Source organism: Oncorhynchus masou, chromosome 26 (genome assembly GCF_036934945.1).
Source record: "Oncorhynchus masou masou isolate Uvic2021 chromosome 26, UVic_Omas_1.1, whole genome shotgun sequence".
Taxonomy (NCBI): Eukaryota; Metazoa; Chordata; class Actinopteri; order Salmoniformes; family Salmonidae; genus Oncorhynchus; species Oncorhynchus masou.
In genome coordinates, this window is record NC_088237.1 from 5,907,467 (window position 1) to 6,158,026 (window position 250,560).

The 250,560-nt window shown below is 42.5% G+C and overlaps 4 protein-coding genes, 2 long non-coding RNA genes and 1 pseudogene across 15 annotated transcripts; 3 read left to right on the forward strand and 4 right to left on the reverse strand.

The window, feature by feature from the left end:
* Positions 1–16,962: 16,962 nt before the first annotated feature.
* Positions 16,963–28,585, reverse strand: LOC135514689 (transcription intermediary factor 1-alpha-like). Of its 2 annotated transcripts, none has more exons than XM_064938205.1 (17): positions 27,782–28,585; positions 27,452–27,570; positions 24,966–25,113; positions 24,653–24,785; positions 22,836–22,952; positions 22,582–22,696; positions 22,291–22,437; positions 22,012–22,126; positions 21,441–21,889; positions 21,058–21,186; positions 20,787–20,910; positions 20,608–20,665; positions 20,406–20,535; positions 19,698–20,299; positions 19,286–19,493; positions 18,952–19,107; positions 16,963–18,533 (listed from the first exon to the last, which is right to left on the reverse strand). In XM_064938205.1, the coding sequence occupies exons 1-17, from the start codon at positions 28,068–28,070 to the stop codon at positions 17,913–17,915; spliced, it is 3,660 nt and encodes a 1,219-aa protein (XP_064794277.1). In that variant the 5' UTR covers positions 28,071–28,585; the 3' UTR covers positions 16,963–17,912. The 2 variants fall into 2 exon arrangements, with proteins under 2 accessions (XP_064794277.1, XP_064794276.1); XM_064938204.1 differs by having other exon boundaries at positions 27,773–28,585.
* Positions 28,586–49,447: 20,862 nt separating this feature from the next.
* LOC135514690 (uncharacterized) lies at positions 49,448–56,480 on the reverse strand. Its single transcript, XR_010451721.1, has 2 exons — positions 53,984–56,480; positions 49,448–49,788 (listed from the first exon to the last, which is right to left on the reverse strand). It is a non-coding gene; the product is annotated as an uncharacterized LOC135514690 (long non-coding RNA).
* Positions 56,481–71,253: 14,773 nt separating this feature from the next.
* LOC135514693 (uncharacterized) lies at positions 71,254–73,578 on the reverse strand. The gene is made up of 2 exons (XR_010451722.1): positions 72,902–73,578; positions 71,254–72,314 (listed from the first exon to the last, which is right to left on the reverse strand). It is a non-coding gene; the product is annotated as an uncharacterized LOC135514693 (long non-coding RNA).
* A 650-nt stretch (positions 73,579–74,228) lies between these two features.
* Positions 74,229–114,998, forward strand: LOC135514691 (lysine-specific demethylase 5A-like). Of its 5 annotated transcripts, none has more exons than XM_064938207.1 (29): positions 74,229–75,005; positions 76,144–76,221; positions 76,841–76,963; positions 77,214–77,384; positions 79,397–79,573; positions 81,690–81,768; positions 88,145–88,236; positions 88,464–88,631; positions 90,310–90,429; positions 90,683–90,841; positions 91,106–91,287; positions 95,271–95,433; positions 97,745–97,864; positions 98,901–99,095; positions 99,374–99,555; positions 101,380–101,504; positions 101,653–101,803; positions 102,118–102,238; positions 102,421–102,597; positions 102,725–102,903; positions 103,231–103,387; positions 104,708–104,887; positions 106,236–106,802; positions 107,024–107,182; positions 109,048–109,176; positions 109,447–109,591; positions 110,056–110,276; positions 111,676–112,131; positions 113,487–114,998. In XM_064938207.1, the coding sequence occupies exons 1-29, from the start codon at positions 74,859–74,861 to the stop codon at positions 113,862–113,864; spliced, it is 5,301 nt and encodes a 1,766-aa protein (XP_064794279.1). In that variant the 5' UTR covers positions 74,229–74,858; the 3' UTR covers positions 113,865–114,998. The 5 variants fall into 5 exon arrangements, with proteins under 5 accessions (XP_064794279.1, XP_064794281.1, XP_064794280.1 ...); XM_064938209.1 differs by having other exon boundaries at positions 103,231–103,369; XM_064938208.1 differs by having other exon boundaries at positions 79,397–79,561.
* A 103-nt stretch (positions 114,999–115,101) lies between these two features.
* LOC135514692 (sodium- and chloride-dependent GABA transporter 2-like) lies at positions 115,102–137,515 on the forward strand (annotated as a pseudogene).
* Positions 137,516–137,822: 307 nt separating this feature from the next.
* Positions 137,823–173,748, forward strand: LOC135514694 (ubiquitin carboxyl-terminal hydrolase 15-like). Of its 5 annotated transcripts, none has more exons than XM_064938214.1 (22): positions 137,823–137,928; positions 138,819–138,949; positions 139,554–139,684; positions 141,912–142,038; positions 143,672–143,817; positions 151,346–151,407; positions 152,780–152,869; positions 161,047–161,188; positions 161,694–161,867; positions 162,588–162,746; positions 163,696–163,920; positions 164,402–164,485; positions 166,205–166,299; positions 166,908–167,096; positions 168,134–168,249; positions 168,543–168,851; positions 169,053–169,123; positions 169,545–169,660; positions 169,902–170,051; positions 170,478–170,581; positions 170,807–170,895; positions 170,991–173,748. In XM_064938214.1, exons 1-22 carry the CDS (start codon positions 137,840–137,842, stop codon positions 171,231–171,233), a joined length of 3,042 nt encoding a protein of 1,013 aa, XP_064794286.1. In that variant the 5' UTR covers positions 137,823–137,839; the 3' UTR covers positions 171,234–173,748. The 5 variants fall into 5 exon arrangements, with proteins under 5 accessions (XP_064794286.1, XP_064794285.1, XP_064794288.1 ...); XM_064938213.1 differs by having other exon boundaries at positions 143,672–143,816; positions 151,333–151,407; XM_064938216.1 differs by lacking the exon at positions 152,780–152,869.
* Positions 173,749–180,713: 6,965 nt separating this feature from the next.
* On the reverse strand, positions 180,714–231,830 carry LOC135514695 (protein phosphatase 1H-like). The gene is made up of 10 exons (XM_064938218.1): positions 231,420–231,830; positions 214,646–214,814; positions 210,886–211,242; positions 205,665–205,777; positions 202,105–202,189; positions 201,707–201,825; positions 189,195–189,265; positions 188,933–189,039; positions 186,060–186,211; positions 180,714–185,860 (listed from the first exon to the last, which is right to left on the reverse strand). The coding sequence occupies exons 1-10, from the start codon at positions 231,647–231,649 to the stop codon at positions 185,713–185,715; spliced, it is 1,551 nt and encodes a 516-aa protein (XP_064794290.1). The 5' UTR covers positions 231,650–231,830; the 3' UTR covers positions 180,714–185,712.
* Positions 231,831–250,560: the final 18,730 nt, after the last annotated feature.

The following is a 250,560-nucleotide window of genomic DNA, read 5'->3' on the forward strand; positions in this document are numbered from 1 at the left end:
GGCAAGATGCAGTAGATGGTATCGAGTACAGTATATACATATGAGATGAGTAACGTAGGGTATGTAAACATATGAAAGTGGCATTGTTTAAAGTGGCTATGTGAGGGATTTCCTCCTCTTCTTCCGAAGAGGAGAGGCGAAAAGGGTCAGAGGACCAATATGCGGCGTGGTAAGTGTCCATGATTCTTTTTAATACGTAAATGTACGCATGAACAACTGACTACAAAAAAACAAGAAATGTGAAAACCCTAAACAGTCCTATCTGGTGCAGACACAGAGACAGGAACAATCACCCACCAACACACAGTGAAACCCAGGCTACCTACAGTGCCTTGCGAAAGTATTCGGCCCCCTTGAACTTTGCGAACTTTTGCCACATTTCAGGCTTCAAACATAAAGATATGAAACTGTATTTTTTTGTGAAGAATCACAACAAGTGGGACACAATCATGAAGTGGAACGACATTTATTGGATATTTCAAACTTTTTTAACAAATCAAAAACTGAAAAATTGGGCGTGCAAAATTATTCAGCCCCTTTACTTTCAGTGCAGCAAACTCTCTCCAGAAGTTCAGTGAGGATCTCTGAATGATCCAATGTTGACCTAAATGACTAATGATGATAAATACAATCCACCTGTGTGTAATCAAGTCTCTGTATAAATGCACCTGCACTGTGATAGTCTCAGAGGTCCATTAAAAGCGCAGAGAGCATCATGAAGAACAAGGAACACACACAGGCAGGTCCGAGATACTGTTGTGAAGAAGTTTAAAGCCGGATTTGTATACAAAAAGATTTCCCAAGCTTTAAACATCCCAAGGAGCACTGTGCAAGAGATAATATTGAAATGGAAGGAGTAATAGACCACTGCAAATCTACCAAGACCTGGCCGTCCCTCTAAAATTTCAGCTCATACAAGGAGAAGACTGATCAGAGATGCAGCCAAGAGGCCCATGATCACTCTGGATGAACTGCAGAGATCTACAGCTGAGGTGGGAGACTCTGTCCATAGGACAACAATCAGTCGTATATTGCACAAATCTGGCCTTTATGGAAGAGTGGCAAGAAGAAAGCCATTTCTTAAAGATATCCATAAAAAGTGTCGTTTAAAGTTTGCCACAAGCCACCTGGGAGACACACCAAACATGTGGAAGAAGGTGCTCTGGTCAGATGAAACCAAAATTGAACATTTTGGCAACAATGCAAAACGTTATGTTTGGCGTAAAAGCAACACAGCTCATCACCCTGAACACACCATCCCCACTGTCAAACATGGTGGTGGCAGCATCATGGTTTGGGTCTGCTTTTCTTCAGCAGGGACAGGGAAGATGGTTAAAATTGATGGGAAGATGGATGGAGCCAAATACAGGACCATTCTGGAAGAAAACCTGATGGAGTCTGCAAAAGACCTGAGACTGGGACGGAGATTTGTCTTCCAACAAGACAATGATCCAAAACATAAAGCAAAATCTACAATGGAATGGTTCAAAAATAAACATATCCAGGTGTTAGAATGGCCAAGTCAAAGTCCAGACCTGAATCCAATCGAGAATCTGTGGAAAGAACTGAAAACTGCTGTTCACAAATGCTCTCCATCCAACCTCACTGAGCTCGAGCTGTTTTGCAAGGAGGAATGGGAAAAAATGTCAGTCTCTCGATGTGCAAAACTGATAGAGACATACCCCAAGCGACTTACAGCTGTAATCGCAGCAATAGGTGGCGCTACAAAGTATTAACTTAAGGGGGCTGAATAATTTTGCACGCCCAATTTTTCAGTTTTTGATTTGTTAAAAAAGTTTGAAATATCCAATAAATGTTGTTCCACTTCATGATTGTGTCCCACTTGTTGTTGATTCTTCACAAAAAAATACAGTTTTATATCTTTATGTTTGAAGCCTGAAATGTGGCAAAAGGTCGCAAAGTTCAAGGGGGCCGAATACTTTCGCAAGGCACTGTAAGTATGATTCTCAATCAGAGACAACTAATGACACCTGCCTCTGATTGAGAACCATACTAGGCCGAAACACAGAAATACCCAAATCATTGAACAAACAAACATAGACTGCCCACCCAACTCACGCCCTGACCATACTAAATAAAGACAAAACAAAGGAAATAAAGGTCAGAATGTGACAGGCTAGTGATACATGTATTTCATAAAGATGGCAATATGCAGTAGATGGTATAGAGTACTGTATATACTTATGAGATGAGTAATGTAGGGTATGTAAACATTATATTAAAACCTGTTGGAGATCGAGCCACTTTTTTCAACATTCTGTTAAAAATCGCGCAACATTTCAACGTTCTGCTACTTATGCCAGGAATATAGTATATGCATATGATTAGTATGTGTGCATAGAAAACACTCTGAGGTTTCTAGAACTAGTTCAATGGTGTCTGTGACTATAACAGAACGAGTTCCATTGTCAAAATCGCAAGAAAACCTGATCACAAAATCTACAAAGAAAAAATCCATCCGCCAGTCTTTGTATTGTCTATGGCTTGCCATAAATGATGGAACTGTGTTTGCAATTCTTACAGCTTCCACATGATGTCGCCAGTGTTGTGATTACCAGGGCCCTTTATCCTTGGTCAGATTAGTCAATAGCACATCCGGTCTTCAGGTGCGCAACTGAAAAAAATGTCTGTGAGGAACTGGACTTCGTTTTGTAAACTTCTAGCTATTGAATACAGATCTCTCCGTGATCAATTTGATCGTTTATTAACGTTTACTAATACATAAACTTGGATTACAGAAGTAGGTTGAAGTGTTTTGTCAAAGTTTATAGGCAACTTTATGAATTTTATAAAATGATGTCGCGTTCGGAAACGTGACTTTTTCCACGGATTTCTCGGTGTTCATAAATGGACATTTTGGGTATATATGGACCGATTTAATCGGAAAAAAAGACCCAATTGTGATGTTTATGGGACATATAGGAGTGCCAACAAAGAAGCTCGTCAAAGGTAATGAATGTTTTATATTTTATTTCTGCGTTTTGGGTAGCGCCGGCTAAGCTAATTTCTTTGTTTTACGTCCCCTTTGTGTGTTTCTGGGGGCTGCATGCTATCAGATAATTGCTTCTCATGCTTTCGCCGAAAAGCATTTTACAAATCTGACATGTTGGCTATATTCACGAGTGTGGCTTGAATTGAGTACCCTGCATGTGAATTTTAATGAAAGTTTGAGTTTTAACGAGTACAATTAGTTGGCGCTCTGGAATTTCCACTGATTTGGTTCCTGTACAGGTACATAATCCTGAAGAAGTTTTTAAGTGGCATTGTTTAAAGTGGCTAGTGATACATTTTTTACATCAATTTTTCCAATATTTATGTGGCTAAAGTTGAGTCAGTATGTTGGTAGCAGCCACACAATATTAGTAGTGGCTGTTTAACAGTCTGCCTTGAGATAGAAGCTGTTTTTCAGTCTCTCGGTCCCTGCTTTGATGCACCTGTACTGACCTCGCCTTCTGGATGATAGCGGGGTGAACAGGCAGTGGCTCGGGTGGTTGTTGTCCTTGATGATCTTTATGGCCTTCCTGTGACATCGGGTGGTGTAGGTGTCCTGGAGGGCAGGTAGTTTGCCCTCGGTGATACGTTGTGCAGACCTCACTACCATCTGGAGAGCCTTACGGTTGTGGGCGGAGCAGTTGCCGTACCAGGAGGTGATATAGCCCGACAGGATGCTCTCGATTGTGCACCTGTAAAAGTTTGTGAGTGATTTTGGTGACAAGCTGAATTTTTTCAGCCTCCTGAGGTTGAAGAGGCACTGCTGCGCCTTCTTCAACACGTTGTCTGTGTGGGTGGACCAATTCAGTTTGTCAGTGATGTGTACGCCGAGGAATTTAAAACTTACTACCCTCTCCACTACTGTCCCGTCAATGTGGATAGGGGGTGCTCTCTCTGATCATCTCCTTTGTTTTGTTGACGTTGAGTGTGAGGATATTTTCCGGACACCACACTCCGAGGGCCCTCACCTCCTCCTTGTAGGCCGTCTCGTTGTTGTTGGTAATCAAGCCTACCACTGCATCTGCAAACTTGATGATTGAGTTGAAGGCGTTCATGGCCACGCAGTCATGGGTGAACAGGGAGTACAGGAGAGGGCTCAGAACGCACCCTTGTGGGTCCCCAGTGTTGAGGATCAGCGGGGTGGAGATGTTGTTACCTACCCTCATCACCTGGGGGCGGCCCGTCAGGAAGTCCAGTACCCAGTCGCACAGGGCAGGGTCGAGACCTAGGGTCTCGAGCTTGATGCCGAGTTTGGAGGGTACTAATGATAAATCATTCGTGGCAGTTGAGTTTCTCCTCAGTAGCAAACAGAAAAGTACTGCAGCTGGAGATTACGCAATAATTGCAACGGAGTACACCAAGCGACCACCTAAATGTAGTTTCTTATGGTCAATCTTCCAATGATATGCCTACAAATACGTCACAATGCTGCAGACACCTTGGTGAAAACGTGGAAAACATAAGCTGACTACTAGCTCCTCCACAGCCATACAAGGAGTCATTGCCATGAGGCGGTTTCAAAAAATGCGGATTTGGATTTTTATCTGGGTTTTTTCTGTAACATCAGTTCTGTGCACTCACAGACAATATCTTTGCAGTTTTGGAAACGTCAGAGTGTTTTCTATCCAAAGCTGTCAATTATATGCATAGTCAAGCATCTTTTTGTGACAAAATATCTTGTTTAAAACGGGAACGTTTTTCATCCAAAAATTTAAATAGCGCCCCCTATATCCAACTGGTTAAATGCTGAGCTGTAGTTGATGAACAGCATTATCACGTAGGTATTCCTTTTGTCCAGATGGGTTAGGGCAGTGTGCAGTGTGGTTGCGTCGTATGTGGACCTATTGGGGCGGTGAGCAAATTGGAGTGGGTCTAGGGTATCAGGTAGGGTGGAGGTGATATGGTCCTTGACTAGTCTCTCAAAGCACTTCATGATGACTGAAGTGAGTGCTACGGTGCGGTAGTTGTTTAGCTCAGTTACCTTAGCTTTCTTGGGAACAGGAACAATGGTGGCCCTCTTGAAGCATGTGGGAAATGCAGACTGGGATAAGGATTGATTGAATATGTCCGTAAACACACCAGCCAGCTGGTCTGCGCATGCTCTGAGGACACGGCTGCGGATGCTGTCTGGGCCTGCAGCCTTGCGAGGGTTAGCACGTTTAAATGTTTTACTCACGTCGGCTGCAGTGAAGGAGAGTCCGCAGTTTTTGGTAGCGGGCCGTGTCAGTGGCACTGTATTGTCCTCAAAGCGAGCAAAGAAGTTGTTTAGTCTGTCTGGGAGCAAGACATCCTGGTCCACAACGGGGCTGGTTTTCTTTTGTAGTCCGTGATTGACTGTAAACCCTGCCACATACCTTGTGTCTGAGCCGTTGAATTGCGACTCTACTTTGTCTATATACTGACACTTAGCTTGTTTGATTGCCTTGAGGAGGGAATAGCTACACTGTTTGTATTCGGTCATGTTTCCGGTCACCTTGTCCTGGTTAAAAGCAGTGGTTCGCACCTTCAGTTTCACGCGAATGCTGCCATCAATCCACGGTTTCTGGTTTGGGAATGTTTTAACAGTTGCTGTGGGTACGACATCGCCGATGCACTTGCTAATAAACTCGCTCACCGAATCAGCGTATTCATCAATGTTGATGTTTGACGCAATGTGGAACATATCACAATCCACGTGATCGAAGCAATCTTGAAGCATGGAATCAGATTGGTCGGACCAGCGTTGAACAGACCTGAGTGCGGGAGCTTCCTGTTTTAGTCTCTGTCTATAGGCAGGGAGCAACAAAATGGAGTCATGGTCAGCTTTTCCAAAAGGAGGGCGGGGGAGGGCCTTATATGCGTCACGAAAGTTAGAATAACAATGATCCAGGGTTTTACCAGCCCTGGTAGCACAATCGATATGCTGATAGGATTTAGGTAGTCTTGTTTTCAGATTAGCCTTGTTAAAATCCCCAGATACAATGAATACAGCCTCAGGATATGTGGTTTCCAGTTTACATAGAGTCAAATAAAGTTTGTTCAGGGCCATCGATGTGTCTGCTTGGGGGGGGAATATATGCGGCTGTGATTATAATCGAAGAGGATTCTCTTGGTAGATAATGCGGTCGACATTTGATTCATTTGATTGTGAGGAATTCTAAGTCAGGTGAACATGTTGTTATGTATGTTGTTATGACCACACCACGTCTCGTTAACCATAAGGCATACCCCCCCGCCCCTCTTCTTACCAGAAAGATGCTTGTTTCTGTCCGCACGATGCGTGAAGAAACCAGGTGGCTGTACCGACTCTAATAGCGTGTCTTGAATGAGCCATGTTTCCGTGAAGCAAAGAACATTACAGTCTCTTATGTCTCTCTGGAATGCTACCCTTGCTCAGATTTCATCAACCTTGTTTTCAAGAGACTGGACATTGGCGAGTAGTATGCTCGGGAGCGGTGCACGATGTGCCCGTCTCCTGAGCCTGACCAGAAGACCGCTTTGGATGCCCCTTTTTACGGCGTCTTTGTTTTGGTTCGCTGGCTGGGATCCGATTTATTGTCCTGGTTGGTGGGCAAAACAGAGGATCCGGTTTGGGAAAGTCGTATTCCTGGTCGTAATGATGGTGAGTTGACGTTGCTCTTATATCCAGTAGTTCCTCCCGACTGTATGTAATAAAACCTAAGATTACCTGGGGTACCAATGTAAGAAATAACACGAAAAAAAAAATACTGCATAGTTTCCTAGGAACACAAAGCGAGGCGGCCATCTCTGTCGGCGACGGAAGTACATGCTCCTTTTAAGCGTCAGTGTGATGGAACCTCCTTTCCGACCAGAGTGCTTAAAAGGACTTACTAAGAATTAACATATCAAGCCAAAATACGTTGAGACCGTGGTTCACACGTTGAAATGGTTGAAACTACCAGACCAGCTGACATGAAGCAGGAGCTGAACGTTACGAAATGGTTGGAAATTCTGAAACTACCAACAGGAAGTGAGCAGATAATCTACACTACGAGACCAGTCTGCAGCTGTGCATGTAAAAGTGGTCCTAGAACTTTGACTAAAGACACAACATGGGAAGGAGAATCCCATCTCAGACAATCGTTAGTGCATCTCAGGTGTCTGTTCTAACAAACACTTCACTACCAGAGAAGCGATACAAAGAAGAAGGACATTGTGTCCTCTGGTGGACAACCAGAGCCTTACACTCATCCAGCCCCTTCTTTGTAGAAGGACTGGTTGGTTTCAACAGAGACGACGACAAAGACATCTACATGTAAATACATGTAAATACATTGCATTCCTTACCCAAACAAGCAGTGGCTTGTGAGCAAAGTAGTATTATTACTTTGAGGATAGTTTCCAAATGTACGATAAGTTTGACTCTCTTTGTCTCTCGAACGTAAGGCAAACTTTTGGGTGGAGAAATATGATTAATTTATTTCAACATCTTGAGAGAATGTGAATGCACAGTTAGCACCTCTACAGAAGGTATCTTTATCAGCAACATAAAAGCTGATAGTATTTAAACCACATAAAATATGCATCCAATTCTAACGGAAATCCTATCAGAAACATGTTGAGTAGTTTTCACAGCTTTCTATTTCCCTACAACTGGTAAAAATGATTTTAGAACATTTTTAACAGCCATTTTTTGTTATTACATTTTATTGCCAGGTTTCTGAATGTATTTGCTCTGCGAAAGAAACGGAGAAACTTTACCAATGTCAACTAGATTCTAAACATTCTATCGGTCTATGACATTATCTCTCGTGAGCAATGGTTTATATAGTCTTCTATGGCAACGTATAATGGCAGAAGAGAAGTTGAATGCATCTTATTATTGTCACGTTCTGACCTTTATTTTCCTTTGTTTTGTCTTTATTTAGTATGGTCAGGGAGTGAGTTGGGGTGGGCAGTCTATGTTTTGTGTTTCTATGTTTAGGTTTCTATGTTTAGGTCTCAGCCGAGTATGGTTCTCAATCAGAGGCAGGTGTCGTTAGTTGTCTCTGATTGAGAATCATACTTCGGTAGCCTGGGTTTCCCTGTTGGTTTGTGGGTGGTTGTTTCCGTGTCTGTCACCACACGGGACTGTTTCGGTTTGGTTTTCGTTCATGGTCACATTTATTGTTTTGTATTTCTTAGTATTCAGTTAATGTTTTATTATAAACGATATGGACACTTACCACACTGCGTTTTGGTCCGATCCCTGCTACACCTCCTCTTCAGACGAAGAGGAGGGAATCTGCAGTTACAATTATAGACAAGTTGACAAAGAAATAGCCTACCAAAATGTTGAATATTATACGTAGAAAAACATCTAAATCAGGCAACAAAGCAATATTGCACACCAGGCCTCAGATTTTTAGTCTGGCGGTTGCGGATGGGTTATTAGCAATTGCGGACAGGTGTGGGTAAATAAACAGCTAACCACTAATGTGCATGTCTCATTGCTTGACTGTATTCTAGCCTATGATGAGTCACATGTTCTATATGTTTAGGGATGTACCATTTTTGCATACGTCTACATACTCACCCTCACAGTTGTGTTAGTTTGGTTTGAGTTTGTAGCCATCGAAGCAAGCGCATGTGCCTTTGCCCACACACAAATGTGAACACTTGGTGGATCCTACTAAACACACACACAAACATGTACATGCTAGTTCAGTTGTTATGTCATCAGTTATCACATATTACTACACTACCAACTCTACTCCAATTCTGAAAATCCCTCCTGCGCTGACTGAGATACCTGAATGTGAACAGCTAGATACACTCTAACTACTATACCTGACATAGAGATTGTGAGGACTTTCTGTTTCCTAGCCTGGTATGGGGGGATATCACTATCTAACAAGGGCATCCTCAGGAGGTGAGGATATGAACCTGGGGTCCAAGCTCTGTGGGCTGCAATGCATGGGGCACATTCACCACTCTCTTGAACCAATCTTATCAAACGAGTTTGAAACTTTACAACAATAAGATCTGTTTCAATATGAACATCTACACATGGCCTGTCTTCTCTATAGGCCTATATTAAAATACAACAAAATGCAAACAATACATTTGTTGTTCATCTTGTTCGCTGAAGTTTATAGTTTATCCACCTTTTTTTACCATCACTGATATGTTTGCAGAATCGTAAGTAATATTCAAATACTTAACGCAAATGTGATAATATGATCAACTGTGTGCTCCATTGATGTGTGTTTGTGCGGAGCGTGATTAGTCATAACTAGGAATAGAAATGTGAACGTTACATAATTTGAGAAAAGAGATCTATGTAAAGAGTTGATGATTTTATGCAATTCATCATTACAACTGACTGAACAGTCGCTTATGCTACGTGTCAGTGTGAATCGTTTCTCATATTTCTTCCCTATCAGGGGAATAACAGTACAATTGGATAGCTAATAGGCTATATGTTTTTAGATAAACTGAGGTGAACGAACAGCAGCCAATCTCAGAACCCAGGACCAAATATTGTTCGCACTAGCAGGTAACAGTCTGTCAGACTAATGGTTCACAAACCGTTTTTTTTTGTCTAGGACACCATTTGGACACAGCCACATGGGTCATTCTGGCCTACCATTTAGGACTGAGCCACTTGGGTTCTGGAGCACCATTTGGGTCTGAGCCACTTGGGTTCTGGAGCACCATTTGGTAAGCACTGCTGTAGCATTAGGTTACCTTGAGCCCCAGCAGCAGGCTTGTTGTGCTCTGGTCGTACCCCACCACAGCAGGCCTGGGCTGTCTCCTGACAGTGCTTTCCCAGGTCTGGGGCCAGCTTGACAACCAATTTCAATCATTGAAAACAGCACTTGACATCTGAACTTGAGAACCAACTTCTATTGTTGAAAACTACAAGTGACATCGACATCAGTCAGAAACATTTATTCCAGTCACAAAATTGACTAAAAGGTGCAAGTGGTCATAAAGTAGTATCTTCCAAAACTGAGTTTTGTGAGATTTGAGTACAAGAGTTTGTCAAGACTTACTTGAGGGTTAGGTTTGATTTCGACAATGCCCACTAATACAGGAAAAACAGCCCACTTGCCCACTAACACAGGATAAACAGCTGTGGTGATTGCACTCTATCAGATTGTACCACAGAACACACAGACAGTGAGACAGACCTGCCCAGCAGTGCAGCAGACCAGACTGTGTTAACATAAGGCAAGAGGTCACACATTTCTTTTGGAGAAATACTGCACCAAACACCTAAGCTAAAATTGCCTGACTAAAGCCTCCTCGGCAAAGAAACATCAACATTTATTATTGATTTCTTGTTTAATCTTAGATTCATTCTGACTATTTTGAGGATGTGATACTGGTTTTGTTCCTATGGTGTTTAATAGGGAACAAACATAAGTAGCTGCCACATCGAACCACACCCCTAAGATTGAAATCACGGTTTTCATAAGGAGCAACAGGAAAACATGGGAAATCGATGCGTTCAGTCGCTCATTAAAAGGGTAGACTCAGAGACAAGTGAGTGAGGATGGAAGAAAAAGCTGTATTGGTATATGTTGTAGAGGAAGAGGAGCTACAGTAAGTAAACAAGGAGGAAGGTGATTGAGAGAGCGTTCCAATACACAATTACACACCTTGTTAGTCTTTGTTTCACAGGGGTCCCCATGGGTAAAAGGTACCACACAGGCCCCCTGTTCTTTGGCCAGGTTGATGCCGCTGGTACACAATTTGTCCCCTACTATAGCCGAACAACACTGCTCCTGAGCTATCCTGTTAGACCACAGAAAAGTGAAGAGCAGAACAATTCACGTGGTGTGAGGAGAGGAAGGATGCTGTCTTCAGTCAGAAAAAGGCCGTACCATGTGTGCTCTAGGTGTCTTCCCCACTACAATTTTCACCTCCTACCACAGAGCTTTTTACAGGCACCCAGCAGCCCGGTGGTCCCTTAGGAGGGCTCCATGGCGACAATTAGGTCCTGTACATGGGGCCTATGTGGCAACCTGCCCAACTGGTTTGAGGGTTGTGGGGGATTGTAGGGGAGTGGGTGGTAGTGGGAGGTGATAGAGGAAGAGTGATGGGGGTTGGCAGGAGGAGTGGTTGGGGTTGAGTTATTTTAATGACGCCATCATCTCTCAACAGGCATACAACTACGCCTCTGTGCATCCCATTATGAAAGCAGTAACAATGCCCGATAAAGTATAAGCACTATAACATCTAATTATCTAACCATTCCTGGACTGTCCTAGATTTCTTCATGTACTTCCCTACCAACAAGGGCCTCTGATAAACTGGGTCACACAGGTTGCAGGCACATACATACTGTCCTCCTGAAAACCAGGTGTTACTTTTACCTACCTGCAGATGCGAGAGGCAGCAATTAGAGGGAGGACTGTACAGTCTTGTTCACCCAGAGCTCGGCCCCTTCCATCCTGACAGCAGTCCTTCAACGTGGGCCAATGGTACTCTGGGTGCTCTGGCCAAGTTTATGTGGGGTGAGAACATGGTGAGAAAGGTTTTGAAAATGAGTAAGAGGGGAGGTAAAGAAACAGCAATTAATTATATAGCTAAGCCTAGTCAGCAAGTGTAGACTATATACAAGGCATTCCTGAACATACTTTTCTACATATACAATATAATCTAGGTCCATTTCATAATTCAAAAGGTGTAACCTGTCACGGTTTCTATGAGTAGTGGGTGGAGAAGTCAGGCGCAGAGAGCAGGGTAGTTCACAAGATGTGGATTTTTATTTTCCCCAAAAAAACAGAGAGACGGTCACGCCACACACACAAGGGCGCGTAAAGACCCAGTCCAAACAACAGGACGAAACTGACCAGAAAAATAAATACCACAAAATAATCACACACCATAAACAGAAAAACAAGCCCACACAAAAGCCGGCAGGCCTACTGGGTTTAAATAGCCCACAATCAAAACCTAACCCCAAACGGGTGCAACTAATCAGACACAACTAAATGAAACAGAAAAGGGGATCAGTGGCAGCTAGTAGGCCAGCGACGACGACCGCCACCCGAACAGGAAGAGGCACCCTCTTCGGCGGGATTCATGACAGTGCCCACCCCCCTGGCGCGCGGTTCCCGCAGCACGCCCACCCCGGCCTCGGGGGCGACCTGGAGGGCGAGGTGCAAGGCGATCCGGGTGGAGGCGGTGGAAGTCCCTCAAGAGGGAAGGATCCAAAATGTCCCCCACCGGTACCCAGCACCTCTCCTCCGGACCGTAGCCCTCCCAGTCCACGAGGTACTGCAGGCCCCTCACCCGGCATCTCGAGCGTGACCTCCGGCACCTCACCTGCTTGTAGGGGACCAACTACCACTGGCCTGAGGAGAGACACATGAAACGAGGGGTTAATGCGATAGTAAGAGGGAAGTTGCAATCTATAACACACCTCGTTTATCCTCCTCAGGACTTTAAATGGCCCCACACACTGCGGCCCCAGCTTCCGGCAGGGCAGGCGGAGGGGCAGGTTTCGGGTCGGGAGCCAGACCCTGTCACCTGGTGCGAACACAGGGGCCTCACTGCGGTGGCGGTCAGCGCTCTTCTTCTGCCGTCCACCGGCCTGCTTGAGAGAGTCCTGGACTGCCCGCCAGGTCTCCCTAGAACGCTGTACCCACTCCTCCACCGAAGGAGCTTCAGTCTGACTCTGATGCCACAGAGTCAGGACCGGCTGGTAGCCCAGCATGCATTGGAATGGCGACATGTTCGTGAAGGAGTGACGGAGTGAGTTCTGGGCCAACTCCGCCCATGGGACGTACCTCGCCCATTCTCCTGGCCAGTACGACCTCAGAAACCTACCCACTTCCTGGTTCACTCTCTCCACCTGCCCATTACTCTCGGGGTGATAACCAGAGGTCAGGCTGACCAGAGACCAGGCAATGGAAGGAGACGGCAGGACTTAGAGAACTGATCCACAACTACCAGAATGGTAGTGTTCCCCTGAGATGGGGGAAGATCAGTAAGAAAGTCCACCGACAGATGAGACCAGGGCCGTTGTGGAACCGGGAGGGGCTGTAACTTCCCCCTAGAAAGGTGCCTAGGAGCCTTACTCTGGGCGCACACCGAACAGGAGGAGACATAGAGACTCACGTCCTTGGCTAAGGTGGGCCACCAGTATTTCCCCCTAAGACCCCGCACTGTCCTCGCAATCCCCGGATGACCTGAAGAAGGTAGTGTGTGAGCCCCCCGAATCAATTGATCATGGACACCAAGCGGCACGTAGCTGAGACTGGTCGGAAACTGTGAAGGCGCAGGTTCCAACCTCAACGCCCGCTCGATGTCAGCGTCTACCTCCCATACCACCGGAGCCACCAGCCTAGAGGCTGGAAGGATGGGAGTAGGATCGATGAACCGGTCCTCAGTGTCATAGAGACGGGACAGCGTGTCGGCCTTAGTGTTAAGGGAACCTGGTCTATAAGAGATCATAAATCTAAATCGTGTAAAGAACATGGCCCACCTAGCCTGACGTGAATTCAGTCTCCTCGCTGCCCGGATATACTCCAGATTGCGGTGGTCAGTCCAGATGAGGAAAGGGTGCTTAGCCCCCTCAAGCCAGTGTCTCCACACCTTCAGGGCTTTTACAGCGAGCAACTCCCGGTCCCTCACATCATAGTTCTGCTCCACCTGACTCAGCTTCTTAGAAAAGAAAGCGTTTCGGTGGCGTACCCGAGTGCTGTGACAGCACGGCTCCAACCCCAGCCTCGGACGCATCCACCTCCACTATGAATGCTAACAAAGGGTCCGGATGTGCCAACATGGGCGAGTCAGTAAACAGCGCCTTCAACTGGTTGAAAGCTCCATCTGCCTCGGCCGACCACCGTAGACGCACCGGCCCCCCCTTCAGCAGTGAGGTAATAGGCGCCGCCACTTGGCCAAAACCCCGGATAAACCTCCAGTAGTAATTGGCAAACCCTAAAAACCGCTGCACCTCCTTTAGCGTGGTCGGAGTCGGCCAATTACGCATGCCGTTAATGCGGTCACACTCCATCACCACCCCCGAGGTGGAAATGCGATAACCCAGGAAGGAAACGGCTCGTTTGGAGAACACACTTTTCTCAGCCTTGATGTATAGGTCATGCTCCAGCAGTCACCCAAGTACCTTGCGTACCAGGGAGACATGCACGGCGCGTGTGGCATAATAGATCAAGATGTCATCAATGTATACCACCACACCCTGCCCGTGCAAGTCCCTGAGAATCTCATCTACAAAGGATTGAAAGACAGCTGGAGCATTCTTTAACCCATACGGCATGACGAGGTACTCATAGTGGCCTGATGTGGTACTAAACGTTGTTTTCCACTCGTCTCCCTCCCAAAGGTCCAGTTTTGTGAAAAACCGCGCTCCGTGGGATGATTCCACCGCTGTATCGATGAAAGGTAGCGGATGACTAAATCCCACTGGGATCGAATTTAGACCTCGATAATCAATGCACGGACGCAGTCCTCCCTCCCGTTTCTTCACAAAAAAGAAACTTGAGGAGACGGGTGACATGGAGGGCCGAATGTACCCCTGTCTCAGAGATTCCGTGACATATGTCTCCATACCCAACGTCTCCTCCTGTAACAATGGGTACACGTGACTCCTGGGAAGTGCAGCGTTCTCCTGGAGGTTTATTACGCAATCCCCCCTTCGATGGGGTGGTCATTTGGTCGCCTTCTTTTTACAAAAAGCGATAGCCGAATCGGCATATTCTGGGGGAATGCGCACAGTGGAAACCTGGTCTGGACTCTCCACCGATGTGGCACCGATGGAAACTCCTATACACCTACCTGAACACTCCTCTGACCACCCCTGAAGAGCCCCCTGTCTCCAGGAAATGAGGGGATTGTAAATAGCCAGCCAGGGAATCCCCAACACCACTGGAAACGCAGGTGAATCAATAAGGTAGAAACTGATCCGCTCCCTAAGATCCCCCTGCGTTACCATGTCCAGCGGAATTGTGGCCTCCCTGACCAGCCCTGACCCTAACGGTCAGCTATCTAAGGAGTGCACGGGGAAAGGTGGGTCTATCTGCACCAACGGAATACCCAACTCACGGGCGAGTCCGCGAACCATAAAACTCTCAGCTGTTCCTGAATTGACTAGCGCTTTTTGCTGGAGAGAGGGAAAAAAACACATGGAAAAAATAAAATAAAACATGTGACCAACAGGGAGCTCTGGGTGAGTTTGCCTACTCACCTGGGGTGGCCGAGAAGTGTTCCGCCTGCCATCTCTACTCCCAGACGGACTCCTCCAGCACCGGTCCGAAGTGTGTCTTCTCCGGCCGCAGTAGGTGCAGGAGGAGCCTCCTCTTCCGGTCCCCCCTAGATGCAGCTCTTCCCAACTCCATCCAGCAGGTATATCTCACTGGTCATCCCCAAAGCCAACACCTACTTTGGCCGCCTTTCCTTCCAGTTCTCTGCTGCCAATGACTGGAACAAAAGGCAAAAATCACTGTTGGATACTTATATCTCCCTCACTAACTTTAAGCATCAGCTATCTGAGCAGTTTACCGATCACTGCAGCTGTACACAGTCTATCTGTAAATAGCCTATCCAACTACCTACCTCATCCCCATATTGTTTTTTTTCTCTTTTGCACACTAGTATCTCTACTTGCACATCATCATCTGCACATCTATCACTCCAGTGTTAATTTGCTAAATTGTAATTCCTTGGCCTATTTATTGCCTTACCTCCTTACACCATTTGCACACACTGTATATATACCTTTTCTATTGTGTTATTGACTGTGTTTGTTAATTCCATGTGTAACGCTGTGTTGTTGTTTGTGTCACACTGCTTTGCTTTATCTTGGCCAGGTCGCAGTTGTAAATGAGAACTTGTTCTCAACTGGCCTACCTGGTTAAATAAAGGCGAAATAAAAAAATAAAATAAAAACACTTTGACTAACACCACTGATTTCTCTATGCTAGCTACCACAATTAATAGCCCAGAGTTTATTTGCTTAAATCACTGAACACAACAGGCATCTACTTGAGACAGGCTTCAATGTGAGCCAGGCATCTATTTTCCTTCATCCACACAGCTTTTGCTCATTTGCATATTTAATTGTTTAATTCCAGCATTCACTTCCAGCATTTTAATACATTTCTTCATTTCCTACACTTTGTTATCATGTACACATTGTGTCAAGTTTCTTTTCTCTTAGTATGCCTCTGTTAAAAAAAATATTTAAAAAACGTTTTGACAGAGTCATTATTCTCATTGACTGTGCATTTTCGTCAGTCCTTAATTTCGCCAAAAGAAGGCGATCGGGCGATTTTTGGGGGTCTGTACTCCGGAAGTTGTTGGCTGTTTTTGGTCATTGATGTAACCTCTGTAAACAATTCATTTAGACCCTACGTTTCTTTGAAAGGGGCGTTTAGTTGCTGAAATGTGTGCCATTGCTTGGCTAATAAAAGGGACAGGCGGATATTTGAGACGTCGTTTAATTCAAGTTTTATTGTATGCTACCAGCTATACCAACAGGAGTTAGCATTTAGCAGTCACTTCTAAACTGAAATGGGACTACTTCTAAATGTTATGCAGCCAAATAAATCCAAATCAGACTTTAGTAACCAGTGGGCCTGTTACAATACATCAATCATGACGGATTTGACGAATATGCACTTTGTTAGATCAGATTTGTTGACTGTGCACCAATCTGGCAACCTTCTTCTATCCCCCAAAGTCTGCTTTCCAGTGACCTCTTTACGGCATCTATTGAAGTCTTGTGGTGGCATGAGGGGCGTTGTACAAAACAAAGTCTTCATCGATTGGATCATCTCTAACCAATCAAGAGTATCAAAGTCAATTACACATTTTCTAACTGGACGCTTTATCCACGTGTGTTCTGACTCTGGCCCAAACCATCGGTTTCTGGACCAATCAGACGGTACTCAGATCCAGACTAATAGTAGAGAAGAAATAACGTCCGTGGCCTTAGCGTTTGGCCAGACCAAGTCTGGGTAGCCAGGCAACAAGAAAACATGCAAAAAGGAAAAGTGAGCGCTACAGTTTGTTCTCTTTACATGCCAAAAATCAAGCAGCACCATTCGAGGAACACTGCACTTTCATTTTACATCCCTGTAATCTAGTGAACAGTCTTAAAGGTAGACTCAGAAAAATGACATTGCCACCAGCAGCACAACAGATACTGAGATGAGCGGATGCAAGACTTCGCTCTCACACAGTATCTGCTCATGTACACAGTTCACTTCACGGTAGCCAGGGCATCAAAACAGCGGAGAAGTTGAGCCCCACGCTCTTAGTTGTCGCTGAAATTGACCCACTATGCTGTTTGCCTTTTGCATCTGTTATATCGCTGAGTCCACCTTTCAGAATACCTCCTTAACAATGTTCTGTACAAGAGTAGCCTGGAATTGAACTAAATTATAACACAACTATACATAAAAGTTTAAATGATTGACCTTTATCAAAAACTTTGAGTTAAGACGTGATGTAGGGCTATGGTTTTCATGGAGTTCTGTCTTTGCAGTTATTTTTCTTTAGAGTTGGATAAATAATATCACGTACATTATTTTAAATAGACAGTATTATATGGCATTCGTCTTTACAAAAGCCAACATGGAAAATTGCAGACAACTTATCGATAATAATGGACATTATTTGTGTTATGATTGTTATTGTAGAAAGTTCATCAGTTACAGCATGATTGTAACTTCTCAATCCCAGCAGACAGAACAGTCTGTGCATTATCAGTTCATACATGTAGCTACATTGCTTTGTAACAAGACAAACATTTGTGCATTCATTGTCCATCTCTGTACCCTGTTAAACGTCCCAGGTTTCTCGGTTTCTTTCTTTATTATTGAAAATCATATCAAAAAGTGTATGACGCAGCAAAGAGGTCACCCTGTATTTTCAGACAACAGAACCAATAGATAATTCTAAAAGCTTTATTGTCCGGCCAATTTACAGTGGAAGAACAAGAATCATTCCTCTTCTGCTTCGTCTCGCACTTCTTCAGTCGTCCCCTCATTTTCAATGGCTAAGCCTGCAGCAGGGCTGGTGTCCTGGGAGTCAGCAGGGCTGGTGTCAGGAGGGTTGTCTGGGGTATCTGAGAGGAGTTGGGGGGCCTCCTCGCAGGGAGGGTTGTCTTGGGTTGAGGAGAGGGGTTGAGGAGCATCCTTGCTGGGAAGGTTGGGTGATGATGCACCCCTTGTTGATGGATCTACTGGTTCTGTAGCATCAGAAGGTGGTGAGTTTCCTTTCACTGGAGAAGTCTCTTCCCCTTCCTCTTCCATGCTCTCTTCTATAGGGGGTATCCCTTCTTCCTCCATCCCTCCTTCCACAGGAGCCTCTTCCGTTCCTTCTTTCTCCATAGAATGCATCCCTTCTTCAACAGGTGTTAGATCGTCCTCGACCGGGGGCATATCCCCTTCGTTAGGAGCCATCCCGTCATCTTCCATCCCATCTTCCATCTCATCCTCCACAGGGGGTATCATTCCCTCCTCTCTGCCCCCAGAGAAGCTCCTGTCTTGGTAGAGGAGCTTGAGCTGCTCTTCAAAGTACTCCTCCAGGCTCAGTCCTGCACCTCCCACCTCAGTGTCTGCCTGTCAATCAAAAAATTTATTTTATAAAGCCTCTTTTACATCAGTTGTCGTAAACAAAGGACTAGCCGAGCTCAAAGAGAAAGCAAAGCAGAAGCGAAAGCACAGACAGCACTGTCATAGGGAATAAAACAGGAAAACAAGCACATCAATGTATGCTACTTATATCTCTAATTAAACAAGTGGTTTGTCTCTCAATTTTGTTAACACATTTTAGGGCTGGTTTCTGAAATAAGCCTTCTACTGGACTTTGAACATACTTTTAGTCCATTCTAAATAGGCTTAACCTGGGTCTGGGAAACCAGGGCATTTTCAGTTTTGTGGTCCAATACAAAAACTAAATGTGAATGCTAGCGTTGTAAGCAAGCACCATAATCGAACCCAAGTGCATCATATTGTGTGTTGTGTAGTCTTGCCGTACCTGGTAATACTTTGCACAGTTCCTGAATATGAGCCTGACATCCTTGACAAACTCCTCAGCACTGCAGTAACGTGGGCTCTCCTTAGACTCCAGCCTGCTCTTCACGATAGACAGGTCCATTGGAGTCTCAATCAGCTCCTTATACTCTGGGATTGACTGGACATAGATGGGGGAAGCATCATTCTTAACTGTTATAAATTATCCAAAATGAATGGTGTGGTGTCTGGGGATTGGGAGTTAAGACAATTTTCTGACTCGATAGACAAAGTCGTATCGTATTGATTGAATTAAAATCATAGAGCAAAAATGTTCTATAGGGTAGTTGCAGTCTTACCAAAGGTGAGGCAGGCTCCTGGAAATCTGTACTGAACTCGTTGCAGTAGATGCAGAGCAACAGTCTCTCACATTTCCTCTTATCAACTGGAGGGAATTTCTCTGATCCTGGCTCTTCCTTCATGGCTGGTGATTCTCCCTGGCTATCTGGGTTATACTCCATCTCAGGACTGGCCAGGTCACGACAGAACGAACAGAACCACTCACCACTGGAAACAGACACACACAGGGGGGTTAGTGAATTCACAATATTGCAGCCTCTTGTCTCACTTTGGGGGTAAACAATTCCCAGTTTATATTACAATGTACTGCACACTTATCACCCTTCAGAGACAGCTGTATTACATTTAACAGGCAGAGCAGGCAGGACTGTGCAGCTGTGAGTGGTGCATAGAAATGTAGTTGTTAATTACCTGGGAGACTCTCTAAGTGAAGGTATATGACAGTTCAGATGGAAGACTTTGGGACATCTGTCACAGCAGAGCAGTTCTCCCCCATTTTGACACACGGCGCACCAGTCTTCATTCGGGTCGTCTTCAGGGACACCTGGGGCCTTTTCTCGGTCTGGTTGGGGGTCAGCCTCTAGCTCTACCTGGGTCTCTGGCTGGGCCTCTGCCTCTAGCTGGGGCTGAGGTTGGGCCTCTGCCTCGAGCTGGGGCTCTGGCCGGGCCTCTGCCTCGAGCTGGGGCTCTGGCCGGGCCTCTGCCTCGAGCTGGGGCTCTGGCTGGGCCTCTGCCTCGAGCTGGGGCTCTGGCCGGGCCTCTGCCTCGACCCGGGGCTCTGGCTCTAGCCGGGGCTCAGGCTCTAGCTGGGGCTCAGGCTCTAGCTGGGGCTCTGGCTCTGGCCAGGGCTCTGGCTCTAGCTGGGGCCCTGGCCAGGCCTCTGGCTCTAGCTGGGGCTCTGGCTCTAGCTGGGGCTCCAACATGGGTGCTGGGAGAGACTGCTGCTGGGGCTTGGGCTGGATGCCTGTACTACTGTCTGGCAGGCTGGCTGAGGCTCCAACACTAGACTGCACCTGGAAGATAGAAGAGACACGAGGGAGATTATATCATTCACATATGATTGTATAGAATAGAATATACATATACATATTTCAAAAGCACACATGCAGTCATACTTACAAAGCTGACTTCGTCATCGTCCTCCGGTTCGTCCTTGATGACGATGATTGGTCCGGGGGACGACCTTCGCCTCCGCTTAGCTGAGGGGGGAGCCGCAGCATGAGGCTCTGTACGCTTCCAGGAAGCAGACCTTCAACACAGAACCACAGATATTACAACCAGGAACACATCAACCACACGGTACATACAGGGGTTCACCTACCCTATGTTGGCTTCAGAGGAGGAAGATTTGGACATGGGGGAATTCTGTCTTCCTTGTGCTGAGGGGAGAAAGAGAAATGGGTTAAATTGAGAAATGTATGATTGGGCATGAATAGCTGATTTAATTATATTTAAAGTTTGTTTTAACAAATGAGGGAAGTGTGAGGGTGAGATGCCTACCATGTCTGTCTGGGAAGGCAGTGGCTAGGCTCGGAGCATAACTAGCTCTGGGGTTGGGCATGGATAATGATGAAGATCCACTGGGGTCACTCCTCCTCAGTTGTGCGGCTTCCATCATGTTACGCTGAGAACAACAACCAAAGAGTTACACTATTTCTTGTTTGTTTGTTTGTTTGTTTGTGTGTGGTAAATACACAACCAGAGACGTAAAATACATGTAAATACATTAAATAATGAGGTTCAGCTTCAGTTTATAGGAAACCGCATATACCTGGTGTATAGAGGCTTGAGTGCTGATGGGTCCTGTGTTAGGAGGTGCATGAGAGTAGCGGGAGGTACCCTGTAGCACATCCATTGGTTTGGGAGGGAAGCTGGAGTTGTGGATGAGATCCCTTAGAGACTAGAATGAGATATGGCACAAACAACAGAGGCAAGCATTTTTCACAAGTTTTGCAATTACAATTTTTATTTATTTTAAAGACAATAACACAACTCAGTAAACAGAAATCATAATCGTTTCCTTTGCATCAGCTTGTCTCCATTTTATCATAACTGAAATAGCATGTTCTCAGTGACTCCGTATCGGATAACAGCAAAGAGCAAATCTACAACTTCAAAAAGGGATTAGAAAAAAAAAAATAGAATCACACATACCTGAGGAGGGAAGCCTGCGTTTTGTAGCATAGAGGTGGGGCTCCTGGGGTTGGGATGGGTTTGGGGGCCGGGGGGTCCGTAACTACGTCCTGGCTGCTGGATCTGGACCATGTTGGGGGGACCCTGTGATGGAGAACCCCCCTGGTGGGGCCTCTGTGGAGGTGGGCCCCCTGGACCTGGCCCCGGGAGCTTCAGACCCTGCTGGTACCAGGACCAATGATTGGGAGGGGGCTGTCCAGCCCTGTTGGGGTGCTGAGCAAGCTTCTCTACCTGCAGCTGGAGCTGGGCCAGGGTGCTCCCACGCTGGTGGGCGGTGGAGCCTGGAGGGAAGGCCCCGGGAGGGCCCTCTCCTCTAGGGCCGGGGCCAGGCTGGCTGGGATGGCCAGGAGGGAAGCCCTGCTGCATGGAACTGGGCTGACGACCAGGAATTCTCTCTACTGCCAAAGACCCTTAGGAAATGCACAGAAACATGAACAAACATTAGTTCAACAAGGTCTGCATTTAACATCATGGGGATTATTTTGGATTCGGCCTACAGTATCCGTCAGAACTGCAGTTTTAGCGTTCTTACCAAGGTCGACATTTGAGGCCCAGAAACCGGAGCGACACTGAAAGCGGACTGAGCTCTGAGGGACAATGGATGCGTTACAGTTGGCCCTCATTAGGTAATGGATTTGGCAAAGAATCTGAAATAAAAGGTTTCTGAATCACTCAAATGCTTTTGAACATCACAAATTCAGTTTAAAATGTCTATTTCCACACAGAGCTGTCTGAACAATTTAGGTCAACATTTTCCCTCGTGGGTTTAAAAGGTAGGCCAAAACTCCACAGTTAAAGTTATGGTTCCTACCAGTCTTTTGCAGTACAGCAGAGCTGTGCCACTGTGACTGGCTGTGGCCCACTTGGTGAAGTTGATGACGTGATCTAGATGTCTGGTCAGGTGGCTGACATCTTCTTGTTGTTTCTTCAGTCCGACCTCATGGTCCTTAGTCAGTGTCTGAAACAACCACCATGATTAGCACAAAGCTACTTACAAATATGCTCACATAGGTAACTAGAGCCATGTTAGCAGAAGTGTACATTATTTAATGTGGTGGTGAAATGACAACATGATTGCTCATGTCCTATTTAACAAGCATACCTCAAGTTGATTGACCAAGATTTTTCCCTTTCTGTTGATCTCCATGATCAAGTTGCAAATTGATTTCTTTATCTCATTGGTGACAGATTTGCGGTTTTCATCGACTTGCTGGAGTCTGAAAGAATAAAGATAGAAGTAGAAAAGGAAATGATGAGTTTGCCTGTAGTCAATCATGCTATTGAACTTGTCTATGTACATAACATAAAATGTTATGTACATGTTTGCACGTTTAGTGTATGTAATAAGTAAGTTACCCATTGTTGATGCAATTGGACACTTCTTCTATGGCTTTCCTCTTCTCCTGTAGCTGATGTGTCATGTTTTCCAGGTGTTGCCTGTGGTTTCTGTAGGCATCATCAAGGAACTGGTAACTGGAGAGACAAGGTATGCAGAGTAATGGGAAATTGAGTAATTATTTTCCTGTATTTGGTTTACTGGTGATATGGATTGATATGTAAAAAACATGACTATGTGCAGGGAGATGCGTTCCCTTGGGGAAGGGACACAGGAGGTAATCACGTATGTTTAAGTACCATATTTAAGTCATTTTGCGCCTGTTAATTATAGACTATCTGCTATAACAATTTTACTGTGTTACAGCTCATAAGGAAATCGGTCAATTAAAATAAATGATTAGGCCCTAATCTATGGATTTCACATTACTGAGCAGGGGGTTCAGCCATGGGTGGGCACTTGGGAGCCAGGCCCACCCACTGGGGAGCCAGGCACAACCCCCCACAAGAGATTTATTACAGACAGAAATACTACTCCGTTTTAGGAAGCCGAATATGGAGGTCCTGGTGGTTACACATGGTCTGCAATTGAGGCAGTTTTGTCATACTTCCAAATTCTCTAAATGACGTTGGCGGTGGCTTATGGTAGAAAAATTAACATTCAATTCTCTGGCAACAACTCTGGTAGACATTCCTGCAGTCAGCACGCTAATTGCATGCTCCCTCAAAACTTGAGACATCTGTAACATTGTGTTGTGAGACAAAACTGCACATTTTAGAGTGGCCTTTTATTGTCTCCTGCACAAGGTGCACCTGTGTAATGATCATGCTTTATAATCAACATCTTGATACACCACACTTGTCAGGTGGATGGATTATCTTCGCAAAGAAGAAATGCTCACTAACAGGGATGTAAACAAATGTGCACAAAATTTGAGAGAAATAAACTTTTTGTGGATATGGAAAATTCATGGTATCTTTTATTTCAGCTCATGAAATATGGGACCAACACCCAACACTTTACATGTTACACTTATATTTTTGATGAGTATAAGTTTATGTTCCAACCTATGACCTGTTTATCTGTCAGTATCAAATGTCTGCCAGTGCTGACTGTTATGGTTCAAGTTTGACTGAGTCTAGGGCACACTGATAATGTAATTTTTCTGTGACACAGATTCTGTAGCAGCTGATGTGACTTCCTACAAGCCTCTTGGGCTGTGTTTACAGAACCTTTGGTGCTGTGTGATTAATATATAATTAGAGGTCCTCCCTGAAGGTGATCTCTCTGAATTCCTGTAATAAACCAGATTTTTTAAAATTGATATTATCAACAACTGCTCTCCTTTTTGTTCACCTGAAAATCACCTTTACACAGAGGATTAATACCAACACATGAAGCACAGGTACAAAAATACTTATAAAATATACAACCAGTTTGAGCATAATATTGACTATTGACTGTTGTAGATTTCAACTCAGGCCTCTGATAGGTAGGTCTCTTGTTACATTTAAGTAATTTAGCAGATTTGCTTATCCAGAGTGACTTAGTTAGTGCTAGCAGATACAGCATGCTAGCAAATGCCCATAGACTTCGTCATTGAGCTAACACTAGTTAGCATTGGCTTGCGAAACAAACTTCCTTCATACTGGACACAGAGACATAAGAATGGTATCCACTAGTTCATCTGATTCTGGGGAAGCCTCACTATCAAAATTCCAAAGTATCCCTTTATGGTAGCTAAGCACGACAACTCGCCTCTAGCACTGTGATGCAGTGCCTTAGACCGCTGCGCCACTCCAAAATAAATAAAAGGTGAGTAAAAAGGTGGTCATACTTGTGGTCTTTGTGCTTGAGCAGCTGACAGTCTCTGCATGTGAGACGGTCGCAGGTCTCACAGAACAGCTTGAGGGGCTCCTGCTTGTGGATGTCACAAAACACTGGCTTCTGTGTGGATGCACCAACAGCCTCTGGAATAAGACAAGAATTTAGCCTAGAAGAAAATAAATCACTACGCATTTACCCATCTACATATTTGTGATTCGTTTTCATAGGATTTAGTTGTGCAGCTCCTACCTACCACCTTCCTTGGCATTCCATTTTCTTACAGTATACAATTCAGAAAGCCACATTTTCATAGAGTAGGCTACCTGGGGACATCTCTTCCTTCTGCCGTATGGTATGATCCCTGGTGAACTTGACTCGCTGATGGGCCTCAATACATGTCACACACAGGAACTCCACACACTCCACACAGAACCCTGTGGCCTCTGTGTTGTCATCACAACTCATACACACCTGGAAATAGGGAAGGTAGAACATATGAGAAAGAACTTGCCTTTACGTGAATCCATGATTTTAGTCCCATGCAAGGCAATGCTTCAGTGGTGATACATGGTATACAGTGCCTTCAGAAAGTATTCACACTCCTTGACTTATTCCACATGTTGTTGTGTTACAGCCTGAATTTAATTAAATAGAGATTTGTTGTCACTCGCCTAAATAAGTTCAGGAGTAAAAATTTGATTAACAAGTAACATAAGTTGTATGGACTCACCGTTTAACATGATTTTTTAATGAATTCCTCATCTCTGTACCCCACAATTATCTGTAAGATCCGTCAGTTTTTTTATTTTATTTTTTATTTATCCGTTATTTTACCAGGTAAGTTGACTGAGAACATGTTCTCATTTACAGCAACGACCTGGGGAATAGTTACAGGGGAGAGGGGAGGGGGGTGAATGAGCCAATCGTAAACTGGGGATTTATTAGCTGACTGTGATGGTTTGAGGGCCAGATTGGGAATTTAGCCAGGACACCGGGGTTAACCCCCCTACTCTTACGATAAGTGCCATGGGATCTTTAATGACCTCAGAGAGTCAGGACACCCATTTAACATCCCATCCGAAAGACAGCACTCTACACAGGGCAGTGTATCCAATCACTGCCCTGGGGCATTAGGATTTTTTTTAGACCAGCGGAAAGAGTGCCTCCTACTGGCCCTCCAACACCATTTTCAGCAGCATCTGGCCTCCTATCCAGGGACACCCTGCTTAGCTTCAGAAGCAAGCCAGCAGTGGTATGCAGGGTGGTATGCTGCTGGCAGTTGGGCAGTGAATTTCAAACACAGATAAAATCACAAAAGACCAGGGAGGTTTTCCAATGCCTCGCAGAGTAGGACACCTCTATTAGTAGATGGATCAAAATAAAAAAGCAGACATTGAATATCCCTTTAATCACGGTGAGGTTAATATTTACACTTTTGATCGTCTATCAATACACACCATCACTACAAAGATACAGGCATCTTTCCTAACTCAGTTGCTGGAGAGGAAAGAAACCTCTCAGGGATTTCACCATGAGGCCGAAAGTGACAGTTAAATGGCTGTGAAAGGGGTAAACTGAGGATGGAACAACATCGTAGTTACTCCACAAAACTAACCTAATTGACAGAGTGAAAAGGAAACCTGTAGAGAACAAAAATATTCCAAAATATGCATCCTGTTTGCAAGAAGGCACTAAAGTAATACTGCAAAAAATGTGGCAAAGCAATTAACATTTTGCCCTGAATTCAAAGTTTTATATTTGACGCAAATTCAAAACAACACGTTACAAGTACCATTCTCCATATTTTCAAGCATAGTGGTGGCTTCACCATGATATGGGTATGATTGTTATTGTTAAGGACTAGGAAGTTTTTCCAGGACAAAATAAACTGAGCTAAGTACAGGCAAAATCTTACAAGGAAAACCTGCTTTCGTCTGCTTTCCAACACACACTGGGAGATTAATTCACATTTCAGCAGGACAACCTCAAACACAAGGCCAAATCTACACAGGAGTTTCATACCAATAAGACAGTGAATGTTCTTGAGTGCAAGTTCAAGTTTTGACTTAAATCCGCTTGAAAATCTATGGCAAGACCTGAAAATGGTTGTCTTGCAATGATCAACAACCAATTTGACAGAGCTTTAAGAATTTTGAAAGGGATAATGGGCGAATGTTGCACAATCCAGGTGTGGAAAGCTCTTCAAGTCATACTCAGAAAGACTCACAACTGTAATCCCTCACGACGCCAGGACAGCGGAGTCAATCACCACCTTCCGGAGACACCTGAAACCCCACCTCTTCAAGGAATACCTAGGATAGGATAAGTAATCCTTCTCACCCCCCCTTAATGATTTAGATGCACTATTGTAAAGTGGCTGTTCCACTGGATGTCAGAAGGTGAATTCACCAATTTGTAAGTCGCTCTGGATAAGAGCGTCTGCTAAATGACTTAAATGTAAATGTAATCACTGTTTCTACAAAGTATTGACTCAAGGGTGTGAATACTTATGTAAATGAGATAGTTCTGTATTTAATTTAAATGTTTTTACTTTGTCATTATGGGGTAATGTGGAAGATGGGTGAGAAAAAATATATTAAATCCATTTTGAATTAAAGCTTTAACACGACAAAATGTGGAATAAGTCAAGGGGTATCAATACTTTCTAAAGGCACTGTAAGTGTCCTGGGTCTTGGTCAGTAAGCACTTACTACCTGACCTTACCAGACAAGGATTCACCATCTGAAAAATGCTTTCCCCATTTGAGCGTACCATTTGTGACCCTTCCTGGTAACCATTATTAACGCACCTGACTGGTCTTCTCCACTGTGCTGCTGGGAACCTCCACAGAGTCCTTCACAAAGAAGTTATCGAGCACCTCCACCTCCCAGCACTCTTGTCGACACACTGGGCAGCGGATCACATTGACTGGAACCAGTGGAATAACATACAAAGAAATTAGTAAGGCATCTATTAATATTACAACCAATCTGACAGATGATTTTGAAAATCCAGTAAGGCCAAGTTACAAAAGAAATCTGCGTTTTAATGAAAAGTTGCAATGATTATCTTGCACTTCAGTGACTAGTAGTCGGACTACAGTAATCAACTTTCCGATAAACAAACTGACGGATCTCACGTGGTTTCGAGCTGTCCGCTTGAAGTTGCGGGTCGCGCCGTTGTTCAGTGTTGACTAAGTTCCTTGAAGGAGGTGGAAGACACTTATTGCAGAAAGAGTGGAGGCATGGCAGAAGTTTCGGCTCTCTGTTATGGAAATTCAACTTGCAGACAGGGCAAGTGTCCATGAGACCGAGGCTACCCCCTAGCTGTTTCGCCCGCTCCTCTTCAGCTGGCAAGCTCTCTGCCTCGTTTTCCACAATAATAACAAGGTCATCGTTGTCCACAGCAGCTTCTGGGCTCTCATCCATTGTCTCTGTTATAGCTGTGTGCCTATTCAAGATGGACTTGGGTGCTTGGAAACCAATCACTGTTAGCTAGCTAGCGGATACTAGCTAATGTTAGCTAGTCTCTCTACAGTCTGTTAACGTCGAAATCAGTTGGGCATATGTCTTATACGAGCAAAGTTCATGGTTCATACATAATACTACCTTCCGAAATGACCCCCAGTAATGGAAGGTTTAGCCAACGTTAGTATAAAAACATTAATTTCAAAGGTTTAACTCTGCGGTTGGGAAGCTAGCTGGCTAACGTTAGCTAGATGACACATTTGGTACTACGAAGGATGACGCAACTTAATTATTAAATAGCTGCCTAGTGTAAATGAAACTGAACAATAGTAGAGGACACATAATAGTAATTTTTTACAATAAACGTGCAATACAAACTTCTATCAATGGAAATTGCTTGCTACCATTTGTGCAAACAACATTATCTCCGCCCGAAAAAAAAAAAACTCACGCAGTCCCCAGCGTGCACTTCGACTTTCTATGGTACAGCGACCAGTGCAGGACAAAATAGCTTGTTAAATTCGAAAGGCGTTTTTTAATTGTTCATGAAAATCAACATAAGCATAGAACAATATACAAAGTAAAAAAAACATGCATTTCTTTTCTCACAGTCATATTTACTTAGATGATTCCTCATTCATTGTCAATTTATTAATCCCTCCCTGAGTCCCTGCCAGCAAAGCCCAGTAGCCTGGAGAGGAGTTGATGGGCAGGGACCAAAGGGTAACACAAGGATAGCCTATCCATTATCTTCGGAAGTCTAGAGAGGACATATGAATACAAAATCAATTCCCTCGTCATGTCGAGATCACAACTTATTTTTCTCATGGTCACAACATAACAAGTGTTGTTTTGTCGAGATCACAAAATAAACTCTATAAATAGGAGTGGACGAATTGATGATAGATTGACAGTATGGTTGAGGTGGCAGAGCCCACGGTGGATCCGCACATATATTTTTGTTGATTGCTAGTAGATTTCATGCTAACATGATGCATAACTAATATGTATATAATTCTAAGGGACACTTTTTGTTTTATGGATAATATTTAAATATACAGGGTGGTTGATCTCCATTCCTGACAGGCTGATCAGATTCAATTGTTTGTGAAGGCAGAGAAGTGAGATTTTCACCGCTCAACTATCTTCTTCCTGGGATACGTCATTGCTGAAGGGAATGTCCAGATAGATCCTGAAAAGGTGAGGGTGGTGGTGGATTGGCCCCAACCCACATCCAGGGTGCAGCTACAACGGTTTCTGGGGTGTGCTAATTTATAACACTATTTCATTTGGGGCAACAGCACCCTGGCGGCTCCCCTCTCTGCACTCACCTTTCCCAAGGTACCGTTCACATGGTCCCCAGCTGTTGACAGGGCATTTGTGGACTTTAAGCAGCGGTTCACCACAGCCCCCATCCTCATCCATCCGCAACCGGCCTGTCAGTCTGTGGTTGAGGTCAACGCTTCTGATGTGGGAGTGGGGGCCGTCCTGTCCCAATGGTCTGTCCAGGACCAAAAGCTTCATCCCTGTGCCTTCTTGTCCCATCGTCTCAATTCCCGAAAGGAACTATGATTTTGGGAGTTAAGATGGTGCTGGGAGAGTGGAGGCACTGGCTGGAAGCGGCGGAACATCCATTTTTGGTGTGGACTGATCATAAGAATCTATAATACCTCCACCAAGTGCCAGAACTCTGGGGGGGGGGGCCTGGCTAAGCGGATGTTCGTCCCTGATTCGGCCTGTCCCAGGTCCTAGAATGGGCTCACTCCTCCAGGCTTACCGGTCACCCTGGTGCCCATCAAACTCTGGCTTTCCTCCGACAATGCTTCTGGTGGCCCACCATGGCTCCTGATGTCTAGGGCCTTCTTTGCCGCATGCACAGGGTGTGGTCAAAATAAGACTCCATGGCAAGTTCCATCTGGCCTCCTTCAGCCACTCCCTGTCCCTCATCACCCCTGGTCCCATATTTCCCTGGATTTTGACACTGGGCCTCCCCCCGTCAGATGGCAACACCACCATCCTTATGGTGCTGGAAAGGTTCTCCAAAGCTGCCCATTTCATCCCTCTCCCCAAGTTACGTCCACCAAGGAGACGTGCTGCACCATGAGCTGGGCCGTCTTCCGAATCAATGGACTCCCGGTCGACATTGTCTCTGATCAGGGTCCTCAGTTCTCGTCCAGATTCTGGAAGGCGTTCTGCACCCTTATCGTGTCGTCGGCCAGCCTGTCCTCCAGGTTTCATCCCCAATCCAACGGCAAGTCGGAGCGAGCCAATCAAGACATGGAAATGACACTTCGGTGTCTCATCTCTACTAACCCCACCAACTGGAGCCAGTAACTGGTGTGGGTGGAGTATGCTAGGAACACTCTTCCCTGCTCAGCCATTGGACTCTCCCCCTTCGAGTACTCCATGGGGTATCAGCCCCCACTCTTCCCGGAGCAAGAAGTAGAAGTCACACAACAAACTATCACCCTCAGGCACTTAAGGAAATCATGAATGTCATGGCTATATTGGAATTAGTGGATTTATGGAGACTTAAATACCCTGACCTCGTGAGATATACATGGCGGAGGCTTTGTCAAGCTAGTCGTCTTGACTACTTTCTTATGTCATTCTCTCTGGAACCAAAAGTTACAAAAGTGTTGATAGGGGACAGAATGCGGTCGGATCATCACATAATTGGCATATACAGTGCCTTGCGAAAGTATTCGGCCCCCTTGAACTTTGCGACCTTTTGCCACATTTCAGGCTTCAAACATAAAGATATAAAACTGTATTTTTTGTGAAGAATCAACAACAAGTGGGATACAATCATGAAGTGGAACGACATTTATTGGATATTTCAAACTTTTTTAACAAATCAAAAAAGGGACAGATAAATCTTGTAGCTAGGTAGTCCCCAATGTATTTCTCCATAGCCTTGGTCTCTGGTCCTGACTGCGAGTACAGATGTCACAGGAGCGGCGTGGGAGAAGGTCAATCCCGCAGTCATAGGGGCGGTGCGGCGGAAGGGAAGTGGCCGAGCCTTGCTGAACTGAATGGTCTCGTTGTGATTCCCTGACACACGTAGGTTGATGAAGTGGTGTTACGGGTGACCCGTCCAGCGCTCTAACATCCATGGGAATGGAGACGGGCTGAGTGGGGATGTTCAGCTCGGAAGCCAGTGTGGCATCCAAAAAGCTTTCATCGGCCCCATAGTCAATGAGGACCCAGAGAAATTTGGACTGGTTCCCCCACAGCAAAATTACATGAAAATGGGTGCGATCAAGGGAAGCAGAAATGTTCTCCATATGGCCCACCAGAATACTCACTCCCTAGTGAGCTTAATCCTTAACCGGGCATGAGGACACAAAATGACCAGAAGTACCGCAATACAGACAGCTCCTTGTGCTGATCTTGTGTTGCCGTTCCACTGGCGACAGCCCAGCTCTGCCTAGTTGAATGGGCTCGGGAAACAGTGCCTCGGCCCTTTTCGGTGTCTCTCGAGGAAGGTCAGGAAACCTCGGGTGCTCTCGGCCATGGGACCGTCGGGAACTTCCGGGAAGGCTCGGAGGCGAGGTGGGATCCCTGGACGTGCGAGTAACGTCGAGTTCCCTCTCCATCCATCGTTCTCACAATCGCCAATCGATGCGGTTGGTAAAAGCGATGAGGGAGTAAAGATCCATGGGCAACTCCCAAGCCGCAAGCTCGTCCTTAACCTCCTTCGAGACGCTGTGCAGGAACATGTCGAACAATGCTTCAGGGTTCCACGCACTCTACGCTGCCAACGTGCGGAAATCCACTCTATAGTGGGCCACTGTGAGAGGCGTCCTGCCGGAGCTGGATTAGCTTCCGGGCAGCTTCTCTCACGGAGAGCAGGGCATCAAAAACCTTCCTCACCTCTCCCACAAACCCAAGCATATGGTTGGCTGCTGTTCCCATATGGCGGTAGCCCAGGTGAGAGCCCTTCCATAATTTACAGACATCAGCGTGATGAGGTAGGCTAATCTGGAGCGATTTGAGGGGAAGGAGGAGGGCTGAAGCTCGAAAATGAGGGCACATTGAGCTAAAAACGTCCGACAGGTGCAAGGCTCTCCATTAAAGTGATTCGGAGGAGGTAACCGGGGCTCCCGGGAAGGAGGAGTGGCTGGTGGGGCGGCGTTGCTAACCGCCAAGTTACTGAGGGGCAGTGGGGTTACCACCGTGGCAGGCTTCCCCCAAGCCAACCCGCGGAATTGCTCCTGCAGCATGTCTAACGCCCGGTCAAGGCGCTCCACCAATGTTTGGACCCTCTCGTTTGGACCACCAATGGAGACTCCTTGGGAGGAGATGGCATTGTGTAGCTGGCCTGGGTCTGCTGGGTTAGTCATGGCCACATACTATCAGGTAGGATGGTAAGATCCAGATGCAGACCAAGTCGAAATTGCGGGACACAATGCAAATAGTCCGGATTGCCATTTGAATAAGTCTTATGGCTTGGGGGTAAAAGCTGCTGAGAAGCCTTTTGGTCCGAGACTTGGCGATCTGTTACCACTTGCCATGCGTTAGCAGAGAGAACAGTCTATGACTGGGGTGGCTGGGGTCTTTGACAATTTCTAGGGCCTTCCTCGGACACCACCTGGTACAGAGGTCCTGGATTGCAGGCAGCTTAGCCCTAGTTATGTACTGGCCGAGCAGTTGCCATACCAGGCAGTGATACAACCAGTCAGGATGCTCTCAATGTTGCAGCTGTAGAACCTTTTGAGGATCTGTGGACCCATGCCAAATCTTTTCAGTCTCCTTAGGCGGAATAGGTTTTGTCGTGCCCTCTTCATGAATGTCTTGGTGTGCTTGGACCAACGCTGACACTACACATTCAAGTATATCTGACCAATTTATGAAAGACAAGCATTGTAATTTTGCATTCTGTAAAGTGAGTGTGGAAGAGGTGAGAAAAGTATTGGTGTCTATCAACAATGACAAGCCACCAGGGTTTGACAACTTGGATATAAAATTACTAAGGACAATAGCGGACTAGATTGCCACTCCTATTTGCCATATTTTCAATTGAAACCTACTAGAATGTGTGTGCGCCCAGGCTTGGAGGGCAGCAAAAGTCATTCCGCTAACCAAGAAAGTAAAGCCCCCTTAATTGGCTCAAAAGCCGACCAATCAACCTGTTAACAACCCTAAGTAAACTTTTGGAATAAGCATTCCAGGTGAAGCTGGTTGACCAGATACAAAAGCTATTTTACAGTAAACAAATTGACAACAAACTTTCAGCATGCTTATAGGGAAGGACATTCAAAAAGCACAGCACTTACACAAATGACTGATGATTGGCTGAGAGAAATTGATGATAAAGAAATTGTGGGGACTGTTTTGTTAGACTTCAGTGCGGCTTTTGACATAATTGATCATAGTCTGCTGCTGGAAAAACGTATGCGTTATGGCTTCACACCCCCTGCTGTATTGTGGATAAAGAGCTACCTGTCGAACAGAACACAGAGGGTGTTCTTTAACTTAGGGGTCCTGCTAGCTGAACAACTTCTGGTGAAACTGGAGGGCGCACAATTCACATAAATAATCATAAATATTATGGATTTTAAACATTTATGTACATATGAGTGTCTTATATTGGCTGAAAGCTTAAATTCTTGTTAATCTAACTGCACTGTCCGATTTACAGAAGCTATTAGAGCGAAAACATGCCATGCGATTGTTTGAGGTCGGTGCCTCACATCAAAATATTTTCCCACCGGCACAGGTTTCATACATTCAACAATAACGATGAAATATTCACTTACTTTTTGAAAATCTTCCTCTGATTTGTCATCCAAAGGGTCCCAAAGGGTCCCAGCTATAACATGTAGTTAGATAAAATCCTTCTTTATATCTCAAAAAGTCAGTTTAGTTGGTCCATCGATTTGAGTAATCCACTCGTTAAATTTGCAGAGAAAGGAATCCGAAAATCGACCCCTAAACTTTGTTTAAACAAGTCAAAATATGTTTCTATTTACTCCTCCGATACCCTAAAATGTAATCAAACTATAATATTTCTTACGGAAAGAAGTATGTTCAATAGAAAAACGATATTAGCAGGTGTGAAATTTCTTCAAGTCGTGCGCAAACACGAATTTCCAAGACTGTGTCCTTCTGCCAAAACTGATATTTCTTATTAGTTTTTGAAGTTACAAGCCTGAAACCTTGAACATAGATCCCCTTCCCATTCGGGTGGCGCTCGGCAGTCTACTAGCTGCCACCGATCCCTTTTCCCTTTTCGTTTGGTTTTGTCTAATTGTTTTCACCTGTTCCTTGTTGGGGGTTTTGGGTTGGTGTTATTTAAGTTCAATTAGCCCGCTTGTGTTTGTGCAGGCTTGTTTCTGTTATGTAAGAAGTGTCCTTTATTATTGTGGGTTTTCCGCTGTCCGGTTAGATACCAGTGTGTACTTAGGTGGAGTGTATTACGCCTGTGTTCGGCATCACCTATTGTACGTTTTCGGTTGGACACAACCTCTTGAAACTCCCCATCCCGGATCCGGGATTGTGACTAAGCCTCAGGCTCATTAGCATAACGCAACGTTAACGATTTCTGAAAATCGCAAATAAAATTAAAATAATGCGTTTGCTCTCAAGCTTAGCCTTTTCTTAACAACACTGTCATCTCAGATTTTCAAAATATGCTTTTGAACCATAGAAATTGACTAATTTGTGTAAGAGTATGCAAAGCTAGCATAGCATTTTGAGTAGCATGTAGCACGCAACATTTTCACAAAAGCCAGATAACCAAATAAATAAAATCATTTACCTTTGAAGAGCTTCTGATGTTTTCAATGAGGAGACTCCCAGCCACATACCAAATGCGCAGTGTTTCCTGAAAGCGTCTGTGTGTAGGAGAAATCGTTCCGTTTTCTACATTGCGCCTGGCTACCGAAACGAACCGAAAATGCAGTCACCTACAACGTGAAACTTTTTCCGGATTAACTACATAATATCGACCGAAACATGGCAAACGTTGTTTGGAATCAATCCTCAAGGTGTTTTTTCACATATCTCTTCATTGACATGCAGTTCGTGGAAGCTTGCTTCTCTCTCTGTGCCCCATGGAAAAATACTGGCAGGTGACTTTTGCGCACCAATTTCGGCGCAGGACACCGGGCGGACACGTGGTAAATGTGGTCTCTTATGGTCAATCTTCCAACGATCTGCCTACAAATACGTCACAATGCTGCAGACACCTTGGGGAAACGACAGAAAGGGAGGAGTGAGTCCTTCATCACACATCCATCGTCCATCGCATCGGATCAGCGATGGATCAGATGATGGAGAGGATGGACCGCTGGGAGAGGAGTGGTCTCCCTACTACCCCTCCAACCCTCCCACCGGCAACGCTACCATCTCCTCCAGCGGGATCCGGTACCAGCGCTCTGCGTATTGCGCCTCCGAGGGAGTATGATGGAGCGGTGGCGGGTTGCCAGGGATTCCTGCTTCAACTAGAGCTTTACCTGGCCACCGTTCGCCCGGCTCCCTCGGACGAGGAGAGCGTGAGTGTCGTCGTCTCTTGCCTGACAGGAAGAGCCCTGGAGTGGGCCAATGCCGTCTGGAACGGGCCCGACTCGGCGAGGGGCCACTACCCGGAGTTCACCTCTGTCATTGCCAACAAAGGGTATATAACAAAGTATTGAGATAAACTTTTGTTATTGACCAAATACTTATTTTCCACCATAATTTGCAAATAAATTCATTAAAAATCCTACAAGGTGATTTTCTGGATTTTTTTTCCTCATTTTGTCTGTCATAGTTGGAGTGTACCTATGATGAAAATTACATCATCTTTTTAAGTGGGAGAACTTGCACAATTGGTGGCTGACTAAATACTTTTTTTGCCCCACTATATCTATAAGGTTAATCAGTTGATCAGTGAATTTCAAACACAGATTCAACCAAAGACCAGGGAGGTTTTCCAATGATTTGCTAAGAAGGGCACCTATTGTTAGATGGGTAAAAAAAAAGAAGACGTTGAATATCCGTTTGAGCATGGTGAAGTTATTAATTACACTTTGGATAGTGTATCAATATACTCATTCACTACAAAGATACATCAAATCAAATTTATTTGTCACATACACATGGTTAGCAGATGCGAGTGTAGTGAAATGCTTGTGCTTCTAGTTCCGACAATGCAGTAATAACTAACAAGTAATCTAACTAACAATTCCAAAACTACTGTCTTATACACACAAGTGTAAGGGGACAAAGAATATGTACATAAAGATATATGAATGAGTGATGGTACAGAGCAGCATAGGCAAGATACAGTAGATGGTATCGAGTACAGTATATACATATGAGATGAGTATGTAAACAAAGTGCATAGTTAAAGTGGCTAGTGATACATGTATTACATAAAGATGCAGTAGATGATATAGAGTACAGTATATATGTATACATATGAGATGAATAATGTAGGGTATGTAAACATTGTATTAGGTAGCATTGTTTAAAGTGGATAGTGATATATTTTACATCATTTCCCATCAATTCCCATTATTAAAGTGGCTGGAGTTGAGTCAGTGGGTTGGCAGCAGCCACTCAATATTAGTGGTTGCTGTTTAACAGCCTGATGGCCTTGAGATAGAAGCTGTTTTTCAGTCTCTCGGTCCCAGCTTTGATGCACCTGTACTGACCTAGCCTTCTGGATGATAGCGGGGTGAACAGGCAGTGGCTCGGGTGGTTGTTGTCCTTGATGATCTTTATGGCCTTCCTGTAACATCTGGTGGTGTAGGTGTCCTGGAGGGCAGGTAGTTTGCCCCCGGTGATGCATTGTGCAGACCTCACTACCCTCTGGAGAGCCTTACGGTTGTGGGCGGAGCAGTTTCCGTACCAGGCGGTGATACAGCCCGCCAGGATGCTCTCGATTGTGCATCTGTAGAAGTTCGTGAGTGCTTTTGGTGACAAGCCGAATTTCTTCAGCCTCCTGAGGTTGAAGAGGCGCTGCTGCGCCTTCTTCATGATGCTGTCTGTGTGGGTGGACCAATTCAGTTTGTCTGTGATGTGTATGCCGAGGAACTTAAAACTTACTACCCTCTCCACTACTGTTCCATCGATGTGGATAGGGGGGTGTTCCCTCTGCTGTTTCCTGAAGTCCACAATCATCTCCTTAGTTTTGTTGACGTTGAGTGTGAGGTTATTTTCCTGACACCACACTCCGAGGGCCCTCACCTCCTCCCTGTAGGCCGTCTCGTCATTGTTGGTAATCAAGCCTACCACTGTTGTGTCGTCCGCAAACTTGATGATTGAGTTGGAGGCGTGCGTGGCCACGCAGTCGTGGGTGAACAGGGAGTACAGGAGAGGGCTCAGAACGCACCCTTGTGGGGCCCCAGTGTTGAGGATCAGCGGGGTGGAGATGTTGTTGCCTACCCTCACCACCTGGGGGCGGCCCGTCAGGAAGTCCAGGAAGTCCGTGCTAGTCCAGGAAGTCCGTGCTACGGGGCGGTAGTCGTTACCTTAGCTTTCTTGGGAACAGGAACAATGGTGGCCCTCTTGAAGCATGTGGGAACAGCAGACTGAGATAGGGATTGATTGAATATGTCTGTAAACACACCAGCCAGCTGGTCTGCGCAGCAGTGGTTCGCGCTTTCAGTTCCACGCGAATGCTTCCATCAATCCACGGTTTCTGGTTTGGGAATGTTTTAATCGTTGCTATGGGAACGACATCTTCAACGCACGTTCTAATGAACTCGCACATCGAATCAGCGTATTCGTCAATGTTGTTGTCTGACGCAATACGAAACATATCCCAGTCCACGTGATGGAAGCAGTCTTGGAGTGTGGAATCAGCTTGGTCGGACCAGCGTTGGACAGACCTCAGCGTGGGAGCTTCTTGTTTTAGTGTCTGTCTGTAGGCAGGGATCAACAAAATGGAGTCGTGGTATGCTTTTCCGAAAGGAGGGCGGGGCAGGGCCTTATATGCGTCGCAGAAGTTAGAATAACAATGATCCAAGGTATTGCCAGCCCTTGTTGCGCAATCGATATGCTGATACAATTTAGGGAGTCTTGTTTTCAGATTAGCCTTGTTAAAATCCCCAGCTACAATGAATGCAGCCTCAGGATGTATGGATTCCAGTTTGCAGAGAGTCAAATAAAGTTTGTTCAGAGCCATCGATGTGTCTGCTTGGGGGGGAATATATACGGCTGTGATTATAATCGAAGAGAATTCTCTTGGTAGATAATGCGGTCGACATTTGATTGTGAGGAATTCTAAATCAGGTGAACAGAAGGATTTGAGTTCCTGTATGTTTCTGTGATCACACCACGTCTCGTTAGCCATAAGGCATACGCCCCCGCCCCTCTTCTTACCAGAAAGATGTTTGTTTCTGTCGGCGCGATGCGTGGAGAAACCAACTGGCTGCACCGACTCCGATAGCGTCTCTCCAGTGAGCCATGTTTCCGTGAAGCAAAGAACGTTACAGTCTCTGATGTCCCTCTGGAATGCTACCCTTGCTCGGATTTCATCAACCTTGTTGTCAAGAGACTGGACATTGGCGAGAAGAATGCTAGGGAGTGGTGCACGATGTGCTGGCTGGGATCCATTCCGTTGTCCTGGGTGAAAGGCAGAACACAGGATCCGCTTCGCGAAAGTCATATTCTTGGTCGTACTGATTGTGAGTTGACGCTGCTCTTATATTCAGTAGTTCTTCTCGACTGTATGTAATGAAACCTAAGATACTAATGTAAGAAATAGCACGTAAAAAAACAAAAAACAGCATAGTTCCCTAGGAACGCGAAGCGAGGCGGCCATCTCTGTCGGCGCCGGAAACATGTGTCCTTCCTAGCTCAGTTTCTGTAGAAGAAGGAAACCGCTCATGGATTTCACCATGAGGCTGATGGTTACTTTAATACAGTTAGAGTTTAATGGCTGTGGTAGGAGAAAACTGAGGATAGATCAACAACATTGTAGTTACTCCACAATACTAACCTAATTGACAGATGAAAAGAAGGAAGCCTGTACAAAAGAAACATATTCCAAAAAAATGTATCTTGTTTGTAAAAAGGCACTAAAGTAATACTACAAAATATGTGGCAAAGCAATTAACTATATGTCCTGAATAGTGTTATGTTTGGGGCAAATCCAATACAACATATTACTGAGTATCAAACTTCATATGTTCAAGCATAATGGTGGCTACATCATGTTGTGGGTATGCTTGTAAACGTTAAGGACGGGAGGGTTTTCAGGATAAAAAGAAACGGAATAGAGCTAAGCACAGGCAAAATCCTAGAGGGAAACATGGTTCAGTCCGCTTTCCAACAGACAGTGGGAGATGAATGCACCTTTCAGCAGGAGAATAACCTACACTGGAGTTGCTTACCAAGAAGACAGAGTGGCCGACATTTTTGACTTAAATATTCTTGAAAATCTATGGGAAAACCTGAAAATGGTTGTCTTGCAATGATCAACAAACAATTTGACAGAGCTTGAAGAATTTTGAAAAGAATAATGGGAAAATGTTGCACAATCCAGGTGTGGAAAGCTCTTAGAAACGTACCAAGAAAGACTCACAGCTGTAATCGCTGCCATAGGTGATTCTAAAATGTATTGACTCAGTGGTTTGAGGTCCTATCTAATCAAGATATATTAGTGTTTTATTTTTAATATTTTATTTGACAAATGTTAACATTTTTCTTCCACTTTGACAGAGTATCTTGTGTGGATCTTTGACAAAAAATACAATTAAATCCATTTGAACAACATTTAGTTGACTTTTTCCAATGTGGAAAAAGTCAAGTATTATGAATCCTTTCTGAAGGCATTGTATCCCCAAAACTGTTCCAAGTGAGAACTAGGCAGGTCTAATGCTGAAAAATAAATGAAATCCTCCCCTACAACCATATTTCCTTTTCTTTTTGCAAAAAAAAAGTAGTGTGTAGTTCCAGGAATTAGCACCGCTAATTGGACACCCCTTAAAGTTAGTGGATTTGGCGATTTCAGCTACACCCGTGGCTAACAGGTGTATAAAATCGAGCACACACCCATGCAATCTCCATCGACAAACATTGCCAATAGGATGCCACCTTTCCAACAAGTCAGTCAATCAAATTTCTGCCCTGTTAGAGCTGTCCCGGCCAACTGTAAGTGCTGTTATTGTGAAGTGGAAACGTCTCGGTTGCAACACTCACTCCCGAGTTCAAAACTGCCTCTGGATGCAATGTCAGCACAGTAACTGTACGCCGAGAGCTTCGTGAAATGGGTTTCCATGGCCGAGCAGCTGCACACAAACCTAAGATCACCATGCTCAATGCCAACTGTCAGCTGGAGTGGTGTAAAGCTCGCTGCCATTGGACTCCGGAGCAGTGTAAACGCGTTCTCTGGAGTGATGAATCACTCTTCACCATCTGGCAGTCCGACGGACGAATCTGGGTTTGGCGGATGCCAGGAGAAAGCTACCTGCACGAATGCGTAGTGCCAATTGTAAGGTTTGGTAAATGAGGAATAATGGTTTGGGGCTGTTTTTCTTGCTTCGGGCTAGACCCCTTAGTTCTGTGAAGGGAAATCTTAACGCTACAGCATACAATTATTTTATTTTGCCTTTACTTAACTAGGCAAGTCAGTTAAGAACAAATTCTTATTTACTGTGATGGCCTAGGAACAGTGGATTAACTGCCTTGTTCAGGGGCAGAATGACAGATTTTGACCTTGGCAGCTTGGTGATTCAATCCACCAACATTTCGGTTACTGGCCCAATGCTCTAACCACTAGGCTTCTTGCCACCCCAATGACAATGGAAGATGACAAAAACAATTACATTCTAGTCAGTTCTGTGCTTCCAACTTTGTGGCAACAGTTTGGGGAAGGCCCTTTCCTGTTTCAGCATGGAAATGCCCTTGTGCACAAAGTGAAGTCCATACAAAACGGTTGGTCAAGATCGGTGTGGAAGAACCCCATCGAGCCAGGCCTAATCGACCAACATAAGTGCCTGATCTGACTAATGCTCGTGGTTGAATGGAAGCAAGTCCCCGCAGCAATGTTCCAACATCGAGTGGTAAGCCTTCTCAGAAGAGTCGAGGCTGTTGTAGCAGCAAAGGGGATGGAGTATTTGGTTGTTTTGGCTGTCAGAGCCAGTCTTCCTAACATAAGATCCTGGACCTTAAGGAGTAATGGTAGGCTCCTTAAGAGTATATCTTGGTCTAAGCCCTGACTAACCTAAGTACAGGGGATTGCTAATATAAACTGGATCTCGTTCCTCTATTGGAAAAGCCTATAAGACTGTCCCACTTTAGCTACTCCATGCTGTCCTAGTTTAGTTAGCTATGGTTGTTAAAGCGGAACAACAACAATTACTGAATTACATAATTGCGACATAATATTGTCAACTTTTTTATTTATTTGAATGCACCAGTACATATTATGTACATTTACGTACATCACAATTTGGCACAGTGTATTATTTATGACAGTTTTATAACAATATCAAAACATCAAAAAAACTGTCACTAATCTTACCGTGTGCTTCGTTGGGTGATCTTCCTGTTTGAATCCTGCTTTGCACACCTCGATGATGTCACACCAAGGAAGCGATGTGATTTTGATAATGTGGTTTGTAACAATAGTTTTGATTTTCACTTGTCAGACCAAGAAAAAAAACATGCCAGGATTAAGCTGTCCTAGTTTATATGATCTCACACTTTTTTCTGAATTCACCCTACATGTAATTCATTACTCCCCAACACTGGATAATCTCCATCAGCTAATGTCACTTTCTGTGAATGTTGAAGCATTTATGAAACAAAACAAGCACAAAGCACACAAATGCTTCACAAATAATAATTCATAAGTGTCATGTTAATTGACTGATATTATCACATAGAATAAAATGTATAAGATCTCCAAAGCCTGTGTTAACCTTGGACATTATTTTCAGCGTTTACCCAAAACCCCATTCTTTCCCAATTAATTTCACCAATAGGAATGTCTGAACGGTCTGAGCTATCTGGGATCCCTGGGACATCCATATCCCATGGAAGTTCTAATGTAAAATGGTTAAGGTTAGGATTAGGAAAGGTTAGGTAGGGGTTAAGGTTTAGGGTGGGGACATCCCAAGGATCCCAGATAGCACTGGCCATGGCGGAACGAACCATATGTAACTCATTTCCGTTTTTTTTTAGGACCACAACCACTGAGGTATAATAAGAACTGGAGAGTTACTGCAAGTCGAAAAGAAAACAGGAGATGCCTCCACTATTCAGGCACCATTTCATATGCTTAGTTTAATACAGTGACAACTAAAAGATATCAAAAACAATTTAGTCCAATCAGCGTAAGATACATATGGGAAGGCTGGTATTGGTACTGATTTCTTTGTTTGTTTGTATGTGTGTGTGTGTGTGTGTGTGTGCGTCCGTGAAAGTAGAAAAACACCCACTTGTAAAGAAACGCTAATGACATCCTCCTGTCTTTCATGTTGATGAAACGGTCTATGGCTGTCATACAGGACACGCTTATCGTTTTTGTTGTTATAGGCTACTTGACTAAAATGCTTGCACGCTAGCCTAACTTCCTTTCATGGGCAAAGATGCGCAAAGTCAGTTAGTTAATATTAGCCTTCTACATCTAGCTACATATTGAACTTCCATCCTCTCAGGCCAGGGCACAATGTATGAATTTATGGTTGGCTCAGAATCGACCATATAATCATTGGCTCCTATGGAGAATTAAGTAAAACCACAAGTCCAAATTCCTATCTCCATCCATGGCTAATTTAGGAAAAGGATGATTATAGCTAGCTAACTAGCCACCGGAGGACAACGACACAATGAGATGCAACAATTAAATGTTTTTTCTGAAAATGTAGTTCTGCTTTTGATGTGAAGTAAAATATAAACTGGCTTCCTTAGACACTTTTGATGCACCAGGACCATTCACAGTTGAGATCACTCAGTTTAGCTCAATGCTGATCATCAATTTTTGTATGTTTTTTTAAAATCAAGTGTGGCCAAATGCTCGCTGGCTTCACTTGCACTCAATGCTACGGGCGGCAACAATGTCATACTCTTTTTGACCAGACAGCATCAGATATATGGGCTACACATACTGATAAAAAGAGTTTGCGCTGTTTCACTCACTCTGAAAATAATGAAACACAGAGAGATGAAAGATACAAAAAAATGTATGTTTTGTCATTTCTTGTTGGTACATTTTGGGGGGAATCCTGGCTTCCCTTGGCATCCATGAGTACTGACGTGGAAAATTACAAAATTAGACATACTAACCTGTTTTTACTTAGAGAATCCCCTGACGCAGGCTTGTTGTCTTGTGTGACTTAGTTATAAGTCTGGGCGTAGAGATAAGAGCCAGGTGCGACTGCAGTATGTGACATCCTTCTGTATGGAAACTTGCAGGAAAGAAGACAATGGTGGCAACGGCAGCTCTCTTAATCTACACAGACAAGCTAAATGCCTTTTATATAATATATATATATAGATCTTTAAAAAGTACCCGCAAAACACCAGTCTCAACGTCAACAGTGAAGACGCGACTCTGGGATACTGGCCTTCTAGGCAGAGTTACAAAGAAAAATACATATCTCAGACTCACCAATAAAAAGAAAAGATTAAGATGGGCAAAATAACACAGACGTTGAGGCAAAAGAATGTTGACTTTGAGACTGGAGTTTTGCGGGTACAATTTAATGAAGCTGCCAGTTGAGGACTAGTGAGGCGTCTGTTTCTCAAACTAGACACTCTAATGTACTTGTCCTCTTGCTCAGTTGTGCACCGGGGCCTCCCAGTCCTCATTCTACTCTGGTTAGAGCCAGTTTACGCTGTTCTGTGAAGGGAGTAGTACACAGCGTTGTACCAGATCTTCAGTTTTTGTCAATATCTCACATGGAATGGCCTTCATTTCTCAGAACAAGAATAGACTGACGAGTTTCAGTGTTTCTGGCCATTTTGAGCCTGTAATCAAACCCACAAATGCTGATGCTCCAGATACTCAACTAGTCTAAAGAAGGCCTGTTTAATTGCTTCTTGAATCAGGACAACAGTATTCAGCTGTGCTAACATAATTGCAAAATGGTTTTCTGTTGATCAATTAGCCTTTTAAAATGATAAACTTGGATTAGCAAACACAACGTGCCATTGCAACACAGGAGTGATGGTTGCTGATAATGGGCCTCTACGGCTATGTAGATATTCCATTAAAAATCAGCCGCTTCCAGATACAATAGTCATTTACAGCATTAACAAGTCTACACTGTATTAATGATCAATTTCATGTTATTTTAATGGACAAAAAATGTGCTTTTCTTTCAAAAACAAGGACTTTTCTAAGTGACTTTTGAACAGCAGTGTATGAATTATACAATTGAAGTCGGAAGTTTACATACACTTTGGTTGGAGTCATTGGTTGTAAAACTGATTTTTCAACCACTCCACAAATTCTTTGTTAACAAACTATCGTTTTGGCAAGTCGGTTAGAACATCTACTTTGTGCATGACACAAGTAATTTTTCCAACAATTGTTTACAGACAGATTGTTTCACTTATCATCCACTGTATCACAATTCCAGTGGGTCAGAAGCTTACATACACTAAATTGAATGTGCCTTTAAACAGCTTTGAAAATTCCAGAAAAGGGTGTCATGGCTTTAGAAGCTTCTGATAGGCTAATTGACATCATTTGAGTCAATTGGAGGTGTCCCTGTGGATGTATTTCAAGGCCTACCTTCAAACACAGTGCCTCTTTGCTTGAAATAAGAAGAAATCAGCCAAGACCTCAGAAAAAAAATGTAGACCTCCACAAGTCTGGTTCATCCTTGGGGGCAATTTCCAAACATCTGAAGGTACCACGTTCATCTATACAAATAATAGTATGCAAGTATAAACACCATGCGACCACGCAGCCGTCATACCGCTCAGGAAGGAGACGCGTTCTGTCTCCTAGAGATGAACGTACTTTGGTGAGAAAAGTGCAAATCAATCCCAGAACAACAGCAAAGGACCTTGTGGAGGAAACAGGATCAAAAGTATCAAGACCCACAGTAAAACGAGTCCTATATCGACATAACCTGAAAGGCCACTCAGCAAGGAAGAAGTCACTGCTCCAAATCCGCCATAAAAAGCCAGACTACAGTTTGCAACTGCACATGGGGACAAAGATTGTAGTTTTTGGAGAAATGTCCTCTGGTCTCATGAAACAAAAATAGATCTGTTTGGCCATAATGACCATCATTATGTTTGGAGGAAAAAGGGGGAGGCTTGCAAGCCGAAGAACACCATCCCAACCGTGAAGCACGGGGGTGGCAGCATCATGTTGTGGGGGTGCTTTGCTGCAGGAGGGAATGGTGCACTTCACAAAATAGATGGCATCATGAGGTATGAAAATTATGTGGATATATTGAAGCAACATCTCAAGACATCAGTCAGGAAGTTAAAGCTTGGTCGCAAATGTGTCTTCCAAATGGACAATGAACCCAAGCATACATCCAAAGTTGTGGCAAAATGGCTTAAGGACAACAAAGTCACGGTATTGGAGTGGCCTTCACAAAGCCTTGACCTCAATCCCATAGAAAATTTGTGGGCAGAACTGAAAAAGCGTGTGCGAGCAAGAAGGCCTACAACCCTGACTCAGTTACACCAGCTCTGTCAGGAGAAATGGGCCAAAATTCACCCAACTTATTGTGGGAAGCTTGTGGAAGGCTACCCGAAATGCTTGACCCAAGTTAAACAATTTAAAGGCAATTTTCAGTTCTGCCTACACATTTTCTATTGAGGTCAGGGCTTTGTGATGGCCACTCCAATACCTTTACTTGAATTCGATTTGATTCTGAAAGTCGCATAATCATTGGATCCGGAAGAACCCCAGCCTTTCTGATTATTCAGTACTAAAGAAATTGATTTAATTATTTATTTACTAACTAACTAAATAATAACACAGAAAACACACTTACACAAGATAAAAGTCCCTAGTGGACTGACAAGATATGGCGGCTTGTTACACATGGAGAGGGAAGGGAAGGTAAAGAGAGGGAGAGACAAAGAGAGGCAACACTTGGACACATTTGGAACCTACGCTCAAAAGAATAGTAATACTTTGCACATGAACCACCACTCATTCAGATAAGAAATGCAATGTATATATTTAGATGTCTTTCTCTGTCATCTCTCTGTTGAAACCAATTGATCCGTCTATAGGGAGTGGCTCGATGTAAGGCTCTGGTTGTCCACCAGAGGTCACAATGTCCTTCTTAGTTGTAGAGCTTCTCCAATAGCTCAGTGTTTATTTAAATAGATACTTCAGATGCACCAACGGTTTTCTGAGATGGGATTCTCCTTTCCACCTCATGTCTTTAGTCAAAGTTCTAGGACCACTCTTACATGCACAGCTGCAGACTGGTCTCGTAGTGTAGATTATCTTCTCACTTCGTGTTGGTAGTTTCAGAGATTCTATCCATTTCAACATGTAGCCACCGCTTTCTGGTCTGGTATGTTAATTCTTTGCGAGTCCTTTTAAGCACTCTGGTCATGAAATGGACATGAACATGAAAAACTGACATGAAAAACCATTCTCTCATTAGAAGAGAAAATCACATTTCTATCTTTTCAAAAAGAGTTTCATTATTCTTCATATTGTATTAACATCCTATTGGATGGAAACTTTACAGCTAGAATGTGTTTCCTTCCTAAGTTACAGAATTTTTGTTATATGGTTTTTAATGACAACACAAAATGAAAAGCAATGTGACAGGATTATTCTTTAGATCCCCACGGACCATTCTTAACACATCTTATAAATATTGTTCCCATGTTCATGTTTTTGGAGAAAAAGGTTTTGGAGGCAAGAGTCTCTCTCTACACTAAGCACATTTCTTTCCCAATACTGCAGGGCAGGAAAGACCCTTTTGCGGGTCTTTATGACCGGGTGTTAAGGTGTCAAAACCGGCCCAAATCCCCCCTCTCCAAATCCCCCTCTCTTCTGTCAGCCATTTGCCAAGCTGATCAAAGGCCTTCAGCAAGGAGAGAGTCATGACACATGGATGATGATAACCACCGCCTATTATACCCTTTATCCACTGCACTAGAACCAGCCCTGGTTGTCCGACAGCAGCTTGTTCAGCCGTCTCCCGCACCGTCTCCCGCACCGCAGCTCTAGCCTCATCAAGACCTCATACAACTGACCAGCAGACCCCTAGGAGGCGGCCCATAAGGAGTGAAAATCCATTCCGTACACCGCCCACATGAACTCTGACTTTTTATCAAGGATAGGCCAGCAGTGGCAGGCTGAGGGAGCTCCTCCAAACAATGGACAGAAAGGAAGAGGAAGGGGAGGAGGAAGGGGAGAGGGTGCCAGTGCTAGCGGACGGGCTGGGCGACAACCACGACAGGATAGGAACTTTGCTTGTTACAACTGAGGAAAGAAGGGACATTTCACCAGAGCATGTCGAAACGAACCTAGCAAACAGAGGGCAGTGGTGGGAGGTTGGAAAACCGGACCTTCAACTGAAACCAACACTTTTACAACCCAGAGATGGACTGACGCGACGTAGAGACAGTTGACATTTAAAGATTTTGTCAATGAGCACTCTCATCTGAATGTGCCAGAGCACAGAATAACTGTTGAATTTACTAATGTTCAACACCGGTTGAATATGGCCAGTGTCAGTAAACATCAGGGAAAATAATGTAATTAAATTGTTCTCAGCAGCACAGTTAGTGACCAACGCTTTGGATAACATGAAAAAAGCCTAACCAACTCTTCTTGGCTGAGTAAAATGGTCAGAGTGAGGTGTTCTCTTATTTATGTCTGGAAGTAGCTAGCAAGCTAGCCAACCTTAGCCAGTTAGCTTGGGAATAAGCAACTGCCGTTGTCAGGTCAGCACTCAAGGATCAATCCTGCTCCTCGGTCAGAGCAGGCAGTGTGCGCTCTGAAAAGTCTGAATTTCCAAACACCCGAAGTCTTAAAATGTCTAAACTAGTAATTTGTTATGGTAACAGGCGAGCAGGAGGCTGCATAGCAACACTCAATTTAAAAGTTACAGTTTATTTACAGTATACTAAAATGAACTAATAGTATATAGTGTGAAATATTTAATAATTTAGTATGTAGTGTACAGTATATTAGTATGGGTATTCGAACACAGCTTGGGTATGTGAGTATATTGATTAAAAAAACTGTTATAAAAATGGATATTGTGGGGGTGGTGGAAAAAGACAGAAGCGTAGTGTATGGGGCCATTGGTCATTGGAAAAGTAAGTGTAGTAGCAATAGAGCTCGATAATTGGCTAAAATTACGCAATAAACATATTATATTTAGTGGGTTAACGGGAAAAATGTAAAGACGATTTTGGGGGTGGATAATCTTTGCGAGAATAAAAAACAGTGGATATTAGGAAACCTATTACAATTGGCAGTATATATGGGCGAGAGCATGAATAATGTTTACAAATAGTCCATCTTTGTATCACGCCGCATTTAAACAATCGCTAAAGGGTGTACATTTGAGAGTTCTGTGTTGATACAGTATGTGAATTTGTTATTGGCGTAAAAAGACAAAAAACTCATATGCCAGACATCACCACATTAGTAAACTATTTGATAGAGCAGGGTCACAAAGCATCATATGGGAAAGTACAACCAGCGAAACAAGAGAACATATTTGGGGGTTTCGATTTTGGAAGTCACAAACCACATTACACATGGTCGAGTTGGAATTATGCGTTCTTTGGTACGACCAATCACTCCTCGCCGACTCAGGAAACCCTGAGGGTTTTAATTTCATGATACATTTTTTTGTTGTCTTATTCTGAAATAGATTAATAGAATTGACGAAAGGGAGGAGTCACGAGTAATTAGAGTGGAGTTAATATTGTGAGTAATTGTTTGTAGAGTTTTGAAAAAGCAAATGTATCAGGCTCCAGCATTGGGGTTGCCAAACCTAAAATTACCTTTTAAAATGTGTGTTCATAAACATGAATTCTAATGCAGTGCAGTGGCTATGGAAAATCATGGAGAAAAGAGAGACCAGTCATATACGGGACTAAATTGTTAGACTCGGTGGTGAGATAAATGTTGCCGTATCTAAGGGTAGTACATGCTAAATAAAGGGTACATAAACATTGGGATGGATTAAAACAAACTATTAATGAGTTTTTGTCTTTGTGCAGATTGCCATGTCTCATTTTCGATAAATTGAAAATTATACTTTTTTTCAAAGTATCTCTCTTTTTCAAAACAAGCATTGCAGAACTGGCTACAATTTCAATTTCATCCCCCTGAAAAGATAGAACAAATATTATGGCTGAACTCAAATGGGCTGGTTGATAAAATACCTGTTGTCAAAAGGTGGGTGTAGCTGGTGAATGAAGTCAGGCGCAGGAGAGCAGAATGAGTGAGCCACATACTTTACTCAGAAACAAGACACAAGGTAACAATACACTTGACCAATACAAATAATGGTAATCAAATTACACACGGGTGAAGAACAGCACCCGTCGAAAACCAGCCATAAATTACAGAGTGAACGTAGAAACAATCACGCACAAAAACATGGGGAAAACAGAGGGTTAAATACATGAACATGTAATTGGGAAATTAAAATCAGGTGTTTAGAAAACCAAGACAAAACAAATGGAAAATGAAAAGTGGATCAGTGATGGCTAGAAGACCGGTGACGTCGACCGTCGAACGCCACCCGAACAAGGAGAGGGACCGACTTCGTCGTGACACCTGTATTTTTTGAAAAAGGTATTTTGTTCTTAAATTATATTGTAAATTGGAATGGTAGAGTTATGTCCTTCATGGAGTTATCATAATTGTACAGGAAGGTCTGCTCAATCCAAGAGTACAACCAATTGATTACATCATTAGCCCAAAAATGGAGGAGGCAGGAGGCAGCGGGAGGAGGTAGGGAACTGGTCTGTCTGCCAAATGTAAGGGATCAAAACTGGCAGAGGAATAAAAATAGCATAAATAAGAAAGTATACCAGTTTCATTTGAGGACCAGGATGTTGACAACTGTCCATACAGATTGCAAAATAGTTGGGAAGAGATTTTTGATGTACCGATTCCATGGTACAGGGTGTATGAGTTGATATATAAAACAACGCAAGATTCAAGACTTTATGCTTTTCAGCTAAAATTATTATAAAGACTTCTTGCCACCAACAAAATGTTGAACTTTTGGGGCATAAAATCATCAAAGCTCTGCAGATTTTGTTGTGAGGATACAGAATCAATAGATCATTTATTTTGGTATTGCGCTTGAGTAGCCTGTTTCTGGTCTCAGGTTCAGGAATGGCTGAAAATGCATAGCATTCTCTGTCTTTTTCTTTTGTCTCTTTAGTTCATTATCTTGGTTGTTGGTTCTTGGGGGTGGGGAATGGAATTAATTGTATTTTTCATTTTTATTCTGGGGGGGACTGTGGGAGGGGTCTCGAATGGTTGAATGGTTCGGGTTCATGTTTTTTGGCCTGGTGGGAGATCTGTCAACGTGCCCTTGAGCAGGGCATTGACCCTGGATGCTTCTGTGTGTCGCTCTGAATGGGAGTCTGTTGGATGACTGGTATGATGTAGTTGTTGAGTGGCTTCACTGCAAGAATATTGTATGTTTCAGATATTAAATCAAAAATCAAAAATAAATAACAATTAATGAGTGGAGGGAGGACAGTGGCCTTCCTGTGAACAGGTCTTAACATGTTTGTTTTGACTGTAATTTAAAACTTTTTGTTCACCTGGTGAAGCACCGTTAGACAGAAAGTCAAAGGTAGAGTATAGTAGAGATTGTAGAGGGAAACAAGTGTTAGAGTGGAAGGGAAATGTACTGGGTGATGGTGATTGAGAGGGCCTCCGAGTTAAAGATAACAGAGATGTAGACTAGTGAAGGTAACAAAGGAAATGGGAAGTTAATGGGAAATTAAGAATTTGAATTTGAATTGTTTGGACTGATTAAGATTTAGCAAAATGAAAACGAACAACATTTTTATTTTCTCTCCCTTTCAAAGGTTTCCCATGGCTGTTGCCTTGGGAGAGAAGTTAGTAGAATTCTCGCATTTTATAAAGTATAAAGGTATTCGGATTCGGCCGTAAGGGGAGCTCCCAAATAAGTAAGGCCTGGCCCACCAGTGGTGTTAATACCATTTTTGATTTATTGTGTGGGGTCTTTTTTAATTAAGTTGTAAACTTGGTATGCAGAATGAGGTAAATGTTTGAATTTTTTTTTAAATGGTTTCTGAGGTAAAGGGAATGAAAACTCTTCATGGGGTTGAATGACGTCTGTTCTGACTTCCAGGTGAGGCCTCACAAGAAAGGCATCAAGACATTGGGTGAGAATTAAATTGGCTATGTAGACAGTAATAATTAGGAAGAAGTTCATAATTTAGCAATAGTCCTATGTGTGATTTGGAACACGAGAAGGAGAGAGAGAGCGCTGCCCTGAATGAGGGACAACTGTCTCTGGTCTATTTTACCATTACCTTATGGGATACAATTATTTCCTTATAGAAGTCTTATTTTAATTTGTTTATTTTTGATTTAACAGGCAGTGTTGTTGTTTTTGAATTACCGGTCTCCTGGGGCCTTTGGTTAATATGCAAATTTGTCTGCCTATAAAAGGAAGAAATGTTTTTCCCACCTCAAGTTACATTACATTTACATTTAAGTCATTTAGCAGACGCTCTTAACCAGAGCGACTTACAAATTGGTGAATTCACCTTCTGACATCAGTGGAACAGCCACTTTACAATAGTGCATCTAAATCATTTAAGGGGGGGGGGGGGTGAGAAGGATTACTTTATCCTATCCTAGGTATTCCTTGAAGAGTTTATATAAAGAAGTGCATTCCTGTTGTTGTGTTGTATGTTTTTGTCTTGTTTTGATACAAATCTCACCAGATTGGGTCTGCTGTACGGTTGGAATTTCTCCCTAAGGGGTAACTTGGCAGGGAGGTTGCCATTATGATAAGGGAGTTTAAGAAAGTTTGAAAAATGGTTTCAATAGGTGTGTTGTTAAGGTCTTTGACATTTGTCTTAGAAATGTTGATATTAAGAAAATTGGGAATGTAATATTTTTTTATACGGTGAAAAGTTGGTCTGAATTTCCAGAATCAGGAATATCTTAAACTGTTGTTTTGGTCTGTCCTCTTTCAAAGTTATGATGATAGTGACTGAAGATGGTGTCTTGATGCATGGAAGGAATAAATTGACGATAACAGTGTGAACTTCACGCCCCCAACCTGCTGAAGAAATGGTGTTCACTACGAACTTATCCTTCACCACTCCTACCGTGAGACTGGAGTCCGAGCCAGCAACCAGTACACAGTATCCAATCGAAGCTATCAACTTCTCTCAGGAGTGCGACATGGTTTACACACTCGGAAGCTTATTGTAATTTGGATTCAAATGCATTGAGATACCGATCTGTCATTAACATGCCTCTCGAGACCGTAAAACAGGGACAAACTGGGGCTATAATGTTATAAAGTTTATACAGGTAATTTATGGTCCTGTTTTATGGTCCACATTCTAACCTTGTCGGTATGTGCTAAGCTGAGGGTCTTGAATTTGAGTGATAGACTCAACGTGGAGCACTAAGGACTGTCATTCTAAATTTGGGTTGTATAACCATGATGAGGACATTGTTAGTAGGGGTTTTGTTTTACCATGTTATCAGAATTCTAATGTTAAAGCGCATCAATACATATGGCTTTCTGGATGATACAGTACAATTGACTTGACTCACAAACGTCGTCTTGAAAATGACCGGACCAAGGTGCAGCGTGGTGAGCGTACATTATTCTTTATTAAGAATGTCGCCAACAAAAAGAAACACCAAACACGACCGTGAAGCTGACTAGGTGTCACGCCCTGACCTTAGAGATCCTTTTCATGTCCATATTTTGGTTTGGTCAGGGCGTGAGTTGGGGTGGGCAGTCTATGTTTTTGTGTTCTATTTTTGTGTGTTTGGCCGGGTGTGGTTCTCAATCAGAGGCAGCTGTCTATTGTTGTCTCTGGTTGAGAACCATACTTAAGTAGCCTTTTCCCATCTGTGTCTTTTGGGGAGTTGTTTTCTGTTTTGTGTCTTTCTGCACCTGTTTCGGTTTTCGTTCATTCTCTTTGTTATTTCAGTGTTCAGTTCTAATAAAAGCATGAACATGTACCACTCTGCAACTTGGTCCTCTCCTTCCAACAGCCGTTCTACTGGGGCTATACAGGTCACTAACACAAACAACTACCCACAACTAAGGTGGAAAAACAGGTTGCTTAAGTATGATTCCCAATCAGAGACAACGATAGACAGCTATCCCTGATTGAGAACCATACCTGGCCAAAACATAGAAACAGAAAACATGGAATTAAAGAAACTAGAATGCCCACCCTAGTCACGCCCTGGCCTACCCAAAATAGAGAATAAAAGCCTCTCTATGGCCAGGGCGTGACAATAAGTGGGTTATGGGAATAGATGGAATGATTTTTGTGCAAATGTATTTGTAACCAGAGGCTAAGTACATATGGGGCATGTATTTGGGACAGAATTTTTGCATAAGAGTGTTAGTTGCAGAGATAGTGTTGTCATTTCAGACACTATTGTCAACTTTCTGTGAGGGGTTTGTTATCTTCTTAGTGATCCCTTCCCTCTCAGATCCCGGTAACAGGATTGATTTGACAACATCCAGTGAAATTGCAATGCGCCAAATTCAAAAACAGAAATACTCATAATAAAAATTCGCAAAACAGAATGCATCAAAATAAAGCTTAACTCCTTGTTAACCAAGTCGCAGTGTCAGATTTCAAAAAGGCTTTTACGGCGAAAGCAGACCATGTGATTATCTGAGGACAGCACCCTGCATACAAACACATGAAAATCAGATTTCAACCAGCCAAGTGCGACACAAAACTCAGAAATAACAATATAATTCATGCCTTACCTTTGAAGATCTTCTTCTGTTGGCACTCCAAAATGTCCCAGAAACATCACAAATGGTCCTACAAATGACTGATATATTATAATAATTCAATATTCTTATGTTGTATTAATAGAAGGGGAAGGGCTATAAGACCCTCCCACACTACATTTATAGGGTCCTGGACCACATATTAGTAATATATGCATTATAAGGTTTAATACTATTCCAAAGTTCTTTTCTAGTCTCTGCCTCTTATAAGAAATGGTCTGAGCAGATGTGTGAGCCATAGCAGTCAAAATTAGGTGTCTGTGAGAAAGCGCAACAAGACTAAAAGAGATACATTGACACAGACCCCTGCACGGGAGTAAATAGATAAGAGACAAGTCAGACACACCACTGTAAACCACACGGGAATGTAAAATTACTGCTGAGCCCTTAGAAAACACTGGACTATTGTTTTCTCCTGCAAGTTTGTATAACTGTATATGCATGGGTTTGGTCTCATGAGTAGAAGGTGTTGACATAGGTAGTTACATCACTAGAGGTTGACTGCAAGTATATTAAAGCAACTTTGACCTTTTTTATTTTGCAGAACTTACTCTGAAACATACGTGCTGTGTTTCCGTTGTCAACTTCTGTCTGCAATTGCATAAATAAAGGTTTGATTGATTTACTTAAACACTCACATGATGACAACACCACCCGGGTCGCATGCACATGTGATGCAAAACAAATAGATTTTTTAGCAGACGCTGTTATCCAGAGCGACTTAGAGGAGCAATTAGGGTTAAGTGCCTTGCTCACATAGTTGGCTTAAGGCTTTGAACCGGCGATCTTTCGGTTACTGACCCAACGCTTTTAACCACAATAACATTCATATTATTCAATAATTTCATCCAAACTGCTGGCGCAAGTCAACAAACATCTGCTAGCCAGGCGCTAAAATAGAACTTGGTTCTATTTTTTAACACTTGACACGTTGCAAGTCCCGCCTCTCCCATTTCCTCATTGGTTTTAAGGAGCATATACCCACGTGGGTGACTGAAAGATGAACTGAGGTCCACACAGTCCAGTTGGTGGTGGTAATGCACCGTAAAGTTGGTTGCCAACCGTCATATAAAGTCCACAGAAGAGAGATTACGAGACTAAAAATGTGTCAAAATTCTACAAAGATCCAGATAAAAAGGGCCTTGTGCATTTCAGGTATAATAACTACCCAATGTTTATATCCCAGGACAAATTAGCTAGCAACAACAAGCTAGCTAGCTAAATGTCCATGAATGTTTCATGTGTTTCGACCAAATTAATATAGTTGGTTCAGAGTTCGTTTTGATATTTCAACCTGCGTGTCCTAATCTGAGTATGTGAGTATGGGGCGGCAGGGTAGCCTAGTGGTTAGAGCGTTGGACTAGTAATCGAAAGGTTGCAAGTTCGAATCCCTGAGCTGACAAGAGCTGTCTTTCTGCCCCTGAACAGGCAGTTAACCCTCATTGAAAATAAGAATTTGTTCTTAAGTGACTTGCTTAGTAAAATAAAGGTTAAATAAATAAAAATGTGAGTAGGGTCTGCTCAGTGGTTTAAGATACTGCATCGCAGTGTTAGAGGCGTCACTACAGACCCAGGTTCGATACCAGGCTGTGTCGCAGCTGACCGGGAGACCCATGAGGCGATGTACAATTGGCCCAGCATCATCCGGGTTAGGGGAGGATTTGGCCGGACGGAATGTCCTTGTCCCATCCCGCTCTAGCGACCCTGTGTGGCGGGCTGGGCGCATGCACACTGACTTCGGTCACCAGTTGTACAGTGTTTCCTCCAACACATTGGTGCGGCTGGCTTCCGGGTTAAGTGTCAAGAAGTTGGCAGGGTTGTGTTTCGGAGGATGCAAGACTCGTGACCTCCGCCTCTCCCGAGTATGTATGGGAGTTGCAGTGATGGGACAATATAAATAAATTAGTTTGGGTTGGAAATTCTGCTCATCGATCATGGAGCGGTGCTCCATGTCCTTTCCTACTGCTCACAGAAAAAATAAACTCCCGCTGCATTTATTAGAATCACAATTTAACCAACACCCATCTATTTTTGTGACTACCTGAACCTACCAATTGGTATTTAAGTATTGAAACCAAACCATATGGATTTGAATGAAAAGTATTTGAATAAACATGAAAAGGTGAATGTAAGAAATTAACATAATTTAAAATAGACTAGCTATCAGTAATTTTCAAATCTGACTTCTCTATGTGGCCGTGTATGGAAATTATCTTTCTGGGGCGGTCGTCTGTTAAATTGTAGTAATGAAGCAAAACTGTAGGAGCTATCGAAACCGTTATTCTAGACCGGAACCCTGGCGCCTTGACTAAAACAAGCTAGCGAGCTATAGGGAGAAGGCAGTATGCCGCCTAGGGTTTTCGAGAGCTATATAGTAGCTAGCGATTACATGATAATGATGGCAAAGTTGTTTCCTACTAAACAATTTCCTACTTTAGCAATACCATCATACAGTGAATTCGTAAAGAATTCAGACCCCTTGTCATGTTCCACATTTTGTTACGTTACAGCCTTATTCTAAAATTGATTCAATTGTTTTTTTTCTCTCACCATCTACACACAATACCCCATAATGACAAAGCAAAAAACATTTTTTATACACTTTTGCAAATGTATAGACAAAACCCCTGAAATATCACATTTACATAAATATTCAGACCCTTTACTTAGTACTTTGTTGAAGCACGTTTGGCAGCGATTACAGCCTCAAGTCTTCTTGGGTATGGTGCTACAAGCTTGGCATACCTGTATTTGGGGAGTTTCTGCACTGTCTTGGCTGTGTGCTTAGGGTCGTTGTCCTGATGAATGGTTGACTGTCACCCCAGTCTGAGGTCCTCAGTGCTCTGGAGCAGGTTTTCATCATGGATCTCTCTGTACTATGCTCCGTTCACCTTTCCCTCTATCCTGACTAGCATCCCAGTCCCCGAAATGGAGAAACATCCCCACAGCATGATGCTGCCACCACCATGCTTCACCATAGGGATGGTGCCAGGTTTCCTCCAGATATGACGCTCGCATTCAGGACAAAGGACAATCTTATTTTCACCAGACCAGATAATCTTGTTTCTCCTGATCTGAGAGTCCTTTAGATGCCTTTTGGCAAACTCCAAGCGGGCTGTTGTGCTTTTTACAGACGAGTGGTTTTCATCTGGCCCCTCTACCATAAAGGCCTGATTGGTGGCGTTTTGCAGAGATGTTTGTCCTTCTGGAATGTTCTCCCATCTTCACAGAGGAACTCTGGAGCCCTGTCAGAGTGACCATCGGGTTCTTGGTCACCTTCCTGACCAAGTACCTTCTCTCCCGATTGCTCAGTTTGGCCAAGCAGCTAGCTCCAGGAAGAGTCGTGGTGGTTCCAAACTTCTTCCATTTAAGAATGATGGAGGCCACTGTGTTCTTGCAGACCTTCAATGCTTCGGACATTTTTTGGTACCCTTCCCCAGATCTGTGCCTCGACACAATCCTGTCTCAGAGTTTTACAGACAATTCCTTCAACCTCATGGCTTGTTTTCTGCTCTGACTGCACTGTCAACTGTGGGACCTTATATAGACAGGTTGAATCAAGCCTTTCCAATCAATTGAATTAGCCACAGGTGGTCTCCAATCAAGTTGTTGAAACATCTCAAGGATGATCAATGGAAACAGGATGTACTTGAGCTCAATTTCATGTCTCATAGCAAAGGGTCTGAATACTTATTTAATAAGGTATCAGTTTTTTATTTTTAATACATTTGCAAAAATTTAGAAAAAACTGTTTTTGCTTCACCATTATGGAGTATTGTGTGTAGATTGATGAGGACAAATAAATATTTAATACATTTTAGAATAAGGCTGTAACGTAACAAAATGTGGCAAAAGTCAAGGGGTCTGAATACATTCCGAATGCACTGTATGTCCATGCCACGATAGTGCAATTTAGACAAAACCGTCATTAACCTCCATATATCACAACTTTTGGGCACCAGTAGGGTTTCGCCGGCAGAGGACAGCTTGAGAATGTTCATAACAATGGCATGAAAAGACCCAGTGACAGCAGTGCAACCTATGAATAGCAGCATTTGTTGAGCATTTGTCTATTTTGCCAGCTCTCAGACTGTTGGTGTGTCTGTCTGTCTGTCTGTCTGTCTGTCTGTCTGTCTGTCTGCCTGCCTGCCTGCCTGCCTGCCTGCCTGTCTGTCTGTCTGTCTGTCTGTCTGTCTGTCTGTCTGTCTGTCTGTCTGTCTGGGAGTTCCAGACGTGGCTGGGAGGAGTGGTGGTGGCCACTGGAGGGCAACTTTACTAGAGCGTATGTAGGAGCTCATCGTCATGAAGTTCATCTATAACAGCTGATACAAGTAGGTATCCCATATTAGGTACTAGTACAGTGCTAGCTACTGTAGCTAATATGGATTTACAGTACCAGCCTAATTGTCATGCCCTGATCTGTTTCACCTGTCTTTGTGCTTGTCTCCACGCCCCTCCAGGTGTTGTCCATCTTCCCAATCATCCCCTGTGTACTTATACCTGTGTTTTCTGTTTGTCTGTTGCCAGTTCGTCTTCGAGCCACACCATGGGGCCACTGTGTTTTCCAAGCCGGATCTACGGAACGCCTACCACCTGGTGCGGATACGAGAGGGGGACGAGTGGAAGACGGCCTTCAATGCGGCCAGTGGTCAATATGAATATCTGGTCATCACATTTGCCCCTGCTGTGTTCCAGGCTCTGGTGAATGATTTTCTCCACGACATGTTTACCGGTTCATCTTTGTCTACATTGATGACATCCTCGTCTTCTCCCGCTCCCCTCAAGAACACATGCTCCATGTCCGGTAGGTCCTTCAAAGCCTTCTGGAGAATCAGCTGTTTGTGAAAGCGGAGAAGTACGAGTTCCATCACTCCACCATCCCCTTTCTGGGTTACATCATCTCTGCTGGGAGTTTCCAGATGGATCCTGGGAAGGTGAGAGCAGTGATGGAATAGCTCAGCCTACGTCCAGGGTGCAGCTGCAATGTCTCATGGGGATCGCCAATTTCTATCGCCGCTTTATCCGGGTTTACAGCACCCTGGATTACCCCCTGTCAGCACTCACCTCGCCCAAGGTTGGGCCCTGATGTTCACACAGTTCAACTTCTCTCTCTCGAACCGGCAGGGATCCAATAATGTCAAGCTGGATGCACTGTCCCGCCACTATAGCCCCATGACAACTACCCCAAAACCATCCTTTCACCTCATGTCTGCCGACGGCACACAGCTGGGGAATAGGGAAGCAGGTCAGTGAGGCGCAGCGTTCCCAGCCAAACTCTGGGGGGGGGTCCTTCATTCCCGACACTGTGTGCTCTGTGGTCCTGGAGTGGGACCACTCCTCCAGGATGGTCTGCCACCCGGGCACCCATCGGACCCTGGCCTTCGTGCGACAGCACTTTTGGTGGCCTACCATGGTCGCGGACGTGTCCACATTCATCACCGCTTGCACAGTTTGTACACAGAACAAGACTCCTCGGCAAGCTCTGTCTGGTCTGCACCAACCTCTGTCTGTCCCCCACTGTCCCTGGTCTCACATCTCCCTGGACTTTGTCACGGTTCTTACCCCGCCTGATGGCAACACTGTCATCCTGATTGTGGTGGATCTGTTCTCCAAAGCCACCCATTTCATTCCTCTCCCAAAATACCCTCTGCCAAATCGACGGCCCAGCTCACGGTACAGCACGTCTTCCGGATCCATGGACTGCCCATTGACATGGTCTCCGACCGGGGCTCTCAGTTCTCGTCCCAGTTCTGGAAGGCATTCTACACCCTCATTGGGTTGTCGGCCAGCCAGTCGGAACGAGCCAACCAGAACCTCAAGACCACCCTGCGCTGCCTGGTCTCCGCCAAACCCACCACTTTGAGCCAGTAGCTTGTGTGGGTTGAATATGCCGCAACACTCTTCCCTGCTCTGCCACGGGCCTATCTCCCTTCGAGTGTTTTCCTGGGGTATCAGCCCCCACTCTTCCCTGAGCAGGAAGAGGAGGTCGGCATACCTTCTGCCCAGATGTTTGTCCTCTGCTGTCGTCGTACCTGGAGGAGAGCCCGGTCGGCCCTCCTTAAGACCACCTCCAGGTATCGATGACAAGCGGATCTTCTATTTTAGCCCTTGGCAACGCAGACGCTCGTTGACGCGCGCGAGCACTGTGGATGCAAAAATTGAATAACATGGATTTCTAAATTTATTTTGAGACGTTCGCGCACGTGACGTGTCCGGTCTGGTCAGCATGTTAGCCTCTCTGCTGTTCGTCTTCTGTTGCCCCGTACCCTTTGTATACACTCACCTTTCATGTGTCCCGTATCATGCACGTGTCTCACAGTCTCATGTCTTCCATTTCCAGGCCCACCCCTACTCCTGTGTCGTCGATGGCTATCCGGCATACACGGTGATACGCCTCCTGAGTGTTCGACCACGGGGCAGAGGTTTCCAGTACCTGGTTGACTGAGAGGGTTATGGCCTGGAGGAGAGGTGCTGGGTCTCCGCTAGAGACACCCTGGTCCCCGCTAGAGACCTCATCACCGACTTCCACCACTGGCACCCCGGTCAACAAGGTATGCGCCCAGGTAAGACGCCAGGTGGTGCCCCAAGAGGGGGGTAACTGTCACGCCCTGATCTATTTCACCTGTCTTTGTGCTTGTCTCCACCCCCCTCCAGGTGTCGCCCATCTTCCCCATTATCCCCTGTGTACTTACACCTGTGTTTTCTCTTTGTCTGTTGCCAGTTCGTCTTGTTTGCCAAGCTTGGCAGCGTTTGTCCTGTCAGATCCTGTTTTTTCCTTGTTTCTCTTTTTCTCGCCCTCCTGGTTTTTGACCCTTGTCAGTCCTGACCCTGAACCCGCCCACCTGACCACTCTGCCTCTGACCCTGAGCCTGTCTGTCATCCTGTACCTTTGCCTCTGTTGCTGTAATAAACATTGTTACTTCGACACGGTCTGCATCTGGGTATTTCCTTATCCTGATACTAATTCATATTTATTTAATGTACAGGTTCCACTTTAACCAAGATTACAATCCAGACTAAGAATTTGCAAAAGTTAAGATCATAATGAATACTATTATATGGATAGAGTGGACTTGATCCTAGATCAACACTACTATGGTGGCGAATTCTCTCTCGCCATCATCTTTTTTTAAGCTTCATATTGATCCCGTGGTCTATGATTAGCAGGTGCGTTTGAGTGGACATACAGATCTGGGACTAGGCTAACAACAGAAGCTCTTCTCAACTATTGGCAAGAATTTAATTCATATCCATTCACCATGAGCGATGCTTTATTCCGCATTCAATACTTCTATTGCAGGAGAGATAAGCACCTATCAGATCCCCCTGCTGACAGTCGCTGAGGCCAGGAAGAAGTTCGTCTGCCGAAGTAGGAGACAACTTCGTCGTCATAAAGCGCTCTACTGACCGAGGTAGACTATGCTTTGAGTAGCAACTGATTGATTGACTGACAGGCAGTCAGAGACACAAACTCTCACATTTGACTTGACCTTATATTGGACAGCACTCTACTCACATATCCTCCCCTCTCTCTTTCCCTCCCTTTCATCTTCCCCTGTCTCTACCCTAGGTGCCAAGTGGTCTCCCATCTCCTTCATAGTGGCTTCAGCTGGACCCCACCACATAACCTCTAGCCAGGTGAATCAAGAGTGTCACCAGAGATGAAAAAGCTTTTGTGTTTACATCGCAGTTAATGAGCATTTCTCCTTTGACAAGATAATCCATCCACCTGTCAAGTGTGGCATATCAAGAAGCTTATTAAACAGGATGATTATTACACAGGTGTACCTTGTGCTGGGGACAATAAAAGGCCACTCTAAAATGTGCAGTTTTGTCACACAACACAATGCCACTGATGTCTCAAGTTGAGGGTGAATGCAATTGGCATGCTGACTGCAGGAATGCCCACCAGAGCTGTTGCCAGATAATGTTATGTTCATTTACCTACCATAAACCACCTTCAACTTTGTTTTCGAGACTTTGGCAGTACCTCCAACCTGTCTCACAACCGCAGACCACGTGTACGGCGTAGTGTTAACGCTGTGAAAAGCCAAATCAAATAACATTTTACGCCCATAATAATATAACACATAATATAACATTGATAATTATTAATAATTGATATCAACACCCATTTTGAGTTTCTTTGCCCATGGGAGAAGTATATTTTGCCCCCCTTAGTCCTTTTTTAAAATTGTTTAATTTTTGGCTAAATTGGATAAAATGCAGTTTGTCGGCTAGCAGTATCTTTTCCTTTTCTCCATTTGTCATTAGTTGCCTGGTTCTCTCCACCTGGTCTAATATGTTAATTCTTAACCCATCATTTTACTGTGCACCGTTATATAAACAATTTCCTCTTATAGTTTCTAAAATCACATCCCTCTCTTAACAAAAATACTTTGATAATTATTCATAATGCACAACGCAGAGGATGAAAACTTTTTACATGTACTGCTATTTATCAAGTTCAAATAAAATTGTATTTGTCACATGCTTCGAATACAACAGGTGTGATGTAGAGAGTTCTGGGCGTACTCTGCCCAAGGAAGGAAACGTGCCCACTCACCCTGCCGGTCCTGACAGTGACTCCTCAGGAACCTCCCCAGCTCCTGATTCATCTTCGCCACCTGCCTGTTAGACTGAGGCCGATACCCAGATGTGAGGCTAACCGTGACCCCGAGCTCCTCCAAGAAGGCCCTCCATACATGGGATGTGAATTGGAGGCCACTGTCCAAGACGATGTCCTCTGGAAGGCCATAATGCTGGAAGACCTGTTGGAAGATTGCCTCAGCGACCTGGAGAGCAGTGGGAAGACCAGGAAGAGGGGTTAAATTACATGACTTGGAGAATCTATCCACTACCACCAGAATGGTGGTGAAACCATCAGAAGGGGGACGATCAGAAACAAAGTCAATGGATCGATGGGACCAAGGTCACTGAGGCACGGGAAGCGGCAGGAGCTTCCCTGCTGGAGCATTCCGGGGGGACTTTGTTTGAGCACACAGGGAACAGAAGTTGACATACTGCGTAACATTCTGAACCAAGGTGGGCCACCAGTATTTCTCAGTGATGGAATGGATGGTGCGAGAAATACCTGGATGTCCAGCGACAACAGCTGAGTCTGCCCAGGTCAGCAGCCGATCCCTTATCCCTGTGGGAATGTAGACGCACGCTGGAGGACAATTCCGGGGTGCGGGTTCCCTCTCTAGAGCCTGGCGGACGTCCACATCTACATTCAAAACCACTGGACCCATGACTCGGGAGGATGGGATATGGCTTTCCCTCTGGACAGGAGCCTCTCTCGAATTGTGCTGCCTAACATAACCTCGTAAAACTGACTATCCTACCGATCCTTGGCTTCGGCGATGTCATTTACAAAATAGCCTTGAACACTCTACTCAGCAAACTGGATGCAGTCTAACACAGTGCCATCTGTTTTGTCACCAAAGCACCATATACTACCCACCACTGCGACCTGTATGCTCCCGTTGGCTGGCCCTCACTTTATATTGATCACCAAACCCACTGGCTTCAGGTCATCTATACGTCTTTGCTCGGTAAAGCCCCGCCTTATCTCAGCTCACTGGTCTCCATAACAACACCCACCTGTTGCAGGCGCTCCAGCAGGTATATTTCACTGGTCACCCCCAAAGCCAATTCCTCCTTTGGCAGCTTTTCCTTGCAGTTCTCTGCTGCCAATGACTGGAACAAACTGCAAAACTCACTGAAGACTCATATCTCCCTCACTAACTTTAAGCACCATCTGTAAGAGCAGCTCAAAGATCACTGCACCTGTACATAGCCCATCTGTAAATAGCCCATCCAACTACCTCATCCCAATACTGTTATTTATTTTGCTCCTTTGCACCTCAGTATCTCTACTTGCACACTCATCTTCTGCACATCTATCACTCCAGTGTTTAATTGCTATATTGTAATTATTTCGCCACTATGGCCTATTTATTGCCTTTACCTCCCTTATCCTACCTCATTTGCACACACTGTATATAGACTTTTTCTATTGTATTATTGACTGTATGTTTGCTTATTCCATGTGTAACTCTGTGTTGTTGTTGTTTGTGTCGGACTGCTTGGCTTTATCTTGGCCAGGTTGCAGTTGTAAATGAGAACTTGTTCTCAACTAGCCTACCTGGTTAAATAAAGGTGAAATAAAAAAATTAAAAATTGTAGATACAGGACAGGGCATCGGCGTTGATGTTCTAAGAACCTGGGCGTTAGGTCAGCGTGAAGTTAAACCTGGTGAAGAAGATGCCCCACCTGGCTTGGAGCAGATTCAGTCTCCGTATGTACTCAAGGTTCCGATGGTCGGTGAGGATGACGAATCGTTCCTTGGCATCCTCCAGCTAGTGTCTCCACTCCTCTAATGCCAACTTCACCGCCGAGAGCTCCCGATCGCTGATGTCGTAATTGCTCTCTGCGGGGCTCAGTTTCTCGGAGAAGAAAGCACAAGGATACAATTTTAGTGGTTCTCCCCTGTCGTTGTGACCAAACTTCCCCCAGACCCACCTCCGATGCGTCTACCTCAACCACAAAAGGTTGAGTGGGATCCCATGATCTTATCGCATCTGTCACGCCCTGACCTTAGTTATCTATGTGTTCTGTATTATTTTGGTCAGGTCAGGGTGTGACGAGGGTGGGTATATGTGTTTTTGTCCTATCTAGGATTTTGTATGTTTATGGGGTTTTACTAGTCTAGGGGTTTATATGTCTATGGTTGCCTGGATTGGTTCTCAATCAGAGGCAGTTGTTTATCGTTATCTCTGATTGGGGACCATATTTAGGTAGCCATATTCCTTGGGTATTTTGTGGGTTATTGTCAATGGTTAGTTGCATGTCAGCACTTGTTATATATAGCTTAACGGTCGTTTTGTTGATTTGTTTAGTTTGTTCGGTGTTCTCTTTTATTAAAGAGGAATGTATTCATATCACGCTGCGCCTTGGTCTCCTCGTTATGACGAACGTGATAGAATAACCCATCAAACCTGGACCAAGCAGCGTGAAAGGAAGGAACAGCGCTTGGTGAAAAAATGCACCTGGGACGAAATACTGGACGGTAAAGGATCCTGGACGTGGGAGGTGATTTTGGCAGGAGAGGATTGCCTACCATGGAGGCAGGTGGAAACAAAGCAGGAGGAACGGAGAAGTAAGAGAGGACAGCAACAACGTCGGGGAGGTAGGCCACAGAAACCCCAAGATGTTTTGGGGGGAGCACATGGAGCAGTCGGCGAAGTTGAGGGGTGAGTCTGAGATTGTCGAAGAGTTATTGGACAGATTGGAGGAGAGTGAAGGGAGGGGAGATTATGAGACATTCGAGGAGTTGTTGATGAAATTGGAGGAGAGTGAAGAGAGAGCTGTTGGTTTGGCGTAGTATGCATGGCATTCGCCCTGAGGAGCATGTTAGCTGTCCAATGCCACCTGTGTCAGTTCATCGTACTCATCCTGAAACGTGTTAAAGTTCCAGAAAAATTGATGCCGGCTATACACACCAGGTCTCCAGTGTACCGTCACAACCCAGTGTGTCCTGTTCCTGCTCCCCACACTCGCCCTGAGGTGCGTGTCCCCAGCCCGGTACCACCAGTGCCGGCACCACGCACCAGGCTTCCTGTGCGTCTCCAGAGCCCAGTACGCCCTATTCCTCCTTCACGCACTCGCCCTGAGGTGCGTGTCACCAGCCCGGGGTCTCCAGCGACGGTCCCCAGTCAGGGGTCTACAGGAAAGGTTCCCAGTCCGGGGTCGCCAGCGATGATCCGCAGCAATGAGCCTCTGGCGATGATCCACGGGTCAGTGCTACAAGGGCGGATGGCTCAATGTAAAGAAGGGGGCGGCATCCAGAACCAGAGCCGCCACCAACGAAGTTAGATGCCCACCCAGACCCCTCCCATATATGTTTAGTTTTTTTGTTGTTTTGTTTTTTTTTGGTGGGGGGGGTAATGTCACGCCCTGACCTTAGTTATCTATGTTTTCTGTATTATTTTTGGTCTGGTCAGGGTGTGACGAGGGTGGGAATGTGCGTTTTTGTCCTGTCTAGGGTTTTTGTATGTTTATGGGTTTTACCTGGTTTAGGGGTTTATATGTCTATGGTTGTTTAGATTGGTTCTCAATCAGAGGCAGCTGTTTATCGTTGTCTCTGATTGGGGACCATATTTAGGTAGCCATATTCTTTGGGTATTTTGTGGGTTATTGTCTAATGCTGCATGTCAGCACTCGTTATATATTGTTTCACTGTTGTTTTGTTGTTTTGTATAGTTTGTTCAGTGTTCTCTTTTATTAATGAGGAATGTAAATTATATCACGCTGCGCCTTGGTCTCCTCATTATGAGGAACGTGATAGCATCTACCTTCTTGCCCTCCATCCTTACTCACTGCGGGGCTGATTTGGTAGCCCAAAAAGGAGACAGCCCTCTGGTGGAATTGGCAATTCTCTGCCTTGATGAACAGGTGGTTAGCCAAGAGGCGTTCCAGGACTGCTCGAACGTGAGTGATGTGATTTCCCAGGTTGTTCGAGAAGATCAGGATGTCATCGATGAACACAATCACCTGACGTCCAAGCACGTCCCTGAACACCTTATTGACGAATGCCTGGAACACTGACGGAGCATTGGCTAAGACAAAGGGCATAACCAAGTACTCGTAGTGACCAGACATCGCGCTGAATGCCGTCTTACACTCATCCCCCTCCCGAATGCGAATGAGATTGTAGGCACTCCGCAGGTCCAGTTTGGTGAAGAACCAGGCCCCTGCGGTGCTGTTCGATGGCTGACGGCACCAGCGAGAGAGGGTACTGATACTTCATGGCGATGTCATTTAGTCCACGGTAATCGATACAAGGGCGTAATCCTCCCTTCTCTTGGCCACGAAGAAGAAACCAGCCGACGCAGGGGACGTGGACCTGCGGATGAAACCCTGTTGGAGTGCCTCTGGAATGTAGTCCTCCATGGCCTGTGTCTCAGCCACCGACAGAGAGTAGATGTGTTTGCACGGATGTGTAGCACCGGAAAACAGGTCAATGGCACAGTCCCAGGGGAATGTGGAGGGTGACAGGTAGCGTGGGTCTTGGAGAATACTGGGTCCTGTGTGGCTCAGTCGGTAGAGCATGGCGCTTGCAACGCCAAGCGTCGTGGGTTCGATTCCCGCTGGGGCCACCCATATGTAAAAGTAGTGGCCCCAGCCGACTTGTAAGTCGCTTTGGACAAAAGCGTCTGCTAAATGGGATATATTAATACCTCCAAGATGTTGGGCTGGAGGGCAGCCACAGGATTCTCAACTCACGTGGAACCACAGGGGACAGGAAAGCAGATCTTCTGGCATTCAAGTGAACAGTCAGTGATTCTCATCCTCGACCATGAGATGGTAGGGTTATGGTGCTGAAGCCAAGGTAGGCTGAGGATGATCTTGTGAACTGGTGCACTGGTGATGAAGAAGGGGATGTTTTCTTGGTGATTGGGCTCCATGGTGAAGGTGAGTAGTTGGGTGATGTGTGTGATGGTTCCGGATCCTAGAGGCCGACATTTGAGACCTTGAACCGGAAAAGGAGAGGGAAATGGGTAGGTAGTAATATTGACAAAGGAGGCAAAGGTCTGATCCATAAAGTTCCCCACAACACCGGAATCCACTAAAGCTGTAGATACGGGGCACGAGGGACAGTCAGCCAGAGTGATGGGTACTAAAAAGAGTCTAACAGGAAGAGCAGTCGATGGAATACTCACTTCTGGTCCAGTGGATGTAACATCAAGTGACCGTCCCTCTGCTCTAGTGGACCCCGGATTCTGAAGTATCGGACACTGCTGGTGCTTGTGCCTTCCCTGGCCACAGTACAGACAGAGCCCCAGCTGTATTTGTCTGCGTCATTCCGCCGCGGGAAGGCATGTGACCCCTACCTCCATGGGTTCAGGCTCTGATCCTGAACACTTGCCGAAGGAGGGAGAGAAGTGATGGAGATGCCGATGCTCCCGGAGGAGCAATGAGTGCGTCCAGGGTGAGGTTGTCTCTGGTGAGGTTGTCTCTGGAATATACTACTCTGTTGAGATTTTGTAGACTGCGGAGAACATCTTTTGAGTTGAGCCAGCTGATCATGTTGTTGACGAAGAAGGTCACCTTGTTCATTGATTGTCTGGGAGATGTCCGGCTGTCCTGCTGCTTCCATATTTTGAGTTGGTATTCTGTAATGATGGGGCGGTGAGTTGGAAGCAGGTGCAACGTTTAATAAAACTACAAAACCAAGAACACGACACTAACATAAGGTAGTACGCCGATAAACCAGAACAATACCAACAGGTGAGTGAACATGGGCTACGGCCGTCTTGGAGGAAATTATAAAGGTAATGGAGTCCAGGTGTGAATCATAATGCTTCGATCATGATTCACAGGTGCACATTATGATGAGTGCCAGGTGTGCATTATGATGAGTGCCAGGTGTGCATTATGATGAGTGCCAGGTGTGCATTATGATGAATCCCAGGACCGGTGGTTAGTACTCTGGTGACGTCGTAGGCCGGAGGGGAGGAGCAGGAGCAGACGTGACATACGGATTAAGTGGGTATTGTGTCAAGAAGTAGTGCGGCTTGGTTGGGTTGTGTTTCGGAGGATGCACGGCTCTCGACCTTTGCCTCTTCCGAGTCCGTACAGGAGTTGAAACGATGAGACAAGACTGTAACTACCAATTGGATACCATGAAATAGGGTTAAAAAATAAATAAATATATATATACAGTAATATATATATATAATTAAAAGACATGTCACCAGAGGGGTGACACATTCCCCAAGTCCAGTACAGACTATGAGAGGCGCACAGTACCACAAAGAGCCACGGCAACGTGGAACTCTATTCCACATCAGATGACTGATGCAAGCAGCAGAACCCAATTTCAAAAACAGAAAAATACTGCTTATGGAACAGCGGGGACTGTGAAGAGACACACACACGCATACACATGCTAACATGCTCACTTTATACACATGTATACATGGATTTTGTATTGTAGATATGTGGTAGTAGAATAGTGGCCTGAGAGCTCATACTTAATGTGTTGTGAAAAGTGTTATGAATTGTAATGTCATGTAATATTTTGAATTGTATATAACTGCCTTAATGTTGCTGGACCCCAGAAAGAGTACAAAATACAAATGTCCTATGTGGAAATTCAATAAAGGTGTTTTGTGGATTGACTAAACCTGTGGTCCATTCCTTCTAGGTGGCAAAGCTGTTGATGCGGCACAGAGCTAATAAGGAGCACAGTAATGTTTCAGACTACACTCCTCTCAGCCTGGCCCACTCAGGGGGCTGCATCAACATCCTCCTAAACGCTGGTGCTGAAATCAACTCCTGTGTGTACAGTATAATCACCCCTGTCCACATGTTATGTTTCATAGGGATGTGTATCTTTCCCTTTCAAGAAGATTTGATACATATCTACATATATGGGCTCTGATACGATACAGGAACGATTCGGGTTTGATTAAAGAGAAAAGAATGATGCGATTCAGTTCGATGCAATATGACATGGTTTGATGCACTTACATTTGTTGCTTAAACACATTCATTTTCCATTCTAAAGTAATCTGCTGTAAATGAGTTGGGACTCTGAGCTGGATCTCTCTGAGCTGGTGTGTGTGTGTGTGTGTGGGGGGGGCAGCTGAGCTATAAGGGAAACTGGGAATCTACCACCCCACTATCAGCCCATTGCTGATTAAAAGTGTTAGAGCTAGTAATGTATCAATACGTATCTTAAAAAATGTACTATGACATAGCTAACGAATATATAGCACAACTTTGGATTTTACCCTGTCTCATAATAGAATGGTTTAGACTGTTTGGAAGTTTTGACAGATTGGATTGAGCAACTCTTCTTCTCCCGTTTCGATCATGCACTTTTTTGGTAGCTTCGATCATGCACTCTTTTGTCCACATGAAATTCTGAACTTTACCCTGTATATCTGAAAATGACCGTGCATACTGATTGCTTCAAGTAAAACTACCGAAACTATTGCTGACGGAGAACCTGAACAATTGAAATAAAATCTAATGTAAACCCTGATCAGAATGTAGCCTACCTATAGCCAGATTGAGAGACGTGCCTCCAGCGGTAGTTTAAAACACCCCTTTGAACAGAGCATTTGATAAAAAATAACCTAGAATATGACATTGGTTTTCACTCAACTAATAAAGTATAATACTGCGCAAAACATTTTACAAACATTTCAATGCTGAAGGAGATGCACAGATGTGCCAGATCAGGTATAGGCCTACCTCTCCGTGGTCAACATGCGAAGCTGTAGACAGCGCTCAGTTTGACAAAGCTACTGATATTGCCAGGACTTGTTCTTCATGCAAAATGACTTGTAGATCAATGACTGTCAACATACAGTGAGCTCCAAAAGTGTTGGGACAGTGACAATTTTGTTGTTGTGTTGGCTCTGTACTCCAGCACTTTGGATTTGAAATGACACAATGACTATAAGGTTAAAGTGCAGACTGTCCGCTTTAATTGGATGGTATTGTAATCCATATCAAATAATCCATAGAAATGACATCACTTTTGTACATAGTCCCCCCATTTTAGGGGACCAAAAGTATTGGAACAAATTCGCTTATGCGTCTTAAAGTAGTCAAGCACTTAGTATTTGGTCCCATATTCCTAGCACTCAATGATTAAATCAAGCTTGTGACTCTACAAGCTTGTTGGATGCATTTGCTGTTTGTTTTGGTTGATTTCAGATTATGTTGTGTCCAATAGAAATGAATGGTAAATAATGTATTTTAGGAAGGTAGATAGAAAGTAATTTGAACAAAAACATTTAGTGAAGTGGCGATTCGTAACATTTGAATCGATTTTCTGACCGACGCATGCTACATTTGGATCAGTATGGGGTACTATTTATATCCTCATTTCTGAGTGCAATGTTTACAGTAGGCAAAAAGCTTCAACCATGGCTTTTATTACACCCCGTACAAGTTGGTGGCGGTAACGACAATTTGTATTGCTTTTTTATTGTGCTGTAACTAAAACTAAAATATCTTCTGACATTTTACCCAGCTAGCAACGATGTCATATTGAAGGACTGCCCAGAATCGGCCCATTCTGTCTGCCAGAAATAAGTCGATCCTGCAGGTGTATCGCCAGCGTCCCCTCAGAAGTGTCCTGATGGAAATTCATATTATCCTTCAACCCCCCTGATAGTTGTAAACTAACAACCTGAAACAATTAACAAGTAGACATTAAGTCATTGCTCAGAATTATATTTTATACCAAAAAACAAAAGAAGAAAAACAAGAAAAAAATTATATTATTACAATTTATACAACAAAATGCTTTGTAGGGAGTAGGGAACATAGCCCTGAGCCACACAGCCACCACAGCAGTGTTCCTTTATACACACAAATAAAATAAAAATAAAACATAAACTACAGCCTCAAATCACAGCAATTCATACAACAAATCACAGGGTAGGGAGCAGAGCACCATCTACAACAGAATACATATTCACTCAGATTGAAGTCACATGTTATGCCCGGGATATGAGGGTTGTAAGTAAGCATTTCACTATAAGGTCTACAACACCTGTTGTATTCGGTGCACAATAAACTTTGATTTGAATTTATTTGATTGGTCACAGCTCTGAGATGGACCAGACTAAAGGAGAGAGGAAATGTGAATAGTTTGGACTTTAGCAAGAAGCAAATGCCGAACTACACACACTGCTGGTTATAACACTGTAATAACTCACTCAGAGACGAGTTGCAGGTCTGAGCAATGAAACTGGAGAGGAATGGTATTCTGACTGAAATCACTCTCATACTGAAGGTAGACTGTAACAGTAATTACGTGTTGATGAGGAGCTCACAGAACTTGTAGTGGCCCTTGTCTGCAGCAATGGTGCACACGGTGTCTTGGGAGGTTTGGACAGGTGACGTAAGCGCTCTTGTCCAGTAGCACAAGCCCCATCTTAGTATAGCCATCTGACACAGCCTCCATGAGAGGAGTTTGACCAATCAGAGAGAAGGTATGGGTCAGTGACATACTGCACCAAACAGTCTAACACCAAACATCATTCCTAATGTCTTTGACTCTAGCCCAGATAACATACCATGTCAGGTTCAGCCGATGATGGCTGCTCTCACCTTGACGCAGTGCTCCACGTTGGCAGGCCAGGGTCTGTGCTGTGTTACGTTTAGTCTTGATCTGAGTGTTGATGTCTGAGCCCATGTCCAGCAGCAGCTTGACCGCAGGGACGTGACCATTCATGGCAGCCATCAGAGGAGAGATACCCAGTGTCTTCTAGTCCTGAAAGGAAGCAAATACACAGTGAGATTGGAACAGACAAGGAGAGTAGGAAACATTAGGGATGTAACGATTCATGATAGGTATTGGTCCCCGGTTCAAATGTTTAAGATTTGAGTGCATCGGTCCCCAGGACCCCAAACTGATCCAAATGTACCAAATGTTATGAATCACCGGTTCAAATTACTTTCTTTCTACCTTCCTAAAATACATTATTTATCATTAATTTCTATTGGGCACAACATAAACTGAAAAACAAGCAAAACAAACAGCAAATGCATCTAACAAGTTTGCAGAGTCAGACCAAAAAGCAAATGAATGAAACAAAGCTATTTTATCGAAATCAAATACTCCGACGAGCACATAAACGCAGCATAACCACATGGGAAGGTGGTAATTACTCGTTGCAATTTGGATGCATTCACACATGCTTTGAACTCGTTGAAACGCCGATTGGCTAATGGCCAACCAGATGGTCAACCATAAACTACAAGAACAGTTATCAATCATGCTTGTCAAGAAAATACATTGTGAAAAAATATATATGAATAGATTGCTTTTATAAATAATGTTTAGTTGTTACACTTAACTGCCGAAAAATCTGTTATGGAGATTTCCTGATACTGCTTTCATTTCCTGATACAGTGCTAGAGGCGTCACTACAAACACTCTGGTTCGAATCCAGGCTGTATCACAACTGGCTGTGATTGGGAGTCCCATAGTGCGGCGCACAATTGGCTCAGCGTTGTCCCGGTTTAGAAATAAATAAGAATTTGTTCTTAACTGACTTGCCTAGTTACATAAAAAAACGAAGAGGGCATAATGGGAGAAAAGTCGGAGCTCATGCAGCGTTCCATTCAACTGGAAACTCGGGAATCTCCGACATTTGACCTCAGTGTGTTCAATACAACTTGCAATTCGGAAAAAATGTGTTTGGAATTGGAAAATTTGTTTTGAACGGTCATCCAACTCGAAATTCCAAGTCGGAAAATTGGATCGTCCTCGAGCTCCGAATTCTCCGACCTCAATATCCCTTACGTCACGATTTGACCTCTTTTCCCCCCCGAATCTGAGTGGTCTTGAAAGCGCGATTTGTGAGGATGTTTTTTCCCCCACTTGGTTAAGAACGGAGTACCTTACAAAACTACAACAAATATACCATAAATGTTGATGTACACATATCTGGAGACATGATTTTGTATTAGGAAATAAGTAAAACCATGGTTCTAGTTTTATTGAAGCGGATGTGGAGGCGGAAGTGGAGGATTGGTACATGGTAGTGATATGGTCATTGCTAGCAAAAGAAAGGTGGATAGTATCTCAATATATACAATATTGGAAAGTCCAAAGTGTTGAGCAACATAGGCGTCTAATGAACAATTTTAGACGAAATGTTTATCCTGAAAAAAGGTATATTGTTCTAGAACTGTGCGAGCAAACTAAAGAAAGACCATGCGAAGTTTTTCGCCAGCAACTAGCAAGCAGTCACAGCACCGTGTGGCTAGGCTAAATTAGCTAGGAAGTATCGTCGTTTTTAATGACAACAGCAGCTAGAAGTACTCGAGTGACACGAAGCAGGATAACCGTATGCATGAGAATGGTTTCAATTAGCTTGTCTGGTTTACTGTGGAGCAAATAACGTCTGTTGCTGCATCGGGAAGGTCGACCCTTCAACTCCACGGATCCCCCTGTCTGTTGGAGCGACGAGCTAGCTAAGTTAACGTTCTCCTTCAAATGAATGGACGTCGGAGTGGACACGGTTTGATCAACAATGTGCGCTAATTGCTAGCTAACTGCCCTCGTTTCAATGTTGATGGTCATCAGCTTCTCGTCCGGATGAAAGAGGATCGCACTCATTTAGGCTGGAAAACGACTCAAGAATGGCATAATTAGATTGGATAATCACTGAGGCGCAACTTTAAATGGATGATATTGCGAAATCTGGATAAAATAATACAATATCCTGGCACATGAAGATGTCATAACCGATGGATATTCAAAAGTGAAATCGCAAATAATGTGGATAATGTTTATTCGATGAATATGGAGCTTAGAATAGTTATAAATGCATTTTTTTCCGGCCGTTTTTATTTTGATGGGGGATCATATGTCCAGGGGAGCGATGGCGCTTTTGACTGATCTTGTCCTGCGCTCCAGGTAGTTCTCAGTTCTGCAGTTTACGTTGCTGCACAGGAGTGGTGGGGGTGGACGCCGCCCGGCTTGGCCCAGTAATTTCCTTAAAATGGAATAGGAATGGACATTTTATTTTTGATATTTTTACAGTTTTGTCTTTGAGACGTCAACTCAACAATATTGTCATGTCGCCCAGCTGTTGGCATATCAAGAAATTGTCTTCATTGAAATGATTTTTTCTTGATACTAAAACAATCATGAACATGAAGGAGAAGTTGCCGAAGCAACAATATGTGTGCTAATTGAAAGATGGCCTAATCATGGACTGATGTCACTCACAGATGTCAACATAATACATTTTTAACACAAGTACGATTGGCTTTTTAAAGAAAATTTAACAGTTGTGATTTCATCATGTCCGATTTTGCTGAATTCGTACCCCCTCCCGAGTGCCCAGTTTTTGAGCCGAGTTGGGAAGATTTTTCGGATCCACTAGGATTTATAAACAAGATTCGACCTATTGCAGAGAGAACTGGCATCTGCAAAATTCGACCGCCCGAGGTAACCTCACTGTTTCTGCTTTTGGAATATAACACATTGCTTCCATTTTAAGATTTACGCCTGCGTTGGTTTGTGCCCATGTCATCTACTTATGGTATTTTCGGCCTAGCCCGACGCACATTTTTAGTTGGGTAAGGCCATTTTACTCGTTGAATGTTTCACTTGTGGAGGTCAAATGTGAGTCAAATTTCATGTTTGTTAATCTTTTTATTTAAACAATGATTTTGGATGTTTATATTTTGCCAAACAGTTAGAGTAAAGTCGCCTTTAAAACAGCGGCCTCTATTCCAGACTCCCGTCTATGACTCTTTGTTTTCTTTTTTTGGTGTTTCCTGGACTGATCGCAACTTACTTTCGGAATATCAAGTAACGTTACACGAATTAGATGACGTCTAGATACATTTTTGAACTATTAAGAATTTGAAATGAACTTCTAGGTGCTTTTCATTTGATGCCCTACATTTTCAAGTCTTTATTACATCATGACTACAATATCAACAATATCCATGTATTTAGCTGTAAAGAGTAATATATATTTTTTGGGGGGGATAGGCTAACAGTAGCAGGACGTGGAATTAGAACCTTAATGCTCTACTTTTCGTCTTTTTCATATTTGGCCGTGTGCAAATCAAATGTATGTCTAATATTGCCCTTTTTGTATTTTTTTCTCTCTTACTCTTATTTCCCACATGGAACCTTTTGCGTGATTAGGCTAACCCTCTTATATTTGGTCTATTTTGCACCAACTGAAACTTGACAGTTGCTTCTGGGAGGTTTTCTTTGATGCACTGTGCTCCAATATTATTTGTCTTATGGGTATAAGGCTTTGACGCATTTAGACTACAGGGACTTAAATTATTTGTGTCATATCCAGTAATGTCGGATCGATTTGAAACGTTTTTATAGGTTTTATGTGTTTTTTTTTTAATACATCTAATTTCCTGTGCCGGACTCTTTCCTAATCTGTATCCACACATCCCTATATTTTTGTGTGAATGGGATTTGAAGTGTTATGTAATGTTTATGTTTACAAGTGTTTTCTTTTTTATTGTTGCTTTTACTTCCTCATTACTTCATTGTATGAAAATCTGAACCAAAGTTGTTAATTTGGTTTCAATTGTAATCTTCTGTCTGTTAGGACTGGGCACCCCCTTTCGCCTGCGACGTACGCAACTTCCGCTTCACTCCCAGAGTCCAGAGACTCAATGAATTAGAGGTAAGTATACTGTTCCTAGTTACAACACTGTGAAGGCTATGTTGGAAATATAGTTAGGTGGCCTGTTTGTAGTCATTATAAGGTATAGGCCTAAAGAGAGGTATTGCCTAAGTAAGTAGTCAATTCAGCTGAGTTTGTCAGTCATTAACTGATGTATGTTATTTAACCATATGTTATTATGTCTTTTAATAAAGATGTAGTGGTCTATGAATACTCATGTTTTTTTTGTGTGAAGAGGTAGCCTATACGTTGTTGTGTCTGGACAGTGCAGACCTTATGTGCATTGACTGCAGCTGTCGTCACATTTTGGGGGCAGCACTCTTGAATACAATGACTGAGTTAACAGCGCTGACTGAATAGGTGGTAGGCCAAGGCCTGCTTTAGGAAGGGTTTTTATGGTCAGAAAAGTTGTAGCTTAGCCTACATTAAGAGTTTTTAAAGGATATTACTCACTGGAATGTGTAGGCTTTGTCTTTACTTTGATTTCTCCTAGGATTCAGCACCCAAAGAGACCTCTTTATACTCCTGTTTATGGTGGAGTGTGCCAGATTTTTCATTTTAATTGACTTTCATGTGTTTGTGTACCCTTCCCTTCCCTCACCTCTCCCATTGCTTTCAGGCCCTCACTCGAGTCAAGCTCAACTTCCTGGATCAGATTGCCAAGTTCTGGGAGCTGCAGGGGTCCAGGCTGCGCTTCCCTCATGTGGAGAGGAAGATCCTTGATCTGTACCAGCTCAGCAAGGTAAGACCGGAGTCAGACCATTACACTGAACAGTATATTGTTTTTTATAAACATGCAGGGTGGTGTTTGTAAGTATACTGTAATTTATTTATACCTGAGGAGTAAGTCTTTTGTTTTGGATTTTGTTTTAGGACAACAACGAGGTGCTAAGTGCTGGTGTACATTTGAATGTCTCCTTAGTTTTCTGAAAATATGCTTTTTGTGTATGAGTCAACCACAACCATCTTACTAAAAAAACATTGTATTTCAGATTGTCTCCTCTGAGGGAGGCTTTGGAACAGTGTGTAAGGAGAAGAGATGGTCCAAGGTGGCCAGCAGAATGGGTTTCCCCCCGGGGAAAGGTATGGGCTCTCTGCTGCGGTCCCACTTTGAGAGGATCCTCTACCCCTATGAGCTCTTCCAGTCTGGAGCAACGCTCACTGTAAGCACTTATTGGCCGACCCATGCACACAATAACATTTAGTCTAGGTGTCTGTGGAGTCTGAGAAATGTTTCTGTGTTGTCAATAGAGGTAGTGAATTGATTCAGCCTTCTTTCGGCAAGTGTTAGGTGTGGATTATCATAGGTTTGTGCTGTGTATTCACACGTTTACATACTCACAACTCATGTCAATACCCTGTCATGTGGTTCTTTCCTTTTGTGCTTTGTCATGCTACAGCCACATTTGGAACAGTGTTCTGAACAGAGGAGGCTGGTGGGAAGAGCTATAGGAGGACAGGCTCATTGTAATGGCTGGGATAGACTCAATCCAGCCATTACAATGAGCCCGTCCTCCTATAGTTCCTCCCACCAGCCTCTTCTGGTTCAACGAGGGGCAATGCGTTCTATGGAAAATAATGAACGATGTGGAAGGTGGTTTCCAAAACGCGCTAGTGGAATGGAACTAACCTTCTACGGAGTTGCATTTTTTTTCCAGAGAACACAGCCTCAAGTTGATTATCCCTTTTATACCTTGGCTATAATTTAACACCTTTGCAGCTAGAAATGTGTTCAACATCCACTGGAATAGCTAGCAAGTTTACTAGATAGCTACAGTAGGTGCCTTTGCTAACCAATCAGACTTGCTAGTTTAGCTAACCAAACCATCAGTCCTAGCTTGCCATTATGAAAATCAAATTCAATAATGTTTTTCATTAGAATTTTGCTTTCAAAAGAAGCTCAAACATAGAACGAACTATAGCCATTGAATGCTACCGTGCAGATATACCATGTGTTATAGAGAATTATACAACGGGTGAGCCTATTGCTGATTGGTTAAATGCGCATTCCAGCCAGTGTCTATTCCACAAGTTTCCACCAGCTAAATCTATGATGTTAAAATGCCTATTTACTCTGTTCCGTCTGACTACGCAATCCACTTTCTCATCAGCCAGCCAGGCAAATTATAAACTGTATCTCCACTATAAAAAGCATCTAGATATTCTCACATTTCTTTTAGAGTAACATTTAATTTTCAACAGCGAAGATTAGTATAAACTTTGTCTGTCTCAGACATTTGTGATATTGTTGCAATATTCAAATTGGATCTCCAGCTCTCCCATAGTAATGAACGTGTGGGAGTCAGGACAAGACAGAGGCAGGCAGCGTTTCTCATTCAGTTAAAATCATTAATCAGCTGGCATCATTTTTATGGACATATACAAAGAAATGTCAATTGACAAAAGGTCAAACAAAACAAAGTGCAGCTAGTTTGCAGTCTTTACAGCTTGTGTTTGAAGTGATTGTGTTACTGTGTTGGCTTGCTCAACAGTGTGCTGACGAGAGCACAGTTTATATGCCAGATGAAATCGCACTTCATTGTTTGACATGACTAAGTTAGCGCTTCTCGACGGGATAAAAACTTTGCCAGCCAGTAAGGCAATGCAACGTTTTGAACGAACAAAAAGACTGAACGACTGGGTCGTGTCTCTAGCAACTGAACCAATAGAATGCATGACCAGCTGGCTTGGGTAGCAACCCCAGATTTTATGTAGGGACTATATCTTGTAGAATGATTAAATAGTATGAATAAATTAATCAAAATAATGCTTTTAATGAAAATATGTTAGTCATTATTTGAATATGTAACCTGTTGTATAAAAGTGATAATGCCCTTGAAGCCGGTGTTTGGAGGATATATTGGCACGGTTAGGCCCAAGGGAAGACAAACAACACCCATTCCAATATATCCTCCAATACTGGCTTATCGGGCATTATCACTTAAATAATGCATGCTCTATAATGCCAATCAGAAATGTGTATTCAACAATGCCATGGTATAAATGTTACTAATCCCTGCTCTATTCAACCACTCCAAGAAGCTAGCAACCAACACCTTACATCTGCAACAGTAAAACATACCATACCACCACCTTGTTGCGAAGTGGGTTTGTAGGTGTTCTCCTGCCTCTGTGGTCTTTTACCTCTGCTCCCTAACTTCTCTGTCCCCCTCAGGGTATCCACCGTCTGTACGAGGAGGGAGATGATGGAGAGGAGCAGGACGAGGGCATGGGGGAAGAGGAGGATGAAGAGGACAGAGAGAGGGACAGCCTGAGTGACGGGACTCCGAACAAGGACTGCCCGCTCCCTGAGCGACGCTCTCGCCGTCTGAAGTCTGAGGTCGGTGATGAGGTGATCACCGGAGACTGTTTTTATATTTTATTTTATCACTTTCATTTTGATTTCACATGGTGATTTACTAAAAATATCTGCCTTTTTACTCTTCTGTTTTTTTGCCTAACTTGTTTGTGGACTGTTTGTGGTACTGGAAATGCAATTGCTGGATGGGGATACATTCTCATTAGCAAGAGGGCCTTTGCAGCCTGTGTGCTGGCTCTGGACTCATTAGCTACATTCTCAATAGCCAGAGAGCCTTAGCCTTGCGTGCGCTCTGTCTGCGCAAAGTGCCCATAACATCAAGAGATATTTCTCTCTCTTGGCAAATCTGCTCGTCACCCTGTGTCATGGGGTCATGTGGTTACTGTAAGGGCTTGTAAATTGTATTTGTCACAAGTGCAGAATACAACACCTTACAGTGAAATGCTTACTGACAAGCCCTTAACCAACAGTGCAGTTCTACAAAAAGTGTTTTAACTATTTACAAAAATAACTGAAGTAAAAAAAATAAAAAAAATAATTAAGGATCAACCATAAAATAACAGTAGCGAGGCTATATACAGGACGTACAGAGTTTTCTTAGCCAACAAGACGCATAACGAATAGCAAAATTACTAGCCTATGTCAAACTGATATCCCCGTAGTAGAAAAGTTTACCTATTCTATTGGTCAGTTTGTCGAGAAAGAAAGCCTATCCAAACTGACTTTGGGACAGTAGGTCTAGGCTACATAGAAAACTTTAAAAAGCAATTAGTCTGATGCAACAGGTTAGAAAATGTAGCTTAATATTGATATTACTATTTCTTCACATTACAAACTATTTTTTCACATAAGCGCAGCAATGTGTAGCAGTCTATGCGCAAATAATGCAATTGGTGAGAACACGGCTGTCAAAAGGGCACATGCGAGTGGTTTCAGGTGACAGAGATGAAAATATCCATTAGAAATGTAGAAAGAGTACAGATCTAATATGATTGTTCCTTTCGCTACTGGACAATGAAAGAAAGGTGATATAAAATAATTACCTTTGTGGATATGGTCTGATTTTTTTGCTCAACTACTTTTAAGCAAGTTAAGACGTGCCTCATGTATTAAAACGTTCAGGTTTCAAACAATTAAGTATATGTTTTCAAAATGCATACGGTCTCAAATTCATTGAAAAGTGGTGTGTGTGATGCGCTGATGAAACCTGTCTACCGTTGCCTATGCATTTGCTGTTTGAGATACTGTAGCAGCAGGTCTTGTGCTTTCTTGACAGATTTTCTGCTCAAAGGCTCTATATCTGTACGCGTGTGATGAATAAGATACGTAACGAATATACTGTACGCGTGCCAATTTAATTCCATAACAGTATGCAAATTCACCTGTAGACCGATAAGCACTATTTCGCAATGTGATTCTTTTCTTATTCCCCCAGAAAATTTGCCACCGGCAATTTTATTTTTCTGCGTTTAAAAAAACCTTTATCCGCCAGAAGCCAGCTACTACCAGTTAATGGAGACCCTGCTAGAGTTAGTCCAGAGTTAACTTACTGTATTACTGCTGCTGTTTGAATTATTTGTAACTTTTTTTATTTTCTGCTTATCTATTTTGTTTACATTATTTTCTTCTCAAAGCATTGTTGGTTAAGGGCTTGTAACTATGAATTTCACTAAGGTAACCCGTTGTAGTTGGCGCATGTGACAAGTAAAATACAGTTTTGTTTGTGTATTTTGGCATAAAGACATCCAAATGACATACATTATACAGCCTACAGAGGTATCGCCATGGATTCATTGATTATCCAAGCCCAATATCACATTACTATTGTTGGCTACCTTTTAAATGAACAGCAACCCAGCTTCTGCCCCTTCATGTCCTAGATTCCCCAGCTGCAGTCAGTGGAACTCTCGATGGGGTCAGTGGCTGATGTTTGTCGATCCTGTTGGAATGACAAACTGTTTCCTGGACATCTCTCCAGGACTCTGCATCTGAAATAGCACCCTATTCCCTATATATTACACTACATTTGACCGGGCCTGCATAATGCTCTGGTCAATAGTAGTGCTCAATATAGGGAAAAGAGTGACATTTTGGACTTGTCCCAGGAACGTTCCTTGATGTTGTATTATGTTTTTGTCTCCTCTCCTAGCGGGAAATCAAAGAGCCCAAGACCCTGCATATCTTTGGCAGTGTTCCCAAGATGGTTGGGTTAGAGATTGTACCAGCTGGTAAGGAACTTAGCTCGTATTTATTTGACTTCACTTACTCAGAGCAGATGCTGCAACGACAAGTAAGTGTTCAGGGATTTTTCTACTTTTGAAACTGTTGGGCAGCCCGCCTCAACATTTTTTCGGGACGCTTAAGTCCAAACTTTTTATTTATTATTTTTTGAATAATTTGTAAATGCGTTTTCGGAATGTTAAAATACTTTCAGTGTAAACTTAAACCAGATATAAAGTATGTAGGAAATATAATGGCACTATACAGTGCATTCGGAAACTATTCAGACTAGAGGTCGACCGATTTAATCGGAATGGCCGATTAATTAGGGCCGACATCAAGTTTTCATAACAATTGGAAATCTGTATTTTTGGATCCCGATTTAGCCTATTTAAAAAAAAATATATATTTTTGTTGTTTTTATCTTTTTAACAACATTATTTAACGAGGCAAATCAGTTAAGAACACATTCTTATTTTCAATGACGGCCTAGGAACGGTGGGTTAACTGCCTCGTTCAGGGGCAGAACGACAGATTTTTACCTTGTCAGCTCGGGGGATTCAATCTTGCAACCTTACCGTTAACTAGTCCAACGCTCTAACCACCTGATTACATTGCACTCCACGAGGAGCCTGCCTGTTACGCAAATGCAGTAAGAAGCCAAGGTAAGTTGTTAGCTAGCATTAAACTTATCTTATAAAATCAATCAATCACTAGTTATAACTACACATGGTTGATGATATTACTAGTTTATCTAGCGTGTCCTGCGTTGCATATAATCGATGCGGTGCGCATTCGCGAAAAAGGACTGTCGTTGCTCCAACGTGTACCTAACCATAAACATATGCCTTTCTTAAAATCAATACAGAGGTATATATTTTTAAACCTGCATATTTAGCTAAAAGAAAGGTTAGCAGGCAATATTAACCAGGTGAAATTGTGTCACTTCTCTTGCGTTCATTGCATGCAGAGTCAGGGTATATGCAACAGTTTGGGACGCCTGGCTCATTGCGAACTAGTTTGCCAGAATTTTACGTAATTATGACATAACTTGGAAGGTTGTGCAATGTAACAGCAGTATTTAGACTTATGGATGCCATCCGTTAGATAAAACATGGAACGGTTCCGTATTTCACTGAAAGAATAAACGTTTTGTTTTCGAAATGATAGTTTCCGGATTTGACCACATTAATGACCTAAGGCTTGTATTTCTGTGTGTTATTATTATCATTAAGTCTATTATTTGATAGAGTAGTCTGACTGAGCGATGGTAGGCACCAGCAGGCTCGTAAGCATTCATTCAAACAGCACTTTTGTGCGTTTTGCCAGCTGCTCTTCGCAATGCTTCAAGTATTGCACTGTTTATGACTTCAAGCCTATCAATTCCCGAGATTAGGCTGGTGTAACCGATGTGAAATGACAAGCTAGTTACCGGGGTGCGCGCTAATAGCGTTTCAAACGTCACTCGCTCTGAGACTTGGGAGTAGTTGTTCCCCTTGCTCTGTATGGGTAACGCTGCTTCGAGGGTGGCTGTTGTCGATGTGTTCCTGGTTCGAGCCCAGGTACCGGCGAGGAGAGGGATGGAAGCTATACTGTTACACTGGCAATAATAAAGTGCTTTTTAAGAACATCCAATAGTCAAAGGTATATGAAATACAAATGGTATAGAGGGAAATAGTCCTATAATTCCTATAATAACTACAACCTAAAACTTCTTACCTGGGAATATTGAAGTCTCATGTTAATACACATTGCACTTTTACTTTCTTCTCCAACACTTTGTTTTTGCATTATTTAAACCAAATTGAACATGTTTCATTATTTATTTGAGGCTAAATTGATTATATTAAGTTAAAATAAGTATTCATTCAGTATTGTTGTACTTGTCATTATTACAAGTAAATATTAAAAAGAAATCAGCCGATTAATCGGTATCAGCTTTTTTTTGGGTCCTCCAATAATCGGTATCGGTGTTGTTCAGACACTTCACTTTTTCCATATTTTGTTACGTTTCAGCCTTATTATAAAATGTATGATAAAAAACAACATTGAGGAACTATAAAAATAATACCCATAATGACAAAGGAAAACAGGTTTTTAGAAATGTTTGCTTATTTATACATTTTTTAAAGCATATGTTATTTACATAAGTATTCAGACCCTTTGCTATGAGACTTGACATTGAGCTCCTGTTTCCATTTATCATCCTTGAGATTTTTCTAGAACTTGATTGCAGTCCACCTGTGGTAAATTTCATTGATTGGACAATACCTGGAAAGGCACACACCGGTCTGTATAAGGCCCACAGTTGATGGTGCATGTCAGAGCAAAAACCAATCATGAGGTCAAAGGCAGTGGTGGAAAAAGTACCCAATTGGCATACTTGAGTAAAAGGGAAATTTTTTTTTTAAAGAAATATTACTCAAGTAAAAGTGGAAGTCATCAAGTAAAATGCAACTTGAGTAAACGTTTAAAAGTGTATGTTTTTAAGTATACGTAAGTATCAAAAGTAAATGTAATTGCTAAAATATACTTAAGTATGAAAAGCATAAATCATTTCAAATTCTTTATATTAAGCAAACCAGACGGCACTATTTTCATTTGAATTTACGGATAACCAGGAGCACAATCCAACACTCATTTACAAACGAAGCATTTGTGTTTAGTGAGTCTGACAGATCAGAGGCAGTAGGGATGACCAGGGAGGTTCTCTTGATAAGTGCGTGATTTGGACCATTTTCCTGTCCTGCTAAGCATTCCAAATGTAACGGGTACTTTTGGGTGTCAGGGTAAATCTAAGTAAAAAGTATATTTTCTTTTGGGATGTAGTAAAGTAAAACTAGTCAAAAATACACTGCTCAAAAAAATAAAGGGAACACTTAAACAACACAATGTAACTCCAAGTCAATCACACTTCTGTGAAATCAAACTGTCCACTTACGAAGTAACACTGATTGACAATAAATTTCACATGCTGTTGTGCAAATGGAATAGACAACAGGTGGAAATTATAGGCAAGACACTCCCAATAAAGGAGTGGTTCTGCAGGTGGAGACCACAGACCACTTCTCAGTTCCTATGCTTCCCGGCTGATGTTTTGGTCACTTTTGAATGCTGGCGGTGCTTTCACTCTAGTGGTAGCACGAGACTGAGTCTACGACCCACACAAGTGGCTCAGGTAGTGCAGCTCATCCAGGATGACACATCAATGCGAGCTGTGGCAAGAAGGTCTGCTGTGTCTGTCAGCGTAGTGTCCAGAGCATGGAGGCGCTACCAGGAGACAGGCCAGTACATCAGGAGATGTGGAGGAGGCCGTAGGAGGGCAACAACCCAGCAGCAGGACTGCTACCTCCGCCTTTGTGCAAGGAGGAGCAGGAGGAGCACTGCCAGAGTCCTGCAAATGACATCCAGCAGGCCACAAATGTGCATGTGTCTGCTCAAACAGACTCCATGAGGGTGGTATGAGGGCCCGACGTCCACAGGTGGGGGTTGTGCTTACAGCCCAACACCGTGCAGGACGTTAGGCATTTGCCAGAGAACACCAAGATTGGCAAATTCGCCATAGGCGCACTGTGCTCTTCACAGATGAAAGCAGGCTCACACTGAGCACGTGACAGAGTCTGGAGACGCCGTGGAGAACGTTCTGCTGCCTGAAACATCCTCCAGCATGACCGGTTTGGCGGTGGGTCAGTCATGGTGTGTGGTGGCATTTCTTTGGGGGGCCGCACAGCCCTCCATGTGCTCGCCAGAGGTAGCCTGACTGCCATTCGTTACCGAGATGAGATCCTCAGACTCCTTGTAAGACCATATGCTGGTGCGGTTGGCCCTGGGTACCTCCAAATGCAAGACAATGCTAGACCTCATGTGGCTGGAGTGTGTCAGCAGTTCTTGCAATAGGAAGGCATTGATGCTATGGACTGGCCCGCCTGTTCCCCAGACCTGAATCCAATTGAGCACATCTGGGACATCATGTCTTGCTCCATCCACCAACACCACGTTGCACCACAGACTGTCCAGGAGTTGGCGGATGCTTTAGTCCAGATCTGGGAGGAGATCCCTCAGGAGACCATCCGCCACCTCATCAGGAGCATGCCCTGGCGTTGTAGGGAGGTCATACAGGCACGTGGAGGCCACACACAATACTGAGCCTCATTTTGACTTGTTTTAAGGACATTACATCAAAGTTGGATCAGCCTGTAGTGTGGTTTTCCACTTTCATTTTGAGTGTGACTCCAAATCCAGACCTCCATGGGTTGATACATTTGATTTCCATTGATCATTTCTGTGTGATTTTGTTGTCAGCACATTCAACTATGTAAAGAAAAGTATTTAATAAAAATATTTCATTCCTGCAGATCTTAGATGTGTTATTTTAGTGTTCTCTTTATTTTTTTGAGCAGTGTATAAAGTACAGATACCCCAAAATCTACTTAGTAGTACTTTTAAAAGTAAACTATTTCTGGTCAAAGGAATTGGTCGTAGGGCTCCAAGACAGGATTGTGTCGAGGCACAGATCTGGAGCATTGAAGGTCCAAAAGTGGCCTCCATTGCTCTTAAATGTTCTCTTGATAAATGCATGAATTGGATCATTTTCCTGTCCTGCTAGGCATTCAACATGTAATATGTACCTTTGAGTGTCAGGGTAAATGTATGGAGTGAAAAGTACTTTATTTTATTTAGGAGTGAAGGAGAAGTTGTCAAATGTAAAAATACTTTAAAGTACTACTTAACTAATTTACACCACTGGTGACCTCATCCATGAAGCTGGTTGAGAGAATGCCAAGAGTGTGCAAAGCTGTCATGAAGGCAAAGGGTGGCAATTTGAATCATCTTAAATATATTTAGATTTGTTAAACACCTTTTTTGGTTACGACATGATTCCATATCTTATTTCATAGTTTTTTACATCTTCACTATTATTCTACAATGTAGAAAATGGTCAAAATGAAAACCCTTAAATGAGTAGGTGTTCTAAAACTAGATGTGTATTCTTATTTTGCACAAGACAGCCGTTTGATTCACATGCCTCAGTGGACTAATCCATTGCTGAAGCCATAGGGATCCCGCAGTCCATCACTCTGACATGCTTCTGAAATTGTAAATGGTTATGTTATGTAAGAATAATGGTGCAACATTAGTGAACACTATTTGACTATGATAAATGTGTTTTCTCCCGGGATGGATAGTTTGCTTCAGAACGACAGACAGACATCTTCAGTGCGTCGTTGAATTGGCACCTTTCCCTATATGTTGCTATGTGCATAATAGCGAAGTTAACCAGCATATTGGTGTTGTGAACTAAGAGGTGGAGGCAGCAGCGGAGTGAAGCGACGAGAAAACAATTTTTGCTCTAATTGACTATGAAAATTGAGGCAAGAGGAAACTCCAACTTAATTAGGCCTATAATCAATAGCATAACTGTTAAAAGTGCCTTGTTTTAAAAAAAATTATCCATATACATCTACAGAAATAAGACAGATCCTGCTTCTGTTGCCTGTTTTGAGTGTCTTGTTTAATAGCCTACTGATTTCTGTGAGCACCTAGCCTCAAGCTACCGCAATATGTTTGGTAAAGCAATTTCTCAAATTCAGCTGTTGTAAATCTTTGCTATGCTGTAATACTACTGTAACATACTTGTCCCTCTGACTGAAAACTTAAGACATTAAATGGCTGTACTTATGTTGCAGCTTCAGCACGGACAGCACGATGAACACTTGCTGTGCTGTAGTGCCTGCTCGCTGGAGAGGAGTGAGAATGTGTGCCAGTCACACAGGTGCACTCACAGTAATTTTCTTTAACGCAGCGTGGCCACTGGGCTCCCTCTTGAGTCGTTTGTGTGTCCTTTTTAATTATTTCAACGGTGTGCTTAAAGCACCAGAGAAGCTCTGTGCATTTCATTCAAACATAGGGTGTGTCTATACATGTAAAAATACACTGTTTTGTCTACCAATGGATTGGTTGAAAGAACAGACTACTCTCGGTGGACCAAGATTTTTCTATTATATCTAGTCATGTTGATATAAGATGATGAATACATTGAGCAATTATTTACATCTTGGCATGCTGTAAAATATAAGTTTTTTTTTTTAACAGTTCCATTTGTTCATCCCTCATTACCTCAATTACTATGATACTCCCTTCACTCTTCATTGGCTGCACTAATTGCACTGTTTTGTCTACATAACCTGGTTCAATCATTTACCATGAAACCCTGAAGAAGGCTGAAACGTTGGTTGATATACCCATTAAATGTTTTGGAGCATAATTAGTGTGTAATGTTTTTTTTCTCTATTTTTTTTTTGGGGGGGGGGATAAAATTTGTGTAATGTCAATTTCCTCAGCTCGTTATTGGAACAATTCTATTCTCTTGTGTTACATGAGAAGAAGATGGTTTGAATAAGAAGCAGCGTCACCTGAAAGCCCAGGCCTTCGCCATTAAGATGCGACCACGCAAGGAGACCCTGGAGGTCAACTTTGTGAGTCACCAGTTAACTTCCTCATGTGTCTGTCTATTATTCTATAATCTCAATTTTGTAAGTGTGAGTTGATTTCCACTTTTCTTCTCTCTGTATTGTCCTGTTCTACTCACTTACAAGTGAATCACTAGTGGACAACAACGAAAACATGTTTTTAGTTGCTTGGACCAATTTTTGAATATAATTATTTGACTGATTTTATTATTGTTCTGTATTTCCTGTTCTAGATCCCCCAGATTGACCTGTACATGTGCCTGATGTGTGGGCGAGGCGACGAGGAGGATCGCCTCCTGCTGTGTGACGGCTGTGATGATAGCTACCACACCTTCTGTCTGATTCCGCCCCTACAGGATGTCCCCAAGGGGGACTGGCGATGCCCCAAGTGTGTCGCTGAGGTATGGAACTCTGGTGACTCTTCCACTACCCACTCCGAAGCCGATTCCTCACTTGAGAAACATACATGACAGCTGACTTGATGGAAGGTTTTTGCAGAAGTTGTTTGAGTTATAATTATTTCTTTGTGTCCCTTTCGGAAAATGTGTCTCATCTCAAACAGCACAACATCACCATATTTAGTGCATACATACAAAAATGTAAATCACAAGGAGAATTACAACAAAGATTCTTCAAAGTAGCCACCCTTTGCCTTGATGACAGCTTTGCACACTCTTGGCGTTCTCTCAACCAGCTTCATGAGGCAGTCACCTGGAATGCATTTCAATTAACAGGTCTGCCTTGTCAAAAGTTAATTTGTGGAATTGATTTTCTTCTTAATGCGTTTGAGCCAATCAGTTGTGTTGTGACAAGGTAGGGGTGGTATACAGAAGACAGCCCTATTTGGAAAAAGACCAAGTCCATATTATGTCAAGAACAGCTCAAATAAGCAAAGAGAAACAACAGTCCATCATCACTTTAAGACATGAAGGTCAGTCAGTCCGGATAATTTAAAGAACTTTGAAAGTTTCAGTCGCAAAAAACATCAAGCACTATGATGAAACTGGCTCTCATGAGGACCGCTACAGGCAATGGAAGACCCACAATTACCTCTGCAGCAGAGGATAAGTTCATTAGAGTTACCTGCACCTCCGATTGCAGTCCATATAAATGCTTCACCGAGTTCAAGTAACAGACACATCTCAACATCAACTGTTCAGAGGAGACTGCATGAATCAGGCCTTCATGGTCAAATTGCTGCAAAGAAACCACTAATAAAATACACCAATAAGAAGACTTGCTTGGGCCAATAAACATGCGCGGTGGACGTTTGACCGGTGGAAATCTATCCTTGTTTCTGATGAGTCCAAATTGAGATTTTTGGTTCCAACTGCTGTGTCTTTGTCAGACTCAGAGTAGGTGAACGGATGATCTCTGCATGTGGGGTTCTTACCGTGAAGGAGGAGGTGTGATGGTGTGGGAGTGCTTTGCTGGTGACACTGTCTGATTTATTTAGAATTCAAGGCACACTTAACCAGTATGGCTACCACAGCATTCTGCAGCGATACGCCATCCAATCTGGTTTGTGCTTATTGGGACTGTCATTTGTTATTCAACAGTACTATGACTCAACACCTCCAGGCTGTGTAAGGAATATTTGTCAAAGCGGGAGAGTGATGAAGTGCTGCATCAGATGACCTGGCCTCCACAATCACCCAACCTCAAACCAATTGAGATGGTTTGGGATGAGTTGAACCACGGAGTGAAGGAAAAGTATCCAACAAGTGCTCAGCATATGTGGGAACTCCTTCAAGACTGTTGGAAAAGCATTCCAGGTGAAGCTGGTTGAGAGCATTCCAAGAGTGAGTAAAGCTGTCAAGGCAAAGGGTGAAGAATCTCAAATATAAAATATATTTTGATTTGTTTAACACTTTTTTCTTTTTTTTGGTTACTACCTGATTCCATGTTTTATTTCATAGTTTTGATGTCTTCACTATTATTCTACAATGTAAAGAATAGTAAAAATAAAGAAACTCTTGAATGAGTAGGTGTCCAAACTTTTGCCTGGTTCTGTACATAAATCATGTTGAGGACTATGGGATAGGATGATGTTTTCTCACTGGCTGTTTCACCCTACAGGAGTGCAGTAAGCCGCGGGAGGCGTTTGGCTTTGAGCAAGCCGTGAGGGAGTACACCCTCCAGAGCTTTGGAGAGATGGCTGACCACTTCAAGTCAGACTACTTCAACATGCCCGTGCACGTACGTATCAAAATCAAACGATTACCTTGAGTTATAGGCAAGAATCAAAAAACATCTATGCTTTTGGAATGCGTATGTTCAGGTTAGGTCTGTATCTCAAAATCAAATCAGAGGCTGTCGACCCACTTTCTTTGGGTGATGTTTTCATCCTTCATGCTGTTTAAAGTTGAACATCTATCCTTTCTCTCCCACTAATGTCCAATCACATGTAAACAATGCATGTGTTTGTATTCTCCTTTCTCTGCACCCCCAGATGGTGCCGACAGAGCTGGTGGAGAAGGAGTTCTGGCGTCTGGTGAGCTCCATCGAGGAGGATGTCATTGTGGAGTATGGAGCTGACATCAGCTCTAAGGAGGTGGGCAGTGGCTTCCCTGTCAGGGACGGCAAGAGACGGCTGCTGGGAGACCAAGAGGTAACTGCACCAACTTGGACAAAGGACCCAGGCTCTTTCTCGTTAGTCTTTCGCCGCCTTTTCAAAACGCATTGGAGGTGAAGATCCGTTGTTCCTACATTCGGACCTTGTCCTCTAATGCCTTTTTATGGAGTAGAGAGAGGACACAAGGGATCGTGCTAAGATTGAGAAAGAGCTACGGTATGAAATCCACGCCCTTAACGGCTTTTATGTTACTTTTGACCAGTAGGTAACTTCCATCACCTCTGTCTTGTTCTTCTGTAGGAGTACGCCAACTCAGGCTGGAACCTGAACAACATGCCAGTTTTGGAGCAGTCGGTCCTTACCCACATAAACGTAGATATCTCTGGCATGAAGGTGCCCTGGCTCTACGTTGGCATGTGCTTCTCCTCATTCTGCTGGCACATCGAGGACCACTGGAGCTACTCCATCAACTTCCTGCACTGGTAAAGTAACAAACAGAAATGCCTTGTCCTAAATCGACCGCTTGCCCAAATATTGAGTAATACTGTTTATTTTAGTCCAAAGGACATACATAAAATGTCTTAACACAGCCCTCAGCGGGAAGAGGAAGAGACCGACAAACACATGTACTAAACAATGTAAACCATATACAATGTTGCAATGGGTCATAGATACAATTGTACTCCCATCTTCATTCTTCTGACTGTCTTCTGTGCCTGTCTGCCCCTCTCCCTCTCTCTCTCTCTGCCCGTATGTCTGCCCGTCTGTAATTTATTGGCATGACGTAACAATGTACATATTGCAAATGCTTATTTTGGATATTGACAATATGAAAAAAAATGAGAATCAAAGTTGTCAATTGGACAACAGTAACAACAATAACCAAGGGTCAAAATAAACATACATTGAACAATAAGCATACAGTAGAGTACATGTGTAGGTTGATTGGTCTGTCAGACACTGTCCCTCAACTTATGGCAGGCAGCAATGTAATGCGCTGCCAACCCACAGCTCTCTGCGTCCTCCCCCAACAGGACGGGTAGCCTACTCTCATCAGAGAGTCTGTACTTTGTCAAGGTTTTTCTAAGGTTTTGATCAGCAACCATGGTCAAATAGTTAGCCACGGTGTACTTTCGATTTAGGGCCAGATAGCACTGCATTTTGCTTTGTGCTTGTGTTTCCCAATAAGCAATGTAGTTTTGTTTTGACTGTGAAGTAATTTGGTTTATTCTGATTGTTTGGATGTTCTGCTACTGAGGCTTCAGTGTGTTAGTAGAACAGGTTTGTGAACTCAGCCCCAGGACCAGCTGGATGAGAGGACTATTTTCTTTGCTCAGCTCTTGGTATTGCAGCGTTGGTAGTGATATGAGAGGGGGTCACTGTATTGTAGATGTTTCCAAAACTTATTTGCTCTTTTTTTTGTTTTATTATTAGTGGATATTGGGCTAATTCTGCCCTGCATGCATTGTTTGTTGTTTTCCTCTGGACATGTAGTAGAATCTTACAATACTCTGCATGCAGGTTTTCAATGGGGTGTTTGTCCCATTTGATGAAATCTTGTTTTGCAAGTGGACCCCCACACCTCGCTGCCATAAAGTGCAATTGGTTCAATGACATTCAATTAGTTTTAGCAAAATTTTAATAGCTATTTCAATTTGAATTGGCTTTTTAATGGCGTAGAATGCTCTGTGTGCTTTCTCAGTTCATTCACTGCCTCATTAAGATGTCCAGTTGAGCTTATTTTTAAACTTAAGTAATTGTAGTGTGTGTAGTACTCTAAATATTTTGTACCAATTGAGGACCTGCTCTGGATCTTCTCTGGAAAATCATTATTTTTGTCTTTTTGGAGTTTACTACCAGGGCCCAGGTCTGGCAGTACTGCTCTAGCAGGTCTAGGCTCTGCTGTAGGCCATGTGCTGTGGGGGACAGCAGGTATAGGTCATCTGCGAAGAGTAGGCATTTAACTTCTGAATTGTGGAGACTAACACCAGGGGCTGAGAATTTTTCTAGAATTCGTTATTGTAAATATTGAAGAATGCAGGGCTCAGATTGCAACCCTGGCGAAGGGATATTGACAGTATGAAAAATAACTTTGTAGAACAGCCCTGTATGCCAAATAGAATCAAATGTTTTTTGGAAGTCGTTAAAGCAAGCGTATATTTTGGTGGACATGTTTATCTGTCAGGGTGTGTAGGGTGTAAATATGATCAGTCGTGCGATGTTTTGGTATAAATCCAATTTGGCTTTTACTCAAGACATAGTGCTTATTAAGGAAGTCTAGAACTCTTACATTTTATAATACTACAGAAAACCTTCCCCAGGTTACTGTTCACACAAATGCCTCTGTTATTGTTAGGGTCAAATTAGTCTCCGTTCTTAGATTGGGGTTATGAGTCCTTGATTCCAGATGTCAGGGAAATAAGCTACACTCAGGATCAAATTAAACAGTTTTAATATAGCCAATTGAAATTTTGCACTAGTGAGTGATGTAGCCATCTCATTTAGGATGCCATCAGGTCTGCATGCTTTTCTAAATTTGAGGGCCTGAAGTTTCTTAGAGCTCCTGGTCAGTAATTCAATAAAAATAAAGTCTCTCTCGGTCTCTCTTTCGCTCTGTCTCTCTGTCGGTCTCTGTCTCTGTCTCTCTCATTCAAATTCAAGGTGCTTTATTGGCATGAAAAACATTGTCATTATTTCCAAAGCAACAACTTATACAATATACATTGTAATACAATTATAAACAATAACGAATAATAATATAAAACAGTAAATAATAATACAAAATGAAATCCAAAAATAACAATATAGTAGAAATGTAATAAATATGAAAAGCTAAACATGGAAAATGAAACTATAACTAAATAACTGTCATCTTCACCATTACATCAGTACTACAACTATCATCATCACTATATTGCTCTATCATCACTACTACTACTACTACCACCACCATCACTAAACTGCTATCATTACCATCACCCTACCACTCATACCACTACTATTTGGGATGATAAACAACAACATTAATACTAATAATAAGTAAGTTACTGCTTACTATGCAGATGTTATTATTCAGTGTCCCTCAGGCTATGGCAGGCGCATGCATATTTGGATGCAAGAGAAGCCATTGCTCCTTCGCACTTGAGTATTTTGAGGTTTTCCTCTGGGTTTAATAAGTTACATTTTAGATTAAATGTCGCCATTTCTGTGAATAATGAATATCTCTGTGAGGAATATTTATCACAGTAAAGGAGAAAGTGCATCTCTGTCTACCTCCCCTGTCATGCAGTTATCATACACGCTCCTCTTTGGGTAGCCATGTCTTTTTATATCTGCCAGTTTCTATTGCCAATTGATGGTCACTCAGCCTGTACTTGGTAAGGATCTGTCTCTGCTTCGTGTCTCTGACAGAGTAGAGATAATCAGCCAATTCATATTCTCTGTTTAGGGTCAGATAGCAATTTAGTACGCTTTGGGATTTGTTTCGTTTTTCCACTGTTGTAAATATGAGTCCTTTGATTGGTTCATGATTTTGTTTATTGGAATTCTTTCTTTTAAGCACTGCTGGTGTCAGTTTGGTTGGTTAGGTCCAACATCAGCTGACTGAGAGGGCTCGTTTCTGGGCTCACCTCTTGGGTTTTAAGTGCTTAAAATTGCATACTTGAATTCGGATTTGAATTTAGATGTAGCCAAAAATGTAATGTTCTTTTCTGTATTTTCATTACTACTGGAAAGCGGCCCAATTCTGCCCTACGTGCATTAGTTGATGTATTTCTAGAGACTTGTAGATTGTTCTGACAGCATTCTGCATGTAAGGCTTCAATTGGATGTTTGTCCCACATTTTAAATTCCAGTTTGAGTGGCCCCCAAACTTTACTTCCGTAAAGAGCTATTGATAGGATTACACTGTCAAATATTATGGCCAAATTCTAATTAAGATGTTGATTTTGAATAATTTCATTTTTATTGCATACAATGCCTTTTCTTTGAGTGCATTCGCTGCCATATTAAAGTTTCACGATGCAGATATGGTCAGTCCAAGGTTGGTGTAATTTTTAGTGTGTTCAATTATGGTGGTGTTCAGGGTGAAGTTATATTTGTGTTTCTGACATCTGTTTTTTTGTTTTAGAAAATCATGATTTTCATTTTTTGGAAATGTACTGCCAGGACCCAATTATGGCAATATTGCTCTAGAATGTTAGTGCATCTCTGTTGAGCCTTAGGCCTGTACATGCTTAATGGTAGAATCAGAAGGGACTCTAGGTCGGTTTACTTACTGCTCAGCTCTTGGGACAAATGTAGTCGATTTTGCCATCACTGACATTGACCCCTCCTCCATTAGTGCATTCACTGTCAGACCGCAGACACCATTGTCAGATCAGCGTGTTTCTGAAGAAATTCATCAATTCTGGATTTGTTGTCTTGCTCTCTGCCTCTCATGCTTTCTCTCTGCCTCTCTCTCCAGGGGGGAGCCTAAGACGTGGTATGGTGTCCCGGCCCACGCGGCAGAGCAGCTGGAGTCCGTGATGAAGAAGCTGGCCCCAGAGCTGTTTGACTCTCAGCCTGACCTGCTGCACCAGCTTGTCACCATCATGAATCCCAACGTCCTCATGGAGCACGGCGTGCCTGTATGTAGTGTGTATTTTCATCAGTGGCCATATGTATCAAGTGATTCAGAGTACGAGTATTGATCTAGGAACAATTTTGCCAGTTGGATCACAATGAATATGTTTATATGGACAGGGGTGGGGATCTGATCCTGGATACTTGAATCATACTGCCCTTTGCCCCTTTTTACGCAGTATTGTGAAGTACTTAAGTAAAAATACTTCATAGTGCTACTTAAGTCGTTTTTTGGGTTATCTGTACTTTTCATATTTTGGACTACTTTTGAAAATGGTTTACTTTTTACTCCGTATATTTTCCCTGACACCCAAAAGTACTTGTTGGATTTTTGCTTAGCAGGAAAGGAAAATGGTCCAGTTTTCACTCACTTATCAAGCAAACATCCCTACTGCCTCTGATCTGGCAGACTCACTAAACACATGCTTAATTTTGTAAATTATGTCTGCGTTTTGGAGTGTATCCCTGGCTAGCCATAAATAAAACAAAAAAACAAGGACTGTGCCATCTGTTTTGCTTAATATAAGAAATTTATAATATAAGAAATTTAACTCTAGATACTTAAGTATATTTTTCAATTACTTTTAGTTTTGATATTTGAGTATATGTAAAACCAAATATTTTTACTTGAGTCATTTTCTATTAGCGACAGTGGGGCAAAAAAAGTATTTAGTCAGCCACCAATTGTGCAAGTTCTCCCACTTAAAAAGATGAGAGGCCTGTCATTTTCATCATAGGTACACTTCAACTATAACAGACAAAATGAGAGAAAAAAATCCAGAAAATCACATTGTAATTTGTAATTAATTTATTTGCAAATTATGGTGGAAAATAAGTATTTGGTCACCTACAAACAAGCACGATTTCTGCTCTCACAGACCTGTAACTTCTTCTTTAAGAGACTCCTCTGTCTTCTACTCGTTACCTGTATTAATGGCACCTTTTTGAACTTGTTATCAGTATAAAAGACACCTGTCCACAACCTGTCAGTCAGTCACACTCCAAACTCCACTATGGCCAAGACCAAAGAGCTGTCAAAGGACACCAGAAACAAAATTGTAGACCTGCACCAGGCTGGGAAGTCTCAATCTGCAATAGGTAAGCAGCTTGGTTTGAAGAAATCAACTGTGGGAGCAATTATTAGGAAATGGAAGACATACAAGACCACTGATAATCTCCCTCGATCTGGGGCTCCACGCAAGATCTCACACCGTGGGGTCAAAATGATCACAAGAACTGTGAGCAAAAATCCCAGAACCACACGGGGGGACCTAGTGAATGACCTGCAGAGAGCTGGGACCAAAGTAACAAAGCCTACCATCAGTAACACACTACGCCGCCAGGGACTCAAATCCTGCAGTGCCAGACGTGTCCCCCTGCTTCAGCCAGTACATGTCCAGGCCCGTCTGACGTTTGCTAGAGAGCATTTGGATGATCCAGAAGAAGATTGGGAGAATGTCAGATGAAACCAAAATATAACTTTTTGGTCAAAATTCAACTTGTCGTGTTTGGAGGACAAAGAATGCGGAGTTGCATCCAAAGAACACCATACCTACTGTGATGCATGGGGTGGAAACATCATGATTTGGGGCTGTTTTTCTGCAAAGGGACCAGGACGACTGATCCGTGTAAAGGAAAGAATGAATGGGGCCATGTATCGTGAGATTTTGAGTGAAAACCTCCTTCCATCAGCAAGGGCATTGAAGATGAAACGTGGCTGGGTCTTTCAGCATGATAATGATCCCAAACACACCGCACGGGCAACGGAGTGGCTTCGTAAGAAGCATTTCAAGGTCCTGGAGTGGCCTAGCCAGTCTCCAGATCTCAACCCCATAGAAAATCTTGGGAGGGAGTTGAAAGTCCGTGTTGCCCAGCAACATCCCCAAAACATCACTGCTCTAGAGGAGATCTGCATGAGGAATGGGCCAAAATACCAGCAACAGTGTGTGAACCTTGTGAAGACTTACAGAAAACATTTGACCTTTGTCATTGCCAACGAAGGGTATATAACAAAGTATTGAGAAACTTTTGTTATTGACCAAATACTTATTTTCCACCATAATTTGCAAATAAATTCATTAAACATCCTACAATGTAATTTTTGGGATTTTTTTCTTCTCATTTTGTCTGTCATAGTTGAAGTGTACCTATGATGAAAATTACAGAACTTGCACAATTGGTGGCTGACTAAATACTTTTTTGCCCCACTGTATGTTTACTTTTGCTCAAATATGACAATTGAGTACTTTTAACAACACTGCTTTTACGAGATCAAGTCTGCATTGTGTCTTACTGGTGTGTGTTTATAATACTCAGGTTTTCCGGACCAACCAGTGTGCAGGGGAATTTGTGGTGACTTTTCCCAGAGCCTACCACAGTGGCTTCAACCAGGGATACAACTTTGCTGAGGCTGTCAACTTCTGTACCGCAGACTGGGTGTGTTTAAAGTTTTAACAATTGTTTGTGTTTTAACAAATATTACCAGAATGTTGAATTGGAATTTGGAAATTTGGAAGTTAGTTTGGGCTGTATCTAGATTATCATACCTTCATACTGACCTTGTGCCATACTGAGAGATTCGGTAATACCAGGACTGTTTTCAAACCCAACTGATTCTCTTTAATCTGAAGGTTAGCAATGCTAACAAGTACATGTAAAATCCCGTAGTGAATGCTTACGAGCACATTGCAAATATTCTATAGTTGTTGACTTAACTCAAAAATGATGCGTGCAATAAAACTAATTTTAGACAGCAAGGCTTTTGATCAATGAGGGGATTCTCTGCTGTTACTAAGTGAATGCTTGATTTCGTAAGAAGCTAACCACTTAGCCAACTAGCTACTAAATTAGCAAACCATATGCACAACTGCAAGAGCTTTTAGCATATTCTAGACAGTTAACTTAGTTATGATATCTAGCTGGCAAACATTAAGTCGTGAATTTTATGCTGAAACTAGATCACCTGGTGCATGCTGCACAACAGTGACTCACAAGGCAAACAAACACACGTGACTGGGGACTACCGTTACGCTTCATAATGAGAAATTATGTGACTGCGCTCTACCATTTCACTAATCTTCTTTATCTCCATACATATTGCGCAAGTTGACTGCAGGTATTTATTTAAGTAGCTTCAAATTTTCAATTAAAAAAACAACAAAAACAAAACAAATAATTTCAATGCTATTGATGGTATTGGAAAACCATCACGTGGCTATTTCCAAATACCCCGGTATACTGCCCAAGCCACGTTGGGAGCTTAATTAAATTATTTTAAGTCAAGTATTTTATACCCGTCTTACTAGCCGCAATGCTGTCTTGGTGAAACTATCATCTTAGATATTCCCCCTCCAATGTTCTCTTTGCTTCTCCTTGATATTTTGAGGAGGCTAGGAGAAAAGATCCAAGGACTCGATTAAAGACTTTGACATTCTGTCTCTCTCTCTCTCTCTGTGTCCCCGTTCCCTCCCAGCTCCCGATGGGTCGTCAGTGTGTGGCCCACTACCGGCGGCTCCACCGCTACTGTGTCTTCTCCCACGAGGAGCTGCTGTGCAAGATGGCTGCCGACCCCGAGAGCCTGGATGTGGAGCTGGCTGCTGCAGTCTTCAGAGAGATGGGAGAGATGATGGAGGAAGAGACACGGCTCAGAAAGTCTGTGCAGGAGATGGTGAGGGACAGGGCCCAATGGCGATTTCTATATAAACAACTTTTTGCCATTTTAGGGAAACTTTACAGGATGGACAGAGGGTGAAGTAATGCAAGCAGGGTTTACTTGGGAATACATTATGATGATACGCGATACAACAATGTTGACATCACACAATCCCAAAGATATGTTTCAAATTAACACCCCAAAAGTGAATCAATTATGTAATTTCACATTCGTCCTCCCACTCTAGTTAAAGTGGATTGTTTTCTGATTGCGATTTCCCTCCGTGACTGCAGGGTGTGCTGTCCTCGGAGCAGGAGGTGTTTGAGCTGGTCCCTGATGACGAGCGTCAGTGTCAGAAGTGTAAGACCACGTGTTTCCTGTCGGCTCTGACGTGTCCCTGCAGCCCAGAGCGTCTCGTCTGTCTGCACCATGCCAAGGAACTCTGTGACTGTCCCCTGGGAAACAAGTGTCTACGGTAAGGAGTACAGCTGGGTGATATGGACATATGGACATAAGTTCATAAGAATGTGCGCCAGTTTCTATTATCCGTTGTACTACTACTAGTTTAATGGTTGTAGCTATCAATTGTCCTATTAAGAATCACCCATGTTAACAAACTTATTTCATTTCAAACTTTACATATAGGCTACTTATCGTAATGAACGATAAGTGATTGGTATGGTCGGTGTCGATAATTTTTATCATCCCAGCTCTATTACGGAGAGAGGATTGGTTTTTGGGTGGGTGAGTGGGTTGGTTTTTGAGTGAGTGAATACATTAATTTAAGGAGTTACAAGTGTCTCTGGTGAGAAGGAATGGATGGATGGATGGATGAAGTAGAGTAGTTATGAACTCTGTACTGCTCAGAAGCCCCCATAAGAGCCCACTGATTAATGTCAGTAGTTTTACCTGTCAATGCATCAGTGAGGACTTGGATGTATTTGCATTTATTATGGATCCCCATTAGTTCCTGCTAAAGCAGCAGCCACTCTTCCTGGGATTCAGCAAAATTAAGGCAGGTTATAGAATTTTAAAACGCTACAATATTTTCATAGATTTCACAACACACTGTGTGCCCTCAGGCCCCTACTCCACCACTGCCACATATCTACAGTACTAAATCCATGTGAATGTTATCGTGTTTGTGTGTGTCTGTGCCAATTTTGTGTTGCCTCACAGTCCCCTCTATTTCATATGTTTTTTTCTTCTTCTGTTTTTTAATCTAAATTCACTGCTTTCATCAGTTACTTGATGTGGAATAGAGTTCCATGTAGAGTCATGGCTCTGTAGTACTGTGTGCCTCCCATATGCTGTTCTGGACTTGGGGACTGTGAAGAGACGTCTTGTGGGGTATGCATGGGTGTCTGAGCTGTGCGCCAGTAGTTTAGGCAGACCGCTCGGTCCATTCAACGTGTCAATACCTGTCATAAATAAAAGTTGTGATAGTCAATCTCTCTTCCACTCCCAGCCAGGGGAGATTGACATGCATATTATTGTTAGCTCTCTGTGTGCATCCAAGGGCCAGTCATGCTGCCCTGTTCTGAGCCAATTGCAATTTTCCTAAGTCCTTTTTTGTGGCACCTGACCACACGACTGAACAGTAGTCAAGGTGCAACAAAACTAGGGCCTGTAGGACCTGCCTTGTTGATAGTGTTGTTAAGAAAGGCAGAGCATCGCTTTATTATAGACACAATTCCACCCCATCGTAGCTTCAACTGCATCAATATGTTTTGATCATGACAGTTTACAATCGATTGTTACTCCAAGCAGTTTAGTCATCTCAACTTGCTCAATTTCCACATTATTTATTTGAGGTTTATGGTTTAGTGAGTGTTTTGTTCCAAATACAGAACTTTTAGTTTTAGAAATATTTAGGACTAACCTATTCCTTGCCACCCACTCTGAAACTAACTGCAGCTCTTTGTTGAGTGTTGCAGTCATTTCAGTCGCTGTAGTAGCTGATGTGTATAGTGTTGAGTCATCCACACACATAGAAAATCTGGCTTTACTCAGTCAGTGGCATGTCATTAGTAAAAATTGAAAAGGCAAGGGGCCTAAACAGCTACCCTGGGAAATTCCTGATTCTAACTGGATTATATTTGATAGGCTTCCATTAAAGAACACCATCTGTGTTCTGTTAGACAAGTAACTCTTTATCCACATTATAGCAGGGGGTATAAAGCCATAACACAAGTTTTTCCAGCAGCAGACTCTGATTGATAATGTCAAAAGCTGCACTGAAGTCTTAACGATGCATTTTCACTGGCCCAGAATAAATCTCTGTCTCTTTGTATTCCAGCTACCGTTATGATCTGGAGGAGTTTCCCTCCATGCTGTATGGGGTGAAGTCCAGAGCCCAGTCCTATGACACCTGGGCCAAGCGGGTCACTGAGGCCTTAGCTGCTGACCACAAGAACAAGAAAGGTAGGTGGACTATCTATACTGTAAAGGCGGAAATACTCTGCACAATATTAGAACAATTGTACTACGATTCCCCATGCCTCATGTTGCTCTCTCTATTCTTATCTTTCTTGCTCTCCTGTCTGTGTCTCTGTCCCTCTCCCTTTGTCAGACCTGATAGAGTTGAAGGTTCTTCTGGAGGATGCAGAGGACAGGAAGTACCCAGAGAACAGTCTGTTCCGTCGGCTGAGAGAAATGGTGAAGGAGGCCGAAACCTGCTCCTCTGTGGCCCAGCTACTGCTCAGCCGCAAGCAGAGACACAGGTCCGTAGAGTACAAGATACACACACACACACACACACACACGTGCCAATGTTATGTCACACTGAAGTTTATGTCCCTGTTCTCTTCTCCTGAATTGTGTACTTGCACACTCCACACCATGGAATTAAAAACATTGGATCGGTGCAAGCATTCTCCTTTGTTTTTACACCAAAGAATCTGTGAGGGAGAGTGTGCTAGTGCGCACTTTGGGAGAAGGGTCGCACATCGGGACATAACCTCAAGCACCATTTTAACGTTTATACCCCTGCCTGTGAGTAATAAATCAACTCAAAGTATATATCTCTGTATTCCAGTACCAGGCAGCGTCCAGAGAGCAGCAGGACTCGTAACAAGCTGACAGTGGAGGAGCTGAAGGTCTTTGTAGAGCAGCTGTTCAAACTGCCCTGTGTCATTGGACAGGCTCGACAGGTCAAAGTAAGTCCCAAACATAATAGTCAATGGCCATTATTAAGAGATGTACAGGAATTCTCCTCCTCTGACATCCTACTCTATTTGTATTACAGCACTGAAGTTGACCTGTCCCCAAACCAGTATTTGTTGATTAGTAGTCCTTGATTGTTAGTATATAACACCATATCCCTCCCTCCCTCCCCCAGGAGTTACTAGAGAACGTCGAGGACTTCCATGAGAGAGCCCAGGTAGCCCTGGCTGACGAGCTGCCTGACTCCTCCAAGCTGCAGGCCCTGCTAGACCTGGGTGGAGGTCTGGATGTGGAACTACCTGAGCTGCCCAGGCTCAAACAAGAGCTGCAGCAGGCCCGCTGGCTGGATGAGGTGATGACTGATGATATTATTGTACATTAGTTTTTTACCTCAGCTTGTTTGTGTAGTTTCTTCAGCAGTCTAAAATTGTTTTCTGGGAGTGGAATAATATTCAATTGAAACGTTTTGTTATGATTAGGTGCGTGTGATGCTGGCAGAGCCCCATCGGGTGACCCTGGAGCTGATGAAGCGGCTGATAGACTCTGGGGTGGGGCTGGCACCACACCATGCTGTGGAGAAGGCCATGACTGAGTTGCAGGAGATACTCACTGTGTCAGAGAGATGGGAGGACAAGGCCCGCGCATGCCTACAGGCCAGGTAATGATGAAGATACACATTACATACCTATAGGACAGTTCTCTCATCTGCCTCTCATCTGCCTCATCTGCGAATATGATAATGATGTTCTTAAGTCACCTGCCTATAGCTTTGGTGTCATATGCTTGGGTCGCGTTCAATAGTGTATACCTTCGCAAAAATGTTTTACAAATTGGTCTTACTGGACAAGTTCAGGTAGTTTTACTCGGTTTCAAATCGTTTTACCCCTTCTGAATGTGACCCAATTCCTGTTTAGCATATTGCATCAAAGGATGCCTGTGAGATGAATTTCTCTAAATCCATTATTTCTTGTCTCTCCTCCCCCAGGCCTCGGCACAGCATGCTAACCCTAGAGAACATTGTGATAGAGGCCAGGAACATCCCGGCCTACCTGCCCAATGTCCTGGCCCTCCGAGAGGCTCTACACAAGGCCAAGGAGTGGAGTGCCAAGGTGGATGCCATTCAGGTAGTGTCGCGTCACACGGTAATTACTGATGAGTATAGATTCAATTTGTGATGTGATACAGATGTAGCTACAGTATAGGGGGATGAAGTAGGTAGTTGGATGGGCTATGTACAGATTGGCTGTGTACAGCTCGCTGATGCTTAAAGTTAGTGAGGGAGATAGAAGTCTCCAACTTCAGCGATTTTTGCAATTCGTTCCAGTCATTGGCAGCAGAGAACTGGATGGAAAGGCGGCCAAAGGTCAAACGTTTTCTTTACGTCTTCACAAGGTTTTCACTGCTCTAGAGGAGATCTGCATGAGGAATGGGCCAAAATACCAGCAACAGTGTGAAAACCTTGTGAAGACGTAAAAAAAACGTTTGACCTCTGGCAACAAAGGGTATATAACAAAGTATAGAGAAACTTTTTTGTTATTGACCAAATACTTATTTTCCACCATAATTTGCAATTAAATTTTTCTGGATTTTTTTTCTTCTCATTTTGTCTGTCATAATTGAAGTGTACCTATGATGAATATTACAGGCCTCTCATCTTTTTAAGTGGGAGAACTTGCACAATTGGTGGCTGACTAAATACTTTTTGCCCCACTGTATGTGTTTCCATCCCGTTTTTTAACTTTGTCGATGGTTTTGCCTCAAAGTCTGCGATAAACAACAAATGTGCCCAATCTGGTCTTGGCACTTGTGCTCTAGTAAACAGCTCGCATATAAAAAGCAGAGGTTAGGCTTCATGATGAGATTATGGATAAGAGCAAGATCATTTTATTTGACAGCCAAGCACCGATCATCATGTCCCCAGCATAAAATTAAGACCCTCAATATTTATTGGGAAGAAGCAACAAGCTCCTCATCACTGCACTTTCACCACCCTGTGAAGTTCATAACTTATGTAGTCTGTAGCCTAATAAACTGTACAGTATGAATGCTTTTCCAAGACATACTGGGAGGACTACACAACCATATTATTTACTGCCACATGATGGTAACACCATCAACAAATCCGCATCCAAGCATTTCCACTGCATTGGTCCTATTTATCTATTTCATCGACAAAACAATTATCCCCTGTATTTTTTTCTGCCGAAATTTGGAAATTTTACTGGCGATTTATACTGTTTCCATCAGGCCTGTCGTGATTATTAGATTTTTTTTATCCGACAAACTTTACTGCATATAAATAGTTGGATGGAAACATGGTTGTTGTTACCAGATAAGTTTGTAAATCAGAACATGAATGATGAATGGGAAGGGTGATACTGTGCGATGCATCAATTTTTTTTATTTTTATAGACATGATTAATTTCCTCCTATGTTTCCCCTGTGCGTTTCACTCCCTCCAGAGTGGCAGTAACTATGCGTACCTGGAGCAGCTGGAGAGCCTGCTGGCGAGGGGTCGCTCCATCCCCGTCCGGCTGGATCCCCTGCCCCAGGTCGAATCCCAGGTGGCCTCGGCCCGCGCTTGGAGGGAGAGGACCGCACGCACCTTCCTCAAGAAGAACTCCACCTACACCCTGCTACAGGTAAGTCATAATACCCTGGGTTGGGCTGTACCTATGCACTGAGAAGGCATGGATAAGTATGTTGCTGAGATGGTAGTTTGAAATATTTTTTCCCCAACCAAGCAGCCCTTTTCAGACTATGATGACCCTAGAGTGCAATATGAGATATTTGCTTAACTTCTTGACGCTACCCATCCCTTAAGCGGGATAATTGTCATCAGCAACGCAGAATAGCATAGCGCCACAGTCAAATAATATTACAAAAAAATATTGATATTCATGAAATCACAAGTGCAATATTGCAAAACACAGCTTTGCCTTTTGTTAATCCACCTGACCTCTCAGATTTTGAAATTATGCTTCACAGCGAAAGTAATCCAAGCGTTTGTGTAAATTTATCGATTCCATGACAAAACATTAAGTACACTTAGCATCAGGTAGCTTGGTCACGAAAAGCAATCAAATTAATTGTTTACCTTTGATCTTCGGATGTTTTCACTCATGAGACTCCCATTTACCCACAAATGTTCCTTTTGTTCCATAAAGATTATTTTTATATCCAAAATACCTCCGTTGGTTTGTCGCGTTATGTTCAGAAATCCACAGGAAAGACCGGTCATGACAACGCAGACAAATTCCAAATAATATCCATAATGTCCACAAACATGTCAAACGTTTTCTATAATCAATCCTCAGGTTGTTTTTAAAATATATATTTGATAATATATCAACCGGGAGTGTAGGTTTTTAAATAGGACAGGGAGAAACAATGGCCGCTTTACTCGGCTGCGCAAAACTCACTCTGAGAGCCCCCACCTATCCACTTACGCAATGTGATCTTTCTCGCTCATTTTTTCAAAATAAAAGCCTGAAACTATGTCTAAAGACTGACACCTTAGGGAAGCCGTAGAAAAATGAATCTGGTTGATATCCCTTTAAATGGAGGATAGGCATGCATAGGAACAGAGGTTTCAAAATAAGAGGCACTTCCTGATTGGTTTTTCCTCAGGTTTTCGCCTGCAATATCAGTTCTGTTAAACTCACAGACAATATTTTGACAGTTTTGGAAACTTTAGAGTGTTTTCTATCATAATCTGACAATTCAATGCATTTTCTAGTTTCTGGGGACGAGAAATTGGCAGTTTCAAATGGGTACGTTCTTTTTAGCCAAAAACGAAGATACTGCCCCCTACACGCAGAAGGTTAAGCTATGTAGAATGGTGCAGCAGTTGGTGAATGAACATTCGCAAATTGTTGTGAATTCCATCGGTCTATACTGTAGGTAGTTGGGAATAGGACCAATATTATCATAGGACTGGTAGTTAGATAGCGTCTTTGCTAATCTCTATTCTTGTGTGTTCTCTCTTAGGTCCTCAGTCCACGTGTGGATATTGGTATCTACGGCAACAGCAAGGGAAAACGCAAACGAGTCAAGGAGCTCCTTGAGAAGGAGAGAGGAGGTCTCGACCTGGAGGGTCTCAGTGACCTGGACGAGAGTTACGAAGACGCCTGCGACCCGGCCACCGTTGTAGCTGCATTCAAATCCAAGGAGCAGAAAGAGGTTGAGGCCATCCACTCCCTCCGAGCTGCCAACCTGGCTAAGATGGCCATGTCTGACCGTATCGAGGAGGTAAAGTTCTGTCTGTGCCGTAAGACCGCCAGCGGGTTTATGTTGCAGTGTGAACTGTGCAAGGACTGGTTCCACGGAGCCTGCGTGCCGTTACCGAAAACGGGCTCTCAGAAGAAGCTCATGGGCACAGCCGGTTGGCAGAGCAACAGCAAGGAGGCAAAGTTCCTGTGCCCATTGTGCCAGCGCTCGCGTCGCCCGCGTCTTGAGACCATCCTGTCCCTACTGGTGTCCCTCCAGAAGCTGCCGGTGCGTCTGCCTGAGGGAGAGGCCCTACAGTGCCTGACGGAGAGGGCCATGGGCTGGCAGGTGGGATGAGTTCAACACCTGTTTTCAGAATCAATTATTTTATTGTTGCTAGGGTTGATTTAATCAAAGTTTGGTAGGAGTTTTACCTGCAAAACTTAGTAAGAAGTATATGTGAAAGGGTGAAAAGCCACACATTATGAATCAAACTAAATGTTGTTTATTTCAACTCTTATCTCTGTTCATTAATGGAATTGATTAATCTAAATCCTCTCTACTTGCAGGACCGCGCCAGGCAGGCCCTGGCTACAGACGAGCTGTCCTCGGCCCTGGCCAAGCTGTCTGTGCTCAGTCAGAGGATGGTAGAACAGGCTGCCCGGGAGAAGACCGAAAAGATTATCAACGCTGAGCTGCAGAAGGCTGCCGCAAACCCTGACCTGCAGGTAAGAGATTAATGGTGCCGTATGGTACTCAGAGCCAAGTATAGTGAGTTTGGAGACGCTAACATGGCATCCAGTGTAAAAAAAGTTGTCTGTTAACTCTATATGGATCTCATGATTAGTCATTCCTCTAAACAAGGTGCTTTGGGATAAGGTAAGTCAAGAGATGAACAGACTGAAGTGTTTTTTTTAATGTCCCCTCTTCCTCGTTTGTTCAGTGCATTAGAGTGAAAAACAGAAAGATTGATTCCACGGTAGCGTCGTGTCTCTGACTATGATTAAATTATGACATGCTATGTTATCAAATCGATTACCTAACGCTTAATTTATTACGTTATTGAATTAAACCATGCAACAATTAAACCATTAATAGCCTGGGGCTCCACGGAAGCATTCATTTCTATAGAGCTGTTATCTCCTGATTCCACTCTTTTAAAGATCTGAAGTACTTGGTTATCTGCATGAACCCTAGTTGAATCAGCAATATGACCTGGGGCGGCAGGGTAGCCTAGTGGTTAGAGCGTTGGACTAGTAACCGAAAGGCTGCAAGTTCAAATCCCCGAGCTGATAAGAATTTGTTCTTAACTGACTTGCCTAGTTAAATAAAGGTAAAATTAAAAAATGTAATACACAAATTGGCATAATTATTTGTTTACTAAATACCTAAATAATCACGTGTGTGTGTGTGTGTGCACAGGATAGATCATACATCGATTACTAATCATGTCATGAAAAGCCCCTAGTGGGCTAACCCGATATGACGGCTGGTTACACAAAGGAAGGGGTTGGGTTTGAATGAAAGAGCGGGAAGACTGAGGGTCTCTATCGGACCTTGAGACGCTATGCTACCATAAATACAGAATATTATGCATTCTAATAACCCGCCCTTTCGGAAAAGGAAAATGCAAGATATATATTTACTCTGAGCTGCACTTCGATAGATGGGTCGAAGATTGAAGACTGGTTTTCCCAGCAGAGATCACCATTGTCCTTTTTTGAAGCATCTTTTTGGTCGTAGTGTTGTAGAGCGGATACGTTAAAGTACCCTGTTGTTCTTAGGAGATTCAACGTCGAGGAGGTATCACTTCTTTAGTGAATAATAGTTCAAAGTTCATACCAAGTTGCCATATTCAGCTTGTGCTGTATTTTGGCTGGTCTCGTCGAAATTCACCATTCCAGAGTGGTGATAGTCACCTCCATGTTGAAGTTCTCCCTTTTAAACGTTAGGACAGCAGTCCTAACATTTGTGGAACTAAATGTTAATTTTGTTAGGGTGTAGTTAAAATTAGCCCTTTTTTAAACGTACGGACACCAGTCCTCACGTCATCGGGAACTGAGGTTTACATCCGTCAACGGACTATTGTATTGGGGGAGAGAAGGGCGTTTCATAGTTCTCAACCAATGTCTGTTCACTTGGGCGTGGCCACTGAGGGAGCATAAGTTTACTTATGAAAACAATTCTCACATTTAGAAGTTTACAAATAGTTTTATATTTAAATGTTTGAATTTCACAATTCCATGTGCATCTGATAACTGGAATGTGTAGACTTTCCTAGATAGTTTGTCATCCTATCATCAGTAATAATGTCCCAGACAACAACTTATCTGACATCATATTCTTTAAGTACCAACAGACACTTTCAACTGGTTGAGAAAGGGAATTATTGTTCCATTCCCCAAACTTTTGATGTTACCATACATTCTCTATGGTAACAAAAGGGCATTCCAAGGGCTTTCCATTCTGTGAGTGGAGCGAAAAGGGGTAAAGGTATTTATAGGGGGTTCATATACAGGCATCTTCATGACAGTGATGATATTACTACTGATGAGAAGTAGCAGAATGACTGTGAGATCTTTTCTCTCCGTAGGGTCACATCCAGACATTCCAGCAGGCAGGGTTCAGCAGGGCAGCTTCGCCACGCCAGTCTGTCGACTACGATGACGAGGAGACTGACTCAGACGAGGACATCAGGGAAACATATGGCTACGACATGAAGGTACTGTAGTGTGGCCTATGGAGAGTTTTCTCAAACGTCAAGAGTATTTTTTTAACCTGTTGAATCAATTAAAATAAAACCATAACTATATAGCTGCTAGTTTTCTATAGGCAATGTTTTAGACAGAGTGGTAAAGAAGCTAGTAAAACATTACTGTTCAATTTATCTCAAGCAAGACACAGCACTGAGCAAACCCTGCTTTTCTAGCATTATGTCTTCACCTGCCCCACTTTCTTGCGCTCTCATGCTCTGTGTGTGTGTGTGTGTCAGGACCCAGGTGAGGTGAAGCCGTACCTGTTTTGTGATGAGGAGATCCCTGTCAAGTCGGAGGAAGTAGTCAGTCACATGTGGCCCACCACACCATCTTTCTGTGCTGAACACGCCTACTCCTCTGCCTCCAAGTCCTGCCCTCAGAGTAAGACATGGCTACGCAAATTTGTCATACTTAACTAACTTGCCTAGTTTAAAAAAAATAACATATTCTTATTTACAATGACTGCCTACACCGGCCAAACACGGACGACACTGGGCCAATTGTGCGCCACCCTATGGGACTCAAAGCCGGGTTGTGATAAAGCCTGGATTCGAACCCTAGTGATTGTAGTGCCGCCTCTAGCACTGAGGTACAGTACCTTAGACCACTGCGCCACTCGGGAGCCCCAAAAATAAAGGAGTAACTTATAAATGTGTCATCCATTAATTTTGTTTTGGAGTATTGTTTCCTATCCTTATGTGTATTGTCTTTGGGACCTTTATTTAGAAACGAGAATCTCAAGGTACTATACCTTAAACTATACATGTAAATGTTGTAGATATTGAAAGGGTAAATGTGTGTTTCATTGGTTGATTGATGACTCCTTCTCACCCTCTACCCTCCAGACCAGAGCACCCCCAGGAAGCAGCCCAGGAAGACGCCCCTGGTGCCCCGCTCCCTCGAGCCCCCTGTGCTGGATCTGTCCTCCCCGGCCAAGGCCCAGCTGGAGGAGCTGATGATGGTGGGGGACCTGCTGGAGGTGTCCCTGGATGAGACCCAGCACATCTGGAGGATCCTGGAGGCCACACACCCCCCCTCTGAGGAGAGGTTCCTACAGGTCATGGAGGTAGGAGAGAGGCACTGGTTTATACACTTATTTTTATACAGAACAAAAATATAAACGCAACATGTGAAGTGAGAGGTGTGACATATCAAGAAGCTGATATAAAAAGCATGATCATTACACAGGTGCACCTAGTGCTGGGGACAATAAAAGGCCACTCTATCATGTATTGTTTTGTCACATAACACAATGCCACAGATGTCTAAAGATTTGAGGGAGCGTGCAATTGTCATGCTGTCTGCAGGACTGTCCACCAGAGCTGTTGCCAGAGAATTGAATGTTAATTTCTTTACCACAACCGAATAATTTCTGCACAAACTGTCAGAAACTGTCTCAGGGAAGCTCATCTTCGTGCTTGTTGTCCTGACTCCAGTTTGGCGGCATAACCGACTTCAGTGGGAAAATCCTCACCTTCGATGGCCACTGGCATGCTGGAGAAATGTGCTCTTCACTGGTGAATCCTGGTTTCAGCTGTACCGGGCAGATGGCAGACAGCATGAATGAAGTTGTGTGGGCGAGCGGTTTGCTTTTGTCAACGTTGTGAACAGAGTGCCCCATGGTGGCGATGGGGATATGTTATAGGCAGGCATAAGCTACGGACAATAAACGCAATTGCATTTATCAATCTCAATTTGAATGAACAGAGATAACATAACGAGATCCTTAAAACCCATTGTCGTGCCTTTCATCCTCCACCAAAACCTAATGTCACAAGGATTTGTACAAAAATCCTAGAAGCTGAAAATGTCTGTTTTTCCATGGCCTGCATACTCACCAGACATGTCACCTATTGAGCATGTTTGGAATGCTCTGGATCGACTTGTACAACTGCGTGTTCCAGTTCCTGACAATGTCCAGCAACTTTGCACAGTTGTTGCAGAGGAGTGGGACAACATTCCACAAGCCACAATCAACAGCCTGATCAACACTATGCGAAGATGTGTCATGCTGAATGAGGCAAATGGTCACACCAGATACTGACTGGTTTTATGATCCACCCCCCTACCTATTGTTTTAAGTATCTGTGACCAACACAGACTATTCCCAGGCATGTGAAATCCATAGATTAGGGCCTAATTAATTTATTTCAATTGACTGATTTCCTTATATGAACTGTAACTCAGTAAAATCTTGTGTTTTATATTTTTGTTCAGTGTATGTTATTTTATTTAACCAGGTTGAGCCATTGAGGTCAAGGTAGACCTGGCCAAGTGTGCAGCTCCAGTAAAGAAAACAGTCACTGGCTGAAAACACATGTTAGAATCTGAGCTGAACATGGGTGATATCAAGGCGTATTTCCTGGATCCTGATTAAGTCTACTTAATGGATTTAAAAGCACTTTCAGTAGAGATTATTGATTGAGCAATTTTGTCCATCCCTCTTTCCTGTCTTCCCTTCCCAGCATGAGGATTCTCAGTTTGAGAAGCCGGTGAAGATCAAGATGAAGGACTCTGAGAAGAAGAGGAAGAGGAAGTTGGAGAGGGCGGAGCACCAGCTTCTCATGGCAGCTGTATCTGGGGTCGGAGACATGATGCGGTCCCCCAAGTCCTCAAAGGATCCGAAACGGAGCCTCTTAGACCCGCTGGGGAAACCCAAGAAGAAGAAGCTGAAGCTGAACCCGGATAAGAACCGTGAACTGAAACAGCTGGCCAAGCGCCTGGCTAAAGAGGAGAAGGAGAGGAAGAGGAAGGAGAAAGCTGTGATCAAGGCTGAGGCTGTCAGGGAGGGACTGGAGAAAAGGAAAGAGAAGAAGATCCTGGATATACCGTCAAAATACGACTGGTCCGGAGCAGAGGACTCCAATGATGAGAACGCTGTCTGTGCATCCAAGAACTGTATGAGACCCTGCAAGGACAAGGTGAGAGCGACACGAGAAGCATATACACAGCTATAGTGTGTGTGTGTGTGTGTGTGTGTCAACCCTGATCTCCAATGTACACTACTTGATGCACATTTAAAAAATAACTGGAGGGGTGTAAGGAATATGGACAAAACTCCTAGGTGGGGCTATTATTGTGTCTATGGGTACAACCTCAGCCTAGGGATTGACTTCTGCCCTGATATTCAAATGTCCCATCCAGACCGACTGACTGAGACCTTACTTTTGCCAGCAGAGGGCAGTGCATCTTCTGCAGTTGTTGTCAGACCTTGAATATAGCCTAAGGAGCATTTTTGGACCAGGGGAGAGGGGCTCATTTGAGAGAGGATGTAGTGACTCAGAATTGGTCTGACATGATTTCCATAGATGATTGATAGGTGTGAGGGTTTATTGGTTAGCAGGGTGCAAAAGAGGTCAGTGAGAGCCTGAGATGGGTTCAGTGTGTGGCCTGAGAGGGCGTGTCCTATCAAAAACACAAGTCCGTTTTTGACCCAAGTACAAGTAGAGATGTGTCGGTAAAATTCAGTCAATGGAATTAGGACCTAGATCTTAGCTCCTATTCTTAGACATTTTGTCATTTTTATTAATATAATGTTTTCAATTAGTTTGGGACACTAACTGTTTTTACAAATAAATCACTGGACATTTATGCGAATAAGATGTTTCATTTTTAACTATTCCACAGCAATCTCCTCTCTTAGTATGTCACAATCACCTTTACAAACAGTAGTGGGAGGTTTGAATACTTTCCTTTAAGAGGTTTAATGATATTAGCTCTTCAGAGTGAAAACTGAATGTCTCACTTTGGATTTTTGTTTGCTGACTATGATGAAGTGCTAAGTATTCCGAGTTAATATTTTACGCAAAAATCTTTGGAAGTGAGCATCATGGAACAATTGAATATCAACAGCTGATAACAGCACTGGAACACCTTAAAGAGAGTTACACATAACGTATTAACAGGACAAGCTATGTGCTGTTGGAAGTGACTGTAAATTAGACACTAAGTCAATGACTAGCCTAACCACCCTCCCAGTCCGGTGCTCTCAGAACACATCAGAGGCATGGTGATATCCTCCAGCTTTACAGAACTTTAAGGGGGACTGGATTGGATTAGGCTTAAATGCACCATAATAAAATGCAACATAAATATCATGCTTATTATACATCATGTCCATAATGCTATATTCCTTTAAAAAGCAGAAACTCTGCAAGTGTAATGCTTGTGAATCGGAAGGGCAATGGCCTTTTCTGAGCACTAGCTGATGATATCATATCCTGATTTTAGCAGAATGTGTGATCGCCTGTATGTTTGTCTTTCTTCCCTCTGCCAGGTGGACTGGGTTCAGTGCGACGGCGGCTGTGACGAGTGGTTCCACCAGGTGTGTGTGGGTGTGACCTGCGAGATGGCCGAGGAGGAGGACTACATCTGCATCGACTGCACCCGCAAGTCGTCCATCTTGAGTGGGGGGGTAGTTGGAAGTTTGGGCAGAAGCATGGGCGTAGGAGGAGGAGGGGTGACAGCAGTGGTAAAGGTGGAGCGTGTTTGTGAGGAGCCGGTGGTGCTGGAAGCGCCAGTCTGCAGCGGGCTGAGCCAGATCATTATGCCCCCCTCCCACTCCATAATGATGCCCCCCACCCAGACCCAATTGATGCCTCCCTCTATCTCCCTCCCCCAACAGCAGCAGCCGGACACTCATGAGAGCAGCTAGCGCAGACCCAGGACAGAGACCACATTTACAGTCGGCCACCACACACACACACACACACACACCCGTTAAGCTCGCTTCAGACCATTTGAGTCTGGAAGACCCTGACATGTTCTGTTCCAGACCTGTTCTGACCAACATATTTCGCTCATCTTGATTTAGTGGTAAAGAAGCTTCAAATTAAGGGGTATCCTCAAGACTGGATCATGATACTCCCATGAGAATAATACTACAAAGAAATGAGACTTTAAGCTAAAAGCTTGTGGTCCTGTTTGATGCGAGAGAGGTATATTCTGCATCACAGACTGAAACTCCAGATTACCTTTTTTTCCCACTCTCCCTCTTCTCTTTTGCCATGGGAACCAATTGTTGATGAGGATTTGTTTCGCTCTAATTCAGAACCGTTAAAGAAGGCCTTATAATCCAGGGAACACTGTGTGCACAGAGTATCAGTGGTTTTTACTGCACGACTCGGAATGACCATGGTATGTTTTGTCTGTTTCTCGAGTTTCAGCTTCAGGTCTGTAACGTTCTCTAACCCCCTCTGATAATTATCTGGAGCCAATCTGCCTGTCCTACTACAGTCAGAAACTTCAGTACAGTCATCAGGAATCTGTAAATCTGTGTCCCAAATGACACCTTGTTTCCTATGCACTACATGGGCTCTGGTGAAAAGTAGTGCACTATAAAGGGGATAGGGTGCCATTTGGGTTGTAATGTTACACCTCCACATATTCATGATGACTGTACTGAGTTGGAAGGTAGCCTAGCTTTTTAGAGTGTTGGGCCAGTTAACGGAAGGTCTCTGGTTCGAAACCCCCAAGCTGACTAGGTGAAAAATCTATTGATGTGCACTTGAGCAAGGTACTTAACCCTAATTGCTCCTGTAAGTCGATCTTGATAAGAGCATCTGCTAAATGACAAAAATCTACATGTAAAAATTTGGGATGCACATTCAGTATCCTCTCCTCTCTGCCTGGCCCCAAACAATAAGTAACAGCTCCATGTAGGACTAGGAACAATGGTTGTATGTAGTGATACGTATTTATAATGTGTATATAGGTTTTAAGCAATTAAGTGATTGGATGTTGCTGTTTTTGTTTTCTCACCTTTAATAAACAATTCCTAGTCAAAGGAGCAGCATTTATTATTATTATTTTTTTTTCAATACCATTATATACAATTTCCTGTTTGAGATTATTTAATATGTCATTTAAGTTCAATACCAATGTCTTAGATAGTTTGGGGTGGGTCATCAGAAGGCCTGACTTTTTTTGGAGCCGTGGGATCAAAGGATCCAGGACACACCCTCTGGTATTCAACCCATGACGAGAGACCCATAGTATCTAGCAGAATCTGGCCGCATGTGGCTTCCCATGTTTCTCACATGTTTTCGTCTCACATGTTTTCGTCTCACGCCCAATCCCAGATCAACCTGTATGTCTTAGTCTGTAGGAGTTGTCAAAGGAGAAGGAAAGGTTCATTAGGAGTTAAAAAAAATAAAAAATCTAATATTGGCAGTCAGTTGACTGTTGTACACCAATATGAAATCAATTTTCTTGCAACAATGCTATGAACTCATTGCGTTTTCTTTTGTCTGCCCTCTTAATTCATTGTTTGGCTTGGCGATAAGTCTAATTGTGCAAATATCTAATCGCAGGATTTAAATTCACATTAGTGTACCAGTGCAGGGGAATGCAGTAAATTTGCATTAATTGCATGTAATGTGATTCTGAACACATCTGCTTCAGCTACTGTATTTAGGGAAACCCACTAACCAGTGGAAGCAAAGCCAAGTAAAATCCAGTCCTGACCTCCGCTGCTTTCACCCACTCACCTCTTTAAAAGACATGCTAACCAGAGAGGCAAACGTCTATCACGAGACAGGACGTAGGTGATTGCAGGTGGACACTGGATCATTAACCAAAACAAATTGTATAATTAATCTTTGATTCATTTGTTACATGGTCCTGTATGCCTTGTGAATGACTATTTTAAGTGTTTAGAATCAACTGACTCAATAAGTGGGAGTATCTAAGAGGGGAGGGGTCATATGGGCAGAGAGTAGATTGGAGGCTGAGCCTAAATTTAGGATTACAACCTCCCACCCCCTATTTGCTCCTCATGTTAAATACTAAAATGTGAATATCTACAGATCAATATTCACTGACTGAGAGCCAGACTTGAGACACCCCATAATAATGAATGGTACGTACTTATATTTGAATTCTAAGACATTGGTGTAAAACATGTTACGTCATGTCTTTTTCTACATTTTTATTATGTATCAAATAAGTTGTAAGATGACTTCATCTCTGGGCATATTTTAGTGTGAGATCTAAGGTTGAGTGTGGAATCATCCTGGGCTGTTTGCCCAGATTTTAGATTTTCAATGTAAAACATTTGTAAATAGTTAATCAATTCTGTAAGCATGCGGTCTCAGGGCTTTTGCCGCTCCCACCCATTCATGATCAATGTCAGTACAGTATGTACATGACATAATGGGACATGGGGATCAATGCCACATGTTAATCAATTTAAGGTTGGCCTGAACTTGATTGTGTAAAGCTCTGCCTTTTTTTTTTGAGTACATTTAAGTTCTTCAAATGGCAGTTTGAGAGAGCCACAAACATTATTTGAGGAGTCATTAGACAAAAGATATGACGCAGTATCAATGTACTTGACATGTACTTACATGTTACCCTGAAATCTGGAACCTGTTTTGCGAACTTTCCACTTCTTGGCCAACATGGCTTGACATGGAGTGGAATAATAACTCAAACGGACAGGTACCTAGGCTACTTACATGTGACTTTACACGTATATTTAATTTAAGTGTATGTGCGTCACTACATGTAGCTACTAGTCTTGAAAACAGCCAAACTCATTCTGTGTTTTTATTGCTTGAAATAGTTCAAGCGTGCCTCTCAAATGGCAAGAACAGCAGCAGGTTGAAGGACCTGGTCCCTGTCCCTCAGCCCCAGTCAGAGGAGAAGATGCAGGAGAGGGGCCAATGGAGCAACAAACTGGAGTTCATCCTGTCTGTGATGGGATCCATCATCGGCCTGGGGAACATGTGGCGCTTTCCTTACCTCTGCTACAAGAACGGAGGAGGTAAGTTCTAAAGGTTGAGCCCAAGCAAGGTCACAGATGTTTAATTTTGAGTCACAAAGACGAGCATGTATTAATGTTTGACAGGTCGTCATTTTAAATAAGGATTTGTTCTTAATTGAAAATAATAGTTTGCAAATTTATTTTCTTGACTTGTTCATTTTAGGTCCTAGTGGAACACAGAGCTTCAACCGTGTATCTCCAGCAACCGATTTGCAAATGACTATTTTAATGTAATAACATTTGTTTGTTATTAATAACATACACTGAGGCCTAGCTATAAAAACATTGTTGGGTCTAATTGGAACTCAGGCCTATTTAGATCAGGCCATGGGTTTAGGGAAATGCTTATGTAGGTGCTACATCAGATGTTTCTCTCTGTGGGGTGTATGCGATCAGAGGTTAGGGGTCAGAGAATGTCACAGCTGTTTCCCCTCTGTCCTAAATAGCCTGTGGTCAAGCAGTTGCCCCTGCAGCGTTTGCCATGCTCCGGAAATCCATCCATCCAAGCACTCTAAACATCCTCAGATTGGCTGACGTCAAAAGTCGACAGACTGCGTTGCGTCATAAACTCTGCGTGAAAATAAAATTTGTTGACATTGAGATTATTCACAGACTGGAATGTATGTCTGTGAAACCCTATGGATGAAACACCTTTATTATAGTGTCTACATGAGGTAATTCTGACTTTCTTAGGCGTACCTTATCACTGACTCATGGTCCTCGGTATCTCATTTGGTAGAGCATGGCGCTTGTAACGCCAGGATAGATTCCCGGGATGACCTGAGCTATAAAAATAAAAAAATGGATGCACTCCCTTGTGACTGCAGACCAGCCTCAATTCGTCGGGGCATGGACTCTACGAGGTGTCAATCGATTCCAATGCTTTCCACAGTTCTGTCAAGTTGTCAAGTTGGCTGGTAGTGTATCTTTACTCCGACTCGCTCGTTCCATCTCAGCCTTTTATGCTCGCTTCGAGGCAAGCAACACTAAAGCATGCAAGATGTTCCGGACGTCTGTGTGATCACGCTCTCCGTAGCCGATGTGAGCAAGACCTTTAAACAGGTCAACATTCACAAGGCCGTGGGGCCAGACTGATTACCAGGACGTGTACCCAGAGCATGCGCTGACCAACTGGCATGTGTCTTCACTGACATTTTCAACCTCTCGCTGCCCTAGTATGTAATACCTACAATTTTAAAGCAGTCCACCATAGTCCCTGTGCCCAAGAAAGCGAAGGTAACCTGCCTAAATGACTACTGCCCCTTAGCACTCACGTATAGCCATGAATTGCTTTGAAAGGCTGGTCATGGCTCACAACAACACCATTATCCCAGAAACACTAGACCCACAACAATTTGCATACCGCACCAACAGATCCACAGATGATGCAGTCTCAATCGCACTCCACACTGCCCTTTCCCACGACTCCAACACCATCATTATGGTTGCCTACCACACGACAGTGGAAGTCCTGATCACTGACAATGATGAAACAGCCTATAGGGAGGTAGTCAGAGAGCTGGCAGTGTGTTGCCAGGACAACAGCCTCTCCCTCAACATGAGCAAGACAAAGGAGCTGATCATGGACTACAGGAGAAGGCTGGCTGAACAGGCTTCCATTAACATCGACGGGGCGCGGGTTGACTGCTTCATAGTGGAGCGGTTCCTTGGTGTCCACATCCCCAACAAACTATCATGTTCCAAACAAGACAGTCGTGAATAGGGCCCAACGACTCCTTTTGCCCCTCAGGAGACACAAGATTTTATGGTTCCCCAGATCCTCAAAAAGTTCTACAGCTGCACCATCGAGAGCATCCTGACCAGTTGCATCACCGAGGCACTACAGAGGGTAGTGCGTACTGCCCAGTCCATCACTGGTGCCAAGCTTCCTGTCATCCAGGACCTATATAGTAGGTGGTGAGACGAAGGCCCCCCCACCTTTGTTTTTACTCTGCAGCTACTCGCTGTTTTATTATCTATGCGTTGTCACTTTACCCCTACCTACATGTACAAATTACCTCAAATAAATTATAACCCCACACATTGACTCTGTACCAGTACCCCCTGCCGAGTAGGGCAGCGGTCCAAGGCACTGTATCGCAGTGTTAGACGCGTCAGTGCAGACCCTGGTTCGATCCCGGGCTGTATCTCAACCCACAGTGATCGGGAGTCCCTAGGGCGGTGCGCAATTGTCCCAGTGTCATCCGGGTTAGGGGAGGGTTTGGCCCAGGGTAGGCCGTCATTGTAAATAAGAAAATGTTCTTGCCTAGTTAAGTAAATAAAATATAGCCTGGCTGTTTTCTTGTTTTTCATTTTATTTTTGACTTTAGTTTTATTTAGTAAATATTTCTTAACTCTATTTTCTTAACTGCATTGTTGTTTAAGGGCTTGTAAGTAAGCATTTCACGGTAAGGTCTACTACACCTGTTGTATTCGGCGCATGTGACAAATAAGGTTTGATTTGATCCCACAGATTGGATTGAGATCTGGTGACTGGGCAGGCCACTGCAGTAAGCGGAATTCACTGTCATGTCTGTGGAACCATTCCTGGACAATCCTAGTCTTGTGGCATGGGGCATTATCCTGCTGAAAAAAATGTATTTGCAAATGGATACACTGCTGCCATGAAGGGATGCACCTGATTGGCAATAATGTTCAGAATTTTATCAAGGGGTCCAATGTGTGCCATGAAAACACATCCCACACCATCACCACCAGCCTGAAGTGTTGACACACGGCATGATGGATGCATGTACTCGTGGTTTTCTCCATACCCTAGTCCTCCCATTAGCAGGAACTGGGATTCAGCAGACCAGGCGCTTTTTTTTTTTTTACAATCATCCAGTATCCAGTGTTTTTGTTCCTTAGTCCACTGCAACCGCAGTTTCTTGTTTTTGACTGAAGGAAGTGGGACTCTGTAAGATCATCAGTTTCCATACCCCATTTGTGTCAAGGAACGACAAGTTGTGCATTCCTTTATGGGTCTTTGGGCACCAATCTTGTGCTTGACTGTCAGTTTACTAATTGAAGCATGTCTGTTACGCACAATTCGTGTCAGCTTCCTTTGTCCTCTTTCCTCAATGTCCAGTTTTTGACCATTGGCTTGCTTTTGGCTGGATGTCCTTTGGGTGGTGGACCATTCTTGATACACACAGGAAACTGTTGAGCGTAAAAAAAAAAAAACAGCAGCATTGCAGTTCTTGGGACACAAAAAAACGGTGCTCCTGGCACTCACGACCATACCCCGTTCAAAGGCACTTGAATCTTTTGTCTTGCCCATTCACCCTCTGAATGGCGCACACACACACAATTCATGTCTCAATTGTCTCGAGGCTTAAAATTCCTTCTTTAATCTGTCTCCTCCTCTTCGTCTACACTGATTTTGAAATGGATGTAACAAGTGACATCAATAAGGGATCATAGCTTTAATCTGGATTCACCTGGTCAGTCTGTCATGGAAAGAGAATGTTTTGTACACTGTATATATTTTTTAATGACTCCCCATTTCCCATCCCCCAGGTGCATTTCTCATCCCCTACCTGATCTTCCTGTTCACCTGTGGCATACCTGTGTTCTTCCTGGAGACTGCTCTGGGCCAGTACACCAGCGAGGGAGGCATCACCTGCTGGAGGAAGATCAGTCCACTCTTTGAGGGTAACCTGCTCTTTCCTATGGGGCTATATCTTCCTTTAAGGCATTATACTGTAAACAAGGTTATGCTATACAATAAGGGTTTGTGTCTGAGCTTTTAACACTTTGTCATGTGTCACTGTTATATACATTATGCAATAAACAATGTGTACTTATATTGTAATTACATAGTTACTACCATGTTTTTTTTTTCTGGTTTGAGTGACACTTACTACAAAGTGGGACTTTTTATTTACTTTCTATCCATTCCTCTCTGTCTGTCCCTGTCTTTGATCCAGGTCTTGGCTACGGCACCCAGATCATTGTGGCTCTGCTGAACTCCTACTACATTGTGGTTCTGGCTTGGGGAATCTTCTACCTGTCTTTCTCCTTCTCCTGGGAACTCCCTTGGTCCTCCTGTAACAACACCTGGAATACAGGTGAGACAACAATAATAATGGAAATGTCAGCTTTTTTTTAAGTGGCTTTGCTGTATGGAGCGATAATACAAATAAAAAATGATTGAATTCCATATTACTGCTTTTAACACTTGTCAGTGATTTTATGGTGGTAATGATGCAACATGTGAACATTTTTATCTAAGAAACTTGCGTGGAGTTTCAGAGGAGGAACTATTCTGTCAACTACACCCTGCCCGAAAACTCCACATCCCCCGTCATTGAATTCTGGGAGTAAGTATTCATAGCACCTCTCTTTGTTATTCAACACATCTCAATTCAAATATTTTTGTTGTCCAGGGCTAGGCTTAATCTGTGTCCTGGAAACCGGACCCTCAAGTCTAAGATTTTAACTTTATTTGGAGTAGCTGAGGGTACTTAAAATCAGAATATCTAAACTAGAATTGTTATTGCACTTCATCCATTGTGATTTTGTTCTGACAACCTGTGTTTATTCAGGAGAAGAGCCTTGAGGCTGTCGTCTGGCATTGACCACATGGGCTCTCTTAACTGGGACCTGGCCTTCTGTCTGGCCATCGCCTGGGTCATGTGTTACTTCTGCATCTGGAAAGGGGTCAAATCCACTGGGAAGGTGGACTTGTTTCTTTCAATTCTTCCTGTCTTTATTTATTTACTCCACCAGAGTCCTGTTCATTAGGCATTAACCCCTTACACTTGTGGGAATTGGCCTATATGGATAGGGATAAATTGAAATGTTTATTACAGAGGAAATATTGAAAGTATATGCATAACAGTGGTTGCAGTCAAAAGGGAACAATTTGGAGATTATGGGAAAATTATTAGACTAAAGGTGATGACAAAACAGTTAATCTGAATCTAGGTTGATTCCAAACATTACATTTTATGTGCATTTACTGTGGTGCAAATGTATGTTTCACCACGTTTGTTGATAACTAAATTTGAAAATACTCTGGATACATTCAGTAACATGATACAAATATTCATGGAACATTTGGGGTAGGTGCATCCCCCCCCCCAAAAAAAACGGTTTTGAGTGAAAGGTCTAACTGGAGTTTCTCTCCAACTCTCCAAAGTGTGCACAGTTCCTACCTCATTTCAATGCACTTTTATGACTCAAATAACCATTTTCCACTAAGGTGCTTTTCTTGTACTCTCCTTACTGTGCCGTTGAGGAACTAGATCAAGCAGACTTGTAGTTTTTTTGAAACTCATGTGGCTTAGTTGGTAGAGCATGGCACGAGGTTGGTGGCACCGTAATTGGGGACGATGGGCTCGTGGTAATGACTGGAGCGGAATCATTGAAATGATATGAAATGCATGGTTTGCCATTCCATTTGCTCTGTTCTGGACATTATTATGAGTTGCTCTACCCTCAGCAGCCTCCTGTGGCACCAGGGTTGTGGGTTCTATTCCCATGGGGGGACCACTACCAACAAATATATAAATGTTTGCACTCACTACTCTGGATAAGAGCATCTACTCGATGACTAAAATGAAATGTAAAATGAACACATCCTTGCATCCTGCACTTTACACAATTACTGTTGGTTGTGCATTCCACAAAAGGTCCATTGTAAATTGCAGTCTGGTCAGGTGGGCATCATTTTAAAGAGTGTCCAATTGCCAACATGGCTAGCTAAGTTACAGATCAGGGTCATGTTCATTAAAATACGATCTTAGTGTTAGGCTTTCACAAGGCAATTCCAGGAAGCAGATTGTAATTTTGGTGTGCATAGAATAGGGTGACAAGTGCATTCAAATGCGTGTTCACAATACCACAAACAGGCATTCTGTTCAGAGCAACCAACGGTATGACGCCATATCATCTTGTAACTGTACATCGAGCATAGTGATCATAAACGTTAACAGTATATATTACATGGGTTTTATGATAGTCCAAATGTGCACTTCACATTTCCATAATGGGTGTATGGCTTGCTTGTACGACATCAAAGCTGTATTCATTATAATCCTTAACGTCTCATCTTTCGATATAAGTCGTCTTATTTATTTACACCATTTCCCTCATTCAGACAACAAAAATGTTGCAAAAGTTGCCCAACAAGCAGGAGGGACGGGGGCAACTTCTTGTCATGTGCAGTGTTCAAGTTCAGAACGGCTGTCAGTCAAAACGAATACTGGTCTGTAAAGAGGAAACCTTGAGCTCTGAGGTCATGTATAGCATGTTACCGTACAGCCACTGCGTTCCAATTTAGGCGCTTATCAGTGTCCTAATCTTCTATTTTGAACCCGTGTACGGGTACGAGTGTAAAGAGCTACACAGAGGAAGCAGAGTGAAACAGGGAGGGACTACCTGGTCTTGTTCGTTTCTTTCTTCCCTTAATGGACATGACCCTGATGTGTTAGATCACTGACTTTTTCAATATGATTCCATCCAATCTACAGGTGGTGTACTTCACAGCGACCTTCCCCTACCTGATGCTAATAGTTCTGCTGATTCGTGGCGTCACTTTACCAGGAGCGGACCTAGGGATCAAGTTCTACCTTTACCCTGACCTGTCAAGACTAGCAGACCCTCAGGTAGGTACCACAACAATAAGAACCCCTGTCCCCTGCTGTTACATAGTAGAAACCCTGTTGACTGAACCACACACTTGCATCAGGTAGCTTATTGTTGTGGGAGCAATGGTATGAAATTACATTTTATGCTCAGAATAGCAAACAGTCTACTTTCAGTATTTTACAATGAGGTGACTATCAGAACATCATTTAGGTATGTTTGAGACTGGTATGATTTCAAAGATATTGTCCATAATAGTTATCTCAATATTACCCTATGTCTTTCCAGACTAGTGAATTTGAAGTTTGGAATAAGGTCCTTGGGTGAAGGTCCTCCAGGTGTGAGTGTAAATATCCCAGGGTTATCTGGAATGCTATTTTCTGCTCGGTCCATCTGTGCTCCATGAAAGAGTCTGTAGGAGGCTGTGAGTGGTGGGGTTGCACGGAGGGGCAGGGACACTGCACTGAAGGGGAACACTGACCTCCAGGACCCTCCAGCTGCTAGACTCCCCCCCTCAGGGTGTCAGGGCTCAGCCCTCAACTGGCTTAGCCTGGTCTGGACCAAAGCCCGGTATTTTCAGGTTCAGCATCATCAAAGTGCTTTTCTCCACATGGAGGACTGGGAAATTCGGCTCATGCCATAGATTTAGAGTTTGGCAAACTCAGTACCAAAACCTATTGTGTTTGTCTGCAGGGAGTTTGAGCATGTGGGATTCATGGCATTGACACCACAGATTTCTCCTGCCCTTTCTCGAAGTCCACCCATCTACACCCTAGCAGGGCAGATATTTTGATTGCGTCATCATCCCAGGGCCCTTTGCTGCCCTGTTCTCACCTTTCAGATCTTCAGTCGATGGTTGTGGATTGAGAGGTGGGGATTGTTAATCAATGTTTAGACCACAAGACGTTTAACTGACTGGTTGACAATTCACCTCTGCGGTGTCAGTGGTCCTTAATGATTAGGTAAACTCATTAGGGACAAAGAGGAAGAGAAAGGTGAAACAAGCATGCAACGTGGTGCTCCGCATGTTGCTCTTTAACTCTCACATTCTGAAAACACACATAACTAATGGTGTGTTTTTTTTAGTTTTTACCATGAGCATCATGCTTTTGGGACATGTTTTTCTATATAAATAAATTAATGGTGGCCCACAGTCAGGAAACCTGCCAAAACAAAAACGGGTCACTCTCCATTACTTTTTAAAAGGAGGCTTGTATTTGCACTGTTTTATTCAAATCAAATGTTATTGGTTCGCAGATGTTAATGCTAGTGTAGCGAAGTGCTTGTGCTTCTAGTTCCAACAGGGCAGTGATATCTAACAAATATTCTAACAATTCCCCAACAACTACCTAATGCACACACACCTAAAGGGATGAATGAGAATATGTACATATAAATATATGCATGAGCAATGGCGGAGCTGCATAGGCAAGGTGCAGTAGATGGTATAAAATACAGTATATAGATGTGATAGGAGTAATTTAAGATATGTAAACATTATTAAAACGGCATCATTATTCATGATCTTAGGTATGATCCAATACCATCCCTAGATGACACACCTTTGCCTTTATTAGTCATTTTTCTCCTACAGTAGTTGCTTGACTGGCCTCTGTGCCCTCACCTCTCTCTGTATAACAGGTATGGATGGATGCAGGGACCCAGATCTTCTTCTCCTATGCAATCTGTCTAGGCTCCCTCATAGCATTGGGGAGTTACAACAAGTACAACAACAACTGCTACAAGTACGCTAAAGATGCATTAAACACTCTTACCAAACACACACACACACACACACACTATGGTAATTATTGGTTCTGTTTTTTTTATTCCCTTATAAGACGGAAACAAACTCCCCTTAAATCTTCATGTCTTTGGGATCTTGTTTTGCAGAGACTGCCTGGCCCTGTGCTTCCTGAACAGTGGGACAAGCTTTGTGGCAGGCTTTGCCATCTTCTCCATCCTGGGTTTCATGGCTTATGAACAGAATGTTCCCATCTCAGAGGTAGCAGAGTCTGGTGAGTGTGTGTTTTTAATGTGACCTAGTTGTTAATTTAGATAATTTCAATAATTTGTTTAAATGCAGGTATAATGTTATTTTGCTATTATATATGATTCCCTGTTCTCTCTTCATTAGGTCCTGGCCTGGCCTTCATTGCATACCCTCGTGCTGTGGCCATGATGCCGTTTTCTTCACTATGGGCCGTCTTCTTCTTTATCATGATCATCCTGCTAGGCTTGGACAGTCAAGTAAGGCCTCCGAAGATGTTTATGAACGTACTGTCAAGAAAATTGGCCCAGTTAAGGACAAAACGGACCACTTCTGTACAACGAGAACTGAGAGGCGATCCAAGATCATTGTTGTCTATGTAACCAAACATACCTAGCCTAACATGATATCAGAGATGCTTACTATTTGTTACCAAACATGCCTAGAACTGAGATGTGTTAAAATACCTCTCCCTTTCTCTCCAGTTTGTGTGTGTAGAGAGCTTGACAACGGCCATGGTGGACATGTATCCCGAGGTGTTTCGTCGCAAGAACCGCAGGGAGCTCTTTCTGGCTTTAGTGGCCTTCATCTCCTTCCTCATGGGCCTGGTCATGTTGATGGAGGTAGGCATCACACCTGGAATTTGGAATTAACCCTCATGGGTTAGGTAGGGGGAAGTCACCTGCCTGGGGACTGGGTTGGGGATAAACCCTCAAGGCCTATTTCATTGTGTTCTTTAGCTGTAATATGCAGACAGACATCAAGTCTAATTTACCAGGTGGCTGGTCGAGATTGCGTTCAAAACAAATATATACTCTGATTTGTTTTATTACCTAGGACATTTTCATTTTGCAGACAGAAACCACTTTAGAGTGATTAACAGCCTCATCACTGTGGTTCAGAACAGTTGTACACTACATGACCAGGGGCCTCCTGAGTGTCGCAGCGGTCTAAGGCACTGTATTGCAGTGTTGAGGCGTCACTACTGCCTGGAGGTTTGATCCCAGGCTGTGTCACAGCTGGCTGTGACCGGGAGTCCCATAGGGCGGTGCATAATTGGCTCAGCGTTGTCCGAGTTAGGGGAGGGTTTGGCCAGGGGGCTTTCCTTCATTCATCGCGCTCTAGTGACTCCTTGTGGCGGGCAGGGCACCTGCAGGTTGACTTTGGTCATCAGTTGAGCGTTTCCTCTGACATGTTGATGCGGCTGGCTTCCGGATAAAGCAAGCAGGTGTTATGAAGCAGCGCGGTTTGAGCGTTGGGCCAGTAACCGAAAGGTTGCTGGATCGAATCCCCGAGCTGACAAGGTAAAATTCTGTCATTCTGCCCCTGAACAAGGTACTGCTCCCCGGTAGGCCGTAATTGTAAATAAGAATTTGTTCTTAACTGACTTGCCTAGTTAAATAAAGGTTAAATAAAAAGTCAATAAATTTAAAGCGAGGCTTAGCAGGTCTTGTTTCAGAGGACGCATGACTTGACCTTCGCCTCTCCAGAGCCAGTTGGGGAGTTGCAGCGATGAGACAAGATCGTAACTACCAATTGGATGTCGTGAAAAAGGGAGTTTAATAAAAAAATATGTGGACTCCTGCTCGTCAAACATCTCATTCCAAATCATGGGTATTAATACGGAGTTGGTCTCCATTTGATGCTATAACAGAAGGCTTTCCAATAGATGTTGAAACATTGCTATGGCGATTAGGCCTGTCTCGCCATCAGCGTTCCAATTAATTCTGAAGGTGTTCGATGGGGTTTAGGTCAGGGGTCTGTGCAGGACAGATAAGTTCTTCCACACCGATCTCGAGTGTTTTTGAGTTATTTTCTTGTCTCTCTTCAGGGTGGGTTATATGTATTCCAGCTGATGGACTACTATGCTGCTAGTGGCATGTGTCTTCTCTTCATGGCCATCTTTGAGACTGTCTCCATCGCATGGGTCTATGGTAAGTTAGAATACAATTCTACAACAACAACAAAATATCTGATGGAACCGTTCAAAAGATAGTTACACCATATCAATCCCACAGACAGAACTGTAACTGGTTTATTCAAGAATACAGTGCATTCGGGAAAGTATTCAGACCCCTTCACTTTTTACACATTTTTATGTTACAGCCTTATTCTAAAATTGATTAAATGTTATTTTTTCATGAATCTACACTCAAAACCCCATTATGACAAAACACAATTTGAGACATTTTTGCTCATTTATAAAAAAACAAACATCTCTTACTTACAAAAGTGTTCAGACCCTTTGCTATGAGAGCTCAGGTGCATCCTGTTTCCATTGGACATTATTTGGAAAGGCACACACCTGTCTATATAAGGTCCAACAGTTTACAGTGCATGTCAAAGCAAAAACCAAGCCAAAGGAATTGTAGAGTTCTGAGACAAGATTGTGTCAAGGCCCAGATCTGGGGAAGGGTACTAAAAACATTTCTGCAGCATTGAAGGTCCCCAACAACAGTGGCCTCCATCATTCCTAACTGGAGGAAGTTTGTAACTACCAAGACTCTTCCTAGAGCTGGCCGCCCGGCCAAACTGAACAATTGGGGGAGAAGGGCCTTGGTAAGGGAGGTGACCAAGAACCCAATGGTCACTGACAGAGCTCCAGAGTTCCTCTGTGGAGATGGTTATCCTTCTGGAAGGTTCTCCCATCTCTGCAGCACTCCACTAATTAGGCCTTTATGGTAGAGTGGCTCGACGGAAGCCACTCCTCAGTAAAAGGCACATGACAACCTGCTTGGAGTTTGCCAAAAGGCACCTAAAGGACATTCGGACCATGAGAAACAAGATTCTCCAATCTGACAAAACCAAGATTGAACTCTTTGGCCTGAATGCCAAGCGTAGCATCTGGAACAAACCTGGCACCATCCCTACAGTTAACTATGGTGGTGGCAGCATCATGCTGTGGGGATGTTTTTCAGCTGCAGGGACTGGAAGACTAGTCAGGATCCAAGGAAAGATGAACGGCTCAAAGTACAGACAGTTTTCGTTACTAATCTTTCTCCAGATTGCTCAGGACCTCACTGGGGCGAAGGTTCACTCTCTAACAGGACAACAACCCTAAGCACACAGCTAAGACAATGCAGGAGTGGCTTCGGGACAAGTCTCTAAATGTCCTTGAGTGGCACAGTCAGAGCCAGGACATGGACCAGATCGAACATCTTTGGAGAGACCTGAAAATAAGTGTGCAGTGACGCTCCCCATCCAACCTGACAGCGCTTGAGAGGATCTGCAGGGAAGCATGGGAGAAACTCCCCAAATACAGGTATGCGAAGCTTGTAGTATCATACCCAGAAGACTCAAGGCTGTAATGCAGTCTATCACAGTGCAATCCGTTTTGTCACCAAAGCCCCATATACTACCCACCATTGCGACCTGTACGCTCTCGTTGGCTGGCCCTCGCTTCATACTCGTTGCCAAACCCACTGGCTCCATGTCATCTACAAGACCCTGCTAGGTAAAGTCCCCCTTATCTCAGCTTGCTGGTCACCATGGCATCTCCCACCTGTAGCACACGCTCCAGCAGGTATATCTCTCTCGTCACCCCCAAAACCAATTCTTTCTTTGGCCGCCTCTCCTTCCAGTTCTCTGCTGCCAATGACTGGAACGAACTACAAAAGCACTGAAACTGGAAACACTTATCTCCCTCACTAGCTTTAAGCACCAACTGTCAGAGCAGCTCACAGATTACTGCACCTGTACATAGCCCACCTATATTTTAGCCCAAACAACTACCTCTTTCCCTACTGTATTTAATTAATGTATTTATTTTGCTCCTTTGCACCCCATTATTTTTATTTCTACTTTGCACATTCTTCCATTGCAAATCTACCATTCCAGTGTTTTACTTGCTATATTGTATTTACTTTGCCACCATGGCCTTTTTTTGCCTTCCTTATCTCACCTCATTTGCTCACATCGTATATAGGCTTGTTTATACTGTATTATTGACTGTATGTTTGTTTTTCTCCATGTGTAACTCTGTGTCGTTGTATGTGTCGAACTGCTTTGCTTTATCTTGGCCAGGTCGCAATTGTAAATGAGAACTTGTTCTCAACTTGCCTACCTGGTTAAATAAAGGTGAAATAAATAAATAAATTGCTGCCGAAGGTGCTTCAACAAAGTACTGAGTAAAGGGTCTGAATTCTTATGGAAATGTGAAGTACTTTTTATTTTTTAGAAATTAGCAAACATTTGAAAAACCAGTTTTTGCTTTGTCATTGTGTGTGTGTGGATTGATGAGAGAGAAAAAATGATTTAATACATTTTAGAATAAGGCTGTAACATAACAAAATGTGAGTCAAGGGTCTGAATACTTTCCGAATGCACTGTATATTCCTCACCTTTGATAGTACTGTTCAGAGACTACTTCATAGTCTCAAATGTTGACATTTGTGTCCACAGCTCTTTTGACCAAACCCAGCATGGTTAGCCTGTCTCTGTATGTTGTTCCAGGTGTCGACCGCTTCTATGATAACATCGAAGACATGATTGGCTACCGTCCAGGACCTTACATTAAATACTGCTGGCTGTATGTCACCCCAGCCACATGCGTTGTGAGTAACCTACAAACCCATGTAAACTCTCATAAACAGTATAAAATGTCATTAGTTGTGTTTTGGGAAAGGATTTTTTTCCTGACCAGGAAAAACTCTGGGCCCTAGACAGATCCCATGATTTGGAAAAACACCAGTTACAGTTGGAAATGTTGACGGCCCCAGTCAAGGCTCACTTCTAAATCAAATACTTGTTTTTTTTCACTAGGCAACCTTTGCATTCTCCTCATCAAGTACACCCCTCTGAAGTACAACAATGAGTATGTGTACCCCTGGTGGGGCTATGTGATAGGCTGGCTCCTGGCTCTTGCCTCCATGGTCTGCATCCCTTTCTGGATGATCTACAAACTCTCCACCACAGAAGGAACGTTCAGAGAGGTGAATTTAGGTTCCTTTCCTCTTGACACAACATACACTACATGGTCAAAAGTATGTGGACACCTGCTCGTCGAACATCTCATTCCAAAATCATGAACATTAATATGGAGTTGGTTCCCCCTTTGTTGCTATAACAGCCTCTACTCTTCTGGGAAGGCTTTCCACTAGATGTTGAAACTTTGCTGCGGGGACTTGCTTGCATTCAGTCAAAAGAGCATTTACTAAGGTCGGGCACTGATTTTTGGCGATTAGGCCTGGCTCGCAGTTGGCATTCCAATTCATCCCAAAGGTGTCTGATGTGGTTGAGGTTAGGGCCTCTTCCACCGATCTCAACAAAGGTTTTTTTATTTGGCATTTTTTATGATTATACAGATAATACAGAACAGTTAGAGTTCAGAACTCGGGTCCCCCGGGTAAGATCTTTGTATTTGAAAAAAAAAGTTAGAATAAAAATAATGATACAAATTCTAATTTGGGTTGGTTTATGGAGCTGTGAAATTAGCTGGGTTCATGTCTTCTACAAAGGATAGGAAAGGTTGCCAGATATTATAAAGTATAATTGCAGATTCCCTTACGGAGTAGCATATTTTCTCTAGCTTGAGATGTTGCATAACTTCCTTTATCCAATAATTAAAAGTAGGAGGAAACCGATCCTTCCACTTAAATAGTATGAAACGTCTAGGTAGAAGAGTAGTACATGCCAGCATCTTGCCCGTAGAACTGTTGAGGGGCCTCATGTGGTGCCACTCTGAATAATGCAATAAAGGCAGGAGGTTCTAAAGGTCTCTCCAGTATCTTAGAAAATGTCTCAAAATTTGATACCCAGAGATCTGTCAATTTCGGGCATGTCCAAAACGTGTAATAAAGTAGAAGGAGCCTGCTTACATCGATCACAAGTGGAATATATTTCTGGTCTAATCTCGGATAGTATTGCCTTTGACGAATGCACCCGATGTTAACTATTTTAAATTGAATTACAGCATGTCTTCTCCATATAGATATGTATTCTCTGGAGCAGGTATTCCCAAACTGGGGTACGTGCAATGCCGTCAGGGGTACGCCAAATAAAAATATGATTTACATTTAAAAAATATATATATAAATATAAATAAATAAATAAATAAATAAATTAATTTTCCCTGAATTCTCCATGTTCATAATTTTTGTGTAGAGATTCATTTATTAGATTTTCAGCTTGTCGAGTTGAAATAAGAGCGCACTGTCTGAAGTGTCAAATGTTGTTTTAGTAAATCTGCGGATGAATAGTGTGAATATGCCATATCCAAATCCAAGATTTTATTTGTAAGATCCCCTAGGTGTTGAATATTGCACTTTAATCGTGCGCTGTAGGAAATCATTTGTCCCCTTAGATAAGCCTTCATTGATTCCCATACTGTTGGAGGAGACATTCTAGGGGTTTGATTAAGCTCGAGAAATAGCTTCATTTGAGAATGATATACACCTGCTCGTATAGACTACTTTTCTAGGGAAAAGTAGTCTATACGTGATAAGGTCTTATGAACTGATAAGAAAGAAGAATAATCCCTAGCTGTGGGATTGTGTCAACGTCACGCATCAGATATGCCATATGTCTTAAGAAATAGCTGAATCGTGGATACTGTCTTTGATGAAAATTATACCTTAGGAGAGCTACAATCCAGATTGGGCAGAAGTACACAATTCATATCACCACTTAGTATTAGGTGCTGTGTGTCTGTATTTGGTAATTGAGTAAATACATTTGAGGAACTAACTGATATCCCAGTTTGGTGCATAAATGTTAGCCAAGATAACAGGTGTATTATACAGTCTTCCTACTACAATAATGAAACGGCCTGCTGAGTCTGCCTCTACACTTGACATTGCGAACGGTATGTTTTTACTAATTAAAATGGTCGCTGCTCTAGTTTTAGAATGAAAATTGGAATGATGTGATTGACCGATCCACCCTCCTTTGAAATAGGTGGTCAAAAGTGCGGAGATGTGCCTTTCGAAAGGCGATATCTACTCTTACGTTTCACTGGGTAATTTCAGATTTAACATTCCAGTGAGCAAAAGTGATTGAGCAACTAGCTGTGTGTCTCATGATTTTAAACCTAGCCATGTAAAGTCAGGTGTGAAAAGGATAGATGCCATATTACCATAACTGATCCATTAAACATTTTTCAATATCCACACATGTTGTGGTGGGTGGAACACTAAACCTATTGTGTAAAGAGCCCTGCTGAAATAGTGAGTTGCACATAATAAATAAATGAATAATAAACACTTTTAAAACCCAAAGCTAGGCTGTTTTAAAAGAAACTATAAAACATTTTCCAAATCACATCTTACAGCAATACCACTAAGTTAGCTGCACCATCTTTAAAGAAATTAATGTAACCTAATAATATAACTGTGCTTTATCTACCCTGGATACGGGTACCATCGATAAATAGAAATGGGCAGCTTCATGGTAATAAAATAAAAAGTTTAAAACAAGGAGAATTGACTCACAAGAACTAAGGCACTAACGTTACCTAATAATAACAATATCAACTGATACCACTGGCAACGCTATACAGTATCTACAAAAGAAAAGACTGAGTCTGTAGTGGTAGACACATTCGTCCATTACCCTAATCGCCAAATAGGGGAACATTCAGCCATTTGTTTCGTCCGACCTCTGTAGAATATTCACCTTTACGAAGGCCATCACCTTATGGCGGTCTTTACAGTTGGCACTAAGCATTCGGGCAGGTAGCCTCCTGGCATCCACCAAACCCAGATTTGTCCGTCAGACTGCCAGATGGTGAAGCGTGATACATCACTCCCAGAGACCGCGCTTCCATTGCTCCAGAGTCCAATGGCAGGGTGCTTTACACCCCTCCAGCTGACGCTTGGAATTGCGCTTGGAGATCTTAGGCTTGTGTGTGGCTGCTCGGCCATAGAAACCCATTTCATGAAGCTCCCGACAAACAGTTGTGCTGATGTTGCTTCCAGAAGCAGTTTAGAACTCTGTAGTGAGTGTTGCTACCGAGGACAGTCGATTTTTACGCGCCACGCTCTTCAGCACTCAATGGTCCCATTCTGTGAGCTTGTGTTGCCTACCACTTCGCGGCTAAGCCGTTCACAATAACAGCACTTACAGTTGACTGGGGCAGTTCAAACTGACTTGGAAAGGTGGCATCATATGATGGTGCCACGTTGAAAGTCACTGAGTTCTTCACTATTGCCATTCTACTGGGGGGGCGCTCTGCCACTTTCAAGACGTGCCTCCGAGTGCTGGGGTTGATAGCTTCCACCATCTCAGTAGTACCTCTTCACTTACTTAGTATGAGAGACTTCAAGCACTGGGTGTTTGTCCAACGTCTGTGTACATGGCTTCATCTCAATCGCTCCATACATCTCTCGGCTCTCCGTCACTGGAAGAGCCCCTCGATCTTCGTTCCTGGCACTCCCCTAACTGTAGTGGCAACAAGGGAAATGGTGACATCACTCACGGGCTGGGGTACAGTTCACGAGGGAATTGTAATAAACATATTAAGGACCCCACTTCACAAATTGCTCACAGAAATGACCTTTATCTGCTGATGGTGTTTCTTTCACTGAAACACTTTCTACCCTCCCTTTTGAAATTGTCACGTTTTGACCAGAACGGACAATACGACTGTAGTCGGGTGGCACTCACCCCATGTGCTTACACAGATTATTCGTTTGGATTATTCTGTGAAGCAGAGCACACCTACTGTCCCGACGCACAACTCATGTCTCGGGTGTACTGAACATATGAGTGGATTTATTGTTCAGAGGGAATCCCCATCTAAGGGACTGGAGACTCTTTCCCCAAGTGGTGAGACAGATCTGAGTGAAATATGGTCAAGCGTCTGTAGAGCTCTTTGTGTTGCAAGAACACACGCTCGCTTTTCTTCCCCTCAGCTTCATACTCCCCACTCTGGCCAGAGTGAGGGAAGGCGGCTTATCTCTCATCTTGGTAGCCCCGCCAATGCTAGGCAATACAACGAGCCCTGTCAACTCTCGTTACGCAGGGATCTGCTGACCCAAGCGAACAAAAGATTTCCCGGATCCATGGCCCTCTGAAGTTAAATCTGGATGTGACAGGCTTGCATCGTGTCATTGATTCCACATTCTCACTGTATGGAAATAAGTGGTGGATTATTGAGAAGTGATGTGACCAAAAACAGATCATTCCTTACCAATGCTCTGTATCCAAGGTGTTATGCTTCTTGCAGGATCTTTTGGACAGAGGGGAGGCGTTCTCAACTCTTAAGATCTTTCTAGCTACTATCTGGGCCTGTCAAATAGGCTTGCACAAAAACACAGTGGGAAAACATCCTGTCATGTTGTTTCACTGTGTTTTTGTGGAAGCCTATTTGACAGGCCCAGATAGCAGCTAGAAAGATCTTAAGAGTTGAGAAAGCCTTCCCAAATGAACCACCTGTTGCTTACGTACAATTCCCAAGCCTTTACCCCTGTCATGTAATGTGTTTGTTGTGCTTGAGACTGTTTCACAGCAGCCTTTTGAGCCGTTGGAAAACGTGGAGATTAAATAGTGCTAGCTATTTAAATAGTCTGGGTGGCCATTTGATTCAGCAGTCTTATAGCTTGGTGGTAGAAGCTGTTAAGTAGCCTTTTGGACCTTGACTTGGCGCTCCAGCAGCGTTTGCCGTGCGGTAGCAAAGAGAACAGTCTATGAGTTGGGTGACTGGAGTTTTTGACAATTTTTTGGGGCGTTCCTCTGACACCAGCTGTTCTATAGGTCCTGGATGGCAGGAAGCTTGGCCCCAGTGATGTATTGGGCCGTTCACACTACCCTCTGTAGCACCTTACGGTCAGATACCGAGCAGTTGCCATACCAGGTGGTGATGCAACCGGTCAGGATGCTTTCGATAGTGCAGCTGTAGAACTTTTTGAGGATCTGAGGACCCATGCCAAATTGTTTTTCTTCCCGATGGGGAAAAGGTGTTATCGTGCCCTCTTCATGACTACCTTGGTGTGTTTGGACCATGATAGTTTGTTGGGGATGTGGACACCACTTCAACCCCGTCAATGTAAATGGGGGCCTGTTCGGCCCTCCTTTTCCTGTTCCTGTAGTCCACAATCATCTCCTTTGTCTTGCTCACATTGAGGGAGAGGTTGTTTGCCTGGCACCACACTGATTAGGTCTCTGACCTCCCTATAGGCTGTCTCATTGTTGTCAGTGATCAGGCCTACCCACGTTGTCATCAGCAAACGTAATGATGGCGTTGGAGTCGTGCTTGGCCACGCAGTCGTGGGTGAACAGGGAGTACAGGAGGGGACGAAGCACGCACCCCTGAGGGGAACCGGTTTGAGGATCAGCGTTGCAGATGTGTTGTTGCCTACCCTTGCCACCCGTCAGGAAGTCCAAGATCCAGTTGCTGAGGCAGGTGTTTAGTCCCAGGGTCCTTAGCTTAGTAATGAGCTTTGTGTGCACTATGGTGTTGAATGCTGAGCTGTGTTGGACTATAATAGCAAAGGGTTACAGCCTCTGGAGGGCCTAAGAGCTCACTCCACCAGAGCTATGGCCACCTCTTGGAAACTGTTCAAGGGCATCTCCTTACAAGAGATTTGGGATGTGGCTTGCATCCCCTCATACCTTTGAGGTTCTACCAACAAGATGTCACTGCGCCTTCATTGGTGCACACTGTCCTCGGTGTCGGACCTCTGAGGGTTGATATTGAGACTGCATGGCTTCAGAGAGCATGTGCGATATGGGAGTTGGCCGTATCCCACAGTGAGACGTCGAAACAAATAATTGAAAGATAACTTAAGGTTACTTGTGTAACCCCGGCTCTCTAATATTATGAGTGCGACATCTCACCACATTCCCCTAGTCGCAAGCGTGTGAGGAAGTTTGTCTCGTTCAAGAGTGCTCAGAGGGCAGGCGAGTGACTCTTTAGTATGAGGGGAGGGGAGTGCCCTCATTCACCACGTGACCTGTCTGTGTCCAACACTTGTGTATAATTGGTCCTTCGAGCTACTTATTCTGGTGAACCCCACAGTTCGATGTCTCACCCATATTATCAGAGAACCAGGGTTAAGCAAGTAACCTTACGTTTCTCAGTCCAGTGTTTTTATGGCAATTGTTTCATTCCTCTTTGATACACAGCATTTACTAACATTATTATCTCAATCTACTCAGTCCATTATTCTTTATAAATATTTCAAATCTTCTCTGCAGCGCATTCACATCCTCCTCCAGCCCTCTAACGACCTACCCAAAACCAAGAGAGAACAGGAGAGGATGCTGGCCACCTTTGACCCCAAGGGCGAGGGAGGCATGGAGCCAGTAGGGGTACCAATCAAAGATGGCTACCTCCCAGTGGGGGTGAAGGACTCAAACTGCTAATAAGACCCCAGTGACACCATTGGAGTGACGAATTCAGTTTAATCATTTTGGGAAATGAACTGAAATTCCAATTCAAGATAAAGTGTATCAGGCAGCCCGATAAGCAATGAGAGAAAGGAACAATTTTGCTCCTTTACACAACCCAATGTGCTTTCAGGTATAGAACAAGTCAACTGTTCAATTACAAAAGCTTCTTTCTCATTGTTCAATGGACTGTGATCTCCACATTTTTTTTATTGTTGGTCTATTGCCAAGTGATAGATTGTTGTTAGGCCTACTGTATTGTATTCCATGTATTAAAGGAATCATCTCACAGGGCACAATGTCAATTCAACGTCTTCCGCGTTGGTTAAGTGTAATTTCAATGACGTTACGTGGAAACAACATTGATTCAACCACTGTGTGCTCAGTGGGAGAGTAAAGGAAGCTGTACATTACAAATGAGATGAATAACCGTTGATGTTGTTAGAATGTGGATCATTGCTAAATGAAGATGTATTGTGTCATCTTTGTCAATTTAACAAGAGCTAACAATGGTTGGGCTTAGAAAACGTGTACAATATTTTAATGATTGATTTTCTGTGTAACATGACTACAAAAGACTGTACAAAATAAATATGAATCTGTATGTTTTAAATAAACAAAATGTGTAGTATCAGTATGTTCTATGCTATTATTATGATCCTTGTGGGATCACTCTTCACTAGGAAAGGTTTTAAAATCACTTCACAGTATTGTTCTAGTCTATTCAAGTCTTTTCCTGGACCAATTTCTATTCAAGGTATAGAAATTTTATAAATCGGAGCAACAATGATCTAGCAATATTCAGGGCACATGCTGTAAACCATTAGAAGTTGCGCTATCCACGGCGACTTCGAGGCACAGTTCCAGTTCGGGTTGATGATTGGCTGAAAAGGGCTGTTTTACGCCCGTGTGAGACGCTTCTCTATCCCATCATGCAGCGGGTGATGTCCAAGGAAAGATGGCGGAAGGAGGAGCGGCTGATCTGGATACCCAGAGAGGAGAAGTCGCAGCACTGCTGAAAACACAGCTACGAAAGGGAGATACTTGGTAAGAGTTTGCTGGTAACTTTTTAAAGGTCTTAGGAAGGTGCTGGCTGACCTTACCGTGGCTGTCAAAGTGCTAAAGCAGCGGAGAGCGGGTGTGACAGGCCGTGTTGACGGTTACCTTGCCAGTTAACGTTAGCTGTCAGCTTCTGTCAGCTAAAGCTAGCCAGCGGCTTCGCCACATTCCACAGTTTCTCTTGACCAAGTTATTTGCCAACATGGGAATGTCTAGACACATAGGTACGCTACCAACGTAGCTAGTCAAATACATTTATTTTCCCAATGATTTCTGTTTCATGATCTTGCGATTCAAAGCTGGCTAGCTTGATTTCAAGTGGTTTGCCCGTGACGTGAGCTCATCTGGCAAGTCAGGGAAGAGTCATGAAAAGCAACTGTCAAAATTACTTGGCTTGCCAACTAACACACTCACAAACGTGCCAGTATCAAACAGTTAGCTGCTGACATAATTGATGTTTAGTGACAATCAAGTGTCCCAACTAGCTAACCTTTGTCTAGCTCACACTGTTAGCAAGCATCCGTTTCATGGTAATTGTAACATTCTTTACATTGTTTAACGTTACTCCAAATGAAAGGCAATGAAAGTTATTTTTTTAAACTAAAAACAGATCAGCTGCTGGTCATTCTGAAATGACCCCTTTGTCTCGAGTTCTCTCTAACAAAGATTAACTGAATGAGAAACAGACTTTTGTAACTGGATGTCCTTCTCTCAGCTGTGCTGGTTAGTGGGTACCCTGCCTGTACTTTGGAGCTACACACTTTTTTAAATAAAAATAAATAATTCTTTACTTATCAGATACCATCAGCTACCCCAAACTCATTAGATCTAATCTAGTGTGATCTCAAATCTAAATCATTGGTGCTCTTAATACATAGGTACCTAGTGGACAGCCACTGGTTCAAACAGTGGAAGAAATATGTGGGCTTTGACAGCTGGGACAAATATCAGATGGGAGACCAGAATGTCTACCCTGGACCAGTGGACAACTCGGGGCTCCTTACAAGTGGTAAGATGCACCACACTCAGACCTCCTTGATGCAATATTTGTCTATCTCTGGAGAGATTAGTGGAAAAGGTGACTTCATAACATGCTCTTTTTACTCATCCCCAGTGTGTCCAGATGAACCCACCACTGTTTTGCGAGTACAGGATGTTTAGAGTGATCAACATGATGTATCTTACCTAATATATCAAACTAAAGGCTGTTATACATGCAATTTCTGTAGGCTAAGTATGACAGAAAAAGTAGGTCTATAATATACTCTAAACATCAATGAAAATGTTCAAGGGTAGCCTTTCTCTGGTCTATTAGAAAGCTATCTGTAGCTTTGTTTTATTGTATAAGAAACTGCCATTATGAGTAGTCTACCACCATTGAAGCTGTCCCAATTGAACAACCCCATTATAACCCAAGCCATACATTGTCCTAAAATGTTTCCCTTTAATAACCCCTCTTTTGCCACAACCTGGGTCATATTCATTATGACAAACAAACAAACAAAAATGTATTTTTGTTATTGGCCAGGTTCAGGTAGTCCTTCCGTGTCAGTCCATTTTCTATTGTTTGTTGCCTAAAGAACATGACCCGGTTGTCTCGCTCTCTCGAGTAGATGGGGATGTTCTGGCCATCAAGGAGCACCTCATTGATGAGCTGGACTACATCCTGATCCCAACAGAAGGCTGGAATAAGCTAGTGAGCTGGTATCCACTGATGGAGGGACAAGAGCCTATCTCACGCAAGGTAAGGATGAGTGACATTAGTGGCTAATTATGGCTGGTGTGGTCCAATATCGTTGTTTTTAAGTGGTCAAATAAACCAAGTAATGTAGACCTACTGTATGGGTATAAGAGCTGATTGGGTACAGTGTACGTAGCACCAGTGCCTCAGCGGTAGTCAGATGAACGAGAAGCTCAGTCAGAGCACAAGGCTCAGGTACTTTATGTGAAGTGGTGAATAGTATGAGATAAGATAATATGGTCAGTGCGCAATTACATTTCAATGGTCGCTGTTTGGCCTGTTTGTCGATAACCTACTTGTAGCCGAAGAGGTTATTGTGGTGTGAGGAGTAATTGAGAAGTTTCCATTTGTGTCAATTTCGCATGTGTCTTATGGGGTTGGATTGATCAATATACTTCAGGTCAGATTGGGATGATTGTGAAAAAGGATACCAGGATAACTTTGATTTCTAGATCGATATTAAGTCCCTCCCAGCTAGTAACTGAATCTCAAGCTTAAGTTCTCAATGTTTAGCCTCTGTCTTCTTCAAGAGAATCGCAGCTGGGCTGTTTTTGATACAATTTAGCTACCGGTATTCCAAATATGCTAGCTATTATTTGTAATACATGGACTGACACTAACGTTCTGTATAAGGACTTGATTAGTTTTTAAACCTAAAGTGGTCCCGAGTACAGATGCTTACTGATTCAATGTTGTCCAGAGAAGATCAGATTTTCTAAAGTGGAAGTAGGCTACATTGATATGATTTAGTTGCTTTTTTATTCAGTGTGCTTTTGGTTTAACTCTGACAACTGACTACAGTATAAGCCAGTAACTCACCTAAGGATTGTGTTCCTGGAAACACCAACGGGGTTATGATAACGTAGGGTTATTTCTAAGGGCTAACTGCCAGCTGGGCCTACTGTACTTCCGTGAGCCCAGACATGGCTTTCTGCATTTTCAAATCTAGCCAGTCATGGCATCATGGCTGCTGCAGTGCTTTATTTTTCTCTCCCCATTTGATCCTCCCCTTTTTGCCATGTATGTTGCGGGGGGTATCGAGTGGCCCTGGCCGTTTCTATTTTCAGAGAGTGCTCTGGATGACTGAAACACCGCAACATGGAGCGAGCTTCGAGACACAACATGCAGGAGGTTTTCTTTCTTTCTCACTTTTGGGGGTTCTTTAACCGTGTTGTCAGACTGTTGGAATTGATTTTCCGGGTTCTCCTATTGCGCTTCCACTCAGCTTCAACGTAGAGAATCTATCACCTGGGGAGTGGATTCTAGAGTGTCCTTGTTTTTCCAAATAGCGGAATGCTGCCTGAGGTCAAACAGAGAGAGCGGCAGAGGCTTTTTAAGAGCGAAGGAAGAGCGAACAAGGGAGAGAGCCTAAGCAGAAAGCGAGAGGGCGGGGTGGATCGGGGTTGGTTCTTAGCATAGCTCTTTTCGAAATTGGCTGTTCTGTCAGTTTGTTACTGTGGGACTTATAACTTGCCTTTTATCTCTGTGTTAGCATGCCTTTGCCGGGCATTCATTTTATAAGAAGGGCGGTGGGTGATGTCTGATGGGTGAATCTGATCCAGGCCTACAGCTGATCTCATTGCCTGGGGTTAGGGCGGGTCTGTACCCTACGGGCCAGCCACCAGCGGAGGGGCTAGCCACCAGAGGGGCTGTGTGAAATGAATAGGAATGGACCCTTCAGCTATGTCTACACTCTGGGGCTATATTTAGATTCTCCGTCATACGCTCCTATCAACGGAGTTAGAAAGTGTAGCCTATAGTTTATACACTTACAATTCTTTCAGTGTGTAGATATTCCTATTAACTGGGTAGCCAAATTCTTAATTTGTTTCTACTGCCATATGCTGTGTTCTTTATTTCTTGTTTCCTTGGTGAAGTTGGTGATTGCTTCTCTGTTCAATGTTGAAGAGTTTTAGCAAGTTCCAACTTGTACTCAATCAGCAATGCCCATATCGGAGCGATGTCATGATGAGTTTAATTAGCAAAAAATATTTGTTTCCTTCATATGCCATCATGTACAACAAATGATTAGATCAAAATTCACAATGTAATGAGTTTAATTGCCAAAATTGTAACCGAGTGATAACTATTTTCTTCTCATGCCATCTATCATGTAAGAGAACTTTAACATTGTCAAGTGTTTAATTTGAAAAACAATCATATTTGTTAATGAGTTTTCTTTTGCCATCTGTCATAATGTAAGACACACTCTATTGACATATTTCGACAGGTGGTAGAACAGGGTATGTTTGTGAAGCACTGCAAGGTGGAGGTGTACCTCACAGAACTGAAGCTGTGTGAAGACCGCAACATGGACAACGTGGTCACCAGACGCTTCAGCAAAGCGGACACGATAGGTAGGCAGACACTGTTATTCTCCCTAACAGATTGAATGGAGCATATAGTATCTTTATTTAGAAGAAACTCTCGTCTCTTTTCCTCGTTGATTATTTCCACATGTTTTCTACCCCGTTTTTATTTTTACCTTTAATTAACTAGCCAAGTCAGTTAAGAACAAATTCTTATTTACAATGACGGCCAAACCCGGATGACGCTGGGCCAATTGTGCGTCGCCATATGGTACTCCCAATCACGGCCGTTTGTAATACAGCCTGGAATCGAACCAGGGACTGTAGTGATGCCTCAAGCACTGAAATGCTTATAATAATAGTATTATATTTATTAGCCTACACTTTTATCTACAGTGGCTTATCGTCATGCGTGTACGTATGGGTAGTCCTGGGAATCAAACCCATGCTCTACCAAGCGCCATACTCTACCAACTGAGCTATAGAGTACCATTTTATATTGGTGTAAACCTAGTAAGCATTGGTATGACCATTATTTTCATTGTACAGTTAACCTGACAAATGTAGCAGCTGTCCACTTTTCTCGGCCAGAGAATGAATGAATTGATCATTCCCATCCATTAGCACCAGTCACGGTGATTGCACAGGAGAACTTCTCTTATACCTGACAGAGAATTAATAAGTAATATATTTGTTTTAAAATGCTCTCCATTTTCCTCTTTGTGGATCAATTCCACTCATTTTCTTCGTGATATTAGGATTTTATATTCATATCCTGACATGTTCTGTAGTTCTTCATTTGACTTGTTGGTTGTTTACTTTGGTGCCCTTGCACCATTGCTCTTAGTTATTTCACTGATAATACAAACATCTTTTAAGTTTATGAAAATCGGATGCATTGCCAGCCTTTTAATGGTCAATTTAAACAGTGAAATCACAAGGGAAGGTCACTGTTGTTTGTCAACCTCTTATATTTGACCCCTTTTTCTCCCCAATTTCGTGGTATCCAATACCTGCTATCTTGTCTCATCGCTACAACTCCCGTACGGGCTTGGGATAGACAAAGGTTGAAAGTCATGCGTCCTTCTTAACACAGCGCGCATCCAACCCGGAAGCCAGCCGCACCAATGTGTCCGGAGGAAACACCAGTGTACCTGGCAACTTTGGTTAGCCGCACTGCGCCCGGCCCGCCACAGGAGTCACTGGTGCGCGATGAGACAAGGATATCCCTACCGGCCAACCCCTCCCTAACCCGGACGACGCTAGGCCAATTGTGCTTCACCCCACGGACCGCCCGGTCGCGGCCGGTTACGACAGAGCCTGGGCGCGAACCGAGAGTCTCTGGTGGCACAGCTGACACTGCAGTACAGCGCCCTTAACCACTGCGCCACCCGGGAGGCCACTGACTTTGCTTTTGACTACTGCAAAATGATGCACTCCCAAAATAACTGCCAAAACTCACACAAGTAATCTGCAATTACATGGGCAGGGAGTGTTACTATAAAGTAATGAATTAATCTGCTGCCAATTTATCAGAGCATGAGAGATTTATACACCCAATTATTCTCTGCCCTAAGTATGCAGGTGCATGTGTGTAATTTTTTCAATTTGTCACCTACATGTTTTGTATACGGCATGTTGCTTATTTGTTACCTTTGTTCTATAACCTCCTGTCATGCAGACACCATTGAGAAGGAGATGCGTAAACTGTTCAGTATCCCAGACGAGAAAGAGACCAGGTTGTGGAATAAGTACATGAGCAACACGTTTGAGCCTCTGAACAAACCGGACAGCACTATACAGGACGCAGGACTCTACCAAGGACAGGTATGAAATAACCCTTGGATATCAGGCTATTTATACATTCTCTACTTCCTGTCCTGTCATCGCACCAGTTATATAGGATCTAGATTATTCCACACCATGCAAACTGACAAGGAAATTCTCTATGCTCTTGTTACTAGGACTGGCGCTGGAGGGGATGACTGCCGTTTTACAGGCTCCGGACCAATTGTGCTATTTTGTGGGGGGGTTTTCGCATAATGTAGATGCTACTGTCTCTTATGACCGAAAAAGCTTCTGGATATCAGAACAGCGAATACTCACCTCGAACTGGACAAAGATTTTTTCTTTAATGAGGATATAATTTCTCTCTGACAAGGCCGAAATCCCTGTAATTCGCCTGAAGATAAAGAAATACAGGTGAAGGAGATCAGGGTGCCTTGTGAAAATTACGTCGGCGAGTAGGTAACCTGCCTCTACTATCCGTTCTATTAGCCAACATGCCATCACTGTAGTATAAACTGGATAAGTTCCGTTTGAGACTATCCTACCGATAGGACATTAAAAACGAATATCTTATGTTTAACTGAGACGTGGCTGAACGATGACACAGATAATATACAATTGTCAGGGTTTTCCATGCATTGGCAGGACAGAACAGCTTGCAAGCAAATACTAAAGCAAGAAGTACCAGTGACTCGCTCAATACGGAAGTGGTCAAATGACACGGATGCCACGCTACAGGACTGTTTTGCTAGCACAGACTGGAATATGTTCCGGGATTCATCCAATGGCATTGAGGAGTACACCACCTCAGTCACCAGCTTCATCAATAAGTGCATCAACTTAGTCCCGACGTGCGTACATATTGCAACCAGAAGCCATGGATTACAGGCAACATCCTCACCGAGCTAAATAATAGGTCTGCCTAAATCAAGGAGCTGGATACCAGACTTCCTGACAGGCTGCTCCCAGGTGGTAAGGTTAGGCAACAACACATGATCCTCAATACGGGGTCCCTCAGGGATGTGTGCTTTGTTCCTTCCTGTACTCCCCGTTTACCCACGACTGCCTGGCCAAGCACGACTCCAACACCATTACGTTTGTTGACGACACAACAGTGAGACAGCCTATATAAGCGTCTGGATTAGTGTCCTACTCCTTGAAAGCGGCAGTTCTAGCCTTTAGCTCTATGCAGTTGTTGCTTATAATCCATAGCTTCTGGTTGGGATATGTACGTACAGTCACTGGGGACAACATCTTCGATGCACTTATTGATGAAGCCGGTGACTGAGGTGGTATAGTTCAATGTCATTGGATGAATCCCGGAACATATTCCAGTCTGTGAGAGCAAAACTGTCCAGTAGCATAGACACCACTTCGGGCTTTAGTTTTTGCTTGTAAGAAGAAATCAGAAGGATAGTATTATGGTCAGATTTGCATGCATCTGTGTGTGGATTAAAGGTGGTCTGGATGAGCATTTTCTTGTTTGCTTATGGCCTTAGTTGGTTGAGTGTGGTCTTAGTTCAACCATTGGTTTATGGTGGTAAATAGACGGCTAGGAATAATATAGTTGAGATCTCTCTTGATAGATGGTGTTGTCTACAGCTTATCATAGGGTACCCTACCTCAGGTGAGCAATACCTTGAGACTACTTTATTAGACATTGCACACTAGCTGTTATTGACAAATGGACACACACCCCCACCCCTCGTCTTATCAGACAGCTTCTCTGTTCTGCCAAATCATGAAAAATCACACCAGCTTTATATTATCTGTGTCGCCGTTCAGTCACGACTTGGTGAAACACAAGATATTCGTTTTTAATGTCCTGTTGGTAGGATAATCTTAATTCTAAATCATACATTTTATTTTCCAATGATTGCAAGTTAGCCAAAAGAACGGATGGCAGTGGGAGTTTACTTGCTCGCCTACGAATTCTCATAAGGCAGCCCGACCTCTGCCCCCTTTTTCCTCCGGCTTCACGCAAATGACGGGGTTTTGGGCTTGTTCCCGGGAAAGCAGTATATCCTTCTCGTCAGACACATTAAAGGAAAAAGATTTTCCAGTTTTTGGGTGAGTAGTCGCTGTTCTGATGTCAAATAGTTGTTTTCGGTCATAAGAGACAGTAGCAGCCACAGTATGTACAAAATAAGTTAAACGCAAGAAAACTAACAAAATAGCACAGTTGGTTAGAAGTATGTAAAACGTCAGCAATCCTCTTCAGTTACACTGGTACACGGTGTTAAGATGTAATAATAATGCTGTTTAATTAGCTTCTTGAAATGTCACGCCTCTCAGGTGGTGGATTATCTTGGCAAAGGAGAAATGCTTACTTACAGGGATGTAAAGAAACTTGTGCACAAAATTTGGGAGAAATACACTTTTTGTATGTATGGAACATTTCTGGGATCTTTTATTTCAACTCATGAAACATGGGACCAACGCTTCATGTGACTCCAACCTAAGTGTATGTAAACGTCTGACTTCAACTGTACATTTAGCCTACACATCTTAAGTGTCTGGCTCCAAAGAACAGCGAAGCTGCAAGTGTCCTTTCCCCCCCACCTGGGGGAGTTTACCAGAAGTAGCCTAGGCCTAAACATCCATTTACAAGCAGGGATTAATCTAGACAACTGGGCAATGGGTCACTGGAGGGACATTCCACTCGATGGTAACAGCTGCTCTAGAGGATATACAGGAGTGTGTCCCAAATGGCACCTTGTTCCCTACATAGTGCACTCAGGACTCTAAATTAAAATGTCATTGGTAGTACTAGTGCCTCACACTTAAAGTTAAGAGTAAAACATAAAATTGATTACCTTGTTTTTGGCTATGCTGGATTAAGTGATATGACATGCTATTCTATAAAATAATTTCTCTGTAATTAACTAGAAAGTTGGGGCACCACGAAATAATGTTTATAGAGCTGTTATCTTCCAAATAAACTCAGACTGTTACGAATCCCTTTTGGCCCGACAGTCTAGGGGGGGGGGGGGGATGGTCATGAGACCCGTAACAAACTCATGCAAATTGTCACAATTAAAGTAAAAGTGAGAACGAAATAACCAGGACAACTGAAATCTACCGTCAAACTCAAGGTTTATTTGAAAACACACAGTAATGGGGGGAGCACGAAAAGGGGCTGAGCTGGACTCAAGGAAAGAAACAATAAGTATTTAAAAAAAACCTAAGCTAGACTAGCCTACTTTAACAGCTAACTAACCAAAAATACAGTGGGTGGTCCGCGCAGTTAACTAGTGTATTTAACAAAGTCTACCAACAGGTAGTGTATGCCCATGGGCGACTTGTCTTGGTTTCCCCTTTTCCCACCAGCAAACAAACACCATAACCAAAACAATACTCACAGGTGATGACAAAGTGCTATGGAGGTGCTCAAACAAAAGAGGTTAATACACAACGAGAGAGTGAAACACAGAGACCTACAGACATGGCATTTACAGAGAGATTGAGCTCCAGAGCAAACAACTGACAGGGTTTTTAAACCAAGGGAAAGGAACTGTGATAGGGTAGGAAAACAGGAGGAGGTGTGTCTTCTGATTGATGATTGATTGGTGACTGATTGGGGAGTGATGATTTTCACCTGTGAGGGGAGAAGGAGAGCAAACACAGGATACATACACACACACACACAGGATACCTGTATCTGTAACATAGACCTAGTAATCTTTTACATCAGTGGCAGTCTATTTAATCGTCACTTTATTCAGTCTCATCTGAAAGTTGTACATTTTTGGTTATCTTCATGAACCCTGGCTAACAAGTTGAATCGGCAATACAAAATTTGATTTAATAATTTATTTACTAAATACCTAAATGATCATACATTGATTACAAATGTCATAAAGGAAAACGTCCCTACCGGACGGAACAGATATCACGGCTGGTTACACAAAGGGGGTTGGGTTTTGAATGAAAGAGCAAGAAGACCGAGTAACAATGGGATGCTATTGTAAATACAGAATCTTATGCATTCTAAATAACCACCCATTTGGAAAATGCAATAAATATTTTCTCTGAGCTGCGCTTCACTAGGTTGGTCGTAGATGGAAGGCCAGGTTGCCCAGCAGGGGCTCTCTTGTCCTTTGAAGAATGTCTCTGGTGGTAAACTGAACACGTTGTAGTATCGTTGTGTGTGTTAGACTGGATACGTCGTCCGTCCTTTCCTAGCCCACGTTTACAGTGACTGCTGGTAACTCAACGGCTAGGAGGTATCACTTCTGGAGTGAAGTATTCAATGTTCATACCAAGTTGCCATACTTTTAAGCTCGTGCTATATTCTGGCTGGTATAGTTGAAATTCATCCTTTAAGCGTGTCTATCGTCACCTTCACATTGAACATGATGCTAGTTTCGTTATTATCTGAGCCCTTTTAACGTATGACCGTCGTCCTCGGTACAGAAAGCTGAATTTTCATCAACGGGTTTATATAGAGGTGAAAGAAGGGCGTGTTAAATAGTTTACAACCAAAGTCTGTTCACTTGGGCGGGGCCTCTGAGTTAGCAGGGTTTCCCTATGACAAACCGTTCTCTCATTTAAGAAGCTAAAATGACATTTAATCTTTTCACAAATACGTTTAAATTGCACAACAATTCCACGTGAATCTGATAACATGAATGTGTCGACTTTCCAAGATACAGTTTGTCATCCTGTCATTAGTAGTAATGTCTCAGACAATAACTGATCTGAGATCATATTCATTCAGGGTAGCCTAGTGGTTAGAGCGTTGGACTAATAACCGGAAGGTTGCGAGTTCAAACCCCCGAGCTGACAAGGTACAAATCTGTCGTTCTGCCCCTGAACAGGCAGTTAACCCACTGTTCCTAGGCCCACCTTTCGATGTTACAAAGGCTTTACAAGAGTCAACTCTATAGAGTAGAGGGAGAGAAAAGGGGAAAGGTATTTATGGAGGTCATAAACCTCCCCCAACAGGCCAAGTTCATGACAACCTGAAGCACATGCTGTGCTCTAACTAATATTTGACCGTGTAAAGACATTGGTTTTTAAAAACTTGAATGTTAATACAAAAACCTGCCATTGAAATTAGTCATTTCTGGAATATTAGGTTTCTACATTGTTTAAAAGCTCTACCTATTGACGTGGTATAAACTCTTACCCTACGAGGTACGGAGCCTGATGGTTTTCTTTTCTACCTGATAATTAATTGCGCCCACCTGGTGACCAGATCTAAATCGGTCCCTAATTAGAGAGGAACAATGAAAAATTGCAGTCAAACTGGCATTGAGGTTGAGTTTGAAGGACCTATTGAGATGAGTTACATCACATTTTAAACGGTCTCTTTAAGAGCCTCAAGTTTGAGTGGTGACGCATGAAATCAGTCATGTAATGAAGCTATCCTTTTCCCTGTTTTTTCTGTGCCCCCAAGTGTTTAGATAGCTAGCTAACAACCTTGTTATTTTACTAGTATAACGTGACTGAACAAGGTGTAAACAAATGTAAGTGGATTTTGAACGATCCACAACATTGTTTTTGGCAATATTCATAAACTAACTTCATGAAGAAAAAGTTGGGGAAAATCTACCAGCCAATACATTTGGCATAGCACCAAAAAACTATTATCGGCCTTGTTTTCCCCTTTGATATTTTTTTTCAGGTTTTTGTTCTCAAAATCACACTTAATAGAACATCCAATTTTGTTTGTCCACAACAATGCTTAAATCACATCTTTTGAGGTCTGGGAAAGAAAGTAAAACATTTTGGTGTGTAGTTGCTCTTTAATTTCAGTTGTGCATGTCAAGAGACTGGTGTTTGGCGGGTGGTGTTTCTCTATGGCAATAGCAGAGTTTATGAGACAAAAGATACAAATCATATTGATATCATCATTTTGCCAGGTATGCTTTGCAGTTTAATATTTAATTTGGAAAGTTTTATGGGAAAGCCTTTATAAATGACTGTTTCGGCATCGCTAACTGGCAACACAAAGTGGTAATCCCATGCAGTTATGTCTTGAGAAAGTTTCAAGTAATACATATCACTGATACATTCTTTAGACATGCTCTGGAACTTTGGCGAATACTAGGGCTTTCTTAAAAAGCCCACTTTGGGCCGACTGTCAATGTGCAGTTCATATATGCATAATCTATGAGCAGAATTGCTGTCTTTGCTCAATTAGCCACAAGGTAAAAAAATCTGTCGTTCTGACCCTGAGCAAGGCAGTTAACCCACTGTTCCTCGGGCACCAGAGACGTGGATGTCGATTAAGGATTTCCCTTTCCTAGTTTGAAAGCAACTGTTTCTCTGCACTCTGTGCTGTGCCATTTTTATTTCTCCACCCCTATATTTTCCACCGTGTGGGCCCTTTGGGGCCTGGTCAAATGTAGTGCACTAAATATGGAATAAGGTTCCATTTTGGACATTACCCAGGCCCCCACTTTGGCTTTTCAGTCAGCCTACGACAAAGCCAACTAAGAAGCAAAGGGATACTTAGGTATATGATTCATCTCCCTTTTTCCCTGTATTATGAGATTGGGAAATTACTACGTTTTACTAGATGCATTAAACCGATTTGAGAAGTACAAGTAGATTCATTAAACAGATTGGAAATGCAGAGATGCTGCACAATCGAGTTCACATAGAAATCGCAAGAAATCCATATTGCATGCAATATTCTGAAATGCCTCTCAGCCTTGTGTTATGTCTGTTTTTACATTGTACTCTGTCTCTATCCCTCTACTTCCCACACATTAGAGATCTTCACGGATCCACCTGTACCCGAATACCTGAGACCGTATCCGGACCCAAGCTAGATAATGTTACGGGTCTAGGTCGGGTCTGATAAGTGTCACGGGTCTCAGGCATGTGTAATTTTAACCGACTTGTCTGAAGGGACTGTACAGATCCTAATGTGAATGCTGCAGTAGGGAGAGCAAGAGACATTTCATAATTTATGCTGCTGCACTTGTGTTTCACGAGAGTGGAGCTTGTAGCTTGTTGTTGGCCAATCATAAGTCATGAAAGTGGCAATAGACTACAGTCATAGAGCCTCAGTGTGTGACAATAGAGCTTATTTAAAAATATAAATATTTATTTTTTACATTTTGTAATGGGTCCAACTTTTTGGACCTCTACCATACACACCAAGCCTCGCCCCTGTCACTCAAGCAGCACAGTTCCTCCTCCTCGCTGGATTCACAATAAGTTTGCATGCTGTTCTATTAGGTCAAATGCAGTCAACAGATTATTCCAAACAAGAGCAATGTTGCTTTCCACTTTGCTTCTTGACATAAAATCATTATTTCTATGATTCCAACAGTTCACAAAAAAACAACATTCTCCCAGGTCTTTGATCTTTATCAGAAGTAAAATGGCAATATTTGGTAAAATAGCTTTGTTTGTTTTGCCCATATCGTGTAGCCCTATTGTAAGTAGATGCAATTGTAAAACAGATTTGGAAATACTACAAGACGAGTGTTGCCATAGTACTACATTTATGGTATTGTAGGCCAATCTGGCGAAGAAAGTTTAACATATATGTATTATGTTTCCATATATTTATATGTGTATTATGTTTCTATTTCTGATATCCATGCAGGTCCTGGTAATAGAGCAGAAGAATGAGGATGGATCGTGGCCTAGAGGTTCCTCTGCACCTAAGTGAGTGTGTCTGGCTGGGTCCATGACCTTCCATTGACTTCCAATTAGGAATTACTCTCACTTGGCCTGGCGATTGAAAGACTGGTTCCTCTGAGGCTCAGTTTTCTCTATGCTAGTCTATTCTGCGAAGTTTGTTTTATACATTCAATGTATATATTTATGTTCAACCCAGCAGACCCTTATCATTATTTTTGCTGCTATTTTCCTACAGTCTTTCGTCTTTGAATTTCAACTCCCTATCATATATTTGCTTCTATCCTATTTGCTTGGCTTTAGTTGCTAACATATCTCTTATCGTTTAACTCAGGGGTTTTCAAACTTTTTTTGCCCAGGGACCTCGCCCAGGCAAACTGGCGACATAGGGACCCCCATAATACGTTATGTCTTGTCTCAGGTGAATGATAATGGCAGGTAAACTTTTTTTAAATTAATAGATTTGGTAAACAGTTTAATTATTTTGACCTCCCCACAGTTCATTGGAAGGGTTAACTCTAACAGTCTATTAGCTAGAAAGGCGTCTTGACGGCATAGAGAAAGTTTTGCTGTTTCAAAGCAATTCTACACATTTTTCTATTGAGCTGAGAGATTTGAGCAGTTTTTCATCAAATTTCCAGGAATTCTACGTACATGGTTTGGCATGGAGCTGAGAGACAATTTAGCTTTTTTTATAGCATATTTCTTGTTGTTTTATGCATTTTCCAATGGCTAATGCATTGTTCTTCTGCTCAAACATAACAAAATCAATGGGGCATGTGCATTGAATGCCCGGATGTTTGGAGTTTTCGATCTCCCTGACTCTAGCTTTCTTTGTTAGTTCTCAAAGTTGGTATTATTAAATCATAGTTCAATATCTTTTATGCATGATTTTTATCTGGGTTTGGTCATTTAAGTTGACAACTTTTTCCATCCCTAAAATTACCGCTTGGATGGCCCGCCTAAGAATTTCCTATATAGAGCAAACCCTGTGATCAGCTCCAATTACTACAATTTTCTCAATTTTAAAGGGATAGTTGGCGATTTTGGTAATGAAGCCCTTTATCCACTTCCCCAGAATTTGAGGAACAGTTAGCATGCTAACTGTTCCTGCAGACTTAGTTATTGGGCTAACGCTAGTTAGCATTAGCTCGTGAAACTACCTTTAACTAACTTCATACTGGACGCAGAGACGCATTGTGTCCACGATGATATTCTGTTGCAGCTTGTGATATTGATAGAAATGGCAGACGCCCTGCAGTACCTGGACCCGAGTTTGAAAACCCCCGGTTTAACCTATTTCCATACTTTTTGAATGAACCCTCAATCTCTCAAAATCCTCTTCTTTGAGAGCCTTTATCCTTTCTCTCTAACTCATGATTTTCTTTATCTTTTGAAGGTCATCTGGTACTTCCAATCTTTCTGCTTTGCCAAAGATCTCCCCTTCATCTCTCACAAACAATCATAACAGCAGCTTCAACAGCAGGAAGTAAGGACTATTGAGCATAGAGAGGGTTGTCTAATTGACTGACTGGGCTGGGGCACATAGAGCCATAGAGACACTACGGAATTCAGCAAACTCTGAACATCAGCGATCTTGGTGCCAAAGGTTCTATCTAGGCAAAGAGTACAAATTAGAATGTTATTGATTTAATGGAATGTTTGGTGCCAATATGAAGGATAGTTTGTGGACTCCGTACATCTATGGCTCTGGGTTAAGGCTTGAGGTGGTTATGTGGGGATTTGCAGTTGCCTGCATGGTTTATGGTTTTTATCTGTTTTCACAGCAGTGTATTCTATCATGGGTCTAAAGAGCTTCTGTGTAGTGAACTGTATTTGAATGTCATCTCAGATTAAGTCATTATCTATTGACGGAATTATGGCTTAATTGACATTTCAATCTTAACTAACTTGATTGAAGAAGAGTAATTTTGTGTGGGTGCTTCGAGTGAGAATCAATAGCTCGTGTGAGCCTCATGCAACCCAGAAACTCTGAGACCTTGGTTGGACACCACTGCTGTGGGTGTGGATTGTATTGTCACTGTCCAGTAGTTGAACAATAGCCTAATAGTAGAGGAATGTTTTATTTTCCACTAGTTGTGAACCATTGCATGCTGGAATGGGTGTAATATCAGTGTCACTCAACACTGTAGGTTATTCTCGCTGAAGGCTTGTGTGTGGAAATAGGCTATGTGCAATTTTATTTTACCTGGCATCTGAGAAATACGGGCACATTACTGAGAAATGTATGTATGTAGCACACTTACGGTTCGAGCATGTCGCTGTTTTCACCATTGCACACTAATGTTAGATGTATTTCCATATTGTGTTCTTGTTTCTGTGGACTCCATGGTGGCGATGTGGGAATAGGATCTCCCTGCAGATCCCTTTCCTGTCAACCCACTCCTCACTGTACAGCGCCCCAGCTTGGTCCGCTCTGGGATTGAATAATGGATAGGGTGCTATTTTAATCTGGGATGTTTCAAACCAGGATTAAGTATGCTAGGATGCGTCTTTTGTCTTTGACTGTTTGATTGTGGATAGGGTGGGACAAGATACATGTGTTCTGAGCCACTGTCCCTAGACTCCCTGTGTACAGTGAGTCCTTTCGTTCGCATTTTCTATGCATTCCCTCTTCTTCCTCTCTCTCTGAGCATATTGTGCTGCATGTTCTGCAGTCCCTGTGTGACCTTCAGAATGCATTTCATCTGCACTCTCCCCCTTTCCACCTCCTCTCTCTCTCGCTCTCTCTCGCTCTCTGTGTGTGTTGCGACACAGATGCCTACTTAATTATTCTCCTCACATCCTCCTCCAGCTATGCTCTCTACTCAGGCTACAGTAGATTCTTAAGGAGACCCAGTTATATGAATACCTAATTGCATATTAAAGAAGCTAGCTAGCTACTAGAGAAAGTACCTGTATTTGGCCACAATGTATTCTTCAGCCTCAGCAGGAATTCTCTGCTGTCAGGCCCCCTCTGTCACCCCCCCTGCTATTTACCCTGCCTTTTCTTGAGCTCATCCCTCTATCTTGATAGGAACATCCCCTTTCTTTCCTTTACCCATCTGTCTCTCTCCTGTACCCTTTCCTCTCTTTCACCCTACATCTCTCCTTCTCCTGTACCACTCTGTACTCCACCTCTATCTTGTCTCCCCTCTCCCTTTACCACTCCCCCCCCCCTCGCTCTCTCTCTCCATCTGTGTACCTCTACTTCCTGAAGCGGATTCTTGACCATCGTCGTAGCTTAGCTAGCTGCTGCTATAAATAGGCTATCCTTTGGTAGCAGCAAGGCAGAGCACACGTCAAGGCAGGGGCATGCTAGAGGGCAGGGCAGGGATTGACACTGTCACATAGCAGGGCTCTGAGAGCGAGTGAGAAGAGGCACTGCAAAACTTGAACACTGACGGAGGAGGAGGGATTTTTTTTTTCGTTAGCTGTGTTTGACTGTGTTGTGCTCGGGAAGGACCTTGCTTTACTGTGCCTCTCTGCTGCGTGTCTGAACTGAACTGGGATTTAGCTCTGGGACCAAGGCCTGGGCAAGGAGTGAGCTGAGCTACAACTGGACTTTGGGATCGGATTAGGACTGGATTGAACTAAGCCCCGGACTAGGGCCGCGTTATGGAGATGGATTTTGTGAGGCCGGTGTCTGATGGTTAAAGCGTTTGAGATGAGATGCTCCTGTGCTGCTGGTGGTGCCTGAGGACAGAGCTGAGGACAGAGCTGAGGACAGAGCTGAGGACAGAGCTGAGGACAGAGCTGAGGACAGAGCTGAGGACGAACGCCTTGACAGATTTAGACAGGAGCAGGGTGGTGGTGGAGAGAGTGCTGAGCTGTGAACAGGCTGCTAATGCTAACACTTCTACTGCTGGGGCCGGTGGTGGTATTACTGGTGGTGCTGCTACACCACCCCTTGATCAATGGGACGCAGCGTCGCCCCACTCCCAGAGGTCTGACTGTTATTGCTGTTGCAAGTCATTTTGCTGTACCTCAAGGCTTTAGGGTTGAGGCTATATGCAAAGTGTTTTCTTTAAGATGTGCTGACTGTGTCCTCAGGTTTAGAGTAATTATTGGGTGCTAGGGTTGGGCGACAACAACCTTTGTCCTATCGTGATTATCCATAAAACATTGATATATGAATCTATCGTCCGCATTAGCCACACCCCCAAAAAGTAAAATAACAAATAAATAAGCATTTTAAACATCCGCTAAAACAAAAATTGGGCTGTGGCACGAAATCGAATGAAACTATGGATCTTAACGAAAGATGTTGAAAGCCTGGGCAGAGGCTAAGTTCAGGCAATGGCAAATCTTTGGGGAGCAGTGACTGTCTGATGAACGAGCTCTCTTACCGTAGTGAGCTAGGTTACAGGCCAAATCAAACTACTTCCTAAGCGCTTATGGCAGACTGTTAGTGAACACGCTAAATTCCGGAAAACAGTTAATTCACTGAAGCCAGGTAATTCTGCTACTTCTCTGCCTAAACTTTTTCAGTAATAATGTAGGAAACTGCTAAGATTTATGATGCTTTTAATCAGCATTTTATCTCTGGTTTTGGCCAGTCAGTTGACTGTTTGTCCCCACATACAGCTTCCAGTTGCCTCGATGGATAATCAGTCAACCTCACGTGACTTGGGAAATGGTAGTCTCGGTTTCTCTTTTTGGCAACTCAGAGAAACAGCAGTTATTGCCCATTTATTAGCTATTGACACTAAGAAGTCATTAGAGGCTGACATTTTGGACCGGTCTTTGCTTAAGCATGCAGCGCCTCTCATTGCTGGCACAGTAACACACACTTTTTTAAATGTAACTTTAGTATCAGGAAATATTACAAGTGTGGAAAGCAGCTTTGGTGCTATCACTCCGTAAGGGTGGGGATAGTTGTGATCTCGATAATTATCATCCCATTTCCAGGCTCCCCTGTCTTGCGAAAAAAAACTAGAATCATTGGACCACAAACAGCTACATTATTTTCTATCTGTAAATGGTGTACTTAATGTTAATAAATACGGATTCAGAACTAAACATAGCACCACTACGGCTACCATGCTTGTTGTAAATTATATTGCAAATGCCTTAAAGTTTTGTGCTGCAATCTCTGTTGAATAAGCTGTCCTCGATAGGGTTGGGAACTGATGCTTGCCAATGGTTTCATAATTATCTCAATGACAAGGTATATGGGATCAAATCTGAGTTCCTTGACTTGCATAAATCTTTTTTTTTTAGTCTACTGTATATAAATAAATAAATAAATATATATTAGTAATTATTTAGATGCAGATGATAGTGTTGATCAGCTTTAATATTGCAGACTGACTTCTATCAATGTAATTGGTTCCCTAACCCTACCACTCCTCCCCTAATTGGAGTAAACTAATGGAAAATACTTAGACTTCTACAGTTAATTGATTGATTTTCACCACATTTTGTTATTGTAAAATGTATTTAAAAATATTTTTTAATCACTAATCTTCACACAATACCCCATAATGACAAAGTGAAAACAGGTTTTTAGAAATGTTGGCAAATGTATAAAAAATAAACAGATACCTTATGTAAATAAGTACTCAGACTCTTTGCTAAGAGACTTAATTGAGCTCAGGTGCATCCTGTTTCCATTGATCATCTATGAGATGTTTTTACAACTTCATTGGAGTCCAACCCTGGTAAATCCAATTGATTGGACATGATTTGGAAAGGCACACACCTGTCTATATAAGGTCCCACAGTTGACCGTGCATGTCAGGGCAAAAACCAAGCCCTGAGGTCGAAGGAATTGTCCGCAGAGCTCAGGGACAGGATTGTGGCGATTTACAGATCTGGGGAAGGGTACGAAAACACACAGTGGCTTCCATCATTCTTAAATGGAAGAGGTTTGGAACCACCAGAACTCTTCCTAGAGCTGGCTGCCTGGTCAAATTGAGCAATCGGGATCAAGTGAAATATCTAGGCTGTATCACAACCGTCTGTGATTGCCATAGGGCGGCTCACAATTGGCCCAGCGTCTTCCGGGTTTGGCCGGTGTAGGCCGTAACTTACAATTACGGCCTACACCGGCCAAACCTATAAGTAAGAATTTGTTCAGCTGACTTGTCTAATTAAATAAAGGTTAAATTTATAAAAGTAACAGCAAAGTACAGAGATCCTGTACAGCTAAGACAACGCAGGAGTGGCTTTGGGACAAGTCTCTGAATGTCCTTGAGTGGCCCAGCCAGAACCTGGACTTGAAACAAAATATTTGTGTAGCTACGCTCCCCATCCAACCTGAAAGCGCTCGAGAGGATCTGCAGAGAAGAATGGGAGAAACTCCCCAAAAACAGGTGTGCCAAGCTTGTAGCGTCATACCCAGGAAGACTTGAGGCTGTAATTGCTGTCAAAGGTGCTACAATAAAGTACTTAGTAAAGGGTCTGAATACTTATGTAAATGTGATATTTCAGTTTTTTCCTGTTTTGATACATTCGCAAAAATGTTTTTTTTGGTGTGGACTTTGTCATTATGGGGTGTTGTGTTTAGATTGATGGGGGGGAGAAACTATTTTAATCCATTTTAGAATAAGGCTGTAACAATGTGGATAAAGTCAAGGCCTGAATACTTACCAAATGCAGTGAATACTTTTTACGTCCACTGTACATTTAACTTCAGTTATCCCTCTTCCTTATAGTCCCACCCGTCAGCTACCCTCGACCTTTCAATCTATCTCTTACCCATCCAGTTTTGATTTCTACCTGCCATATATTTTTCAACTGTGCTGCTACCACCTGGGTACTCTACCATGCACCTTAGAGGTTGCTGTCCTATGTGCAGTACATAGTCGTGGAACACTGGTCACTTAATAATGTTTACATACTGTTTTACCCACTTCATATGTACACTACATGACCAAAGGTTTGTGGACACCTTGTGGAACGTCTCATTGCAAAATCATGGGCATTAAAATGTGGTTGGTTCCCCCTTTGCTGCTATAACAGCCTCCACTCTTCTGGGAATGCTTTCCACTAGATGTTGGAACATTGCTGTAGGGACTTGCTTCCATTCAGCCACCAGCATTACTGAGGTCGGGCACTGTTTGGTGATTATGATGAAGGTGCTGCATTGAAAGTCACTGAGCTCTTCAGTAAGGCCATTCTACTGCCAATGTTTGTCTATGGAGATTGCATGGCGGTGTGCTTAATTGTATACAACAGTCAGCAACGGGTGTGGCTGAAATAGCCATTTGAAGGGTTGTCCACATACTTTTGTGTTTATAGTGTATGTACTTTATTCTAGTTGATCCCTATACTCTTAACTATTGCTGGAAATGTACTATTCAGATATACATTTCTATCCTTAAAATGTCAAAACATCCCATGTATGTATGAGCACACAGCCATGCAATCTCCATAGAGAAACACTGGCAGTAGAATTGCCTTACTGAAGAGCTCCTTGACTTGCAATGTGGCACTGTCATGGATGCCACCTTTCCAAGAAGTCAGTTTGTCAAATGTCTACCCTGCAAGAGCTGCCCCGGTCAACTGTGCTGACATTGTGAAGTGTAAACGTCTAGGAGCAAAAGCGTCTCAGCCGCTCAGAACGGGACCGCCGATGAACGTAAAAATCGTCTGTCCTCGGCTGCAATACTCACTACCGAGTTCTAAACTGCCTCTGGAAGCAATGTCAGCACAATAAATAACTGTTCGTTGGGAGCTTCGTGAAATGGCCGAGCAGCCCCGCACACAAGCCTAAGATCACCATGCGCAATGCCAAGCGTCGGCTGGAGTGGTGTAAAGCTCTCCGCCATTGGAATCTGGAGCAGTGGAAACACGTTCTCTGGAGTGATGAATCACGCTAAACTATCTGGCAGTCCGGCGGACGAATCTGGGTTTGGCGATAGCATTGTCTTTATGCATTTTTATGCACTATACATTTGGCAGGCCTGCATAGTGCCAACTGTAAAGTTTGGTGGAGGAGGAATAATTGTCTGGGGCTGTTTTTCATGGTTCAAGATCTCCCTTAATTGGAACTAAGGGACCTAGCTTAATGCTACAGCATACAATGGTGTACTAGATGATGTGCTTCCAACTTTGTGGCAACAGTTTGGAGAAGGCCCTTTTCTGTCAGCATGACAATGCCCCGTTCATACAGCGAGGTCCATAAAGAAATGGTTTATCGAGATCGGTGTGGAAGAACTTGACAGGCCTGCACAGAGCCCTGTCCTCAATCCCACCGAACACCTTTGGGATTAATTGGAACGCCTACTTCGAGACAGGCCTAATCGCCAGACATTACTGCCCAACCTCACTAATGCTCTGTGGGCTGAATGGAAGCAAGTCCCCGCAGCAATGTTTCAACATCTAGTGGTAAGCCTTCCCAGAAGAGTGGAGACTGTTATAGCAGCAAAGGGGGGACCAACTCCAGATTAATGCCCAATATTTTGGAATTAGATTTATGATGAGTAGGTGTCCCCCCCCACACGCACACCACAAGACTAACAGTATCTCACACACTGAACAAAAAATGTAAACATGTAAAGTGTTTGTCCCATGTTTCATGAGCTGAAATAATGTCCCCGAAATCTTTCATACGTACATAAATCTTGTTAAATTTTGTGCACAAATTGTCTACATCCCTGTTTATTGAGCATTTCTCCTTTGACAAGATAATCCATCCACCTGACAGGTGTGGCATATCAAGAAGCTAATTAAACTGCATGATCATTACACAGGTGCACCTTGTGCTGGGGACATTAAAAGGCCACTTTAAAATATGCAGTCGTCTCAACACAATGCCACATGTCTAAAGTTTTGAAGGAGTGTGCGTTTGGCATGCTAACGGCAGGAATGTCCACCAGAACTATTCCCAGAGAATTGAGTGGTCATTTCTATACCATAAGCCACCTCCAACGTCGTTTTAGACAATTTGGCATGACATCCAACCGGCCTCACAACAGCAGACCATGTGTAACGACGCCAGACCAGGACCTCCACATCCAGCTTCTTCACCTGCAGGATCGTCTGAGGAGGGGTGGGGGATTTCTGTCTGAAATAAAGACCTTTTTGTGGGGAAGAACTCGTTTTGATTGGCTGGGCCTGGCTCCCCAGTTGACAGCCCTGCCCAGTCGTGAAATCCATAGATTACGGCTTAATTTATGTTGCTTGTTTTTGTTATTGTTTTTATTTCCATCTATCACATCACAAAGTTGTCACCATCTGTTGGCTGTCAATAATTGTCAATAGACAATGCTATCATAATATCACCCGACCCTATTGGGAGCTGTGCTATATTCTGTAGGTGTTTTCATTTTTTTATGTTGGTTTCAGCTTTTTGTTTTTATTGTACAATTGTGTTCTCTTACTTTGTACCTTTCTCCCCACACTGAATGAGAATTTACAAAGACCTTATGGGAAGAAATTGTTTTTGGGGGGTTTGAAATGAAATGTTTAAGGTTTATGTATGGGCACTAGCCTTTGTATTTATTAAGGATCCCCATTACTCTTTCTGGGGTCCAAACAAGATTAAGGCAATTATTTAACAAAAATAAATTGAACGGTACGTCATTCAAACAGCACATTACACCACTACTTTATGCCTGCATTTGTTTGGTAACATCCAGTAATTTTATCCAGCCATATGAAATAGGCTAAGTCCATGTTCTCTATTTATTCCTGACTGATGTTATGTAACCTCTTCAGTGTGAAAAACTCCAGCTACAGCCTTCCGTCCTACCACCCTTATAACAGCTATGAGTGCTCCGAGGGCAGGCAGAGTGAGCGGGCTGGCCTGTGTGGTCTTTCCAACCTGGGAAACACCTGCTTCATGAACTCTGCACTGCAGGTACCATACCCTAACCCCTCAACTTGCCCAATAATGTTTGTACCATGTTTTGTGCTGCTATCATGTTGTGTTGTCATGTGTTGCTGCCATGCTATGTTGTTGTCTTAGGTCTCTCTTTATGTAGTGTTGTGGTGTCTCTCTTGTCGTGATCTGCATTTGGTCCCTTTTATCGCAGCCCCTGCCCCTGCAGGAGGTCTTTTACCTTTTGGTTGGCCAACATTTTAAATAAGAATGAGTTTTTTACTGACTTGACTGGTTAAATAACGGTTAAATAAAAATATACATAAAACTGTTAACTCTGAACTCTGGTGTGTATGCATTGGTTTTAATTGTATCATGGCAGGAACAGCTGCGGGTATTGATTGACCTTTGGCATTGAAAAATACTGGTGGTTTAGGTGATTCCTTTGACTGTTGGATTTTCTCATTATTCCCTGTCTCTTGCATATTTTACTGCTTCTTTTCCACCTTTTAATCGTTTTTTATATATTTTATATTTTCTACAGTGTTTAAGTAATGTACCTCCTCTCACCGAGTATTTCCTGAAAGACAAGTACAACGATGAGTTGAACGAGGACAACCCTCTGGGAATGAAAGGGGAGATCGCCAAGGCCTACGCTGAGATCACCAAGCAGTCGTGGTCTGGGAAGTACAGCTACGTCACACCACGGCCTTTCAAGGTAATTTACGGCACCAGCGTTGGTGTCGTCCATTTCCATTCCAGGCATTTCAGAAGGTACACTGAAATTCCAATTATCTTCAATGCTTTAATTGGGAAAATGTGTAATTGGAATTTAGTTTGCATTCTGAATTGACTGGAATTTAAATGGAATTGACTCAAACCCTGTACTGTACCCATACCATACCCATAACTTCTGAAATTTACATGGTCTGAAAGTTGTTCCCTCACTTCTACCTTGATTCTGGATTGAAATGCAGCTATGATGTGCCCAATCCCAAATTGACCCTTAGACCCACAAGCCACAACAACCGAGTCTCTTGAGCAGTGATGTAGTGGTAGAAAGAATGGGTGAGTAAACACTGATTTCCGTTCGTGGTGAATAAAGTAACACTCCCTATACTTTCAATCTGGTTTTCCGCAATAGGTGGGTAAACATTCACACAACATAGAAAAGGTGCGTAAACTGTGTTTACGTGCGTTTACCATCGATTACACCACTGCTCTAGAGTAGATCAGAAAGGATCACACAAGAAATATTGCAATATTCCTACTTTGCTAACTGACAGGCTACAGGTTGGTGTAATCTGTGCTATTTTGCTTGCTTCCACCAATTCGATCTTCACAAGTTCCCTAGGGGTGAGGTGTCAATTTGGAATTTCCTATAGATCTGTTGCTGAACCTGTTGTGTGTGTGTGTGTCTGTTCTCCCCTCCCTCCAGACCCAGGTGGGTCGCTTCGCCCCCCAGTTCTCAGGCTACCAGCAGCAGGACTCTCATGAGCTGCTGGCCTTCCTGTTGGATGGTCTACACGAGGACCTGAACCGCATCAGGAAGAAACCCTACATCCTGCTCAAAGATGCTGAGGGCAGGCCTGACAAGGTCTGTTACTGCTAGCTTGATGTCACTCTTTATTTTATTAGTTTAGTTTAATTCGCTTTACTATTTGTCAGGGAACATGCACAATAAATACATTGCACCATAGCTACAGTACACAGCTGGGCAAATTGTTGCCTGTGGTCCCAGGTAGTCTTGCTCTCTCTGGCACTCAACACTCATTCAGTTGTTGTTGTGCGTTGATTGTTTAAATGGAAATCTTTGTCTTTAAAGCCACAATCTTGAGTTTGGTGTTTCAGCCAAATGAGGCATTTATATTCAAGAATCAATGGGTATATCATTAATTTAATGACCAATTGAATGGCAGGAAATATGCCAGATCCTTGGCCAACTCTATAACCTCATTATTGACTCTGTCGCCAATGTGTTTCTGAAGGAGAACCAGTCGCAGTGGGAACAAACAGTGTTCACACCTCCAGTCACTCCACTGTGTCATTTTAGTCTGTTGAAATGGTGTCTCATTGCCTTGAGACATGGCTGTAACAACCATTATTATATTTTATAGTCTGTCTCGGCTATGTTTCTGATGGCATTGCTTTTCTTCCTTTCTGTAAGACTGTAGGCATGTCTCTAGAGTAAAACAATTAATAAAAACAGTGTACCACTCCATAGTGTTCTCTTGGCTTATGTCAAAACGGTATCTCAGCCATATCCCTCCCCTCTGTGTGACGACTGTAGGTGTTTGCCAAGGAGTTTTGGGAATAGTTGTACCACCACACACTCCATGTGTCCCTTCACCGCATATCTAAATAGTTTGAGTCTCTCCCTTCCCCTCTGTGTAACTGTATGTCGTGGCTGAGGAGAAAAGCAAAACCAGTAGTGGGAATAAACGCTATCATAGTACTATACCTCCTCCAGACACTCCATTGTTGCTATTTCACCCTTTGTCAAAAATGGTTCCTCACTATCTTCCCTCCCCTCTGTGTGTCTGTAGGTGGTGGCCGAGGAGGCGTGGGAAAACCACATCAAGAGGAACGACTCCATCATCGTGGACATCTTCCACGGCCTCTTCAAGTCCACCCTGGTGTGCCCCGTCTGCGCCAAGGTCTCCGTCACCTTTGACCCCTTCTGCTACCTGACGCTGCCGCTGCCCATGAAAAAGGAGCGCACTCTGGAGGTCTACCTGGTCAGGCTGGACCCCCTGGCCAGACCCACACAGGTAACTATAGTATCTGGGTTGTATTCATTAGTGCACACTGTTGCAAAAGCTTTTACAACTGAAAACAAAAACAAATGTTTCTTATTGGATAGCACCTCCTTGTTTTGGCCTGTTTGCTTCTGTTTTGTACCTAGTGAAAATGACTAATGTCAGTCTGGACCCCTGACCAAACCCACACAGGTACAGAGCTGTTACCGCCTACCTAGAAATGAGTCATCCTTCACAATATTCTCTGCTTTTTAATGGATATCCTCTGAAGTGGATTTGAATATTTGTAATCAGCTTATGCTCTGAATAGGGACAGATGGAATCTGGAGGGAGATCCTTTTTATCAATACATTTTGAAGGCTTGGTGTATATTTAATGAATCTGCAACTATTCATTCTTCATGGGGTTTGGGAAATTCTGCTCCTGCGGATTAAGTTATGAGTTAATCTTAGGACCCCGGTTTAATGGCCATTTGTCTTTCTCTGTGTTTCAGTATAAACTGACTGTGCCCAAGGTGGGCTCCATATCAGACCTCTGTACTTCGCTCTCCACTCTATCTGGTGTCCCTGCTGAGAAGGTAAGATACACACACACACAAACGTCTGTCCTGCATGCTCTTAACTAAATCAGTTCTCCCTCATAAAATTGTTTTTTAACCTCAAGGGGTTTTATACCTGGTTAAATAGAGGCTAAATTAAAATGTACGCTCTGGAATGGTGTACAGTGCATTCGGAAAGTATTCAGACCCCTTCACTTTTTCCAGATTTAGTTACATTACAGCCTTATTCTAAAATTGATCAAATTATTTTTTTCCTCATCAATCTACACACAATACCCCATAATGACAGTGACCACAGTTTTTGGGAAATTTCAGCAAATTTATTACAAATAAAAAACAGATACCTTATTTGAATAAGAATTCAGACCCTTTGCTATTATACTCAAAATTGAACGGATTCAATTTATCATCCTTATGATGTTTCTACAACTTGATTGGAGTCCACCTGTGGTAAATGCAATTAATTGGACATGATTTGGAAAGACCCCACAGTTGACAGTGCATGTCAGAGCAAAAACCAAGCCATGAGGTCGAAGGAATTGTCCGTACAGGATTGTGTCGGCACAGATCTGGGGGATGGTACCAAAACATTTCTGCAGCATTGAAGGTCCCCAAGAACACAGTGACCTCCATCATTCTTAAATGGAAGAAGTTTGGTCTTCCTAGAGCTGGCCGCCTAGCCAAACTGAGCAATCGGGAGAGAAGGGCCTTGGAAGTGACCAAAAACCTGATGGTCACTCTGGCAGAGCTCCAGAGTTCCTCTGTGGAGATGGGAGAACCTTCCAGAAGGACAACCATCTCTGCACGTTGCCAATCAGGCCTTTATGGTAGAGTGAACAGACGGGAGCCAATCCTCAGTAAAAGGTACATGACAGCCCAACTGGTGTTTACCAAAAGGCGCCTAAAGGACTTTCAGACCATGACAAACAAGATACTCTGGTCTGATGAAACCAAGATTGAACTATTTGGCCTGTATGCCAAGCGTCACATCTGGAGGAAACATGGCACCATCCCTATGGTGAAGCATGGTGGTGGCAGCATCATGCTGTGGGGATGTTTTTCAGCTGCAGGGACTGGGAGACTAGTCAGGAACGAGGCTAAGATGAATGGAGCAATGTACAGAGAGATCCTTTGATGAAAACCTGCTCCAGAGCGCTCAGGATCTCAGACTGGGGCAAAGGTTCACCTTCCAACAGGACAACGACCTAAGCACACAGCCAAGACAACACAGGAGTGTCTTCGGGACAAGTCTCAATGTCCCTGAGTGGCCTGGCGAGAGCCCAGACTTGAGCCCGATCAAACATCTCTGGAGAGATCTGAAAATAGCTGTGCAGCGACGCTCCCCAATCAACCTGACAGAGCTTGAGAGGATCTGCAGAGAAGAATTGGAGAAACTCCCCAAAAACAAGTGTGCCAAGCTTGTAGCATCATACCCAAGAACACTCGAGGCTGCAATCGCTGCCAAAGGTGCTTCAACAAAGTACTGAGTAAAGGGTCTGAAAACTTATGTAAATGTAATATTTAAATGTTTTATTTATACATTTGCAAAAAATCTAAATCTGTTTTTGCTTTGTTATTATTGGGTATTGTGTGTAGATTGATGAGCAAAAAAAGCTATTTAATCAATTTTAGAATAAGGCTGTAACGTAACAAAATGTGGAAAAAGTCAGGGGGTCTGAATACTTTCCGAATGCACTATGTGTACTTAAGATGTTTTTATTTTCTTTCCAAATTCAGATGATTGTAACAGATATCTACAACCACCGGTTCCATCGTATCTTTGCCACCAATGAGAACCTCAGCAGCATCATGGAGAGGGACGACATCTATGTGTGAGTGTCAGATAGACTTTTCCGATGAAGGCAGTTGGATGAAGCACTGACTACTCTCCCTCAAGTGTTAGATCTGGGTCATATTCATTAGGCACCAAACAGAAGGGCATGGACTGAAACCAGAAGGGACTACCTGAACCTGTCCAATAGGAAACACTGTTTTCCCTTGCAAAACGTTTTGTTACAGTATGCCCGAATGAATACGACCCTTAACTTACCAAAGATGCAAACATCTGCAACACATTCACCCTACCCTATAGTTCTGTAGTTTTGAGGTGGCAGTGCATTTGATCTTAGTAACTAACTTAACGTAGCATGCATCTGAGCGGGGTTTCTTTCCTTCTTGTCCAGACGAGAAAGAAAAAATCTGCACAGGTTCTCTTGTGCACCGTTCAACCAATCCAGTAAATATGGAGGAGTAGTTAAGATGGAGTGTCGCCTTGTTAACATCCAAAAAGGGTAGTCACGTCACAGGCTCTTTCCATTTCCCCTGAAAACCGGATGCATCTGGTTGTTTCCAGGCCCGCAGAGGGTGGTTCTTAACTGACTTGCCATAGTAAATAAATATTAAATTAATGGGGGGGAAAATATCTCTCCTTGTTGTACAGCTTTGAGGTGGCAGTGAACCGGCTGGAGGACACAGACCATGTGGTGATCCCAGTCCACCTTAGAGAAAAGTACAAGCAGTCAGGGTACAACCACACCTCCACTCCTCTGTTTGGCCAGCCCTTCCTCATCACTGTCCCCAGAACACTCAGCGAGGACAAGCTCTACAACAAGCTGCTGCTACACCTCTGGTGGGTCACATGCACACACACGTGTTCTACAACAATATTCAGACCTTTACTCAGTACTTTGGTCTTTGGGTCTTCTTTGGTATGACGGTACAAGCTTGGCACACCTGTATTTGGAGAGTTTCTCCGATTCTTCTATACCAATTCTCTCAAACAGGGAGCGTCGCTACGCGGCTATTTTCAGGTCTCTCCAGAGATGTTCGATCAGGTTCAAGTCCGGTCTCTGGCTGGGCCACTCAAGGACATTCAGAGACTTGTCCCGAAACCACTACTGCGTTGTCTTGGCTGTGTGCTTAGTCATTGTCCTGTTGGAAGGTGATCCTTCACCCCAGTCTGAGGTACTGAGTGCGCTGGAGTAAGCTTTCATCAAGTACTTTGCTCTTTTCATCATCTTCCCCTCGATCCTGACACTCCCCGTCCAAACTGACAGAGCTTGAGAGGATCTGCAGAGAATAATGGGAGAAACTATCCAAATGCAGGTGCTAAAACAAAGTACTGAGTAAAGGGTCTGAATACTTATGTAAATGTGATATTTAAGTTTTTGCTATGTCATTATGGGGTGTATTGTGTTGATTGAGGAAAAAAATACAATTTATTCCAAAAATCACATACATGCACTAGAGCAAGCTTTACAACATGCTATTGCTACGCCTCTGGTGAGTAGGTAACCATCTCAGAAACTGCCATTAACTACCCTTGTGCTCTGCGCTCTTGTTAATTACTTAGCCTAATTGTGACAGATGTTGATCTAAAAATGAATATATTAATACATTTGATTGCTCTTTTCATTGTTTCTAAGGAACCTTTTTAGTTACTAGTGTAAACAAGGCTTTGACACAATGTCCAGATTTTGTATGTTTTCTCATTAAATGTTTTCTCCTCCGGGAGCACTGATGAACTGAGTACTAACAGCACTGAGGGTGGATGTTTCTTTCTTCGGGGGGAGCATATAAATGATGTTGAGCAGTTAGATGTTGTTGGACTATGTCTTTATGTTTTGAATGGGAACTGATATTAGTGTTTTGTGTTGTATGGTGCAGTCGGTTTGTGCGTTCTGTCGTTGAGGAGGACGACACTGAGGAGATAACCCCTTCTTCTAAACAACATATTGTCAATGGCAATGCTACCAATGGGCTCCTGGAGGAGGGCTCTCCCAGTACGTAACACGCACACGCTCAAACAGACATACTTACACATGCACTCACCTGGGACTTTTCTTGAAAAATGTGTTTGTTTCATATGATTGTGTTCTGTATTTCCCTTTGATGTATTTTGTAATTGATGTGTAAATAGATATGTATAGTGTAATTGTTTTATTGATGTGTTCATGCAGGGCTCGCCTGCGAAAGAGACTATGGTCTCAGCATTAAATTAAAGGTTAAATAAAAAATTTCACCCCTGTCGATAAAGCTATTCCAAAATCTGATCAGCTGATCCACTCCATTCCAGGCGAGATGGAGACTGATGAGCAGGATGGAGACGACGAATCCAGTCAGGACCAGGAGTTGCCCTCTGAGAATGACAACAGCCAATCAGAGGACTCTGTAGGTGGTGGGGACAACGAGCTGGAGAACGGGGTTGGTCCAGGGGGAGAGAACTCGGGGACCAAAGGTCACCAGAACCAAACGTCTATGACGATGGGGGAGAAGAAGAGATTGTTTACATTCCAGTTTAACAACATGGGCAAGACTGACTTCAGCTTAATCAAGGAGGAACCGCGGCACATCCGGTTCGACGAGGGACACCTCAGACTCAGTGGTAAGATGGGCATTTTACATATTGTACGCAGATGAAGTTGAAACCCTCCAATAATGATAGTAACATGGTAACATTATACTTATTGTAAGCACAAAGCAGTGCCTCTACTAGTTCTTAATGCCCAATCCACCTTTCTTGTTCTGTTATATTCTCACCTTTACAATGAGTCTTTAAGGGTATATTGCTCTCTCTCTGTAACAGACCAGTCCTATCTCTCTTTGGACTGGGAACCAGAGGTCAAGAAAAAACACTTTGATGAGGGTATCACAGAGGTAAGGCTTTCTACTCTCCTCTAACACTAGAAACCATTTTACTTACACTACCCTCTGGTATAATTTTTGTTCCTCTAACTTTCTCACTCATCATTATGACATGTGACATTGATTGCTGTCGCCTGATATGAAACATTTGATCTAAAATCAAAAATGCTGGAGTATAGAGCCAAATTTACAAATGTTTGCGTCTCTGTCTAAATAAATACAGAGGAGTGTACAGTATATCAATTCACGTCAGACTGTATCTGTCCTTATGCATTCAAACTGAAACAGTGTTTCCCAAATAATTAGAATGGCTGGAGGTATTTGAGGAGAGGCTTGGAAAACACTGTTGTAGAATTAATGTCTCTCTTTAAGCCTTGGATGGTAATAATACCGTACTAAATAAGTAATAACAAATCTCACTGTCTGTGAACAGGACTTTGAGAAGCATGAGAGCATGGAGTATAAGCCTCAGAAGAAAGCCTTCTTCAAACTGAAAGACTGCATCGAGCTGTTCACCACCAAAGAGAAGCTCGGAGCTGAGGACCCATGGTGAGACTTAACTTCATATTGTCAAGGCTAATAAAGAAAATAATGAACATTTAAAAGAATAGTTCTCTCAAAATAAATATTAACATGTTTTAACATGATATTAATCTCCATTAACCCAGAACTAAAATGTTCTGTAATTTGGTATGATGCGTAATTTATCCTGGCTGTCTCAGGTACTAAGAAAGTATATGCTTTTTAAAAATTGTCACATAAAATATAATAATTAATTAATCTATCCCAGGTACTGTCCAAACTGCAAGGAGCACCAGCAGGCCACTAAGAAGCTAGACCTGTGGTCTCTGCCTCCAGTCCTGGTGGTCCATCTGAAACGCTTCTCCTACAGCAGATATATGAGGGACAAGCTGGATTCACTAGTCGACTTCCCACTCAGGTACGGTTTTGACCAGACGGACATATGTTTCTGTCAAAGTTTATGAACAAGTATAATTGTGACATTCAGCTGTTTCCCTATGGCTTAAAGGAATGCTTCTGGATTTTGGTCTACTTCCCCAGTGTCCGATGAACTTGTGGATACAATTTTTATGTCTCTGCGAGCAGTTTGAAGGAAGTTGCTGACCTGCATGCCCATACACTTCGTCATTGTGCTGACGCTAGTTAGCATTGGCTCACAAAACTACCTCTAACTTCCTTCATACAGGACACAGACATAAAAATGGAATCCACAAGTTCATCTGACTCTGGGGAGGTTAAAGGGCCTCATTGCCTAAATCACTTATACAAATGTTAAATATCTCTTGAAGAGAAAACAAGGAATTCTCCCCCTCATGAATGGTTCTTTGTGTGATTCTTTCTCCAGTGACATGGAAATGTCAGAGTTCCTGATCGACCCTAATGCTGGTCCCTGTCGCTACGATCTCATTGCGGTCTCCAACCACTATGGAGGCATGGGAGGAGGACACTGTAAGTCTGAATTTAAGTATTTGTATTTGACAATTTAGTCATAAACACTAGAAGCGTAATGTGAATTTGAACGTAATGTGTATTCAAAATTGTAAATTCAGACATTGCCAGCCATGGTCTTATCCGAGTTGATTCAAACAAGGAAGTTGAATCAACAGTCTTAATTCCATGCTTGCTTTTAGCAGACAAATGCTCATCTTCGCATCTTATCTTTGGGACACTTAGATACTGCTTATGCGAAGAACAAGGATGATGACAAGTGGTACAACTTTGACGACAGCAGTGTCTCTCCAGCCAACGAAGATCAGATAGTGGTGAGTTCCATAGTCTTCTAACATCTTGTCAGATACACAGCACTGCCCTGTGTGAATTGAATGTGCACTTCATATATATACGTGTGTGTGTTCAGTCCAAAGCAGCGTACGTGCTGTTCTACCAGCGCCAGGACACAGTGAAGGGAACAGGCTACTTTAATCTGGACCGAGAGGAGGAGGAGGAGGAGGAGAGAGAGGAGGGTGAAGAGGAGGAGGAGGAGGAGAACAGAGAAGGGAAGGAGGACAGGAAGAGCGTCGCCTCATCCCAGGGAGCCTCTGCTTCAGTTCAGAGCGACGAAGAGGATGTCAACGACAATGTCACCATGAAAACCAAATGAGCTGGAGAAACGGAGACAGAGCGAGAGACAATAATATCCATCCTAAGCCATATCGACAGACACAGAGCAGTGTGCCAGGCCTGAGGCTGATCTCTGACACCATCCAGGCCTACAATGAGTGGGCTACCAGGGGAAACTAACCACTGAGAAGTTTGTTAGTGCTGGAACATCGAAGCAACATTACTAAAGATATCAGGGCCTATAGTTGTCTGTGGTCCGTCCGACCGGTCTTATTCGGGTCGCAGTGATTCTCCTCCATGTTCATTCTACATGAATCATTCACTCTGGAGGAAAAAGATGTCAAGCTCTGTTCTGATTCTGAACAATGACATCATACTGAAATTGAATGGATCCATTAGAAGTGTTAGGAAGGCCGGAGTTCAGTTCATCATAGTATCAAACACAGAATGTCACAGTGCAGTGGTGTTACTGCTTTGGCGCTTCAAACCGATACTCCCTCTCTCCCACCCACCTGCTTTAATTTTGTTATGTTTTTATATTTCTGAGAGAGCAATGCATTGGCATACCATAATTTTTAAGCTAGGCCTTGTAAATATTTTTTGGGAATGAACACTGAATTATTATTATTATTAAGTTTTCATGATGCGCTGAAGCCTTTTTGGGGATTCGTCCTTACACTTTTATTTTGTTGCACAGTCACCTGCACTCCCATTTTTTTTATAATGAATTGTATATTAGTGCCACGTACTGCAATTGTTTTACAAATTACTCTGAGCCAAGGTCTTCTCAGTTAAAACGCTTTGAATGCTGCCTTTAAACACTGTGGTCAACAGAACATGCATCCACACATAGTGACTGCTCTCTGTAGATTAGGAGTGCTGATCTAGGATCATTTTCAACCTTTATGATCATAATGAATAAGGTTATATGGACAGGGGGGACCTGATCCTAGATCAGCCCTCCTACTCTGCTTTGTATGTGTGAGGAGGAAGAAGAAGAGCAAACTACATTTCATAATGTAAAACAGCCAAACTAGTCATGTGGTGAACTTCCATTTTAGACACACAACTAATGTACACAATATGAGCCTTGTGATTAAGTTCTGTTATTTTTTTTTCTTCTGCTGGTCACTACAGTAAGTATCCTCCAAGCCGCATGAAGCCAAGGTCAAGGTCCAAAAACAACCCCTAAACCCCTAGACACTTTTGTAGATCTGAAATTATCAGATGGGGATGAGAAATGGGGCTAAAAATTCACCTTACCTGTCACATGACAAGGTGGAGCTACTACCATATTGCTTACATCCAATTCTTTCAGATCTTCATAAGTGATTAGGAGACGTGTTTGCTTAGGAGGTAAGGGCTTTTCTGGGACGGACCCACCTCTTAGGCTTTATGTTGCGTTACTAGCTTTACACGGCTTATTGAGCCTCTCCTCCACTACCTGCTCCTTCTAGAGGCTTTTTGAGATTATGAATATTGGTGATACATTAGATTTCTGTCTCTTGGTTGGATCACCTCAGCCTTAACTCTTAATCTCAGATTGTAGCCTTTAGCACATTATTCCGTCACGTTGTCTGTGCATGGCCCCGAAACACAAATGCACGCGCACCTACACTTAAACAGGACACCGATACGAGCTGAAACTCATTCCTACACTCACAGGAACACTTATGTACACACCCTCACACCCTATCTTTGCTGCCCCCAATAGAAACATCCATGAATAGCGACCGCTGCTACCGGAAATCAACCAATTAAAAATATTTTTAAAAATCAAACACGAGAGCCGGAATGTATGCTGAATGACTGACTTGAACTGATCCACTTGTAAGGCCAGGTTGTTTTTTTTGTGCCTCTTCTTGTTTTGCTTTGGTTAAATGTAAGGGGGGAACTAGTAGGGGGTTCATTACCTTTGATAGAAATACCTGGGTACTGCTGTATGTGTCTCTCTTCCAAGGGAAAATAATGCTTCATTGTGGTTGGTGTGTGGAGTAGGGTCTTTCTCTCTAGAGTGGGAGGGATGGGTGGATGGTTGAATTACTGATCAGCCTGAGTGGGTGAGATGTGGTGATTGCATATAGGATATATATAGTACTGTACATAAGAGTTCACTCTGTGAGTGTACATTTGATAACATTTATTTATTTATATGGAAGCATTTAAAGAATAATAAAAATATATTTAAAGACCTTGGCAAGATTGAAGATGTAATGGAGATTTGGGTTCATACACCACAAATTCAGGGTTTTGTCTGAAATGGCGCCCTATACTGCATAGAGCTCTCGTCAAAAGTAGTGCCCTATATAGGGAATAGGGTGCCATTTGGGAGAGACAGAATTCTTACCTGTGCTTTTCTCTTCTGGGGGATTGGATCTTTTTGATAGGATGTTCTATTATTCAATTTTTTTTTGTAAAGGTGAATATATTCAGGCATCCTTTGCATGACATGGGGGTTTCCAGGTTTGGCTGCGCTTGAGTTCACTTGGGTTTACATTTGAAATGTGCATGTGTATTTACACACAAACTTCAATAAAGTTGTGTAAAGCCTAGAACTCTTTTTTTTCTGTAAACTATTCGGAATTTCCGACTTTAAGGTTGTGTAGGCTATATATTTAACTTGATTGGTAATGACTCGGATTGGGTATTCGTGCCCTCGGGAGGTAAATGTATAACACAGGAGCATTCCTGGCTCAACCAAGAAATTGGAAATAGAGGCCCTCTTGTGGTTGAAGCTGGACCATGACTGGCTATTGTGGCCTATTCATACTATACTAAAACATATTTTGTCTGAGGTTCCCAATACGAATGGAGCTGTTCTTTACGCCCAGTCTGACGTTTCACGTGAATTGTATCCACAGTTGATCGCATACTACTCATTCCCTTTCCATACGGATCGCGGGAAGGAGCTGGAACACACTGACAGAGTATGCGGCAACTTGCGCAAGACCGAGCTGCAACTTGCGCAAGACCGAGCTGCGCGCGCGTGTATTTTTCTTCAAAGCTCGACTGCACAGATAATTGTTCTGCCTTTATTTTTTTCTTGACAAAGGACATGGGGGGAGATGGCTGTCTGCTACTTGCGCCGACTATACGGTGTGCGCAGAAGACAATATTGCGTTGCTGGGCTGGATCAACCAATCACAATTATAAGGTTGTGTGTATGCCATTTAACTGTTCGTAATTATTGGATTGTGATAAAGCTTTGTCGTAAAGTATTAGGCTATAGTGGTATTCAATATTCTCCCTGTATTAATTCCTACGGTCATTTTAAATGTCACATCTTTCATTCGAGACCGCTGCTACGCTGTGTAGCCTAGGTCTAAAACGAGAACTTGGCCGAGACATGATGCAATGTCCAGCCAAGTCATTTTAGGGGAAGGGCAGTGAAATCAGGAGACGGCGACTTGGGTGGGGTTTCAATTGCGTTTTATGCATGGGAAGTGTTTAACAGATACTGTATATGACCGCGCCATCATGGAACAGTTAATTCATATGGTCATTCTGAACCGTTTGGATAGGAGGCAGACACACGGATGACACCGCTGGTTCGTTCCTTTCCGCTGTGCTCCGGCTGAGGTAGTAGTTTGTGCTGTTGGTCGGGTTGTGACATGGCCTGCTGTGGAGATAACTGCGCAAACTACTGCCTTGCCGGCGCTGGTGATATGCACATCAAGAAACCTGGATTATTATTTTTCTAGAGCAAAAACATGTTTGGATAGACCGATCCAAACTACTTTTTTGTCATTCTGAGTAACTGGATTTGTGCTGTTGTAATTTAATTACCATTCAATTAGGCCTGTGTGTGTCATTTTTTGGGCATATTAATGACAGAAGTGTGACACTATATATACAAAAGTAACTATCTATAGGCTATGTGGACAGCCCTTCAAATCGTCTGTCCTCGGTTGCAACACTCATTACCGAGTTCCAAACTGCCTCTGGAAGCAATGTCAGCATAAGAACTGCTCATCGGGAGCTTCATGAAATGGGTTTCCATGGCCGAGCAGCCACACACAAACCTAAGCACCATGCGCAATGCCAAGCGTTGGCTGGAGTAGTGTTAAGCTCTCCGCCTTTGGACTATGGACCATCTGGCAGTCCGACAGACGAATCTGGCTACGGGGGATGCCAGGAGAATGCTACCTGCCCCAAATGCAAAGTGCCAATTGTAAAGTTTGGTTGAGGAATAATGGTCTGGGGCTGTTTTTCATGGTTCGGGCTAGGCCTCTTAGTTCCAGTGAAGGGAAATCTTAACGCCACAGCAACAATGACATTATAGACGATTCTGTGATTCCAATTTTATGGTAACAGTTTGTTGAAGGCTCTTTCCTGTTTCAGCATGACAATGCCCTTCCCAGAAGAGTGGAGTCTGTTATAGCAGCAGAGGGGAGACCAACTCCATATTAATGGCCATGATTTTGGAATGAGATGTTTGACGAGCATGAGTCCACATACTTCTGGTCATGTAGTGTAGGTAGTTGTCATCATCACCACCAGCTTGAGCACTTGTTTTTTGTTGTTCCATTCTAAATAAAGTAAAAAAATATTAACTTGCAGTTTCTCATTCACCCAGGGGCTCTTAGTTGTTAATGAAATAGTAATACTACTACTACTAGGCCTACTACATATCAAATAACTTTTTTTTACAGATTAGAGTCAATCCTGCCAGTGCATAGCATGGTCTCTGAGTAGGCATAACATAGCAAATGTAAATCTGGGACACTCAAAATAGTATGATATGTAACCATGCCAAATGACTGATGCTTATAAGGCAAAAATGGTGGGGGGGACAGGTAAGAGACACACACACTTCAAGGTGCACAGTGTTTTCATATTCCAATTAAAGTAAGTAGGGGTCTCCAGTCTGTCTTGAAAAAAAAACAAATCGGATGCATCTGAATGCATTTAAAGTAATACAAGAAAAAAACTTTTTGTTTTAGGTGATATACCCGACATAAAATAATTTTCACCGTTTTGCTGCAGCAATCACTTGCAAAAGTATTCATCCTCCTTGGTGTTTTTCTTATTTTGTTGTATTACAACCTGTAATTTAAATTGATTTTTATTTGGATTTCATGTAATGGGCATACACAAAATAGTCAAAACATTTTCAAAAAATTATTTAAAAAATAATGGAAAAGTGGTGAGTTGTATATGTATTCACCCCCCTTAGATTCCAGACAGGTGGACTTTATTTAACTAATTATGTGACTTCTGAATGTAATTGCTTGCACCAGATCCTATTTAGGGGCTTCAAAGTGTCACATGATCTCAGTATATATACACCTGTTCTGAAAGGCCCCAGAGTCTGCATCACCACTAAGCAAGCGGCACCATGAAGACCAAGGAGCTCTCCAAACAGGTCAGGACAAAGTTGTGGAGAAGTACAGATCAGGGTTGGGTTATAAAAGAAGTATCCAAAACTTTGAACATTCCACGGAGCACCATTAAATCCATTATTAAAAAATGGAAAGATTATGGCACCACAACAAACCTGCCAAGAGAGGGCTGCCCAACAAAACTCACAGACCAGGCAAGGAGGGCATTAATCAGAGCGGCAACAAAGAGACCAAAGATAACCCTGAAGGCGCTGCAAAACAGAGATTGGAGTATCTGTCCATAGGACCACTAAGCTGTACACTCCACAGAGCTGGGCATTATGGAAGAGTGGCCAGAAAAAAAGGCATTGCTTGAAGAAAAAAATAAGCAAACACATTCAGTGTTTGCCAAAAGACATGCGTGAGACTCCCCAAACATATGGAAGAAGGTACTCTGGTCAGATGAGACAAAAAAAAGTTTTTTTGGCAAACAAGGAAAACGCTCTGTCTGGTGCAAACCCAACATCTCTCATCACCCCGAGAACACCATCCCCACAGTAAAGGATGATGGTGGCAGCATCATGCTGACCAGTATCATCGGCAGGGCCTGGGAAACTGGTCAGAATTTAAGGAATGATGGATGGTACTACATACAGGGAAATTCTTGAGGAAAACCTGTTTGTCTTCCAGAGATTTGAGACTGGGACGGAGGTTCACCTTACAGCAGGACAATGATCCTAAGCGTCCTGCTAAAGCAACACTCGAGTCGTTTAAGGGGAAACATTTAAATGTCTTGGAATGGCCTAGTCAAAGCCCAGACCTCAATCCAATTGAGAATTTGTGGTATGACTTAAAGATTGCTGTACACCAGCGGAACCCATCCAACTTGAAGGAGCTGGAGCAGTTTTGCCTTGTAGAATGGGTCAAAAATCCCAGTGGCTAGATGTGCCAAGCTTATAGAGACATACCCCAAGAGACTTGCAGCTGTAATTGCTGTAAACGGTGTCTCTACAAAGTATTGACTTTGGGGGGGTGAATAGTTTTTTTTTTTTGTCTTGTTTGTTTCACAAGAGAAAATTATTTTGCAGCTTCAAAGTTCAAAGCTTCATGTTGTGTAAATCAAATGATACAAACCCCCCAAAAATCCATTTTAATTCCAGGTTGTAAGGCAACGAAATAGGGAAAATGTGAAGGGGAGTGAATACTTTCACAAGCCACACAACACTCAATCATCATCAGGACTGAACCCTCTCCATGTCCAAACCCCTCTGACAATTACATGTTAGAGCAATATTGACTTGGTATGTTGATTGTACTCTCCTCAAGGAGAAGTGGGAATGCAAAGAGCAATGGCATTGATTTGTTTTTGTGCCTCAGTGCCATTTTAATGCCACTTCAGATTGATTGATTTGGACTGAAACTTAATGCTTTCTGGAACTATTGATTTCTGGCCAAGACTATTAACAGTCTCAGGTCCCAATAGAAGTCCTCTAATAATGCAAGATACAAGACACACATTTTGGGTTCAAGTATTCACATACATTTAATTAATTGTTTTTATTCTCTGAAGAAAAAAAACACAAGGTAAAACATTTCCCCAAAGTTGTCATTGCACATAAATACATACCATAAACATTTACAAATATTATTTGACTGAAATTACCTCTCGTTTACAAAATAAAGGTGTAGGAGGGTAAAAGAAATTAGATTAGTCAAATTGTCATCAAAATGTGTAGCGTTTCACCACTCTCCTTAATTTGTTCCGAGAAATACACAAAGACATTCTTCAATCTTCTCATCACCAGGGAATGGCCTCAATTCTAGTCCCTTTCATTACCAGTCACATGGATGAGTGTGGGTTTGAGAGATGATTTGGAACAAAACAACAGCAACTGGTAGGCTACTAAAATATACAGCAACAGGAGAGGCAAATATAGCCTGGTACCAGCCCAGTTTGTGCTTTATAACCAACTCCACTGCCGTGTAAGCAACAGTTTATGGCATACAAAGACAGAGTTGGATAAAAAAAACATACGAATCTGCTACCAGGCGAGGTAAATATATCTGATACAAAGTAATAATGTCAAAATGCACTTTTCGTTTCATACCCTCTGTTTAACTCTATTGTTCTACTCTAGAAAGTGTACAAATTCATAACAAACAAATACTTCATATCAAATAGTCCAAATAGCCTTCAGCAATGTATTAATTCCAGTACAGCTATTATATTTTTTACTTCCAAACTACCAAAAACTTGAGTGGGCCTCCATGCACAGGTGTGGGTGGCACAGTCTCTTTATTTTTTCTTCCCATTCATCTAGTAGTTAAGGCTTAACACATTAACTATAAATTCATACCACATAGTTAAGTATGAGCAATCCATAAATAGGTTACAACTTAAGTTATATTACAGTACGTTAGTCAGTCTTTCTGGACACTTTGGGATAATAAATACAATACTGCATATCCAATTTCCACACTTTCCAAGTGTGATCACTGTCTTTGAAACTCCCATTCCTAGAAATACCCCCCAAAACATACAAAAATAAAAATATATTGTGGATCATGTTTTAGTCACTCAAAATTATATTTTACATGGGAATCAGAATGATTGTTCAGGACTTTAAATCATGTTTTTTATTGTAATGGTTTATATACAGTGGGGCAAAAAAAGTATTTAGTCAGCCACCAATTGTGCAAGTTCTCCCACTTAAAAAGATGAGAGAGGCCTGTAATTTTCATCATAGGGACACTTCAACTATGACAGACAAAATGAAGAAAAAAAATCCAGAAAATCACATTGTAGGATTTTTAATGAATTTATTTGCAAATTATGGTGGAAAATAAGCATTTGGTCACCTACAAACAAGCAAGATTTCTGGCTCTCACAGACCTGTAACTTCTTATTTAAGAGGCTTCTCTGTCCTCCACTCGTTACCTGTATTAGACACCTGTCCACAACCTCAAACAGCTGTCAAAGGACACCAGAAAAAATTGTAGACCTGCACCAGGCTGGGAAGACTGAATCTGCAATAGGTAAGCAGCTTGGTTTGAAGAAATCAACTGTGGGAGCAATTATTAGGAAATGGAAAACATACAAGACCACTGATAATCTCCCTCGATCTGGAGCTCCACGCAAGATCTCACCCCGTGGGGTCAAAATGATCACAAGAACGGTGAGCAAAAATCCCAGACCCACACGGGGGGACCTAGTGAATGACCTGCAGAGAGCTGGGACCAAAGTAACAAAGCCTACCATCAGTAACGCACTACGCCGCCAGGGACTCAAATCCTGCAGTGCCAGACGTGTCCCCCTGCTTAAGCCAGTTCATGTCCAGGCCTGTCTGAAGTTTGCTAGAGAGCATTTGGATGATCCAGAAGAAGATTGGGAGAATGTCATATGGTCAGATGAAACCAAAATAGAACATTTTGGTAAAAACTCAACTCGTCGTGTTTGGAGGACAAAGAATGCTGAGTTGCATCCAAAGAACACCATACCTACTGTGATGCATGGGGGTGGAAACATCATGCTTTGGGGCTGTTTTTCTGCAAAGGGACCAGGACGACTGATCCGTGTAAAGGAAAGAATGAATGGGGCCATGTATCGTGAGATTTTGAGTGAAAACCTCCTTCCATCAGCAAGGGCATTGAATAGGAAACGTGGCTGGGTCTTTCAGCATGACAATGATCCTAAACACACCGCCCGGGCAACGAAGGAGTGGCTTCGTAAGAAGCATTTCAAGGTCCTGGAGTGGCCTAGCCAGTCTCCAGATCTCAACCCCATAGAAAATCTTTGGAGGGAGTTGAAAGTCCGTGTTGCCCAGCAACAGCCCCAAAACATCACTGCTCTAGAGGAGATCTGCATGGAGGAATGGGTCAAAATACCAGCAACAGTGTGGGAAAACCTTATGAAGACTTACAGAAAATGTTTGACCTCTGTCATTGCCAACAAAGGGTATATAACAAAGTATTGAGATAAACTTTTGTTATTGACCAAATACTTATTTTCCACCATAATTTGCAAATAAATTCATAAAAAAATCCTACAATGTGATTTTCTGGATTTTTTTCTCATTTTGTCTGTCATAGTTGAAGTGTACCTATGATGAAAATTACAGGCCTCATCTTTTTAAGTGGGAGAACTTGCACAATTGGTGGCTGACTAAATACTTTTTTGCCCCACTGTATATATATTTTTTTCTTCCACAATAACAATGCTCAATATCTGAGTAACTCCCTTTTCTCTCATGTCAAAGAGCCAGGAAGCCTGAAAAGACACACTGAGTGGGCAGGGAGCTAATAGGCTGAATGGGTGGGGAGCTCACCTTTACTGACAGTTCTTGAAAAAAGCCTACAGTTGAAGTCAGAAGTTTACATACACCTTAGTCAATTACATTAAACTCAATTTTTCACAATTCCTGACATTTAGTCTTAGGTTAGTTAGGATCACCACTTTATTTTAAGTGTGAAATGTCAGAATAATAGTAGAGAGAAGGATTTATTTCAGCTTTTATTTATTTCATCACATTCACAGTAGTTCAGAAGTTTACATACACTCAATTAGTATTTGGTAGCATTGCCTTTAAAATTGTTTAACCTGGGTCAAACGCTTCAGGTAGCCTTCCAAATATGCTTGGGATCATTGTCCATCTATTTTGTGAAGTGCACCAGTCCTTCATGCAGAAAAGCACCCCCACAACATGATGCTGCCACCCCCGAGCTTCACAGTTGGGATGGTGTTCTTTTGGCTTGCAAGCATCCTCCATTTTCCTCCAAACATGACGATGCTCAACAGTTCTATTTTTGTTTAATCAGACCAGAGGACATTTCTCCAAAAAGTACGATCTTTGTCCCCATGTGTAGTTGCAAACCGTAGTCTGTTTTTTTTATGGTGGTTTTGGAGCAGTGGCTTCTTCCTGAGTGGTCTTTCAGGTTATGTCAATCAATATAGGACTCGTTTTACTGTGGATGTAGATACTTTTGTACCTGTTTCCTCCAGTATCTTCACAGGGTCCTTTGCTGCTGTTCTGGGATTGATTTGCACTTTTCGCACCAAAGTATGTTCATCTCTAGGAGACAGAATGCGTCTCCTTCCTGAGCGGTACTTTTTTTTCTTTAACCTTTATTTAACCAGGCAAGTCAGTTAAGAGCAAATTCTTATTTTCAATGACGGCCTAGGAACAGTGGGTTAACTGCCTGTTCAGGGGCAGAACGACAGATTTGTACCTTGTCAGCTCAGGGGTTTGAACTTGCAACCTTCCGGCTACTAGTCCAACGCTCTAACCACTAGGCTACCCTGCCGCCCCAGGTATGACAGCTGCGTGGTCCCATGGTGTTTATACTTGCATACTATTGTTTGTACAGATGAACGTGGTACCTTCAGGCGTTTGGAAATCGCTCCCAAGGATGAACCAGACTTGTGGAGGTCTTTAAAAAAATGTTTGCCGGTCTTTGCTGATTTCTTTTGATTTTCCCATGATGTCAAGCAAAGAGGCACAGTTTGAACGTAGATCTTGAAATACATCCACAAGTACACCTCCAATTGACTCAAATTATGTCAATTAGCCTATAAGAAGCTTCTAAAGCCATGACATAATTTTCTGGAATTATCCAAGCTGGTTAAAGGCACAGTCAACTTAGTGTATGTAAACGTCTGACCCACTGGAATTATGATACATTGAATTATAAGTGAAATAATCTGTCTGTAAACAATTGTTGGAAAAATGACTTGTCACGCACAAAGTAGATGTCCTAATCGACTTGCCAAAACTACTTGCCAAAAGAAATTTGTGGAGTGGTCGAAAAATGAGTTTTAATGACTCAAACCTAAGTGTATGTAAACTTCTGACTTCAACTGTATGTCAAGCAACATGGACGCAGTGTTGAGGTGAGACTATCTCAAGTAAAATTGCTGATACACAAAGCAATGGCACATGGTTTCACAAAAAATGCTCCTACAGACACTGAGTCACATGGCTTGCTATATAAAGTAGGCAGACGGGCATTGAGCCATTCAGTTTCTGTTCAATTGAACATTAGAATGAGCAAAACAAGTGACCTATGCAACTTTGAGCATGGTATGATCATCTGTTCCAGGCGCACCGGATCCAGTATCACAGAAACGGCCGCCCTCCTGAGCTTTTCACAAACGAGTGTCTAGGGTTTACCGAGAATGTTGCAGCAAACAAAAAATATCCAGTCAGCAGCATTCCTGTGGGCAAAAATAGCTTGTTGATGAGAGAGGTCAAAGGAGAATGGCAAGAATCGTACAAGCTACCATGACGGCCACAAACAGACAAATGACAGCGCAGTCCAACAGTAGCGTGCAGAACGGCATCTCGGAAAGCACAACTCGTCAATCCTCGTCAAGGATAGGCTATTACAGAAGATGACTACACCAGGTTCCACTCCTATCAGCTAAAAACAAGAAGCGGTGGCTCCAGTGGGCTCGCCATCACCAACACAGGAGTGAGGAGTGAAAAAACATCCTCTGGTCCGAGGAATCCCAGTTCCTGTTGAGTCAGGAGTTGGTGTAAGCAGAATGGGTCTATGGACCTATCCTGCCTGGTGTCAACTGGTGTGTACTGGTGTGTGGAATGTTTTCCTGGCACATATTAGGTTCCTTGATACCAATTGAGCAACGATTGAACGTCACAGCGTATCTGTACATTGTCACTGACCAAACTTGTTCACAGCATGAACGTACCACACGTTCCGACGTCCAATCTGCTGCACCTGCGTGGTGCTGTCGTGTCGGCATGGACCAACATCCCTGTGGAACATTTCCGACACCATGTGGAATCCATGCCCCAAGGAATTCAAACTGTTCTGGAGGCAAAGGGTGGTCTGATCCGGGACTAGATGAGTGTATCTTTTTTTTAACTGTCCGGGGAGTCAGGCAATGTCCATATAGCATGACTATTAACGATAGTTTGTTAACGATAGTTAGTTAATAGAGATGAATCTCCCGTTTTGACATGTAATTACTTGAGTTTTGGGGAACCCCTCCCCCGCTTTTGTTCCATGCTGGCTGAAGACCGAGCTAGCCAGTTCCTAGCTAACACCAGACACAGATGAAAGTACAAACCGAAGTATATTTGCCTTAGATTAATAGGGGAAACCTCATTGTATTTGCAGACATGTTGCAGTCAAATTGTACCACCACTAGACTAGCTACCTAAACCACTCCCCTCTGCGATATTGGTTACAAGGCGATACCTATTTAAATTGGTGTATTAAAATGAGAGGATTTTGTAATGTCACAAAAAGCCCTTAATAATCCGCCTCCTGAATCCAAATGGGAGAATGGACCAGTAACTATATGATCAAACTTTCATCAATGTAGAAGCAATAGTTATTTTTCATACTTTGGTCATCCTACTTTGATCTGGTTTCATCCAAATATCATCAAATTTCATAAACATAATTTGACTGTGCAAGACCTTTCAGGCCTATTCAATCAGTTTCAGCGTAAACCTGCCATGACCGACAACTGCATAGCAATTTCCTTGCTTTTGTTTAGGTGATGTCAGAGGTGTAACTGCGTTGGAGCAGCTCTTGTCATCATGTCACAAAACCACACCTGTCTACACAACCCACCCGCATTAGAAGTTCAGAATGGGAAAGTGTAGGCTATATAGAAAGTGACCCTCAAATTGAAACTCATTAAACAAATGAATAAGGATTGATTTCAGCCTAATTGGGGTGTAGATTACAGCACACATTCCAATGTTTGAGCTTGAAACAACAAGGCTGCATGGGATTTATACTAATGCGACTGGTGCATCCAATGGCAATGTCTGCGATAGGTATAATGCCGGGAGTCACTTGCTGATTTGACAGCTCCAACGATGTTACACCTCAAAAATAATCCAAATAAAAACACAAACTGCTATGCAGTTGTCAGTTATCGTGGGTTATGGCAGATCTGATTGGAAATAGCCCTAAATGTAGCACATTGTCTGATGGGTAGATAGCAGAGTCAAGAGCCAGAACTTAGTATCTCATGTTAGGAAACCATCTTCGAGCACGGCATCTGTGAAAACTTCATCCAGAACTTCAGCCACCATCAACAATACATCAAAGCTGACAATGTCACCAAAATATACAATGTAACATGTAGGAAATGATATAGTATGTTTACATCAATTCATATGTTTTATCATGGTATGTATAAAAATAATAAAACAATGGTGCAGTATGACATAAGTGGATTACTGGCACTGAATTGAAGGATCAAGTGTGACAATACATCAATCAGTATAAATAAATCCTCTTTCAATATTGAAAAGTAAAATACGCATAGAATGGCACAAACTGAAGTGGCAATGGTGTAGGCCAACATACTTAATATTCCATTGAGTATATGAAACCCAAAAACATCCGTCAGCAAAGACATCTCTTGTCTTTGGGTTCAGTCTGAACCACTATATCTCCATCAATTTCCCAAAGCAAGCAGCATTACATGCAAATAAACATCTTGAACATTATCAGCCTAAAATAATGATCTAACAGAAATAAATATACAGCTACATCATAAGATTTGTAACAGAAAGTGGGTCTTGGTCTATGAATATATTATAAGATAGAACTCTTAACGTATTGTTTTTTGAATGACTATGACCATTTTTACACCAATGAGAAAAAACAAGATCAAGTCATACACAAACAGTACCATAGTAAACTATTGCACCTTGCTCAGTCAGATTATGGTGAGGGATACAGAATCTATCTTCATTACGTAGGCTACATCAAGTCAAAAAATGTGATCTTCACTAAGTTCAGCCTCCCCTTCCAGTTGAAACGAGTGAGATGTTTTAGAAAACTACATACTACAAAACGACATACTTTTAGTAAAAACCACTTTCTGCCAGACAAACACCTGCCTGTACTCAACCTTGGTAGGTCTGAAAGAAACACTGTACTTCAGGATGTGACTCCTCTGAAGCCACACTGTGGCAAAGCAGGAAACAAAGCTGCACAGGTCAGCATCACATGACTGGGATCTCAGGTCACATACCACAATCTGAAGCTCATACCTGTTTAGGGAAGAAGGGAACATTGTAACATCTTGAAGGATTATCACTTATAGTACAGTACTGAGAGGCGGGTGACACAGAGAGAGCGAGTCAAAAAGAGAGGGGTACAGTACTGCTGGTGGAGGAGGGAGTCTGCTCCATTCATGGCCTGTAGGTGGTTCTAGGGCTGGCGGTTTCCGTACATCAGAGGGATGATGTAACAGGAGATGTCGTCTCCAGATCCCAGCCGTTCATTAGTGATCCGCCAGCCTCGGTCCTTCAGTACTCCCCGCGCTCTCATCACCAGATCCTGAGCAGCCATCGTGTACCTGGTCACAGACATGAAGTGGAGGGGTGTGTTGGCAAAAATGGTCCACTGTCAATAGTTGTATTTACTTTGTAAGATGTTGGATGTTTACTCAATTTACAAAATTGCATAATACAATGTGCGAAGGATGTCATGGAAAACTATTGAAAAATGTACTTTTACTCGCACGCAGGTCCACTTGCACACAGACACACACCTACCTGTATAAGTCGTCGGGGTCACAGTTGGCCAAGAAGGTGGAGACTGATTCGTTGACTTCCTTGTTGGAGAGGACGTCCCAAAGGCCATCTGTTCCCATCACCAGGACGTCGTCAGCACCGTGCTCATATTGGTTTAGGTTGTACACCGTCACCTAGAAAGAATAACAACAAAAATGGATCAGGTTGTGCACAATAACAGCAATAGCAGACTGACTTAGCACCATGCTCGTACTGAGTCAGGTTGTACACCAGGGATCATCAACTAGATTCAGCCGTGGCCCGACTGCAAATTGACTGCAAGAAGCCCGAACATTTATAAAACATAATCATTTCAAAACTTGCTTAAATTTGTATACGATCACGTGTATCTCTATTATGCTTGGGAATACTTGGGAACAAATTTCCCAAATTAAATCATCTGGAGCTAATTTCCTGGTGTTTTTTAAAGTCTTATGTCCAACAATAAAAATGGGAAAACTTGGCGGTGCCAGATAAAACTGCCTAACCACCAGTTAGAGAACACTATTGTACACCTTCACCTGTAACAAACAACCAGGTCTTATTCAGGAGAGAACACCAATTACATATATAATCGAATAGGATCTCTGAGTCTGATATCAGACAACCTTGGTTTGACCATGACAGAGGAACTGTGGTACTGTACACCCTGAACCCGTAGTGTATGTGCTTTAGCCAACTCTTCTATCATCATACCATACAACTGTGTGGGAGCAGGCTACTGTAGCTATTCTCTCTGCCTAAAGACGATAACACTATAATAATGGCACCATAATATAAGAGAGAGAGGTAGAGAGACCCTGTCTGAACTGCCTGTGTAATGAATAAAGAACTGCAAATAATCAGACTGAATGAGACAGACTCAATGGATGGACTATGAGTGAGATGAAGGGCTGTGAAACTACCAGAGTCAGGTGGGCAAAAGTACTCCAGGAACGAAGCAAGGCCCAAAATATTATGCATCGTTCTTTCCTTCCTTGAACTATTTACGAGTCTGATAACTTTTGTCTTTACTCGCTGTTACAAACCCAGTTAGCCAATCCACTGAAAAAACAACACTTTCACTCGGTCGAGCTACTTGGATCATAAACTGAGCTATAATGTGTGCACAAGGCGTGAGCTGGATGCAGTGGCTTGCAAAAGTATTCACCCCCCATTGCATTTTTCCTATTTCGTTGCCTTACAACCTCCCCAAAAATCTATTTTAATTCCAGGTTGTAGTATCATTTGATTTACACAACATTCCTATCACTTTGAAGATTGAGTGAAACAAACAAGAAATAAGACCCCAAAAAATCTAACTTGAGCACGCATAACTATTCACCCCCCCAAAGTCAATACTTTGTAGAGCCACCTCTTGCAGCAATTACAGCTCCAAGTCTCTTGGGGTATGTCTCTATAAGCTTGGCACATCTAGCCACTGGGATTTTTGCCCATTCTACAAGGCAAAACTGCTCCAGCTCCTTCAAGTTGGATGGGTTCCGCTGGTATACAGCAATCTTTAAGTCATACCAATGATTCTCAATTGTCTTGAGGTCTGGGCTTTGACTAGGCCATTCCAAGACAATTAAATGTTTCTCCTTAAACCACTCGAGTGTTGCTTTAAGCAGGATACTTAGGATCATTGTCCTGCTGGAAGGTGAACCTCCGTCCCAGTCTCAAATCTCTGGAAGGCTGAAACAGGGTTCCCTCAAGAATTTCCCTGTATTTAGCGCCACCCACCATTCCTTCAATTCTAACCAGTTTACCAGCGCCTGCCAATGAAAAACATCCCCACCGCATGATGCTGCCACCACCATGCTTTACTGTGGGGATGGTGTTCTCGGGGTGATGAGAGGTGTTGGGTTTGTGCCAGACATAGAGTTTTCCTTGATGGCCAAAAATGTTAGTCTCATCTGATCAGATACCTTCTTCCATGCGTTTGGGGAGTCTCACACATGCCTTTTGGAGAACATCAAACGTGTTTGCTTATTTTTTTCTTTAAGCAATGGCTTTTCTGGCCACTCTTTCTTAAAGCCCAGCTCTGTGGAGTGGTCCTATGGACAGATACTCCAATCTCCGCTGCCTCTCTGATTAATGCCCTCCTTGCCTGGTCTGTGAGTTTTGGTGGGCGGCCCTCTCTTGGCAGGTTTGTTGTGGTGTCATATTCTTTCCATTATTTAATAATGGATTTAAATGGTGCTCTTTGGGATGTTCAAAGTTTTGGATATTTCTTTTATAACCCAACCCTGATCTGTACTTCTCCACAATTTTGTCTCTGACCTGCTTGGCAAGCTCCTTGATCTTCATGGTGCCGTTTGCTTGGTGGTGCCCCTTGCTTAGGGGTGTTGCAGACTCTGGAGCCTTTCATAACAGGTGTATATATACTGAAATCATGTGACAGATCATGTGACACATATTGCACACAGGTGGACTTTATTTAACTAAAAATGTGACTTCTGAAGGTAATTGGTTGCACCAGATATTATTTAGGGGCTTCATAGCAAAGGGGGTGAATACATATGCTTGCACCACTTTCCAGGCTTTTATTTTTTAAGAAATTTTTGAAACTAGTAATTTTTTTCATTTCACTTCACCAATTTGGACTATTTTGTGTATGTCCATTACATGAAATCCAAATAAAAATCCATTTAAATTACAGGTTGTAATGCAACAAAATAGTAAAAACGCCAAGGGGGATGAATACTTTTGCAAGGCACTGTACAAGATAGTGTGTGTGTGTGTGTGTGTGTGTGTGTGTGTGTGTGTGTGTGTGTGTGTGTGTGTGTGTGTGTGTGTGTGTGTGTGTGTGTGTGTGTGTGTGTGTGTGTAATGGTGCCAGGATGCTACACACAGTGTGTCATAATTGGATTTACCTCTGGACAGCAGGACAGGAAAGGCTTGATGTAGATGTTGGAATCATGGACTTTAAGATCATGGTCACCAAGACCTCTGGTCACTCCTATGGTGGCCATTACTCTGCCTGAGGAAGAGTTTTAAAGACACCAGTTAGTGTACTATTAAACTAAGATATACATACTTTTTTCCTATGTAATAAACTCTTATAAATTCTGTTCACATCCACATTTAAACACAGACACACACACTCTCTCGCATTCACGCACGTTACATACACACAAACAACCTTTTTCCCTTCGCCATAGACCAGTGGGAACCTCAGGTCCTCATCTTCTATGGTTTTATATGCCCTGTGTGGAAAGAGGAGACAATAATGGGTTTTTATTTCATTGTTTATAGCGCTGAGCTTTACATACACTGTATTTGATGGTCCTCATTATACCTGTCGCTGAAGGGAGGAGAGGGAGAGAGAGGTGGAGAGAGAAAGCGAGAGATGGAGAAAGAAACAGTAAAAATCAGCTAAGAACGAGGGAAGCAGATGGAGACCTCAGAGAGATATTTCAATTATGTTAGAGTTCATGTAGTTTTTCCATCTTTGCTTTATAACAGGCCAGGGAGCCCATTATGGTTCCTCAGAGCCAGTCAGCAAGTTTAATCATGACCCTTCCTCTAGTTTCACATACACACACTGTGGTCTAAGGCACTGCATCTCCGTGCAAGAGGCATCACTACAGTCCCTGGTTGGTATCCAGGCTGTATCACATCCGGCCGTGATTGGGAGTCCCATAGGGCGGCGCACAATTGGCCCAGCGTCGTCAGGGTAGGCCGTCATTGTAAATAAGAATTAGTTCTTCACTGACTTGCCTAGTTAAATAAAGGTTTAAAAGGAGTTTCCGTGAATTTCACAGTAATTTCACAGTAATTTCAGGCGGCTCACTAGCAAGTAAGTTACTGTATTTCATATTCCAGTACAGGTATTGTAATCTAAATACACTCAATGCAAGCACTGTGTAATGACACACATTCCAATACCATAGAATTGACTGTATTATGCTGTAAAAATAAATGTTACCATAATCCTAATAAATAAATGGATGAAATTGAGGGGATTGGTGTTTGTAAGGTGTAGTATACTGCTTTCAAAGTATTTTATTGTTGATAATACTCCAAACCAAATTACGGGTAAAACATTTGATAATATCCCAAACCAAATCGCGGGTAAAACCCCCCTATGGCGGAGAGAAACATTTGTTTTAAAGTTAATTTCCTGCAGTTCTACAAATTTTGTCATGGGGAAGACATTTTTTGCAGTTTTACAGCAAATTTCCTGCAATTCTACCCATTTTACCATGGAGGGAGTGGAGATTTGTTTTTGCAGTTTTAATGGCTAATTGAGTCACTATCAGTGACTGGTATGAGATTTTTCTTTTTTTAACTGCTGATGCACAACCGAATTTCAAAGTTGCACCTTGTATATTATACTATTCTAACACTCATCAATAAATTGAGACCTCGACTGACTTCCAAAAAACTGTCGTCGTCGACCCCTTAGCGACCGCTTATGCCTGTGTTTCCATTGAATTACATTGTCCACTCGTTTTGTCACACAAACTTTTGCGATAAATGACAAACTTGCCCAAACTGGTTTTCGCACATGCTCTCTAGACAACATTTCACTGATAAAGTGGACACGGGATGGATAATTGTTTGTTAATGGCAGCTAAGCATCGATCATCATACAAATTAAGACCCTTGATATTTATTGGAAAGGAGCATTGAGCTCATCACCGTGCACTTTCACCAACCTGTAGCCTAAACTGTGCATGCTTTTTCAATTCGCACACAAAGTAATATCACGTGACTGCAAATTTACCTTGAAATGATTGTGGTTTATGTGCATTTCGTTGCATTATTCATTTTACCTACACAAAAAGATCATGTCAAAAGAACAAATTGTCTGTCAACATTTATGAAATTGTACCGACACTTCCTGTTTCCATTACACATCTTGTTTTCTTTTCTTTTTATATGCCAGGAAATTACTAGCATAAAAACTGTGGAGGAAATGTGGTTAGTGACTGGGAGGCTGTTATGAAGGCTTGTTTACTACTGTGACTGGGACACAAAGAACATTGCAGTAGTACACAATACCGCAGATGGAATAGAAATAAAGAGAATCTCATTCTATTCCTCTATTCCTACACTGGAAGGGTAGATCATGTTGACTACTTCAATAACAACAATATAATAACAATAACAATATAATAACATTTAATGTGACTCATAGAGAAACTGTACCATCCAGAGCAATAGCTTAAAAAAATACCAGTACACATCCATATAATGGAGTTCGATACTGAACAAGTTCCCCCTCCTCGTCTAGCCGCTATTGAACCTTCCTGAATCAGCTCACTGTGGTAATGATAATATGCTGTACTCTCATAACATCAAACAGCATATTTAAACAGACAGGCTCTGCTCAGCCCACATCTCTCGGTTAAGTCTACCTTTCTCTCGTGCAAGACCCAGGGCTCTGGGTACACTACAGAGATGAAGGTGAAACACTGTCTCAATCATTATAACCACTCTGCCTTCCCAAGGACATTAATTAGTGAATGGAGTGCGTAGATGCATGCACATCCCAGCAGAATGCCGGATCTCTCTAAACCAGCAAGATCTCACGGTCTCACTTCAGTATTGTCCATAAAAGTCCAAACTCAACAGTTAAGTTAAGGCATTCGTTCCGACTGGTTAATGTAAGGGTTAAGGTTTGGGATAGGGTTAAAACAGAAAAAATACAAACGAGGGCCTCGCACTGGGATTGAACCCGCAATCCTCTGAACTGTAGCTCATGGTTTAGAGACGGTTAAAAGGGGGATTTCACCCTGGGGGCCATGGGTTTGTTTTGATCATGTCCGAGGGATTTCTAGGTCAGTGAGATGTTTCACAAACAAGTGTCCACAAACAATGCACCCTATGACAACTTTCAGTGTATTGGAAGGGGAGGTGCAAGATCTGAAAAAAAATCTAGTCATGCTTGTGGCTATTTTATACTGATCGCACTGATTGCATGGTCATGTTAATGATATGAGACCTGAGGATGGATGAACAACATTGTAATTACTCCACAATACTAACCTAAATGACAGAGTGAAAAAAAGGAAGTCCGTACCGAATAAAAATATTCCAAAACATGCATTCTGTTTGCAACAAGTCACTTAAGAAATACTGCAAAAAATATAAAACAAGTTGTCCACTATCGGCATTGTAAGGGACTCCGTAACTGGCGGCAGGGAAGTCAGGCACAGGAGAGAAAAACTGGGTAATCAACGGAGCAGTTATATACATAAAACCACCGGAAACCAGAACAATAAACAAATGGGTACAAAACCCGTTGCGCACCAGAGAAAATATGCACATGCACTTACAATAAACAATTCCGCACAAAGACATGGGGGGAACAGAGGTTTAAATACACAACATGTAATGAGGGAAATAAAGACCAGGTGTGTGAGAAGACAAGACAAAACAAATGGAAAATGAAAAGTGGATAGGTGATGGCTTAGGAGACCGGCGACGCCGACTGCCGAGCACCACCCGAACAAGGAGAGGAACCGACTTCGGCGGAAGTCGTGACAGGCATATTATTTATTATTGGCATCAAAATATTAGCTGTTAAAATTAGATCCAACAATAATATTAAGAGATTAGAAATCTGTGGCTGTATGCTGATGATTCATGTTTTCTTTTAAAACCACAATTAGAATCCCTCCACAGCCTCGTAGAGGATCTAGATTATTTTGCTAACTTCTCTGGATTAAAAGTGTAATATATTACTTATTGGATCACTAAAAAATTCAACTTTTACATTACTGTGTAGTTTACCAATAAAATGGTCTGACGGGGATGTGGACATTCTCAGTATACATATCCCGAAAGAAAGAATGATCTCACTCCAATACATTTTTATAGAAAGTTAAAAAAATTAGATATGATCTTGCTACCATGGAAAGGAAAACACCTATTTGTGGAAAATCACCCTGATTAACTCTTTAGTCATATCACAGTTTACCTATTTGTGTATGGTTTTGCCTACACCTAGTGACCTGCTTTTTAAATTATATGAACAAAAAATATCCAACTTTATTTGGATTGGCAAGCCAGACAAAATTAAAAGGGCCTATTCATATAACGAATATGAATTCGGAGGGCATAAATCATTAAATATTAAAGCATCTCACTAAAGGCATCAGTCAAACAAAGTTATACTTAAATAGTTCTCTAGTAAATTAGTAAGAATGTCTCACTCCATGTTCAAGAATGGCCTCACTTTCGGTTATTAGAAAACAAAATCTTCAAAATATCGTTATTTTTAAACAAGCCTTAGAAAGTTGGTTGCAATTTCAATTTAATCCACCTGAAAAGACAGAACAAATATTACAACAAATATTGTGGGTAAACTCAAATATGCTAATTGATTTAAAAAAAGTATTTTTCAATCAAATTTTTTATAAAGGTATCATTTTTGTAAATTATATCATAAATAGGACTGGTGGAGTTATGCCATACATGCAGGTAACACAGACATATGGAAATGTCTGCTCTACCCAAAATTTCAACCAACAAATTGCAACATTACCACAAAAATGGAAGAGGCAAGTAGAAGGGGGAAAAGTAAGGAACTTGTCTGTCGGTCCTGCATTAAAGAACATAAATGGTTAAAGAAAATTGTGATGAATAAAAATATATACCAATTTCATTTAAGGACCAAAAAATTGACAGCTGTGCCATATAAATTGCAAAACAGTTGGGAAGAGCTTTTCAATGTACCGATTCCATGGCACATGGTTTATGAATTGACACGCAAAACAACAGCTGATTCAGAACTTCTTGCAACCAATAGAATGTTATATATATGGAAGATAAAATGTTCCAAGCTCTGCAGATTTTGCTGCGAGGAGGCAGAGTCATCAGATCATTTATTTTGGTACTGTCCATATGTAGCTTGTTTTTTGTCACAGATTCAGGAATGGCTGAAGAATTGCAACATTTACCTGGAGCTATCTCTGCAAATAGCACTGCTGGGTAATTTAAAAAGTCATAGTCAATCGATCAATAATATAATAATACTCTTAGCAAAACATTTTATTTTATTTACAATATGTAAAATCTGAGAATAGAAAGGTTCAGAACTTTTGTGAACCATCACAGCGCGGTTGAAAAATATATGGAAAATAGAAATCAAACATGGATGGTGTTCAGATATAGATGGGAGGGGTTGACTGGAGCTAAACAATGGTGCCGACGGAGATGGTAGCATCGCGACGAGCTCTTAGGAAACTCTGCAGTATTTTGTTTGTTTATGTACTATTCTTACATTATTAGCTCAGGAATTGTTTTGTGTCATTACATACAGCCGGGAAGAACTATTGGACATTAGAACGGCTGTAACTCACCAGAACTAATGCTGGCATTACGACTTCCCTGCAGCAGATCCTTTGATGCTCTCCCCAAAGCAATTTAACTTATTCCAGAGGCTGACCCAAAACAACACCGGCGGAGGAGAGATACTCGGGTCTTCTGGATAATAAAGTTAGCTCAAGGTGAGTGTTGCTTTTCACCCACCTAATATCCAATCTCTGGATAATAAAGTTGATAAGCTCAAGGTGAGTGATGCTTTTCAGAGAGACACCAGAGATTGTAACATACTCTGCTTCACGGAAACATGGCTTTCTCGAGACATACTGTCTGACTCTGTAAAGCCAGTTGGATTCTCAGTACATCGCGACGACAGGAACAAACATCTCTCCGGGAAGCAGAAGGGTAGAGGTATGTTTTATGATTAATGACTTATGGTGGAACTGTGATAACATACAGGAACTCAAGTCCTTCTGTTCATCCGACCTAGAATATCCTCACAATCAAATGCCGACTTTACTATCTCCCGAGATAATTTTAGTCAATAATAGCCACAGTGGTCTATCTCCCGTCAAGCCGATACCAGGACGGCCTTCAAAGAACTTCACTGGACTTTATGCAAACTGGAAACCACATATCCAGAGGCTGCATTTATTATAGCTGAGGATTTTAACAATGCAAATTTGAAGAAAAGGATCCCAAAATTCTATCAACATATTGATTGTGGTACTCGCGCAGCTAAAACTCTCAACCATTTTTATACTACCTTCTAGAATGCATACTAGGCCCTCCCCCACCCTCCATTCAGGATATTGGACCACGATTCCATCTTGCTCCTCCCCTACTATAGGCAGAAACTCAAACAGGAAGCACCCGTGGTAAGGACTATTCAACGCTGGTCTGACCAATCGGAATCCACGCTTCTAGATTGTTTTGATCACGCGGACTGAGATTAGTTCAGAGTAGTTTCAGAAAATAATATATACCGATACAGTGAATGAGGCTGCCGGCCCAGATGGTATTCCTATCTGCATCCCCAGAGCATGTGCAGACCAGCTGGCTGGTGTGTTTACAGATAAATTCAATCTCTCCCTATCCAAATCTGTTGTCCCTACATGATTCAAGATGGCCACCATTGTCCCTATACCTAAGAAAGCAAAGGTAATTGAACTAAATGACTATCACTCCGTAGCACTCACCTTTGTCATCGTGAAGTGCTTTGAGAGACTAGTCGAGGATCATATCACCTCCACCTTACCTGCCACCTTGGACCCACTTCAATTTGCTTACCGCCCCAATAGATCCACAGACGATACAATCGCCACAACACTGCACACTGTGCTTTTTACAAGTACTATTTAATTAAGCTGCCAGTTGAGGACATGTGAGGTGTCTGTTTCTCAAACTAGACACTCTAATGTACTTGCCATCTTGCTCAGTTGTGCACCGGGGCCTCCCATTCTTTCTATTCTGGTTAGAGACAGTTTGCGCTGTTCTGTGAAGGGAGTAGTACACAGCGTTGTATGAGATGTTCAGTTTCTTGGTAATTTCTTGCATGGAATAGACTTAATTTCTCAGAACAAAAATAGACTGATGAGTTTCAGAAGAAAGGGCTTTGTTTCTGGCCATTTTGACCCTGCAATCAAACTCACAAATGCTGATGCTCCAGATACTCAACTAGTTTGAAAAAGGCCAGTTGTATTGCTTTTTTAAATCAGGACAACAGTTTTTAGCTGTGCTAACAACAGATTTACAGCCAGCTAGGTTAACTAACAGTGAGGAGAAACAATAATGCAACAATTTACTGTTGTAAATCATTTTTTTGTCTTACAGACAATACTATGTGGTACCTGTGCTTCTTCCTGGAGTGGATTCTAGATAGAGAGAAACACAATTCTTTTGCCTGTGTGTTTTCATTGGAGCAAAACTGTATCCCTCTCAGTAGATTGGACATTATGCTAGATTTCAAGCAATATATGACAGGAGGAGCTGAATGGCAGTTTAATCATGACAACACCCCTCCCATCATTTGCTGATCAACAAATGTCTGCACTTTACACCTCAGACATATATTCCCTGCACTTTACTACATTGATCATACTGTATTTTCTTCCTGTGTTTCTTTGTGAATGGAAATTTCATCATGACCATCTCTCACATCATCTGCTGATCACCCAGTTCTCATTTTGAGTTAGCATTAAATAGTGCACATTCACCTGTATTTTAGAAATCTTTTTTGGGGGGGATATCTGAATGTCTAAAGGCCAGTTTATACTCTGGTGGTGGAATATCTGTAAACATGAAAAAAATAAGTCTCTGCAACTGTGGACGTGGTTACCAGACTGCCACAGCAACCAGACCAAATCCTCCTGAGACCAGATGATGCAGTAGTTCTAAAATTGTCACATAGAATGACCTACTTTTATTTCATCACACTGTGGCAGTAACCTATTAAGATACAAGCTAATGGCGAGCGTAAATAATGATGATGTGGGTTTATTTTCCTGTAATAATGAATCAAAAGTAACTAAAGTCTAGACGTTTAGACACTAGCTATCAACAAACCAAAATATTGATTAGAAAATTGCTTTTAGTTGCCTGGCTTGATTGGTTGACATTTACTGAATATATTTTTAAACAAATGTGTTTAATCTCTATTATTAAAATAGAGAAAGTATGCTACTTGGAGCACCGGACTGCTGATGTCATGCAGAGGCTGTCATTTTGTGTTTATACTTTTTCAGAACGACAACGACAAGTTTGGTGTCGGACGACAATAGAATGTTCATGATGTTGCTACGACAATTGTCGACAGGCATGTCAATATACGGACTGCAAACAAGCTGTAACATCTGTTTGATGCTATAAGCACTGTATAACTTAAATACAAATATTCTGTGAATCCATAAAGGCAGACACATTTTTAAGATTAATAGAAAATATCTGTATTTATTTTATGGCGGTTCTACATGGTCTTATGTTGAGCCACACTGTCCTTTATCCGGCTTCGGTACACTGGCAATGGTGTTTGGCATGGTGGGCCGGTGGAAGCTGAGACTCTTTGTGCTTGTGGTGAATGGTCTTGTCCTGTCTGCGGCGTACAGCCAGCTGGATAAGACTCTGCCAGAAGTGGTGAGTGCAGGGCTCGTAGACCTTCTTAAACACCAACTGTTTGGATCTCTTGCAGAAGATTTGCTGGTACTGCACATCTCCTGGAAAGACATGGTTGTGGTGTTAGCATTTACCACTAATTTTGGGAAAGGACATAGGGCACTGCTTTATTGATAAAAGTGTCAACTGAATGGGACCTAAGTGTTTAGAGACAGGCTAGTGTATTGTTTGGGACAATGAGGGACATTGGGAGCTGCATTTGAGAGGAAAGGCTGCAATAGGTCTGAAAATACTTAGGAGGGCAGTTCTTACACTGAATGAGGAGAAATGGCACCTCAATAGCTCTCATACACAACAGTAAATTTTCTGTCTCTAAACACAACCCTGCACAACCAAAAAAACTCCCTCATCTCAAAGACCTGTTTGTAAACTTCCCCTAGCCCATTGACTTTGACAGATCATTCTTGTCAATAGTTGCCCTTGGCAGGGAGATTTTTGTAGTAATGTTTTTGTATTGTGTTTATTGAGAATCTGCAGAGAGAAGAATGTGGTGGTTGTGTCTTGATTTTATACCGTTCAGTGTCCCTAGGTGGTTTGTGTCCCACAGTCTTGTGCTGCTCTATAATTGCAAGGTGTGTCCGCTCCCTCATGCTCGTGTGTATTTCAGCAGGACCTGAGGATAACCAGAGTTTTACAAAGAGAAAAGGTAAAAAGAGAAAAGGAGTAGACTAAATTGATTACATGGTCTGGGAGGTACTCTGTGGTCATACATCTAACCCATACAAACACTACCCAATTCAAGTTGCGTACTGTAAACTGAGCTATCTTAGCCTTCAACTCGTAAATATTTTTGCCAACTTACCTTCACCTTTGGAGAGCCAGCGGTTGGAAAATCATCCTGGTGGATTCTGTACCACATAAAACAAAATCCATACCAATACACAATTCAACCACACCACTAATTGCATTGATCTGTATTAGACTGGCTAGCTTAGCACACCTTACATGGACATTTTAATATTGTCAGCTTGCTGTTAGCTAGTTAGCATCAATAAATTGGCAGCAAGATGTCTAGCCAGCTGAGAACCAACAAGCTAACTAACCATAGACACTCGATACACATTAATCATTGCTAACAACACACAAACAGAGAGTTTGCTATGTTGGAAATTTTATTTTTAGTAACAAGTGTTTTTCAGAAAATTCTGGCTACAAGATTCAGATACTCTTATTTGCAAACGTTAGCTAGCTTACATTAACTTTAGTCAAATATGTTTAATCTGCTGAAGGTAGCTACCAGTCTAGCAGTGACTAGCATTGCTTAGGCTAAATGGTTTGACAGTAGTACAGTGGGGCAAAAAAGTATTTTATCAGCCACCAATTGTGCAAGTTCTCCCACTTAAAAAGATGAGAGAGGCCTGTAATTTCCATCATAGGTACACCTTAACTATGACAGACAAAATGAGAAAAGAAAATCCAGAAAATCACATTGTAGGATTTTTAACTAATTTATTTGCAAATTATGGTGGAAAATAAGTATTTGGTCACCTAAAACAAGCAAGATTTCTGTTTCTCACAGACCTGAAACTTCTTCTTTAAGAGGCTCCTCTGTCCTCCACTTGTTACCTGTATTAATGGCACCTGTTTGAACTTGTTATCAGTATAAAAGACACCTGTCCACAACCTCAAACAGTCACACTCCAAACTTCACTATATGGCCAAGACCAAAGAGCTGTCAAAGGACACCAGAAACAAAATTGTAGACCTGCACCAGGCTGGGAAGACTGAATCTGCAACAGGTAAGCAGCTTGGTTTGAAGAAATCAACTGTGGGAGCAATTATTAGGAAATGGAAGACATACAAGACCAATGATAATCTCCCTCGATCTGGGGCTCCACGCAAGATCACACCCTGTGGGGTCAAAATGATCACAATAACGGTGAGCAAAAATCCCAGAACCACATGGGGGGACCTAGTGAATGACCTGTAGAGAGCTGGGACCAAAGTAACAAAGCCTACCATCAGCAAGGGCATTGAAGATGAAACGTGGCTGGGTCTTTCAGCATGACAATGATCCTAAACACACCACCCGGGCAACGAAGGAGTGGCTTCGTAAGAAGCATTTCAAGGTCCTGGAGTGGCCTAGCCAGTCTCCAGATCTCAACCCCATAGAAAATCTTTGGAAGGAGTTGAAAGTCTGTGTTGCCCAGCAACAGACCCAAAACATCACTGCTCTTGAGGAGATCTGCATAGAGGAATGGGCCAAAATACCAGAAACAGTGTGTGAAAACCTTGTGAAGACTTACAGAAAACATGTGACCTCTGTCATTGCCAACAAAGGGTATATAACAAAATATAGAGATAAACTTTTGTTATTGACCAAATACTTATTTTCCACCATAATTTGCAAATAAATTCATAAAAAATCCTACAATGTGATTTTCTGGATTTTCTTCTCTCATTTTGTCATCTGTCATAGTTGAAGTGTACCTATGATGACAATTACAGGCCTCTCATCTTTTTAAGTGGGAGAACTTGCACAATTGGTGGCTGACTAAATACTTTTTTGCCCCACTGTATGTATCCAAAAGATAGCTATGCGATTTAACTGATGGCTTTCAGAGTTCAATACAGTACTGTAGCGAGCTAGCTAATTTAGTCCAGCTAGGCTAGCAAGCTAGCTAATGGTAGGTTACCTTAAATTGAGAATCTTCTGTTTTGTTGTGAAGGAAAAAAAGCTGGCGTCGAAATGAATTCCCCATCACTTCAGCCTAAAAAAATCCCTCTGATAATCTTTGGTCACCGTAAACATCATTCCTCATAGCCACAAGCCACTGGAAGCATCAGGGTAAATCTCTGGTAGGTAGAACGGTGAAAGATAACTAATTTTTAATTAGCACAGAACACCACACTGGCATGATGACAAACGTTATCAAACGTTTCCCCAAGAAATCTGGTTTAGAGAAGTACTGAGATTACTGTGTGTTGTTCTTTCGAAGTAACAACACCATCTAAATCCAAGTTTGTGGGCACGCCCCATCTACCTAGCGGAGCGGTATCTGCATTCGCTATGAATGTCGGACTTTGTGGTTCCATATGAGCAGACAAATACACAGGAAGTCAAAACTTCCTGACTACCAGTGAAATGCTTGTGGTATGGATCATTGTTTATGTTTATGACAAAAACATAATGTTGTTAACATAGTAATGACTATATGCAGAGCCAGGGTGAAATGTCCCTTTAAGTTAAACATGAATTCAAACTGGATAAGGTAAGGGACTGGGTTAAAAGAGAAAACATTTAAACGAGTGCCTAGCATCGGGATTAAACCCGCGATCCTCGGAGTCGTAGCGTGGTTTAAGCCATTCCTCTATGGTAATAGGTGCTTACGTTGCCCCTAGTGACCGGTATTGAAGGCATCTCCTGACATCCTGGGGACCCCGACACATGTTGAATACTGAAGTGGAATTGGTGTGACCTGGCTGCTCTAAATACAGAGGATTAAACATAACGCATTATGAGACATGGCCTGCTTCCTCACAGTGAGTTGTCTAGTCCATCCCGGTCCAAACTGAGCTGCATGCTGTGTTCCAGGAGAGCAGAGCTTCACCACTGTATAAAGGAGCTCCACACTGTAGCACCAGCCACATGCTGCCTCTGATCCCTCTGCCCTCATCCCCAGCCCAGCCTCTCTCCTCCTCTCCCCTATCCATGCATCTCTTTACCTCCCTCTGTCTCTCCCCCTGTTTATCTCTCTCCCCTTCCTCGACGGTTCATGTAAAGAACAAGGAGGAAGGGTGTCTGTACACGCACTAGGCACACACCATCCATCCCTTTAACACACTGCAGAGACACAAAACAGAGAGAGCACCGCCCATCCTGCCTGGTGGGCCTAGCAGCCATGCTAGTACTGCACACCAGGGGAGTAAAGGGGGGGATAGAGGGAGAGATACTTAGGGTGAATTACGATGGAGTGAAAAAGGGGAGCAATAGTGATAGATACTTGGTATGAATAAAGATGGAGAGGGAGAGAAAAAAGGAGGGTGATAAGTATAGCTATATAGGGTGGTTAACAATGAAGGAGATAGGGTAGAGAGAACAGGCGCACAATAACTATAGGTAGGCCTACATACAGTACAGTGGATAAAGATGATGGAAAGATACCCATACAGAGACTGCTTTTAGAAGGCTGTATTGTTCAGTTTACATGTGTTTTGTAACAAATTGGGAGCATTCAATCTGGTAGATGAAGTGTACTGACCATCCATTCATTGTGAAGTCTCTGTAGAGCATCCTCTTGCCCACCTCCTTCCTCTGTACTCTCCTGGGGAACTCCAGATGGGTGAACTCTCCTCCCAATAGGTGAGGCTGCATGAAGCCCTGTACACAGACAGAAAATGTTACATTACATTAGGTAGGCTATGTTCAGACAGGGCCATCTATGCCCTGACAGACAAGGCAATCTGTCAGACATTTCTAAAATATCCTTGAAGCTCAAAAGAAAAATCAACAAGGGAGTCTCATGATATTGTATAGAATCACACACTGTAACCTTTCATGCAGAGTCCAAGGTATCCTGACTTATAACCATAGCTAGCTATATATTATACATGTAAATGACTGGTGTCCTTGAAAAAAAGTGAGCCACGGTTCTCTCACCAGGAACTGAAGCCGTTGTCTCTCTGACTCTGGAGTGAACTCTGTGGACATGGGTATGACCTTCCCGTCCCTTATAATGATCGCCCTGGGGATACACGCACAAACGCACGAGCACACACACACACACACACACACAAAATAAAGATATTAAAGGTCCAAACAATAAAATAAATAAAAATTCAAGCAGAATGGTGCAAATCCTCAATTGAGGTACATTCTGCCAGAAAATAAACATCAAAAGAAAATACGGATTGTGCACATTTCCTTTCATTTTTTATATGATTTTATTTAACGTTTATTTAACTAGGCAAGTCAGTTTCCCTAGCAGCCAACCTGCTTGAACCAAACCCTTGTAATTATAGTAAAATACAGAAATACAAACCCCTCTTCTCTTAAGGAAGCATTGACTTTTTTACAGTATAATAAAGTCAATTTTATGGTATTGTACTGTGTCATTACCCAGGACTTGCTTTGATACCGTATTTATATTACAGTAGTTGTACTGTAATATTAAATACTTAATTTTACTTGCCACTGAGCTGCCTGTAAATTGCTGTCAAATTCATGGTAACCCCTTTACAGTGTGCATGTAAGCAGTATATAGTATATAGTACAGTATATACCTGGATTTGACTGGTTTCACTGAGCATAATATTATGTTCACTCCTGGGTGCATACAGTACAGTGTCAGTGGACCCGAGGTATTTAGACATACTGTAACTGCCAGGCTTCTCAACACATGCTCTCTCATTTACAACACAATATATTATGGTGCATTCAGCACTTAAGGGTACAATTAATAATGTACACACAGATTTTCTTTCAGCAGGGGATGGCAAATGTAGCCAAAATGCATGAAAATGTAATTATGTCGGACCACCTGAAATAAAACTGATGCATGCCTCTGCACTGTAGGGCACTCATTCACGCCACTGTTCACTCTGTTTGCTAAACATATGCAGTACCAGTCAAAAGTTTGGACACACCTACTCATTCAAGGGTTTTCCTTTATTTTTTACTATTTTCTAAATTGTGGAATAATAGTGAAGACATCAAAACTATGAAATAACACATATGGAATCATGTAGTAACCAAAAAAGTGTTAAACAAATCAAAATATATATTATATAAGTAGCCACCCTTTGCCTTGATGACAGCTTTGCACTAAGTCTTGTCATTCTCTCAACCAGCTTCATGAGCTAGTCACCTGGAATACATTTCAATTAACAGGTGTGGCATGTTAAAAGTTAATTTGTGGAATTACTTTCCTTCTTAATGCGTTTGAGCCAATCGATTGTGTTGTGACAAGGTAGGGGTGGTATACAGAAGATAGCCCTATTTGGTAAAAGACCAAGTCCATATTATGGCAAGAACAGCTCAAATAAGCAAATAGTTACTTTAAGACATGAAGGTCAATCAATTCTGGAAAATTTCAAGAACTTTGAAAGTTTCTTCAAGTGCAGCAAAAACCATCAAGCACTATGATGAAACTGGCTCTCAGGAGGACTGCCAATTACCTCTTCTGCAGAAGATAATTTCATTAGAGTTAGCTGCACCTCAGATTGGAACCCAAATAAAATGCTTTACAGAGTTCAAGTAACAGACACATCTCAACATCAACTGTCCAGAGGAGACTGAGTGAATCAGGTCTTCATGTTTGAATTGCTGCAACAAAAGAAACACTATTTAAGGACACCAATAATAAGAAGAGATTTGCTTGGGCCAAGAAACACGAGCAATGGACATTAGACTGGTGGAAATCTGTCATTTGGTCCGATGAGTCCAAATTTGAGATTTTTGGTTCCAACCAACGTTTCTTTGTAAGATCAAGAGAAGGTGAACGGATGATCTCCGCATGTATGGTTCCCACCGTGAAGCATGGAGGAGGAGGTGTGATGGTGCTTTGCTGATGACACTATCTGTGATTTATTTAGAATTCAAAGCACACTTAACCAGCACTGCTACTACAGCATTCTGCAGTGATACGCCATTCCACCTGGTTTGCGCTTAGTGGGACTATAATTAGTTTTTCAACAGGACAATGACCCAACACACCATGCACTTCTCATTTCCCATGCTGTCCGTATTTGCGCTTTTGGTTCCATTGCTGAAAGAACATATCTATTTTCGTATTGATTTGTCCGTGCCATTTGACTTTGCACACAAGGTCAGAACAGCATATTGACTGCATGACAACTCATGTATGAAGAACTTTATGTAGATTCAAGACTGTGTAAGGGCTATTTGACCAAGAAGGAAAGTGATGGAGTGCTGCATCAGATGACCTGGTCTCCATAATCACCCGACCTCAATCCAATTGAGATGGTTTGAGATGAGTTGGACTGCAGAGTGAAGGAAAAACAGCCAACAAGTTCTCAGCATATGTGGAAACTCCTTCAAGACTGTTGGAAAAGCATTCCAGGTGAAGCTGGTTGAGAGAATGCCACTCATGGATATCATTTTTATGTCTCTGTGTGCAGTTTGAAGGAAGTTGAAGGTAGTTTTGCGAGCCAATGCAACATAGCATTGGAAAAATGACTGGAAGTCTACAGAAACAGCTAACTTCCTTCAAACTGCATGCAGAGACATGAACATGGTATCCATGAAATAATCTGACTCTGGGTAAGTAGAAACAAAATATTGTACTAACCCATTAAAGTCTATGGCCTATCTAAACTGGGGTGGGGGGGGTTCGACTAAGCTACATGGAAGGTCATACCAAGGATCCTTTTGCTATTTGATTTTTAAGACTGCTTGAAGTATAAAAAAAAGATATACCAAAAATGAGTTGATTCAATTTTTTGGGGGGGCCTTACTGCTATTAGCCCATACAAATGCATTGCATGACAGGTTCACTACATGGAACAACAGACAGTCCCCCCCAAAAAAATCTAGAGGACGTTTGTTCTGAAGTGTCTGTCCTATATCTGAGATATAAGATTATATGTATATATATATTTTTTTTACATACATCTAACCCCTTATTTTGGCACTAAACTGTCTCCATATATATTTTCATAGACCTTCAGATGAGTCTTGTGAGGCCTGTGGGCATTAGCGTGTAGCCCAAACTGTTTTGGACCCAAGACGCTTGTGGGGGTGAGATTCTCACCTTTACATAGAGGGGTCATAATAGTTTGTAGTCCAAACCGTTCGGACACAACAGACGATTTTGTAAGAAGACAGATTTTTGGGATGTCTCATGGTCTTACAAACACTGCTCTAGCGCTGTCACAGATCCATGGATTGAGACTCATCCAATCCGAAAAATATCAAATATCTCCAGCTTAAACTGAGAGATTTTTTGTATTATGCTAATTCGATTTCAATGGGGGCGAGTACATTGACCTTAAATTGCCAAAATCTCACACTTAATCACTTTAAAAAGAGCCTCTTGGAAGAAATATTAACACAATTTAAAAAATGAATATAGGGGAAACACTGACATGTTAGATTAGCCTAACATACCACCAATATGTTAAGAGGAGGTTTGTGTACTTTTGGGACAAAGCGGTTCAGAATCAAATCAGGATAGATACAACACACACACACACACTAACCTGCTGTCTCCTGCATTTCCCACATATAGCTTTCCAAGCAGATAAACAACACACAGTGCTGTGCATCCTCCAGTGATGTTATACACCTGCTTCTCCCTCTCTATCTGGGCATCCTGAAAACACACGCACACACACACATTAGTCAACCTGAAATTAGGTGTTGTGAATACAGTGAATAACATGTTGGCCTTTAATTTGCCCCCCCCCCCAAAAAAAAAAAAATCTATGAAACTAATAGGTGACAGAATACAAATATAACATGCAATTAACACCTAGTTAAAGCAATAAGACTTCCTTCAGAGGTTTCTTAGGAAGAGAATCAACTAAAAGGCAAGAAACAGTGATCTGGGGCTAAGCAGATGCACTGAACTGTGAAAGGTGTGTGTGTTTGCTGTGTGTGCAGTCTGTGCAGAAGGTGTCTGTGCGGGAGAGAGGAGCTGGGGGGGGGGGGTTCTCTCCTACGCATTCTGCTTGGATGCTGATCTGCCATCTGATGACTCTGAACAGCACAGACAGGGGCAGCTGAGGGCACTGCCATGATAATGCCCTCCCCGCCCACCAGACCGGAGTTCAAAGAGTACATACATTTTTTGCTGGGAAATGCAGGACATTCTGAGACAAAGTAAAGATATGCAACAATAAATAGATCCTTTCAAACTCTGTGAGGGTTGGAAGTAGATGTCGACCGATTAATCAGAATGGCCGATTAATCAGGGCCGATTTCAAGTTTCCATAACAATCGGAAATCTGTATTTTTGGGAACCGATATATACCTTTATTTAACTAGGCATGTCAGTTAAGAACACATTCTTATTTTTAATGACGGCCTAGGAACGGTGGGTTAACTGCCTCGTTCAGGGGCAGAACGATAGAGTTTCACCTTGTCAGCTCGGGGGATCCAATCTTGCAACCTTAGAGTTAACTAGTCCAACGCAATAACGACCTGCCTCTCTCTCATTGCACTCTACAAGGCGACTGCCTGTTACGCGAATGCAGTAAGCCAAGGTAAGTTGCTAGCTAGCATTAAACTTATCTTATAAAAAACAATCAATCATAATCACTAGTTAACTAGTACGCATGGTTGATGATATTACTAGATATTATCTAGTGTGTCCTGCGTTGCATATAATCTGACTGAGCATACAAGCATACAAGTATCTGACTGAGCGGTGGTAGGCAGAAGCAGGCACGTAAACATGAATTCAAACAGCACTCTTGTGCATTTTGCCAGCAGCTCTTCGTTGTGTATCGAGCATTTCGCTCTTTATGACTTCAAGCCTATCAACTCCCGAGATGAGGCTGGTGTAACCGAAGTGAAATGGCTAGCTAGTTAGCGTGCGCTAATAGTGTTTCAAACGTCACTCGCTCTGAGCCTTCTAGTAGTTGTTCCACTTGCTCTGCATGGGTAATGCTACTTCGATGGTGGCTGTTGTCATTGTGTTGCTGGTTCGAGCCCAGGGAGGAGCGAGGAGAGGGGCGGAAGCTATATTGTTACACTGGCAATACTAAAGTGCCTATAAGAACATCCAATAGTCAAAGGTTAATGAAATACAAATGGTATAGAGGGAAATAGTCCTATAATTCCAATAATAACTACAACCTAAAACTTCTTACCTGGGAATATTGAAGACTCATGTTAAAAGGAACCACCAGCTTTCATATGTTCTCATGTTCTGAGCAAGGAACTGAAACTTTAGCTTTCTTACATAGCACATATTGCACTTTTGCTTTCTTCTCCAACACTTTGTTTTTGCATTATTTAAACCAAATTGAACATGTTTCATTATTTATTTGAGGCTAAATGGATTTTATTGATGTATTATTATTAAGTTAAAATAAGTGGTTATTCTGTATTGTTGTGATTGTCATTATTACAAATAAATGCGAAAAAAATTGTCCGATTAATCCGTATCGGCTTTTTTGGCCCTCCAATAATCGTTATAGGTATCGGCGGTGAAAAAATCATAATTGGTCGACCTCTAGTTGGAAGACAGTTTAAGTCGGTATGAGTTTTAAAAAAAAACAGCCAACACATACAGTAAGGTCAGCCGGAGTAAGCCTACCTGTGTACTCAGTCTAGAGAAAGGATATGTTCATATATTCATCTCCCATACTACTGTACTATACATCCTTTCTGCCCTGATGGATAGTTTAACTGAGCCCTGCAGCAGGTAATGCTCTTTAAAGGTTACAGTATCTTGCTCCTGGGTGATCGAGCCTCAGGCTCTTCAAAATGCAGGCAGTTTCACTGGCCTTAGCCTTACTAAATGTTAGGGGAACATAAGATGGGATAAGCTTGAGTAAGGTAGATTAAATTTACATGGGAAGAAGCTCAGGGTGGGAGACTTGAGAGCATCCTATATTAACTTACATTGCCATCTAGAGGCCATATACAGTATACCATATCTGAGAGATGAGGAGCGTTGAGTCTGAATATAAAAAATACTATGAGTAAAGCCTAGCTTTACTATGAGGAAGCTGCCTAGCTGCCTAAAAAACAGCTGTTGGTAACTGACTGTAATCAGGGCTGGGTAAAAATTACAAATTACAATGACAAAATACCATTAAGATCAATGTCTCAAAATAAACTACAAAATACTTGTATTTTAAAATCTATTTAATAAAAAAATTAGGCAGCGTTGTGGACGGAAGCTGACGTGTGTCTAGAAATAGGGGTGGGGACAGGTAAATGTCACATGACAGGTAAATAACTATATACAAAACAAATCTACAACATTATCACGTCATGAAAAACATTTAAAAAATGAAGGCAACATGAAAAATAGCACACAGGAATGTATACAAAGGACATGGGTAAAAGATACTCTATCAGAGTTGCGTGCGTAAAAGACAGACTATGCACTGGTGTATAAAATAAATTGTATAAAAACACACAGAAACCATGGCGATAATCAGAAACTCAGAGCAAGGAATTACACAAAAGTGGTCAGTATAGGAAAAACTATGTATACTAGAGGAAACAGTTCAGCTCTAGTTGTTTGTTTAATCCGTAACGGTTACAGAAACGTCTATGACTGTGATATGTTGTTGTTTATCTACCTTAGTTGAATGTATTCTGGATAAGAGTGTCTGCTAAATGAACAAAATGTAAATGTGAAAATAAACATACTTCTATTGGTCACGTTTCAGGCGGAGCTCACTAGAATAATTGCCGTTGCAATTGTTCATTTTTACGTATACATTTATATTTAGTTAATTCAGTAGGCTTTCTTATCACGCCATAGTGCATTAGACCTCTGATACCAATGCAGGTTGAAAGGGGGACACAAAATTGTGAACCATTATAAAAAAAATGCTATAGAAAAGTATGTTGTAACAAAATACATTGGGGTGTAGTTCAGCCAAGTGTATTACAAATGACAAAATACTTAGAAGTAATTGAAATACATATCTCAAATACATGCAACACAAATTCTGCCCATCTCTGACTGTAATTATCTGCCACTTGGGATTTTATATGAATGTGTTGCATAAAATGCACTTAATCATTTGTGTTGTGTCATGAAATTGCCCTGTTGGGTGGGGTTTATGACCCCCCCATAAATACATTTCCCCCTTTTCTCTCCACTTTAGAGAATGGACTCTTGGAAAGCTTTGTGTTACCACAGAGAAAGTACGGTAAACATCAAAAGGCTGGGGAATGGAACAATATTTCCCTTTCTCAACCAGTTGAAAGTGTCCGTTGGTACTTAAAGAATATGATGTCAGATCAGTTGGTGTCTGGGACATAATATCTGATGATTGGATGACATAAATTGTATCTTGGAAAGTCTACACATTCTAGTGTAGATTCACATGGAATTGTTGTGCAATTTAAATGTTTAAATATGAAACTATTTGTGAAATGATGAAATGTAATTTTAGCCTCCTAAACAAGATTGTTTCATAGTAAAACGTAGGCCCAGTCAGTGGCCACACCCAAGTGAACAGACATTGGTTGAGAACTATGAAACACGCCCTTCTCTCCCTCAATACAAAAGCCCGTTGACGGATGGAAACCACAGTGTCCGATGACGTGAGGACTGGTGTCCGTACGATTAAAAGGGCTAATTTTAACTACACCCTAACAAAATTAACATTTAGTTCCATAAATGTTAGGACTGCTGTCCTAACATTTAAAAGGGTGAATTTCAACGTGGAGGTGACGATCACCACGCTGGAATGGTGAATTTCGAATAGACCAGCCAGAATACAGAGCGAGCTGATTATGGCAACTTGGTATGAACTATTATTCACTAAAGAAGAAGTGATACCTCCTAGACGTTGAGTTATCAGCTGCGGCTGTAAACGTACGTGGCCTAGGAAAGGACAGACAATCTCCTAAGAACAACAGGGTTCTTTAAGGTATCCGCTCTACAACCAGAAAGATTCTTCAAAAGGACAATGGTGATCTCTGCTGGGAAAACCAGTCTTCAATCTTCGACCCATCTATCGAAGTGCAGCTCAGAGTAAATATATATCTTGCATTTTCCTTTCCCGAAAGGGCGGTTATTAGAATGCATAATATTCTGTATTTACGGTAGCATAGTGCCTCAAGGTCCGATAGAGACCCAATCCCTTTGTCCCTCAGTCTTCCCGCTCTTTCATTCAAACCCAACCCCCTTCCTTTGTGTAACCAGCCGTCATATCGGGTTAGCCCACTAGGGGCTTTTCATGACATGATTAGTAATCGATGTATGATCTATCCTGTGTATATATATATATAAAATTCTGTGTGATAATTTAGGTATTTAGTAAATAAATAATTATGCCAATTTGTGTATTTCTGTTTCAACTAGGGTTCATGCAGATAACCAAGTACTTATGACAATCAGAATGAGACCGATCGAGGTGACGATTAATAATTGACTGCTATTGATACAAAAGATCTTCAGAACTTTAAGAGAGTGGATTCAGGAGATAACTGCTCTATATAAATTAATGCTTCCGTGGTGCCCCAGGTTATTAATGGTTTAATTGTTGCAAGGTTTAATTCAATCACGTAATCAATTAAACGTTAAGTAAAGAAATGGTGAAGGTGCTGGTGGGATGACGGGTCGGGGCTGAGGTGGAAGGGAGAGGTCTGTGAGGAAAAACACATACAAGGCACATCTAACCAGGACAGAGGCAACATCTCCGCAACTCTGATATTCTCCCTCAAACAATAGCGTCTCATTGAGATGCACACAACGCAACAACAACAGCCATGGCAGGTACTCACCATTTCCTTGAAGGCGTTCTCCATGGCTCCCATCACCAGGCTATCGTGCTGGATCTTCTTCTCTGTGAAGAACCTCTGTGGTGGAGGGGTGCATGGGGAGCTGGGGGCGCCAGCGGCTCCACGGAGTGACGCGGCCCGAGTCAGGGTGGCCCGGTGGATCCCGGGGGTCATGTGGTGGTTAGACTCCTCACCGAAGATGGTGGGCGGTAAAACGGCATGGTTCCTTAGGACCTCGAGGACAGACTGGAGATGCTCGACGATGTGGTGTTGGAGGAGCTTGGAGGCTGCTACTGCAGCCCCGGAGCCGGCGTGGCCGTCGAACAATGCCCAGTAGTAGAATACCAGACTCTCTGAGTCCTGTAGGGGGTGTGTGTGTGTGTGGGGGGGGGGGACAATATCAATATGTTTGCTTAGAAATAGAATAGAATGGATACTTTGTAGTCTGTTTTTCAATAGCATTGATTTGCTATCAGAAAAATAAATTTAAAATGTAACCTTTATTTAACTAGGCAAGTCAATTACAGTGATGGCCTACACTGGCCAAACCCGGACGACGCTGGGCCAATTGTGCGCCACCCTATGGGACTCCCAATCACGGACGGTTATGATACAACCTGGATTCAAACCAGGGTGTATGTAGTGATGCGATGCAGTGCTTTAGACAGTGTCTTAGACCACTGCGCCACTCAGGAGGCTATTGTGTGTTTAATTTCATCAAATATTTTCCTGGAGGTGGCCAGCGGGAGCATATCAGATTAATATGCTTAATCTAATTTAAACTGATTATTTTCATGGTGTTTAATCATCCTTCATTCGGGAGGATTTCTAAATGGGTAATCAAACTACCGTAGTTATAACTGGCCAACTGTTGCTTTAATACAGTATGTACAAAATCTATGGTGCCAGTCAATGTAGTACCAGGCCCATGTGTTTCTGGCCAACAGCCAAACCTGTCTGTTTGGCCCTAGAAGGGCTCTATAAGAGGATCAGTGTATACACATTAAACTCTACATAATAAACCATCCCCACTCATTCACCCACACTAGTGTTTCAATGGACTTGCCTGCTATTATTAGATATATCAGCACAGCTCCTCAGAGAACTAAGTAATCAAATGGGAGAGAAAGAGTTGCTTGAATGACAAATTACCCCTGTTGAACATTCAGTACATAAGGGTTATTGAGTTCTGCTCTCTCGCTCTCTGTGTGTGTGTGTGTGTGTGTGTGTGTGTGTGTGTGTGTGTGTGTGTGCGCACTGTGGGTTTGCAACAGGCCCCATTCAACAGCTGCGAAAAAAAGGTGAGGCAATTATATCAGAGTAGAGACAATTACGGCATCAAACAACTGGAGGTTACATGTGTACCCTGCTGCTTCAAATACAAAAGCATTGAAACTATAGCAGAAAAGATGAGTCATGTAACGAGCTCGCTCTATAAGACAGCAATACTGGAGTAACGCATCATAACTCACTCTGACCAATCACATGTGTACGCTACAGAGGTCAAACCAATCACTGAGCAGCGCTGTGATGTGCCTGCTGGCACTGGATGAGTGACAGTCACCCCCAGCCTGCTCAGGGCAATAGGCAACACAGGAAGCAGTAGACCAGAGACCACTGACATCGTCTCTAGACAAGGTATAGGATTCTGAGAAAAAGAAAGGCCAGTGGATGTGCATGGCCTATTGGTTAAATCTCAACAGTATCATGGATTAAGGGAAAGAGACAACTGTGTCTATGTGCTTATGCATAGATAGAGAGAATGTGTGGAAGAGAGAGAGAGAGAGAGAGAGTGTGGAAGGAGAGAGAGAGAGAGAGAGAGAGAGAGAGAGAGAGAGAGAGAGAGAGAGAAAGTGTCACGCCCTAACCTTGTGATTAGGGTGGGCATTCTAGGTTCTGTTTCTATGTTGGTGTGTTTGATTCCCAAGATATTAGTTGTCAGTTTCCTTTTGAGTTTTGTGGGATCTTGTCTTTGTTTGCTGCTTTATGCACAACTAGCTTTACGTTCGGTTTGTGTTCATTGTTTTTTTCCCAGTGTTATGTTTTCAAATAAAGAGAGAATGTATGCCTACCACTCTGCACCTTGGTCTCCTTCTAACAATGGACGTAACAGAGTGTGTGTGTGTGTACACTGCATTCGGAAAGTATTCAGACCACTTGACTTTTTCAATATTTTGTTACGTTACAGCCTCATTTTAAAAATTGACTAAATTGTTTCCCCCCCTCATTCTACACACAATGCCCCATAATGACAAAGCAAAAAAATATTTTTTGAAATGTCACATTTACATAAGTATTCAGACCCTTTACGCAGTACTTCAGTACTTTGTAATCGCTGCCAAAGGTGCTTCAACAATCTCGAGTCTTCTTGGATATGAAGCTACAAACTTGGCACACCTGTATTTGGGGAGTTTCTCAAATTCTTATCTGCAAATCCTCTCAAGCTCTGTCAGCTTGGATGGGGAGCGTCACAGCACAGCTATTTTCAGGTCTTTCCAAAGACGTTTGATCGTGGTTAAGTCCGGGCTCTGGCTGGGCCACTCAAGGACATTAAGAGACTTGTCCCGAAGCCACTCCTGCATTGCCTTGGCTTTGTGCTTAGGGTCTTTGGCTGTTGGAAGGTGAACCTTTGCCCCAGTCTTAGGTTCTGAGCACTCTGGAGCAAGTTTTCATCAAGGATCTTCACTGTACTATGCTCATCTTTCCCTCGATTCTGACTAGTCTCAGAGTCCTTATCGCTGAAAAACATCCCCTAAGCATAATGCTGCAGCCACCGTGCTTCACAGTAGGGTTGGTGAAGACGTGGCGCTTGGCATTCAGGCCAAAGAGTTCAATCTTGGTTTCATCAGACCAGAGAATCTTGTTTCTCATGGTGATGAGAGTATTTAGGTGCCTTTTGGCAAACTCCAAGCAGGCTGTCATGTGCCTTTTACTGATGAGTTGCTTCTGTCTGACCACTCTACCATAAAGGCCTGATTGTTGGAGTGCTGCAGAGATTGTTGTCCTTCTGGAAGGTTCTCCAATCTCCACAGAGGAACTCTGGAGCTCTGTCAGAGTGACCATCGGGTTCTTGATAACCTCCCTGACCAAGGCCCTTCTCTCCCGATTGCTCAGTTTGGGCTTGCGGCCAGCTCTACGAAGAGTCTTGGTCGTTCCAAACTTCTTCCATTTAAGAATGATGGAAGATACTGTGTTCTTTGAGACCTTCTTTTGGACCTGCAGAAATGTTTTGGTACCCTTCCCCAGATCTGTTCCTCAACACAATCCTGTCTTGGAGCTCTACGGACAATTCCTTTGACCTCATGGCTTGGTTACTGCTTTGACATGCACTGTCAACTGTGGGACCTTATATAGACAGGTGTGTGCCTTTCCAAATCATGTCCAATCAATTGAATTGACCACAGGTGGACTCCAATCAAGTTGTATAAACATCTTAAGGATGATCAATGGAAACAGTAGGCGCCAGAGCTCAAGTTTGAGTCTCATAGCAAAGGCCATGAATACTTATGCAAATAAGGTGTCTGTTTTTATTTATTTTTTACATTTGCAAAATTTCTAAAAACCTGTTTTTGTTTTGTCATTATGGGGTATTGTGTGTCGATTGATGAGGGACATTTTTTATTTATTCAATTTTAGAATAAGGCTGATACGTAACAACATGTGGAAAAGTCATGGGGTCTGAATACTTTCCGAATGCACCGTACATGTATGGGCACCCATGTGTGTGTGTGTGTGCCTGTGTGTGTTTGCCTCTGTCTCTCACAGCGCTGTTCTCCTTCAACCCCAGGCCTTCTCCGTTGGGAAGCGAGGATCTTCTCTTGGCGGTGGGGGTCTTAATGGGGGTGGTGGAGTCTCCTGGTCTCTTTCTCACCACCACCACCTCACAACACGCCTGGTCCTCATTCAGGGAACTCTTACCTGCGTTGATCACCCTGGAGGAGAGGGGAGCACATACCAAACACACAGGATTAGCTACTTACACTCAGAAATAAGGGTAAGGGGTCATTCTATTTGATTTTAATCACTTTTTGACCTCACCCCATTTGATTTGAACAAAACTTGCATGCGAAGAAATGATCAGAAAGTTACATTTTTGAACTGAATGCCAAAACATTAAGGATATAGAGGTGCTCAAAGTTTAACCATTTTGCATACCCCACCCTACAATTAGACATATTGACTTTGATATAATTTGAAAGCTTACATACAGTGTTTTCAAACAATTGAATAATTTATTGAAAAAAAAAGGGTTTTAATAAACATACAATTTTTAAACCTCAAACATCAATTATCAAAAAACGCTTCAACCCCATTTTTTTTCACCCTACGGTTAGGCTACAAATAGTTCCCTGGGCCCAGTTTTCCAAATAATTAGTTTTCTGAGATTTTTTAAATGCATAGAAATAGAAATAGAATGGGAGTCCCAATTATAGTCAATGATACAATGAATAGAATTCATTGTATTTCTATGCATTTAATCCTATCCAAGTGCCAAAATTTGATTAGATAACATTTTAAAGACTGGGCCCTGAGGTACAAAAAGATCAAAATACACATCATGTATCTTCAGAGGCACACAATGATCTCACATGGTTCTGTTTGGTACCTTTTTGGGTACTTGTATGGATAATCTAGTATAAATGGTTAATTTCTGTGACCAATATTTTTAATACAAAAATGGAACAATCACACTCCAAGGTGAAGGTACATTTCTGTTTCCCAGGGTACAAACATATTTTGTGAACCCTCAATACCCACCATAAAGTACAATGAGGACTTTATTCCACTTAAAAGGAACTAACGGCTTTGTCACTGTGGCGGTATCTTAAAAGGCAAATATGTATTTCCCAGCATGCTCTATATAAGGTAGATTTTTGTTGTTGTTGAATATCTGTGCTTTTGCATATACATTGATTGATTGATTGATTAATCTTATGCTACACAAAGATAAATAACATATATTTTTCTAAACTAATCCAATCAGTTAGTTGGATATTTTGCACCAGTTACTGAAATAGTTCCAGTTTAAATGGCTTAGGTACTATCCTGTATATTTCTAACGCTGGCAGACATACAAATTCCAACTGTTGGATAGCCTAACTCTGTTGCGTGGAAAAAGGAATGGGGTGGTGAAATAATTTTCTGTCATGGACAAAGGAACTCAAAAGGTGTGATATTGATTAACAAATTTTGATCTGAATGTGCAAATAGTTAGGAATGAGCTTTTTGAATATGAAAGTTGATGAAAAAGAGATTTGGCTCATTAATCTATATGGTCAAAATCAGGATGATCCATACTTCTTCGAACAGTTAGGGGTGTACTCACTTTTGTTGCCAGCGGTTTAGACATGAATTAATAACCTCTTGTAACTACCAATCCCGGATCCGTGAGCATAATCATCAACTGACACTAATTAGCATAACGCTGTGTGTTTGAGTTATTTTGAGGGGACAGGAAATTTACACTGTTATAGAAGCTGTACACTCACTACTTTACATTGTAGCAAAGTGTCATTTCTTCAGTGTTGTCACATGAAAAGATATACTCAAATATTTACAAAAATGTGAAGGGTGTACTCACTTTTGTGATATATATATATATATATATATTACATACAGTATATATATTACATACAGTATATATATATAGTATACTGTATGTAATATATGTGAATTTGACCAAATACTTTTGGTTCCCTAAAATGGGGGAATATGGATGGAAATACCTCAAATTAAAGCCGAAAGTCTGCACTTACAGTTATAGTCATTGTATAATTTCAAATCCAAAGTGCTGAGGTAGAAAGCCAAAACAACAACAAAAAACTGTCACTGTTCAAATACTTTTGAACCTCACTGTAGCACCAGTCTGTGGATGTCTGCTCTGCAAATGTAGCAGCATCACCCATACTCAATATCTACTGCTCAGAGCAGAAACCTTGTTTCTGAAACCGTGTGTGTGTGTGTGTGTGTGTGTGTGTGTGTGTGTGTGTGTGTGTGTGTGTGTGTGTGTGTGTGTGTGTGTGTGTGTGTGTGTGTGTGTGAAAATCACCCAATGGTCAGACAGAGCGAGAGAGATAGTGTCACCTCTGTCAGTCAAACACTTCTCTCCTCTTCACTGATAGCTCAATGAGTCTCAGGGATGCTAGGCCACAATGTGATTATTCTAGTGGCTGTTCTCCAAGGATTGTGTGAGGTTATGATTGAGAAAACAGCCAGAAGGCCACAAGAAGAAAAACAATGGTATGGAGTAGTCTGGATGAACCCCACAGTTTCTTCCAGATCAGACAGTCAAATTTTCAGATTACTCATTACTGCCAATTATCAGCCCTCCTCCCATGACATAATTTAGCAGACGCTCTTGTCCAAATCAATTTACTATCAGTGCAATAAACTACAGTTGATTAAAAGGACATCACAATAGTGTAAAATGATCCTACTATACTTGTAGAAATTAAATGCTACTGTAAACTTAATATTAGTATTTAACAGTAGTTGACTGTAATTACATGTGATTGGTGCAAGCAGGTTGGCTATTAGGCATTTGTATATTACAGAATATTTGGTTTTACTATCACTTGCAGTTATAGAGGCCTAAAACAAAGGCTCCCAAACTGGCAGTGATTACAGAGCAAACCACTCAACCTAAAGGTTTAAACCTTGCTGACATTTCGATCTGTCCTTATAACCATACAAAAGTGTTAGGGCACTGCTACTATATATAATTAAAATTGGTACATGATTCTTACTAATTGCAACAAATAGCGCCACTTACAAGACATGCCTCGAAATCGGTTAATGAGCCAGCAACTCTTTACCCTCCCACAAAATGTCTCCACTGTGCACCGTAATTTACAGAATGCTGCAGTAAATAAACACCAAAACACAATACAGTACTTTGTTAAATAGTAAAGTAATAAAATTACAGCAATTGCTAACAGTGAATATGTAATCATATATTACAGCATACCAATAATATGTGGTGCTTTATATAACTTGCACTTGTAAAGATCTTAAAAGGCTTCTAAAGTGGCAGGGACTAAACACTCAACCATTTAAGGTTTGAGTCTTGCTGCCACTCTGATATGTTCCATATACGCATTACATTGTTAGAGAACTACTACCACATTTCCGTTAAATTGGTACAACACTCTCACTAACAGAGCAACAAATATAGCCCCTCACAAGGCACGCCTCAAAACATATTAATGAGACAGAAACAACAATACCATGCACCCACTAATGTTCAAAATGTTTTTGGCACTCAAAAAAATACTGTATGGTACTATATTCTGTGTGGTGCTATTGAATTACAGCAAATTACTGGCAGCACAGTAGCCAGTAAATCACAGTAGATTTAGAGAAAAAGGTTTTCAGATACCAAAAATACAGCATGGTACTGTAGTCTGTGGGGTAGTGCTGAATTACAGTAAATTACTGGCAGCACAGTATCCAGGAAGTTACTGTAGATTTACAGATCAAAGATTTTAGATTTAAAAAATATGGTATTGCACTGTATTCTGTGGGGTACAGCAGTCACACTAATGGGTACAACAAATATAGCCTCATACAAAGCACACCTCAAAATATGTTACAGAGGAGTAGCGGAATGCCATTGAGCCCCCATAATGCATTGCTCTTTACAGTACTGTAATATATAATTACAGTAGCTAACTACATTTCTTTTGTTGGAAATGTACAGCAATTTGTTAGTGTAAGCTTTCTAGATGGCGTCTGCCTAAGTATTCAGACCCCTTGACTTTTTCCACATTCTGTGATGTTACAGCCTTATTCTAAAATGTATTCAATAGTTTTTTTCTTCTCACATTACTCCATAATGACAAAGCAAAAACAGTTTTTTAGACAGTTTGTTAATTTAAAAAAAAGGAATATCACATTTACATAAGTATTCAGACCCTTTACTCAGTAATTAGTTGAAGCACCTTTGGCAGCGATTACAGCCATGAGTCTTTTTGGGTATGACACTACAAACCTGACACACCTCTATTTGGGGAGTTTCTCCCATTTCTCCCATCCTCTCAAGCGCTGTCAGGTTGGATGGGGAGCGTTGCTGCACAGCTTTTTTCAGAAGCCACTCATGTGTTGTCATGGCTGTGTGCTTAGGGTCGGCCAGCCAGTGGCTAGCTAGCTAAAATGGTCCCTTTCCTAAATTTGCCATGAATGGAAATAGGGATGACTTAATTCTCCTTACTGGCCAATGATTATAACAGCGATTCTGATCCAACCATAAATTCATACATTGTGCCCCTGGACTGAGAGGATGGAAGTTCAATATGTAGCTCGACGTAGAAGACTAATGTTAACTAACTAATGTTGCACATGACAGGAAGTTGGGCTAGCGAGCAAGCATTTTAGCCAGGTAGCCTAGGACAACAAAAAATAAAAGTGTGTACTGTATGACAGAGTCATAGACCGTTTCATCAACATGAAAGAAAGGAGGAAGGCATTGGCATTTCTCAATAAGTAGGGTGAGTCAACATGTTTTTTCTACTTGCACAAACGCAAAACACACACACACACACACACACACACACACACACACACACACACACACACACACACACACACACAAATCAGAACCATGGACAGCCACATCATATTTAGCTTACGTTGATTGGACTAACTCGTTTTTGGTATCATTTAGTTGTAACTGTATTAGACCAAGCATAGGAGCAGTGGCGAATCTTGGTGGGGCAAAAAATAAAATGTGTGGGATGCATGCCAGCAAAGCCACTACACAACACAACACATGAATTGCACTATACCACTGCTACACCTGGCTATCAGCGGAGCCTTGTCTGGCAGAGAAATAGTTAATTCAGCCTAATTTACTGCCTTTATTTTTTTTAACATAGATGATATGGCTGACTTGTGGTTTCTACTGACAATTGAGATGTACAAACTACGGCATAAGGGGACAACAAGCGAATAAGAGGCAATCCGTAATTTTGATTAAGACATTAATGAACGAGCTAGGACAGACGGAGTCAATATAACTATTTGTTCAGCACTTTTGAAATGTACAGGGACAGAATTCAGAACATGGGCCAATCTTACAGTGTTCTCCCTGTACATTAAGTCAAAAATGTAGGATAACTGAAAAGGGCATATGTGACTGCCCGGCTCAAATCCGTCTTATGTAGCAAAATTTGAAATGTTTTTTGTTTGTTGTTGCATTGGATAAAAGTAGAGACTCCGAGCTACAACATGGTATATCATACACTGCATTTTTGAGGAACAATGGGGAAGTAATTCTGCTTTGAAAGTTGATAAACTTGTAAACTCACTTTTGAGAAAAGGGTATTTGAATGTTTTGGTACCTACGGGAGAGCTCTCCTTTGTCAACACCCATTCAGCATAGTTCACACCCTCTTAAGCCAGCTCCACCCATCTCTTTAAGGATTCACACGTGAGGTCATGTGCTAAACAGTGAGTAGTGTAGCAAAGATTAAGACTAAAAGTGGTTGTGGTCTACAATAAGGAAAAATTCTAGGCAAACAGAAAGTGTCGGGATGAAAATATTTTATAAATATTAGATGACACTTACCCAGACACACTTGTCTAAATTGATGGGTCATGTGAAAGAAACGCTATAACCCCTAGTACTAAATTGTCATACTTGTGTAAAATATAAATCATTTCAAATTCCTTATATAAAACCAGATGGTAGAGTTTTTTGTTATGTTTATTGATGGATAGCCAGGGGCACACTCCAACACTCAGACATAATTTACAAACAAAGCATTTGTGTTTAGTGAGTCTGCCAGATCAGATGCAGTAGGGATGACCAGGGATGTTCTCTTGATAAGTGTGTGAATTTGACAATTTTCTTGTCAAAATGTATATGAGTACTTTTGGGTGTAAGGGAAAATGTATGGAGTAAAAAGTACATTATTTTCATTCAGAATGTAGTAAAAGTTGCCAAAAGTATAAATAGTAAAGTAATGTACCAATACCCCCCCTCGCCAAAAATACTAAATTAGTACTTTACACCACTTCCCAAATGCCTTCTGTCATGGAAATTTCCTGTATTACCAAATCATGAGAGAGCAAACCACACACAAGTCAGAGTTATCATAAAGTCCATATTTAATTATATGAGCTTCACCATAGCCCTGTTTGACTTTCAGATCAATTCAGTGTCTATAAATGAATTCTCTGAGAGTGCTTACAAAACAGTTCTTACTATAATTTATAGCCAAGACACAGCCATCTCAACTCACATGACGAATAACAGATCTTAAGAACATTAAAAGGAAGACTTTACTTGAGAGAGGAGTATCCCATAGCCAGACAGCATTAGCTATAAATTATCGTTCAGTTTGCTCTCCTAAAACGAGGTTCTAGTTCTTGTTCTTGGTACAACATAGTACCAAAACATTACCTCATCCAATGGCATATATCAATTGTCAATTCTAGATACCCCCATCTCAAATACAATCCCTCCTTGACAAGCTCACAGAGAGGAGTGACTGGCACACAGACATTGTGGAGACAACTAACTGGTTCCCCTTTAATCACGCCATCCCTTCACATGGTTTAAGAATAGTTACAGACACATCCACAGATAAGACTAACCTGACCTCTCCCCTCTCTGGGCCCCAAGTAACTGAGCCCAAGCAGCGAAGGGATAACTGCAAACTGCCAACAGTATCATCCAAAAAGAAGACATCCTAATGACAAATATCTCAATTAAGCATTAGTATGTAAATAAAACATCTTATTTATCAATGTTATCTAACTAATTCTGATTCGTCTATCACACTTCACACCAAACATTAGCATACTTTATATACGGTTACACACGCACCTATCACATAGTATTCCATACATAAGTTAAGGCCATGCAACCTGAGTTGAAAGCTGAGTGAGGTACACATGTACAATACATAAACAGATGCATGTTCCATATACAATACCTTTCAAAAGTTTGGGGTCACTTAGAAATGTCCTTGTTGTCCATGAAAACATACATGACATTAGTTGCAAAACGAATAGGAAATATAGTCAAGACGTTGATGTCATTTCATTTTCATTTTCTCATTTTAAATGGAACTGTAACTAAGTAAACTTATACTCTGTTTTATTATATCTGATTAACAATATGAGTTCATAAGAAGGGATTGTGTGACACGGACAAGGAGTAATTAAAGTTAATGAACACCATTCCAACTAGGCAGAGAGGAATGGGTTGTGGATTAAGTAAGCAGATAAGGTAGTTAACCTATGGTTGAACCGACGAAACTTAGCTCTGAGGTGTTTTAGATAAGGCAGTGAGTGCATTCCTAGGTTTTCTGTTAATTAGAACTGTCAGCTAAGTGGTGATCAATAATGGTGAGGGGTCAAGAGTTAATTCAGTTATGTTGTGTGTCCTCTGTGTGTGTGTTAGTGAGTTGGAATGAACTTTTAAACACACTTAATTCTAGGTCGGGAGGAGGGGATTCATTCTAGAAGCAATGAAATTACGTCATGTTATTGTATATAAACTGTTGCTCGTGGTAACGTGGCAGCGCGCTCCGAGAATAAATTCTATTATCTATTATTGATAAGACTGGTCTCCGTCTATTTTATGCAAACAAGAATCTTACAAATTCTCATAAAATAGATGAAGGGAATTCAATTAATGAAAACATATTGGAATAACTAAATTACAGTAACAATTGGCCCTACGAGCGGATTCCACAAACTTGCCTCTGTCGTCCGAAGGGAGAGCCGAAAGCCGTGCACGGACGAGTCTGGACTCGTTATTTAAAGACCTGGCCTCTGAATTGAGGTTTAAAAGAACAGGTCTGTATTAGATCTAAGGGCGAAGAGAAGGTGACGGAATCGAACCGGCATTGCTTTTCCCAGTCTACAGGACGACGGTAAATAGTCTTTATTCTCGAATTTGGGAGGAATGATGAAAGTTATCTTTGATTTGTTGTTCTAAAAATATTTAGATTTGATAAATAATAGTAGCTTCGCTATTCCAAACAGATGTGTTGGGTTACTTGTATGACCAATATACAAGGATTGTGTGTGTGTCACGATCGTCGTAAGAAGCGGACCAAAGTGCAGCGTGGTGTGAATGTATCATTTAATAGATGACGAAAAAGTTAACTGTACAAAAACAATAAACAACTAACGACCGTGAAGCCATCATAAGAACTGTGCTGACAAGCAACTAACATAGACAATCACCCACAAACAAACAGTTAAACCCAGGCTACCTAAGTATAATTCTCAATCAGAGACACCTAATGACACCTGCCTCTGATTGAGAACCATACGAGGCCGAAACATAGAAATCCCAAAAATCATAGAAAAACAAACAGACTGCCCACCCCAACTCACGCCCTACCATACTAAATAACGACAAAACAAAGGAAATAAAGGTCAGAACGTGACAGTGTGACAGGTCTGACATTACCTGTGGTAAGGTGCACTACCGTAAATAAAATATAACTTAATTAATATATCCTGGTTTTGCAAGCCGAAGGGTTATTAAGGGTGGGATATAGTAAGTTTTGTTAGATAGGACGGTCGTTTTGTACAAATAGGATAAGCATTAATTCAAAAGACCTAAATGAGGATACATTAGGCTTGGTGAGAAGGCAGGGTAATCCTAGGCGAACGGAATAACTGAACCTATTCAATACAGAAAGAAATAATATTCAAAGAAGTGGGAGGGAAACTCAAAAAAGCGAAATGAGATTGATTGGATAAATACAACCGGAGTTTAACCAGGGATATGTGTCCCCTGGGTAATAACTGATAGATGTAATAACTGATAGATATGGATAAGTGAGAATCATAGAAATACATACACATATATTGTAACTAGGTAATGGTATATAGCACATTTATAGATCATAGTAATATACACACGTAGAAGGTAAAAAATTGAAAGCCATAGATAAGTGATTAAATACCATAGCTACTAGTAAAGGCAAGGATTTATCAAACATGGGAAGTAAATCCTCAAAGGAGGTTGCGGTGTTAACAGGGGACCAACGGTGGACCAACGGTGGATGGAGCAGAAAGATAAGAGAAACATAGAATTCTGTCCAAAATGGAGTAAGCAGTATGAATTTGATGAATGTTGAATGATGAATGTTGAAAAATGTTGAAAAATTAGAGTTGCTTATAAAGCAGATACATAAGGAATGTGGAAACGATGTGAAGAAGCAGAATAAACAGGGGTTATACACAGCCAGAGTTTGGCTTTCAGAAGCAAAAAAGAGAGTTGAGGGTGAAAATAGGAGGAAACCCAAAAAGAGCCAAGATGCGCTGTCCTCCGCTCCCGCAGATGAAAAAGTTAGCCAATTGGGCGGGGGTGAGGGTAACAAACTATATCCTTCTTGAGTATACCAAGAATACAGAGGTAATCTTATCGATGAAATAGTGGTTGTGAGAATACGGCTGCAGGAGCTACCTGCAATATCACCACCCATATATGTGAAGCCTGCTGAAGCCGAGGGAGGGATAATAGAGGTAGAAAAAGGAAAAAAGTCGAGAAAAGTGGATAGGGTGAGTCAAAAGAAAAAGATAAAATGTTTTAATTGTAACGAAACTGGACATTTCGTCCGAGAGTGTAACGCCCCTGCAAACGTTACCACCAAGATTGTAATTTAACTGAGAAGAAGATCAGAGGCGACAATCGGGGGGGGAAAAAAGGGGTCAGATACAAAGAGAGCGAGATTATTGAGAAAACTTTGGGCTTTTAAATTAGGGCTATTTTCTGTTGTCCCGATGCCAGAGTTACGAATACAGAAAATTGTAAAATGGGTATTTTTGCGGAGAATCTTAGTTATTTACAAAGCATTGGTGGTATAGTGGTGAGCATAGCTGCCTTCCAAGCTGGAGCCACAGGTTTGGTTCCCAGCCAAGGCGTTGACTAAATTCAGAGTTTTTGATTGTAATTAAACTAATTGTATGTTTTGCCGAGAAAGGTCGCTAGTGTTTGTATAAGATATAAACTGAACGTTTTAATAGTTTTTTTTGGTTCAAATTGATAGAAGGGATAAATTGAACGTTTTTAATAGATTGTTTAGGTTAAATTAATAGACTAATTCATTCAGTTTAAAATAATAACGAAGCGAATTGTGATACAAGACGATGTCTGTTCACTAAATTATCTATTTGAATAATGTATTGGGAATAGAGTCGTAATTAAAATGCTGAATCAAAGACGAGGCAGTTACTTAAATCTAATTAATTCTAAATAATAATGAAGAGACAATTACGATAGATTTGTGCCCATCGAAATGTTCTTATATATTTAGTGAATTGAGAGATGAGAGATGTTGATTGATGTTGTAAGTTCCTAATTCAAGATTCAACAGATGTGATGAATTAGGTTTGGTTTATCGAACCCCTACTACTGTTGCTGCAGACAGCCAACAATTATTTACAATTCATTGAAAGTCATTGCGGCTTGGGTCTAGGTTGAGCGCCTGTTGATGACATCACTCGCAAGGCACTTTTGTCGCCACGGCAATGATGTTGTGACTGGGGGTGACAGAGAAAATTGTTTGTGTCATTTAGAGGGAAAATGTGTGCATTATTGTTTTGAGTCACTTTTAAAAGTTGATAAACATTTCCAAATACATTTTTAAAAGTAGCTGTAAGTTGTCAGGGTAGTCAGGAAAGATGCTAAAAACTAGCAGCTGATTCGCTAGGTGGGCATCATTGATTTGTGGCGTTTATTGGACTATATTTGGCTGTGAGAAAGGGAGATTTGAGTTTCTGAATCGATGTAGCATAGTGAATAATCGTTAGGCGTTTTGTGTTTTTCTGGGAGAATGGGAGTTTTATTTTCTCTCTTTTAGATGTTTCCTGGGACTATAATCTTGGGGAGGGTGGGTGAGATTGAGGCCATAAACGACCAAATTGAAAAAGGCCTGGAAGTTTTTGTTTTTCATTAAGGTTTGCAAATATACACACATAAAACATTTGCTAGGACTATTTGTTTTAGTGCAAAGGTATTTTAAAAGGGGCACACTCACATATGGAATTTTCTGAGTTTTAATTACACAAGTGAATTTTATTTTAAGGATAAAGGGTTCTTTAATATGTCTAATGTGGTATGGAACATGACTATAAAAGGGTGGTATGACCTTTGACCTTATAATGGCTATCTCTTGGGGTCTGATCAGCCTCAGGGGAGAGCCATTTGTATAATTCATTTGTGGTCATTTGGGATACTAGTTTTAAGGTAAATTAATTATAATTAGTTTATAGTTTTGGGATATAATTATAGTTTGAACCACAGATGAGAAAGTGGTTCAGGATTCTGTTTTACAACATTGGCTGTGACGTTTTTGAATTGGCTATTATTGATTTGGTATTTCAACAGAAAAAAATCCTATTTATCATTGATAATAAATAGGGGGAGATAAGATACATTGAAGTTTGGATAGGAGATATATTAAGCCAATAGGGCAGGAAATTACATAGAAAGATAGTGATTTTATAAGCATTAAAAAATATTAATGAAAATAAATAAGTTTCAGTTCTTAGGGGTGATAAATTACTGTAGATAAGGTATTCCACACTATGCAACATATTTTAATTTATTGATGAAACTGATTTTAAGGTTAATTAATGTTATTGTCAGATAAAATACTGTGGATCCCTAAAGGATATAGCGTATTAGTGTAGGAAGGATTTGATATGGTTAGCATTTGTTTTGGCTTTGTTTGACTATGAGGAGGTTTTTATTTAAATAGTATTAAATTTTACAGGGATATATAACATCTGTGATGATTTCGAATTATTGTTAGGATCAAGATAGATTGATCAAGGAAATGTAAGGACTTTAGAGATTGCCACTCATAGACAATGATTTTAGATAAAGTCAAACAGTGAGACGCTTAGTGGTACTTGAAAGATAGGACAGAAAAGGGTTACTGTTTAAATTGATAAATATATATATTTAAGAATATATACACTGCTCCAAAAAATAAAGGGAACACTAAAATAACACATCCTAGATCTGAATGAATGAAATATTCTTATTAAATACTTTTTCTTTACATAGTTGATTGTGCTGACAACAAAATCACACATAAATTATCAATGGAAATCAAATATATCAACCCATGGAGGTCTGGATTTTGAGTCACACTCAAAATGAAAGTGGAAAACCACACTACAGGCTGATCCAACTTTGATGTAATGTCCTTAAAACAAGTCAAAATGAGGCTCAGTAGTGTGTGTGGCTTCCATGTGCTTGTATGACCTCCCTACAACGCCTGGGCATGCTCCTGATGAGGTGGCGGATGGTCTCCTGTGGGATCTCCTCCCAGACCTGGACTAAAGTATCCGCCAAGTCCTGGACAGTCTGTGGTGCAACGTGGCGTTGGTGGATGGAGCGAGACATGATGTCCCAGATGTGCTCAATTGGATTCAGGTCTGGGGAACGCACGGGCCAGTCCATAACATCAATGCCTTCCTCTTGCAGGAACTGCTGACACACTCCAGCCATATGATTGTCGAGCATGGTCTTGCATTAGGAGGAACCCAGGGCCAACCGCACCAGCATATGGTCTCACAAGGGGTCTGAGAATCTCATCTCGGTACCTAATGGCAGTCAGGCTACCTCTGGCGAGCACATGGAGGGCTGTGCGGCCCCCCCAAAGAAATGCCACCCCACACCATGACTGACCCACCGCCAAACCGGTCATACTGGAGGATGTTGCAGGCAGCAGAACGTTCTCCACGGCGTCTCCAGACTGTCACGTCTGTCACATGTGCTCAGTGTGAACCTGCTTTCATCTGTGAAGAGCACAGGGCGCCAGTGGCAAATTTGCCAATCTTGGTGTTCTCTGGCAAATGCCAAACGTCCTGTACGGTGTTGGGCTGTAAGCACAATCCCCACCTGTGGACGTCGGGCCTTCTTATCACCCTCATGGAGTCTGTTTCTGACCATTTGAGCAGACACATGCACATTTGTGGCCTGCTGGAGGTCATTTTGCAGGGCTCTGGCAGTGCTCTTCCTGCTCCTCCTTGCACAAAGGCGGAGGTAGCGGTCCTGCTGCTGGGTTGTTGCCCTCCTACGGCCTCCTCCACGTCTCCTGATGTACTGGCCTGTCTCCTGGTAGCGCCTCCATGCTCTGGACACTACGCTGACAGACACAGCAAACCTTCTTGCCACAGCTCGCATTGATGTCCCATCCTGGATGAGCTGCACTACCTGAGCCACTTGTGTGGGTTGTAGACTCCGTCTCATGCTACCACTAGAGTGAAAGCACCGCCAGCATTCAAAAGTGACCAAAACATCAGCCAGGAAGCATAGGAACTGAGAAGTGGTCTGTGGTTATCACCTGCAGAACCACTCCTTTATTGGGGGTGTCTTGCTAATTACCTATAATTTCCACCTGTTGTCTATTCCATTTGCACAACAGCATGTGAAATTTATTGTCAATCAGTGTTGCTTCCTAAGTAGACAGTTTGATTTCACAGAAGTGTGATTGACTTGGAGTTACATTGTGTTGTTTAAGTGTTCCCTTTATTTTTTTGAGCAGTGTATATAAATATATATATATATTGTTGCTAAAGATGTAGGGCTCAATGACGGGTCACCACTGCATAGGAGATTTGATGATGTTGAAGTTGAAATGAGGCTGGAATAGTGGAGGCCGCTCCTGTTTTCTTTGCGTCTTGTGGTAACTCTCCATGGTTCTAAACCAATAGATGTTTCGTAAACTTTTGTAAACATGAACTTGCTTGACCATTCTGTAGGTCATGTAACTGTTTGCTACATGCAATATGGTTGGTGTATTTCACCAACCAGAAGATGCTCTCCAGTTTTGTGATGAAACAAAGGCGTGGTTGAATTTATTCTGCAGCTGTGTCTTCTTCTTGTCTTTTTTTATTTAACTAGGCAAGTCATTTGAGAACAAATTCTAATTTACAATGACAGCCTACCCCGGCCAAACTCAGACAACGTTCTGCTAATTGTGCACCGCCCTAAGGGACTCCCAATCACGGCCAGATGTGATGCAGCCTGGATTCAAACCAGGGACTGTGGTGACGCATCTTGCACTGAGATGCTGTGCTTTCGACCCTGCGCCACTCGGGAGACCAATATATATATATATATACAGTGGGGCAGAAAAGTATTTAGTCAGCCACCAATTGTGCAAGTTCTCCCACTTAAAAAGATGAGAGAGGCCTGTAATTTTCATCATAGGTACACTTCAAGTATGACAGACAAAATGAAGGGGAAAAAATACAGAAAAATCACATTGTAGGATTTTTTTATGAATTTATTTGCAAATTATGGTGGAAAATAAGTATTTGGTCACCTACAAGCAAGCAAGATTTCTGGCTCTCACAGACCTGTAACTTCTTCTTTAAGAGGCTCCTCTGTCCTCCACTCGTTACCTGTATTAATGGCACCTGTTTGAACTTGTTATCAGTATAAAAGACACCTGTCCTCAACCTCAAACAGTCACACTCCAAACTCCACTAGGGCCAAGACCAAAGAGCTGTCAAAGGACACCAGAAACAAAATTGTAGACCTGCACCAGGCTGGGAAGACTGTATCTGCAATAGGTAAGCAGCTTGGTTTGAAGAAATCCACTGTGGAAGCAATTGTTAGGAAATGGAAGACATACAAGACCACTGATAATCTCCCTCGATCTGGGACTCCACGCAAGATCTCACACCGTGGGGTCAAAATGATCACAAGAACGGTGAGCAAAAATCCCAGAACCACACGGGGGGACCTAGTGAATGACCTGCAGAGAGCTGGGACCAAAGTAACAAAGCCTACCGTCAGTAACACACTACGCTGCCAGGGACTCAAATCCTGCAATGCCAGACGTGTCCAGGCCCGTCTGAAGTTTGCTAGAGAGCATTTGGATGATCCAGAAGAAGATTGGGAGAATGTCATATGGTCAGATAAAACCAAAATATTACTTTTTGGTAAAAACTCAACTCGTCGTGTTTGGAGGACAAAGAATTCTGAGTTGCATCCAAAGAACACCATACCTACTGTGAAGCATGGGGGTGGAAACATCATTCTTTGGGGCTGTTTTTCTGCAAAGGGACCAGGACGACTGAACTGTGTAAAGGAAAGAATGAATGGGGCCATGTATCGTGAGATTTTGAGTGAAAACCTCCTTCCATCAGCAAGGGCATTGAAGATGAAACGTGGCTGGGTCTTTCAGCATGACAATGATCCCAAACACACCGCCCGGGCAACAAAGGAGTGGCTTCGTAAGAAGCATTTCAAGGTCCTGGAGTGGCCTAGCCAGTCTCCAGATCTCAACCCCATAGAAAATCTTTGGAGGGAGTTGAAAGTCCGTGTTGCCCAGCAACAGCCCCAAAACATCACTGCTCTAGAGGAGATCTGCATGGAGGAATCGGCCAAAATACCAGCAACAGTGTGTGAAAACCTTGTGAAGACTTACAGAAAACATTTGACCTGTCATTGCCAACAAAGGGTATATAACAAAGTATTGAGATAAACTTTTGTTATTGACCAAATACTTATTTTCCACCATAATTTGCAAATAAATTCATAAAAAATCCTACAATGTGATTTTCTGGATTTTTTCCCTCGTTTTGTCTGTCATAGTTGAAGTGTACCTATGGTGAAAATTACAGGTCTCTCTCATCTTTTTAAGTGGGAGAACTTGCACACAATGCAAACAATGCAATTGTCACAACACATAGGTTGTAACCAAATTATAGCTATTTTCTGGGTTTGGCTACCCCAGTGATTTTACTCACACACCGCTACTGGTAAAGACCTAGCTCCCACGGCTGATGAGAGCTAGCCCCCTTTTCTGAAGTTAAAAACTGCTGCATATTGGATGATGTAACTGAGTGAGATCTGATGGAATTTAGCCCTGTTGATGTTGACTTGCGGAGAACAGGCGATAAATGGGAGAATGAAACATGTGGGCCATTAAAATCAGCATAATAGTGTGCAGTATAAAATAACTGCATAAAGACAAAGGATTAGGCTATTTCAATGAGCTATTATGGCAAACATTTCGCTATTATCACACATTTAATTTTGGACTTCAGGATTGTTTTCGTTTCCAATAAATGCATGGGTCTACACAAGGAATTTCTATTAGGCCTACATCTATCTACAGATGAGCAGGCTACATTGGAAGGTTTATTCTCATGCGTCTGAGCTGAGCTGTGCGTGGGAGCAGACAGGCAAGGAGCTGTCAGTGGCACGCAAACTCCATGGCCATAAATAACATGATAATTCCCAGATGCTGTCTTCTCTCCTCCATCCTCATACATACATACACTCTCTCTCTGTTTCATGCGAATAACATATTGGACTGTGACACACAACACAAATCTACGATAGGCAATAGCCTACATGTTTCATTCTATTACGTGGCACGCATTTGAATCTAGTTCCAAAACCGTTATCTGTAAAAGGCAGATGATGCTGAGGCAGAGATGGGCTATGGGTGCAGCCTTGCAATGAAACTAAAGAAATGGTTGACAAATCTTGGAAGATGGACGTATCTATAGGCTACATCAGTTTAGGCTAATGTACTTACTCAGCGTAACCAGTGGCCCACGGCAATCTCTTCGTCTCTTTGAGGATGAGAATCGGCCGCCCTATGTGATCTGCGGAGCACTCGATTTCATCCTGGGTCAGTCCTAGGAACTCGGGTCTCGTGTATGGGAATTTCAGCGGCAGTTCTGATCCGGAATTGTCACCTTCAGCGCCACCAGCCACAACGCCTCCCATGAAATTGGCCACCGCAGATTTAACCCGAGTGAGCATGTTCGTGCCGCGTCGTGTGTCGGTGCTGTGCGGTGCTCCAGCGCGGCTCCCCTTTCCCGAATTTCCCCCCAGCTCGGCGACACGTTTCGACGACAGCGCGAAGGATGCAAAAAATACCTCCTCCTATTCAGGATTTTATTCAAAGCCGCTAGAGAGAGAGCTAAAGTCCCCTTGTGGACACGGAAATACACTCGCGATTAACAGAGTCATGTGATTCCAGCCTATCAAGCTGCTGGATTTGGTCGTCAGGGCCACCGCACGAGCACTGAGCTATAGGGTTGACTAACAGTTGAGGGTCAAAGGTATCACTTATCCTGGGATCTTGAGCATTGTAGACAACGTCTACAACCTGTCAGGGACAACACCTGGACTTACACACATCGTGGAGTTTCCCAGACGTGTGTGTTATCATGGGGCAACTTTGGTTTTAGAAATGGGGGGGACATTTATATATCTATATCTTTTTTTAAATGTGTATAAATGTTGTATCCAGTCGGGTAAACACTTCAAAACACCCTACCTGACCATTCTGAGGGTCTGCATGGTCCTAAAAAACACGGTTGCCTTGTTTGGTATCACATTCAAATTATAAAACTGGAGGGGACAAAAATGCAATTTCTGAATGTTGTCCCCAGTGAAAGTTGCTCCCCTGTGTGTTATTATAATTGGGTCCGCAATATGCCAAAATGCACTAGCTGGCACTAGCTAGCCCTACCTGGTTACTGGCTATAGTCATGCTAGCTAGTAGTAGCTAACAGTGACAAAAAAAAAACACTAAATGTTCTTCTGTGTTTCATGGAAACGCCCAAACATTACACTTGAAATCAAAAATACTGTGCCTTGCGAAAGTATTCGGCCCCCTTGAACTTTGCGACCTTTTGCCACATTTAAGGCTTCAAACATAAAGATATAAAACTGTATTTTTTTGTGAAGAATCAACAACAAGTGGGACACAATCATGAAGTGGAACGACATTTATTGGATATTTCAAACTTTTTTAACAAATCAAAAACTGAAAAATTGGGCGTACAAAATTATTCAGCCCCCTTAAGTTAATACTTTGTAGCGCCACCTTTTAATGCGATTACAGCTGTAAGTCGCTTGGGGTATGTCTCTATCAGTTTTGCACATTGAGAGACTGAAATTATTTCCCATTCCTCCTTGCAAAACAGCTCGAGCTCAGTGAGGTTGGATGGAGAGCATTTGTGAACAGCAGTTTTCAGTTCTTTCCACAGATTCTCGATTGGATTCAGGTCTGGACTTTGACTTGGCCATTCTAACACCTGGATATGTTTATTTTTGAACCATTCCATTGTAGATTTTGCTTTATGTTTTGGATCATTGTCTTGTTGGAAGACAAATCTCCGTCCCAGTCTCAGGTCTTTTGCAGACTCCATCAGGTTCTTCCAGAATGGTCCTGTATTTGGCTCCATCCATCTTCCCATCAATTTTAACCATCTTCCCTGTCCCTGCTGAAGAAAAGCAGGCCCAAACCATTTTTTATTTTTTTTAATTTATTTCACCAGGTAGGCAAGTTGAGAACAAGTTCTCATTTACAATTGCGACCTGGCCAAGATAAAGCAAAGCAGTTCAACACATACAACGACACAGAGTTACACATGGAGCAAAACAAACATACAGTCAATAATACAGTATAAACAAGTCTATATATGATGTGCGCAAATGAGGTGAGATAAGGGAGGTAAAAGCAAAAAAAGGCCATGGTGGCAAAGTAAATACAATATAGCAAGTAAAACACTGGAATGGTAGATTTGCAATGGAAGAATGTGCAAAGTAGAAATAAAAATAATGGGGTGCAAAGGAGCAAAATTAATTAATTAATTAAATACAGTAGGGAAAGAGGTAGTTGTTTGGGCTAAAATATAGGTGGGCTACGTACAGGTGCAGTAATCTGTGAGCTGCTCTGACAGCTGGTGCTTAATGCTAGTGAGCGAGATAAGTGTTTCCAGTTTCAGTGCTTTTTGTAGTTCATTCCAGTCATTGGCAGCAGAGAACTGGAAGGAGAGGCGGCCAAAGAAAGAATTGGTTTTGGGGGTGACTAGAGAGATATACCTGCTGGAGCGTGTGCTACAGGTGGGAGATGCTATGGTGACCAGCGAGCTGAGATAAGGGGGGACTTTACCTAGCAGGGTCCTGTATGATGCTGCCACCACCATGTTTGACAGTGGGGATGGTGTGGTCAGGGTGATGAGCTGTGTTGCTTTTAAGCCAAACATAACTTTTTGCATTGTTGCCAAAAAGTTCAATTTTGGTTTCATCTGACCAGAGCACCTTCTTCCACATGTTTGGTGTGTCTACCAGGTGGCTTGTGGCAAACTTTAAATGACACTTTTTATGGATATCTTTAAGAAATGGCTTTCTTCTTGCCACTCTTCCATAAAGGTCAGATTTGTGCAATATACGACTGATTGTTGTCCTATGGACAGAGTCTCCCACCTCAGCTGTAGATCTCTGCAGTTCATCCAGAGTGATCATGGGCCTCTTGGCTGCATCTCTGATCAGTCTTCTCCTTGTATGAGCTGAAAGTTTAGAGGGACGGCCAGGTCTTGGTAGATTTGCAGTGGTCTGATACTCCTTCCATTTCAATATTATCGCTTGCACAGTGCTCCTTGGGATGTTTAAAGCTTGGGAAATCTTTTTGTATCCAAATCCGGCTTTAAACTTCTTCACAACAGTATCTCGGACCTGCCTGGTGTGTTCCTTGTTCTTCATGATGCTCTCTGCGCTTTTAACGGACCTTTGAGACTATCACAGTGCATGTGCATTTATACGGAGACTTGATTACACACAGGTGGATTGTATTTATCATCATTAGTCATTTAGGTCAACATTGGATCATTCAGAGATCCTCACTGAACTTCTGGAGAGAGTTTGCTGCACTGAAAGTAAAGGGGCTGAATAATTTTGCACGCACAATTTTTCAGTTTTTGATTTGTTAAAAAAGTTTGAAATATCCAATAAATGTCGCTCCACTTCATGATTGTGTCCCACTTGTTGTTGATTCTTCACAAAAAAATACAGTTTTATATCTTTATGTTTGAAGCCTGAAATGTGGCAAAAGGTCGCAAAGTTCAAGGGGGCCGAATACTTTCGCAAGGCACTGTATGTATTTAATGATAGCCTCATGGAGAACCAGGCTTCCCTAATATGGGTAAGCCTGGGGAAGTTCTCAATAGAGGTGGAACCCTGGTAATATGCTGCATTCAAAACAACTGAGAACTCAGATCTTGGAACTTGTAAATCTCTGACTTCCGACTTCAGTGCGTTCAAGACAACTGGGATCTCGAAAGAAAACAAGCTCGGACTGGGAACAATCGCTTTCAATGGTCATCCAACTTAGAAATTCTGGCATCTTTCTAGAGCTCCGACTTTCTGACCTGAAGATCACTAACGCCATGATTTTACCTCATTTGTTTCAGAGTTCCCAGTTGACTTGAAAGCACCAATAGTGCTCACTAGATTAATGTCGCAGGTGCATCAGTGCATGACAATTCTTTTTACAGTCTATAGTGAGAATGGCTGGGAAATCGCTGATTATAGTTTTTCTCAGTTGCTTTGGTGAATTTCTTAGATCAAAAGTGCAATTCTTGATACTACTTGTACAAATTCCAAATCATCTAGTCACTTGTGCACATCATTAAAGCAATTTCTTATTCCTTTGAACAAATTGCAATTGATAATGTACAAGTGTCAGCTTTTTTCCACATTAACAATTGCTCATGTCATGTTGATCAAAATATAGTAGATGGTTCTCTGTTGAATAGTCTTACCCCTCAAAACATCTAGGCATTAGTTCCTTGCATAAGCCATTACATGCAAAATTGTTGAACTATTTGTCAAACTGTCAAGCATAGTTTTACACATTTCTATTAGACCTTTTGTACAAAAACATGAATTGATGAATCGTGCAAGTGAAATTGACAACTCTCTCATGAAGGAATGTAAAGTGTTAGTTCAACCAACAATCAAACAGTTGTCTAAATTGCTCAAAGGTGCATCTCATGAAGAATCAATTGGTAAGCATATATAGACAGACCACAACACAGAGTTGCAATTTTCCAATAATGGATGGACCAGGAAACGAACAGGTTCAACAGCCAAGAGGAGGAAGAAGAGGAGCAAGGATGCGTGGTGGAAGGCAAAACAGAGGAAGAGGCAGAAGAGGACATAGGCGCATATCTGATGACATAAGGGCCACTATTGTAGACCATGTTGTCAATCATGGCCTTACAATGGCTGAGGCAGGTCCAAGGGTGCAGCCGAATATTGGGAGGTCAACCGTGTCCTCAATAGTTCAAACGTTTTGAAGAGAGAACAGTGCACTGTTACTGTATATAAGCAGTATACTGTATACTTCCTACAATGCTTCATATTACAGTAGTCCACTTGTATTTCAGAGCATACATAAATATACTCTATACAGATACATACTGCACCTTACATGCACCCACCTGTATGTTTTACAGTAAAATGTGTGTTCGCATAGTTTTTGTCTATGTGAAAGTGTGCGATGCATTACTGCATTTTTCCCCACATAGGACTGCAAGATTACCTCAAACCGGTGGCAGAGGACGCCTTTTCACACCTCAACAGGAGGAGGCTATTTGCACCATGGTCCTAGCAAACAATGCCATGAGACTCAGGGAAATACAAAGGACCATTATAGAAGACAACGATGTCTTTGAAAAATTCCATACGGTTAGCATCTCAACCATCGACAGGGTGCTGCATAGAAACCAGATGAGTATGAAACAGTTGTACCGTGTACCATTCCAAAGGAATGAGGACAGAGTTAAGGAGCTATGGTACCAGTATGTACAGGTAAAACATATATCTATGTAACTACTTTACAGCAACATTTTATAGTGATACATAGTACAGTAAGCATAAACTGCACACATTTCCATTGCTGTGGAAGGAACATGCAATATATGTACATTTTATGTCACTCTTCCTTACCAAAACAAATTCAACTGTGTGTTCTGGGATATAGCATATAATGGAGTTGGAATCAAGTGAACCCTCTCACAACTTTGTATACGTGGATGAGGCTGGCTTCAACCTGACCAATGAAGAAGGCGGGGTCGGAATATCATCGGTCACAGAGCTACTGTGGATTTGCCAGGCCAACGGGGTGGAAATATCACCATGTGTGCTGCTATTTCGGAGCATGGTGTCCTAACCCATATCCCCCTTATAGGGCCATACAACACCCAGCATCTACTCAACCTTTTAGAGACTCTCTACAGGGCTCTCATCCCTGATGATGAGAAGGGTCTGTTTAGAGAGGATTTGCCAAAGTATGTGGTCATTTGTGATAATGTGAGTTTCCATTGATCAAACATCATAAGGCAATGGTTTGTGACCCACCCGAGGATGCTCATATAATTCCTCCCACCTTATTCACCATTCCTTAACCCAATTGAGGAGTTATTTTCAGCATGGAGGTGGAAGATGTACGATCGTCAGCCACACACACAGATGACCCTGCTGGTTGCAATGGATGCAGCATGAGAGGACATCACAGTAGACACCTGCAGAGGATGGATAAGGCATTCCAAAAGATTCTTTCCACGTTGCATTGGAAGGGAAAATATCCGATGTGATGTGGATGAGAATATGTGGGCCGACAGACAGGAACATCTGGATGTGTAGAGACAGCACAACAGTTGTGCCTTAGAGGTGGTATCCTGTGCTTCTTTCTAATTTAGTTTTTTTTCCTTTGTGCCCCTTGGGTTGTCCAGTCTCTTTCAATCAATAACCCACATACAGTAATATGTAAATAGTACTGTTGAAATTGATATATACCATAGAAGTGCAGCCTTGTGCATTTTCAATACAGTAACTGTCATCCAAACTGTAGCCTAAGTTTACATCAGGTAATACTGTCAAAGTAAAAGAGAGCCGCACACTCTAGGAGCTCAGATGCAAAAATTTAATTACCAACGTTTCGACAGCCAAGCTGTCTTCATCAGGGTATAATCACAAACACTGCGGGATGACTCGTTTATATAGTGTCAAAAGACACTGTCACGCCCTGGTCTATATTTATTATGTTTATCTTCTTTTATTGGGTCAGGCCAGGGTGTGACATGGGTGTATTTGTGGTGTGTTTCGTCTTGGGGTTGTGTGGGGTGTATAGCATAGTCTATGGCTGCCTGAGGCGGTTCTCAATCAGAGTCAGGTGATTATCGTTGTCTCTGATTGTGAACCATATTTAGGTAGCTATATTCTTTGAGTGTTTTGGTGGGTGATTGTTCCTGTCTCTGTGTCTTCACCAGAATCGACTGTTTAGGTTTTCACGTTACGTTTGTTGTTTTTGTATTGTTCGTGTTTTTTCGTTCTTCATTAAACATGTCTCAAAAATACCACACTGCATTTTGGTCCGCTCCTCCTTCAATAGAAGAAAGCCGTTACAGAATCACCCACCACAACAAGACCAAGCGGCGTGGTAACAGACAGGTGTAGCAAAGAGAGGAATGGACATGGGAGGACGAATTGTTCGGAGAAGGACCCTGGGGTCAGCCTGGAGAATATCGCCGCCCCGAACTGGAGGCGGAGAGAGCTGAGAGGCGCTGGTCTGAGGAGGCAGCGCGTCGACGCGGATGGAAGCCCGAGAGTCAGCCCCAAAAATTTCTTGGGGGGGGGGGGAGCTCAGGAAGAGTGTGGCAGAGTCAGGAGTCAGAGCTGAGCCCACTCTCCCTGTTTATCGTAAGGTGCCAAGGAGGAGACCAGAACCAGAGCCGGTGTTGGAGGTGAGCGAAGCAGAGACTGTGAAGGAGTTAATGGGGAAATTAGAGGAGAAAGAAATGAGGGAGTTGCTGTGTTGGTGCTTTTTGCATGGAATTCGCCCGACAGAACATGTCTGGGATTTAATGGCACCTGGGTCAGCGCTCCATACTCGTCCTGAGGTGCGTGTTAGTCGGCTGGTGAAGTTGGTGCCAGCCTCACGCACCAGGCCTCCTGTGCACATCCCTAGCCTTTCACGTCCTGTGCCAACACTGCTCTCAAGATCTCCAGTACGCCTTCACGGTCTAGTCCATCCTGTGCCACCTTCACACACCAGCCGTCCGGTGGCAGCTCCCCGCACCAGGCTTCCTGTGCGTGTCCTCGGTCCAGTACCACCAGTGCCAGCACCACGCATCAGGCCTACAGTGCGCCTCGCATCTCCAGCGCTACCGGAGACTTTCTCCTCTCCTGCGCCGTCGGAGCCTCTCGCCTCTCCAGCGCTGCCGGAGTCTCCCGCCTGTTCAGCGCAGCCAGAGCATTCCTCCTCTCCTGCGCTGCCGGAGTCTCCCGCCTGTTTAGCGCAGCCAGAGCCTTCCTCCTCTACAGCACTGCTGGAGTCTCCCGCCTGTTTAGCGCAGCCCGAGCTGTCAGTCTGCATAGAGCAGCCAGAGCTGTCAGTCTGCATGGAGCAGCCAGAGCTGTCAGTCTACATGGAGCAGCCAGAGCTGTCTGTCTACATGGAACAGCCAGAGCTGTCAGTCTGCATGGAGCAGCCGGAGGTGCCAGTCTACATGGAGCTGCCCCTCAGTCCCGAGCTGCCCCTCATTCCCGAGCTGCCCCTCAGTCTCGAGCTGCCCCTCAGTCCCGAGCTGACCCTCAGTCCAGTTGGGTTCCGGGTGAGGACTACTAGGCCATGGTCGGCGGCGAGGGTGGACTATCCTAGGACGCCAGGAAGGGGGACTAAGACGTTTATAGAGTGGGGTCCCGCGCTGGAGCCAGAGCCGCCACCATGGACAGACGCCCACCCAGACCCTCCCTATTGTTTTGATGTGCGTCCGGGAGTCCGCACCTTAGGGTGGGGGTTCTGTCACGCCCTGGTCTATATTTATTTTGTTTATCTTAATTTATTGGGTCAGGCCAGGGTGTGACATGGGTTTATTTGTGGTGTGTTTCGTCTTGGGGTTGTGTGGGGTGTATAGCATAGTCTATGGCTGCCTGAGGCGGTTCTCAATCAGAGTCAGGTGATATCTTTGTCTCTGATTGGGAACCATATTTAGGTAGCCATATTCTTTGAGTGTTTTGGTGGGTGATTGTTCCTGTCTTCACCAGATAGGACTGTTTAGGTTTTCACGTTCCGTTTGTTGTTTTTGTATTGTTAGTGTTTTTTCCTTCTTCATTAAACATGTCTCAAAAATACCACGCTGCATTTTGGTCCGCTCATCCTTCAACAGAAGAAAGCCGTTACAGACACAGGTGTCTGTAATCATGGCCAAGAGTGGCCTAATATCATTGGTTAATAATCAAATATTAAAATGTCATACAAAGAACAGCATACAAACAACAAGTGGATAGCATACGATCATAGATTAATTTGACTACACAAGTTTACAAACAATTACAATGGCAAAGTCACAATAATCACAAGAATGGCTTCAGATCAAATTCTACGTTGAGACCGAAGGGCGCAAGGGTCTTTAAATTGAAGCTCCAGGCAGCCTCTCGTTTTAACAATAAATTATCATGTTCACCCCCTCTCTTAGGGAGGGTGACATGTTCGATGCCAATATGACGCAGAGACGAAATCGAGTGGCCTGCCTCCAAGAAGTGGGCCAAGAAGCGCAACTGGATAAGTAAAGTTTTTACACCTAATGGTGCTACGATGCTCTGAGATACGTACTTTTAATTCCCACTTTGTTTTACCTACATAATTTTTACCACAAGGACAAGTTATAAGATAAATAACTGCCTTAGTGGAGCACGTAATAACACCTTTTATTGGGATCGATTTCCCTGTTTGTGGGTGTTTGAAGGATCTACATTTATTTATTTGAAAAAATTTTTTATTTAAGATTTATTTAACCAGGTAGGCTAGTTGAGAACAAGTTCTCATTTGCAACTGCGACCTGGCCAAGATAAAGCATAGCAGTGTAAACAGACAACACAGAGTTACACATGGAGTAAACAATTAACAAGTCAATAACACAGTAGAAAAAAGGGAGTCTATATACATTGTGTGCAAAAGGCATGAGGAGGTAGGTGTATAATTACAATTTTGCAGATTAACACTGGGTGATAAATGATCAGATGGTCATGTATAGGTAGAGATATTGGTGTGCAAAAGAGCAGAAAAGTAAATAAATAAAAACAGTATGTGGATGAGGTAGGTAAAATTGGGTGGGCTATTTACCGATAGGCTATGTACAGCTGCAGCGATCGGTTAGCTGCCCAGATAGCAGATGTTTGAAGTTGGTGAGGGAGATAAAAGTCTCCAACTTCAGCGATTTTTGCAATTTGTTCCAGTCACAGGCAGCAGAGAACTGGAACGAAAGGCGGCCAAATGAGGTGTTGGCTTTAGGGATGATCAGTGAGATACACCTGCTGGAGCGCGTGCTACGGGTGGGTGTTGCCATCGTGACCAGTGAACTGAGATAAGTCAGAGCTTTAACTAGCATGGACTTGTAGATGACCTGGAGCCAGTGGGTCTGGCGACGAATATGTAGCGAGGGCCAGCCGACTAGAGCATACAGGTCGCAGTGGTGGGTGGTATAAGGTGCTTTAGTGACAAAACGGATAGCACTGTGATAAACTGCATCCAGTTTGCTGAGTAGAGTGTTGGAAGCAATTTTGTAGATGACATCGCTGAAGTCGAGGATCGGTAGGATAGTCAGTTTTACTAGGGTAAGTTTGGCGGCGTGAGTGAAGTGCCATTACATTGAGCACAGCCATTACATTTATAATTTCCATCCAGTAGGGGCGCAAATAGATGTTGTTCAGGAATATCTTGGGGTGATAAATCAGAGTTTACCAATTGGTCTCTAATTTCCATCCAGTAGGGGTGCAAATCTGAGCATCTGAGATTTACAATGCAATCTGATACACGTCAAATCAGTTTTCTTGATCTTCTGATCTTGTGTGAAGATAATGTTCTATACACTGATCTTTACAGGAAGCCTACTGATCGTAACAGTTTGTTGAGGGCTGATAGTTGTCACCCACTTCCCTTGAAAAATAGTTTGCCCTACAGCCAATTCTGTCGAATCAAAAGAATTTGCAAAAAACAGTCCGATTTCGACAGAAATATGGCTGAGACGCAAAGAAAGTTCAAGGAGAGGGGCTCCAAGAATAATCAGATTAATATTGCCATTGAGAAAATTCAAAACAAAACGAGGACCTTTTTCAAGGTCAGTCTCGCAAAAAGACGCATTCTTGCGTTCTAACTACCCGCTATTCAAAGTGCTCTGAACAAATTAAGGGAATTGTTCACACATTGGCACATTCTAAAATCCGATGATAGTCTCGTTAATGTGTTTTCGGACCTTCCCTTGGTCGTATTCTCGCGGGGCAGAAATCTCAGAGACCATTTGGTAAACTCTGATTTACCACCCCAAGATATTCCTGAACAACGTCTATTTGTGCCCCTACTGGATGGAAATTATAAATGTAATGGCTGTGCTCAGTGCAATGGCACTTAAAAATGTAGATCCTTCAAACACCCACAAACAGGGAAATCGATCCCAATAAAAGGTGTTATTACGTGCTCCACTAAGGCAGTTATTTATCTTATAACTTGTCCTTGTGGTAAAAATTATGTAGGTAAAACAAAGTGCGAATTAAAAGTTTGTATCTCAGAGCATCATAGCACCATTAGGTGTAAAAACTTTACTTATCCAGTTGCGGCCCACTTCTTGGAGGCAGGCCACTCGATTTCGTTTCTGCGTTATATTGGCATGGAACATGTCACCCTCCCTAGGAGAGGGGGTGACCTTGATAATTTATTGTTAAAACGAGAGGCTGCCTGGATCTTCAATTTAAAGACCCTTGCGCCCTTCGGTCTCAACGTAGAATTTGATCTGAAGCCATTCTTGTGATTATTGTGACTTTGCCATTGTAATTGTTTGTAAACTTGTGTAGTCAAATTAATCTATGATCGTATGCTATCCATTTGTTGTTTGTATGCTGTTCTTTGTATGACATTTTATTATTTGATTATTAACCAATGATATTAGGCCACTCTTGGCCATGACTACAGACACCTGTGTCTTTTGACACTATTTAAGCGAGTCATCCCGCAGTGTTTGTGATTATACCCTGATGAAGACAGCTTGGCTGTCGAAACGTTGGTAATTACATTTTTGCATCTGACCTCCTGGGGTGTGCGGCTCTCTTTTATTTTCAAGTTTCTACTCCGCTAGCCAGCACCTCGTCTTAACAGGTGTGCGTTTCTTTTTCTTCTCGATAATACTGTTAAAGTACACAGTTACATTGACAATATGCCTAAACATTTTGACGACCTTGTTCGTGAACAATGACTCAATGACTTATCATTCTGATGACACTGACATGATCATTGGCATGAATATTTACTTTTGAGAGATGTACTAAGGATTTTTAGTGACTGACTAGCTTTAGAAACATATCTATTGTATATTGCAGTTTGTACAAATTGTTCTGAGAAATGCACTTATTATTTTGCACATGTTATGGCTGATGTGAAAAATGCACCAAAGCGACTGAGAAAAACTGTAAAACCCCATCCAAATATCTTTAGAGTATGTTGATTTTGTGTATAAAGCACACTTCTGACAAAACAGATTTAAGTTTTTCCTCCAGGTTCTCCATTTTCTGCAATGTTGCAAACCAGCATATGGAACAACTCTCTGCAAAATGTGTACTTCCTAGTCTGAAAACAGTGACGAAGAATACAAAATTCTCCAGACCTCCAAGGTCCGTGCACGTTTAGTTATTTTGATTGTCGAGTCAAAAATGGAAAAACAGAAAACAGCTCATTTTCTTTTTTTGTTTCTGAATTTGAAAAATGAAAATTGGATAGGACTTGTTTTCTTATTTATATTGTTAAAATTGGTTGGACATGGAATAATGAAAAACAAATAACAACAATATGAATTCCATTTTTTATTGTTGTTTTTCTATTTGTTCACACCTGGAAGTACACCCACCTCATATATATTCACGGGGCTTAGGGTGTGTGTTTACAGTCTGGGTTGGCAGCACAAAGAAATGATTAGACTGTGTGAGTGTGACAGGAAGATAAAAATACTTATGTTAACTAAGATGCAGAACTTAATATTAAGTTAGCATGCCAATATAACAAACTCAACAACAGCTGAACAAAGTTGGTGTCATGGATCCCTCTGGAACCTTCATTGTGCACACCTGGCCTCTATTCCCACTGATTAGTATGTTATATGTGTGCTCTGTTCCCTCTGTCTTTGTCGGTTATTGTTCCCATGTCTGTTGGTGGTGTGAGTACCTATAAGTTGGTGCAGCTGTTATGCTGCATGCTATATATATTGTGTATTACGGGTATCGTCCCATGGCGTTCAACGAGGTTTACCCTCGCTCTTTTGTTTGGGTACAGGCCAGTGTTTTTGTATACATGTTTGTTTTGGGTGTATTAAAAACCCCTATTGTGTATTCCTGCGTCTGTCTCCAAAATTCTTTATACCAGCATGACAGTAGGCTTGCTCTAGCTAGCAGGTTGCTAGCTAGACCCACCTGGTTACTGACTATAGACATGCTAGCTAGTAATAGCTATTGGAAGTAAGTTAGTCCCTCAACATGCTACAAGATGTAGCTGCCCGGCCAGAGCTACCTGCTGCAAAAAGGCCAGATTTCTCCATTACTTTCTGAAGCCAATTTAGCTAGAGCTTCTGTCTGCTGCTGGTGTTTAATTGACTGAATAATAATGAACAGCAGATATTATAAATGGTTACCTATCTGGCACTTTTCTTAGCTAACTTAGCTATTGCTTACACATACAACAATATCCAATCAAGCAATAGTCAGAGCTGATCTGTGCGTGTGTGTTTGTGGTGTGTGGTGTCAGCCAATACAATAAGTCAAAATAAGCCCTTTTATTGGTATGTGTATACATCACCTACATCCTTTCCTGCTCACTGAAAGGCAGACATAGGCTATACTCTTCAGTTGTGAATACGACTATTGTTTCAACAATACCAATCATTAGGAAAACCTCAGAACAGTATCAATTCATGGCACATGGACTCTACAAGGTGTCAAAATCGTTCCGCACGGATGCTGGCCCATGTTGACTCCAATGCTTCCCACAGTTGTGTCTAGTTGGCTGGATGTCCATTCTGACCATTCTTGATACACATGAGATACTTAAGCATAAGAATCCTAGCAGCGTTGCTGTTCCTGACCCCAACTGGTGCCCCTGGCACCGACTACCACACTCCGTTCAAAGCACTTAAATGTTTTTTCTTGCCCATTCACCCTCTGAATGGCATACATACACAATCCATGTCTCAAGGCTTAAAAAACATTATTTAACCTGTCTCCGGTCCTTCATCTACACTGATTGAAGTACATTTAACAAGTGACATCAATATAGGATCATGGCTTTGACCTGGATTCACCTGGTCAGTCTATTTCATGGAAAGAGCATGTGTTCCTAATGTTTTGTATACTAAGTGTATACAGGTGTCGGATCGTAATTTGATCACCCTGTTGCAGGATTTAATGAGAGACTTTGTGAATACACACAGATCTTTCTTGAATTGTATGTGTGTAAGTAAGTGGGGACGGGGAGAAGAGTGTACTGGAGGAGTGTGGGTATCCTGTCTGGTCATTTGTTCGTGGGCTGTAGCCTCAAGCCTGATATGCATAATAATACAGCCAGTGTCACATTTTTGATACTTCCTTCAAAGTGCTTTACCTTAAAATGTGCAAACAGGCTTAAAAACAGGAAGTGCTAACTGGTGGATGGTGACTGCATTTTGCCTGTAGTAAATAGATGTGTAAAGACAAAGTAATATCATGAAATCTAATTTTGTCTTAGCTTGTAACGTAGAAAATATTTGATTTGATTTTGGATCACAGGATATATGCAGCAATTTCATTCACTTGTATTACTTATCAAGAGAAGGAAGGGAGGTAGGGGGAAAGGGAGTTTCTTTAACCAATTCCATCTACACCCATCTATCCACTCTTATGTGTGTTTTCTGTTAAGAGGTTAAATAGCACTAAAGGAAGTAAGCAAAGGCACTAGGTAATCCTGGGATTAAGTATACTTATTGGTATAATTCTATAATAGCCTATAGTTATCTGTACTTAATCCTATAATGGCCCGTAGTAATATTATAGTCCGATAATGGCATGTAGCAATCTTATAATTGCTTGTAGTAATCTGCACTTGTTACTTTCTGGAAATAATGTATAGGTGTGCCACCATTATAATTGATCCAAGGAACTAGAGGGGAGGGGAAACCCCGCCTAGAGGAAAGAACTTAGATTTGGAAACAACAGTGGAGTAAAGCCAAGGGGATATGGTTATTAGCATAAAGTGGAGGGACTATGAAACTTGTATAAGCATGAAACTGTATAAAAGGAGTGGACAGACTGAGTCCGGTAGTTGGTTTGTTTGGCAGCTCGGCTTGTTACTTTGTAATAAAGTCTATTTGAATTCACAAGTTCCGGTATCGGAGAATTATGATTGAGCGAATATTTCCATGACACTCTCTCCCCCCACACCCACATCCCTCTATCTGTCAACGGTCATTAAAAATCACACTTGAACATTGAATTTAACTGATTTAATCAAAGGGCAGTTGAACAAGAGTGAGCAAAGTTTAGTAAGAGGTTGGATAAAGTAGTTGACTTGGCAGCCTGTCAGCATGGGATTGGTGCCAACAGAAAAACAACTTCCCCTGATGTATCCTGGAGAGAAAGAGAGAGTGAGCTAAAACCACACGACATGAAATGGAGAGACACACTTTGAGAGCATCATGCTTAACAGGAAGTGTAAATTGGGGTATTTCTTTGAAGGATGGGGAAGGAAAGGAGGGTCTCAGCTGAAGTCCAAGAATAGTGATATATTTAAAGTGGACATTTCAGCCTTTTAAAACCTTGAATACAGTACAAGTTTGCATTTCCTGTTGTGCAGGACATTTATGTTTACAAGGCCCTAAACTTCCATCTTATCTAACTTTGCTGTTGAAGTATAGACACCCGAGTTGCCTAACCCGTTAACGGGATTGGTTAACTCTTGAGTTTCCTCGGGTCTCCACTGAGCTAGGTAAATCTGCTTTTAGTTTTAATGCACCGTATTGCTGGAACAAAATTCAAAATATATTTCATCTTGATATTCTGGTGCCCCTCGGGCAATTTAAAGTATTATTGGGTGACTTATTTGTGGAAGAATGTAACTGTTTTTCTGGGTGATTTGAAATGTTTTATTTGTGCTTCCCATGACTGTGTTTTTGTATTTTAATGTGTGTATATATTTACTGTAAGTCACAGGAGGCTGGTGGCACCTTAATTGGAGAGAACAGGCTCGTGGTCACGGCTGGTCGAATGTTTTCAAATACTTCAAACACATGGTTCCATGTGTTTGATGTCCTTCCATTATTATGAGCTGTCCTTCCATTATTTATGAGCTGTCCTTCCCTCAGCAGCCTTCACTGCTGTACAACATTACAACATTTACAACATTAACAATGTCTACACTGTATTTCTGATCAATTGAATGTTTTTTTAAATGGACAAAAAAAGGTGCTTTTCTTTCAAAAGCAAGGACATTTGTGTGAATTCAAACTTTTTATTATATTTTTTGCATTGTTGTCAAACTGTTATTTGACACTTATTAATGCCAAAATAATATTCAAAATGGTGAGGCTTTTTTCCTAAACAGGTGGGGCTCAAAACAGCCTTTGCCCCACCTGCTCTGAATGACAGGTTGATGCTGACCAACATACTGTACCTCTTACTGTACCTTTCTAGAAACACAATGTAATACACAGTCATATCCAGTAGATGGAGTCATTACACAGAGAGATAAGACTGATTAAGGTACTTTTCAATATGTTTACAAAATACTTACATCACTACAAATAATTTTGTGTACCCTAGGGGATGATATTGCGCCAAGCACCATAACCAAACATGCTTAAATCTATAGAAAATATGTGCTACTTCCAGTAAGACATCCATTAGACCTGAAGAATTTCCCCTTGTCCCTTGCAGCCTTCAGATAATAATGGGTTCAATGGTCTCACACATGCAATTTTCCCATTCACAGTCACGGAACCATAATTATATGAGATCATAAAACAAGGACCTGTCTGACAACCTCTTATCTGTCTCTCTTCCCAACATCATTACATGCTATTAATTACGTCTCTACATGCTATTGGCGAATTTAGGGCAAGGGTTGCTTTGCAGAGAGACATCCGGGATTGAAACATACTCTGTTTCACAGAAACATGGCTCTCAGGGGACATGCTGTTGGAGTCGATACAGCCACCGGGATTCTTTGTTCGTCGCGCCGACAGGAATAAACATCTGTCTGAGAAGAAGAAAGGCGGGGGTGTATGTTTCATGAGTAATGGCTCATGGTGTAATTGTAACAACCTACAGGAACTCAAGTCCTTCTGTTCACCTGACCTAGAATTCCTTACACACAAATGCTGACCGTATTATCTCCCAAGATAATTCTTGTCGGTTATTGTCACAGCCGTGTATATCTCCCCTCAAGCTGATACCACAACGACCCTCAAGGAACTACACTGGACTTTATGAAAACTGAAAACCAAATATCCTGAGGCAGCATTTATTGTAGCTGGGGATTTTAACAATGCAGATTTGAGAACAAAGCTACCTAAATTCTATTAGCATATTAATTGTAGTACCTGGGCTGGCAAAACACTGGATCACTGCTACTCTAACTTTCGCAATGCATACAAGGCCCTCTCCGCCCTCCATTCGGCAAATCTGACCACCACTCCTATAGGCAGAAACTCAAACAGGATGTACCAGTGACAATGACCATTCAACGCTGGTCTGACCAATCGGAGTCCATGCTTCAAAATTGTTTTGATCATTCGGACTGGGAAATGTTCGGGGGAGAGTGAGTTGATAAGGATGGGCATAGGAAATGTTGTATCCACTGTGACTATTAAAACCTACCCTAACCAGAAACCGTGGATATATGGCAGCATTTGCGCAAAACTGAAAGCGTGAACCAGTGTAGTTATTCCCTCCGCAAGGCAATCAAACAAGCGAAATGTCAGTACATGGAGAAGGTGGAGTCGCAATTCAATGGCTCAGACACAAGACGTATGGTGGCAGGTTCTATAGACAATCACAGACTACAAAAAGAAAATCAGTCACAGACTCCGACATCTTGCTTCGAGACAAACTAAACACCTACTTGCCCGCTTTGAGGATAGCACTGTGCCACCGACGCGGTCCACTACCAAGGACTGTGGGCTCTCCTCCTTCCTGGCCGTCGTGAGTAAGACATTTAAACGTGTTTACTCTCGCAAGGCTGCAGGCCCAGACGGCATCCCTAGCCGCGTCCTCAGAGCATGCGCAGACCAGCTGGCTGGTGTGTTTACGGACATATTCAATCTCTCCCTATCCCGGTCTTCTGTCCCTACATGCTTCAAAATGGCCACCGTTGTTCTTGTACCTATGAAGGCAAAGGTAACTGAACTGAATGACTATCGCCCCGTAGCACTCACCTCTGTCATCATGAGGTGCTTTGAGAGACTAGTGAAGGATCATATCACCTCCACCTTACCTGTCACACTAGACACACCTTAATTTGCATACCGCCCCAATAGGTCCACAGATGATGCAATCGCCATCACACTGCCCTATCCCATCTGGACAAGAGGAATACCTACATAAGAAAGCTGTTTATTGACTACAGCTCAGTATTCAACACCATAGTACACTGCAATCTCATCATCAAGCTTGAGGCCCTGGGTCTCAACCCTGCCCTGCGCGATTGGGTCCTGGACCTCCTGACAGGCCGCCCCCAGGTGGTGAAGGTAGGAAACAACATCCCCACTTTGCTGATCCTCAACATTGGGGCCCCACAAGGGTGCATGCTCATCCCCCTCCTGTACTCCCTGTTCACCCGTGACTGCGTGGCCATGCACACCTCCAACTCGATCATCAAGTTTGCAGACGACACAACAGTAGTAGGCTTGATCACCAACAATGACGAGACAGCCTATAGCGATGAGGTGAGGTCACTCAGAGTGTGGTGTCAGGAAAACAACCTCTCACACATTGTCAACAAAACAAAGAAGATGATCGTGGACTTCAGGAAACAGGAGAGGGAGCAGCCCCCCTATCCACATCGTCGGTACAGCAGTGGAGAAGGTGGAAAGATTTAAGTTCCTCAGCATACACATCATGGACAAACTGAAATGATCCACCCACACAGACAGTGTGGTGAAGAAGGCGCAACAGGAGGCTGTTCAACCTCAGGAGGCTTAAAATCCATACAAACCTTTACAGACGCTCAATTGAGAGCATCATGTCGGGCTGTGTCACCGCCTGGTACGGAAACTGCACCGCCCACAACCGCAAGGCTCTCCAGAGAGTAGTGCGGTCTGCACAACGCATCACTGTGGGCAAACTACCTGCCCTACAGGTTTTTTTACAGGTTCTTTTCCAAGCATCAGAAACATGGGATTTTCTTCAGAAGTTCAAAGAGGGTCCCTTCTTTCTTTTTCTCTTTCGCTTTCGGGTTTTTCCTTCTTTCTTCCATCTTTAACTGTATGGCTGCACTAAAACTATGCTACAGATGTTTGAATATAGCCCGGGTGCATCTTCTGCAGGTATTTTGAGATGTTTTCATTTCTGTCAGCAACTGCCATGGGGGCTTTATGGTTGAATAAAGAAAATGCGTCATTCTCACCATGGCTACAGGCACACATCGACATGTTGTTTATTGAAAAATGTTCCTTTTTTAAATGGTTTGATTGTGAATGCGTTATGAGAACATTTGCATGACTGCAATCACTGTCTGAGATAAACAGGGGAACATGTCTGTGTTTACTTTTCCAGTTTATCTCATCAAAGCCTTTCATGACGATGAAACTTCAGATGTAAATCAATGGTAGCCAGAGCCACATATCTCTGTATATGGTTCTGATTGATGGTGG

What these genes read in the sequence shown, in the direction of transcription:
- LOC135514689 (XM_064938204.1), bottom strand. Translation starts at nt 28,070, where the DNA reads ATGGATGAGAGCCCAGAAGCTGCTGTGGACAACGATGACCTTGTTATT. An exon ending in CTCGAAACCACGTGAGATCC is followed by an intron (nt 27,571 to 27,772) that starts GTCAGTTTGTTT and finishes CACTGGTTCCAG; the next exon opens with TCAATGTGATCCGCTGCCCA. An exon ending in CTCAAGCCTCTATACACCAG is followed by an intron (nt 20,911 to 21,057) that starts GTATATGCGGTT and finishes TGTTGTTCTCAG; the next exon opens with CGTAACATGATGGAAGCCGC.
- LOC135514691 (XM_064938207.1), top strand. Translation starts at nt 74,859, where the DNA reads ATGTCCGATTTTGCTGAATTCGTACCCCCTCCCGAGTGCCCAGTTTTT. An exon ending in AGTCTGAGGTCGGTGATGAG is followed by an intron (nt 79,574 to 81,689) that starts GTGATCACCGGA and finishes CTCCTCTCCTAG; the next exon opens with CGGGAAATCAAAGAGCCCAA. An exon ending in TCATGGAGCACGGCGTGCCT is followed by an intron (nt 95,434 to 97,744) that starts GTATGTAGTGTG and finishes TATAATACTCAG; the next exon opens with GTTTTCCGGACCAACCAGTG.
- LOC135514694 (XM_064938213.1), top strand. Translation starts at nt 137,840, where the DNA reads ATGGCGGAAGGAGGAGCGGCTGATCTGGATACCCAGAGAGGAGAAGTC. An exon ending in TTGATGAGGGTATCACAGAG is followed by an intron (nt 169,124 to 169,544) that starts GTAAGGCTTTCT and finishes GTCTGTGAACAG; the next exon opens with GACTTTGAGAAGCATGAGAG. An exon ending in AGGCATGGGAGGAGGACACT is followed by an intron (nt 170,582 to 170,806) that starts GTAAGTCTGAAT and finishes TGGGACACTTAG; the next exon opens with ATACTGCTTATGCGAAGAAC.
- LOC135514695 (XM_064938218.1), bottom strand. Translation starts at nt 231,649, where the DNA reads ATGCTCACTCGGGTTAAATCTGCGGTGGCCAATTTCATGGGAGGCGTT. An exon ending in CGAAGGGAAAAAGGTTGTTT is followed by an intron (nt 189,040 to 189,194) that starts GTGTGTATGTAA and finishes ACTCTTCCTCAG; the next exon opens with GCAGAGTAATGGCCACCATA. An exon ending in GACCCCGACGACTTATACAG is followed by an intron (nt 185,861 to 186,059) that starts GTAGGTGTGTGT and finishes GTCTGTGACCAG; the next exon opens with GTACACGATGGCTGCTCAGG.